At 44.0% G+C, this 288,358-nt stretch overlaps 1 protein-coding gene and 1 pseudogene across 6 annotated transcripts; one reads left to right on the forward strand and one right to left on the reverse strand.

Annotated features, from left to right (window-relative positions):
* Positions 1 to 34,960: 34,960 nt before the first annotated feature.
* Positions 34,961 to 98,216, reverse strand: LOC308248359 (ferritin light chain-like; annotated as a pseudogene). The gene is made up of 3 exons: positions 97,971 to 98,216; positions 95,954 to 96,050; positions 34,961 to 35,601 (listed from the first exon to the last, which is right to left on the reverse strand). The product of its transcript is annotated as a ferritin light chain-like (transcript).
* A 282-nt stretch (positions 98,217 to 98,498) lies between these two features.
* ZNF462 (zinc finger protein 462) lies at positions 98,499 to 232,737 on the forward strand. 5 transcript variants are annotated; one of them, XM_080667229.1, is made up of 14 exons: positions 98,513 to 98,724; positions 99,351 to 99,395; positions 148,667 to 148,916; positions 149,305 to 154,886; positions 155,657 to 155,818; positions 157,412 to 157,698; positions 159,911 to 160,029; positions 165,092 to 165,283; positions 200,472 to 200,733; positions 202,106 to 202,242; positions 209,035 to 209,258; positions 224,168 to 224,297; positions 228,706 to 228,829; positions 229,944 to 232,737. In XM_080667229.1, exons 3-14 carry the CDS (start codon positions 148,697 to 148,699, stop codon positions 230,149 to 230,151), a joined length of 7,647 nt encoding a protein of 2,548 aa, XP_080523355.1. In that variant the 5' UTR covers positions 98,513 to 98,724; positions 99,351 to 99,395; positions 148,667 to 148,696; the 3' UTR covers positions 230,152 to 232,737. The 5 variants fall into 5 exon arrangements, with proteins under 5 accessions (XP_080523354.1, XP_080523356.1, XP_080523358.1 ...); XM_080667228.1 differs by lacking the exon at positions 99,351 to 99,395 and having other exon boundaries at positions 98,499 to 98,724; XM_080667230.1 differs by lacking the exon at positions 99,351 to 99,395 and having other exon boundaries at positions 98,499 to 98,724; positions 157,595 to 157,698.
* Positions 232,738 to 288,358: the final 55,621 nt, after the last annotated feature.

The raw sequence follows: 288,358 nt of genomic DNA on the forward strand, positions 1-288,358 counted from the left end.
AAAGAAAGAAAGAAGGAAGGAAGGAAAGAAAGAAAGAAGAAAGGGGGGAAAGCCAGACAAAAACACATTTGAGCAGGCTCAACCAAATGCATTCAAGGATTAGAGTTTGCCCTTGGGCACCATTTTGAAACCCAACACTTAACTACTGTACTATATGCTTGGTAAAACAAATATAAACCTGACCTTGAGAAACCCCACACTCTTATGGAGGAGATAGGCATTTTAATAGATAATTGCAATAGAATGCACATTTACAATATTTCAGTTTTTTATTCATAAATAAATGAAGGCTCTGATGGCAAAATGAAAAAAAAAGAGAGAAGGCATTAATGTAAAAGTGTGTTCTCAGTGTGTATGGGAGTACAAAGAACAGATGGAAAACCAGGAAAATAAAAAGGCAAGGAAAAAAAAAGAGGTCAACTGACTTTTCAGTAGGAGTGCATATAGACCTGAGTCCTTGCCCTTGGGTAACTGGACAAAGGACCAGTCTTTATTTAAGGAGAAATATGATGCATTGCGTTGGGAACAAGTTGCATTTGATGTAGCCACAAAACACCTAGAAAACAATTTCATAAAGGGAGTTGAAAGGTTGAAACAAAAATGAAAATGAGAGACAAGGATTTGGGGTCATCTACAGAGGCTATAATGTTTAAAGTCCTGGATGTGAATGAGATCAAGAATAGAGAATGGAACTATATTTTAGGAGAGAAGCACTTAGGGACAGGTGGAAAGCAAAAGTCCAGTAAAGTGAACTAAAAAGAATATTGGGAAAGCAAAGAAAGACCCAAGTCCCCAAGGCCAAGGCAGGGACATTTGCAGAGAAGTCATTCTCCTTCCATTCCTCTTAAATTAGCTCATCCCCATAGTACAGCTGGGTTTGGGGGGGGGGGTGACTATAAATTTCTAAAACCAACAGAAAAGGGATGAGCTCCAACCTGGGCAGGAATCCTTACTCAGTAAGGAGTGGACAATGAGTCTTAAAGAGAATATTGTTGGTGATCATCTGAGCCTTTCATTTTGGATTGTCACCAGGAGAATATTCTTTCCGTGGCTGAGAAAAAGAAGGTCTCTTTTTATTTGGGGAGAAACAGATATTTTGCCCTGACTCTGCAAGGGCAATACAAGTCATGAGGAAGGGATTCATTATTTTCAACTGCAATCTTCCCACATTCCCAACACAAACGTCATTCCACACCCAGAGACATTCAAACCAACCTCAGAGCAGATGAGCACATCCATGTTCTTGGGTTGCAACTATTCACCCCAGTCAACTTTCTTTTTTCTTAAGAAAAATAAATTCATGTCTCCTGGGGAAAGAAGGAAAATGAAGCAGACCAAATTAAGAGTTTAGTGGACTTGAGAGGTGAATTTTCAGAAACTCCCTTTTCCCCTATTAATCCTTCTCTTTTTGTCCCTTATCCATTATGTGGGATTAGTTCTTTGTAAATTTGGATTTGTACTGATGAATTAAACTCTTGGCAACCGCTGTTCCTGCTGACTGGGTATTTCTTTGTGTTCTTTGTAAGATCTATAACTCATTGCACCTGTTGCATCTGAATAGTCCTCTGCAGTTGTGTGTGTGTGTGTGTGTGTGTGTGTGTGTGTGTGTGTGTGTGTGTTCGTGTGTTCTTAATGCATTCTACAACATTCAATGTAAAAGGAAGAACTCCAGGAGATGGGAAGGGTTGCTAAACTGTGGACTGGGTTAAGAAGGCAAATTGTAGAATCTCTTTCCTTGGTGATCTTTTAAGAAAAGCATGAGAAAAAGCACAATGGGCATTTGGTGTTCATTTGGGGCAAGAGATAATAAAGGATGAACTCTGAAGATCTTTCCAGATCTCTGTTTTCACCAGAGATCAAGAAAAGCATTTTATGATCCTCTGGTCAAAATAGCAGATGGGGTAAGTCTAATGGGGTAAGTCTAGGTCAGAGAGGTTTAGTAGTAACTTACCCAAGGTAACACAGCCAGTTAGTGAAAGACAGGGAACTAGAACTCATACCTCCTTATTCCACCCCACCCCAATCACACACAATCTCATTTTACACCCTTTTTTTTCAGATAAATATCAACCAACTGGTTTATAAGGCCTTTGTAGAGAAGCTCACAATTTTCAAGTTTCACATTCCTGAAAAATTACATCAGAATATATGTCAGAAGGATGTTATTTTTTTTTTTCAATGAAATAGATTTTTTAATGGGAAAAAGAGAAAGTGACCCAGGACATATATCTTAGCAGCTGAATAAACAGGTCTACAGAACAAGCATTTTTTGCTTTATGTTATATATTATTTATAATGTTATTCAATTTATTAAAGGTTGGACCATTAGTTTCATAATATAATCCATTCTCTCCCTTTATTTTCCATCTAGAGCTCTTTTTGAGATGGAAGTCGGCCAAATGGAGTACAAGTATCTTTCTTGGAGATTCTGTTAGGTTTCCTTCTTTTTTATATTTCCCTGTTCCCCACTGCCACCTGCCACCATCATCATGTATAAATCTTTTCCCACACATACTTGAACCCATCTATATGTTACCCACTGGCTGTTTGGGCCTCCAGAAATTTGGAATGAGTCTAGTCCTAGGGATGAGAATATTCTCAATATCATAATTTTTAAAAATTAAATGGAGTCATTTCTCACCTATGTCTTCTAAACCCATTTCCACATATCTTATGGGCAAATATAAAATATTAGTGGATGAAAAGGATAAGAACTTGAAATACTTCATTATCGATTAAATCACCTGAGGGTCACAGTTAAGCTCTCAGAAAATGCTGGTTGAAACTTTCTAGCTTTTATTTCTTCTCTGAACGTAGTCTGACTCAAGAACTGCAAATCCCCCTAAAAGTTACTGTCTTAAACATAAATGTTCAAAGTGCAGGCGGTCAGATCCACCACACGTAAATCAGATGACATCTAAAGCCATGAGGTATTATTTATTTGGCCCATGTTTGGTGGTGGTGGTGGTGAATGGGGTATCTAGCTCAAGGCTTATCTCATTCAAGAAGCTGTCCTTGAAAAAGGACAAGCTCTCCCATAGTGACTGCCTAGGGCACATTATGTTATAACCAACGCTTTGTCATTCATCAGACTCATACACTTTATTGCCTTCTAGTTGGCTTCTGTGGTACTGCATTTGGAAATCATCACTTCTTCATTATCTAAATAAACATGTGCTCTACCCACCCTGAAAATGTAGTATAGAGTTGCCCACATAAGAGGCAGCTCCATTTCTGTTCCACACCAGCATTTCAAAGCATCTTCCCTTTTGTTTTTTATTTGGGGCTTACATTTAAAAATCACTGGTATTTACTCTATCTGTGCAAATGTCTCTAAGCTCTAATTTAATTCAGTCCATTCCAAATCTACTCTCCAAGTTTGGTGAACATCTATCTAGATACGTGGTTTACAAAATGAACGAAAAGCAATAAATAATTTTATTTTTGTTAATTCAATAATTCATTCATTAAATCAGAAGACACTATTGAATGCTTATTCTAAGTTAGGCCCTATGTTAGAACTTGGGAGAAGATGAGATGGACATAGTCTGGGCTGTGAAAATGCTTACTACAGCCTCCTTGGAGAGTGAAGAACCATATGATTTCACTCATATGTGGGAAATAAAACTGAAAGCAACAAATGAACTAAACAAACAAACAAATAAAAACTCATAGACACAGTCAATAGTATGGTGGTTACCAGAGGAAAGGAGGGTGAGTAGAAGTAGTAAAGGGTAAACAGGGTCAAATATATGGTGATGGACAGAGTTTTGACTTCGGGTGCTGAGCACACAATGCAATATATAGATGATGTATCACAGAATTTTATGCTTGAAATCTATGTAATTTTATTAGCCAATGTCACCCCAATAAATTTAATTTAAAAATAATAATAATTGCCAGTCCTTGATGGCAGGATAGATATGTGCTTCTTTATGTTCACCATATACATTCTGAGTGTACAAAAGTCCATAAGCTCCTTAGAGACTTAAGTAAAGACACATAGTTCAATAAGTAGATCCTTCAAGATTACAAATAAACATTAAGGTGTTAGGAGAAGCCAACTCTTCTGGACTCATCCAGCAGTGCTTGGATGGCATCTGGCATTGACACTTAGTAGCAGGCTGGACATTAGCAAAGTGCCTTCACCTCTCTGAGCCTCTCTTCTGTCCCAAATGGAGGGACTAGAAAGTTAATTTATCTCCAGGGCTTCCTCCAGCTCTCACACTCTGTGAGTCAAACCCTTGTGATAAGGGGCCACCAGTTATGGCCTTTCCCAAGCTGAGTCACCACTGAAGCAGAAATTGTTCTGGTGCTGAGCAGAAAATATGAGTCCAGTCACTGCTCTAACATCCTAAGGTCCATTCTCGGGAGTTGGGGACCAGCAGGTCTGGTCTGAGACTGGGGCAGATGTCAGAGGCAGCTCCCTGATTACACAAGCCTCTTTGAGTTTCTCCTCCTCAAAGGCACAGCCAGACTGGGTCCAAGAGACCTGCCAGGCAGAGCTTCCACAGAAGAAAAGAGCCCTCTCTTTCAGATCTCAGGATTTCCCAGAGTCTGTTTTTCCTGCTCGTGTAAATTCCCACAGCCAAGTATCTTATTCGCATTGTGCTACAGCTGCTCATAGGACTTGCCACAAGAATGCAGGGTTCTCAGGTGGCTTTCCCTTACTTCCTCATCCCCAGCACAGCTGGGAATCCACTTCCCTCTTAGAGCAAGCCTTGCTCCTCGGTGCCCCAACCAGTAGAGAGTGCCACCTCTGCCTCGTTCCAGTTGCCTAACTTTTAGTGAGCACCTACTGTATGCCACAAGCACTTCTGCAGGTCAGAGATTCCACAGAGCAACCCCACAAGGTGGATGATCTGACTTCCCTATTTCATGTGACTTTCCTATTTGGTGAAGAAAAGGTGGCTTGCCAAAGGCTGGACTTGGATGCGCCAAACCAGGATTCAGAGTTCTGTCTGGTTTCCAGTCTGTTGTGTTCTCTGTCCTATGACCAGAGTTAAGCTCTCAATGACATTATGCCCAAGTGTGAACTATCTGCAAAGCCTCTAAGCACATCTGCACCGGGTGTCTTTGTTACCCAAGGGAGGCACACGCAAGGTTACTTCAGGCCAAGACACCAAAGGAGGGAAACAGGTCATAAGTCACCTAACCAAGGGCACTAATGTTAGGATCCAGGTTCCTTCCAGATTTTCCCGATAAAGTTGTGACTTGCTGCTACCAGTCATTAAAATGAAAAAGTCCTGTGAACCAGGCTGCCTGGTTTGGAATCTCTTTCATCATGTAGTAGCCAAGCAACCTTGGCCAAGCTACTGAGGCCCTCTAAGCCTCATCTTCCCATGTACAAAAGGCAATGAGAGGAATACTCCCCTCACAGTGTTGTAAGGAGGAGTAAATAAGATGATGCATGTAAAGCACTTAACACAGAGTCTGGCATATGGCGTGAGCTCGATAAATCCCAGCCATTATTATTATCATAATATCTTTGTACATAAATCTGTCTGCAGCCCTGATTGTTTTCTTAGGACAGATTCCAATGAGTAAAAATCACTGTATCAAAGGGTGGCTTTTCACACACTGTGTTTAATTATCTCCCAGAAATTTTAGAGCGATTTATACACCCAACAGAAGTGCCTGCAGGAGTACAGGCAGCATCCGTCATAGCAGTGGACTCCACCGATACATCAAATGCAGATGACCGTAATACAATAAAAGATGTTTGAGCATCTTACAGTTCTCAAATAGAAGGACATAAACTTTCTGTTTTCCACGCCTCTTCAGTCATGGGAATAACCAGGGGCAGAACTGATCATCCCAAAGGATCATTTTACTAGCTGTGAGATTTTGGAGTTAGTTTATTTTCGTCTCTATACCTCCATTACTTCAACAGTTTGTGTTTTTTTTTAAATATGAATTACATCTGAGAAGTATCTTTCTCTCATATATGTTGCAGCTACAGGTGTAGAACAAGTGTGACTATGCCTGGTGCTGATAGCTGTCCATATTTTTTGCACATTTTCCATAAATACAATGCACTTATAAATAATTTTTCACTTTGTTATTATATAGATATTCCATGTGTCCATTGTCAAGTGGAGTTGAGATCCAGCTCTATCAAAATGTTGCTTTGCAATCAACGGTAAGTGACTTCACCATTCTGGGCCACTATTCCCTGTCTGCAATAAGGGCTGTGGTCCAGATTACCTCCATTAGCTTTGTTTCTTTCATCTTTCTATCCTATACATCAGATTTCTTAACTGACACAACTGACATATTGAGCCATATAATTCTTTGTTGTGCTGCAGAGGGGTATCTATTGAAGGGTATTTCACAGCGTCCTTGGCCTCTGCCACCCACTGGCATACCCACCAAAGTTGTAAAACCTAAAAGTGTCTCTAGACATTGCCAAATGTCCCCTGAAGATCAAAATCATCCCCAGTTGAGAACTACGTGGATATACTTAAGGGTTTCAGGCACTGGGTGTTACTTAAAGAGCTGAATTAGATGGCTTTTAACATCCCTTCCAATCATAGCATCCCAAAGGCCAATGATGCTCTGACTGATTTGAACTCAAACCCATCCACATGACACGTATTTGAGAGAGGGCCTTGTCGTCTCCACTGTCTCTTCTACCTGCTGAAATCCATGGAGGTGATGGACTCATCTGCCTCTTGGCTACAGGTGATGGTGAAATATCCAACCGCAAACTTGCCATCCATCTGATCCAGTCACGAATCAGGTGTCTTTGGGAAAATCCTTTCGTTTTTCTGCATTCTTTCAAGTGTCAAATGTGGAGAAGATTGCAGAGCAATTTGGAAAGGACTAAATATGACAAGTGTGGATGTGCCTGATATGAAGGAGGAGGAGGAGGAACTCCAAATGGGAAGCTCTTGTTTTCATGTTTCCCTGAAGAAAATGATTACCACTCAATCATTTCCCAGGCCCAGCCTCGGGATTTGGACTAGATTTTCCTTTGATTTAGGTGCATCCAGCTAGAATCAAGGAGCAGCTCCTGAGGAGTGGGGTGGACAAATGATCCAGTTAGCAGTCAGTGGAATGCTGTGGACCCAGAGAGTGACTTTGGTTCCAGCTGAAAACGTCAGCAGAGTGCTGCGAGAAAGGAATCTGTTTAGCAGGTGTGTTTGGAATCTGGCACAGAGCACTGGGCCAGGGCCAGGACCACTGAGCTGGTCTGAATGCCTTCTATGTTGACTCCCTGGGACCGAGACCCAGGATTTAAAGGGGAGAATGTCTAGGGTAAACACACAACGGCCAGACAGTGGCTAGAATTTTTCCTGAGGGCTTCCATGTCTCCTGCAGAACACCAAGAGGCCAGCGACAGGAGTGGCCTAAGTCCTTACCCACCCTCTCCCACATCACCTGATCTGAAAAGAGCTCCGAAAATAGCTCAGAATCTGGGCCTGCCTGGGAGAGACATAAAGATCCATTTACATGGGAAGGTGACTGCTCTGAATACCCACGGCAGACCAATCTATGCTAATGGCTGTCCCCCTCAAATCTGGGATTTATATAACTGGCTCCTACACTCTGCCGTTGCCAGCAGAAAGGTCTGAATTATCTTAATTCCAGAATGTAAATTATTCCAATTTTGAGGCCATCATTTTAAAGCTGTCAAAGTCAATATTTTTAACAGCCTAGAAAAAAAAAACTAGGCTGGAAAATGTCTAAACAAGTTGTGCTTGAGGTCTTGAGACAACTTCTGGCAAAAATTGGTGCTGAGATAGAGAAAGGCCCCACACTGACTCCATGACTAGGAAAAAAACGTCAGTTCGTCCCATCACCAACTTGTCTGTCGGAGAGCCAACGAGTCAGTCTTCTTATGTTGATCATTTTCAATCTGTTACCTTCCATTTCTGGATTAATCATTTATCTTTGGATCCTAAGATTTTTTTAAAAAGAACTTAATTCTTGAAAGAATAACATTCCATACATGGTCATGAAGAGATGGGTTCGGGGGGGAATCCTGCCCTAACCTTCACCCATCCCAAGTTTTCATGTCATTTTTATTTTAATTCGCATCATGCATTATTCTGAGAGCCCCTGTGTGCGGGGCACAGCCCTGGGTGAGAACAGGTGAGGGAAGAGGCTTTTAAATAAACCACTTTGCACTCGGTCAGGAAAGAAAAAGCAGTTTGGGGATTTTTTTTTTTTTTTTCACATCAGTTTCCATCCAGGTGAATCATTACCTCTACCTTGTTAACACTCCCAGACAGAAACCTGGGAACGAAGGAAGTGAGGGTGCAAGGAGAAAATGTGCAAAGCAAGACCAATGTTAGGGTTCACCTTTGGGGCAGAGGCGATTCATTAGCACCTGGGATGCGGGCCAGGTGGCAAGAATACAGCCCTGCCCAAATGGGCATCTCCACTCACCACTGCCCCCAGACACCAGGCTCAAGGTGGTCCTCGTGGGATAGCGCTGGGAAAATCTCTGTTATGGGCCCATCTCCTAGTCAGAGGCTGAAACACACCCCATTCTTGTAGCTCTGAAGCAGGATTGATTGGTCTCATATGAACCTAAAAGCCGTTAAGAGCAGGGAGGATGAAAAGCAATTCAAATTGCTTTATTACCATTTTCTAGTAAAGTACCAGTTTAGTCCTCAGCCCTACTGTGAAGCAGCGGGTTCCCAGATATCGACTGTGCTGGCATGTGCTCCTGGAAGAGAGGAAATGCCTGAGTCTGGAAAGCAGAAACATCTGCTCCCATCTCCAGCGGGCCTGTTGCTGGAACCATAGCGGGTGGGGGTCTCCTCCAGGTGGTGTCACTACAAGCCCGAGATGGGAAAGCACTCCCCACAGGGGAATTTCAGGCTGTGGGCAGGGCTCTTTCCTGATTTTTTTTTAAGTCCTCATTTATGTAATGTAGGTGGGAGAGGAAGGCATTATAAATGGTTTATAGGGTAGTCTATAGATTTTCTGACAGAGGGAAGCCTAATGATTACAGTAGTTAAATGATAATATTAATAGTAATCATGTAGTGCTTGTATATGCCAAGCACTGAGCACTTTACATATCTTAACTCATTCAAACCTCAAACAACGCTACGAGGTGGGTACTACTATAATCTCTTCTCTGCAGATGAGGAAACTGGGATTAAATAACTGGGATTAAATGAGGCACTGGGATTAAATAACTTGCCCGAGTTCACCACCTCCCAAGTGCAGGAGTCATGCATTGACCCAGGCAAGTGTAGCTCAGAGTCCCTGCTCTGCATCACTCCCTCTGGCCATGATTACTGCATTGTGCTACATCTGGCCATGCACACTTGCTCTTTGATCCTTCCAGGATACTATGAATCGTATACTACTGTCCCCAATTTTCAGATGGGCAAACTACAGCTGAGAGTTATGAAGTAATTTGTTCAAGGTTATGAGGATAAAAAATGTCAGTACCTCTAACAAACTATTTCCTCTCCCACCTTGGACCTTGTACGTACTATTTCTCTGGCTGATTCTCCTTCTCCCACTCCTTCCATTCTTGGCTCCTTCTCCCTTTTCTAGACTCAGCTTTGTCACCTCCTGACGGAGGTTTTCTCCAACCATCCAGTCAACGCCTCCCTTTCCTTTGTTCTCTCCTATAGCACTCTGTTTCTTCCATAGCTCTTACAGGCAGTATTCAAAATTATATGTTTACTCTTTTTTAATTCTCTACCTGCTCCATTAGGTTGTAAGATTGTGAAGGCACAGCCCACGTCTGTTTTGTGGGTGTTCGTTGGAGGTTGGGAAGAGGTGTTACCATCGTCTATTCAGCATCCAGCTTTGTGCCTTACTGTGTGTCTGGGCTATAGTAGACATTTCAAAGTATTTACTATGTAAGTTAATGAATGAGAAGAGATTATTAGAACTGAAAAATATTACAGAGACCCATAAACTGTATGTTGAGAACAAGTTCTATGTCTTGGTTAGCTCTGTATTCCTAACAACTTGTCCAGAGACTGACAAAAGTAGATAGTAAATGAATGGTTGTAAATGACAAAATAGAACAGATAAGGGAGCTAACATTTGTTGAACAATTATTGAGGGCTCTAGACAATTGACATGCATCATTTCATTTAATCTTCCCATGCCCATGTGTAGCAATTAAGCAAGAAAAAGAAATAAAAGACATTGAATAGGAAAGGAAGAACTAAAATAATCTGTTTGCAGACAATATAGTCCTATTGTAAAAATCACACACACACTCACAAACTGTTGAAAACGAATAAACAAAGTCAGCAAAGTTGCAGAATACAAAATCAGCACACAAAAATCGGTTGGGTTTCTGCACACTAATAACAAACAACGTAAGAAAGTTAAAAAAATATAGACTGAAAACTGCAAAACTACTAAAAAATTAAATGGCACAAATAAATAGAAGCACATCTGTGTTTATTGACTGAAACTTAATGTTGTTAAAATGTCAGTACTATTCAAAGCCATCTACAGATACACTATAACCTTTCTCAAAATCCCAAGATATTTTTTGCAGAAATAGAGAAACTTTTCTAAAATTCATATGGAATCTCAAGGGATCTCAAATAGCCAAAACAATAAATGAAAAAGAACAAAGTTGGAGGTCTAACACTTCCTGATTTCAAAACTTACTGCAAATCTACTGTAATCAAAACAGTGTGGTACTGGCATAGAAACAAACATATTGACTAATGGAATAGAATAAAGGGGCCAGAAATAAACTCTTGGAATATGTGGCCAAATGATTTTTTACAAAGTGCCAGGACCTTTCAATGGGGAAAAGATAGTCTTTTTAACAAATGATATTGGGAAAACTGAATATCCACCAAAGAATGAAGTTGGATCCTTACTTTATACAATAAAAATGAACCCAAAATGGATCAAAGACCTAAATGTCAGAGCTAAAACTATAAAACTCCTAGAAGAAAACAGAGAAAAGAAATTCTTCATGATCACATAATGAGCATGTTATTGGCACAGCCCACACTAGAATTCTCAGCTCCATGAAGCCCAATCTAGTGCTATTCTTATCTTTGCTTTAAACTAAAATAGTACATGTAGTTACAGAGCATTTGCAAACACAGTTAAACATCAAGCAGCATAAACACAATGAAATAATCTTATTTATTGTTTTCCCCAAGCTCTCCAAAAAGAACCTCACAACCAAAACATATAATTGGTGGTGGTGGTGGTGGTGGTGGTGATGGTGATGGTGCCGGTAATGGTGAAGATGGTGATGGTAATGATAATGAATCCTCCATGCGCTCAGGCTTGGACCAGTGGGAATTTAACTCAGCTTCCTGTACCCTACTCTCTCACTATAAAAAAACAAAAAAACAAAAACAAAAAAAAAAACACAAAAAAAACCCTTACTCAACAGATGTAGGCTTTGTTTTTATTTTCACCTTGATAAGATGGGACTCAGTAGGAACTCAGTTAATTAGAAACCCACTGATCGACCAATTAATGGTTGTTTTGCTCTTCATCTTCAGGTCCCTTTATTACTTGAACAAGGAAATAAAGAAAAAAAAAACCTATCTGAAAATATTTAAAATTTCAGGGCTAAAGCTGGATTGACATCCCTTTTTTCTTCTCCTTTCCTATTTTTTCTTCCCAGATTGTCACTTGTGAGGTAACTGAAGAAATTATTTAGGTCATGCTAAATACCTGACTTTCACAGGCAAATAAAACTATTATGTATGTCATTTTGCATAGCTGTTTGACCACTCTGGCCAGTGTCTATTTCTCTTAGTCAAGGTTTAGGAAAAAGAAAAGAGCAAGAAAAACACTTGTAGGATAGGATTACAACAAACACTAGATCACTAACTTCAAGCAGATCATTTTCAATTAACATTTATTCTTCTGGCCCATGCCCTAAATCAGTGCTTTCAGCAACACCCTTGCTGATAACACAGATTTGTCTTCTTATTAATGTCCACAGTTATCAGAAATCCCAGCCATACTTTCAATAAATTTCAATATAAAATTCCCTAATACATTTCACTTTCAGCCAAACAAATGAATAAATGAACACAGTAACAAAAAAAAAATACCTCAAGGTGTAGCCTCACATGTAAAATGAATTTTAATTGTTCCATTTTCCCCCACAACAACCTGAATATGATTACTGATTTTTCTTAAACTGGGTTTAAGTATTTGGAATGATAGAATTGCTTTTCCCTCCTTTTTCCACTTAGTCTCTTCATACTTGTGATCCATTAAGAATACAAGTTAAGCCCTAACCGGTTTGGCTCAGTGGATAGAGCGTCGGCCTGCGGACTCAAGGGTCCCAGGTTCAATTCCGGTCAAGGGCATGTACTTTGGTTACGGGCACATCCCCAGTAGGGGGTGTGCAGGAGGCAGCTGTTTGATGTTTCTCTCTCATCAATGTTTCTAACTCTCTCTCCCTCTCCCTCTCTGTAAAAAATCAATAAAATATATTAAAAAAAAAAAAAAAAAAAGAAGAATACAAGTTAAGCCCAGCTGGCATAGCTCAGTGCTTGAGCATGAAGGTCACGGTTTGATTCCCAGTCAGGGTATATTCCCCAGGTTTCGGCTCAATCCCCAATGTGAGGCATGCAGGAGGCAGCTAATCAGTGAGTCTCTCTCATCATTGACGTTTTTATCTCTCTCTCTCCCTCTCCTTTCCTCTCTGAAATTAATAATATATATATATATACATATATATATGTGTGTATATGTGTGTGTGTGTATATATATATACACACACACTAGAGGCCCAGTGCACGAAATTCATGCATGGGGGGGGGGGTGTCCCTCAGCCCAGCCTGCACCCTCTCCAATGTGGGACCCCTTGAGGGATGTCTGACTGCCTGGTAGGATCGGGCCTAAACGGGCAGTCGGACATCCCTCTCACAATCCAGGACGGCTGGCTCCCAACTGCTCGCCTGCCTGCCTGCCTGATTGCCCCTAACCACTCCCCTGCTAGCCTGATTGATGCCTAACTGCTCCCCTGCCAGCCTGATTGCCCCTAACTGCCCTCCCCTGCAGGCCTGGTCACCCCTAACTGCCCTCCCCTGCAGGCCTGGTACCCCCCAACTGCTCTCCCCTGTAGGCCTGGGTCCCCCCCAACTGCCCTTCTCTGCAGGCCCAGTCACCCCCAACTTCCCTCTTCTGCCAGCCTGGTTACCCCTAACTGCCCTCCCCTGCAGGCTTGATCACCCCCAACTGCCCTCCCTTTCAGGCCTGGTCCCTCCCAACTGCCTTCCTCTGCTGGCCCCATTGCCCACAACTGTCCTCCCTTGCAGGCCTGTTCCTTCCCAACTGCCCTCCCCTGCTGGTCATTTTGTGGCGGCCATCTTGTGTCCACATGGGGGCAGCCATCTTTGACCAAATGGGAGCAGCCATCTTGTGTGTTGGAGTGATGGTCAATTTGCATATTACTCTTTTATTAGATAGGATAGAGGCCTGGTGCACAGGTGGGGGCCAGCTGGTTTGCCCTGAAATGTGTCCCGGATCAGGGTGGGGGTTCCCTTGGGGCATGGGGTGGCCTGGGCAAGGGGCCTGTGGTGGTTTGCAGGCCAGCCACGCCCCTCCGGCGACCCAAGCGGAGGCCCTGGTATCTAAGATTTATTTATCTTCTATAATTAAAACTTTGTAGCCTTGAGTGGAGGCCTAGGCTGGCCAGGGTGTGCGGAAAGCTTGGCTTCCTCCATCGCCGGGGGCAACTCAAGCCTCCTGCTGGCTCTGTGGCTGCAGCCATCTTGGTTGGGTTAATTTGCATGCTCGCTCCTGATTGGCTGGTGGGCGTGGCTCGTGGGTGTAGCGGAGTGATGTTAATTTGCATATTCTTTTTTTATTAGATAGGATAAAAGAATACAAGTAGGAAGAATATTTATGCATCAAAGTTCAAACTTTGGGGGGGGGGCAAGATCTTGATTAATTTTTTTAAGTTCAGGGTTTTTTATTGGGCTTTAAAAGAAAAAACTTTTATATGTCATATAATTCCAACTGGCTAATCAGCACCTTCATCCTAAAGATGTGCACTTTTCTGCCCTTTTAAAACATTGAAGTTCAAGGACTTGAAAATCCCTCCTGACTATAGAGACACTGCATCCTCCTACTCTGTGTCTATCCATGAGAAACATCAGCTAATAATTTAAACTTTCCTAACTCATATCTGTACAATGTTGCTTATATCTATTGCCATTGAACAATTCAGTTACCTGGATTTATGCTGCGAACAGATGGGAGAAATACCCTCTGCACAAGTTACCTGGTTGATATATTCCTTGAGAGCACAGGTCTTTTCTGTTCCAAATATGAAGGGATTCATGACTGCTCTCCTCAGTTTTGTAATAATTGTTCTCCAGTTACTAATTTTTCCAGAGGGAAAAATGTGGTAAATTTTTTCTTGGGGTTAGCTGGTCCTACTGTTGCTCTCAGCCTTTCTCCTGGCCCAGCCTCTAACTACCCTCACCTGGCAAAATACCTCTCCTCTCATCAATTTCCAGTAGTGTGTGAGTTTATTTTTTTAAATTTATCTTTATTGTTGAAAGTATTACAGGTGTCCCCCCTGCTCCCCTCAGTGACCTCCCCAACTTGCAAACTAAGTAATATTTGGCAAATGCTTTTCAGTTTACAGGGCACATTTTTTATTAGAGTGACAATTTTTTTTCTAAAATGTATTCGTTTTTTCAATACAAAGATAAATTTTAAAAAAAATTCTTCACAATCACACAAGCTACATAACCCCTCCTTATCACTTCTTAAAGAAAAGTATACATTCATGATCTATACCGACAAAGAAGACCAGTAGTTGTCTGGGGTGAGGAGTGGGAGGATTGACTGAGAGGAACAAGAAAGAACTTTGTGGGTAATAAAAGTCTATCTTTTGCCCCAGCTTTATTGAGATATAATTGGCATATAACATTGTATAAGTTTACTGTGTACAATATGAAGATTTTATATACATACATAATGCAAAATGATTACCACGGTAATGTTAGTTTACACATCCATCACTCAACACAGTTACCATTTTCTACTCTCTTAGCAACGTTTAAGTATATCATATAGTTATATTAATGATAGTCCATGCTATACATTCAATTACTAGAACTTACTCATCTTATAGCTACCAGTTTGTATCCTTTGACTACCTTCACCCATTTCCCCACCCTCCTGCCCCAGATACCACCAATCTACTCTCAGTTTCTATGAATTTGGCCATTTATGTCCACATATAAGTGAGATCATACAGTTTTTATGTTTCTCTGTCTGACGTATTTCACACAGCATAATGCCCTCAAGGTTCATCCATGCTTTCGCTTATGGCAGGATTTCCTTCACCAAAAGTATGTCTTGATCATGGTGGTTACATGGCTATATTTACTTGTCAAAAGCCATCAACCTGTACACTTAAAATGTGTACATTTTACTGTATGTAAATTACACTTCAATAAAGTTTATTTAATATTTTTAAATAGTAATATACTCATTAGGAAATTCAAGCAGGGCTCCCAGTTCAATATGCTGGATTTATTTTACTTTTCCCTTTCCCGTAGCCTCATTAATGTGTTAGTAAGAACAGATAAAAGGCATCCAAGGACAAGAAGAACAGGGAGGGAAAAAGTCTTCATGAGAATTTAACAGATTTCAGAATTTAGCAGAGAGCAAAGTAAGTTACAAACTCAGTGCCTACAGATAGATGAAAAAAATCTCGAGAAGTTAATGAGCAGTTTCCCCTGCAGAAACCCTGGAGGGAAAGAGGAAAGCTTAGAACTTGAGGAATGGGGTTGAAATCCTATATAATAAAGAGGTAATATGCAAACTGACCATCACTCCAGCACACAAGATGGCTGCCCCGATGTGGTCAAAGATGACCATCCCCATGTGGACACAAGATGGCTGGCAGGGGAGGGCAGTTGTGGATGATCAGGCCAGTAGGGGAGGGAAATTAGGGGGGACCCAGGCCTGCAGGGAGGGCAGTTAGGGGTGACCAGGATGGCAGGGAAGGGCAGTTGGGGGCGACCAAGCCTGCAAGGGAGGACAGTTGGGGGGGAGGGGGACCCAGGCCTGCAGGGGAGGGCAGTTAGGGGTGACCAGGCTGGCAGAGGAAGGCAGTGGGGGCAACCAGACCAGCAGGGGAGGGCAGTTGGGGGTGACCAGGCCAACAGGGTAGAGCAGTTAGGGGCAACCAGGCCAGCAGGGGAGGGCAGTTAGGGGCAATCAGGCTGGCAGGGGAGCAGTTAGGCATTGATCAGGCTGGCAGGGGAGTGGTTAGGGGGTGATCAGGCTGGCAGGCAGAAGAAGTTAGGGGCAATCAGGCAGGCAGGCAGGCGAATGGTTGGGAGCCAACAGTCCTGGATTGTGAGAGGGATGTCCGACTGAATGGGTAGTCGGACATCCCTCGAGGGGTCCCAGATTGGAGGGGGTGCAGGCTGGGCTGAGGGACACATACACCCCCGTGCACGAATTTCATGCACTGGGCCTCTAGTATAGAAATAAAAGAGAGATTAGCTAAAAGTCTTTATGGAGAGGCATGGGAGCATCCCCCCCAAAATCCTTCACTGTCGGCAGCCCAATTCCACTTTCTCACTCTCCACAGTGATGAACGGGTTTATTTCAGAGACACCCCAGCCTCAGGGGCACCAGTCCCAATGGAACGCAGGGATGAGTACAAGACCTAATCAGGCCATTTACAAGTAGGTTGACCTATGAACTGCAGTCCCCACAGGCCAAAAACTTAAGAAGTTCTAAAAATCTCTCTCTGGGAAAATTAAACTGTTCTAGAGAAAAGACCATGCACACACATTTCAGGGTTTCACCAACAGTGAGGCTTTCCTGGTTCTTGATCTCCCTTGACTGAAGCCCACCAGTTCATAAACATTCAATACACACCCACACACACACACACACACACAGCTTCCAGACAATGGTTCAATTTTAAATAAGAACAGAGAGAGGGAAATCATAGGCTTTTTTAAAAGTTGAAATAATTTTTAAAAAAGAAGAAAAAGAAACTTGGGGAAAACAGAGACAACATAGGGAGCTTAAGAAAGCTTTAATAAAGGTGCCTTTATATTTAACATCTTTAAAGTGATAAGAGATGATAGTACATCCACAGAAGAAACAGGTGTGATAAAAGGAAATAATCAGAGAATGAGAGAGCTCTCAGATATTTAAAATATATTACTCCAAGTAAAATGTTCATCACAAGTATGGATGTAATGAAAATCACACACACACACACACACACACACACACACACACGACACAGAGATGAGAAAGAGGATCAACCAAGAGGAACAACATCCCAATAATAAAAGTTAAAAAAGAAATAGAAACAAGAAAAATGAAGAGAAGAAATTATTAAAGAAATAGAGAAAATAAATATTGAAATGAAAGGGGCTTCTGTGTGCCTAGAACAAAAACTGGAACATACTTATACCAGTATAAATGCAAATATTCATTAAATCTCAAGATGCCTGAGATAAATAGAAAAGGCAAAATATTTCAGAAACAAGGTTACAGACAAGGAACAGATATAAAAAGTCATTAGACTTCTCATCATCAACATTGATTTGTGGTCAGTGAAGCATGGCCTAGTTATTTGTGAGAAATGTTTTAACCTAGAATTCTTTTTATCAAGCTAAGTATTCATTCAGATTACAAGGAAAAACACTGAAATGTTTATATATTCCAAGCCTCCAAAATGTTTACCTCTTAGACCTTTCTTCAGAAGCTACTAAAGGATGTACTTCAGCAAAAGAATGACTGTGTCAAAAAAAAATGGAAGTTAAAAGATTTAGGAATAAAGGAGAGTAGCAAACAGAATTTTATGATGTGCACCAGACCTGGAAAGAAACCCATCCAGATTAGATGAGGGGTATTGAGAAGTGTAAGAGAGCACTCCCCGGGAAGGAGAGTGATAAATGTCAACTTGATAAATTTTATCGTACGTATTTAATCATTTGGAAAAATTACTGCTGGGTGTTGTCATGTTTAGGAAAAAAAAATTGTGTGTTAAGTAAATAGAATATTAAATAAATGAAAATAATTAGGGTAATTATTAACCACAGGATAAACAAAAAAGTTATGCGACTAAAAAACATCTCTAGGACTTAGCTAGGTAGTGAACTATTTCAGTTGTTGCCATAGTGTTACTCTATCTATAGATTAGGTCAAAATTTGCTATATAATTACATTGGGAACCTGGAGGATTGGAAAGGGAAGAAACGGGTTTATAAGAGCAATAAATCTTCAAGTACCATAACAGGAATCCAATTATTGGTATCAAAAGATAACACAATAAGCATATTATTCAGACATTTAAAGATAAATATCAAAAGAAGCAGCTAAGAGTTTAAAGTAGCTCCCGCTGTAGAGTGAACTGCTGACAGAAAGGGTTGGGCAAAGAATGATCATATTTTATATAAGCTACTTTATGGTCAAACTAAATGTGTCATACATACAATTTTTAATAGAAAAGATGAGCTGTATTCTGTTTTTATTACCAAAATAATATAACAAAGCACTTTAGCATTCATTGTCTCATTTGGTTTTCATAAGGATCTTCTGAGATAGAATTTACTGTTAGCCTATTTTATAGATGAAGAAATTGAGAACCAGAGAAATAAGGTGAGTTGTGACAAGTCTACTAATTCTAAATCCTTACACTTTCCTCTACCCAAAGGTTAAAAATTAACATTGTAATGTGTGTTTACTTGCAAATATGCCTCATTTCAACAAGGTTCTTAATGTAACTTATGGAAACGAATATAACATTGCCAGTTAAAATGAATTAAAAATAAATTGTTTGAGAAATATATAGGAGAAGAAATAAGGATTGAAGGTAAGGGTAGTTTATCAAATGCGGGCCAGCAAATCTTATCTATCCTGTAGAGATGAAACTAAAATTTGGTCCTGAGCTTTCTAACAACCAGTGCTAAAAAGGAAACAAGACTGACAAGTCAGAACATTCATTGTGTTCACAAAATAAGATCAAAATCTAGGGAGAACTTTCACCCACTAAGGGATATTAGGCAGAAACTACATAATGTAATGAACAATATCCTCATCAATGTTCTTAAAATAAGTCAGCAACAAGCAGAATCTGTGTCATTCAATGTAGACTAATTTCATCACACCAAAAACAATTTGATTAATAATAAATTGACAGGGCCCTAGCCGGTTTGGCTCAGTGGATAGAGAGTCAGCCTGAGGACTGAAGGGTCCTAGGTTTGATTCCAGTCAAGGGCATGTACCTGGGTTGCAGGCTCGATCCTGGGCCCTGGTCGGGATGTGTGTGGGAGGCAACTATTTGATGTGTCTCTCTCATATTGATGTTTCTCTCTCTGTGTCTCTCCCCTTTGCTTCCACTCTCTCTAAAAATCAATGGAAAAATATCCTCGAGTGAGGATTAACAAACAACAACAACACATTTTTTTTAATAAATAAATTGACAGGGACAGGAAGAGGGGGCATAAAACTAATGAGATCTAGGTGTAAGAAAAAATTGAATGCAGGTGTAATGTTCTCATTAGCCATGTATACATATGCACATATATGTGTATTCACACATATATATGACATCTATAAAGAGCTTTCAAATATCTCAATTTCCTAGTGCCCTCACCAAGAGAATGCCCTCACCAAGAGAAACTAGCTACAAATTTTACACAACCTAATTATTTATGCCACTTTTGACATAGGGTTATTCACCAAAAATGAGTTTAAAATGGATTTATCTATTCAAAATAGTGGCATTGGTTTTAAAAGGTTTGATTAGCAGCTATTCTTTCTATTAGGGACAATCGTCTCGTAAATCCACTCCTGATCCATGATAATAAAACCGTCTCATCTATTCAAGGTTGACTCTAGATAAGGAAGGATTAAATTGCCTCTCCCTCTATCCACCTGAATTCTGTCTCAAGTAGAGTTGTTCAGATTCCATGACATTTCATTGAGCCACAGTAGCAGGGAGTGTTGATTTGACTGAGTCAAATTGAAGATAAGTGTGTGAAAGATGAAAATTTTCATTAAAACAATATTTCAGTAGGCCTGACTCCACTTGTTCTAACACTTGGAGGACCCTGGAATGATCTTCATCATTTCTTCAGTAGTTTCCTCACATGTACACCACATATGTTGTCTTCTCTTCCTGGTTCAGGACAACTCTTTGATGTTCATCACCTTCAGAGCTGTGTAAAGGCACCCCAACACTTGCTACGGCACACCATTGAAACATCTCCCATGGACCCACCAAAAATAAATCTTTAATGTGCTTAAGTCTGCTAATATCTGTGTACAAGTGGAGGGGAAATCCTTTAAGTCTCATTATAATTGGAAATATTATTATGACAACTATAGTGACGTTGTATTTATGTTTATTTGTAGATCTCTCTTTCTCTGGAGTTCAACTATGAATCTATAGAGGACTGTTCCAAAAGAGAATTCTGAATGGCAGACACCATGGGTGAAGGTGGGTGGACACATCCTTACCTGTAAATGCCACAGCTTTGGTATGGAAATAACCATTTCTAACTTTAGAATTAGTTCTCTGGAGGGTCTTTGGCTGCACAGATGAGTCACCCACCAGATTTCCAAATAAGCCCAACTATGTCTGGATCTTAGGAGGAATGGAGATTTGCTTCAACTGTCATAACACTATCTACCACTTAACAAGAACCATGCATTTGTGCTGGTTTCTTCATTTAATACTCATAAGGATCCTGGGAGTAGAATATTATTGTCTCCATTTTGAAGGAGAGAACTGAAGCTCATATGTCCATGTTCTTCTCCATAGCTTATCTCTAAGGCTATGGAGGTATGGACTGTGTAAAGTTCACGTCAACTCAGTGCTGACACTATGTTAGGCCATATAGCAGGACCCAAATGCACACTCAAGACTGTGACCATAGAAGGACAAATAAAACATAGGCATAAATCATGCTATTAAAGGTAGAATTTCACACAGGGGGCTGTAGATATGCTAAGGGGGGAGTGAAAATTATGCCACACAAAGATCATTCCAGGGTCCTCCAAGTGTTAGATGCTTTAGTTGGCTAAGTGGTATTTATTCATTCATTCAACAAGTAGAAATTGAATATTTTCTCTAGGCTAGGAATTGTACTAGGCACTAAAGTCCTAGTACAATTGAGAAATATATAGGAGAAGAAATAAGGATTGAAGGTAAGGGTAGTCCTAGTCCTATGAAGAAACTCATAGTCTAATAGAGAAAGAATTAAATATTCCCACTGTGTTACCAGTTTCTTAGAGCTGCCATAATAAATTACCATAAACAGAATATCTTAAAACAAGAAAAATGTATTCTTCCACAGTTCTGGGGGCCAGAAGTTCAGAATTAGGGTGTTGGCAGGGTCATGCTCTCTCTCAAGGCTCTAGAGAAAGAATCCTTCCTTGCTTTTACCTAGCTTCTTGTGGCTGCCAGTAATTCTCTGCATTCCTTGTGGTATTCACTTCGATCTCTGCCTGTCTTCACCTGGCCTTCTTCCCCAAGTGTCTTTGCGTCTTCTTCTCTCTGTGTCTTCATGTGGCTTTCTTGTAAGGACACCAGTCTAGATTTAGGCCCCATCCTAATCCAGTATGACCTTAACTAGTTACATCTATAAGAGCCTATTTCCAAATAAAGTCATAGTCTAAAAATGGTAGTGGACATGAATTTTGAGGGGACATTACTGAATCTAGTACACCCACAGTCAATAAAACTCAAAAGTGCCAAATAGGGAACTACAGAAGACTATGGGAGCACACAGATTGGGACCTAATTCAAACTCAAGAGAGTCAGGAAAAGATCAGAATTCTGGAAGACAGTGGGTTGGTGAATGCTTAGTCCAAGAGTTCATTTGTATGGGGACAACTTAACCTCTTCTCCCAAATGCACCCACCAAAAATCCCTAAACTCTTTTAATCTCCTAACTCATTTGTCAAAGTCAAGTCGGAATCCCGACTTTAGAGGTGGAACAACTGAGACTTGGAGTTAAGTGACTCATCCAAGAACACAGCTCCTTGTCATTCTGGCCCCAACGGCCATGCATGATGTTTCAGGGCACAGACTTTCTGCATGTAGGGTCTCTGTGCAGTCCTAGGCTTCTGCTGCTTCCTTAGGTCTGAATGAGCCAACTCAGAACAGGGACTCTTATTTTACTCCTGTGGCAAGGACACGGCTGAATGTCCCGTCACACTGAATGCCCATAGAGGTTATGACGGTCCAGGAGCTCACATCACTCTCTGCATCCTCAGTGCATCTCTGTCCAATCCTCCTTTCCTCCCAGGAGAAAACCAGATTGCTGGGAGTGTTTGCACCAAGAAAAATCCATCTCATAGCAAACATTCGTTCAGTCCCCAAGGATTCTTCATAAGAGCTTTCCACGGCACCCGCTCACAGGGCAGACAATGTGCTAAACCAGCTGTTTAACACAAGAGGCTCCCTGTCCCCAGAGACCTGAGACAAGCTCCTGAGACGTGCAATATGTCTCCATTAGCCAGGCAACTGGCTTTGGGTGTGTTTTCTAATTCCATATCCCTGTGTTCATTAGCTGCAAGCCTGCCAGAAACTGGGCTCACCAGCTTTTCCAAACAGAGAAGAGAGAAATGTTTCCCTGCTTCTGTTTGCCCTGGGACCTGGTGCCATAGAGACTTGTTACCATCATAGCCTGGGAAGACGTGGCTGCAGCGCAGGCTGGAATTCCCATGCTGAGTCAGCCAAGAAAGGTGAGTAAGCAGACATAGGCATGGATGGAAGAGGGCCTGACCTGGCAGTGGGACAGGTTCTGAAAGAGATGGCAGCCATCCAAGTCCTGATGTCCAAGGGAGGCAGGAGGAAAGGGGTGTAGCACAGAAAGGAAGAGCTTCAACTCCACAGTTAGAACTGGTTTTGAATCCTGGCACTGCCACTTAGCAATTCTCTGACCTTGGGCAACTTACATAACCTTTTATGCCCCAGAAGTAATAAAAGAACCTCCAGATAGCTCTGAGGATGGTATGGGATAATGCTTGTAAAGTTCTTAGCACACGATGTGGCCCAATGTAAGCTGTAATTAATGTCAGTCTGCAAGGGAAAACGGGGGCTTGGCTGCTGGACGGTGACCTCCCATCAGCAGTGTCCTCACAGAGAATGGCAGCTCCCAGCTCTGGGTTCTCCTTCCAGCCTGTAACATAGTCTGAATTCACCAGTGTTGGGTTAGGGCCTGCATCGTCCAATATGGTAGCCACTAGTCACATGTGCAATTGACCACATGACATGTGGCTAGTCTACAGTGAAATGTACCATAAGTACAAAATCTACACTGGATTTGAAAAGCTTAGTGTAAGAAAGTATGTAAAGTAGCTCATTACTACTCTTTCTTATATTGTCTACATGTTGGCATGATAATACTTTGGTTATATTAGGTTAAATTCAATATATTATTTAAATTTATTTCACCTGTTTATTTTCACCTTTTTCAGTGTGGTTACAAGAAAATTTGAATTTTCACATGTGACTTGCATGCTTGGCTCACATTGTCTTTCTATCGGACCATGCTGGTTTAGGCCAGCAAATGTTCCAGCCAATGGGTGGGACTCAGGATCCCAGCTTCTGGGTTAGGAAAAGTGGAACGTGGTCAAAAAACCAAAACAAGTGGGGTTCTGAGCTAACACACAGGCATGCAGGTAATTGGGCTGGGCCCAGGTCTCCTGACAAAAGAGCCAGGTCTGCGCAGGGCTGGCTCTGTGAGTAGGTGAGACTGAGCCCGTGAGCCTGGGACTTGCACTGGGCAGGACTGAGGCCTCCAAAGACAGTTACCATGTGTGAGATTGTTTATATCCCTGGTAACAAGTAGGCAAGTCATAACAACGTGTATTCCTCCCTCACATGCCATTGGCAGAGATAAGGAATCAAGACACCTCCCTCAAATGAAGTCACACCCAGCTCAGAATCCTGGAATGGAAGAGCAGCAGAAACTTTCTGAGTATGAGTGTATCCTCAAGCCAAACGAGCCACAGCCAGTTTCTAACACGGACATAAGAAGCATTCTTGGAGAACTCTATCTCATAGTCCCTCAAAAACATGATTGTAGTTAGAACCATAAGGAGGGCCTAATGCCTTTCAGGAAACTCCTGCTATCCCCTTCAATCTCTCGGTCGCAAACAGCCTCTGAAATGTGATTAGGCAAAATCTAAACCCACGTCTCCTTGGAGGCATGACATCAAAACCTGTTTATTAACTCCCAAAGTTACAGTTTTCCAAGAATATGTGTTGTCCTTCAATGAATGAGGGTGAGCCCTTGCCAAGTAATGTTTCCAGTTTAGAAACTGAGAAATTTAGCATCTGATCTTGCCTCCATGAAGTGCAAATGGGCTTAAAGGAAGGAGGCATTCAAAAAGCCCTGGAGAGTGGGAGAAAAGAAGACAGTTTCTCAGCTGATGAGAACTCTGTGATATGCGGTGCTCTGGGTTGGGATTATTTTTAGGCTTTGGCATTAAAATCAAGATTCGAGTTTCACTTCCTGGCCTCTGAAGACACTCGTCTGGCTTCATCTTTCTGAACATAGTACATGCTCTGGAACAGACAGGCTGTGTAAAGACCACTACTCATCGAGGCAGCCATCCCTAAATATAATGTGCAAAAGGCGAGTCTGATCCCTGAGTAGAGTATAGATTCTAAAGAGTCATGTGGCCACGACAAAAAACAACAACAAAAAGAACTAAAAAGAATTCTTCAAGACATACAGAAACATTGCCTATCCTCTAGAAGCTGCCCCAGTGGTGTGCCTCCAACACGTCTTAGGAAAAATCCATTACATTTGAGTGTCTTCTGCATTTTGGTTGCCTGTTTATTTCAAAAGCATGGATGACTCACCTCTGTAACCAGGCATCACATAACAAGCAGACTGGGACACAGGTGAGGTGGGAGGTTTCTTCTGTCCTCCTGGAGACTCCTGAGCTCACCACCCTGTCCTGTGTCCCATACCTTGTGCTGAGACTGTCCATTAACTCAACCCACTAGGACCAACCACTCTTGTTTCTGTCTGCTCCATTTAGCAGATCCTGGCACACTGAGCACTTCATAAATGTGTGTGAAATACAGAGGAATGAATTACTGCCTAAAAGTCTGAACTTCATCTTTCTCCATGCACCGCTGCACTCTGTTTACAACAAGGAGTCCTAAGTCATCTAGCACCGCACTAGGCTGTGAAGCTGACTCCCAGTGAGTACTGCAGAGGGCTGGCGGGGAGGGGGGCACAATGGAGATACAAGGTCTTCTGAGGGTCAGTGTTGGTTAGGAAAGCCAGAGATGACCAAGTTCAAGGACAGCTTAAAAGAGGTAGAAATAATTCAATCTTCCCGGGAAACACTCATTATCAGAATATTAACCATGCTAATAATGATAACCGTGAGAATATGCACTTACTCTTTTAACACTCGTGTCTTACTAAGTTTCTACCATGTTGTAGACACTGTTCTGGGTGTTCCAGACAGAGCAATAAACAAAAAAGGCAAAGTCCACGCCCTCAAGGATGCAGGGAGACAAGGAAAAGAGAGGTCAATGTCCTATAAAGCGAGCGAGAGAGAGAGAGACGAGGGGCTGTGCTTTCACGTAAGGTAGCCAGGGAAAGTGTCAGTGATATGTTGATATTTGAGCAGAGAACTGAAAAGAACATTCCAAACAGAGGAACCATGTACAAGGGCGGTCAGCATGGCCACGGAGGGCTGGCACTAAAGAAGCCAGGAGTCCTGGGGGGCAAAGCCAGAGGTCAGCCAGGTGGCACATTGTGTAGCTTTTTCATGACCAGGCATCCCAGTCCACTGCTTCTCACATGTTGATGGATAATAGAATGTCTCATGGTTGTATCATAAAAACGAAAAGCAACCAACACCACAATAACAAAACTTCCCACCCAAACTAAGACCTTTGGGGGTCTCTCCTACCAAACTGTATATAAGGGAACAAGTATAATAATGTCAACATGGTTTACTTTTGATTCTTGGTAATAAACATGCTACTGTTGTGAATGTCTCTTAAACACAAGATACCACCTTCTGCTGTCCGGTCCATGTAAAGTTACACACAATTTTACAACTGGGCCCAGGTTTTGTTGGACGATGCTGGACCCTGTCAGGCTTTGGACTCTATTTTTATTCATTTAAGCCTCACAATAAACCCATCAGATAGACGTTATCACTCCTGTAAATAAAATAAGGCTCAGAAAGATTATTTTCCCTGAAAATTAACCAGCCTGCAAGTAGTGGCATCATAATTTCCGACCAAATGTTTTCACCCTCTATCTAGATTCCTTTGTGCCATCTTGTCTGATCTCCCCAGCAGTAGGTCCTTTGAGTGAGTATTGGGGGAACAAGGAATAAGATTAGCCCTGTGGCCTGGCTAGTGTGGCTAAGTGGACTAAGCATTGTCCCATGCACCAAGGGGACCACTGGATTGATTCCCAGTCAGGTCACCTGCTCTGGTTCCAGCTTGATCCCCAGTAGGGGGCGTGCAGGAAGCAACTGATCAATGTTTCTCTCTCCCTCTCCCTTCCTCTCTCCCTAAAATTAATAAAAACATATTTTAAATGAATGAATGAATGAATAATAAATAAACAAACAAACATTACCATGACCACAGACAATGGGGCAGTGAGGGCCTGGGGTGGGGGCTGGGGACGGGCTGGAGGTGGTCATTGGCAGGAGGGGGGAGAGGGAAGAAGGTAATACTTTCAACAATAAAGAATTATTTAAAAAACAAACAAAAAACATTAGCCCTGTGACCCAGAGATTCAGCAAACTGCCAGGATGCATTTCGTCCCCAAGAGAATAAATCATAAGAAAATGTGCCTGCTTACTTCCTTGCCTGGCCAAGAGCAGTTGTGGGGAAAAGAAAATCTGACAGAGTGCCTTTGAAAATCAGAATGAAATAAAATCTTCCGAGATGACCAGCTATCAAGGAGCTGAGCTGGAAAACTACTGGAGGAAGTATGGAGCACTCCTGGGCTTTTTCATCCATTCACTCCATTCATTTGTTCATTTCATTTCCTCGTGTCATGTTTACTGACTGCTTGCTATGTGGTCACCGCCTGCAGCTCTGGTCTCCTATTTGTAGCCTGGCCCCAGAGAAACTCTCTCCTTTCTAGGCAAGACAAAATGGCATTGAACCTACCCTCGTCAGAAGGTTTGGGTTCGACTCAGAAAATGGTTGTAACTTGGTAGCCGTGCAAATTACCTAATCTTTCTATTTCTTCAGATGTTAAAAGAAGATAATATTAGTCCTATCTCGTAGATTTGTTGTAAAGATTTCCTAAAACAAAGTGTATGAGGTTACCTGGTACACAGGTGGAATTCAGGGCTTGTTAGCTGAATCTAAATTTGTGGTAAAACCTCTTTTATTGTGGTGGGCAAAAGTAAGCTTACAAATAAATCATACAATAATTAATAAATAGGGATAAACTCTATTTTTCATACTCACAACTATAGACCTATTTTTGCCAATCCCGTATATAGTTCTTCTATGACTCATGGGCCTATTTTGATATCTATGTCTGGTACAGGCCACAGGATAAAGTTTTAAAAGTTGGTGAAGAGCCTGCCATTAAGCAGGTGACACCCCACCAGTCAGTCATCCCTGTGAAAAACCAGGTACCTCTTTGTATGTGACTGTGTTCCATGGGTTACCCTGGAACCTCTAGTCAAGTCTTATTTATGAATCATCTTCTCAACTGGTTCAATACCGCTACAACAAATAACTAACATTTATTGAGTCCTCATCAAGAGCTTTGCTATTACTTCCCCAAAGAGCTCTATTAGATACTATTTGTATTAGTGTGCTCTGACTGCCATAACAAAATTCCGCAGACTGGGCTGCTTAAACAACAGACTTATTTCCTTATAGTTCTGGAAGCTAGAAATCCATGGTCAAGGTGCAGGCAAATCTGGTTTCTGGTGAAGGTTCTCTTCCTGGTGTGTAGACAGCTGCCTTCTCACCGTGTCCTCACGTGGCCTTTCCTCTGTGCTTTTCCAAAGAAAGAGAAATCTCTTGCACCGCTTTCTCTTCTTGTAAGGACTCCATCCGATCAGATTAAGTCTCTCGTTTATTATTATTATTATTATTATTATTATTATTAATTTATGAACTCATTTAACCTTAATTATATCTCTAAAGGCCCTATCTCCAAATACAATTAGAATTAGGGCTTCGACATATGAATTTGGGGAAAGGACACAATTCAGTCCATAACACCACCCCATTCCCCTATTTTACACTTGAGGAAACTGAGGCTTAGAATTTGTCATAGCAAAAGGCCAAGATATGAATCCAGGGTGTCCCATGGAAAAAAACACAAATTTATCCACTTCATTTATACACTGGAGTCAATTAATGTGTGTGTACACTTTGGCCAACATATGGTTAAGGGAGCAGGCTGGGTGGTGGTAGAGAAATCTATGGGGGAAGAGAAATCTTGGCCAGGCTGGAGTCATGGCAACCAGGTTCTGCCAGCTTGTCCCACCTGGGCTTCCTCCTCTGTTGACCAATTTGGAGGGTCTGGGTCTGAGGTTTATTAAGAGGTGACAGTTTCACTTACATGATTCTGATAAAGAAGAAACATTATAACCCAGACACTGGAGTCTGCAAAGGTTTGGATGATAGCCACATGTCTGGTGGCAAAGTAAGTAGCCTGTGGTTCAAGGTCACCCTGTTCCTTTTAACACAGAGAAGTATCAGTTAAGCCCCGGGGATCACAGAGTTCCTTATTATTACCACAAAATGACCTGACCATCCTGGATGACCCCACACTCTGAACCTTTTCTCTTTTCCCTCAACATCTCAATGTATCTGCCCAGTATCCTATTCCCTCTGCCTGGCCTACTGGGGGAAACAATATTAAGTTTTAAAATTCCCAGTGGTAATAATGGTTGGCATGTCTTCTAATGATATTTCACTTATTCATTCAACAAATGTTTGTTGCCTCCATATTATATTATATATCAGGTACTCTTCTAGGCACCAGCAATATAGCAGTGAATAAGTCAAAAAAGATCCTTGTCCTCCAAGCACACAGGTTCTAGTAAGGAACGTATATTATTATGAGAATCTCAACCCTTATCTCAAGGAGAACATCTCTACTGCTAAACTATTCAGAGAGCAGTGTGAAAAAAATGGAGCATGTGCAGCAGTCATGGTTAGAAGACCTGGTGTCAAGCCCTGGCTTCATGCCTTTCGGTTATTCATGTGACGTCCTCTAGCTACCAGGAATTATGCTTGGTGCTAGTGATAGAGAAATAACTGCGGGGGAGGTGTGGGGGGTGGACAGACCACTACAATGCAGTGTGCTAAGTGCTATCAAGGAATCTCCATCAAAGTGCTTTGGGATTATAGAGTGGGGAGCAGTTTGGTCTCTTTGAGAAAATGTAGACAGCCTGACATGAAATGTAAGCTAAGTAATTAAGGAGTGAGTATCTTCTAGGGAGAGAAAGTGAGGTTGGTCTATACATAGCAGTAATAGCATTAGGGGGAAGAGAGGACAAATCAGCATGGCCGATGAGAATTCCAGGCAAGTGGAGAAAGGGTAAGAAACACAGACTGGCCAGAAATCTGTCTATTTTTATGATCATTTCACAAACCCAACTCTGTCAATTCCCACACCTTCATATTGAATGGCACAGAGAACATCAGTACGATTTACCTCTATAGACACTTCTCTTTTCAGTGTGTACATCTTCTAAGAGTGTATTTACATGCATACGTACATGTATACAGATATGGTTGTTAGCCTTAAAAATATCACAGTGAGATGTAATAGTACTAAGATGCTTTATATTCAACACCTTGGTGATCTGATTTTACCAATAGTTGTTCTGTTTGACTCAGAGTATAAAATATCTTTACCTCTTATTGAGACAGAAAAATTAGCTTCAAATGCCATAAAACTGAGCATATCAAAACTTGCATCAGGAAATCCTGCACTTGCACTTTTAAAATCTTTGATTCAATTAAATGATGTTTAAAATACATTGCTTCAAAATCATTATGGTAGATTGAAGCAATCCTCTGCCGTGAACCAAAGGGTAATTTGATCACAGTTTGGTACAGTACTCTAAAGAAACTTTCTGGCACTCCTTCAGAAAGTTGCTGTCTAACAACCCCATGCCCCAGCCTTCATGAAGAGATTAGAGAAACAGTACAGAATAAATACTGTTTTGTTAGTCTTAGTGCTGTTTGCCACATAATTTCAGCTTTCTGCCTTTCAGGCACATGGGAATGTTACATTTCCTTCAAGAGTTCATTCTAGACTTTTCAAAGCTTTTTTCCTTTCTCTCATGAAGGATAATGATAATAACTGCTTCATCTAGACACTGTACCATGCACATATAGAGCAAGTGAGAAACAAACCTTGTTGCTTTAAACCACTAACAATTGGGGACTTTTTTTGTTACTAGGCACAATCTAGCCTGTGCTGACTGATGCAGTTTACAGATTTGAGAGCTGAATCAACTATATTTTAAAATATGATGAACTATGCATGTATGGGGCACATATTATATGCTAGTATATGCTACATATTTTATCTTTATTTTCATATATGCTGGGTGAGTAGGTATATTTTATAAATTATAAAACTGAGGCTCTAAACAGTACATTGCAGAGTCACAATACAAACCTGGTCCTCTTATTCCAAATTTGGCCTCCCTTTCACTATGCCTCATGACCTCTCCTGCTATTTTGAGGGCAAGATGTAGTCTTGCGAAATATAACCCAGATATCACCTGAGGCTTGACACTCAAGATCTAGACATTTGACTTGAATCCCATCTCAGTGATTTATGGAAAGTCAAATCCTTCTCCAAGAGTTTTGCAAATTCCCAGAGGGCTTATGAGCCAAGCCTTTGTCTGCTTCCTGGAATCCTGATTCATTATACCACACTTACAAAATGTGAAACCAGAGGTTAAACTAAGCCCCTTTACCAATTTCTATTCAAGAACAGCACAAAACCAACCAACAATTTTTTTTAACTGGCTGCACACACACAGCATTGGGTAAAGGGTTCTGACAGCAGGACTTCAACCAAACAGCTAAAAATCTCATATTAGACATTTCTCATCTTTGAAAATCCTTTTAGGCCACTCCACTTCTAGAGTTTCTTTTGTGACGTACACCCCACAAGACACTCCTCCCGGAACCGCTATAGTTAACTTCAGATATAGCAAAATTCCCACCTACTCCGGGCTCCTTTTCCCTCTTGCTCCTCCTACCTCCTTCCTAGATCTTCCTTGGCTTTCCAAATTCCCCTTCCTCTACCATTCAAACAAGTCACCTCCCCCTAGTTCTTGTTTCCCAACCTAACATAGTCAAACTCAGCAAGGCCATTTGACAAAAACTACCCTCTTTAACAGTTAATTGTGGTTGGTGAGTGTGTGTGAGAGAGAGAGAGAGAGAGTGTGTGTGTGTGTGTGTGTGTGTGTGTGTGTGTGTGTTTTCACCTGAGGATATTTTTCCATTAATTTTTAGAGAAAGTGGAAGGGAGGAGGAGAGACAGAGAGAGAAACAAATTAAACCTGACATCACCCTGACACTGGGCACATTCTGTGCTTAAATGGTTACCTGGACTAGTGTGGCTAAGAGTCCATGTCAATCACCCATCTTCACAGAACTCCTGTGCTGGGTGCTTTCATTCAATCCACAATCAGTCACACAGACAACTTCCAGATGGTAAGAATTCTCATAGATTCTGCTTTGCCTAAGGCGAGGATATGAAGTTAAATGACCAAATTATTAAAAGAGACACTTCTCTTCTCATCATTAGTCATTGTTTAGAGATGGGCATTTTACAAATAAAATCAACATCCTGCTTAGGGCAGAGCTATTTGAATCACAGCCCTTCTGCCTTGAGACTGCAGATTTGGGAATTTATTAATATACATAATTCAAGGTTACCCTGTTTGAAAAGACTACAATGAACCAACTTCTGTGGGTCTCACTGAATTGAAACAGTATGATCACATTTAACGGCCCAGTTATTATCAACAAGGCTGCATGGGTAAGTCTCTCAGAAACTAAGGAAAGGAGCTTTCCCAAGAAGTGCTTCCTACAAAGCATAAACAAAAATCATTAAACCACTAACTTACCAGAGCAAGAAAGTACCCATCCCAGAATCTCTATAGTTAATTTCAGATATAGCAAACCCCACCTAGCACAGAGACACACATTAAAACTCCACCCACACAGTTAACAATGTGAAGCGCAAGTTCTCCAAAAAGAAAGCCGAGCATGCACTTCGGAATCCATTAGACTGGAATCCAGAAACATCGTTAGCAGTGCCCATAACCTGTCTTCAAGAGTTCTTGATTATTCGAATATAATGAATGCCAAGGGCTGGAGCATATTCAGGGAATATAGGTCAAGTTGCTTTTGATAAATACTTAAAAATAGTGGTTACTAATTCTAAAGGTTTCATGAGGCATTTTTAAACCCATATCATTTCCAACCCTTATACTAACTTTTAAGGTGAATACCATTATCCTCATTTTACAAATGAAAAAGGAAAGATCAAGAGTGGTGGGTCATCTTCTGATGGCCCTAGGACATAGTCACTGGCTGAGCCAGAGAAAGTCAGCTTTGTTCAACATCAGGTGATGTTCCTACATACTGAACTACCAATGTTTGCACAGTGCTTTTCTGTATATTAATTGCCTCGTTGGCTCTAGTCAACAGCTCTCTGATGTAGTTACTATATCCTGGTTTTAAAGAGAGGAAAACTGAGGTTCAAAAAAATAGGTGACAGCTATAGGCCATCCTTGGAGTAAGGGGCAGATGCATGTTGGGTGGTACCACAGAGCTCCATCATCAACCAGGAGAGTAAGATTCAAATTGAGCTGAGTTGTGGTAGATCCTTAATCAGACACATTCCATTTAACTTTTTCCCAAGTCTGTTGCCATGGTTGTTAAGACCAGCATGCATTCCTTGAGATTACAACAATCTCACAGCTGATGATGCTGGAAATTGCGTTGTGAGGTATCATTACAAGGGGAATGAAATCAAAAAGAAAGAAAATTTAGTTTATAGCAATAGACTTCAGTGCCCATGGCTGCTGTTCCATTTGGAATTGTATTTAAATATTTTACATACCTTTACAATTATTATTATAAAAGAAGTACATGATCTTTATAGAAAAAAATATTAAATATAAAAAAGTAGAAAGATGAGGGAAAACCCATAGTTCCAGCAGCATCCCAAGTCAACTACAACTAAGTTTTTTTCATTTGTTGCATATATATATATATATATATATACATATATATATATATATATATATAGACACACACACGTGTGTGTGTGTGTGTGTGTGTGTGTGTGTGTGTGTGTAGTTTCATATATTTTTATAAAGTTTTCACCATAACGGATATATAACTTTAAGTCTTACTTTTCAATGTATCTCTTACATTGAACATTATAACATGGGCCTAACAGTGCCAGGTTAACGGCTGCTTAATTATCATTTGAGTATGGTTATCATGGTTTGTATAATATTTTTTTCAACAGAATAATCCTTTAAACTGTTACCAATTAATCTCTATTATAAAGAACATTGCAATGGGCGTCCTTATGCATACAAATTTAATTTTTTTAAATATTTAGGCTTATTTTATTGTACAGACACTCAGTAATGAAATTAATGGGCTCTTAATAGATACTTTCAAATTATTTGTATAAATGTATATAGTTCTCACTTGTAATATCATTAACATCATTTGAATATCCCAACTTCAACAAATTGACAGAAAACCTCCCAAAGCATTCTTCGAAAAACTAGATGAGCCCATGTCATTCATTCTGAATTTTGCCTTTGCACCAGTTCATTTGCCTGGCTCCAAAGAAGACTTGACAACTTTCCATTGACAATTAGTGTCCTCAGGCCAGCACTGCCCTTTAGCCATGCCCTTCACTTGACTGTTGCCTCGTAACTGGGCTCTGTGGACAATGCAGCTGCAACCACAAACTCTTCAGCAGCACCATACACAGTAGCTTTGGACAGTCTGGTCTTGGATGTTCTTGCCAGTGGTGAGGACTTTGCAAATCCTAGCCTTGGCCAAGTTGGCCAACAGCTGATCTTTGATGAAGCAACCACCATTTGGGAAAGGCCATTTCAGGTTACATGCTTTCCCTTTGGAAATCCTTTTCCCCATAAAATTTCCCAGGGTGTAGAGAGCTTTGAAGAAATAGATCTTAAAAGACATGAAGTTGGAGCTTCCCTGAGTCTTCACAAAGGTGTGCTGATGTAGATATCTACAAGGAGCTAGAAAATTGTATTCACCAGAATCCTGCTCTGGGCCAGGAAGTAAGAGAAATATTCCCTTAATAGGAAGGGGAGCATCATCATGACTGGGAAAAGGAAAATGGAGGGGCAAGGGAGACAGGAAAAGGGTCAAAGCTTGAGAGAGAAGCAGAGATTGAAGAAGAAGGGACTCTTTTCATGTGCTTGGACAGAAGGGTGAGTGAAGAAAAATTTTAATATATTTTGCTGATGATACAATGTGTAGACTTCTGGAGTAGCCCTTCTAGAAGAGGTAGTCAAGATCCACATTATTTTCTAGTTCTTTAGAATTATATTTGTAGTGGTTTGGGGGGGAGGGGTGGCAGTGAATTGTACTTACTGACTTGTTTTATGTCACCTGGCAGAAGCAGGTCTAAGGTTACACATTTATATTTAAGTCAAGTAACTATTTTCCAAGAAACCCGCTCTGAACTGACTGGGCCTTCACCAAAGCTCGGCTATTTTATTTGCTGATATACTCCTACCAACTTTTACCTCTCTCATTTTATTATTTATTTAGCTGCAAAAAGCTTAATTGTTTCATTTGGTTCAATGCATGGGAGAGGGTCCAGGGTGGTTAAAAGAATAGCTCGTGGTTTGGGGAGAGGTTCGCACAGAAGCCAGACCCCAGGGGAATGCAGAGGGCCCCTCAAAGGCTCCTAGTGTGCTTGTGCATGAGCGTGATTTTTGTTGTTGCTGTTTTAGTGAAAACAGTTTTATTATGAAAAAGCTCTGTGCTGCAGGGAGGGGCTCCAAGTGCATTGCCCAAGGGTGAGTCTTTCCAAAAGATACTCGCCCAGCCCAGCCTCAGGGCGGACCAGCCTGCGGAGGTGAGTCAGGTGTCGCCCATCTTCCTGATGAGTTTCACCTGCTCATCTGGGAAGTGGTTCTCCAGGAAGTCACAGAGCTGAGGGTTTGTGTGGGCAGAACCCGGAGCCGGCAGCTCCAAAAGGGCCTGGTCCAGGCTCCTCTCCATGACCATACAGGCTTCCATGGCGTCCTGAGTTTTGCCCACTCATCTGGGGAGGCTTCAGCACGTCCTGGAGAGAATGCAGCCACTGTGCTGGTTTTGCATCTTTAAGAGACGCTTGGCCCTCCAGCTTCTTCTCAGCCCACTCATGGAAGAAGTGGCCCACCTCCTCCAGAGCCACATCGTTGAGGTCAAACTAGCAGCCTTGAGAGAGGTAGGTGTGCGAGGCCCGCAGATGCAGGTTGGCCAGGTGGTTGATGGCAGCCTCCACCTCAGTGGAATAATTCTGACGAATTTGGGAGCTCAGGGTTGTTCGGCAATAAAGAGTTAAGGTAAAAAACGAAAAAGCAAAAAAACCCACAAAATGGTCTTGGCTGGTCTTGGAGGAGGCTGATGGGAAAAGAGGTTGGAGGCTGGAAGAAGGGCGTCCCTGAGTCTGTTCGGTCCAAGCACCGTTGAAGCAAGAGACAGATCCAGGTGGTGGCTGAGGGCACTGCCTACCTCTCTCATTTTAACGCCAACCCCAAGATTATGACTGTCACTCAGGAAATCTACCATCTTTCTTTTGCTATCCTGATATTGACGTAAGCCCTGACCACTGCTCCAAACTATCACCCCCATTTTTGCCCTTTTCCCTAGTATGAACTTTGCTACCCTATCTCCCCTACACACACTCCCACAGTGTTGCCAGCCCTCCCTGATGGCTAGTATTTAGCTCAGTAGTTTTAGCTTGGCCCAGGCGGCCAGCATCTGTCTATGCAGCAGAGATAGCATACCAATCACACAACTAAGGGAAGACAAATTCATGAAAACACTTCTAGTTACCATATATAATTTTGACAAATTATAAATCAGAGGGAGAAATCTAGAAGTCAAGTTGGAACTTCTGTAGCATCTTCTTAAGCTATTACATCAATATTCTCCCACGGGGCGGGGGTGATTTGGGGGGTTAATGGAGGGATGAGGACACATATGTAATACCTTAATCAATAAAGAAATTAAAAAAAAAATTCTCCCACCACTCAATAGGAGAAAGGTACATCTTATTTGAAGGTTAGTATCCAGTATTAGTTTTAAGTAAAAAATTCAATGTAGTGAAAAAAATTACTTCTAAAATTTCTTAAATTATCCATAAAGTTTCATATACTACAATTCATCAACAATTTTACAAGTCCCCCACCCCTGCAAAAAACAAACAGTTTTTCCTCTAAGATTAGAATGGATCACCAATACTTTAATTGAGCACCAGAGAAAATCATTAGCTTATATTTATAGGCTATAAATTTATTTTAAAAAAAATAAAATAAAATAAACTCTGCCGAAACCGGTTTGGCTCAGTGGATAGAGCGTCGGCCTGCGGACTGAAAGGTCCCGGGTTCGATTCCGGTCAAGGGCATGTACCTTGGTTGCGGGCACATCTCCAGTAGGAGGCGTGCAGGAGGCAGCTGATCGATGTTTCTCTCTCATCGATGTTTCTAGCTCTCTATCCCTCTCCCTTCCTCTCTGTGAAATATCAATAAAATATATTTAAAAATAAAAAATAAAAAAAATAAACTCTGTCTTAAACTCTTGACATAGAATCCGCATGGCCAGATGCTCGCATTAGAAGATACACACGACAACTTGGGAGAGACATAGGAATACCACAATCATATCTTCCAATTCACATTTACTCTGAGGTATAAGCTCATTGAGTGGAAATATGAACAGAAATACCTATGCATTATAGTAGCTATGACATATCTACTCTAGATCAAAGCAAGGGTGTTTAGAGCATTCACTAATTTATTCTAGAAATACACACCCTATGATTACTCTGTACCAAATATCATGTTGGGAACTGCAGCAGGTACAAAGAGGAACAAGGCATATTCTCGATTCTCTTGGTGCTCATTGTCTGATGAGGAAAAGAAGGACAGTTGAGCCAATATTGATAATTCAATCCACCAACAGAAGTGTAGGCATGAGTTTGTGGGAACACAGTGGGAGGTCTTATTAACCTTGCCTGGAATGGGTTATGGTGGTAATCACAGAATCCACAGAGAAGAGGTTCACTGCTGATGAATTTACAGTTCTCTGTACAAAAAGGAGTCGGGTAGCTCCCACTCTAAAGATAAGGAATATATACTTGATGTTTTGGCTTCTCCAAAAGCAAAGCTCACAATCTTCCTAGTACTATTTGTTTATTCTTTATTCATTCATTCACTTAATTTTTCTAGCTCTCTGCTGTAGAGATGAGTATGATCTCTGGAGTCCCTCAGCCAGAATACCCCGCGTAGCTTTGGTAATTACCCAAGCTCTCTAAACCTCAGTTAACTACTCTTTAAAATGTGATAGTACTCACATTTGGGGATTTTAAAAAAATTAATTGAGATGAAACAGAATAAATTGTCAATAAATATATCTGTTATCGGTCACTGTGCTATTTTTAAAGAAGACTAGTAGCTTTCGTGGGGGAAAGGAAGGGAATTTTAAGTAGAGGGAAAAGCTCATGCAAACCATCAGAATGAAGAAAGCATACTGTTTGTTAATGAAACAAGGCAGTTCCATTTGGTGATTGTGTAGAGTGTGTGGTCAAGGGGAGTGGCAAGTGATGAGGCTGGAAAGATAAGTTGGGTCCAGATTGTGAAAGACCTTATAAACCATATGAACAAATGAGTTTGAACTTTATCCCGCTGGCAAGGAGGAGACAGTGAAGGTCTTTTAACAGGAAGGCTACATTATGGCATTTTTTATTTTTTTAGGAGGAAAACTCTGGCATCAGAGTATATGAGAGATTGGTGAGAAGAGAATTGGAGGCAGGAATATCAGGGAAATGTTTGCAATGATTCTGGCAAGAAAAATCTAAGATAGTGAGAATGCGTGGGAAATAAAGTGGATGAATTAGATTTGAGGAATATTTCTAAGGTAGGATTAACATGGCATAATGATCGATCAAATGTGGGGAACAAGAGAGAAGGAAGAGTCTAGAATAATTCTAGCTAGAATTAGAAAGACAAGAAGGCAGTGGCACAATAGATTTTTGTTAGTCAGATAAGTAGTGTATGTATGCAAGACATGCTAGTGGAAGTGTTGAACAGGCAGTTGAAAGTTGGGTCTGGAGTTCACTGCAAAGCTCTGAGCTAAAGATATAAATTTGGGAGTCATCAGAGAATAGTGAACAGTGAAAGTTCCGGGAATGATTCCAGGAAGAGCAGTTCAACATGCTATCTTCTTAGTCTATTGCATTAGTTTCCCTGGTATTCACTCTTCTGAAATAAAGTGAAGAGCAATCCATGTCACATGGTCTCCAAAAATAGGTCCTCAAGCTATCCTAGAGCTATTCAACTTTCACCACATTTTTATTCTACTAAGTGCAACCATGGTTAAGTTACCCCACTTTCTAATGAAGAGGAAGTATCCTATGGCATTGAATTAATCAAAAGAAACATGTTTCTTGGACTTTGGGGCCTTTATTAACTCTAGATGATGGACAGAAATCATGGCCTCTTATTACACATAATTCGCCTCCACTTTGCTCAGCCACAAAATGTTGGAGAACTAACTTGCTCATTTTTAATAAGGCAAGAATAAATTTATCTTCAGAAAGTAACTGCATACACATTGACTAAGAAGCCCATCTTTTAATATAGAAATCAAGGTTCAAGGGCCCTTTTACCCTATTACCATTTGTCTTCCTCTCAAGTCTTTGCTGGGACAAAGAATTCTTCTTGACAGATAAGTCTAAACTTTTCATTTCCCAGATCCATAATAACTTTGTATCACTCTTCTAGGACAGGAAATTTTGATTATAGAAGATATCTCTACAAGGGCTTGCAATGATCCTAATTCTACCTTAAACATCACCCGTAGGCCAGTTATTTGAAGCAAATGAATGACTAATCACTAACATTTTAAAAAATAGTCTGTACCCACCATTTACTTTGGTTGAATTTATGCACAGGGGTATTATTAGAGAATGCTTATGCTTCATCACCCTCAAGCTAAATGTTGGGGGGGAAAAGGTACAGACTACCAAGGATGCCCACAAGCTGACTAATGAATGGACATGATTAATCAAAATGGCTTGGTGGTTTCTTCATTGCTCAACATCTCATGTCTTATTAATGACAGAATCAGTTATATCAAATCAGCAACAAAAAGAATATTAAAATCAACATTTGAAACCCCAGGTTTCCATCCAAGCTCCTACCTTGAGCAAATCAATTAAATTTTTGAGGAGGGTCAGTGTCTCTATATGTAAAATACTAAAAATAGTACTACTCTTACAGTTTTTTAAAGCATTAACAGGATAATATATGTGAAAACATTCAGCATGGTGCCAAGTAAATAAAGACACCCCAAATGTCAATATTGGATCTGAACAGGAGTTTGAAATCTAAATAAGATCATTGTCTGCTTATACTAGAGGTTGAGTGTTGGCTCTAATGAGTTAGTGAGATGAAGCTATTAGGGGTCATAGATCTTGGGTCACATTAGTTGGAGAGTATAGATAACTCATCTTTGCAGTCATCATCAGTGAACACATTCCTATCTGGGTGACTAGAAAGTTCAAGACATTTAAGTAGTTGTTGCTCTTCTGATTGTGATTTTTCAGGTACTTTACAAGAGAACATATCTTTACCACAACATAAAAAAGTTGTAATCAGCTGGCCACACAACTGCTGAAGTGGAAAAAAAAAATTGGTTTTCTACATTTGCAGGACTTGAACAGAAAAAGGAAAGTATCCCCCAGATTAAGTAAAGTTTTGTGTAGAAAACTTGCTGCCTCTAAGACTCTAAGCTAGAGTTGCCTTAATATTAGAACATAGAACGCATGACCAATATCTTGCATAATTTGCAAACCCATTTCTATCCTCTGGGGAATTTGACTGTGTATGGTTTCCTCTCCAGTGTAAAATTTTGTAAGGGGAAATTCCAAAGACGTTCCACTAAATACAAAGGACTGAAGAAAGCAAACTTAGCAAATAAACCAGCTTGTAAAAGGTCAAAGGGAGCTTGCCAAGATAAGCAGCATAGGTTCAAAGAAAAAAAACCACACACCTTCTAATGAATTAATATTTTAGAGCTTGACCTCATAGCCTAGCATATGTCACTCTCCTTATATATATATTATATATATTTCATTATAATGAAATAAGCACATATTTAGCAGATACTCACCAATGGGAAATTGATTTCTGGAGCCCACCTGCCATTCACCTCACAGCTTGCTGCTGATACAAAGAAAGATTAATGTACCTGGTCACACAGAGCCAGTGGAGGAGGGTTGAGGTTGCATCTTATTCATGACCAAATCCTCTCCAGCCAACCATGCGACTTCCTGGAACCATCTGTGAGAAGCTGTGGACTATGTCCTCCTGGGCCATTTATCCAGGCATGATGTTTAATTAGTGCACACAAAGTTGATGTGAAAGGCTTGGCAGCTCATCCCCTCACCCCTGTTGGGTTCATTGCCTCATTAGAAAAGCCCTGGATGGCTGACCAGCCAGACAAAACTAACAAGCACATTTTTCTAACCATCCACAATAGCAGTCGCTAACATTTCCATAAAGATTTAAGGTTTACAGAATGCTTTTATGTATGCAATGCTCTCTGTTGCCGTGTAGTAGACAGAGCACCAGACTTGAGTTGGAAAGTCTCAAGTCTAAATCCCAATTCTGTCATTATGTGACACTGAAAAAAGTATTCGGTCCTCATTATGTCGCAGTTTTCTCCTCTGTGAAATGCCTGCCTGGGAGATGTTTAGATAACTGAGACAGTACCTGTGAAAATAACTACACCTTTGCAGGCGTTCAAACAATGATTATGGTTGTGACCCAATCTACTGCCTTCCAACTTCTCCATCCATTTAGTTTAAAGAGTAAAGTGATCTGCTATACATCTGAAGGTATGGTAGCCCTGGACAGACCCTCTGAATAGATTGGCTAGCTAGTGACTGGAGAGGTTAACCGAGAAGACCATCACAGGAGATTCAGGTGGGAAGAGTACCATAGGAGATGGTGTCAGATAGGTTTACAGTGGAAGAGAGTGCCCGATAAGATTTCATTGGCAATCCAGACCTTCTAGCTTAGCATGATTCTTGTTGGTTGCTGAACCAACAAGGTTATGCTGTGTCCATGTCCAAAGCAAACACTTTGGACAAAAACATGGAAGACTGTTAAAGTTTGGCTCTAGAATAAAGATCTTGCCTCTTACATCTTTTCTTTTCCCAAACTCCCCAACCCGAGTCCCATGCCCTCTCAAGGAAAGGGGGATGGAACGCAGAGGGGAGCTGTATTTTAAGGAAAGCAGTGATTACCTCTCCTATCTTTCACAGTCAAATAAATATTTACTAAGTAAGGACACACAGCATACATTAAAATTAATGCTCCACACAGCTTTGGAAATGTCTGTCATATCTGTCAATGTTTCAATAGCTCCACGGCTGTGAATGGCTCTGCTGTCTCGCAGTGAGAGCTGCCATTTTCCTGACGGTGCTCAGCAGGAGATGGGGCTGATTACACACTCGGAGTCAGAGGAAGGGCCCAGGAAAGCCCAAGGGAGGGAGAAAGAGCTCATAAAGTTTCTGTTCGGTGAGGGCTGAGGCCTTTCTGCAGTATTTTGGGATAGCAATTTAATGGTGATTTCAAATAAAGAAATGGAGCTGCACCTAATAGGGACATCCGTGTTTATAGACCATTAACAAAAGGACGCCGGAGAAAACTGACAATCATCTTTCCTTGGTTAAATAGCCTCTGCAGAGCTTCGTCTTCTGTATGTCAAGTTGTCACTAGCCCAAGGATTTAAGAAGGTACAGTTTGCACTTAAAAGACATTGATGCACATGTTTTCCCCAGTGTCATTCACCCAACGTCTGTGCAGTGTGGAAATATTTGGACTTGAGTAATTTTATTTTAGTGCTCTCCCCTCCTTCTAGGAAACAGTGTCAACTTCTGACACTAATCTGGCTGCTGAAATGATGGCTTCCAGTTTCATTAATGGTATATTTATGATCCCTTTAAAATGCCAGTGATCTGCTCTTCTTGGAAAATATACACAACCATAAGAAAGTCACATTTCGCAGATTACTCTTTCCATTGGCACCTCTGGTCCTACTGCAGCTACAGTCACCAGAAGAGGAAAGGAAACCTGACCAGCTATTTTTGGATGGTGAGAGAAACAGACCTGGAGAGCTGTAGAGATGGAGAAAGTATGAGGTGAAATGGGAACTAGCAAACAGAGAGGTATGTGTTACTCAGTTGACTACATTTCCCCTGAGCATTCAGAAATGAATTAGTGACATTCCTGAATGTGATGGAATGTCTTGCTCCATGCCAGCTGTGTTTTCTCTGTGACTCATACATTAGGGTCCCATCTCTTCAGCTCTAACCTGTGAGTGGTCCGATTTAACGTCGGTGCTGGACTTCCTGGTTTTTTTCCTTAGAAACACACACTTCTTTGTGAACAAGAAATGATTTCCTGATAAATATGCTTATCGGTGGCTATGCTTCCCCATAAAAGGTATGAGATTGGAAAATCATCACAGGAGCTCTATCTCTAATGCTTATTGAAGTTACCTGGTGTCTGAGACATGTTTGTTATTTCAGTATAAATTGCAAAGAAACTTGCATGTACAATTCAATTCCAACATTCAGGATCAACCTGGATTTTAGTTTGGGTTTCCCAGAAGCAAAACCTGAGATGAGGACTCTTGCAGGAGAGATTTATTGAGGAAGTGTTCTCAGGAGAAATCGGCAAGGGTGGGGAAGTCATGGCAGCAAAGGGAAAGAAGCCAAGCAGGGTGTCAGCTCAGGTGAAGTTCCAGCCTCAGTCTGAACCTGTGGGAGCTCTGCAGGATAAATACTGCTGCAGAGGGCGTTCCACTCTGAGGCACGGGAGCTGGAATTTCTTACTCCTGAACCAGTAAACAACGAGCTCCAGAATGCCCTTGAGGAATGTAAACTACCACGCATTTTTGGCTCTTGGACTGTCTGGCCGAAGAGTGCCCAATGGCCCAAGGGTAGTACTCTCAAGAAGGTTGACAGACTGAGCTGTTAAGAGCAAAATGTCCAGGGGCCAAGGAAAGGTATTTGAGAGGATCTGTGTGGAGCACCAGCCAGAGCAAGAGACAGACATATGAAGAGGTTACAAAATAGAATGGGTTTGGTGCTTACAAGGATAAAGGTGCTATGAAATCACAATGAGTAAGTGCATAATAGCCAGAAGTAGATGTCATGCAGAACTTCAGAAAGGACATGATCTTAAACATCAGACACTTTTGAGCATGAACTTGAGGTCATTGCGACAGGATGAAGTTCTGCACACTCAGCTGAGCTCTCTGCTCACTCCCTGAATTATTGTTGTTGTTGTTTTCTGAGACATTCATTGAATATTCACCCAGAAAACATTTACTGAGAACCTGATGTGTCCCGGGAACAACAATGGGCACAGGGGAGACAAAGAAAAAGCACAGCTCCAACCCCAAGAGGAGCTTACACCCTGAGCTCATCATTTCCCATCGTGAAATTCAGATTTGCCATTTGAAAAATAAAGGTTTATAAATTCTTGATACCTGTTTATACCCAAGAAAAATATGAGCTCAATGGAAGTGTTTCAAATAATTAAGAGCTCAGAAGTCCCCTGGGGGAGGGGGGGGGGGAAAGAAGCAACAACAAGCAAATTTTCTGTTCTCATCTTTGTGGAAGATGTGAGTGCAGTTAGCCAGAGACTTAAACTCAGCTCTTAGAATAAATGACTATTAGCCCCAGTGAAATATCTAAAATGTCTTACTATGTGGCAAAAAAAAAAAAATCAGAATCAAATGCAACTTAAACTCCTTGTGATAGTCACTACCACAGGAAGCTAAGCAAAACCACACATAAGAAAGTCAGAATAAAAGATGGTGACACCCATGGTCCAGTTGTGGGCATGACTGTCAATAGAAAGTGAAGAAGGAGAATATATAGGGTGGAGGAGAAGTAAGTCCTAAGAGATTCTTGCCGCACTCTGTCAACACCAGTCCACCAGCTGTGATGGCCTCCCCTGGCCAGTCTAACTCTTGCCCAAACTTCCCCAGAAATATCCTAAACACTTCTCTGAATCCTAGTAGGTTGTTTCCATAGCATTGAGCTCTTAGTAAATCATCTGATTTTATTTCTTAACTATCTCTTCTATCCCCAACAAATATGTAAACTCCTTGGAGGTAAAAAAATAAATAAATAAAAATTCTTATTCTTGTCAAGCTCTCCAAGGTGAGTGCAAGGTCAATAGAAGAAGTCAATCTTGTGCTTGCTACTGGAGGGACAGGCAAAGAGTCCTCAAGCTCTAAGTGCACCCTCAAATGCTGAAGGAAGGACAACGCAAAATGTGGGTTCAGGGAGAGATTAGATCTTGGCAACAATGCAGATGAGTCATCAGGCTTAGCAAGAGTGGCATGGAAATGAAACAGAACAGGCTGAGATCAGGATCTTCCTCCAGTGAAAAAGTTGACAACCCTAATCAGAGGGTTGACAAAAAGCAAAGGCCAAGAATCAATTTGAGGAATAAGTCAAGATCAGTGTTGGCAGGGGCTGAAAGACAAGAAGTTAGGAAAATAAAATTTGAAAGTTAGGTTCGTACCGTATTGTACTGACAGCTTTCTGCTGAGATTAGCCTTGAAAAATAATTTTTTGACATATAAAAGCTGTACATAATTAATATATACAACTTGATGTGTTTGTAGATAAGTTTGTTTTGGTGAAACCATCACCACAATCTATGTCATAAACCAGTTCTTCACCTCCATGTTTCCTTTTGCCCTTTTATTATTATTACTATTATTATTATTATCACAATCATCATTATTTTGTCATAAGAACACTTAACATAAGATCAATCTTGTTAGCAAATTTTTACATGTACTACACAGTATTGTTAATGCCATGCTGTACAATAGATCTCTAGGACTAACTCATCTTATATAACCAACCCATGTACCCTTTGACTAACACTGCTTTGTTTTCCCCAACCCTCCCCCAAGCAATCATATTCCGTTCTCTGCTTCTATAAGTTTGACTACTTTAGATTTATCATGTAAGTGGTATTAAGAAGTATTTATTCTTCTGTGTCTGCCTTATTTTACTTAGCATAATATCCTACAGCTTCATCCATGTTATTGCAAATGGCAGGATTTCCTTCTTCTTTAAGGCTGAATAATATTCCATTTTGGGTGTGAGTGTCATTTCCTTTATTCATCCATTGAGGGACATTTAAGTTGCTTCCATGTCTTGGACATTGTGAGTAATACTATAATGAACATGGAAGTGAATATATCTCTTTGGGATCCTGATTTCAATTCATTTGGATATATACTCAGAAGTAAGATTGCTGGATCATACGGTAGCTCTATTTTTAGTGTTTTTGAGGAACCTCCATACTATTTTCTATAGTGGCTGCACCAATTTACATCCACAACAGCAGTGTACAAGGATTCACTTTTCTCCACATGCTTGCCAACATTTGTTACATTTTGTTGTTTTTATAAAAGGCATCCTAATAGGTGTGAAGTAAGTGATCAGCCTCTTTTTGATGACAAAGTCTCCGCTCAGTAATCACTGTTGAATTGGATTGACAGTCAAGTCAAAGGATGAGGAATTACATGTCTTCATAGCTTATATGAAATTTCATTTTTGAAAATAAAAATTTTCAAGAACTCTCTGTTCTTCAACTTAATCTGCTGAAAAGATTACAGAAACTATGAAATGGCTATGCCCAAGGAAAAGAACATATGCTCCAAGTATGTGAACAATTTAAGACACTTCTTTGTTTCTAATGAGTATCTTTGACATTTTTACAGGCATGGATAAAAATTTAGTAGAAATTAGCTGGAGGAGGTGGGGGAAGCACTTAAAGCAGTAGAAAAATTGAATGCCCAAGTCAGCACTATCTATAGGACTTTGTGTGATGATGCAAATCTTGTCTATCTGCACTATCCAATCCATATGGTGGCCACCAGCCACACACAGTTATCAAGCACTTGAAGTGTGGCTAATGCAACTGATGAGAAATTGAATGTTTTATTTTCTTTAATTCTAATTCATTAACTTAAAATAGGCACATGTAACGGCTTTCATACTGGACAGTGCTAAATTAGATCATCATCTTAGAAGAATGAAGAGAAAGAAATAATGAGGTTGAAGGGAGATTGAGAAAGTGGTGAGAATGGGTAACAAAGTTGGTCAATAGAAGGAAAGAGTGAACAAGGCCATCTGGGAGATCTGTTTTTATTTAGGAGAAGATGTGTTGCTAGGAGATATATCAGCCTAAGACCAGAGTTAAAATAGCTTAGCTAGGAGAGGTTAGACTGGCAAGAGGCCTTGTCAGGAAATATCAACCAGTTTCGACAATTTGGAAGAATGTTGAGCTAAGAACTCCTTCCATGTTCAACTTCCAGCTCCTAAATAAAGCCATGTGCAGTGTCTGTTTCAGTTTTAGATTAGGCCAAGAAATATTCCTATAAGTCGCTTTATGTGATGCTACTTCCCAAGGAATGGTAGTCATCATTCTTTAAAAGACAATTGTGACTGGTTGAGTCTTGAACCCCAGAAAAGAACACTACAGGAAATGCCACTCATCCTTGAGTGCACTTTATTGATTCACAGAATATGTAGATGTTTGTAGCACTTTGTCCATCATCCCAGAGAAAAGCAGCTGACTTCACTTTTCATTGGTGAAATGGGAAACTCTTCACACAGATACATATACCACACAAACCAATCCAGTTTGTTCCTGTTTAACCAGACATTTGCTGAACACTGGGAGACTCTAGAAATTTCAAGGGTGAGAACTTCCTGCAGAAGAACAAGGAGAAACATGCTTTCTTCTTCTATAAACACAGGAAGTTACTCCCAGGCCAAGTCATTTGTTTGTTTTGCACCTTCCCCTTGAGCAGGCTATGCCCATCTAACTATCATGTGTATGTGTTATACCAGTGGTCGGCAAACTGCGGCTCTGTTGGCTAATGAGTTTGCCGACCACTGGATAGGGGCTTAATCACAAGGAACAACAACAGCCTGTAATTATTGGAATCGAGAGTCTAGGTCAGTGGTCGGCAAACTCATTAGTCAATAGAGCGGCAAACTGCGGCTCGCGAGCCACATGTGTTTGCTGACCACTGTGTTATACCAAAAAAGGCTACCCAGTAGAGGAAAAATGAATTGTATCCACATAGAGCTAAACTGTCTAGGAAACCTTTCTTTTTTTTTTTTTTCAAATTTTTTATTAAGGTATTATATGTGTACATATCTTACCATTGCCCCCCCCACCCCACTCCCATACCTGCCCTCACCCCCCAATGTTTTGCATCCGTTGGTTACTCTTATATGCATGCATACAAGTCCTTCAGTTGATCTCTTATTTCCCCCACCTCTCCCTAACCTTACCGCTGTAATTAGACACTCTGTTTGATGCTTTACTGCCTCTGTAACTATCTTTTGGTTCATCAGTTTATAATGTTGTTCATTATCCCTAAATGAGTGAGATCATGTGGTATTTTTCTTTCATTGACTGGCTTATTTCACTTAGCATAATGTTCTCTAATTCCATCCAGGTGTCTACAAATGGTAGTAATTCCTTCTTTTTTATGGCAGCATAGTATTCCATTGTGTAGATGTACCATAGTTTTCTGATCCAGTCATCTGCTGACGGGCACCTAGGCTGTTTCCAAATCTTAGCTATTGTAAATTGTGCTGCTATGAACATAGGGGTGCATATATCCTTTCTGATTGGTGTTTCTGGTTTCTTAGGATATATTCCTAGGAGTGGGATTACTGGGTCAAATGGGAGTTCCATTTTCAGTTTTTTGAGGAAACTCCATACTGTTCTCCACAGTGGCTGCACCAGTCTGCATTCCCACCAGCAGTGCACGAGGGTTCCTTTTTCTCCGCATCCTCGCCAACACTTGTCGTTCGTTGATTTGTTGATGATAGCCATTCTGACAGGTGTGAGATGGTATCGCATTGTCGTTTTGATTTGCATCTCTCGGATAATAAGTGACTTTGAGCATGTTTTCATGTGTCTCTTGGCCTTCCTTCTGTCTTCTTTCGAAAAGATTCTATTTAGGTCCGTTGCCCATTTTTTTATTGGATCATTTATCTTCCTTTTATTAAGTTGTATGAGCTGCCTGTAGATGTTGGAAATTAAACCTTTATCAGTGATACCATTTGCAAATATGTTCTCCCATACAGTGGGGTTTCTTGTTGTTTTGTTGATGGTTTCTTTTGCTGTGCAAAAGCTTTTTATTTTGATGTAGTCCCATTTGTTTATTTTCTCTTTGGCTTCCATTGCCCTAGGGGCAGTATCACTGAAAAAGTTCTTTTGGCATATGTCTGAGATTTTGCTGCCTGAGGATTCCTCTAGTATTTTTATGGTTTCCCGTCTTATATTTAAGTTCTAGGAAACCTTTCTAACCTCTATCTCCTTGATCACCAGAAGAGACAACTGAGACCCACAAAAGAGGGTAGTTTGCACAGGGTTACCCATCTGGCGAGTGGGAGAGAAAGGGTAGCCCAGATCTCCTTCAGCCAAATCATAAATGAAAACACCTAACCCTGGGCCTAACTTGTGGTCCTGGGAATTGCTTTCTTCCTTCCTCAAGACTGCACAGACAACAAAATCCATACTCTTTGGGCCAAAAGAGATTTTCCACACTACAATACTTAAAAAAGAGGCATCAACAGCATTAAGATACTGTTGGGTCCACTGTGTGTGAGACACAGACCTGGAAAATCTTCAACAGATGTGAGAGGATGGATCTAGGCAAAACACACACACATACACACATACACACAAACACACACACACACACACACACACACACACCTATTTTTAAGTAAAAGAAAGAGGAAAGGTGCAACAAAGCAGAAATTTAAGGTGGGCATTGTAGTTCCGAATTAGTGACAGATTAATAAAAAGAGCTACCCTGTATTTACCATGTCCCAAACAATAGGCAATGGTTGGTTTGCCAACATTTCTTCATCCTGAGATTGTTAGTCTGAGCCTGTCATCTTTGTGACCAGTCATTACTTTGGGAATAAGCTGCTCACCCAGTGGTGTTCAGGTAAAATTTTCCTCACTCCTATGCAAGAGAAAATGGAAAGTGTGGCCTCTATTTTCCCTCTGAAAGTAGTAAACTCTGACGATGAAAATGTTAAAAGATGGAAAGAACATTACTGACTCACTGAATCTCGCAACCCTGGAATCTACTGTCTTTGAACTTGCGATGTGAAATAACCAATTTTCTTATTGTCAGAATGTCTGTTACTTGTAGCCAGAATAGCCCCAATTGATATATTTTACTGATCTCATTTAAAGACACACACAAAAAATGAGGCTTGGAAGCATTAAGCAACCAAATTATATAGGTAGTAAGTAGCAAAGTGGGATATGAGCACAGATTCATCTGACTTCAATGCCCAAGATCTTTAGCACAAAATGTACGAGACCCATTTTGTTAAGTTTCCAAAAATTTTTGGCCACTAACAATATCTTTACCAAAAATCTCTTTACCTTACATTAGAAAAGTGCCAGACTTAATGGTGACCAAAAAAGAAAATTGATACTTGACCAATTACCTTTTTAGATCAGCCCTAATACTTATGCATTACTTTTTTTCATTCAAGTACAGATGCACACCCTCAAGAAACTCAACATCAAATACAGTAGTTCTCTATCCCTTTTGTGTTTGTGATACACTTTTAAATACTAGTGAGGGTGCTTTTGAAGGGATTAAGTTTCCCCCATTAACCATAAAGCACTGTCTCACTGTTGGGTTAGAACTGTAAACTGGCTTGACATAAATTTCTGATATTTATTCATTCCTGAACTGCTGCTGACAATTCTTACCTTTCCTTACAGCAAATAACACCCTGCTTTATACCACATTGTACAACTTGCTCACCTCATCGTACCTCTGACAGAAGTCACTGTAATAAATGTGTGTACTCAGTTGTCGCAAAAATAAACCTTACCCTTGAATCAAACGTTGGTAGTACACCAGGGAAAGGTCCATGATATATCTGTCAACCTTGACACAAGAGTCAAGAAACACTGATCGGTTAAAGAGACAGATTTGCAAACAACTAATTACAATACAGCCTAAGGGAATTCTAGAAAGGAAGATCAACACAGAGGATGAAACAATTAATTCTTCTTAAAGGGTTACCAGAGGAGGCTTCACAGTGGTGGGGATTTTTGACCTTGAAAAATGGGTAGAGTTATGTCTGAGAAGTCAAATTGTGGGGGTGAGGATGTCAGGAGGAGGGAATAACATGCATAAAGTTATGGAAGAGAGGACTGACCAGTGAAGCATGGCATTGCTTGAACTAGGAGAGAGTCTCAGTCAGTCCATGACCAACAATGAGGAGAAGAGAGCTTTATAAGGATATCTATGACCTTTAAGACAGAAATAATAATTATTATTATCCCCAAACATATAAAACACCCCACACTTTCAAAGAAATAGTACATATATTATCTAGGTTGGCATTTACAACAACTGTTATTACTATTTACACTATACTGATGAGGAAACTAAATTTCAGAAAGGTTGATGATAATCACAGGAAATATTAAGCTTAAACTTTAAATAAAATGCTCTTTCCATCAGAGATCCAGCATTTCCCCTTGGGCATCTCATAAACTAAATGTCATAGCGAAATGAATGTGCATATTTACATTGATGCCAATGAACATAGGACAATAACTGAATAAATCAAGGAATTGGGGATGATAGCACATTTTTCTTCTTTCTGGCTTATTTTCTCACAAACTGGACTCTTCTAACTTAAAAACAAAAATTAGATACATTGTGAGTGCATTTAAAAAATAAATAATGTATAGAAGCTTTTTATTTTGATGTAGTCCCATTTGTTTATTTTCTCCTTAGTTTCCATTGTCCTAGGAGCTGTATCGGTAAAGATATTGCTACGACATATGTCTGATATTTTGCTGCCTATGGATTCTTACAAGATTTTTATGGTTTCCCATCTTACATTTAAATCCTTTATCCATTTTGAGTTTATTTTTGTGTATGCTGTAAGTTGGTGGTCTAGTTTCATTTTTTTGCATGTACTTGCCCAATTTTCCCAACACCATTTATTGAGGAGACTATCTTGACTCCATTGTATGCTCTTGCCTCCTTTGTCCAATATTAATTGAGCATAATGGCTTGGGTTGATTTCTGGGTTCTCTGTTCTGTTCCATTGGTCTATATGTCTGTTCTTGTGCCAGTACCAGGCAGTTTTGAGAACAGTGGCTTTGTAATATAGCTTCATATCTGGTATTGTGATCCCTCCAACTTTGTTCTTCTTTCTCAGGATTGCTGCAGCTATTCGGGGTCTTTTTTTATTCCAGATGAATTTTTGGAGAGTTTGTTCTAGATCTGTGAAATATGCCATTGGTATTTTAGTGGGGATTGCATTGAATCTATAGATTGCTTTGGGTAGTATAGACATTTTGATGTTGATTCTAACAATCCATGAACATGGTATATTCTTCTATTTGTTTATGTCTTCCTCTATCTCTTTTTTCAATGTCCTGTAATTTTCTAAATGCAGGTCTTTTACCTCCTAGGTATCTTATTTTTTTTTGGTGCAATGGTAAATGGTATTGTTTTTTTTTTTTTTTTAGTTTCTCTTTCTGTGAGTTCATTATGCTATATAATAAAAGCCCAGTGACCAAACGGCGGAACAACCAGAACGACCGGTTGACCAGTCGCTATGACACACACTGACCACCAGGGGGCAGACACTCAAGGCAGGAGCTGCCCCCAATGGTCAGTATGCTACCACAGTGGGAGTGCTGCTCGGCTGACCAGGATGAGCGGCTGCTCCCACTGTGAACCCTGGGCCCACGGGCAGGAACCTGTGCTGCGAACGTCGCCTCCTCATCCCAGGCTCCTCCTTCTCGCTCCCTGCTGCCTCCTCTGGATGCCTGCAGGCCTCTCAGCACCGCCACCGCCTGGCTCACAGAACTGACCCCGGAGGCTAGGAGGCGGGTTCATGCTTGCCGTGGGACTGAGGCCTACTCTGCCACCTCTCAGTGCTATTGTCCCTGGGCCTGGCCCCGACTGGGTCCCCTGGAGAGGTGAGTGCTCCAGCTCCATGGAAGGTGCTGGACCAGGGAGCTCAGAGGGTGGGTCCACAGCCACTCAGCTGACTGAGATGAGTGGCACTCCCACAGTGGGCCGATCCCCACAGGCCACGCCCCCCCACCAGTGCACGAATCCTGTGCACCAGGCCTCTAGTTGGTGTATAAAAAAGCCATAGATTTCTGGGTGTTAATTTTGTATCCTGCTAGATTGCCAAATTCCTTTATTAAATCTAGTAGTTTTTGGATGGAGTCTTTAGGGTTTTCTATGTACAATATCATGTCATCTGAAACCATCAACAAAACAACAAGAGAGCCTACTGCATGGGAGAACATATTTGCCAATGTTATATCCAATAAGGGTTTAATCTCCAAAATTTATAGGGAACTCATACAACTTAACAAAAGGAAGATAAACAATCCAATCAAAAAATAGGCAAAGAACCTAAATAGAATCTTTTCGAAAAAGGACATACAGAAGGCCGAGAGACATATGAAAACATGCTCAAAGTCACTAATCATCTGAGAGATGCAAATCAAAACAACGAGATACCATCTCACACCTGTCAGAATGGCTATCATCAACAAATCAACGAACGACAAGTGCTGGCGAGGATGTGGAGAAAAAGGAACCCTCGTGCACTGCTGGTGGGAATGCAGACTGGTGCAGCCACTGTGGAGAACAGTATGGAGTTTCCTCAAAAAATTAAAAATGGAACTCCCATTTGACCCAGTAATCCCACTTGTAGGACTATATCCCAAGAAACCAGAAACACCAATCAGAAAGGATATATGCACTCCTTTGTTCCTAGCAGCACAATTTACAATAACTAAGATTTGGAAATAACCTAAGTGCCCATCAGCAGATGAGTGGATTTAAAAATATGATACATCTACACAATGGAATACTACACTACAGTTAAAAAGAAGGAGTTCTTACCATTTGCAACAACATGGATGGAGATGGAGAGCATTATGCTAAGTGAAATAAGCCAGTTGGAGAAAGATAAATATCACATGATCTCACTCATATGTGGGATATAATGACCAACATAATTTGATGAACAAGAATAGATCCAGAGACATACGGCAGGTGCGGGGGGGAGAGTGGTTAGAGAGCAACCAAAGGACTTGTATGCGTGCATATTAGCATAACCAATGGACACTGGGGCAGTGGGGGCTTGCCCAAGGTGGTAATGGCTGGGGGAGGGGGGAGGAATCAAGCAGGGGAAAAGGAGACATATGTAACACTTTAGACAGTAAATAAATAAATAAATAAATAAATAATAAACAAATCAACAAACGACAAGTGCTGGCGAGGATGCGGAGAAAAAGGAACCCTCATGCATTGCTGGTGGGAATGCAGACTGGTGCAGCCACTGTGGAGAACAGTATGGAGTTTCCTCAAAAAATTAAAAATGGAACTCCCATTTGACCCAGTAATCTCACTTCTAGGAATATATCCCAAGAAATCAGAAACACCAATCAGAAAGGATATATGCACCCCTATGTTCATAGCAGCACAATTTACAATAGCTAAGATTTGGAAACAGCCTAAGTGCCCATCAGCACATGAGTGGATTGAAAAATGGTGGTACATCTACACAATGGAATAATACGCTGCTGTAAAAAAAGAAGAAACTCTTACCATTTGCAACAGCATGGATGGACCTGGAGAGCATTATGCTAAGCAAATTAAGCCAGTCAGAGAAAGATAAATATCATATGATCTCACTCATTTGTGGAATATAATGAACAATATAAACTGATAAACAAAAATAGATCCAGAGATATAGAAGCATTGAACAGACCGTTCAACCTCGGAGGGAAGGTGGGGGCAGGGGGAAGGCGGTAAGAGATCAACCAAAGAACCAAAGGACTTGTATGCATGCATATAAGCATAACCCAGGGACACAGATAATAGAGGGGTGAGGGCATGTGCTGGGGAGGCGGGGGGAGTGGGAACGACCGGGAAGAGGTCAATTGGGGAAAAAGGAGACATATGTAATACTTTAAACAACAAAGAATTTAAATTTAAAAATATAGTAAATTATGTAAAAAAGAATAAAAAATAAAAAGTAAATGATAATATTTCTATACATTTCAAAATTGTCCTTTATTTTGTATTTAAGAGTATTGCCTTCTTGACTATATAGTGATTTATAGTCAAATTTGGAGGCGAATAAAAAGCTTACTTTAATTTAATCACCTGTTAATATTTTGATGAGTTTTTCTATGCATATAGGAATATATATATGTATGTATGTATGTATGTACCTCATGGGTCACCAATTTCTTTCCCACATTACTCATCCACAGAGGTGGAAGAGAGATGACCAAACTATCTGAATTATCTAAAGCACTTACTTCATGCTGAAAAAGCCATGTCTCACTTTTGGAGCAAATAAAGTATAGCAAGGAGACCTTGACCCAGTGCAACTGAGGATATCTGAACATTGAGACCATAGCTAAGTTACTGGTCCTTCTCAAACCTAAGAGACCCAATTGGATATATCAAAGTGAATGGTAAAGAGGTCACTTTAACACATGGTCTAAGAGGAAACCATAGCTTTGTGGTCCCAGTAAGGATGGACTCACTTCATGAATCTAAGACCCAAAGGCATCAATACCACTTGTTGGTCTCTATGATGTTAATCTGAATGTCATGTCCACATTGCCAAAAGCATATGGTCATAATGAGTTAAGATACATTGTGAACAATGAAATCTGGGACCATAAAGGTGGGTGTCAATACTAACATGGTGGTCAGTAGGGAATTCAGAAACCAGGAAGACATTCTTAAGTTGGGAAAAATTCTAAGAATGGGTCCTCCCAAGTTTTTTTATTGAAAAACACATGATCACCACTTAAAATAAACAAGTTAATTCATGAATCACCTCGTCTACTCCAATTGGAGATACCACACCCTCCATCCCACCTGGATGGAAATAACAGCTACCTCTCTGTTTGTGCCACCAGGAAGCTTCACCTAATTTCTGCAGTTACTCAAGCTTCCGGCCTCAGGATCTGGCTCCCACGCATAATGAATAGAGCAGTGGTTCTCAACCTTTCTAATGCCGTGACCCTTTAACACAGTTCCTCATGTTGTGGTGACCCCAACCATAAAATTATTTTCGTTGCTACTTCATAACTGTAATTTTGCTACTGTTATGAATCGTAATGTAAATATCTGTGTTTTCCGATGGCCTTAGGCTCTACAGCAGCAGTTCTCAACCTGTGGCGACCCACAGGTTGAGAACTGCTACCAGGGTCACCTAAGACCATCGGAAAACACAGATATTTACATTACGATTCATTAACAGTAGCAAAATTACAGTTATGAAGTAGCAACGAAAATAATTTTATGGTTGGGGGTCACCACAACATGAGGAACTGTGTTAAAGGGTCACGGCATTAGAAAGGTTGAGAACCACTGGAATAGAGGGTTCAATTCCTATACTTCACAGCTAAAGTTCCCTGGCACTAGAGGTGGCAAAATAAAACTGTTTTCATGGAACTTGTCTGTGTTGAGAATGTTCTTTATCTTTCGAAGATGTCAGCTCCGAAAACTCTGAGGTTTTTCATTCATTCCTGCATGATATTTTCAATTATTTAAGGAATATGCAGAAATGAATTGATCACTTACATGCCAAGCATTGTGTGAAGTGCTAGGAGGAACTAATTAAAAGAAAGTTTACTCTTCCTGCTCTCAACAAGATTGCAACCTGTTAAAATAAACAGGAATGACACAAAGATATAATTAAGTACTGCATGAAGATAAGTACACTCCGATGTACTAGAGGAGGATAAGACCTTGTGGGCTATAGCCAGAGCTGACCAGTGTAAAACATCTTAAGTCTGAACGTAAGTTTAAGTCCTGGAAGCACTACTTTCTAGTTGAATGACCTTGAGCAACCTCTTTGAGCCTTTGAACTAGATGGTTTTGTCCTCTTTCTGCCATAAAACTCTATAACTCTCCATGACTCATCTTGAGGTATAATGAATGTGGAATACACTTTGTATAAGTAGAGAGGAACAAAAGGGCATTCAAGATATGAACAATGTTAACCAGGAGAGCAATGAATTGTGTATGGCCAGGAAAACCCTAAGGTGATGACAGCAATGCCTTTTAGATTGAGAACAAAAATAGACCATTTTCGAGGCCAGGGCTCCCAAATGCTCTCTTCTCCCAACCCGGAGCACTGTCTTAATACTAGTGGATCCAGCTGTCATAACCCTTACCTAACCACATCTAGACAATCATCCAGATGGCCAAAATAATTAGAGTTCAGAAGGGCTCTGGTCTGAGAACTTTAACTTTGCCAGGAATCATTTTGTTGTTCATAATAGAAACCCTTTCAAACTAGCTTAAGTAGAAGGGTTTATTGGAATAATATAGGAGGATCCTATTAGAACCAATTGTAGAATATAACAACCAGGCCTCACATGATTTGAAAGGTCATCATCTTGCTCTCTAAACCATATGGTTTCGTACTCTATGATGCATCTACATTTTTCTCTTCTTTCTGCATTCCAGCTTGGTCATTTTTGCCCATCCATAACTTGGTCACTGATGAATTCTGTCTCTAACTCTTCATGAGTATAGCCTCTCAGTGTCCACTGAAATAGGTTACAGCTTTTGTGACTCATTTCAATTTCTACGGAGAGCATCTGATTGACCACTGGCCAACTAATAGACTTACACGTTTTCTAAAATTCCTCACATTATCACAGGCAAATAGAACTTGTAATACATAATTCTGGCTCTTCAGGGCTTTGAGTGGAATAGATTAAGCTAGAAGAGAATTTATCAATGGCAAGCAAATCAACTAATGTCTTTACTACCAACTTCTAGTATAGCTTAGGCCTCTTATGGTTTTAAAAAAAAGATAGTATGAACTAACCTAATAATCTATCATTCATAACGTAAGTTTAGAATTAAAAAAGATTCAAGTTCTAAATTTCAACAAATTTTTGGAACAAAATCTATTTTTAAGTTGGGGGCTATCTCCATACAAGGTCTACCAACTAAACATGACATATTAAATAAAGGCATTAGTCAGACTTTGCCTTAATTGATTCCACAAGGACATTCCTTCCTACCACAAAATCTCTAACACTCTTGAGCACCAACCTGTGCCTTCATGTAGAGAACAAAGGCCAATCACTTAGAAAAGAATTTGCTTTTGGAACAGAAGATGAGTGGCTGAGAAAAAGGTAAGATGGCCAACCTTCATCCATAGCATTAGGGAGAGCTTCAAAAGAAGGAAACGAACCTCTGTTGAATGTCAATCATATGCCAGAAACTGTAACAAGGGCTAGACATTTTCTTATTTAATTCTCATAAATCCTAGGAGGAGGCCATTGTTAACCTCACTATCCAGACAAAGGAACTGAGACTCAGGGAGGACAACTAACTTGTATGAAGTTACAAAAGTTGTGATAGAACCAATACTCAAAACAGGGTCTGTCTTACTCCATAGCTCTAATCACTCACTCTAATCAGCATGGTGGTTATGGACATGGGCTCTGATACCATTTTACTGGATTCTTACCTAGCTCCATCCTATGACAGAGGCAAGTGGACTGTGCCTCAGGAAAATGAGAGTTATTTAGAACCCATTCCCAAAAGTTGTTAGAAGGATTAAGTGAGTTTAAATATGGGAAGTTCTTAAAAAATTCCTGATACATCCCAAGTTCCTCACCATTCACTTTGGTATTTCCAATTGGGATTCCTGGGCTTGAGAAGTACCAGCAACTTAAATATGTTCTGGAGGTCCAGATATCTTCAGTTGAACTGAACCAAGGTCTCCTTGTATACCCTATTTGCTCCAATAATGAGATTTAGAACAATCCTATTTTGTGGCTCATTCAGCATGCACAGTGTTACATAACTCAGATGATCTGCTTATCTTTTCTTCAGCCTCTGTTGATGAGCAATCTGAGGAAGAAATAGGTGGCCAATGAGGTATATACATTCATATATGTATATATATATATACACACACACATATATATATTATATATATCAAAGTGAATGGTATATATATATATATATATGCAAAAAATGCATCAAAGCTATTGTTATTCCTCCCACATTGCTTTGAGGCTATAATGATATACTCCCTAAGGAGATGATTAATGCTATGAAGAGAGGAACATCATTTACCTAGATCTGATTACAAGCACACAATAGTATTTGCAAACTAGGAAATGTATTTAAATATTGAAGAAATGTAAGGGAATCCAAGAGAACATACTTACCCAAAAAAACAAGCTGAAAGCCTGTCAGCACAGACATTTTAGAATGAGGGTGGACCAAATACTGAAGAAGGAGAAGAAGGAATCAAATATGCTATCAGAGTAATCCTCAGTGCTGGCCCTAGAGGGATAAACTAAGTAACCTAATAGGTGTTTTCCATCTTTGAATTCTATGACTAGAATATCAATGAAGGTTTTTAGCTCAGAATTGGGATGCCACAGCCAACTTAGGAGGTCGGTGGAAAGGAGCTTTTATATTACCTACCCACACTATGTCTGGCTTAAACTAGTGCTGACTGATTTCTATTTTCCTAAGTGCTCATGCACCATAACAACGTTTTTCCACACTGTGTGCAATCATCGTGCACACATGCATGCAATTATGGCTTGAGATACATGAGCATTTGTGTATAGATAGAGTTTGAAAGGTAATGTTCATCCCTGATGCATTGGTTCTGTGATTTGCATTCAATACGTGGAGAATGAGAACATATTTCTTTTAAAAGGGAAAGGAAAAAAGACAGTAGCTGATGTAGTTTGGAATTTATGGGTCAAATATTAATTCTCTGAATATTTCAGTAAATGAGTATTAGACTTGTAACTTGCAGTGTTTATCAAAAATGATAGTGTGTGCTGGGGGAAAGGAGCTGGCGGGGAGAGAAAGCTATAACTTCCTTCAGACTTCATTATCAACATCACTTGGCCTACCTATTAAAATTATTATGATTATCTCTTTAAAGGTAAAAATATGCTCAGGCTGATCACATTAATTCCCTTATGGTGGTGATGAGTTTGAATTACAATGTAAAGAAATTGAAACTAAATAACCATGAACACTCTTGAGAAGGTTATTAAGAACAGAAGATTTCTCCAGATGATCTAGAAATTACGCCAGTAAAGCAATAGTTAAATAATGTATGGGTCAAGTTCCATAACCTTAAATTCAATTAAAATATATTTTTTGTTATATTACTTTTAATGATATTACATGAGTAGATGAATATAATGTTAAATATACAGATCTGCAGATTATTAAAATGAAGAGATTATTACCAGGGGCTCTTTTATCTTTTGCAAACAGGTATTTGTCTAAATGGAATCTGACCCACATAAACAAATTTATCTTTATGGATGTGAATCTGACATGGCAGAAACCCTTTCAAATTTCTATGCCACATGTTCTTTCCATTACTAACCACTTTCAAAGTTATGTTCTAAGTGCATGTAAAAGTTATCTCCATCAAATAAGGCATTAAATTCTCTATGAATCTCAAAATGTAGTAAATTATCTTAATACCAGAGGCCCAGTGCACAAATTCATGCACGGGGGCAGGGGAGGGGCGGTCCCCTCAGTCCAGCCTGTACCCTCTCCAATTCGGGACCCCTTGGGGGATGTCCGACTGCCGGCTCCTAACTGCTCACCTGTCTGCCTGCCTGATCACCCCTAACCACTTTGGCCTGCCAGCCTGATTGTCCCTAACTGCCCCCCATGCCAACCTGGTCGCCCCCAACTGCCCCCTTTTGGCGGCCTGGTTGCCCCTCACTGCCCCCTCTGCCAACCTTGTTGCCACCAACTTCCCCCACTGCCAGCCTGGTCACCCCTCACTGCCCCCCTCTGCCGGCCTGGTCACCCCTCACTGCCCCCCCCCCCCACCGGCCTGGTTGCCCCATGCAGCCTGCTGTTCAGTCATTTGGTTGCCCCTCACTGCCCTCCCTGCCGGCCTAGTCGCCCCATGCAGACTGCTGTTCAGTCATTACTATGAGGGCATCCTGACCAATTTGCATATTACCCTTTTATTAGTGTAGATACTAACTCAAACTATTTCTTTAAAGACACTCATTGTAAAATATGTGGGTGCGTGGGAAAATACCTGAACAACTATGTCAACATTCAATTCCCTCAGAATGGAATCCTTCAGGTGCAGATGATTATTTCATATTCAGCCTCTTCACTTTTCTTCCCCCATTGTAGTCTAGTGACATTAAAAGTAACTTCCTTGCTTAGTGTCCCATCTTGGATATCATCCCCACAAAGTGCCTGGGTTTATGGCAGGGGAGGGGAGGGGAAGGGAAGTCCTAGGGTGCTTATTACATGAAGACTATCATTGTACCCTTATCACCAGAGAGCATCCTCTTCTGTAGGCAGTGGCCAGATACTGTGTTTGGAGTCTGTGCAACCCTCATTCATTTGTCCATTCTTTTTTCAACTAACAGTTACTCACTGTGCCAGACACTGCTCTGAGTGTTTCATGTGGCTGAAGACAGAATACCAGTCAAGTAAGGAGGAGAGAAGAAATCCTACATTCTTGAAGCAAGGCTCTGATTATACAGTACCTCCTTTGTTAGCAATAATTGCTTGTTACCAATACAGGAAATTAGAAATGCCAATACAGGAAAACGTTAACTAGGTCTCACACCTATTATCAAATGTGAGATATGTCAAAATTGCAAGCAGTTGTAGAAATGCACACTCATAATAATAATGATAATAGTAATATAATAATAACAGTAACATCTACCACTTTAATATTAGTGTTTAGCATATGCTTGATGCAGTGATGAACACTTTGCATCTAACCACCAGACTATCAGTTCTCAGAGCAGGAACCACATATGTCTTATTCATGGTGACATCTCCAGTGTCATGCAAATTGTAAATACTTAAAATCTGCTTTTGTCAAAGGAGGAAATGTATGAACAAATGAATCTACTATCACATTAAATGCCTAAGAGATCGGTATTATTACCTACTAGAGGCCCGGTGCACAAATTCGTGCATGGTTGGGGTCCAGCTGGCCTGCCCCAATTGGGGCTGATCGGGGCCGAGCCAGCCAGGGTGGGGGCTGCGGGAGGTCGGCTGGCTGGCCCCGTCCCTGATCTGGGGGTGGTGATGGGGCGAGGCCGGCTTCAGGGAGGGGTTGCAGGCAGTTGGCCAGATGGCCCTGCCCCCGATCGGGGTGGGGGTGGACTGATCAGGGCCGCAGTGCACATCATAGTGATTGGTCGTTTCGGTCGTTCCAGTGTTTCGGTCACTTAGCTTTTATATATATAGATCTTTACAGATGAGTGAACTTAGGTGCAGAGAGATGAAGTGTTCATGGCAAAACTAGGATTGAAATTCAGTTCTGATCGACTCCTAGTCTCACTTCCCCAGTAAATTAAACATATTCCTGAATTAAAATAAGCATTTGATTTTCTTTGATAGTTTTGATCACCTACAGTTTCCTATTTTTCATGCCATTCCCCTGGCATGACTTTATTTGGAAATTCAGACTTTATTTGAAAAATCTATAATTCACTCTCAACATAAATGTATCTTAAAGCAAGTCTTCTCACCATGACCCCCAAAATTCAGTGTTTGCACCACTAAAGGAAGAGACCCTCTCTGGGATGCACATATGGTTTCTGTAACCCAACTGCTCTTCTTAGCACTGAAACCTGGGGTAGTGAAACTAACACACCCACAGTAAGGTAAACCTGGGCTCATATCCTCACTCCATACCATACCAGCTGCATGACATCAATAGTTTAACTACTTTGAGCCTCAATTATTCCAGTGTAAAATGGGAACAATTGGAAGAAATAATGATTTAATTTCTGCAAAGTTCCTAAAATAGTTATGCATTTAAGAGACTCAATAAATACTAGGTTCGTCCAGCCAGCATGGCTCAGTGGTTGAGCATCGACCTGTGAACCAGGAGGTCACTGTTTCGATTCCCAGTCAGGGCACATGCCCGGGTGGCAGGCTTGATCCCCAGTAAGGGGCGTGCAGGAGGCAGCTAGTCAATGATTATCTCTCATCATTGATGTTTCTATCTCTCTCTCCCTCTCCCTTCCTCTCTGAAATCAATAAAAATATTTAAAATAATAATAATAAATACCAGATTCCTTCAGAAAACATGTTAAGAACATGCAAACGGGATCAACCAGAAGAAGACAGAAAACACAGGTATATGGTGGTTACGCCACCGTTGGAGAACAAAACCAAGGAGGCAGACAGGAGGGAAAACCTGGGGACTCTAGCTTGGCACCTGCTGCTGGCCCAGGTTTACGGAGGAGTCAGAGCCATGCCCTTCCCCAGGAAAGGTGCTCAGAGGGACGGTCCCTTGAGAGGAAGCGTGGAAAGGGAGAATTGCCTCCTGACACTTGGCCTGAGTTTTACTTGTTTGGAGAGTTCCATGTCATCTCAAGTAGAGGAAGTCTCTGGAGCAGAAGCTGGTACAGGGTCTAAAATCTGGGACTAGATGATCTCTGAGGTTCAATCCAGCAATTGCATATTATGATTCTAACTTCTGACCAATCTGCTAAAATAATTGAAGTAATCTCAGTTGGGCCTGTAAGTTCACCAAGCCAAAACACCACAGTTTTGAGGAAAAGTGTGTGTGTGTGGGGGGGGGGGGGGGGGGGGCGGGGAGCGTGTAGGGAGAAGGGGCGGACTTCACATCACTCAGAATGGAAAACCTCTAAACGCTGGTGAAATTTAAATGGAACTAGGAAGCATAGCCAAGCCGACTTCAGAGAGGGGACTGCTCTCTGCCTCTTTCCAGCACCCCAAGAAGAATTCAGTCTGTGCTCATTGAGTCTTCCTAAACATATGTGAGCACAGTCTCAGATAGAATCTTCTAAAGGCATAGAGGAAAAAATAACCTATCACATTTCAAATTGAAAAGAGAAGGCTCTGCTCTTTTGCTTGGCAGAAACGTCAACAATATACTAAATACCTGATCTGTGCCTTTTACTGGGGAGAGATAGAATAACTTAAGTGGAGAAGACAGGAGAATAAACTGATCACTAAATAGAGGTACAAATAATATACTGTGGAAAAACAAAGATTCAAACTAAGAAACTAAAAGAACGCTCTATGGAGAAAGTGTGTTTTAAATTGATATTGAAGAATAAGCAGAATTTATAATAAAGGGGAGAAAACACAGAAGAAAAAAAACTCCTATAGACAAGCAATTTCCTCCAAAATGTAATATAAATGATGAATTATCATTAAAAAAAGATTAATCTTACTAATACTCAAGAAATGAAAATATGGGGAGATGAGGACAAATATGTAATATCTTAACAAATACAGAAATTAAAATGCAAAAAAATGAAAATAATATAATGCGAGAAGAAACCAAGATGGCGGCATAGGTAAGCACCTAAACTGCTGCCTTGCACAACAATTTCAAAACTACAACTAAAAGACAAAACGGACACCATCCAGAACCACAGGAAAGCTGGCTGAGTGGAAATTCTACAACTAGAAGGAAAGAGAAAAGCTCACAGAGAATTGGAGGTACGGCAAAGGGTCTTGGTGCGCACAGAGAGGAAGGGCGGCTGAGAGCCTGGCTGACTTTCTCTGGCGGAAGGGGGAAGGAAGCCCCCGACTGCACTGAACCCCAGTTCTGACTTCACTGAACCCCAGTCCCGGGCGAAACCCCATGGACCCAGGCTCATACAGGGGGAGTCTGGACTGTCAGGTAGAGAGAAAGGCACCCGGAGACTCAGAGACCTGGGGGAGCCCCAGTGGGCAGGGGTCTGGAGGCATGCACGCTAGTGCGCACAAAGGCTGCGGAGGTTACCACAGGCTTTCCCTAGTGGAAGGGAGTCAGAAGCTCCTGACTGCACTGAGCTCCAGTTCTGACTGCACTGAACCCCAGTTCCAGGTGAGCCCCTGGGGACCCACACTCTTACGGGGGGGCGGGGCAATCTGGACTCTCGGGCGGAGACTTGGGAGCTGGGGAAGGCAGAGGTTTGCAGGTGCGCGCATGCCAGTGCGCACAAAGGCTGTGGAGGTTACCACAGGCTTTCCCTAGTGGAAGGGAGTCAGAAGCTCCTGAGTGCACTGAGCCCCAGTTCTGACTGCACTGAACCCCAGTTCCAAGCGAGCCCCTGGGGACCCACACTCTTGTGGGGGGAATCTGGACTCTCAGGCAGAGACTCGGGAGCTGGGGAAGACAGAGGTCTGGAGGCGCCACGCACAAGGGCAAGGCTGACTGGAAGCCAAGACTGTCTGCCTCGCCCTGAGACTCCACCCCATCCAAGCTGAGCACAGAGGCTATTGCAATTTGGCAAGTCTAATCCTATAAGGCTGTCTCCAGCACCGAACTTCTCCCAGCATAGTCACAGCTGATCCTTACAGCCAACTGGCCTGGAGGTCAATTCCTCCCAGTGATACCAACAACAATCAAGACTTAACTACAACAAGGATGTACACACAGTCCACAAAGGAGTGCACCAAGAGTATCCACCTCAGGTTAACTGGGGAGGCCGACCCACTGGGCCATATAGGAAACCTAGCACACAAATCTACCCTACCAACTCAGGGAAGCAGTGAAAATGCAGCATCAAAGAAACAGATCACAAACGAAAGAAATGGAGGAAAACAAATGACTGGATATAGAATTCAAAACCACGGTTATAAGGCTTTTCAAGAATATCCTAGAAAAGGCCGATAAATATAACGAGACCCTTGAGCATATGAAAAAGGACCAACTAGAAATTAAAAATACACTGACTGAAATAAAAAATATTATACAGAGACCCAAAAACAGACTAGAGGAACACATGAATCAAGTCAAAGAATTGAAATACAAAGAAGCAAAAAACACTCTACCGAAAAAGCAAAAAGAAAAAAAAAAATCCAAAAAGTTGAAGATAGTGTAAGAAGCCTCTGGGACAACCTCAAGCGTACCAACATCAGAATTATGGGGGTGCCAGAAGAAGAGAGAGAGCAAGATACTGAAAACCTATTTGAAGAAATAATGACTGAAAACTTCCCCCACCTGGTGAAAGAAATAGACTTACAAGTCCAGGAAGCACACAGAACCCCAAACAAAAGGAATCCAAAGAGGACCACACCAAGACACATCATAATTAAAATGCCAAGAGCAAAAGACAAAGAGAGAATCTTAAAAGCAGCAAGAGAAAAACAGTTAATTACCTACAAGGGAGCACCCATACGATTGTCAGCTGATTTCTCAACAGAAACTATGCAGGCCAGACGGGAGTGGCAAGAAATATTCAAAGTGATGAATAGCGAGAATCTACAACCAAGATTACTCTACCCAGCAAAGCTATCATTCAGAATTGAAGGGCAGATAAAGAGCTTCACAGATAAGAAAAAGCTAAAGGAGTTCATCACCACCAAACCAGCATTATATGAAATGCTGAAAGGTATTCTTAAAGAAGAGGAAGAGGAAAAAAGTAAAGAGAAAAATTATGAACAACAAATACATATCTATCACCAAGTGAACCTAAAAATCAAGTGAAATAAAAACCTGAGGAACAGAATAATCTGGTGAATATAATAGAATCAGGGGCATAGAAAGGGAGTGGACTGATAATTCTCAGGGGGAAAGGGATATGGGGGGGTTCAGGAAGAGACTGGACAAAAATCATACACCTATGGATGAGGACAGTGCGGGGGAGGTAAGGGCAGAAGGTGGGTTGGGAACTGGGTGGAGGGGAGCTATGGGGGGAAAAAGGAGAAACAATTGTAATAATCTGAATAAAGATTTATTTAAAAAAATAAAAAAATAAAATAATAAAATAAAAAATAAATTAAAAGAAAATAATACAATGCAAAATTATTTATTTTTCATCTATCAGAGTGGCAAACATTTTATGAATGATATTTAATATTGACACAAATAGGGATTTTTATATAATTTTTATGAAAGCTCACACAATATATACCAAGGCCCTTAAAAATGTTAATATAATGTTATTCAGTAAATCCAAATCTAATGTTCTAGTCAAAGGGGAAAAAAATCAGAGAGACTCATAAAGACATATATAAAGGCATTATTTATAAAAATAAAGTATTAGGAATTAAATGTTCAGTAATATCTATATAATAAAATATGAGGCATCATTCATGTATGTTAGAAGAATATTTAATGTCATTAGAAATTTTTTATTATATAGTAAGTAAAAAAAGGTTCTAAATCATATATATTTATACTAGAGGCCCGATGCATGAAAACTCATGCAAGAGTAGGCCTTCCTTCCCCTGGCTGCCGGCACTGGCTTTCCCTCTGGCACCCGGGACCCAGGCTTCACTCCTCCAGCTGCCGGCAGTCACCCAGGACCCCAGCTGGCTTCCCCAGGGCCACGCGCAGGCACCTGGGACCCGGGCTGGCTTCCCCCAGGCCGCCCGGAGGTGTCCGGGATCTGGGCTGGCTTCCCTCTGGCCCTGGCTTCATCAGGAAGGACACCCGGAATGACATCTGGTCTAATTAGCATATTACCCTTTTATTATTATAGATATCCATATAAAATGTATATTAAGTAAAGACTAGAAAAAAATATATATAAAAGGCTAATATGCAAAGGATCCCCTCGGGAGTTCGACTGGGAGACCAGGAGTTTGATCACTCACTATGATGTGCACTGACTACCAGGGGGTGGCACGGAATGAAGGAAGGCCCCAGTCGGCAGCTGGGGAAGGGAGGCCCCGCCTGGCAACTAGAAGACCCCAATCGGCCCTGATCGCCAGGCCAGGCTTACGGACCCTACCCATGCACGAATTTTGTGCACCGGGCCTCTCATAGAAGATATAATAGTATTGCTGGATTATAGGATTATGTCATTTTATTTTATATTTAGTAACCTCTAATTTTTAATTTTTTGGATCAGGAAAATAATATTGTTTCTTTTTTATTCAACTTTATTCATAATGTTGTTTCCAATGAATTGGATTTATGTAAGTGACAAATGGAAAACTGAAAATGACATTTTAGGAAAAAGGATATTATGAGTAAAGACAAAAAGACAAATGTGAAAGGTATTTTGGAAAAGGTAGAGTAGACCAATAAGAAGGAAGTAGCAGGAAATGCCGCTGGGAAATTATTTGAAACTAAAAGCCCAGTGCACAAAATTTGTGCATTCAGGGGGGGGTCCCTCAGCCCGGCCTGCATCCTCTTGCAGTCCGGGAGCCCTCAGGGGATGTTGAGCTGACAGCTTAGGCCTGCTGCCGGGAGGGGGCCTAAGCTGGCAGTCAGACATCCTTAGCACTGCTGCGGAGGCAGAAGAGGTTCCTGCCACCGCTGCTGCGCTCGCCAGCCATGAGCCCAGCTTCTGGCTGAGCAGCACTCCCCCTGTGGGAGTGCACTGACCACCAGGGGCAGCTCCTGCTTTGAGCATCTGCCCCCTGGTGGTCAGTGCGTGTTATAGCAACCGGTCGTTCCACCGTTCAATTTTCATATTAGCCTTTTATTATATAGGGTAGAATTATTAAAGACATTGACTGTCGTGCTCATGAATTAGTCCTATGAGTAGTGGAGTTCCTTAATAAGGTGATTATGTGATCACATCGGTTAGTAGGAAAACTATTTAAATGACAATTGGGGGGATGGAGGATGGATCAAAGGGAAAAAATGAGAAGCAGAGAAATTGTTGTCAACACAATACAACTTAGCAGTTATAGTGTATTGACAACTTTTTAGACCATGCCACACAGTAAAAATTATGTTTTATACTGTGACCCAACACACAGACACCTACACACACACACACACACACACACACACACACACACACCTGCACATGACTGAAACAAAGGTTTCATGAAAAAGTCACATCCTTACCTTATGAAATCGACTCTTATACTTTCTATTCTATTCTGTCCTATTCCTTTCCACACTATAACATCAAATTTTATTTTTTTTAAATGCTGGTCACAACCCACAAAAATGATTCCATGACTCATAATATAACAACTGCTCTGGGGGAAATCCAAGCCGCCCTGTCCTCGCCCAAGCTCCACTCCTGAGAAGCAGGCTGAGCTCCAGTAATGGGTTAAGATCAAGAGTCCAGAGCTGGGCCCTAACCAGTTTTGCTCAGTGGATAGAGCATCAGCCTGCGGACTCAAGGGTTCCAGGTTCGATTCCCGTCAAGGGCATGTACCTTGGTTGCGGGCACATCCCCAATGGAGGGTGTGCAGGAGGCAGCTGATTGATGTTTCTCTTTCATCGATGTCTCTCTCTCTCTCTCTCTCTCCCTTCCTCTCTGCAAAAAAATCAATAATAAAATATATTTTTAAAAAAAGAGTCCAGAGCTGGGCCGTGATACCAGGAGCTGGAGCTTTCTGGAGAAGGAACAAAGGGGGAAACGGCTTTTGATCCCATGTAGAGAAATATCTGGGCGGGTGTGTGTGGAGATCTTGCTTCCTTGACCTCCCTTTCTTCTTGGAATGCTTCTCCATCCTGCAAACCACCTCCCATATAACCAGTGAAATAAGTAGGCTCAGGCCTTGTTCTCACCCGCTGCCAACCCACTCCCCTCACAGAAAGCCAACAGAAAACAAAAGTTAGCCCCACAGAAAGGAGCCCGAAGCAGATGAGCATCTACCCAGACATAAGCAATCCTTTCAGCAGGCATGTCATCCAACCTAATTCCTAATATAGGCATTTGGAACAAAAGCCCAAGCCAACAGAAAAATATGGTGAATTGGCAGGCTGCTCTTGATATAACTTTCCTTTGGACACAAATTCGTAGACAGAGACTGTGGATGGAAGCTGTGCTTCCATAAATCCTGAGAGCAAAGGATTCAGTAGTCCTAGTGAGAGGTGATCCAGGGGGTGGCAAGTGGGAGATAGTTTAATAGACATGTCTGTGCTGGAATCAGCTGGATTTGAAACCTCATTGGATTGGGCAGGGAGAAACGACAGAAAGAGAAGAGGAGAGGGCAGTGGAAATAGCTCTAAGATTTTCAATTTGGGAGATTGGGATTGAAACTGAGTGTATTCTGACATCATTAACAAGGATAGAAATATGGACAGAGGAAGAACAGGTTTTATGGAGGAGAAATTAATGAGCTATAATTTGGTAGAGGCCTATATCAGAGAAAATTCAAAGCAAAGGAACAAAGGTATTATATTCTTCTCCAAGTGGTCCTATTTCTCATGGAAGAAGGCAGAATAAGAAGGGCAGTTGAGCCCTAGCCAGTTTTGCTCAGTGGATAGAGCACCGGCCTATGGACCGAAGGGTCTGGGTTCAATTCTAAACAAGGGTACATACCTTGGTTGCAGGCTCCTCCCTGGCCCAGGCCATAGGGTGCGTGCAGGAGGCAACCAATCGATGTGTTTCTCTCATATAGATATTTATCTCTGTCTTTCCCTCTCTCTTCCTCTCTCTCTAAAAAAATCAATAGAAAAAAATATCCTTGGGTAAGGATTTAAAAAAAAAATAAAAGAATATGAAGGCCAATTGAAACAAATAATAAATCAATCTGTTATAAAAATTTCTGGAGTTAGGTATACTTCTAGGTATACTTCACATGGCAAATGCCAACTGCAACACCTATACATATGACCACGTTTTCTTGTGGACCTTTTCATTTATCTTCTCAGAACAAACCTCACAACAACTGGAAGAGAGAGAGGGCTCATTGCTTCCAGTTTGTAGGTGAAAAGCCTATATACAATGATTTTAGGAGGCTTGCCTGAAATCATATTTAGCTCTGGCACTTCTCACCACTGCCTGTTCTACCCTGCAGCCCCCTCTCATTAAACAGGAAGTCTGTAAATTTGATCATAAGAAGAGAGAGGAAAGTGCCAGGTGAAGAAGGCCAAGTGGAAGAGTCATCTCTAAAAGGAATGTGGAATATTCCAGAAGCCATGAGTAAAAGACAGGCCTACTCAGCTTGGAAGATAGAATAAAATGATTGAACGTAAAACCCAGGCCATTAGAAAACATTTCCATAATTTGATGTTAGTTTTATTATGAAATACAGCCCCAATGAAATCAATCTTATGGCTTTACAACCACCCAGAAAAATCATTTCAGGGAAGGATAGTAAGGGAATTAAAATGTTTTCTGCTTTCACCATTCTGTTGTATTAAGAGAAAAAAAAAAGGGTTTCAATCATTTTTAAGTGTGCTAATTGACATAACTCATATACAGTTTAGCAGTTCCAGTAAGGTTAGTATGTATGAATTATGTTTTTACTAACAATTCTTTTAATCCTTTTGACATAGAATAGTTAAGTCAGATTTTCCTTGGTAGACCAGTGCAGTGGGAAAGAACTATGGATTCAGTGAGGCCAAGATTTCAATCTGGTTCTACCACCTTCCAGTTTGGTGACTACAATTGGACAAGTTGTAGCAAAATTTATCTGAGCCTCAGTTTCATCATCTGGCAAATAAAAATAACAATACCCACCTTATATAATGGATGTAAGGATTAAAGGAGATGAAAATGCAGGTAAAGTTCTGAGTTCATTGCCTGACAGAACAGAAGCTCACTGAATAGCAGCTACAATGATGAAAAAGAAGGAAGAAAAAAAAATAAGACTATATGCCAGTGTTGGAAAGATGAGGTCACTTTTTTAGATCACTAGGGAAAAGTTATTTCTGGAGGTTTCAATCTTTAATAAAACACAATATATATACTTGCAAAATATATGTTTGGTTCTAACACGCGTATTTTGAGTAACCCTGGGAAAGACACCTTGTGTTCTCTGGCTCAGATTTTGCAAAACATTTCTGACCTTTCCAGAAACATAATGAATCTATGCTTTTCAAAGATCAGTCATGGTTAGAAGTTCTCTGCATCAGAAGTCAGTCTGACTCTTGTCTTCAGATAAACACAGAATTGAACTCATAGTCATGCATGCAAAACACAATCATTTGGGGCAGATAAGAGGCAAGAGCCTTTATGGTCTAGTTTTTCAGTTTAAAAAAAAGAATGTGGCCATCTTTCTAGGGAACTCAGCAAGGTATTTAGCAATTTACACTGTTGGAAAATACTTCCTTAAAAATAAACAGAATATCTGTGTTTCAAGGATATTTCCTATGTCCTGGTCTTAGCAGAGTTGAAGTACAATTGGTTGCCACCCTCTGAATAATACCTCTTTAAATGTTGGAGGATTTTAGCAGCTTCCTCTCACTCTTCTCTCCTCCGGGACAAATCATCCTAGTGACTTTCACCTCTGCAGAGCATGCTGGAATACCCTTATTCTATAAAATTGCTTAGCACCCCCTGGACCTTAATAAAATATGTTAATGGGTTGACTTTTGCCATAGATCTTATTTCCCAAACTTCTAAACATGCCTGGAGCTTTCCTGTCCAAGTTCAAATATAGTATAACACATCACAAGTGTTGAGAAGCAGGAAGTCCATCACTGGGTCTGGCACCACCGTCCTGAGTGGAAAATACCATTTGTTTCCTTGATGATTTATCCTTGGTAATGGGACAAAGTGTGGAGCAAAGGGTTAATGCTGCTGTGGAAGAGCCTCCACTACACTCTACCAGTTCCCAGAGGCCAGGGAAGGGTGATAGTGACTGGAAACAGATTAAATTCCTGGTGCCTTTCAACAGGAAGTTGGAGAAAAGGTCTAAAGGTCTAATGGCCTCGTAATTAAGGGCTCCTTTTACTCCACAAGTTTGTAATCAGGAATTGTCTTTCAGGAAGAAAAGGGAAGGACAGCAAATGGGAAAGGCACTTCGCATTGAGAATTGGCTAGCATAAAGGATGGAAGGCAGAAGACCTTTCCAGCATGTGAGGAGCCAAAAGAGTACCTTTTAGTGTTTGTTTTGATTATATTTGCCTGTAACCCAGCAACTGGGCCCAGATGCCAGGAGCCCAACGAGAACACTGCTGATGACTGGTGTATGGAAAGAAAAAGAATTCCTTTTATTTTCTTACTTTTATGGTTCTTCTCAAGGTGAGTGAAAAGGGCTAGTCAGGACCTTTTGGAAACTGTTTAGAACCCTTACTCATTTTTCTAACAACGGTCAGGATGATTTATAACACCACGTGTTCTCATTGGTGGTTTCCTCTTTTTTATTTTTGAAGACAAGACACAAGTGGGAAATGTGAATCTTGAGCCAGAGTTAAGCTGATCTTCTAAAGCAACTGCATGAATTTTCCAGTCACTATCCCCCCATCTTGAGGCTTTCCTTCCTGAGTCACTGAGTTCTCCTTACAAGGGCGACCATTCATATGCTCAGTGTCACTCTCAACTTTTGAATTTCAAGAACTCCATGTTGCTCTACATGTTAAGTTGCTTTTGTGCAACACATTCTCCTTCTCTGTAGTGTATTCAGTGTATGAAATTCATTAGATCTATAAAATAACATCAAAAGGATGTCAGAGAGAACTGTATTATTTCAATAGATACATAGAAGAAAAGAGATTACAAAATTGTCATCCTTAATAATCTTTGCAACCAGGTTAAGTCTTCTTTCTTCAAGCTACATTCCACCGCTTTTAGTGTTTATTTTCTCTTGTTACTAACTCTGTGGAAATAGGGAAGAGAAAGAGAGAGGGAGATGGTGGTGGTTTTATTCTAATTTAACCCTCACTACTCAGGCATTTAAAGATAATTGTTAATACTGACCTTAACCGCTTCTTTTCTGGATGAATTAATACAAGGTATTGATTCTCCCTCCCCCTGCTGTGAAATGGATTTTATTAGTTATGTTAAAAAATAATTTTGAATTTAAACTATTTTATTACGTCCTAGTTAATTCAAAGACTCCTAGAATTTCCCACAATATATTGATTTAAATGGGAAAATTGCAAGTAAGTTTCATTTGACTGACAAATTGGGTGAATGGGGTTTTCTGGTTAATCATACCTTTTGTATATATTAATATTCAAAATGTTTGAAATACATCTAACAATAAAACTGTGTGCTACACAGTTTAACCACACAGACCACTTAGATGGCATTTTAGAATCCTGCATTGCTTCAATACCAGTGTTCAAGAGCCCATTATGCAACTTCACATTGGTAGCTTGAAATTAGCCATGATAGGAATATTTATACAACAGAGAGCAGTAAATTCTACAAGGAGACCCAGTTGTTAAACATTTACCAGCACACGACTGGCTTCTAGGTTATTATTACAAATATAATTTTCAATTACCTATTAAATTCTAATTCTGGAATAAATAGAGAAAAATTAAATAACCAAAGTCTGCAAGTTTCATATATACCTAAAGTTGCAAAAATGCAATCCGATTTTAATTATCTTTGGTACTCATTTTCTAAATATTTAGAACAAAAATATTAAGTTAAAAGTGAGTGAAACAGTAATACATGCTGAAATGACAGAATGTTTTAAATCTCATTTTAAAAAGTGACAGGAGCTTTACTCTGTAGAGAATCATAAAAAATCAATAAGTAAAAGAGATGTATCTCAATAGAAATTTTGGCAAAGATATACAAATAGCTACTAATTTTGAAAAAAAATACATATTTTTATAGAGAAATAAAAATAATAAGAATCTGTTTTACCTACCAGATTGGCAAAACTTAATTCTTAAGAAAAACACCCAATGTTGGTGCAAGTATGGAGAAACAATTATTCCTATACTGCTAAGAAGAATGCAAAATTGGTATTACTGCCCTTTTCTCTTTTTCTCTTGATTTTTGAAAAGTATAATATGGGTGGATAGAAATGTTTAAAAAGAAGGGTCTGGTCGTGAGTGGAAGGGAAATTCTGACTTTTTTTGCTCCTAAATCTAAATCCTACTGGGGAATACAGTGTACCTGGGGAAACTTGGAAAGCTTAGAGAAAAAAGGTAGGTAGAAAAGAATGGGGGGAGGGAGGGGAGAGAAACACTATGTTGCCCTAAAATTTTATAAACTTATAAAATCAATTCAATGCAAACATTCTAATAAATATTTTACCAATGAAAGAACTGTGAGTTGACAGACAACTTTTAGAGGTTAATGATAATAAAAAGCATGTTTTTTTTTCTGAATAAACAAGTTATAACACATCTTTTATACTCTCATAGTCAACTAAGATCATGTAGTGGTTGAGTGAAATGGAGATTAGAGATCTTGTAAGGTAACCTCCCTGATTTACAGCTGGTTTGTTACATCATTCATAACACTTAATGTGTTGAGAGCCTGATTTGTGCCAGAAATACGGCAGGTTCTAGGAATATAGCAGGAACACATGAAAATCCTTGATCTCAAATGAACTCAGATTCTAGTTGGGAGAGAAGAATAATATACAAATAAAGAAATGTGTGATGTGTTAGATGGTACTAAGGGAGATGAACTGTGTGTGTATGTGTGCCCTTGCATGTGTATGTGTGTATTTGTGAGGTGGATGCTATAAAGTGGTGAGGGAAAGCAACACAATAAGGTGACATCAGCGTAGAGATCTTGGTGAAGAGAGCAGAGCGTGACCCTGAGGATATCCAGTTGTAGAGAATTCCAGGGACAGGGAATAGCAAATGTAAAGAATCAAGTAAGAGAAAAGAGGCCAGCCTAACCAGTTTGGCTCAGTGGATAGAGCGTCAGCCTGAGGACTGAAGGGTCCCAGGTTCGATTCCGGTCAAGGGCATGTACCTTTGTTGCGGGCATATCCCCAGTAGGAGGTGTGCAGGAGGCAGCTGATCGATGTTTCTAACTCTCTATCCCTCTCCCTTCCTCTCTGTAAAAAATCAATAAAACATATTTAAGAGAGAGAGAGAGGGGGAGAGAGAGAGAGAGAGAGAAAGGAGGCCAGTGTGGCTGAAGTGACCTGACCAAGAAGAAGGAGAGAAGTAAGACAAAGGAAAGTAGGAAGACAAAATTATAGACCAAAGGGTAGTAGAGACAAAGTCCTATCAGGACCGAGATAATCCAATATACTTTAGGTTTTATTCTGTATGAGTCTGGAATACCATAACAATCAGTCACTTGATCTGATTGCTTTTAAAAGGCCACTAATTTTGAAAAAAAATTACAAACATTAAAGGGTCAAGGGTAGAGGCAAGGAGGTCAGGCAGCAGGCTATAGATATCATCCAGGCAAGAGATGATTGTGCCTTGGCCCAAATTAGCAATAGAGGGGATACGGAGTGGCTACTGCAGGATATATTTTGAAGTGGAGGGTAGGATTTGATGCTAGATTAAATATTGAATTTGAGACAGTGATGAGTTAAAGAAGACTTTGAGGTTTTTTGAAAAATTGAACTGTCATTTGCTGTCAGAGAAGACTGGGGAAAGTGGAAATTAAGGATTCGGTTCTGGATGTGGTAAATTTGGAACCTATTAGTCATCCAAGCAGAGATGTTGAGTTAGCACTTGGACATAGGGTTATGGAGTGCAAGGGACAGGTTCAGGCTAAAGATGCAAATTTTGGAGTATAGTTATGGTACTTAAAACACCTGGTTTGATGAAATCACATTGGGAGTGGTTTAGATAGCCAAGAGAGGGAGTCTGGGGACTGAGTTTTGATCTCTCCAACAAATAGAGGTAGAAAAATAAAGAGGATCCAACAAAGGAGACTGAGAGTATATGGTTTGTGAGATTGGAGGAGAACCAAGAGAACAATCTCAGAGGTCAACGAAAAGCATGTTCAAGGAGAAAGCAGTCTATTGAGGCAAAGATCAAGTCTGATGAGGACTGAGATTTGACTAACAGTCATAAATTAGGTTTTCTGGTTCTATCTTCCATCTACTCCATTGTTACCTTGCCTGAGCTACAGAGAGAACAACTCTTCTCACTCTGGGGAGCTGCTAATGTACAATCAATTTCACAGAAATGTCAATAGAAATGGAAAGAAGGACATCTTAGTTTGTGTTTTCCTAAAAGTAGACCCTGAGACAAGGAATTGAGAGAGGCCACTAGAAGATGTATTAATGATCATGTTACTGTGACGGGCAGCTGGCTTTGTTTCATGGGTACCCTGTGAGGAAGCATGCAGAAAATAAGTTTCAGCATTGTCAGGAGGGTCAAGCTGGGGTAGTTATTCACAGACTCATTGGCTGAGAATTGCCCGTTGGGGGCATTAAATACTTAGCCTTTTCCAGGTTGCCTTGTGGATGTCCCTAGACAGATAAACAGAGAAGCATGGGTGCTTAAGGTGGGAAGCTATCTGCATGTTCAAGAAATGTCCCTCACAGATGCAGGTGAGTCCAGAGGTGGACTTAGTGAATATGGGCTTCTGTTATTGAGGGCAATGCAAACTGACTGTGGTAGCATTGGTTCACACCACCCGGTAGCAGATTGTTTGGCCTTCGTTTCCTCTTCCATGAACTAAGCCTTTCAGGCAAATGATCAAGTGGTATTTTTTAAGGACTTGCTAGATTGGAGGAAAATATATATTGGGTTTTTCATCAACATTTGTCATGTCTTTTAAGTAATAACATACGGCTTGATTAATATAAGAAGGTATACCACTCTGCCCACATTTTTAAATCTAGAAATATCTGGAAAACCTTTAAGTTCCGCTGTATAGAGAAAACAGAAAGAAAACTATTGAAATATTATTATAAAGAGCATACTTTGCTTCTTTTTATTTTAAAATTTATTATTTAGATGTATGTATACCAAAAAGGATTGCATCTGGCTAAAATTAATACTAATACCATTTTATGTGTTTTAGTGGAGCACATGTCTATCTGAATATCTCATTAAAATGAAATTATTCATAAGTGCATCCAGTGAACTACTGCCATTATGTCAAGAAGTTATACTTCTCTCCCAATAAGCAATGGGTCTTTATTAAATAGATGATAGATATATGTCTCAGTAAGGTTTCTTAACTTTCTATAGGGAAATTGTGCACACAGATATGCCTTTAATTGGCAACACAGACCATCTGAACTCCAGGTTCTCATTAGAGAGCTCAGCTATTCCAAACAAATAAAAAACATGGTTGCAAGCAGTGACATTAATAGGGGATTGCCTGAAGCACAGGCAGTAATCCTTTCCTTGAGGCTCTCTGGGTTGTCCTGGATGAGGTCAGACCGTGAGAAACATGCCCACGAAGATGGAATTACTTTGGCCTTTCTAGAGCTACTCTCAAACAATCAAGATTTTATGTTATTACACTGGCCTACTGAGGGGCTGCAGATGAATTCACGGAAGCAATGGCTCTCTTGTGTGTTTAAAAAATAAAAATGAAAAAACAAATCTTGGTTTGCCTTTATCTTCTGAACGTTATGTCACAAGTAATGTGTCTTACCTGTTTTGACCTACCCCACACATACTTGTAGGTATCTATTCTGTGCGTTTCTGTATGCTAACCTGAGCACGCACAATAACCTGTTTCTCACAATATAGTTGATCAGAAACTAATTTAACTAGGTGAAGTCATCCCTAATTGGTCAATGATAACGAAAGAGAATTGATTAATGAACCTATTGCAAATTGGAAAAGATGATTTGCAACACAATTCAAAACTCCCTCTTTGCCTGAATCCTTCAAAGAGATAAAAATACTGGGCTCTGAGGATTGAGGATTTTGTGAAGCCAGGAGAGATAGCTAATAAAATGGAAAACAATATCAAGACTGAAAAATAATTTGACAGTCTGAAATGATAGATCAAATTTTTCTTTTAAAGAAAAAGATTGTATTTGCCCCACCGATGTGACTCAATTGTTCAGCATTGACCAATGAACCAGGAAGTCACGGTTCTATTCCCGTCAGAGACATGCTCAGCTTGCGGGCTTGATCCCCAGTAGAGGGTGTGCAGGAGGTAGCTGATCCATGATTCTCTCTCATCATTGATGTTTCTATCTCTTTCTCCCTCTCCCTTCCTCTCTGAAATCAATAAAAATATATTTTTTAGCCCTAGCCGGCTTGGCTCAGTGGATAGAGCGTCAGTCTGCGGACCGAAGGGTCCCAGGTTTGATTCCGGCCAAGGGCACATGCCTGGGTTGCGGGCTCGATCCCCAGTGGGGGGCGTGCAGGAGGCAGCCAATCAATGATTCTCTTTCATCATTGATGTTTCTATCTCTCTCTCCTTCTCCCTTCCTCTCTGAAATCAATAAAGAAATATATATTTAAAATATATATATATATATTTTTAAAAAGTACCATGATTGCAAATATTAATTGAACTTGATATTAAAATAAAAGTCAATTAAAATTCCACTGTACTACCATAGCATTACATTGTTTTGGTTCAAAACCCTGTTTTTTAAGAACAGTATCAGGTACACCTCTGGGGATAGAAAATTGAGATTCTGGAAATCTAGATAATGTGGAACAACAACCAAAAACTCAGTCAGAGGTAGAGTGTTTTTCTTTGGAAGGGATAGGGATGGATTTGTTTTTAGACATTTAGGGGGTTCTCCGGTAGAAGAGAGCAGACATTCCATAATCTTCCAAACATCTCAACAGAAACGGCAAGACTATTAACTGTTTGAAGGTAGAAACCAGGTCTGAGCATTTTTATATTGCTGGCAAGTCCAATTATACTAGAGGTATTATCTGATGCTCATGGAGGAACAGAACTGATGTTATAAGAAGACAGATTCCAGCACTATAAAGAAAAAAGGTAAAAGAAGTGAAATAGTAGCCTTTCAATATATTGAGTTTCTTATCATTGGAAATATCTCAGCTGTGAAGAGAGTAGGATGTATTAATATGGTGACAGAAGGAGACTTGATTTTGGGTGGTGAACATGTAAGGCAATATACAGATGATGAACTGTAGAATTGTACACTTGAATCCTATATAATTTTATTAATCAGTGTTACTCCCAATAAATTTTTGAAGAGTAGGGTTTAGTGATTTAGATTAAGAACATGGACTCTGGGATGAGGCTGGCCTGGGTTTAAATTTCAGCTGTGTGAATAAGCTGTGTGACTTCACATCAATTACTTAACCTCTCTGGATCTCAGTTACTGTCTGTAAATTATGTGTGATGGTAACTAGCTTTCAGTTTTGTTGTGATATTTAAGTCGAGATAGTGTTTGTGAAAAGTGAGGACAGTGTCCAGGACAATAGTAAAGATTCAATAAATCATAATTATTTTTCTGGCAGAAACTATTTTACATTCTCCCAAAAATGTTGTGGAAGGGATTCTTGCATTGGGTGGGAAGGTGAATAAATGATCTCTTGGTCTTACTCAATTCGAAGACTCTCTGAGACTGATTTCTCAGCACTATTCTTTCCTGTATCCTTAGCAGCATATAAATGTCTCTATAATGGCGTTTATCTCACAACACTGAAAGCATTAAGTTAAAGCAACCCTCAGACTCAACAGAAAAGACTGATTCTTGTTCATCTTTACACCTCCAAGTGCCTAGGACGCTGGCTGACATATAATAAATAATGCTATATTCACTAATTAATAAATGAATAATCAAATAATTAAATATTTAATCTCAAAATGTAGACCATATCATCTTCCTCATTTTAAATGAATTTTCAATTACAGTTTACATTCAATATTATTCTGTATTAGTTTCAGGTGTTCAGCATAGTGGTTAGATAATCATATACTTTACATAGTGTTCCCCCTGATATTTCCAGTATCCAGCTGGCTTCACACATAGTTATAAAATATTATTGACTATATTCTCTATGCTGCATATCTACCATCTATCAATGAAAATTTCAAGTATAAATGCTTGATCAAATCTGCTTGATCAAACCATACTTCCTTTAAGCCCACATAATAAAAGCAAATGATAAAGATTATAATTTACTTATCTCTCACCTCAATCATATAAGAAACCAACATTTATTAAGCACCTACTATGGGCCAGGAACTTTTCAAATATAATCTCACTAGAGGCCCGATGCACAAAATTCATGTAAGGGCCTTGACCCCAGCCCCCACCCACCTCCGCTGCAGCTGGGGGGCCTCTGTGGCCTCTGCATTGGCCCCCTCCCACTGCGGCTTTGGAAGGAAGACATCCAGAAGGACATACGGTCTAATTAGCATATTATACTTTTATTATTATAGTTTTGATCTGTTAATATATCTATGAAGTAAGAACTAGTTTACCTAATTTGTAGATAAAGAAACTGAGAACTTAAAAATATTCAAGTCACACAGTCAGGTGTAATATATATTATTAGGTGATATATTCAGGATTTGAGCCTCAGTCTGTTTAATCCAAATACTAAGCTGTCTCTCTTTAAATATTTTAATTGCAAAAGCAACATCATACATATTTATTTTGAAAAAATTGAAGAGTTACAAATACACAGACTAAAATATTAAAGCCCCTTATAGCTATGTTACTCCCATCCCATGATTAATGTCCTCCTATCTATAAATCATCTATGAAAACATCTTTCTAGATACTATTTTTTGTATTTACATACTTATATAACATATAACATTCATAATGTAAATATGTAATGTAATAAAAATAAAACATTTAAAAAATAAATATGGCCTTTTAAGTTTAATTATATATCTTGAAGATCTTGCCATGTCAATGCAAATACATCTATCTTAATTGTAATGAAGTCATAAAAATTTTTAATAGTGTAAATTTATATGCTGTAATTTATCAAATAATTCCATTGTTGTTAGGCATTCATTAGCTTCAGATTTTCTCCTATTAGAAACAATACTAGAATAAACATCTTTGTGCATATATACAAATATATCTACTAGTATAGGATGGATTCTCAGAAGTATAGTTTTTGGGTTAGAAAGCTCTGAATATTTTATTTTGGTAGATATCACTTCATTGTCCACCAAACCACTGTACAGATTAACATTTCTACAAATTCAGTACTTGTATGTCTATATCAACAGTGAATCATGTCAATTTTTTAAAAATTTGATAATCTGATGAATAAAATTATTTTATCATTATTATAATTTTCACTTCCATGATTATTAGAGGTATGATGTCTTTTTAATATATTTTGCCAATTTTGTATGCATTCTGTGAATTGCTTGATGGTATCATATATCCATTTAAAAAAATGTGGATTGTCTTTTTCTTATTGAATCATTGGAACTCTCTGCAAATAATATTTAGTCCTCTGTTGTATATGTTGCAGATATCTTCTCCACCTCTTTCATTTGTCTTTTAACTTGCTTTACCTATAGAATTTATTATGTATGTTAGCTGGTCAATATATGTCATTTTAAAACATCTTTTCACACCCAAGCTAGTAAAAAAATATCTTTTCACACCCGTGACTCCCAGTATGTTAGAGTTTTGTTTTTCCATGTATATAATTTTAACCCTTCCAGAATTGATTTTGTATATGGTGTGAGAAAGGAATATGTCCCAAGCGGAGATGTTTTTCAAAAATTAAATCTAAAATCAATTATTTCTAACATTTAAAATATATATTTGTTATACACTAATCCTTATTTGTACACGAACTGTTTTTGGACTTTGTATTCTTTACTATGATCCATTTGTATTCTATTTGTATTTTATTTTTGTGCCAATGCTTTTATTTTTGTGCCAATGACTTTTAGTCATTGTATCTGGATAATAAATGCTATGATCTATATATGTAAGAGGCTAATATGCAAAGTGTCCCGTCAGGAGTTTGACTGGGAGACCGGGAGCTCGATCGCTCGCTATGATGTGTGCTGACCACCAGGGGGTGGCATGGAATGAAGGAAGGCCCTGGCTGGCAGCTGGAAGGCCCCGATCGGCCCTGATTGCCAGCCAGGCCTAGGGACCCTACCCATGCACGAATTTCATGCACCGGGCCTCTAGTCTGTGTTAAGGAGTTAGGCTTCATACTAGCCTTATTTCTGTAAATCATAATTTCTCCTTACAAACTTTATAATCAGTTACCAGGGTAAAAAAGAAAAGAGAATTGGTATTTTACCATACTGAGGCTTTTCATAGAAGAACATGATTTGTCTCTCCATTTTTTTTATGTCTTATAGAGTATTTCAGTGAAATTTCTAAATATCACCATATAGGTTTTGCACATTTCATTGTTTATTTATTCTTATGGATTTTTTAAAAATGTCACTGAGTGACTGGGTCTTCTATCCCCATCATATTTTCTAATTGGTATAGTGACTTACACTGTGGGTCATCTGCCACATAACCCTGCGGCCACTTCTCCCTTGCTAACAGAATTCTATTATTTAGGGGACAGCCATGTGCCCATTTCCAGAAGATGCATCACAATAGGGCCCAGCCATTCATGGCAATCCAGATGATTTTGTCTTTTGCTACATGCTCACTTTCCCTGGCTCCCTTGCCACCAAGGCTGGCCATATCACCCAGTATTATACCATGTGTGATAAGGGAAATGGTGATCATTTCTACTCCCTGATACAAGTAAAGCCCCTTTGCTCCTGCCCCCATGCTCCCCTCTAGCTTTCAGGGTGGGTGAGCAGGCCTGGCACCCAGTTGGGTTAGCTATAGTGGCTATGAGGCCACAGATATGGAGACAAAAGGGTAGCAAATTAAGATAATAGGGCAGACAGGTGCAAAGTGACTAGGTCCTTAAAGACATTATTGAGCCACTAAACGTACCAGTGAACTGCCTTCCTCCAGGTTCCCTGCTCAGTCAGCCAGGTTTAAACCTTGATTAATTTGGCATTCTCTAACTGAAGCCGAATGCTTCCAAACCTATTTAGGTGTTACTGGCATATGAGTATAAAATATTGATTTTTGTATGTTTCCCTTGTCTTCAGTTCCCTTATTGAACTCTGAGCTCTATTAATTTTTAAGAGGATTGTTTGAGAGTTTCTAATTTGCATTGGCAAATAATGACAGTTTGGTCTGAATTTTTCTAATATTAACCCTTACTATTTCTTGAATTATCTCGAAGACTAAGACCTCAGTGAAATATTGAATTGTATCAGTGGATTTCAGGTACTTCCTTTTTAATTCCTGACCTTAATTGGAAGATTCTAATATTTCAGTAGTAAGACTTTGCTATGATTTTCTGGTAGCTATCCTGATAATTAAAAAATATATATATCCTAGTTGTGAATTACTACAAGTTGAATTTTGTTTTATTTTGTTTTAATCAGAAATGAATATTAAGTTATATCAACTACTTGTTTATTAACTGTCAAGATGATCACATGGTAACCCTACTGTATTTTGTTAATGTAATGAATTACATGAGTAGATTACCTGGTTTTGAGCATCCTTGCTTTTCTGTGATAATCTTATTAATTCATAGTGAATCATTTCTTTCATATACTGTTGGATTTTTATACAAAATATCTTATACAGGAGTTTCACATATATAACAAATATTGATGTAAAGGTTTGTTTATGGATTTGGTTTTCTTTGTTGAATTATGGGATGCCTAGACACAAAGAATGAGTATAAAATATTTAAATGGCATAAGACTTTTACTTTTATGTCTAAAACTTCCTGTACTCTTTAAATATTTCCATGAATACCTTATTACTTTATAATAAGTTTAAAGATAAATACATATATATTTTATAAAAGGAATTACCCATTTCTATAAGGTATACTAGAATTTACCTAGTTCTTCTGGTAGGGAGGCTAGGGACTTAGCTATGTCTTCTCTTTTCATAAGTAATTGATTTATCTTTCTTTTCTTCTTCTTCTTGAGTCAATTTTTATTAATATATAGATTTTTAGGAAAGTATCCTTTGCACTTATTTTATTGATATAATATTCTCATAACTTTTTAGTCTCCTGCGTCTTATGTCTCTTTTCTTGCCTTCATGTTATATACAGGAGTAGGCAAAAGGTTTATAGTTGTTCATATGGAAAATAATACAATAATTAATAAATAATACAAGAATAAACTGTTTCATGTACTCACAACTGTAAGCCTACTTTTGCCCACCCCTGATTTGTGTTTTCATTTTTTAAATCAGACTTATCTGTTTTTTTATATTGATAGTTAAATTAATAACATTTACTTGGTTAATTTCATAGAATTCTGTTTTGAACACTTAATAGTTTCTACTTTAAAAAAACTTTTAGCCGCTTCTGTTGAAAGTATATGTATTTTAGCCGTAGCCAGTTTGGCTCAGTGGATAGAGTGACTGAAGGGTCCCAGGTTCGATTCTGGTCAAGGGCATGTACCTTGGTTGCGGGCACATCCCCAGTAGGAGGTGTGCAGGAGGCAGCTGATCGATGTTTCTCTCTCATCGATGTTTCTGACTCTCTATCCCTCTTCCTTCCTCTCTGTAAAAAATCAATAAAATATATTTAAAATAAAAAAGAAAGTATATTTATTTTAAATAATTTGTTTTCTAACTAATATATTTGAGGATATTAATTTTTGTTTGTCTACAACTGACTCACATCACACAAGCTTTGCTATGTAGTATTCTCACTGTTGTTTATATTTAAATACAGTGTGTACCAAAAATATGTATATACACTTTGATTAATTATTAATTCCTACTAGAGGCCCGGTATACGAAATTTGTGCACAGGGCGGTGTCCCTCTGCCGAGCCTGCACCCTCTCCAATCTGGGACCCCTCAAGGGATGTCTGACTGCCCTCTCACAATCCAGGACTGCTGGCTACCAACCGCTCGCCTCCCTGCCTGCCTGATCGCCCCTAACTGCTTCTGCCTGCCAGTTTGATCACCCCCTAACCACTCCCTTGCCAGCCTGATTGACGCCAAACTGCTCCCCGGCCGGCCCTATTGCCCCTAACTGCCCTCCCCTGCAGGCCTGGTCGCCCCCAACTGTCCTCCCCTGCAGGCCTGGTCGCCCCCAACTGCCCTCCCCTGCAGGCCTGGTCACCCCCAACTGTCCTCCCTTGCAGGCCTGGTCACCCCAAACATCCCTCCCCTGATGGCCCAGTCACCCCTAACTTCCCTCCCTTGCCAGCCTGGTCGCCCCTAACTGCCCTCCCCTGCCGGCCATCTTGTGGCGGCCATCTTGTGTCCACATGGGGGCGGCCATCTTTGACCACATGGGGGCAGCCATCTTGTGTGTTTAGTGATGGTCAATTTGCATATTACCTCTTTATTAGGGTGGGTTAAATCTGAAAAGAAACATCATTTGGTACCCTATAGTTTGTCATTTCAGCTTGCTTTTCTTTTTAACCAAAGGTTATGAAAGGTATTTTAAAGTTTTTTAGTAAATAGTTTTGTGTGTTTCTGTCCTTCGGCAGTTAATTTGTACTTTTGTTGCACTCTGATCTATATTCTGTTTTCAATATTTATTGAGTTCATAACACTGTTATTTTTGTAGCTGAATGGCCAATTTTTTATAAATGTTCCATGGGTATTGGAAAGAATATTAGGCACACAGTTCTCTCCATATTCAAGTTTAAGGAATGTTAAGTTTTTGTATTTGAGGGCCATTTGTCTTTTTTTTGTGAGGCATGTCAAAAATCTACAATTATCATTATAGTTTTATAAACTTCTTGAAGATATTACAGATTACACTTTACATATTTAGAAGTTATATTATTTTTAATATATTTTTATTGATTTCAGAGAGGAAGGGAGAGGGAGAGAGAGAGAGAAACATCAATCATAAGAGAGAATCATTGATCAGCTGCTTCCTGCATGCCCCCTATTGGGGATCGAGCTTGCAACCCTGGCATGTGCCCTGACCAGGAACCGAACTGTGACCTCCTGGTTCTAGGTCGATGCTCAACCACTGAAATATAATATAAAGTATAAACATGGTGAATTATTCCTTTCATCAACTAAATATTTTTCTTTTACATTAGTGTTTTTAACCTTGAATATTTTGTCTAACATTACTATATTTCTTCTGCTTTCTTTTTTATAATACTTAACTGATTTCTGGTTACTTCCTTTTATTTCCAAAATCTTCTGATCATTTACTCTTTTCATGACCTATTTAAACAGCTGTTTGCATTTTCTGTTTCTTAGACTATCATGATGTCTAACACACTTCCTTCTAGAAATTGACAGATTTTAGGACCCTCAGAAAAAGAAAGTATATAGAGAATTGTATAACCCATTTAATAAGCTTGAATAAAGTTTATGGCTTAACAGGAGAGTGTCTATATCTCAATAGAGAAATTCAATCTATTAACATTTATTCTGAAGGTTGGCATGCACATATTAACCAGTTATATTTTTATATATTGTTCTCATTTCTAATATTGTATTTTCTATTACCACATTCCCTTATTTGTTTATATTACTTTCCTTTTCTTATGTTAATTGAATTTTCTTGTTCCTTTTATCCTTTATGAATTTTGAAGTAACTGCTCTCTTTATTACCTTTCCTGCTTTCTTAGTGAGATGAAACAAAGTTAAATAGTGAACATTAGTGTAAGATATTGGACTCAGAATCCTGAATCAAACTACATTAAGAAAAAAGTTAATGTAAAGTTTTGAATGAATTTATAACCCACTAATGTGTCTGTAATTCTGTGAAATGATAAAGCCAACATTTTGAAATATGTGCTAAACAATAAATGAACTGAGTTAATGTATAAATATAGTTATATTTTTACATATATGAAAATTTTGCTTGAGTATTTAATAAAATCTAAACAATATTGTGATCTTCTTCAGTTTAAAGAGATAAATCTGATAATAAAAGAGTAAATAAGAACCAAAAATAAAACCAACACTCATGCTTCCAAAACTATAGTGTGTAATAAAGGTGGCATTTCAATTGTTAAAGAAGGATGCTTTTTTTTTTAACAATGCTGTGACAATTAGTTAACGATTTAGAAGATAATTATGTTTGAACCCTACCTCATATCATATATTAAATTCTATATAGATGGTAGAGTTATATGTAAAAATAAAATCTTGGAATTAGGAAAATTAAAAAAAAAACGGTTGTCCTATTAAGGGTTTTGAAGGCCTTTCTGATATTATACCAATGGTAGAAAGCATAAAGAAAATGACTGATAAATGTAAACACAAAAATTTTAACTTCTATATATCAAAAAGCATTATTATTAAAGTTAAAAGCAAATAACTAAAAAATGTATTATATAAGGGATCAATATCTTTATAAAGTGACATAAATTAATGTAGACACACACAATCATAGCAATAAAAAATAAGCAAAAGATATAAGCTAACAAATCACAAAAGGAGAAATACAGAGGATAATAGTAGCTCTCTCTGTGTTTTGGGACTAGTTATTCTTTTTCTTAAGCTTTTATGCATTTGCTAAATTTGTTACAATATATATTACTTTTGTAATCAGGAAATATATGTACATGTATATACATATACATATATATATATGTGTGTGTATATATATATACACATATACATGTATATATATATATATATATATATATATATATATATATATATGTAGAGAGAGAGAGAGAGAGAAACATATTATTGTTTTATAACAGGAGTTTAATGTATGAGGCACGTTGGTGCTATCTGGAATCAGACATTCTGAGTTCAAGTCCCAATGCGTGTTGAATGATCTTGGGCAAGTCACTGACCTACTTTGAGCCTTGGATTCTCCTAATATAAAACTGAAAAAATAATCCTCATGTCATAAATTGTTGTGAAGGATGGATTTTAAAAAATGAAAGTGGGAAATGCTTTTCGAGATCATTTACAGATCTCAGAGATCCCCATTGCTGATCCGGAGCATTAGAGCTTTTCCCAGCCTCCAGACAAAACGCGTGCATCTTCTCTTACACACGTGGTATCTCTTTGCCTGATGAGAGTTGCTGTTCCTGAGTTGTTCAGGTGACAGCTGGAGATATCCTGGATTTTGCAAATCTCCTCAGTGAATGGGACCGGAGCCATCCACTAGATCTTAGCTATGGGCTACAGTCAAATAAAACTGTAATAACAACAATCACTATTGCTTTTCTTTTTCTGTGTTATATACTTTAGCATTCAGTTCTGATATCCAGGGAATTAATTTGATTGCCAAATTGATACTATAATTCCATGTTCATGACATTTAAAAAAAGTCCCTACTAATTTCAAATTCAGTGCTCTGTCATAAGTCAAATGAGAACACTGGCTAATCTCCTCTTTCAATAATAGGAATAATTCCATGTGAACTCAAAAGGACCAGAACAATCAACTCTGCATCTGATCCCTGAGATGCAGAATAGTGCTATGTGTCTCCATTTATAGATGTAAATGTGAAATAAAAGCAGAATTATAATTTTCCAGGTGAAAAGTCTTATATTTTCTTTGTCTTTTTTTTTTTCTTTCTTCTGATCCTAAACTTATAATAACCATTCTAGATTGAAAAACAAGAAGAAAAAGATGGAGGAAAACCCTAAACATTCCCAAGGAACAGAAAATGTTGATATATGGAACACAACTAACTCCTCTGTTAGAAAAAAAAAAAGATGAACTTAAAGTTATCAAAATAATTTAGAGAAAGCATAAAATTATTAAATGGCTGACTAAGCTGTTCATTATTGTTGGTCATGTAAAGTTACAGGATCTCATTTCTGGGAACCCTTAGGAAGGAAGGGAGAGAGGAAGAAAAGGCAGGAGAAAGAAAAGAAGATAACTGAGTTTTTGGGTCAATACCAGCTCAAGGAAATCTCTCTTGCTGGGACAAGCAAATTGGATGTAGTAGAAATTGCCACACAGAGGGATTGAGTAGGTTCTGGATCTTCAATAACTTTGGTATGGAATCCTGGGCAAATCACTTTTCCTTGAGACCATTTTCTCATCTGGAATACATCAGTGGTTTTCCAGTTGTGCTTCCGCAGAACACTGCTGCTCCAGGAGCTAGATTAATGAGAAATGGTGGTCTCTATATAATTCACAGAAAAATAGAGTGAAGTAAAATGTTCCCCCGTTGCTATAGTTTAGTTGTTTATATTTCTTTTAACAATTCCTACACTGGATGGATTTTTCTGAGCATATATAACAGTTTCTTTGCGTTGAGATATCAATAAACAACATTTTCTTGATTTTAAGGTCTTGTCTTCCACTTTTAAAAAACCCTTGGCCCTACTGCCACATTTCAGGTAACTGAGTTCTAGCACACGACAAAGGGAACTAACAAGCAGCAAATATATAGTAATAGAAGAAATCATGCTTAGATTTTTAACTTTTAATAATTGTTGCTGATTTTAAAAATTTGTTTAAATAGTACTCAATTGTGTTTTATCATGGGTACATATTTTGGTTTTGATTTCCTGACCTAGAAATCTGTCTTGACTCCAAATTTAGAGCTTGTCCTTCATTTATGCCACCTCACAGTAAAGCTTACAGTTATAGACTCTCATGTTTTCTCTCTGCATTTTTAAAATCCTCATAACAGCTCAGCCAGCGTGGCTCATGGTTGAGCGTCTACCTATGAACCAGGAGGTCTCAGTTCTATTCCTGGTCAGGGCACATGCCCGGGTTGTAGGCTCAATTCCCAGTGTGGGACGTGCAGGAGGCATCCAATCAAGGATTCTCTCATCATTGATGTTTCTATCTCTCTCTCCCTCTCTGAAATCAATAAAAAATATATATATATTTAAAATCCTCATTACAATCCTCTAAGTATTTAATTATCCTTCTTTCATAGATGTGGAAACTGATGCATCATGCCCAATGTTGTCACTGGCAAGAGCAGGAGCTGCAAACTAGTAAGTAGATGTTGATTGCTAGATTTGGTTTTGTCTTTGTTCTAAACAGTAAATCAATAAGTACTCAACACCTGCTCCTTGAAATGGGCAGATTTTCAGGATAAACATTAGAAAGATACTAAAGAATAAACTTGTTCATTCCAGGCACTTAAAAAAACATGTAATCAATGAGTAACTTTTGTGAAACACCTGGTTCTTAGCAACTTGGTGGGAAATCAAATTCCAGGGTTGGAGACAGGAAGGGTGTATGTAGATTCCACCTTATGGTAAAAAGGGCAGCTAACATGAAACCTACAAGGGGTCAGTCAGGGGTGATTAGTGGATGCAAAGCCAAGGCAGCTTGGTGCTGGTAGTTATTACTCAAAATCCACTGGGTGTGCTAAGCTCTTAGCTGAACTCTGAAGCTTCTTTGGGAAATCAAATTAATATATACAAGGATGAAGGTGTATGTGTCTTAAAATAATGATGAATACGTTTGTTTTATAAACTGGACAAACATTTGGTTTGGTCAGTCAGGCTTTATGATCTGAGAAATTTTGTGTTGGCAAAATTTATTTGCAAAATTTACAGCTTTCTAATTGCAAAAGAGATATATTCATTGTAGAAATGTTTCAAAATCTGAGAACAGTGAAATCTGAGAACATCACCTAGGAAAAATTAGATCACCTGGAAAAAACTATTAATACTTTGATTATGCTTTTCTAATCATTTTTCAATGCCTAGATACATACACACATATTTACAAATATGAGGTAATGCTATATATGCTGTTTTAAAAACTTTTCCCTTATCAAAACTCATGTATTTCCATATGATTTAATATTTCTTATAGAATCTAATAGCTATATAGCTTTTTTATTACATAGATGAACGTAAGTTCTTGTTGGGTGTTAATGTTACAATGAACCTCCTCAAATAGTAATTTTTTATAACAGTCATGAATATTTCTTTAAGACAATTTCTAAAAGTTAAATTACTGGGTTAAAGACTTTTAATACATCTAGAATAACTGAAACTTTTCATAATCCCACCAACTAGATCGTCTATTTTTCCATATCTTCAATGACTGGAATTATATCTTCTTAACAACTAGGAAATATAAACATATATATGTGTGTGTGTGTGTGTGTGTGTGTATATATATATATATATGTATATATATATGTCTATACACACATACAATATATATTTCTGCCAGCTTTTTCATGTAAAAGAGTATTATAGCTTTCATATTGGCCATCAGTAATTTTTTTTCTTTTTTAAAATCACCTTTTTTTTCTTTTTTAAATCCTCACCAGAGTATATTTTTTTTTATTGATTTTAAAGAGAGAGTAAGGGAGAGGGAGAGAGGAAGAGAGAAAAAGAGAGAAAGAGAAAGAGAGAAACATCAATGTGAGAAACATAAATTGGTTGCCTCCCGTAAGCATTCCCACCGGGATCAAACCTGAAACCAGGGTATGTGCCCCAAACAGGAATTGAACCCAAAACCTTTTGGTGTTTGGGATGCTGCTCCAATCAACTGAGTCACACCAGCCAGAGCAGTAATTTTTTTTTCTAATATCTGGTAATATTTTTGAGATCATAGTGGAATTCTACATTTGAAAATATGAGTACAATTTAGGAGACCTGGATTTTGGCCTTCATTATACCATTAGTGCTAGAAGATCTTAGATTAAATCATTCAATCTCTTTGGTCTTAAATTTCCTGTTATATATAAAAGGTACTCAGAATGCCCACTCAAATCTTCCCATGATTCCTGAGAAAAGCAAATCAATTATCTTTGTGTAAAACAGTTACTATACCACTATTTTATTAGCAGTATTAATAAGCTCTTTGACACACATTTATAATTATCAGACACATAAAAGTAGGTTCTGTCATTTAACTTTAAATGTCTTTAAGTAATTAAACAGATAATTGACAATTCAGTTCAAACAAAGCAGTAGACTCCATAGTGAATACTAGTATATGTATATAATATACATACATATGGTATATATATAGTTATATAACAAATTATACATAAATTCCACGTTTTCTCAATTTTTTATAGTAAGTCAATTTACTAGTGACACGGAGTATTTCCTTTCAAGGGAATTTTTGTGTGTGTGCATTGTAAAAAATTATCAGTGTTTATAATTTTGCATGTAGGTCTTTTACCTAGCATTAGGCCATTTTTCTATTTAATTACAAAATCTTCATAAACAATTTTAAACTGCCTAATGTGTCATCATGGGGATATATTATTTACTTAATTATTCCTCTTACCTTAATCACATTATTTTCAATTACTTACTTTATCTGTATCATTTTTTTTATATAATTCTACATTTCTGTTTCCTTAGAGGTGATTCTAAGAGGAGCAGTTAAGGGGACAAAAAGTGAGAGCATTTTAAGACTTTAAATATGTATTATTAAATTGTGCTACAAAAGACTGTATTAATTTTTAATTTCTATGGAGAATATATAATGAGAGGGCTTAATGTGAGGGTACACAAGCCATCACTGGGCCAACATATTTTTTTCAAATTATAAGAGTGATTCATGTTTGTACACAGAACAAGAACTTAAGAGAACACTCTTCCCTCAAGCCCCCAACCACCACCTCTCTCATTCAAGTATACTACCAGACTGTTTTTTAATTTAAAAAAGGTTTGCATGTAAATTTTAACAATAATGTATTTATTTTGATGCATATTGGAAATGGATATGTAAATAGCCCATCAGACCTGTGCTTTTATGGGTATTATTGCTTCCGATGAAGCTAAAAAATTTTTTTAAGTTGATTTAAAAATAATATATATTAAGCAAATAAAAGTGCAAGTAGTATGAAAATATGTTTTAAACTGTGATATGAGAATAACTTTAGGAAACTGCCATGGAGGGCTAGCCTCTGGAGCTGCCTGCCCCCCACAGCTGTGTTCTGGACCAGGTCACATCTCCTCTCTGCGCTTCAATTTGAGTGCAAGTCGTAGGCATCTGGAAATACCCATCTTTCTGCAATAAGGGATGTCTCAACAAAGGGCAATATTTCAGTTGAGTTTTTCTCTTCTGATTTTTTGGTTAATCTATTATAGTTTATTTAAGCTTGCTCTCTTTCCTAAAAAAAAAAAAAAAAAAAAAAAAAAAAACTTCTCTAGTAAGTATTTCCTGTTCAATTATCAGTTAAGAGAAGACATTGGCTTTAAAATGAGATCCCAAAATTTTATCTTAAAATATTACATCTCAATAACTCCATAGGAGAAACAGAAAATTTCAAACTAAGCAGTCTCTTTATTGGCCAAAACCTGTATTGCTTTTGAGTAAGTAAGAAATCTGAAGTTCTATAGCCAAGTGATGAGATTTTAAAGCTAGTGGTTCATCTTTGTGTTCCTAGTATTCAGTTATGAGTATGTCCCACTGTAGATGCTAGACAAATAGTCAATGGATGGATGATATGCCACATGAATGAATGTTCCGTATTACAGTAACTAGTCTAATAACAACTGTAAATTTACCTCCCACCTATGGGAGATTTTTTTTTAAATTTTTAGAACATTGTTATTGAAACATCTTCTTTGGTATCCAAAGGTATATATACAAAGATTCATACAGAGGAAGTTTAGTATGTTATTGGAATTTCTCTTCTTTTGGGAATTGTTCTGAATTAGGAATCATCCACCTTTGTCTTCTTTTAGTCACTTCTCCCTAAGATGGACACTAGTCCACTAGTTACATGTTTGAAATGGGTTTATGAGAATATACTAATTTTTTGGTAAGGGATCAGAAGGTGTGCTAGTGACTTCACTTTCTTGATATTTGCAGGGTCCATAATTATGCAATTTGGAGTTTTCAGGGAAAAAAAATTCAAAGACTGAGTAATTTCCAACAAGAGTAAAAAGTCTCAAAAATTCAAAATTTTACAAAACATAATAATAGTTTTGGCTGGTGTGGCTCAGTTGGTTGAGCATCATCCCGTGCACCAAGGGTCGCAGGTTCAATTCCCAGTCAGGGCGCATGCCCAGGTTTTGGGTTTGGTCCCTGGTCATGGTTTGTGTGGAAGGTAACCAACCTATTGATGTTTCTTTCTCTCTCTCTCTCTAAAATCAATAAAAACATATTTTAAAAAAAAAACAACCACAAACAATAGCAAACAAACGCCAAGTGTAAAGACAATATTAAATTGCAAAAAACAACAGGAGTTTTATATAGGCAGGAAAATACCAAGTTCAAGAGATATGTCCCAATATGGTCCAATGTTTAAGAATTAAATAATTAAGACTTCTGGAAAAAAAAAAAACCCACATATTCTCTACTCACCTACTCTTTATTTTGCTAAAATCATCAGCTTGAACAGTTTTCCAGCTGGGATTTAGAAAGTGGGATTATAAACTGGATTTTTTTTTTTGGGGGGGGGTTAATTTTCAGGAAGCAAAGCTTTTCCTTTTTTTTTTTTTTTTTGATAGGATGTAAAAATTGAATCAATAACACCGGAACACCTAAACATTCTTGTTTCAGTTTAAATTCTTCTTAATACAGCCTCAGGACCTACTCTTTTCCTTCCTGCAAGTGATAGGAGCCGCTTTTCTCTCCATAAACACCTTTCTTTAAGAGATTTGGGTGTCTTCTTTTCCTAAACCTCTAAAAATCAAAATGATTTATAGACTATCTCTATCCTGCTAGAGTTGGGCAAGTAAGTGGATCATATTTGCATGGGTCACTCTGATTATAGGACTTCACTGTTTCTTGAACTAAAATTTCAAGATTTATTATTCTATTAATGCTCATAAAGTCACTCTTTTGATGAGCCATAATTTTCCTTTATGAGGAGTCTGTATGCCACTCACCCATGATAAGGGAGAAGAAAGTCCAGACTTCCAACATATTCATATTTCCTGGGTCATTAATAAAGTCTTGAAATCCCATATGACTCCAGGGGTTAATGGCTTAGAGTACAGTAACAAAGGCAAATTTCACCCAGTCAACTTGTCCCCATGAGACTTCCCTCACATTTGTTGGCTGTGTACAAAATCTAAGCTTTTCCATTTTAATTTAAAAATTTAGAAATTAACCCTCCTGGTGGAGAAGATAACCCACCTAGGAGGCTTGCATTATCTTTGAGAATGTTCTTAGGGAGTGAAATAGCAGGAGGTGTGAACTTTCTTCTGTTTGTCTTAATGGTCCGATAATGGCAAAACATAATTACTGTTACTTAAGTGCCAAGTTTATCAAGATTTTCAATAAAATCTCCAGCCACCAAGCTTTCCTTGACTGACCCAGCTTTTATTTACCCAATCGCTTTACTATCATTTGAAAGAAAACTGCCCTCAATAAAAACAAGCAAGCAAACAAAAGCCCATTCCGCAGCCAGGTTTAATTTATTTCAATTATTTTAGTTGGGCAGTTAAGACATTTGTGACTCCAAAAAAAGTCGAAATATATATATTATATATATATATATATATATATATATATATATATATATATATATAGTCAGTAATTGAAATATTAGCCTTCCCACCTTCCAAAAGCAGGGGTATGCGGGAGTTTTGTAGTAGTTTGCTTCATGGCTTTGGGAAATCAATTTGCTTCTAAAGCAGAAGGTGGTCTTCTCAAGACCATCCTATATTTGGGATGGAAACTTAGGCATTGTACCTTCCCCCCAATGCACCCACATGAGCAGCCCGAAAGCCACCTCTCTCCCCATCGGTCTCCGGATCTCCTCGCTGCCTTTGTCCCTTCTAGACGTGGAGGCTTGGAGAGGAGGTTTGGTTTCCAAGGATTGGAGCGTTTGAAGGGCGGGGCCATCTCCAAGTCCATCTCCCCTTTTTGTCCTCTCCTCCTGGGACGGGAGGGAGGAGCCAGGTCCCCCCGCGGCCGGGTCGGGAGCTCTCTATTTCGGTCGCTCGAGGTGAGTGTGAAAGGGCGGCAGCCCGTTTAATTGCAGCGCAGGTTAATTTCTGGAGTTCACCGCGGCCAGTCCGCCCGCCGCTTCCCGGGTCTTTGCCAAGAGGGTTTATGAGGTCGGAGGCGTGTTGGGGCGCGCTCATGTTTTCGCGAAAGGCTCCTCCCCAGGGTTCATTCCCCGACTGCGGGAAGTCCTCCGGTGCCCCAGGAGCCTCGGGTTTCCTCTGACCTCGTCGCTTCTTCCTCCCTCCCCTATGCTTGGTTCCCTGCCCCCCCTGCCCCTGGGGAAGGGCGGCCCCCATTTTAGGATTTCCGACCCAAGCCAACCCAGAAGGTACCTTCACGTCGATGAAGATTTTTATCACAACCTCCAAAAACCCAGCAGTCATAGGAGCTTTCAACCTGAAATGCGCTTGTTATTTTCCCCATGCCAGGCTTTGACAGAAAAAGTCAGCTTTTTATTAAAGACAAAGAGGTAAATTATCAGCCGGGGCACTGAAAGGGACGGCGGAGACCTGGCGCGTTTCTTCTCGTTGCCACGAGGAATTTATGGGGGAGCGGCGGCCGGCGCTCAGACACCCCTGGGGTCCCGTGGGGGAGGAGCTCGGGACCGAAGGACTTCCCCAAGTCCCTGCAGGCACCTGGAGGGAGAGTCCTCCCAGTTCTGCACAAAGCCAGGATCCTTTCAGTCCCGAACAGCCGTACCGTCCTCCACTCTCCTTTCTCTTCTCTTTCTTTGGACTCCCGTCTCCCTCTCGTGTCTCGGTGCTTTCTCCTCCTTGTTCTCCTCACCTACTTTTTCTCTTGCCTCTCCTCGTCTTTCCTCCCCCCCTTGCCCCTCCTTTCTTCTCCACCGCACGCGTAGAGTGTCATTTATTTATTTATTTATCACCCCCGCCATCAACACCCTTTTAGGGCTTCCAAGCTTTTCAATGTGAGTGGGAGGAGAAAAGGGCAGGAAGTGTTGACTCGGAGGGGGGTGAAATCGTGCCTCTGGGTGAGAGATTCTGCCCCAGAATAAACGATTGGGAAATATCTAGGAAAAGGAGGATTCAGATCTGTTTATGACACGCCGCTTTCCGACAGAGACCAACTCCGCGCGCGTCTCCTCCTCCTCCCCCTTTATTGTATGGGTTTATGGATACATCTTCCTGGACTGTTGTTTGGAAGGGGGAGGAGTGAGTATTTAAAGAGGGCAATCTTGCCCTGGATCCTCACCACCGCGCCTTCTCCACCGGATGCGCGCTCCCCAATGCAAAGGAATCCAGCAACATCCCCCAATTCAGACACGGACAAAAGAAACTTTAATTAAGGTCTCTGCCCCGCGCGCTGCGTGTTTCTCTCTCCCCAGGCTGTTGATGTCCAACTCGAGGATGCGAGAAATAGGTACAACCAGCCCATGCCCTTGAACTTCAATTGCTCCTGACTTGCTGTATTGATTTTTATACTGTAGGCACTGCCCCCACCCTCCTCGCGCGCGCTCCCCCCCCCCATATTAAATTAAAGCCTTAGGAGATGCCCCACCTGGTTGGGGGTGGGGACCCACTCCTTTGCAAAAGGGATAGGTCAGAATGATTTGGGGAAAATTACACCAAATAAAAAAATCAAGGTGTGAAAGCTTCTTCTTGGCTCTCTTGTCTTCAACACCATGACACCTTATCATTAGGAGCGCTGATTGTTACTTTCCGAGCCTTAGATGATCGGCCAGAAAGTGCAAACAACGCGGGGTTGGAGGGTGTAAAGTTATTTAAGTAGGCTTTTTTTTTTTTTTCCTTTTGGTGCGCCGTCAAAACATTTCACAAGTTAGGGAAAGAAAGTGGTGGTTCCGAGGCTTGGAATGATAGGTTCTCTCCCTTCCCCATCCCCCTTTCCATATCAGAAAAGAAATAAAATGCACAATGAGCCTTTATTTCGGGGGAGAAGACTTCAAAATACGTGCCAGTAATGGACAATTTGAGCTTTTCACTGGAGATACACCGCAAGCTGGAAAGGGATTAAAAAGCCCCACGTGGTTGATCTGGATTTAGACTTGCAACCTCTAGTTCCCCATGTCTGTTCTTTGCAAAGATTGGCCTCTAGATGGATGCGTGTGAGGGACTCTCTGGGCCCTGGGCTCGGCCTCCGGGGCAGGGCTGATGGTGGGAACCTTGTGAGCCACGGGATAGGGTCCTCACTGGGGGCTTCCTCTGCTGGCCAAGGCGGCCGGGCGCCTTCAGGACGCGAGCGCGCACGTCTCAGCCCGGCCGCCGCGCTCCTCGCACCGCCTTCTCCGCAGGTCTTTATTCATTTCATCTCCCTCTTCCCCTTCTCCTCCTCCTTTGCCTCCTTCTCCTCCTCTTCCTCCTCCTCCTCTACCACCACCACCACCTCCTTCTCCGCCGTCGCCACCTCCTCCTCTTGCATCTCACTGGCCTGGCTCTGTGTTGCTCTAAGTGACAAAGACAATGTCCCAGCCTTAACTTTGCAACCACCTTGCCTCCTTCTGGGGTTCAGCAGGGGGGAGGGGGACAGCAGCCGCAGCCTCAGCATCTCCTCCAGCTTCTCCTTCTGCTCTTCTCCAGCTCTTGGATAAAATTCTTCCCCTTTATGCCCCCAGCCCATTTCCTCCTTTCTTTCTTTCTTTCTCTTTTCTTCCTCTCCTGCACGTTGTTGTTATTAGAAAGGCTTCGCGCACCCCCTGGTGCTCCGGCGTTTTGTGTGGCAGGAGAAGATTGTCTTCCTTCTCTCTTTCTGTCTTGCTTTCTCTCTCCCTCTGGTTGCTCATTATTCAGAGAGAGACACAGAGGGAGGGAGAGAGCGCGCGCGAGAGGGAGGAGAGGAGAGAGAAGAGGAGAGGGGAGAGAGAGTGAGAGGGAGAGGGAGGGAGGGAGGGAGGGAGAGGGAGAGAGAGACGGATATCTCAGGTCATCTGCAGCTGCAGAGTCTGAGGAGCCGAGGAAGGCAGGGAAGATGGCGATCCTCCATTGCTGAGACCCGGCAGAAGCACATGAGACTCCCAAACAACTTCCACAACAATAACCCGAGCAGGAAGAGGAGAAAGAGAAAGAGGATAAGGAGGCGGTGGGGCTGGAGAACCCGAAACACCTCCCGGCGCCGGGACGCTTCTTCTGTAAGTTACTGCAATTAATAGACACCTCGGGGTGGTCCGAGTGCTCCCGGGAGGAGAGCGCGGGGTGGTGGACGCACAAACGCGCTCATTCATTCGGCCAAGGAGGGTTGGTGGAGCGGGAGGAGAGGAAGTCCCCTGCATGGACTGGCTGTTGGGAGAGAAGAAGCGAGAGAGAGAAGAGGAGGAGGGGGAGGAGGGAGAGTGAGAGGGGGAGGAGGAAGAGGAGGAGGAGGAGAAGCGAGGGAGGAAGAGGAGGAGGAAGAGGTGGAGAAGGTGGTGGTGGCAGTGGCAGTGAGGTGGCTGTGCTTTTCCTGCTGGCTGCTCTTCTGCTGGGGGCAGCGGAGCGCTGTGGCTTAATTAATTTCGTGTAGTTCTATGGAGAGAAGAGAAAATGAAAGATGAGTGAGAAGAGAGCTGGAGGCTTAGGACGGATGCTCCGAGCGTGGGGACAGGAGTAGGGGCATAGAGGGGGGTGGAGAGCGGGAGGCGACCTCAGCCAAGAGCCAGAGGGAGCTAGCAAGGGGCAGAGGAGGGAGCGCTCCGAGCCGCCCCGACCTGAGCCGGTTGACCTCTTTCTTTCTCTGTCCCTCTCCTTCCTTTCCCCCTCTCTGTCTGCCTGTCCCCAGCCCGATGGCAAACCCGTGCGGATTGGCACCCCCCCTCTTCCTCAGGTATTTGACTCTCTCTCTCTCTCTGTCTCCGAAGTTGGGATGCGGGGTCGGGATGTGTCCGGGGGGTGGCTGCTGCTGCTGCTACTGCTGTTGGTGGTGCTGCTGGTGAGGACAGAGGCCAGGAGCGGGGGGCACCGGCCGGGTGGGGGGCGCAGGTCCAGGAGCAGCTGAGGAGCTATCTCCAGGCTGGGGGTTCAGAAGCGACTGGTGGAAGAGGACAACGGTTTCAGGAGAGGAGAAGCCATTACATACGCTTGGCTCTCCTGGGGAAGGGAGAAAAGAAAGCAGGGGCCTGAGGGTCCTCTCACTCCTGGTGCAGTTCCCAGGGGTCTGCCCTCCTTCCAGGCATGAGGGGAAGCCACAGCCGCCCCCCGCCCCCCCATTGGAGCAGCCCCTCTCTTTCCCTTTCTTTATCTCCCTTGTCCTCCATTTGCAAGCTGTCTGCTTTGGTTCCAGTCCAGACTCCAAAACACAAAGCTCCTTCTCACGTTCATTCTCCAGGCTTTTCACCATTCCTGAAGGAACCCTCATTTTCTTTTCATTGTAGCTTCGAACCTACAGGGAGGGAGGGAGGCTGCCTGGAGTTTCTTTCATATTCCTCCCCTACCAAAAAAAAAAAAAAAGTTTCATTTTTAAGCACGCGCCTGGGATGGGAAAAGACCAACCAGTTGGGGCTTTCTCCCAGGGTTGGGGGGCGGGGGGAGCTGTGTCTGAGTGTCTGTGTTGGCTGTTGGTTTGCTTTGGTTTTGTTTCTGGAGGTGGCTTGCAGGTTTTGGAGGAAGTGACTAGTTTGGTTGGGAGCTGGGAACTGAGTCAGGTAAGCCCTGTCATGTTGTAACTCCACCAGAAAATGGAGGAGAGCGAGTTTCCAGGAGACAAAGCTGAGATGAGAAGTGTTTGTAGAATTATGGATGTTTCCATTTTGAAGCTCTGGTGGTGATGGCTGGAGGAGGAGGCTTGCCTGCCTACTCCTTCTCCCTTTCCTGGGGGAAGTCTTGTGGTGGTTCCTCACTGTCTATTCATTACACAAGGAAATGAGGGGCTTTTAAGGGCTGCTCAGATTTTTCTCCCACCAAAGGAGTGCTTTCACAAGTTATTGAGATGTTTGTTTCCATTTTAAAGTAAACTTTTGGATTTTTTTTTTTTTCCTTTTTGAGTGGACCTGAAGGGTTTTGACCTCCTTCAGGAAAGGCAAGGCGCAAAGCCTTAAACATTTTCCACTGAGGTCCTCGCACAACTTTCAGCTGCTGCAGATCTCCTGAAAGTCACCGGGAAATGGTGACTTTCCTCATTGTAAAGGCGGTGGTGCCCTCAGCTGAGATTATGGAGTTCTGGGCTTGGCTATCATCAGGTTTTGATGCATTGCAAGACTTTATTGTCTGGTTTGGGTTGATCTCTGGGGAAAAACAAAACAAAACAAAATAAAAACCAACAACAAATCCTACAAGATCTCAGAGGAAGCCTTACTGACACCAATTTCTCCAGGGTCCACATTTCTCTTCAGGTTGTTCCATGTGTGTGTGAGGCCTTCTTTTAGTTCCTTTGTTTTCCCCCTTCCCTTCCATCCTGCTGGTTTTTTTCTGTGTTCTCAAGTACTGTGAGTCTCCACAAATATCAAATGTCTTCTTAACAGTGTCACTATGGAAACAAAATTTTTTTTAAAGATTATGTCAGTTGAGAAAACCTATGTCTAGGTCTCTACACCTTTTTTAATTGGGGTGAATTTATTAGTCTTCTAGGAAGACATTTTGTGAGGATGATGTGAAGAAAGGATCTACCTCAGTCCACACACATTGATTGGAGTTCTTCACAGATTAGTTCTAGAGAATGTATGTAATTGATCCAAGTAAAGACCTAAATCCTGAAATGCTTGAGGATTTTATAAAAGCCAACCATGAAGATGTTGCTTTTCCATTAGGTAAGGTAGCCATCTTGAGGATGAGGGGAGATGTTGGAAGAATTTTAGATGGACTGTTGAAGATAGGTGAGGAGGGCTCCACGATGGAATGAGAACTTGGAGGAGATTCAGATCCAATTAATGTATTGTAAGGAAGCTGATTAGACCTTGTTTCAATCAAGGAGGAAGACAGAAAGGTACCAGCTTCAACACAAACAAGGAGCACATTGGTGAGCGACTTATACCAGCTTTTTTCTTGTTTTCTCATTATGTGTCAGATTTGTGTGCGTGTGTGTGTGTGTGTGTGTGTGTGTGTGTGTGAAGTTTTCTGTGTCTACAGTATTTTTGTGCATATTGAAGTGGTTTTAGATTCCAGATGCAATTATATTCTGTTGAGTAGCTGGTAGCAGTGTCATTCAGTGAATGCACAGTGCTGTATATGACAACATCACATTTTTCAAACCAAACTGTTGTGTCACTAATTGAGGGTTATTGTTCTTCTAAGGGGTGTGAAAGGAGAGGGGGAAACACATGGTTCTTTAGCTGATAATTGTCCCTGGTCAATGAAGTAAATCCTTGATTTTTGCAGATGAAGATGTGTGGTTTTCAATTAATGTGCATGCTCATTTAAAAATATTTCTCTTCAGATCTCTGCGTCTTTATTCAAAACCTAGGCCTCTCCAAGAGCACTTTAAAGATCTTACATGAAATCATACCTTTTATTATTCATTTTTGAATGTTATCTTTTGATGCCCATTGCTTTTGCTCTTAAGAGGAATGTCATCAATGTTTTATTTAAATTTCGTAGTGCATGTTAAGATGCTGCATGCTCAAACTCAGAAGTTCAAATGCAATGGAATAAGGAGTTATTTGGGAAAGTAATTACCAGATAATTTTGCATCTAATTTACCAGATATGTTTATGTAAACACAAATACATTATACATTGATCTTGAAGCAAACTTCCATAATATCTTTTTTTGTTGAGGACAACTGCTTAATTACTTATTTCAATTGGAGGAAAAATCTGACAAACTGGTTGCCAGTCCAACAGTTTGACTTACCACATTTCTTTACTTTGCAACCAAATGTTTTAGTGTTTTTATAGACAGTCTTATAGAGATGAGCTTTCTGGAAGGAAAGAATTAAGTGTCTAAAAGGCATTTTGGAGTTTGAAAAAATGTTTTATTAACAGTTTACCTAACAGACCCATCCCATCTCTGAGTCCCTTCATCAGTATGGGAAGTACCATAATATTAAACACATGGTTTCTTGTGTTTGTCTAGAATATACACTTGAAACGGGACAAGTATCTTGGATAAACCATTATGAGAGAATTAAAAAGAGTGTCAAGTTGAACATTCTCATTTGATGTCAAAGCTCAGAGATCCTTTTTGTTTTTGAGGCATCTAGTGGATGAGGCTCATTATGCAAATTTTTGCCATAACTAATATATCATCAAAAAAATCATTCTGAAGAAGTATATGTGAGCTATGATACACACTCATTTAAAAAATATTCTTGTTGGAACTTTGTAGTCCATAATATCGCTCATATTGGATTTATGTCCATCTGATTCATTGATCACATTCCCTGAGGACTTGTTTCTTCCCCCACTCTTTGGAGTTAGAGACAACTTTTAAATAAACTTTTTATATATAAATATATAAAATCTTTCTAAGGAGTCTTCCAGAAGACAGTAGGGGAAAAGAAATACAACCCTACTAATGGACTTGAGCACTTGTGGTCAGTTTTCCTGAAAGAAAAGAATGGTCAAGTTGCCTTGGGAAAGAGTTCTGTTTTTTGTGTGATGGAGTTTAATAGAGTCTGGTCTATCTTGAATTCTTTCCTGGTGTTGAGTGGGGTGTTTTTGTTTTTGTTAGTGTTTTTGGTTAAGGTAACCTTACTTACCTTCCTTGTGGTGTGTGCTTCTATCAGACTTATAGTTCACTGCCTTATGGGATAGAGCATTGACAAAGCTGTATTGAATGTTTCAAGTTGATGACTGGAGAACAGAGGTGCTATTTCACAATACTACACTCACAAATTAGGAAATACGTAAATAATGAACTCAGATTGCAAAGGGTCTCACAGGAGTGTATAAGTGGATGATTGGTACATGGGAACTAAGGAAATTCAAAAGTAGTGGGGGAAAATATTTCCAGGATCTATCACTAAAAATCTAGTGAACTGAGGGGTGGGGGATCACTGTGTGTGTGTGTGTGTGTGTGTGTGTGTGTGTGTGTGTGAGTGTGTGTGTGTGAGTGTGTGTGTGTGAGTGTGTGTGTGTGTGAAAGCAAGTATCTTTGGTGAGGTTCAGATACTTATGAAGTTGGTGGCCTTGACAGAAACATTAGCTGGTGACCTATTAATTGATTATGAGAAAACAGAGAGGAGAAGAGATAGTGCTAGAACAAAATTCCTCTTCTTGTGTGATATGCCAAGACATCTGGCAGATGTTATGTTGGGCCCTAAGGAATGGACAGTTTAATTTTAGCCCTAGCAAGGAAATGGGAAGTTCTAAGCTCTTTTAATAGCACAAGTCACAATTCTTAGTTTAGGGAAGGTTACTTAAAAAAAAAATAAGAAAGGAAAAGAAAAGAGGCATTTATTATAATATGAAAGAACTCTAGGGAGCACCCAGATGAAGCTGAGGTTTTGGGGTGATGGACAAAAATACTTCCCAAGTAGAAATTAACATTAAAAACTGACAAAGAGATACCTTAAGTGATGAGTATTAAGTATTTAATCTTCACCAGTTAGAACTTATAATTGAGAAGCTAGTTGTTTTGTGCCTTAGAGAGATCATCAACTTCAAATCTCCCCGCCCCCCTCTGCATTTTACTGAAGAGGAAACTGGCACCAAGACTTGAAGTGACTTGCCCAAGGTCAGAAAGTTCAGCTGTAACAAAGCCAGGCCTACAACTCAGGTCGGCTGACTCCCAACCCAGTACCCTTTCTGCTGCCCCAGTGCACATGATTATAGCGGTTTGTGAAACACCATCTCAAGACACTAATCATACATTAGTGGGGCAGTTGAATTAGTGTTAGTTGAATTTCACATGTTGGGGAACCCTGGCCTGGACATGGTTTCACTTACAGGAGTGACACTCCAGAGGCCATTTTATTCGTGTGACTTTCAGTCAAGTTTTAGCGATTGGGTTTGTAGCTGTGCTTTTCACTGTCCTCTTCTCCTCTCTAGTTCTGTCACCCAGGGCTTGGGAGTCCTTTTCAAATGCCCTTCTTTGGAAGTTTGTCTGGGTCAATTGCAGCTTACAAAAGTGCCCACAATTGGACTCTGAGAACCTATTTTGCAACATGGTACAGACTTAAATTGGCTTCTTTCAGAGGTGCCATTTTGTAATACTAATGAAAGTCCAAGAGAGTGAAATCTAGTCTAAAACAATTACTGGTGATTTTCTGTACTCATCCAGAAACGTGACCTCCGTGTACCTTCTAGGAGCCCAATTCTCTCTTGCAGACCAATGGCTAGCTACTTCCCATTCCCTGCTCTACACAAAGGCACCCTTAAAATGACTTTTGAACAACAAGAGTAGTATTTAACCATGAGAGAGAGAGATGGGTCAGTACTTTAGGAAGGGTGAAATGGGTTTCCATTTCTGGTTCCTCTTGGACAAGTGAAGGCAACTTTGCAAAGAAGAGTGATGTTTGGAAGTTTCCACATTTTCTAAGCTTCTTCCAAACCAAAGCATAAATACTCAATCCAGGAGGCAGTCTGGAGAAGGTAGTACTGGATGTGGACTTCTGGCAGGAACACAGTTAACGCTATAAACAGTTGAACCTCAGTGTGGCATTCCTCCAAATGAGTTGACTGTCGAAAATAAAATGTTCCAGAAGAACTGGGAGAACAGGAAAGAAGTTAAAACAGCATGGTTTGCATGCCAGTACTGAAAGGGGGAAAAAAGTTGGGGAGGTGGGGTTATTAGAGAAAAGATAATCCTAAATTGAACTGTCTCCTGGATTTATGAGACCCACGAGAAGAAGTTTCCAAAGGGAAAATGGATTTTTATGCTTTAGATTGTGTTTGCTGTTGACTAGGAAGCTCTTCTGAATCTTTTGTCCCCTTGAACTTTGTATCTTGAGAACTGCACACACTGATAAATAGGAAGTCAATTGGAAGCGTTTTGGATTCACATTTTCTGCTTGGAAATACTATCATCAAATTTATCTACTTCCTAAGGGCTCTTGTCCTCAGCAGTTGAAGCATACATAAGATTTTTAGTCTTTGGATGTGTGGCTCCAACACAGAGTTGGTGTTTTGAGGGTTTGGAAAGACAAGTAGCGTGGGTATGGTACAAGAGGGCACCAGTATGGTCTCCTGCAATTGCATTGTCTTTTAATTCTGGTGAGCAGATTACGTGGTGTCTTCAAAGCATTCCTACTAATTCCTAGCTAGCTAGAGACCTTTTTTTCTGGAGTTATCCTTGGATGGAAGGTTTCTCTTTGTGCCAGGTCATGGTTATTTCGGTGTTGATTTTCTTCCTTTCATGGGTTTGCTTGTGCAGTTCATTGCATGTTGCTTCTGGATATTAATAAAATACTTCTGCTGTGCCTGTCCACATCTTAACCCCACACTTCGTTCAAAGAGCAGAGTGAAGGGGTGAAGGGAAGGTTGATGGTTACTTGTTTGTTCAAGAATAAATTCTTGAGGTGAAGATCGCTTAATTCAGAAAGTTATTGGGTAGGTTTTTGAGTAGACTTTTAACAAAGACGATGCAAGGAAAAATTCTATTAGGAATCAATGGATCCTGATTTAAATGTTTTAGGATCACTTGGTTGGAAATTAAGCATTTAACCAAGATGAGTAAGCAAGGACTTACCGTTGACTTCAGATTGGTTTGAGCACAAAAGAAGCTGGAGGCCCAGGCGAGACAACTGTGTCAGAAGTAATTAAGCCCAGGATTTGTGGAGAGGCTTAGCTGCCACAGAGCCCAGCTGGGGGAGGCCAAACTCACTCCCTAAGCCCTCGTCTGGCCAGTTGAACCAGAACATGAGCTAAGGCCTTCAGATTTTGGAATTCTTCTCTTCCCTGTTCAGATTTAAGAGAGTAAAGTCATTATTCTTCAGTTTTGCTCATGTCAGCTGAGTGCTTCTCGCTGGAGCTGGGAAATGCCAGGGGTCGGGGGAGCTGATTCCTCTGAGGGAACATTTTCCCTTTAACACTACAAATGTGCCTATAACATTGTACTTATTACTCAGAAAATAATTGTGCAGTGGCACAATGTGGGATACTTGAAAGATGTTTGCTGCACAAAGGTTCCAATACTCACCTGCAGATTAAGAAATGGGCTTATAAACCATCTCATTTCTATTGTTAATGAAAAGCTTTGGAAGGCACCTGTGAATTAGAGCTCCAGCTGCTATCATGGTAGGGGAAGTTAGGCCTTGAAAGGATACACGGATTAGCCCGTCAGAAAAGCAAACAGTAGCATCAGCACAAGTAGAAAATAGACAGGGTTGTTAAGCTAACAGAAAAGTAGGCTGAAGCATTGCCATAATTACGTGGTGGAAATTTGCTGGGAAGGAGAGACTGCTTGGATGGGACAAGGAAAAGGAGAGAGGCAGGGGGGAATGATTGACAAGTGAAAATAGAAGAGGCCTGTCCACTGGGAAGAGCCTCCAGGAAGAATAAAAGGCATTGCTTTTAAGAAAACAATAAAGCCAGTGGAAAAAGACCTTGTAATTTGGTACCTATTGCATGTGAAATATGAAGACCAGTGCTCAGACCCACATTCTTAGGTCTGTTCTTATTGTGAAAAATAGAATTGGGCTTGGAAGACAATTTATGTGACTTTGGGGTTACAAATACAGCTTTTCTGATAAAGGACAGATGGAAGGAGAACTGGGTAAGTAGGCCTAGGTGGAGATTTTCCTGGAAAATGAATGAAGTAGAGACTAGAGCACAGCAGTAAATAGCTGCATTATTAATGGGCAGAAAATGTGATAGTCCTCTCTAAAGTTATCCATAGAGCTTCTCGACCTACGCTCTGGGTGTTACAAGAAATGAAGAACCAAGACATGCTTATTTCAGAGGGGAAAGGAATAGACCTATTGTCCAGTTTGGGCTTAAGCCATTTGCTTCAGCCACGCATCACAGGCTGCTCTGTCAATCCAATCCTGGCATTTTAAAATCCAAAGTAAGGCCACTGTGGTCTAGAATGTTTAGCTATTCCAATCCCTAATTACATCATCCCTCTGTGTTGTGACCAATTGGTTAGCAATCGAGCATCAATCACTCAGCCCAGATTGGACCTGATTTAGGGGTCCTTCATGTGGGATAAGCCCTAGCTGGTTTGGCTCAGTGGCTAGAGCGTTGGCCTGCGATCTGAAAGGTCCCAGGTTCGATTCCAGTCAGAGGCACATGACCAGGTTGTGGGCTCCATCCCCAGTGGAGGACTTTCAGGAGGCAGCCGATCCATGATTCTCTCTCATCATGGATGTTTCTATCTCTCTCTCCCTCTTCCTTCCTCTCTGAAATCAATAAAAATATATTTAAAACAATTTTTTGAACACTGGGTTATAGACTAAATATGGCCAAAAATAGATACCAGGTGGATATTATGCAAAGATTTCAATTACAAGTAGTTATCAGACAGAAACTTTTCTTCAATGGTTTCTATTTTAAATGATCTTCTCAGAGACTATTTATTATTTAGTAATGATAATTGGGGAAGAAATCTGTATGGAAGAGACAATTTTCATTTGAATGTCAGAGTTCATTTGCAAGAGCTTCTCTCTTCTGCTGTCAGTTGAAAATTGTTTCTTCTAATATTGGGTAAGATTACTGTCTGTAAGGAGAATAAATATGATTGCTTCCTCAAAAAATGCTGCCAACTCCTCTATAGAGTGGGAAGACCCCATGGACCTTCAACAAAATGCTATTTCTCCTCCTGGAGTGACTAATAGTTCATATGAATACTAGGTGATGCTTATTTAACATTTAATATGAACCAGAGACTGTTCATACGGTAGAGAAAAACTGACGTTTGGGAGGTAATTTACCCAAGGTCATGGAGCCACAAGGTGTGGGGTTGGGGGAATTACCTCCTGGCTCTTGGCTGGTGGGAACTGGCCTTGGTTATTACTTAGTATGCTAATAGCTTATGTTCCTGATGGTTTATCTCTTCCAGTTGCTTATGCCAGGAATATATCCTAGTGTTCTGGAAGGAAATCTGAGCATAATGGAAAATTAATTGTGATATATTAGTTAATATGAGAGGTATAACTTACTGTAATAGCTTGACAAAGTGTGTTTAACTGAAGAGTACCTCTTTGTGTTCTTCTGAGTTACACAGATGGGGCGAGGGGAGGGGGAAGCAAGAGACCATGTAGGAAGAAATTTAGAGAATAACTATTTTTAAATTGTACTGTGTCAAGCTTAGTGCTGCAGAGTAGTTATACATTTCGATATTTAAAAAGAGCACCTGTCGTATGGCAGGAAGATATGCTTTATGACATTGTTTTTTTAATAGAGAAGTATCTGATTTTTTGCCCCCTTAGGGCCCCTTTTTGAAGGTCTCAGTGCCGTGCTGGCTCTGGTGACCGTAGACATGAGAAGGTTTTTCAGAAGCCGCATAGACATATTTGAAAATTAGTTCCATTAATTTTGGGAAAACAGTGCAGATACTCTTCAAAGGCTGGGTGCGAGAGTCCCCCACGCCCTTCAGTGATCACCATGTGCTCTATTTAGATCATGGAGACATGATGAATGTTTTGGTTCTATTTGCTTCTCCCTGAAACATCACAGTACAGTAAGGAAGCTGCTGTTCATGGATGACCACAGATGCCTTAATAGAGTAACAAGATGTACTAAGGGAGATGGAACAGGTCCAGATATCCCTGTGATATTTAGGACAGTAGCTTCTCTGTAAGACAGGGAATTGGGCATTAATTGCTGAATAGACTCTTTAACCTCGAAGCAACTAGTAGTCGTTTTTATAAAATCTTAATTTTGTTATGGAACTGTTCAGACAGACTCATACCCAGGTCCTTGTAGGAGGATAAGCATGTGTCCTGTATGTAATGTGTACAAGAAGGCCACAAAGTCACCCATTTTTACCTGCCATTCATATCTACAAAACTTACTAAAACCATTGTTTTCTTAAGATATGGGAAAAATTGCTCAGAAAAAAATAACTCCATAGTTGAAGAGAGTAAAATTTAACCTATATGAAGCATGTGGTTGTCCAGATGGGATTTCTAATTTAAGAGCAATAGGGACTCCACTCAGTCTTAGGTAGCATCAACTGAGACCCGAGTCAGTGGTGCCTAGCCATCTGAGTCACTCCCTCACACTAGCCTTTCTCCAAGACCAGCCCTCTGCCTGCTTTTTCAGCCTTCCTCTCACTTCTTTGAAGAGAAATCTACCCAGACTACCCTCAGGGGCTTTGCAAAAAGTGAAGGTAAATTGGGTCTTCTATCCATGTGCCTGCAGTGACACCCAGTTGGGAATAGGACATTGAATTTGAAAATACACTCATGAGAGGTGGGGTAGGAGAGGAAGCCTCAGAGCATGTCCTGGAGGTAAATGTTTAAAGTTTCTGTACTTAGATCCAGGGGAGGAAGCCTTCATTCCACTCAAAAGAAAAGGAAATCACATCTTCAAAGACAGATTCCATTGTAATGTGAAGAAGCACATTGTGTAGCTCACATAGAATAGCGACTCTTTAAGAAAGCAGAATTGTGTCCAGAACTTATATGGAAGTTCTCGTCACTCATTCTTCTCTTGGGGGGCGGAGAAGTGAAGTGGTATTGAAGAACCAATGTCAGCTGTCCCTGAAATCCATCCCTAACCCCTTGGTGGACTCAAGAATCTGAGTACCTCACCCATTCTTTCTCTGACCTGTGGCTGTAGCTTGTTAATATGAATGAACATCACCCATAGACCCTGAAATTAGCAAGTGTTAAATGTTATGTATTTATTAGGGGGAAAACGATAATCTAGTCAGTGGGCTTAATTAGGTTAGAATTGCCCAGTTGCTGCTTCATGATAATTATATTCATAACCCTGTTTCTAGACGTCAGCTACAATTACCAAAATTGACCCCCAGCACAGGTAAGTGTTAGCGATCTTTTTTGAAGCAGCTTCTGAATGGTGGTGAATTTCCAATGTCCCCACTGCCCCCTTTCCCTTCTCGACACCTCCATCATTTCCCCACATTAGTGGAAAGGATGGTGGCAATATTACTTTGTCTATGACCATACACATATTGTGTAGCCTGTTGTCTACAGAAAAAAAAAGTTCTGAGAGTCGAATGACTGGAAAACATTCATAAACCAGCAAATAGGAATCTTCAGCCATAAAAATCCAAAATTGGCTGGATTGTGTCTTTCAGCACATGAAACCTGCTCAGTAGACTTAATGTGATTCATTTGAATAAATCTTTTACTTTATAAGGCATAATCTTGAAAGGGAAAAGAGAGTCATCTGTGTTTAAGATACTGCCTTATCACATGATCATTAAGGTCTAAGGAATAAAGAGGGGGAGCTTGCCACTTTATATTACCCTCTTTCCCCCAAATTTATGACATTTGCCGCCAGTGTATTCTCACAGAAAAGGAACATGTCATTGCCGAGGATGCTGTTTGCTGTTTATTTCCCAAATGAAGTTAGTGGCTTCTAGGAAATACAAACAGCAACCTGTGTCAGAAGTGGACATGTTGGTGTGACACAGTGAATCACTGGGTCAGATTGTCACTTGGCAGCCTTCCCTTTCTGACATGCAAGTTATATGGGGAAATAACGCACGTAAAGTTTGCATGCCAGGGCTACACTTCAATGCAGTTGAACTGTCTGAAGAACAACTAGGAACTTGGCTGCCGTATATGTGGGTGTATATGTGTACAAACGGACAGATAGATATAGGTCTGTGTGTATACATTTGTAAATGTACGTGTGTATATATTTTCATCCATGGTTGGAAATCTGTAAGCTGAGGATTGACTTCAATTATATGCAGATTTTTGACTGTGAAGGCAGTTGCTTCCCTCCCCCTTTTCAGGGGTCAACTGTGTATATATTCTCCCTGGGAGAGGTACTTTATTTTTTGTTGGAACATCGGGAGTGCAGAGTTCTCCGTATTTCTGGGTGAACATGCATCTTTCAGTGCAGAGGTCTTCATTAAGGAAGTAACGTGTGGTGGGTGGAGCACACTCTTCGGCACTATACAAGCACAGGGTGAAATTTGGCTCTGTCCCTTCCTAGCTGTAGGACCTTGAATAAGTCACTTAACTTCTCTGCTCCCATGATTTCCTACCCAGTGAAAAGGGGATAATAAGAATCTGTAGAATTAACATAGACCTAAAAACTATTAAGTGTATTAGGTCCTGGTTCATAATTGGTACCTGAAAAATGATCGTTTCTTCCTTCCTCTCTGATGGAGAAACTGAGGTCAAGATCTTCTCCCAGGGCTTTGCCAGATGTGAATTCTTTCATCCTTGGTCTTAAACTCAGTGTTGTGAATCCTGCCTGATTAATCTTGTACCATGTCTGCCTTAACTGATGAGTAGTGCCCATTCTCAGGTAGACTTTTCCAGCTTGCACTCTATAGCTGATGTGTGTGTGTTCAGTAGGGATTTGTGAACAACCTGAGGGTTGATGTCCTCTTAGACAAGAACATGTACGTGGTAACAAAACCTATCCCAACCTTGCAGAATGATTCCTTGAAGTCTTGTGGGGGAACAAATTTTTAATCACTGAACTTCTCTGAGCTTTTTTGGAAGAAAGATGTTATTACTGTTCCTATTGTCCGGCATCATTCTGGCAAAATGGCTTTGCTAAGAAAATTTACTTACTGCAGTGAAAATACTGGCTATGCTGTCTTCTGAAAAGGTTGGGTGCCTCTTTGGCTTCCCTCATATAGATAGGGCTGAGCCTGTTTGGAGGCTGTCTTGTGGTCTTGCTGAGAATTGCTCTGGTCTTCTCTGTGCAAGTGTTTATTTTAATAGTCCATGTCCACTTGGTCTTACCAACGTACTGTAATATCAGATGCTTTGAGATCTCAGGGTAAGGAGGCTAATTTTAGAATGCCTTCAGGGTAGATGATATTTCAAAATGTGAAGTGGTGTTGATAGGGCCTAACAGGACTTCTCTAACCTGGTTTGCTCCAAGTCAGAAGCACATCGGTGGCCTCCCTGGTGGTAGAGTGTGGTGGTGGTGGTGCTGTTAGTGGCAGAGAAAGGACGCGCACGTGATTCTTCGGTAAAACAGTAGAGTGATCTATTTTTCACCTGTTAAAAACGTTACCCAAGAAGAACTATGTATGTATTTATTTTGAAAATTCCCAGAGACAAAGGAGTTGTTTTTAATTATAAGAAACTTTACAGTCACCACTTTAAAACCGTGTCCAGAGATATTTGAGGAAGAGAGAAAGAGACATGCATGTACTTACTGGGGTTCAGATCTCTAGGATGATTTCAAGTGAGAGATTTTTTGGCCTCAAAGGGTGGAGCCCCAACTAAAGGAGTGGAGAAGTAACTTTGGGTGTGGTAGTGATTATAATAATCTAGAGTTCCCTCAGTAGAATAAGAAGTGTGGGGAGATACAATAGTATCTGAAACTATGACTTCCTAGGATGTCTGAAAAGCTCTGGGAGTGGAAAGATTTTTCCCCCCGTTTCCTTGGAACTGAGGGCTATTTTGGGAGTGCCACCTTCACAAGTGTTCAGTTCTTTAAAATTGTGGGGTCCTTCCTTCCTTGTGACTACAAAGTAGTAGAAAGGTGATTGGCTTAATTTGGGTCAGGCTCCTGATTTGCTCCTAGCCTCCAGTTTATCCTTAAAAATGGAATTCTCTCTGGTGAAGGCCAAGGGGCATTCATGTATATAAAGCACCCAGCACCCTGCCAGGGACCCAATAAAGGGCCACCTCTGCAGTTCATTTGCAGTAATCAATTAGTGGCCATCCAGCGCCTCTGGTGCAGATGGCTTGCTCCTTGCCATTCATCTGCCGCCTGGCTTTGCACGCCTCGTTAGCAGTTGTGGGATGATGATAGAGTTGGAAAGAACGTGTTTTATAGGATTGTTATATTTAAGAAACATGTGTCCCTTCATCTATTCATCAAAACATTTATTGAGCGCCTTTTGCCTACCTAGCTGGCCTGCGGTGTGCCTAGGTGGTCGAACCCAGGAGATGTTCCATCTCTGTCAGTTGTGTTGGGCTCTTTGTTTTGGTAATTGGGTGATTACGACGGAGATGGTGTTCTTAGCCCGCATTCAAATAGCTTGGAGCCTGATGCTGGTGAGCTGTGGCTTAAGGCGGTGGGAAATGGATCCCTCTTTAGATGCATGCATTTCTGTGTCTTTGTTTGTATATATTTACAATATAATTTGCTAAGCATGTAGTCAGTGCTGCTGGGGGACGTAATCTGGCAGATCACTCATTTAAATATTTACTCCGAAATATCTTGTTCTCTGTTGGTGTGAAGTAGTAGAGTTTCCAGTTATTTTTAGGTCATTTTCATCTTAGCAACCCTGTTGGAGATGAACCAGACACACTGCTGTAAACTGTCCCCACATTTTCATAGAATTTAATAAAGTAAAGTTTAATAGTTTGGTCCCAAGAGGCAAACCAGCCATCTGGTTAGCAGACGGTTAGGTCGAGTATTGCTCGGCTGCTGAGAGGGCCACAGACCAGCCCCGGCGCACTGGTAATATGTCCAGTTGCTGAGTGCATTAAGCGTTGAAATGGTGCTCTCAGGTCTGCCGAGCCAGCAGTTCTGTTACCACCGCTGTGACGCAGGAGATAATTCAGCTGGGCAAGCGGCAGCATGGGGGTGGATCTCCAGTACAGGATGTGTAATGTCAACATGAAGGATTGGAGCTGGCAGGAGGAAGGGAAGCACTCATTTCATGCCAGTGCAGGAAGCCTAGAGAGATCTTCCCGCCCCTCCTTGCATCTTGTCCTCTTCTGGAGCTTCCATGTTATGTGTTAAATGATTGCCTTGTGCATGGTCCATGGCAAAACATCAGCTGATTATCTGCCTCTTTTGGAACCTGTCTGTATAAACAGAATGAACCACACTCTGCACACATGGAGGGCGGGCAAAGGCAAGAGTTAGCTGCACAGCCTGGGAGGAGGAGAAAGGGCTTCGTGAGGCAGGAGCGTCTTTGTGCTTGAGATGGAATCCCATTGTACACCCCTTTGTGCTCAGATTGGAGACCGGTCATCCGTTCAAAGGCTGCAATCATCTCGGAACACTGTGCTGCAGCTGTAGTCAGGAGAAGGCTGCAGAATGGTTCCAGTGATTCTGCAGAAGCTTAGCAATTACATAATTGCTATGTAACTGGAGAGAGCCATCAGGATTGTCTCGTTCTGGAAAGAAAGCTTCTCCAATTTAAGGGGTAGATTGTTTTCCCTTGTGAAACCTGAAAACTGATGAGCAAGTACATCAAGCCACCAGGCTGGAACCGGGTCCTCTCGTTGGCATGAGAGGGGAGGAAATTCACAAGTACACTTGGCTGGACATTCAGTGGACTTCACAGCTATGTTACAGGGAGAGCAAGTCACTGACTCTTGGAAAAGTGGATTCTTGTGTCCATTGAATATGATATTTGCCTTGTTTGTAATATCTGAGACTCTGTTCTGTATGCATTCAAGGCATGGAGTATTTCCAGAGCTTTCCCAGGAAGGGACCCACGGCGTGGCACTTGATCACCAAGAGCTCTCTGGATTCCTGCTGCCTGTTCAGGAGGATTTTCACAGCTTCTGTTGAGTGAACACTCTCAGATGCGGATCAGCCGAAACACTTGCAAGGCCCGGCTAGCATCAGATGTTCCTAAAAGCTGAATTCCTCTCAGCATCAAGCCATGGAGCAGATCGGCCAGTGTGAAGACCTCACAGAGCAGGAATGAATTCCTCCTTTCAGCTGCCTTGCCACTTGTTTTCCATAGTTGAGAAAAAAGTTGAGGTGGAGTTGGTTAAATGTAGGCGCGAGGGTTGCATGGAGCCAGTGAGAAGTCCAGGCTCCATTTCATCACATACGAAACAGTCATCTAAAATTAGCCACATCTCCTAACCCAAGTGTGGCCTCTCTGTTTGTTTATGTTAAGTAGCTTTACATTTCAGCAATCCTGCTTTCCTGGGCTTGGTCTAGAGGAGCTGCGAAGAGTAGAAAGAGTGGTTGTCGGGGTCCATTTTTATTAATGGCACAAGTTGGGCCTTTCATAAATATGACATTCATCTGTATTCCTCTATTTAAATGTGTTTGTCGTCAGAACTTCAGTAAAAGGGAAAACTCTGTCTCCTTTGGGAATTGAAAATGAATGGCCAGCCGGAAATATAAGGACTTTGACTTCCAAGATGGATTGGGTCCACAGATCCCTTAGACCTTTTACCTTTAGGCTCTGCTTTACTTTGTATCTCTTGGGTTTAAGGTGGAGATTGACAGACGCAAATGGTTTCTTTAAGAAGCTTGATTCCTACAAAACAATGGTGGTGGGTTTTCAAGGAGCCAGCCTGTCTCAGCACCGAGCTCTTATTTTGTAACAGTCTGGAGGGGTATAGGATCACCCATGGTGACCCTTCCTGCGTCATTCCAGGCAGGCCTTGGCATGCTCCTGCAGATGAGTAAGGACAAGGGCAATTGGCAGGAGGACCCACTGAGTTCATCTTGCTTTGTATCTTAGGAACTGGCCTGACCTTGTTCCATCACCAGTGTTTGGGCACTCTGAGAAACACAGGACCTTCTCTCAAGGGGCCTGGAGATTGTGTGGGGAGCAGCGTGCTCTCATCCTCGAAGGAACACTTGCCTGGCACAGAGACCACATAGAAAGGAACCCTTTGCTATCGGTGTTGGGAGGCCCATGAAGACCTTGGCAGTGAGAGCCATGGTATGTAGCCAGAGAGTTGCTGTGTGACTTTGAGTGAATAACTTAATCTCTGATCCTCGCTTTCCTTATTTTTTTTTGGGGGGGGGGGAGGGAGGTGGGGGAGTCCACTCTGTACATCTTGTGGGGAATAAATGAGAGTGTGAATGTAAATCTCTGGTGCAGAACCTGAGATAGAGTGGGCACATAAAAATACTAATTCCTTTTCCTCCCATCCTTAGGAACACTTAGTATAGACAGGACACTATTAAACAGTGACTATCTGATTACAAGTCAAAGTACAGTGGAGTCCAAATGAAATCCCTGTGAGGGGCTCCTTGAAGCTTGTAGCTGTGGGACTGACAAATATTTAGCTTCTTGTCCTTAGAGGCTGGGCAGGATCCTATTGTATGGTGACTTTTAAAAGCCAGTGTGCTCCTCTATGAAACATGACTCCAAATCTTGTAAAGGGGAAGAAAAGTGCCTTAACCTCTGTTTGTACTATCTTGAACATTCTGTAATAGATTATTTATTAAATTCCTCAGATGACGTTCTGGGTTTTTGTTTTGTTTTGACTATGGTTATACAACCAACTTCTTTAAAAAGAAAAACCTGACAGTTCCCAAGAAGAGCCTGGATGGGAGTATTTGGGTGTCCAGAATCCCAAAGACTGCACAATATGAACGACTCTTACAAGCCTCTTTCATTTGACCCCTCATCCAGTGCGCCATATGTTGGTGCTCCATGAAGCCTTGTTGACTATTTTCAGGGAAAAAGATCTTAGTTAAAATTTAGCCAAATCAGCTTTGAAAGGCAACCCACTGGTTTGTCTCATAATTAATTACGGAATGGGACTAGACTAGAAGCTACAGAAAGGCAGGCCCAGGGTTTCCCTCCTTCGCCAGTATTGTCAGTGCCCAGGCAGCTGTACATAGTCAATGTGTTCAGTCCGTAACCAGATCCAGCACTTTTTAAAAGGTCATATTACTTTTAAATATCTTCCTTTAATACACCTGGATTTCTGAAACGGAACATTATCTTTCAGTGTCTTCTAAACAATAATTGCTACTCCAGTTATTGTTCAGCATTCAGCTTCAGTAAGTGGAGATTTGGCACTGACATTTTAATTTAAAAATGAGAGTTAATGTAAGTTCTTCATCAAGGGAAACTGCCCAACTCTAAGATCCATATGAAATATATTTTGCAAGTAAGAATGCCGGATATGTAATCTGGGTTAAAGAAGCCAAGGAGAGTGTGATTGTTGGTAGTTTACTAGCATGACCCTGAATGAATGACTCTGCAGGGCATTGTAAAGTTAGATTTTGTAGAACTGAGTCTGAAACTTTGGAAAGGAAAAGTTCAAACTCAGGAATACTCAGCAATTCAAGGCCAATGGTTCTGGAGGAAACTCATTTGTAGTTTTATGTGAAAAAGGAAGACAGATCTTTTTCTAAGACTTTATTTGACCTATTAAGTCTAAAAGGACTGTGGCATGGAAACAAGGAATATGGGGAGGTGGGTAGAGACAGAAAAGATGAGAATATAGTGTTTCCTATCAATTTAACAGAATTGAAAGAATGAATCAATGGAACCAGGATCATAGTCACATTCTTTGAAGATGCTCAATCAGATTCAGAAAACATGCTTCTTCACCTTTGACTTTAGTTCTTGAATGAATGTTTCAATGGAATGATTTAGACCATTGAAAGCCTAGTATGTGCAGAAGCCTTCTAGGTATGAGATGACCTTGCAGCATTAAAAAAAACCCATGGGACCTGCTAGTTTCAACCTCACTGAAGGACATATTCTGAAGAGCCAGCTCAATAAGCAAGCTTTTGAAGGGTGTGCGCTGCAGAGCAGTTTCCTGTTATTTGGTTAATGGTTGACCTAGTTCTATTGCCATATGCTTCCTGGAACGCATTCTAATATAAAGTATGTGTTAAAGCAAGACTAGGATAATAGCAGGAAAGTCAAAGCCTTTCTGAAGCCGAGACCATATTAATGCAGGCCCCGTGAAGGCAGAATAGTATGTGGATGGAAAATGAAAAGACATTTCTCTTCATGGCCCTGTTTACTAATTCTGATTTTAATCCTCACATTTCACCCCAGTCTGTTCTAAGGAGTTGCATTTCCCCCCACAGTACCTTGTACATAAGGCCAGCATCGTTAGTTCATTTCTTGTGCATGCCAGGCCAAGTTTGAAGTTGAACTATCCTGAGTAAAATTATTACTGCAAGGAATGATTAGATTAGATTTGGCGAATGGCAGGTGATTTTGTTTGTATTATTAATTTTGTATCGCCAACAAGGGATTAGTCAGTCTTTGTCTGAGGTTGGATGGAGTCCAGAGTGGAAGACTGAGGCTCCTTAATTGTCATTTTACCTGGAATCAGCAGCCTTGGCTTGCTCATTTAGATGGATAGGGGAGCCCACACAATCATGGGAGCTGCTGAGCAAACTTTGCCTCAGACACACAGTGTTTGTTTTAACAGCTTCAGAATGTGAAGAATCTGTGGGTCTAGTCTGCTAATTGCTGGGTATTTGGGTGTAGTGGAGGAAGCTGTTCTGTTCTCTCCATTGCTTGTAACGAAAATGTTGGAGGAACCACACATGTAGGGGGTGAGGTGGGATGGGGTGGACAGTTCCTTTAAAAATTTTTTTTTAAATTCACCATAATTGTGGCATGGGGCAGTGATTCCTAAACTGGGCTGATCTTCAGAATCATTCTGAGAACTTGGAACCAAAAAGGAGGTTATTAAAAATAGATATTTAGGTTCTACCACAGGAGAGGGATTCAGTAGGTCTAGGGTGGGCCCCTAGAAGCCAAATTTAGGAACCACAGTTCTTGAGAATTCAGTATCATTAGGCACAAGAGGAAGAAGCAGCCACTGTGCTCTGATGTCTCATATGCAGGAAGTAGGAAAGGGAAAAGAGATGCTGTCAGAACTAGATGTTTGTAACTGCTAATAATTTGAGCTATGGAGTAGGCTTTCGTTTTTTCTTCCCCAGGAATTCAGTTCCTCCAGGGCACCTTAAGGGTACTGTATACCAAATGATTTAGGTTTGGGAAATGTCATCTTAGTGGCAGGCTACTTACTATACTCTACCATCATCCCCCACTGCCCTGTCGCCCCCCTCCCCCCTCCCCCCATCCCGCTTCCAGCACAGAGACAGTGTTAGCAAAATATCTGTCATTCGTCAGTTAAATTGGATGCAGGTTTTCATATTAATACCTTTGGCAGAAACAAAGGGATATGCTATATTATGTTGATTTCTGTATACAAAGGACTTGCTACTGAACCATCCAATTAGCTTCCGGGTGTGTTTTGTTTTGCTTTGCTTTGTTTTCCTATGAACAGTAAAGAGATGTGCTTGTTGACCAAGGACTTTCTCCATAGGGCTGGCTGCCTGACCTGGTTTGGGGCTGTTGCCTCTGATATTGGGTCACAGCTAAGCTGACCCATTTGTGAATCAGAATGACCTTGACTACAGAATCACCCTGGTCTGGGTTCTACTAGTGTTCCTGATAAGTAGTTGATCTTCAGGGTGCAGTTAATGGATGAATGAATGGCTGAACCAGCTAAGTAAACACATTCCCTCAAGAGGTAGAAGTAACTTGGAAAGAAGATGCTGCTTCAAAGCAATGTGTGTGGTGAATATAACCTTTTTAAGGATGCTTTCTGCACTCATCACAACAAAAAGGAAAATGACCCCTGTTTAAAAATTGGACAGATCAGACACTTTGGCTTCCTAAGAAAAAGCAGCGATGTTATTTCTTTTCTTTGTGTATTGTCTATCCCCAAAACAACTATCACTAGCACCCCAAAAATATCCTGCATGCATTAAAGAGAGTGGCTGCAGAACAAACATTGCTAAGGGTATGTGATGATCTTTCTCTAGTCTTCCTTCGAACTTTGAGTCTCAGGGAGTGAGAAGAATGTTGTTTTAGAAGTAGAAGAGAAGAAATAATTGACTAGAAAAAAGAAAGTTGAGGAAATGTCTCTTCTTGATAGTAATTTGTTAGTAACAAAATAGTGGTCATGGCCTAAGAACTCATGGCTATGTCCTTGGCATGCTCAGAAGCTCCAAGAATGGAAGATAGTCTCTTCAAGTTATTTTGAGGAGTTGGACACTACCTACTAGGCTTCTAATGCTTACCCAAGTTAAGAGGTTGAAGTGCCTCCAAGGCTTTAAGTAGCAGCTGAACATGTGATCTTGTTAACCCTGAGATGTTGCTGAGAAGTGACTCAGATCACTGTGGCAGACGATCCTGTCCTGCCCCAGCTGCCCTTTAGGCACATAGTACAGAGCTCATGTACCATCAGAACTTTAGAACAAGGACACTTGAACTGCCTATCCTGCACATGGGACTGATGTTGAGGACTGCTTGGTGTTTTGGACCCATCTGATTTCATAAGTGTTTCCAGTTCCTACCTCCACCTCTACCCCTACTTGTGCATAAACCACTTGAAGAGAAGGGCAGGATACCAGAGAGTCATGAGTTCTCATGATGACTTGCTCTTTGGCTGTTTTCTCATCTAGATAGATGGAGGCTTTTGCTTTCCCCAGGAAAAGGTAAAGTATGCTCAAGGTAGCTTAAAAGATGTGTGATGCCTGTTTTAAACAAAGTAACAGACTTGAATAGTTTCTGATTTACTAAATCATAACCAAGAGGTAACTCATCCCCAAGAAGCTGGTGTGCGGCCTTAGCATGAGAGGAGGGAGCTGCATGATGAGTCATTGAACATTACTGATTTAGCACAAAAGGAAAATGGGGGTGGGGTGGTAAGGAGGGGGTGAGATTGTTACCTCACCAGACCACTCTTTAAGCTTTCTTGACTCCAATATGTTTATGTAAATCCAAAATGACTTTAAAGCTGGAAATGTCTTCCTGTCCAGCTGAGTGAATGTGCTGCCTATTTCGGAAGTTGATAATGACTCAAGGGTATCCAGCGCTCAGAATTCAAGCCACTGCATGTTGGCAATAAGGCTGGATCCCGGTTTTATAAATAAAATGCCTTGAGGATCCACACGTAGTCTGTGAGCACATTCTAAATCTTGATGCGTCCGTACACTGCAGTGTCAACTACAAAGAACTCAAGGAGATGGGGTCCAGAAGGGAGGGAATATCAAGTCACTCGCTATATTCAAAGAAATGAAATCCCAGGCTGGAATGGACCTATGCAATCACCCTGCCCAACCCCTGCGTTTTGCAGCTCTGGAGAGGCTAACATGGTATGTCCAAAGTCCACAATGTGAGAAGTTAGGGAGGCCTGGAATGGAATTTCAGTTCCTGCCTTGGCCATCTCTGCCTATTCCGCTACAACAGTGTTGGCAAATAGGCTTTATTTCTTGTGCCAATTTTGATTGATTGGTGGAGACTGCCTGGAGCTCGGCTTTGAGGATTCTCTGCCCTGTCTAGGCTTGTTGGAAAGGAGCGAGGTGATCAGGCAGAGACTGCTGCAGAGGGCGGGAGGGGGTGAATGATAGGCGGTGGCACTTCCCCACAGTTGCTGTCCCTTACAATTATGTAGTAAAATCACAGCCTTCTTCCCACCAGACACTTTCTCACCTGGTGTCCATGAAGACTTCCTGTTTCCAAATGTTTTAAACTCAAGAAGAGGATATTTAGTCAGGAGGAAACGCTCATTTAGAACAGTTGTCCAAGTGACTTACCCAAGGTAACTAGGTTGTTAAGCAGCCATTTGAACCAATGATAGGGTTTTCACCATGAGTTTCATCACCTAGCCCGAAGAGCTCTCTGCGCTGTTGGTATAGTCTAACCCTGACACTGGTGAGGGGTCACTCAGCTCCCTCTTTTACCATCACCTTTTTCCTTGTTCTACATGCTGTCCACGGTTTGCCTTTCAATGCCTACGTGCTTTGTGGGACCTCATGGACCATCTATCTACTAAATCCGTTCCCTTTGTAGATGGTTCGGAACGGTCCTACCCTTGCCCAGGCTCACGCAGCTAAGTTGTAGAAGAGAGCCACGCTGGCCCCCGGCACTCTGATCATCACTGCCCCAAGGTATTTCATTAAAGGTTTCCTACCTGTTACAACACATGTGACTTTGAAACTGCAAGGAACCTTGGAGGTTATTTATTTAATCTCACTTTATGGAGAAATGGAATCCAAGAACATTTAAAGGACTTGCCCAAAGTAACTCTATTGCTAAGTAGCATAAAAACCCTCTAGATCTTGAGGAACAAAGCCAAACACACAGTGAACTTTTTTCCCCCTGTGCCTTTTATTTATTTATTTTATATTTTAATGAGAAAAATGAACAGGGGCATGACTGTCTTGTAACCTATTAGGATCGATAGATCCCGTACAATTTGATGAAACTGATTCAAGAGGACTTTTTGGAGTATTCTTTAGTAGTTTATGTAGTAAATTTAGAAGGGAAAACGTTGGCTATAAACTTTCCTGTAATATGATCCTCACAGAGTTTTAAGTATAATTCTGGAACCCTTTCCGGTTCCAAAGGGAAGCTGTTGTGAGGTCCCATGTGGGGTGTAAAGGAGCCTGCCAGTTGAACAGGGCAGTGGATTTGTGATGGTCTAGCACAGTGCGAGGCACGTGAGAATTGTCACGTAAATGAGACCTGATTACAGGCTATGGGCCACCTACCACTAGCGCTCTGCCATGGTTATCCTACGGATGAACAAAGTATGTATGATCATCTTTTGCCCCGAATAGGGTCAGTGTTTGTCAGGGAGAGGAGCAACCTGTTAACATCCAGTTTGCGATGAATGCCATCGATACCAACATAGAAAAGGCCCATGTCACTTTCCACGTAGGTGCATTCATCCGCCCCTCTTGGCTGGTGTGGAAAACAGAATCAAAGCTCTCCTGTTTTTTAGCATCGTCGGCAGCAGACAGCTCTTAAGCAGTGCCGCTGCCATCTGTTCCCATCGGCCACTCCACGTCCATGCCTGTCTCCGCCATATTAGCAGATGAGGAGGGAAAGTGGTCTAGATCTCTAAGAGATCTTGGTGCTCAAGAGCGTTGACTCAGGGACCTCTTGGTGTGTAGGCGAGGCGGCTCACCTTGGAGCTTTTGCCCTCTGCCAGACCATTTCCTTTTGAAGTGCCCTCACCTACAGAATGGAATCCATTTCCCTTGTTGGAAACTCAATCTAACCTTGAGCCTTTGTTTTGGAATGTAATGGTATAATATCTGCATAAAACTGGGAACAAACCACTCTCAATTCCTTTTTCTCCCCAGTCGTTTCAGCAAAATGGTCCTCTTTCACTTTAACAAAAAGATTCTCTTTCTCCCTTAAAATATTCCGGATATGCTTTAACTTGCCTTGGGGTCATAGCACGTGTCTTCCAGGACTGATGAGTCTTGTCAGTTGCCCCAGGGTGACAACTTTAATAAGCAAATTGCACACACCTGGTTTTGCAAAATATTGGCCTAATGGGGCACCTAGGTGGAAGTTAGTACTTCCACTCCCTGTGAACACACCCTTCCTCCCCACCCCTTTTTAAAGGGAGGCCTCAGAAATTGCTGCCTCTCCATTTATCTTGTAAAACTTTCCTGTCTCTTTCCTCCCCTGTTGTGATCCTTAATGAGCTCAGGTTGTTGCTGTCGCTGCTGCTGTCTTTTGGATTTGAAAGTCATGCCAGCGATGGGCTGTGGTATTTGTAGGGGGGAGTGTGGTTAAAAGGGAACAGGGCTGGCGAACTCTCTCTGTCTGACTGTGCGTCCCCTGCCCTTCCCTTTGATTTGCTTTTGCCATTGGTATGGCACAGGCCTTCCCTGCTTCGACTTTCCTTCGTAAGTTGAAAGAAGACTGCCCGTTCCCCAATTTTTTAATGCTGAACACCACCCTTCTTTGTCTTTCACTCTTGTTCTTTCCTTTGATCATTCATTCAAACATTTACTGAGCATTTGACTACTTGCTAGGCTTTGTGCTAACTGTTGGAGATTTCAGAAATGAGAGGCTCAGACCCTGCCTTTTATTTTAATTTTTAAATTATTTATCTTTTATTTTGTTTACCTTTTAAATCTTACCCGAGGATATTTTTTCCCTTGACTTTCAGAGAGAGTGGAAAAGGGAGGAGGTGGTGGGGCGGGGGCGGGGGGGGGGGGGGCGTGCGGGGAGAGAGAGAAAGAGAAAAGGGGCGGGAAAGAGAAACATGGATGTGAGAGAGACACATTGATTGGTTGCCTACCACAAGCTCACTGACTGGGGCCTGGGATGGGACCTGGCAACCCAGGTACCTCCCTTGAGTGGGAATCTAACCTGCGACCCTTTGGTGTGTGGGCCAATGCTCTAACTACTGAGCAACACTGGCAGGGTGACCCTAACTTCTAGAAGCTCATAATCTATTGTTCACTTCTCCAGTAGTTAGCAGGAATAACACATCGCCACACTTCAAAGGATGCATTGTAATGCGTATTCTTTAGCTTCTGTACACTCCTATGTAATTGCTGAAGGTCAGCTCCCCCAAATAAAGCTATTTGGGTGTCTTCCTTGTCATCCATTCTTTCAGACATTTTGGGGTACCCATGTGATCAGGATGCAGGATCACTCCCTTAGAAGCTGCAAGTAGCATTGATATATATCTCCAGACCAACTAATGGTGATGATTATATCTTTGAGTGCTCTGTGTTCTAGACTAGATTTCACACTCATCTGCCATCCTTCCAAAATGCCTACAGGATTCTTAGATTAGGTTTTTTCTGCACTAGTTGACCTTTGAGTCGTTGGATATCATTCTGCTGCAAGCTTATAGAATCTGGTTATACATTTAGCTCCTTAGGCAATAACAACTCTATTCTGTGAGGCTTTTCAGACTTTGACTAGGCTGGGGATGTCCTTACGCTTCAAATCTGATGTCAGCCTATGTTCCACCGTCACTTGCGTGTATGTTCTTCAGAAATTCCAGTCAGCGACTCAGCAACACCTAAAGTACCTCTTCTTCTCGTCTCATCTCTTGGTTTGGATGTTTCCCAACATCTGTAGGGAAATCCTTTCACCCATTCCTAGAGTCCACTTTCAGGCATATATAAAGAACACTACGTGGTACTTGAGGTTAAATATCATTTGTGACGAGAAATATTTGAGACTTGTCTCCACTCAACTGTATGGGTGAATGTCTCAGGTTAGCCAAATACATCTAGGTCAGTGGGTATATGCTTTGGTATGGAATTCCAGGTCATTCCCTATCTATGTCCTCTACTCCAGAGCTCATGTCACTTGCATCATGCTGCGACATGAAACAATATTGCATCATCGGGCGTGCATAATGGAGTGTTATCCAATTATCATGAGATTACTGAATATTTTTGTTTGGAAGCTTGCCAGCAGTCGTGAACAAAGAGATGCTTTCCCAAGCCATTTTCTCACCTTTATTCATGAAGACTATAAATGGCATTCTTAATATCTGATGGTTTCCTCTGAACCCTTCTGGTTGAGGAAAGAATAAGGCAAGCTTTTTTTTTTTTTTTGACAAAGAATATGGCTAGTACAGGAAATCAAGGTTTTGAGCTAATTTGATGAGAATTTAGTAAAAAGTCAAAGGTAGAACAGAGACTATAGCGGCTGGTAAAGGAGATGATCAATTTCTAGGAAATGGGAGACTGATATTTTTACAGTAATGAAGAAAAGGTCTTCCTGGAACAAAAGTACTGAAGAAAAAAACAAAAAGAGGTAAAAAAAAAAAACCACATTATTTCCCTAGCACACAGATGAAGCTTGTCTCTTTGTTATTGGAAGTTCTGACATTTCTTGAATCTCCAAACTTTTTGATTTTTAAATCTAACATGTAATTCTAAAATAGTCTTTATTTTCATCTCTGTGTTTTCATTCTTCCTGAGTTATCTATGTCCTCCAAAAGTTTAAAAACAAGTGATTTTTTTTCTCATCTCTGTTGGCGGAGACACACAATGGGCTGCCTTCCCCCTTCTCTGTGGAAAGAATGGAAACATAGTAAGCAGCCAGCGCAGCTCCATAAGGATTGACATTCCTGGCTTCTGCGTTTGAAGTTAAGATGGTCACGAGAGAGAAAAATATTTTCGGTTCCAAGCCTAAGAAAAGGACATTCCTTTTAGTCCTGGCACTCCTGTTTTCCTGGTTCTGATTTCTCTCCGCATCATCTTCAGTCCCATTAATAACTCACATCTGAAAATGAAATCACTTTTATAAGTTCTTTTCCTCCCCACACCCTCAATTATACAGAAAGTGACGTTCTCTTAGATTTATCTCAAGTAGCTTAGGATATATTTTCCTGGCATATTTTGCTCTGGATGAGTTCCCATTGTTGATCAAGCACATTCAAGAGAGTTTTCCAGGGCCCTGAGAGACCCATCCATGCATTCTGTTCTGTTCAACAAGGAAAAAAAATTAGTTTTTCACCTTGCTTCAGAGAAGAAAATCTCAGAAGGATTGGGGTTTGTAGGTTAAATTCCACATTAGACAAATTCCCTACTGACAAAGAAGTTACATGATCAACAGTCTTTCTTCAAAACATTTCTCTTTTGAAAGAGGAAGGGATTCCATTTGAGGCGGTTGATTAAGACGTGAAGATGAGGTGTGAAATTGGTGGTGGCCCAAGGTCATTGTAGAATGGACGGTCCATTTGAAAATTATTAGCAGCTGGTTTAATGGAGTTGTATAGCTACAGCTGTGTGAGAAAAAGCCAAGCACAATATATTTGGAATGTCCTGTTCGAGGTCCTTTCCTATTCTAGAATAATCCTGGCACCCATTTAACAAATGTGCAACATAGACAAAAGATTATGTAGCTCTATACATGAGCATGTAATACAGGCTTCATTTGCTTTAGGATTTTTTTGACCATACTTTTTATTATTATTTTTTAAAATTCTGGAATCATTAAGCTTCTCATCCAACCTGCATATGCCCATGCCCCACCCAATAACAACACAACTGCAGAGTCTTACAGTGTTTGTGAATTTTAATGGCTTATCTAAGGAATTCTCTTGCTCTTCACTTAGATTTTTAAATTAAAATTGCTAATCATATCAAATAATTTATGGGATTTAATTTGCCAAATTTTGAGCTAGTGCGGAAAAAGACAACTGGAAGAGATGCTATATTTTCTAAAACACCTTTTTCTCAAAACATAAAGCTGGTTTCTGGTTTTGTACAACCTAATAAAGGAATGATTTGCTTAGATCCTTGCATTCATATCTGGAGGCATACACAGACACATGTATGCACGTATGTATGCATATAAAAATATTTGGTCTACAAAGAAATATGCCTTTTTCTTCCATCTGTCATGTATGCTTTGCTAACCCAGAGACCTGACATGGAAGAGAAATGCAGAGAGCATTTCACTGGTTAATGAATTCCACAGCTGTGAGTCACCCTGGCCCCAGGCTCCTTGCCTTTGCCTCATTCTATTCCTGCTCTCAAGGTCAGAGGTCTGGATCTCCAGATCTGACTTTGGAACTGGAAAATAAGGTAGGAGATGCCATAGCTCATATGAAGTGAGAGTCCCCTTCTATTCAGAGCAAATTCCCCAAATATACTACTAACACACAGAAGTGTGGAAGTCAGGTTTCGATAACTCATCCCTGCCTTACATTGATGTGCAAAGGTCTTCATAAATTAGACCAAGGACTCTCAGTGAACATTAGGTAAATTTGTTCTCTACAGCAACTTCATGAAGCAAATTTGCTTTCTGCATCTCACAGAGGTCAAGTGACTTCCCCAAAGTCACAGTTGGTTGAAAGCCTGGACAAAGTCCCAAAACTTGTCTTCTGACCAGCCCTTTCCAGTACTCCATGATGACTCACCCATGGGTGACAAATGCTTTGTAGCCTTTTAAAGGAAGTTGGGGATATTCAGGAGACATCCTCCAACCTTGTGAGGATGTATCATCATGGAAGGAAATCACCATACTCTTCATAGACTAGGCCTCCTCAGAGCCAGTGGTCACAATGACTTGCTGTGTAGCATTTATTTTAGTGATGATTAAGGACATGGTAAGGAGAAACTAATGCGTTCAGAGCAACAGGCTCTGATGGAGAAGGGAAGGGGGAGATGCTAATGGTACTCAAGAGAAGGCAGGCACTGTATTTTCTAAGGCCAGATTATCTCCTACCTTTGTTGTCTGATTTTCACTATGGTATTGTACAGTGGGTGCAATGTTATTGTTATTCCTAATTAGCATATGAAAAAAACCAGGCTCAGACAGGCTAAGTAATTTGCATGTGGTCACATTAGTGTTAGGTGTCAATGAGGTGATGTGAATATAGGTCAGCTATGTTCATTTCATTGTGCAATACTGCCTGCAAACTTCTCTGAGGTTGTGGAGACACATGATACTGGTGTTTCTGGAGGACTGGGGAAGTCCATGGAAATCATGGCTAAGAATTATTGGTGACCGATTATGTACCCAAATAATTTTTATGTATCACTTCATTTAATCCTTACTATAATTTTGTGAACTAGTATCACTTTTTTTTTTAAAATCCTCACACAAGGATATTTTTCCATTGATTTTTAGAGAAAGGAAAAGACAGAAATATCGATGTGAGAGAAACACATCGATTGGTTGCCTCCTACATGAGCCCCGACCAGGGCCCGGGCTGGGGAATTGAACCCAGGACCCTTCGGTCTGCAGATCGACACTCTAGCCACTGAGCCAAACTGGCTAGGGCCCACCTTTTTAAATTTTTATTTTTAAACCACTTTTTGTAGGTGAGGAAATGGAGGCACAGAGAGGCCATACAATTTACCAAGCTCAGACAATTAATTAGTAACTGGATTCAAACTCAGGCAAGTGGGCTCCAAGCCCATGTTCTTAGCTACCGTGCTGGGTGCTGCTAGGCAGGCCAACTGCCAAGTTCAAAAAAGCCCTTGTTGGTCAAAGGTGTTCTTCAGCTGGATCAGCTCTGGGTTTGGTGTGTTATGGAAACAACCAGCTTGACAGAGTAGGTAGAGTGTGCTTTGAGGAAGGTCTTCGTATCTCTATTATTACAGAGATAAGGTATCACGATATTACTTAAGGATCCATAAAACTTAGTGTGACAGACTCTAGTTTTTGAATGGGAGAGATCCCTAAGTGGTTAGTCTTTATCTTAAGGGAAAGGAAAGATAGTGCAGGGTTGTAAGCCAGGGAACAGATGTGATTTAGCATTTTATCTCTCACTCCAGATGTTCAGCTGCAGTAGGTGACTACCTCAAGGTGAGTTTCCAGTGAAAAACTCTATTGAGTAAGGACTTTGTTCAACGGGAGACTTGAAGGTTGTCTGTTTCTACCTGGTCCAGGACAGTAGCCCTGAGCCATGTGTGGCGATGGAGCATTTGAAATATGCCTGGTCAGAACGGAGATGTTGCTGTAAGTCCCAAATGTACTGAATTTTGACACTTGGTAGGAAAAAGAGAATGTAAACGATCTCATTAATATGTGTATGTATTGATTACATGTTGAAATAATATTTTGGATATAATAGGCTAAAATGGACTATTATTGAAATTAATTACACCTGATTCTGGCTGCTAGAAAATTTAAAATTACATCTATAGCTTACATTATATTTCTTCCTGACAGGGCTGCCTCAGGTTAATTTCTTTGCCATCTAGTTCAATAGAAAATATATAAGAATGCCATTATCATAGGTTGATGCACTATCTCTGAAGAACCAACTGGTTCAAGTATTCCAGCCTAAGGACTGTTGCTTCTTAAAGTTCTTGGGTGATAGTCTACACCTTCATTGGTGCTGATCATATAAAAATGTAGTTAAAAGTATAATTGTTTTAAATCTATCCCTGAATAATTTAACTCTTCTTGATATATGTTTTTTTTTTAAAAAGAGCCCAGACCACATCTCATTAGTTACTCTTGATGTGGTGACCTGGTCACTAGGTGGAATTCACAGAAAGAATTGGCCTCTGTTGTTGATCCCTTCTCAGTATGGTTTAGGTTCTATCACCTCCTCTTCACCCCCAGGGCATCTTCCCAGCCTAGTCCTACTTTATCTCATTCCTGGACCATCTTGGCAGCTGCTTTATTAATTTTTAAAAGATTATATATATATATATAAAATAAAATATTATATACATATGTGTGTGTATATACGGTATATATAATTTCTTTTTATAGACAGAGACGAAGGGAGAGAAACATTAGATTTGTGAGACATTGATTGGATTAGCTGCCTCCAGCATGCCCCCTACTGGGGATCAAGCCTGAAACTCAGGCACATGCCCTGACTAGGAATCAAACTGGCAACCTTTGGGTGTACAGGACAACCAACTGAGCCACACCAGCCAGGGCTCAGCAGCTGCTTTAGCAGCGTTTGTCTCAAACCACTCCCCCTTCCCAGCCCCCATAAATTCCTCTCAGTGGTCCCAAAATAAACTGTTTAAAAAAAATCTTTATTGTTGAAAGTATTACATATGTCCCCTTTTTTCCCCACATCGACCCCCTCCAGCCCGTTCCTGCCCCCCACCCCAGACCATCACCTTGAAAGGACCTGTCTGTCATCTATCTCATTCCTCTGATTAAGGATGATAAGAGTTCCCAATGAAGCCAGGGAGGGAAGGACCTGACATTTGAGACTCCATAGATGTTATCTTATTTAATCCCTGGGAGGCGGATATTTTTAGTCCCATTATACAGGTGAGAAAGCAGTATTGCATCTTGCCTGAGGTCAGGTAGTACCGATAAAGCTCCATTCTAACCCTTAGGATGTTGAGGTTTTATTATCTTTCTTGGCTAAAACCTCTGCTAGTTCTACTGACCCAGGCTGCCTGCCTAGCTTTCAAGAACAGTCATTATCAGACCCAGGGACCCACCTCATCCTTTGCTCTCCCAGCTGTCCTAATTATTCTGGCACTTGCAAACTCTTCCATAACAGTCGACACTTCATTACAGAGTATTTAGAATTCTTCATTCTCGAATTTTTTATGTTAGTCTTGTCCCAGCTGTACTTTAACTTCCAAACCTCCCTTTTGTCTCCTTATGTTACTTGCTTTACTCTTATATCCAGAACCATACTAGCTACCTGGTAGGCACTCAAATGTTCAATAAATGGATGCTGTTGGCACATGGTAGCTGATCAATAAGTATGTATTTTGGGCTCAATTGAAAATGATTTTTCTTTTAAATGAAGGCAGAGAGCGCCAGGTCAATGACTCCCTCTTCACCAGTCTAAATGTGAGATGAAGTGGACCTTGGCAATGACGAGACACTTCCAAGCCAGACTTTACCTCATCGAGTCTCAGATTTCCAACCTTATCTCAGTTGTGGGGTGAGGTGGTCATGACTGGCGTCCCATATATCTCCCGGGGCGGTGGTGGGGGGGAGGTTTCATGGATTATGTGAGGCTTCTCATATTTCCTGGAGAGACATTTAAGATGTTTTTACGTGTTTGGGGGTATAAGGTAAAGCGGACAGTCCCTTGAGATCAGAGCTTTGTCCTCTGTAGGGCTTCATGGAACAGAACTGATCTTTGGATGGAATGATCACTCAGTGGGCTCCATTGATGAACGTTTGTGTTCAATGTGATCCTGCTAAACTTCCCTTTCTCCAATGGTATGGGGCGCACCTGCTCCTGTGAAGAGGGCTGGCAAAAACACTGACAATCGCTCCGGTCGCTAATAGGCAGCACGTGTTGTGTGGTCGTTCTCGGCCGTGCCTCTTGTTCACGTGGCCAAAGTGTTGTGTGGATACATTAAGTATTTAAACACCATAGTGATCACACACACACACACACACTCACACTCACACTCATACTCCCTTAAATCTGGGCTGACTTGTTGGGCCTGGGGATTTTCTTTAAATAGGGAGACTGTCTTGCTTGTTTACATATTTCTCTTAAAAACACTTCAACCTTAAAAATCATTTCCAGCTTGTAAAACCAACATACTAATAAAAAATATACAAACACGGTAGAAGTTGGAATTCAGAGAAAGTGAAAATCCTTTTTAACTGCACTCCCAGAGACAACTTCACTGCGAAGGGTTTAGGGCAGTGGTCGGCAAACTCATTAGTCAACAGAGCCAAATATCAACAGTACAACGATTGAAATTTCTTTTGAGAGCCAAATTTTTTAAACTTCTTCTAACGCCACTTCCTCAAAATAGACTCGCCCAGGCCGCGGTATTTTGTGGAAGAGCCACACTCAAGGGGCCAAAGAACCGCATGTGGCTCGCGAGCCGCAATTTGCCGACCACTGGTTTAGGGAATGTACCTTCTAATCGTCTCCCTGTACCTCTATACCAGCTTATTCCTACCATCATTATTTAGGCAGCAACAGACTCTGCCTTCTGTTTTACAGCTTATTTTTTCACTATCTGTAAGTGCTAAGGAAGTCTCCTAAGGCTCCCTTAAGGAGAAGCACAGGTTTTGAAATGCAGGCTGGATGTCTGGGCTTCTTAGCTTTGGTGACCAGAGCTTTGCCTGTGCTGTGCTGAACCCTGGCCATCGGTGACCTCATTCTGCTTTAGTATCTTTAAAGACTTACTTTTTTGAGTAATTCCATTGGAGATAGTTCTTTTCAATCTTGACATTTCTCATCTCCCAAATAGACCAGCCTTCTGGAACGCAATATTGCTCTTTGAGTGAAAGCAGTATTTTATAAGGACAATCTTCTTTGCCTGAGATTCCATCGCCAGAGGCAGGAGCAGTATAAGGAGCACAAGGATATGAGAAAAGGGGGATGAAGGTAGAAACATATCCCTAAATTCAGAAATCCCAAATCAGCTAGGAAGTCTTAAGACAAGGACAGTGTTGAGATTAGGGAAGGAGATGACTTGTTTTTTGAGGATAACAGTGGGCAAGAGGCCAGCGGGGAGGGGTCCTGCTGACCTACCGTAGAATAGCCTCCAGCCACAAGCCAGGCCCCTAATTCGTGGCCATATGGGACTGGAGCTAAAGCTTTTCGCTAATTCTGATCCTCAGCTCCTTCACCCACATCCTCTGTTCTCCCCACTTCCCCCCAAACTCATACAGCCCATTAGTTTAGTCTGCTTATTTCCTGGGTACAAAACACACCTTTTTTTTTTTTTTTTTTAAAGGGATACATGTTACAATCAGTTTACATTTAATGTGCATGGGTTTTCTTCCCTTGAAAGTCTGTGTTAAGGTACGTCTTCGATGAAGATGTTTCCAAGTGGCGGAGGAAGGTTGCGTAGGTCCCAGACACTGGCCAGTGCTGGGTGTGAACCTCACACAGTCCTTGCTTTCAAGGACCTCTCAGGTCAGGGTGGTGAGATGGACAGTTAGGCCGACGGTGCTGTGTGACAAGTGCTTGGGAGATTCAGGAACACGTAGGAGGGGCCTCAGCCCAGCCCCGGGGTGCCAGGCAGGGCCTTCTAGAGGAAGTGGTTCTCCACTGGGGATGATTCCCCACCCTCACCCTCACTCCCCAGTGTCTTTAGTGTGAGACCAGTGGGAACACTTTGGTTCCTACTGGGGGCAGTGGGAGTGGGAACAGGCCGGGATGCCGGTAAACGTCCTCCAGCGTCCAGGACAGCTTCCCCCACAACAAACAATGATCCGGACCCAAAGGTCGGTGATGCTTAAGGTTGAGAAATCCTGGTCTAAATCGAGACTGAAGGATGGAGGCAAAGGGGGGGGGTGGGTGATGGGGGAGTGGGTATTCAGGGAGAGTGTGGGCTGTGGAAGAAAGTCAGCTAGTAAAACTAGCCTTTCCCTGGTCCTCCGAAGGTTGTTCCTGACCATGGTGAACTGATTTCAGCTGAATGGTCGCTGCAAAAGCCAGGTATAGAGGATTGACCAAAGCAGTTTGTCTGTGAAAGGGAGGATTAATGGTAATAATGGCAATTACAATTGTCTTTCTGTATGCCAGAAACTCTGCCAAATGCTTTATGTTCACTATCCAGACTATTCCACACAACAAACGTATGAAATAAGGATTCTTTTGCATGGAGGAGGAAGTAGAGGTTTGGGGGATTTAGTTTGTCAAGGATTCATACAGCTCTTAAATCATGGAGTTGGGATTCAACCCTACATGGCTTTAACTGTACCTCTACTTTCAGTTTTCCCAGTTCTCTAGGGAAGGAGACGGGCCCAAGGGACCTGGGGTGAGTGAATGTGCGTGTGTGTGTGTGTGTGTGTGTGTGTGTGTGTGTGTGCGCGCGCGTGTGTGGTGGGAGTAGGGGGAAAGGTTCCTCCTGCATAGGTGAGAGTTTAAGATGGGAAGGACTTAGCTGGTATCAGAGAGAGAACTGAAAATGCACATCAGCTGGGCTCCCAGGTGGAGGCAGGAGAGGATTGGATCAAGAGCCCAAGCTGAGCAATCAGCTGTGGGTAGTGGGAGTGGGAGCTCGCCTTCCATTGTGATAAAAGAGGGGGGACAGGACGGGAGACGAGGAAGGGAAGGCAGACAGAAACCTCTTTCTCTTCTCAACTTGACACAAGAATGGAAAACAGGTAAATGGCAGCCGGTGAATCGGCAGGAACTCCAACCTGAGGGTAGGCGAAGAGAAGTTGGGAGGAAAAGCGGATGTAGACTGAAGGTTGAGATTTTTTTAGATGATTTCTAAGCGTTCATCTATTACATTCAGGTTTGCAAATATTACCTAGAGTTGTACATAGTCATTTTTAAGCTATACCTTATTTTCCTGTACATTGGTGAACATTTTCTACCTCTTACCCTTCATTTTCTATATTTGTGTTTTGTCCTCACTCCTCCCCTTGCCCCCATTCCTTATTAGGCTACTAGATAATAGTTTTTGTTTAATTTTATGTGATATATTTTTAAAGAAAATAAGTGGTCACTTGGTTAATTTTACTGCTTTTTGATTTTTTGAATTCTGTAGTTGAGTATTAAGAATTATTACTATTATTTCCTGATTTATAATTCTTAAAAAGCTATGAAATGTTCTCTAAGTGAAGCTTTGAGCAAATTTCACATTTTATGTACATAACATTTTAAAAGACACATTCTGCTGTTGAAGTTTTATTTCATTACCAAATAAATTGTTTAGGAGAAAATTCTTAAAAATTTTCCAAGTGGTTGGAATGTTTTGTTTCCTTCCCCCACCCCCCCCCCCCAAGTTTTGTTGACTAGTAAGTAAAAATGGACTATTTTTTCTATTTGTAACTTATTATCTCTTACTTTTGGCTTTATAGACTCTTGTAAACCTCCATGGGCATTTGAAAACCTTTGTAAATGTCCCACAGTTGCTTGAAATGAAAATGTGTTTTCTATTTCCAGGAAATGGAATTTGAAATGTGTCTCTTAAGTCAATTCTATTAATTCTATCCTTAGTTGTCTTCTTCTATTGAATCTATTAAGTACTTCTGTCTATTCCTGCTTGTATCTGTTGCCTTTTTTTATTCTTTACCTATTTGGTGTTGGGAGGGGGCCATAATAGTATGATAAATCTTCATTGTGGATTGTACATTTTTACATTATTAACCATTTATCTTTGAACATTTAAAATAATTTATTTTCCTTTACATCTGTGGATATTTTCTGCTTATTTTTTGTAAAAGTTAAGGATAAACTTAGAAGCATTTTTATCTTGAATTTAACCATTAGTAATATTAATCATAATCCCTACTTATCTTTTTTTGATATATCTTTGATCATATTATTACTTTCAAACTTTATTGGTCATTTGTATATGTATGGGTCTTTTGTACACAAATGTAATTAGAGTTTGTTTTTGAATTTACTCTGGGGATATTTTCCACAGTAGCGGTGTCTAATTCACATTTATTCATATAATAGACATACTTGCTTCTAGTTAATTTTTTGCACTCACGTGCATCTTTCTGTGCAGTTTACTTTTGTCCTCTGTCTTTTATTTTTTATTATTTTTTTTATATATATTTTATTGATATTTCACAGAGAGGAAGGGAGAGGGATAGAGAGCCAGAAACATCGATGAGAGAGAAACATCGATCAGCTGCCTCCCGCACACCTCCCACTGAGGATGTGCCCGCAACCAAGGTACATGCCCCTGACCGGAATCAAACCTGGGACCCTTCAGTCCGCAGGCCGATGCTCTATCCACTGAGCCAAACCGGTTTTGGCTCTGTCTTTTATTTTATGGTCTTTGTTTTCTTTGATTAAAAAGTTAAAAGCTACATAGTCTGTTTTTATTTTCATTACTAATTAAATTTTAAACTTTAATTTATGCGTTCTAATACCTCTATTTGGGGATTTTAATTTTTTTTTTTTACTTCAGAAAAAAATAACATCAAGTATTTATGTCCTGCTATGAAAGTTGAGACCATTCTCCCACTTAGATTTATCCTCCTACACCTTCTCCTCACCCCACCTCTTTATTTTTGTTATTATGCTTGAGGGTTTTCCCCAATTTATATAATGTATTGTTATTATCATATGAGGTACTTTACTGTTCTTGTATTTATTACATTTAAGGAATTATAATTTTGTTTTGCAATTATTATAAATTATTTGATCTTAGTTCTAAATGTAAGTGGATTCGGTGCTCACATCCTCTGCTTGCCTCTAAATTTCCTGTTCTTGAGCTCTTGATTGATTCTGAATCTTCTCTTGGTTGGATGATATTACATCACTGAGTAGATTTGGAAGAAGAGTTAATAAGTGCTGCATTCCCTGACTAATGGAAAAATGCGTTATTATTATATGCGTGGCTGCGAATTTAGCTGGGAACTGAATATTCAGATCTCTTGCTCTCTCTGTCTCAAGACTTCCCAGCTTTCTGTCACTGACGGTTACTGTGAAAAGGTCAGAGGCTGCCTGACCTTTTCCCCTGTCATTGATTAATTTTTAAATATCTTGATTTTATAGAATTCCGTGTTTATCATTAATATGTCTCAATTTTGATGATTCTCTAACTTTTTCCTGGAATATCTGATAGTCCTGTATTTCAACAAAGTTATTTCCTGCCACACGAATTTGAGCATATTTTGTTTGGCTCTGTCTTGTTTTGCTGTCTGCTTCTGGAATACCTTTTATCTGTATGTTGGATCTCTGCTTTCAAACCTTATCTGTCATCTTCTCTACTTTCATCTACTTGTCCTTCTCCTTTGCATTTTGTCAGTTTTTTGAAGACTATTTTCCACATCATCAACTTTGTTTTTGGTTTGTGGATTTTACCTCTTATTACGTTAATATATTTATTGGTTCTGCAATATCATTTTTGTCCTTGGTTTCTTTCTTCAACTGCCAGCTCCCCTTTCATCTCATTCTGATGTCTTATCATCTCATCTTTGATCTATTCTTTCCTAGTACCTCTGTTAATTGTTGTGTGTACTTTTCTTCTGTGCCCTGTTCTTTCAAAATAGATAATTCATTGGTCTTTTTTGTGCTGTTTCTTTCTGTCACCCGTTTCCCCCCTCCCTTAGTTTTTTTTTTTTTTTTCTAACTTATTTATCTTTGACTGGGACATAATTATCAGAACTTTCTCTTGGCCCCTAAACAATGAGGATGATATCTCTTTAAATGTCCTCCTAAAGCTCTGCTTAATTCTGCTTTCAGAACCTGATTTGGGGTCTTGGTGGTTTGTCTGTCTTTTGTAACCCCTTTAGCCATCTACAAAGTCATGGTTAAATTCCTGGGCAGGATACAGTTGAGAAACATTGTCTTAAAGGAGGGGAATTCCTTGGACCTTCAAAATGTAGGTAAAAATATTTTTCCTACATGGAGGAAAAACGTGGCCAAACGTGCAGATCTTAGCACCTTCTTAAATCATTCTCTGCACTATGATAAGGATTTCTTTTACAAGAGATACCCTTATGGAAGTATTTCTGATACATTTTGCTTTTTAATATTCAAATGGATATATCTATCTACTGGAAATAGAGATAACTAAAGGATACACATACACACACACACACACATATTCATAAATGTGGTAAAATACTCCATCTGTGGTTGGTTTCAGAACACAGTATATAATTCGAGGTTTAAATCCGGTATCGACAATATTCTGGAATTACTGGTCTGAGCTGCTCACTAGCTGAGCCACGAGAAGAGCTTCCTCGCCAGGCATTTGAGGGACTGACTGCTCTTCTCCTTTCCGTTTTAAATGAACTGACCCTATATTTCCAGAGCCCCCTCAGGCTCATTCAGCCCGCCCCTTCAGTGACTTCGTTGGCAGTGCACATTTTCCATAAGAAACAAGGCGATATTCCTCATGGGGTAGATTTGGCAGACATAAAGCTACTACATAACCTTGCTCTGATTCCGTGAGGTTGGATTCTGAAGAAAGAAAATTCAGTGTTATAGCTCTTGTTCTTCTGTGTATACCTTTGTCAGCAACTTTCAGTCTTCCAAATGTCTTTCCAAAGTATGAGCACACCGCTTGCATGCCTAAGGAGATCTCTGAACAGTCAAGTGGCAGACGATGGGTTTTGCACCTTTTCAGTGACTGTCCTGAGTGTAGAATTCAGAGCAGAGGAGACACGGGGGCTTATTCTGGAATCTGCGTCCCCAGAGAAGGAAGACTAGTCTTAGTGAGAATATATGGGCATGAGCTTTAAGTGGGAATAGCTACTAATGAACTGAGGAACATTTATAGAGTGTCTTTTCTGCCACTTTCCATTCTCAAACTATAGAATTCAAAAGTTGTTTCCCCTCCCCGCCCCCTATTTTTTTTTCCTGGCTTCAGAGAGTTTGTGTTCCAGGAGCCTGGGGCAGGTTATTTTTCCTGAGACCTCAGTTTCATGATCTGAAAAACGAATAGGTTGGATCACGTGTTCTTTAATATCTCCTCTCTAAATGGACATTGTGAGCCTATAGACAATTAGCTTTTAGAATGAATTCTTCTATTTGATTTAAGGAAAGCACGGTCACATTGTTTCAGTACTTCTCAAGGAGGCAAAAGAGAGAAAGGCCGCTCCTGCCTAATTTCATTATACTTCCCTCCATGCAAGTGTGTAAAGAATGGGGAGGTGTAAGGGAGAATTGTTCCTTATAGACAAGCATTGAAAGGTTTCTGTGCAGGGAAAGCAACCAAATAGTTTCCAGTGTGGCTGTAGATGATAATTCCAAGTGGCACATCAGTTCAGGGGAGCTTAGCAGAGTTATAAATACGAGAGTGGGATGAGGCAACCAGAGCACCTTCCCCATGGGTGATGACCAGGAAAAGGAAGATGGCCACTTACTCAAATATCAAGGACAAGTGGGGACTTAGGATTCCTAGTGTCCCGGTGGTTAGCTCATTGATCATCGTGATGTGGCTTCTTGAGCTTCAGTAGGTGCAGTGTGGGGAGTGTCACATAGCCCGAAGTTTTGTTTTGTTTTTCTGGTCACAGAGGCTCTTGGGAATTACTTAGCTTCCTGAATGTTTAGTTTGAGTTGGTACGATGGGTTAATTTTCTCCTGGAAAATAGCCACACAGACACTCATTCATACCAAGATCCATCGGCCACACCTGTGCTGGCCCCTGGGCCTATAAGAAGCAAAAGTGATTTTGAGTAGCCTGGGGCCCCATCAATTGGAGAAAAGGTAATTTTACACGTTGAACAGGAAAAAATAGGCATCGTATTTTTCACAGAAATTGTAATTGAAAGCCACATGCCAAGTGTAGAATTTGACCATTTTTAATGGCATTGACCCCTTACCCACAAAGCCCACATGATCATTAACAGTGCAAGGGCCTTATCGCTCAAAAAAATCTTCTTGAAAAGTTTTTAATAAAAGACCCAAATCAGAAAATTAAAACTAAAAGCTTGTGATATCATGTGACATGAAGGGCACTAAGATAATTTAGAAACATAGAATTCTAAAATCTTTGAATTAGGAAAGAACTTGCTGATTATCTAGTCTAGAGATTCCTCAGCCAGGACCCCATGAAAGACTTGTAAGGGCAGGTGGGTTATATGCAGAGACTGCTTGTGACAGGGTTTCCAACCTCTGTACTGTAGTGGCATTTTGGACCGGATCAACTCTTTGTTATTGGGGCTGTCCATTGTAGAATAGTTAGTAGAATCCCTGGCCTCCACCCGTCAGATGCCAGTAGCACTCTCCTTCCATTGTGAGAACCAAAAATGTCTCCAGGTACTGCCACATGTCCCTGGTGTAGGGTGAGGGCATGGAGAGGCTACAGAATTGCCACTGGTTGGGATGACTGCTCTATGATAACATAAGGTTAGTAGAAGAATCTAACTCTCATGATAAGTCTTTTTATGTTCTGTTGGACTCCTATAATTCAGAAGCTTTGATTGATTCATTCATTCAACATATTTGCTGAGTACCCATTGGTATGAAGCATCTCCAGTGCTAAAGATACCCATGTACATAGACAGGCATGGATCTGCTCTCAGAGTGCTGATGTTCTAGGGGAGGGAGGCAAAACAAATGGGTATCCTGTCAACCGTGAAGAAAGTAAAACAGCATAAGGTGATCAAAAGTGAGTGCGGTTGGGTTGTGGACAGGGGACTGGATTCCATGTGGTGGGGAGGGTGGGCTAATGTTAGATGGAGTTGTCAGGGAAAACCCCTTGGATAAAACCTTTCAGCCCAAACCAGAATGATGCGGAGTCATCCATGTAAAACTGGGCATTTGTCTCTGAATAAACATAATAAGGAAATGAATTAAGTCTTGAGGGGGGGGGGTGGAATCTTTTGAAAATCTGAGAAGGAAATCTTCTAAAATACATCCTTTGTACCAAAAGGTACAAGAGATCATCATAATCTGATCTCTCCATTTAACAAAATGGTCCAAGGAAAGGCTTCACAAGACTTGGCTGCAGGTGAAGATGGCGTCACACCTGCTGGGAACAAATTCTTGTACTTGCTACGTAGGCATTGCTGTATCCTTGTCACTTATTTTTAGAACAGGCCAATAGTGAATAAGCTGAAAAACCTAGGTTTGTGGGGCAAAGGTGAGATTTATCATTAAGGATTCATGGAATGTGGGCTTGACCCAAGCACCTGAGCACTCCAGTGTTTTCACACACTGATAAATTCTACTGTTGTATTGACAGACAAATGTCTTAACCTTCTGTTTAGACGTTTTCTGGGGTGCAGTGATTTTTAGGAGTGAACTTACTGAAGAAGTAGAATGGGAATTGTGAAGGGGGAGAAATTCCTTAGCTATCTTAAAAAAAAAAATCCTAATTCTTGGGTATCTGCTGGTCTCATCCATAAACACATGCTGTGTCTGTTTGTTTTCATATTGTAAAGTTTTATTAATGGGCCTGAATGGGCCCAGTGTTAGTTTATTTTTTAAAATATATTTTTATTGATTTCAGAGAGGAAAGGAGAGGGAAAGAGAGACAGAAACATCAATGATGAGGATCATTGATCGGCTGCCTCCCACATGCCCCCCACTGGGGATTGAGCCTGCAACCTGGACATCTGCCCTTGATCAGAATCGAACCTGGGACCCCTCAGTCTGCAGGCCAACACTCTATCCACTGAGCCAAACTGGCTAGGGCTATGTGTTAGTTTAATTAGGAGGGAGGATAGCCTAATGGCTTCTGCTAAAGGAGGAGGCCAAGAGGAGAGGGGAAGAAAATGGCTATCTCCTTGGGGAGGAAGAATTATGAATGTGGTCATGATCTCACCATCCCAGCCATTCCAGTCTGCTTAGGGCTTTATCAGATCAGGAGCCGTGGTTTGGAGAGGGACAGACAGACCCAGGTGCCAAGCTCGTGTAATCAGTTTTATCAGATATAGAAATTTAGATCGGAAAGGTCATTGCATTGCTTGGACCAGGGCCTGTGTGTCACTGATACAGTGGGAGGGACAGTTCTCCTCTAAAGGAAGTGACGTGTCTGAATTTTTTGAGCAAACCAAGAGCCTACGTCTCAGAGGAAGGAGATTGGGTCAGTTGTGGGCTTTTCCCCAAATAAAAGGAGTTGTAACAAAACTTCCTTAAACTGTCCACATGCCAACCAGACATCATTTGGGGGTCTTTTCCCTCCCTCTGAATGCTAATTGAGATAAGGTATATTGTTAAAGTGGTTTCTGGATTCATCCACTGAAAATGTAGAATTTAAACCTTTTTGTGCCAGAAACAGCTATGGCCAAGGCTTGAGGTCAGTCAAGCGTTTCCAACCCACGGAAGAGGGGACCCCGTGCACTGCTTAGTCTTTCATGATGTGGAAAACGACTTGCACCGCAGCTTCTGCTTAGTCTGCGTCTTAATCAGTTCCGTAATGAAGACCCAGCAGCGTATCTGCAACTTCCCTTTAATTTTACAATTTTTATAATGAGAGTTCTTGTAGTGTGAAAAGTGTCTGCAGAAACCCAGCCAGCATTCGGAAGAGTCTATAAAGGAACACCGTGATTTTCTGTCTCTGCCGTTTGGGTGAGGGTTGGCCCAGGAGGAGAGAAATCCGTTTTCTCTGGCTCTAAATGCTAGGGCCAGAATGGTCTCAACGTTTCCACAGAACTTCCTGATGGGACCATGCCATTTCAGAGAATTCAGTCAACATCAAGAATGGTTTTCCGTCATTGGAAAGAATGAGATGAGCTGGGATCTCTTTGGTCATGGCTGTCTTTTGAGAATTTTAGTGTAAGGAGGCATTTTGTTTTGTTTCTCAAGGAGACTATTGTCAGGGCACTCCTCCGAATTAGAGTTATCTAGTGCACTGAAGGTCCGTTCCCCTTTGCAGACAATGAAGTCTGAAGCTACCGAGATACCACCCTGCTTCCTCCCTTTCTTTTCCAGTCCCTTCTCTCCTCTTTTATCTCCTCGTTCAAATCACATGCTTCCTTTTCTAAGGACAGGGCAACTGGCAGACTGCCTATTGGCTTGTTGGCCTCAATTAGCCTTATATCATTGCAAAGGAATGCATGAATTCTCCAGAAGGTATGTACTATCTCTTTCTGTATTAGACACTCACTTTCATAACAGGTCAATCAGCCCGAATCACTGCTTATTTACATACCTGGCATTTTTGTAGTCACTTGGGTTACATCCCTCGGTGCTCATTTTAATGATGATCTCAAAGGTATCTGTTATGAAATATTACTCCAGTATGCTCTGTAAGACTTGAAAACTTTATGCAGGAGAACAAAGCTAAAATAGAAAACCTGAAGACTAGCTTTCTTGACCAGAAGGTGACTGGGTTATTAATCTGCGGATTGCCTGCTTCAGACTTTGCATGTAATGTACAAGGTTCCACACACAGATGGACCAGGCCGACCACGTAGCACAGAGGCCACATGCATTGGCGGGATTCAAGGTCTCCTGGTATTTCTCTGCGTCTATGTAAATTCAGTCTCATATTGGGGGGTTACATATGTGATTGCAAATTAATTCTTTCTCTCATGAAAATTTGGTTTTGAAGAACAGCTGTGTCTCCCTTCTGAATTCCTTAATTATTTATCCTCCCTGATATGTTAAACCTTTCATTAGTGTGGTGATTGCCAAGAGTACACAGAACTGCTTAGATCATGTAGCAAACAGTATAAACATTTGATAGGACATTTGAAGACACCACATGGTGAGCTAGGATCTATAGTAGTACCAAATGCTGTGAGATCGATGGAGGTAGCTTGTTTTGGATGTTCTTTGTTGGTTTATTTTGCCAACAGATCTCCTATTAATTTGGAGTGCACATGCTCATATCTGAGTTCAAATTAAATTTTAAAAATTATATATATGTATATGTATTATATGAAAGCGAGAAAGAGAGAGAGAGAGAGACATACTATATTTGCATTTTAAAATATTAGGACTCCCACTTTGACCAGGATGATAAGTGATATCGAATAGCGGTTGCCAACCTTTCGGACCTCACGTCCACCAGTGGACCGCGGACCACCGGTTGGCGACCGCTGATAGAGAACACCCCTCGTTGCTAAGAGTAGCAGCCCAACGTTCACCCCTCCCCCATTTTTCATCCTAAGCATGAAAATTCTTCCCAAACCGTGGTCCTGGGGCTTGCACATAGAAACATTAACCCCCCCACACACCCCACAGCTCTTTGACCTCCTCGTATCAAGTGTCTGATCTGCAAAAACATTTGTAGAAAGATCTTCAAGCTCCCAATTTCTGTTTTTCTGGCTGAGCTATTCCAAAATGTGTGTATTCTACTACCTGTCCTTGGGTAATTGTGTCTTCTACTGGTAGGACAGGAAAGTAAGAAAGGCACAGACAACAGGTGCTAAAACTAAAGCCTTCTATCAGAATTGTGATTCAGGAGAACTGGGGAGCTCGCTGTCTTAAATGAAACTAGGTTTCTGGAGTGGACAGAGGAAAAGCACCTGATGGTGTTTCTGGTTCTGGTTCTCAAAGGCTCTGAAGGTTATAATTAGTTGCCGATGAGTCCCTGTGGCGGGGGCGCTTTATTTCTGGTCTGCAGTCTTACGGTCAGAGGACAGGTTAGATCCAGGCAAGGCCTGCGTGTTTAATTTGGGCCCCGCCTGGAGACGGTTGGGATTTTGACTTGAAGACTGCTCCTGGGCCATGCAGACTTAAAGAGCAGTGCCCGACCTGGGCAAGCGTGGGTCGCCAGAACGCTGTGAACCGTCAGGGCACCTCCCCCACCTCCAGTTACTCCTGCGCAGTAAGTTGGAAGGACTCCCCATGGAGCTGTGGATTGTCTCCTTTCACCTTCACTGGAAGACAACAGAGGCCTGATGGGTCCCAGGAGTTCTGAGCACAGAAAGTGTGTGGGCAGACGGTACATATTCACATTGGTGTTCTTAAGGTGGAGAAAGAGTGGCCTATTCCCATGATTTCCCTTTCCCCATTCTCATGCGTGTATTCCAAACCTTTAACAAAACCTTTGGATTTGCTTTAAGTGTGACTTTAAGAGTTTGTCAAATATGGAGAATTGGATTTGGGATTACCCATCAAAACCCCACATTTTGAACTTGCAAAACTATAAATGTGAATTGAACGAATCGACAGCTGATAGATAGTAAAAACTGGAGAGTAATAAGTAATCAGATGCTTCCAGGTTAGGAGCACCTAGCACATTAGTGTGAGGTTATGAGAGAATGAATCCATAGTCACCTAGCCGGTATCATCATGGGTGCTGTTCAGAGTCTAGTCACCTGATAGAAATACTGTATGAAGAATAGACACGGGGTGGGAAGGGTGCTTGTTTGATTTGTAGATTCATCTCATGATCTTTTGAAATAACCTTTCTTTTTAGTTAACTTAGAAGCTGCTTCTTCTGCCTTTGATTTTGCTGATTTGGTCAGTGAGGGGGGAAAACGATGGCTAATCAAATTATCGCAGTATTTTTAAATGAAGTAAGTAGATGTGAGATCAGGGCTTTTGATTTTTAAACCCCAATTTTGTAGCAGAGCAGCCTAGTTTTTTAGCCTTTTTAGGGTTGTTGCTCTTCCTGGGTTGTTGGAACAGTCAGTTTCGCAAAACGTATTTCTCATCCTTTTCCTCCTTGTTGTTGGTTTCTCAGAGGATTACCATCTGCTGCAAAAACATCCTCTGGTTGATGGATATGGTCGTCCTTGGGTCCAGTTTTCATTGTCTCTCCCTTCCCTTAATCCCTTCTTCTCCTCCTCCTCTGCCTTCTTGCACATGGGCACCTCCTCAGTCTCACAAACACATCAAGTTTTCTGTTTTCTTTGATTGTTCGGGCCATGCTGGCAATTTCTGTTTTCTTCTGTCGGCGTCTTCAGGAGAAATGTGTACACAAAGACAAAATGGCTTTCAAAGGAGGCGACATCCTCATTTCTGTACTTGGTGCAGACATCAAATTGAAGGCCACTCAGCTGTACCCGATGCTGGTTCTCTCAGCTGCCTGGAGATTAACCTCTTCCAAGGCTCTGAGCTATTTTTGAGGTAGAGACTGCAACAACATTAAAGCTAGAACCCATTAGGAAATCACTTTCATCATCTCTTCTTTTTTTCCAAATCAGTGGCTTTTTTTTTTTTTTTTTCTGATCTCATAACCCTTTAATCTCCTATATAGCAGAACAAGGAGACTGTTGGTTTGTGTTTGCATCCGGTGAAGTTAGAATCCTTAACAGCTTCGGAAGAGCCCGAGGTGTTTGTGGACTGCGCAGAGAGATGAATTTCATCTCTGGGTGGACGACTTAACGCTGAAGGTGCCCTGCTTTCCTTGTGCAGAACCATCATTTGTGTTGATGTTGCGCAAACCCGGCTCCAACTTTCCCAAAAGACACACAGCAGAAAGGCTTTTGTTGCATTATTTCTAAAGGCTTGAAGTTTCGAAGGGAAGAGATTTTGTTTTCCTCCCGGCTACACAATGGAGCTTTCAGAGAACCTCTTTTAAAAGGAATAGCTACAGCCTTTGTGTGGAAGGGTGTGTCTGTTGGCAGGGTCTGCTGATGCAGACAGACTGGCTGGTGATTAACAAAGGTCATTAGACTTTGGAATCTGGCAAGCAGCATCGGATGGTATGTCTTCTGCGTGTGTGGAAGGACGACTCCCAAGAAGCCAAGGCATTCTGGAGGTTCCCCCACCGCGCCCCCCAATCCTGCTGGAGCGTAGGGTCTGGTCCAGGCTCGTCCTGTAAGAACCAGTGCTCTGCTGGGACTAAGGGACAAGCCTATCAATCATGGGATAATAGAACCTTCGGAAGTCTTGGTGCATGACATGTGAGGAAGAGAGAGGTGCAGCTTTTTTGGGAAAGGAATGAACACAGTTCGTTCTTTGTTGGGAGGATAAGAGTCTAGGAGGAATCCAGGCTGCTCTTGGAGGCTCATTGCAGATTGTCAGCCCAGCCGAATCCCAGAGAATCCATGTTGTGCTCGGAGCTAAAATGGCTGCGCTGAAGCTCAGGACGAGGGCAGCTCAGCCAGTCTTAGGGCTCCAGTGACGCAGGGCTCCTATCTCTTGCAAGTGTGATAAACACATTCGGCAGAGCTGTGGCTTGTTTGGCTGAGATGAAAGGACTAAGCTTGGGGGATGGGGAGTGCACACTGGATGATCTGCTTTCTTTCTTTCTTTCTTTTTTTTTTCTTCCCTATGAAGTGTTCTAAATGCAGGAGTCGTCTGCACCATGGAAAAATTTGTTTTCAGGTCTAATGGACTGTGCGAGAGAAATGGGGTGGGGCCTGGGTGGCTGCTGTAATTCGATCCAGAGCTGATAGCAACCCTCTTCCACACAATTTGGGTTGGTGCTTAGACATAAAAGCGTGTGTATCTGGAATATTGAGACTTAGTTAGCTGAAAAGATTCTGGTTCAATGTTTATTGAAAAAAGGATAGATTGCCCGGGGAGAGAAGAGGAGGTGAATGTCTGCACCTCACTCTGCAAGCCCCGTCTGTCCAGAGCTGGACTTGAGTTATTTTAGGAGGCTATCAGCAGGAGCGTGCCTTCATGGACAATCCTCCCGCATGGGCTGCTTCTACTACATGGACATACTACTAGACTTTGTTCTCCTGCAGGCATAAGGTATATTCTCCAATGAAAGTAGAGAAAGTTGCTGCACAATAAAAGCGTGGGGAGATTTGTTTGTTCTTGGACATCTGGTTCTAGATTGCAATGGCTCAGTAGAGTTTGGGGTGAGTGAGCTCCATGAACTAACTCACTCATTAAGATAACAGTTGGTTATCTCCACTCAGAATATGTTACGATAGGAAGGCCTGTACCTTCTACATTTTTAACTTCTTTAATGATGGGATTCTCCATTGAGTTAGTGGGAAGCTGTCTATATATTTCTATCCCATTATAAATAGCAGAATGAAGGTAGCTGGGCAAATTTTTAAAATTATTCTACATCAGGTCCACTGAGTGTGTGTGTGTGTGTGTGTGTGTGTGTGTGTGTGTTCAAATATACACTTCACATTTATAAAGGAGAGAAATAGGAAAAGATTGTAAAAAGTCGTGACTCAGAAGCCCCTCTTCAAGACTGCGAATTTCTGTCTGTTGCCTTCATGTAAATTGAGGTACCAAGGTGAAAATGTTAAACAAGAAACTGGATTGTCATCTGAAAGTTAGTTGTTTGAGAACCTCATGAGAAATATTTTATGACCTAATTAGATTGGAGAAGCTGTTAAGTTATAATTGGTGGGTAGTAAAAAGCAAATAACTATTTAGCTCATTAAAAAAAAAAAAAAAGCCAACTAAAGTGTTTGGGGAAGGAAGGAAAGAAGTGTATCCCAATATTAGTTAAGACGTTAAATTAAAATAATAAAATTATTTTTTAAATTTTTATTTCTTAAAATTATTAAGATTAAAATAATAAAAGGTACATTAAAAGCTCTCTTTACCACCACTTTGAGATTCCATACTGTTTCACAATGTAGTGGTAAAACATCAGTGTTATGATACTAAAACGGCAAATGGAGATTGAAATTTTTTATTTTCCTCTGTATGGACAGCCTCTATTTCAAAAAAGAAAATGGGTCCAAGCCAGAACCACAATCAGAATTAACTTACCAAGAAATTTGAATTTGATCAAGATATTCAGAAACTACTAAAACTTTGGAAGTTTCCTTGAGAAATGGCATTTGAAGATATATCAAGCCAATAAAAGTTTATCTGGGTTTTATTTTTTTTTCCTTCTTTGAAGTTATGAAGTCAAGGACATCATCCCTATTATGTCTGATTGCCTTCCTTTGGCCAGTGTTCCAACTGGTAGAGCTTAGTAAGCGAAATCTGCCGAATATTAGAATTTTCTCCAGTAATGACTTCAGCCCCACCGACCTGGGGTGTGCATGCCCTGCCTTCCTTAAGATGTTTTGTTGTGACTTCTGCCACAGGTCCCTGATGTGAGAGGGTAGACCCCGATCATGGAGGTGCTTCAGTGTGATGGCTGTGACTTCAGAGCCCCATCCTATGAAGATCTCAAGGCGCACATTCAGGATGTCCACACGGCATTTCTGCAGCCCACTGATGTTGCCGAAGACAATGCAAATGAGCCACGATCCGGGTCCATGAATGCCAGTAATCAGACCGAGGTGGAGTTTTCGTCTATAAAGGATGAATTTGGGATCGCAGAGGATTTATCAGGTAAGTCTAGACTAACCTCGGCCCATCTGATATATTTCAGTGCTCTCATGTATTTTGAGCCAGTGGCCTTGGTTCTTGATACACGGCCTTCTGCTCTGCAGAGTTTCTCGCTCTTTTGAGCCCTTTTTGTGGTTTGGGCATCATGTTTCGGTTCTTGAGTTCCTAGGTTATTGTCCTCTCAGCTTCCTTCTGACTCTTAGTTTCCTTTCCATTTGGAAAACAAGGTAGTCTCTCTGAAAGTTCTCGAATGGAGATTGCAGTTGGTGAAACTCATGCTTTCATAGCTATGAAAAATAATTGAAAAGAAACATGGACTTACATGATTGAATTTCTTGATTCTCTCTTGCTTTGCTTTTCTTGTCCCACTTACCCTATGTTTTCTCTTTAGGTCAAAATGCAACTGCATTGGGGACCGGAGGTTACTATGGCCACAGTCCAGGATATTACGGTCAGCATGTTGCCCCTAGTCCCAAACCAACAAGCAAGTTTTTTCAATGCAAGTTCTGCATACGCTACTTCAGGTCAAAAAACCTCCTCATTGAACACACTAGGAAGGTCCACGGGGCTCAAGCTGAAGGGAGTTCGGCAGGACCCCCTGTTCCGGGATCCTTAAATTATAATATCATGATGCACGAGGGGTTTGGAAAGGTCTTCTCTTGCCAGTTTTGCACATACAAGTCACCAAGGAGGGCGAGAATAATGAAGCACCAGAAAATGTATCACAAAAACAGTTTGAAGGAGATCGCTGCTCTCCCTCCTGCCCCTGTCCCCATGCCAGACCCTGTGATCCCGCCTGTGTCCCTGCAGGACCCCTGCAAGGAGCTGCCTGCAGAGGTCGTGGAGCGCAGCATCTTGGAATCCATGGTCAAGCCTTTGACCAAGTCTCGAGGCAACTTTTGCTGTGAGTGGTGCAGCTACCAGACCCCGCGCCGAGAACGGTGGTGTGACCACATGATGAAGAAACACCGCAGCATGGTCAAGGTCCTCTCCAATCTCAGACAGCAGGAAGGGACGAGTCTCCCCGACCTGCCGAAAAACGACCCCAGCCCCACTTCCAACTCCACCTATCTGTCCATGAATGCTGCCAGCCGGGAGATGCCCAACGCCAACGTCTCCAACTTCAGGGGCTCCATCAGCAACTCCATCATGAGACCCAATTCTTCTTCAGCTTCCAAGTTTTCGCCCCTGTCTTACCCTCCGATGAAGCCGAAGTCACCTCACAATTCTGGCCTTGTTAACCTGGCAGAGAGATCCCGTTACGGAATGGCTGACATGACAAATTCTCCTGCCGACCTGGAAACGAACAGCATGCTGAATGACTCTAGCTCCGAGGAAGAGCTCAATGAGATAGACAGTGAGAATGGCTTAAACGCTATGGATCACCAGACATCAGGCATGTCTGCAGAGCAGCTGATGGGCTCCGACGGCCACAAATTATTGGAGACCAAGGGGATTCCCTTCAGGAGATTTATGAACAGGTTCCAGTGCCCCTTTTGTCCTTTCCTCACCATGCATCGACGTAGCATCTCCCGACACATAGAAAACATTCACTTGTCCGGAAAGACAGCTGTGTACAAATGTGACGAATGTCCGTTTACTTGCAAGAGCTCGTTAAAACTGGGGGCTCACAAACAGTGTCACACGGGTACAACGTCAGATTGGGATGCTATGAATTCCCAGAGCGAAAGCATTGCTTCCTCAATGAATGAAGGTGTCGTGTCTTACGAGAGCCCAAGCATCAATGGTAGGAAGTCAGGAGTCATGTTGGATTCCTTGCAGCAACAGCCACCGCCGCCTCCACCGCCACCACCGCCACCTCCGTCGCAGCCTCAGCCACCGCAGCTGCCGCCACCACATCAGCTGCCACCCCAGCCCCAGCCCCCGCCGACGCAGCCGCCACAGCCCCCCGTGCAAGCCCCACCCCTGCACCCTTACAAATGCACCATGTGTAATTACTCCACCACGACTCTGAAAGGGCTAAGAGTCCATCAGCAGCACAAACACTCGTTCTGCGACAACTTGCCAAAATTCGAGGGGCCGCCCTCCAGCCTCCCGTTGGAAAGTGAGACAGACAGCCACCCCTCTTCCAGCAACACTGTGAAGAAAAGCCAGACCTCAATTCTTGGGTTGTCCTCCAAGAACAATTTTGTAGCTAAGGCCTCTCGGAAGCTCGCTAATGACTTTCCTCTTGACTTATCGCCCGTGAAGAAGAGGACTAGGATCGACGAGATCGCGAGCAACCTGCAGAGCAAAATCAACCAGAGCAAACAGCTGGAGGATGCCGTGATCAACGTCGAGGACGACGAGGAGGAAGAGGAAGACAACGAAGTGGAGATCGAGGTTGAGTTGGACCGGGAAGAAGAGCCAACGGAGCCAGTCCTGGAGGTGCCCCCTCCCTTTGCGACGCAGCAGATTTGGGTGCGAGATGCCAGTGAGCCCCAGAAGGAGCCCAGCTTCAGAAGTGTCAGCCACGATTACAATGCCACCAACGGGGCCGAGATTGAGCTCACGCTTTCGGAAGACGAAGAGGATTATTACGGCTCCTCGACAAACTTGAAAGATCACCAAATTCCCGGTACCGCTCTGCTGAACGCCCAGGTTCCCCTGTATGGAACCGAGCACAATAACGAAAGTACAGACTTTAGTGACTCTGGGAGGCTTTACTATTGCAAACACTGTGACTTTAACAACAAATCTGCCCGGAGTGTCAGCACCCACTATCAGCGAATGCACCCGTACATTAAATTCAGCTTCAGGTACATCTTGGACCCCAACGACCACAGTGCGGTGTACAGGTGCCTAGAGTGCTACATCGATTACACCAACTTCGAAGATCTTCAGCAGCACTACGGTGAGCACCACCCCGAAGCCATGAATGTCCTCAACTTCGACCATTCGGACCTGATCTACCGGTGTCGGTTCTGTTCCTACACGAGCCCCAACGTGAGAAGCCTGATGCCACACTACCAAAGAATGCACCCCACGGTGAAGATCAACAACGCGATGATCTTTTCCAGCTACGTCGTGGAGCAGCAGGAGGGGCTGAGCACCGAGTCCCAGACGCTGAGGGAGATCCTGAATTCGGCGCCCAAGAACCTGGCAACATCCACGCCCGTGGCTCGTGGTGGCGGTATGGCGTTTAATAAAAACACTCCCCCCAAGACCTTTCCTCCAGAATGTGAAAACCAGAAGGACACCGTGGTCGTTTACGACTGTGACGTTTGCTCGTTCGCAAGCCCCAACATGCACTCTGTCTTGGTTCATTATCAGAAGAAACACCCCGAAGAAAAGGCTTCCTACTTTAGGATCCAGAAAACCATGCGAATGGTGTCTGTGGACAGGGGCGCTGCCCTTTCTCAATTATCATTTGAGGTGGGTGCTCCAATGTCTCCCAAAATGTCCACCATGGGTTCCCCACCCCCCCCACAACCCCCGCCACCAGACCTCAGTACTGAGCTTTACTACTGCAAACACTGCTCCTACAGCAATCGGTCAGTTGTGGGAGTGCTTGTCCACTACCAGAAAAGACACCCAGAAATAAAGGTCACTGCCAAATATATCAGACAGGCTCCTCCCACAGCTGCCATGATGAGAGGGGCCGAGGGGCCCCAAGGCTCCCCCCGGCCGCCCGCCCCCATGCAGCAGCTGAGCCGAAGCAGCTCCGAGAGAGATGGCCCCCCTGTGGAGAACGAGATGTTTTTTTGCCAGCACTGTGATTATGGGAACCGGACGGTCAAAGGGGTACTCATTCATTATCAGAAGAAGCACCGAGACTTCAAGGCCAACGCCGACGTGATCCGGCAGCACACGGCCACCATCCGAAGCCTCTGCGACCGGAACCAGAAGAAGTCTGCCAGCTGCATGCTGGTTGCCCCCTCCAGCGTGGAGCGGGACAGAACGAAACTGCGCGCCCTCAAGTGTAGGCAGTGCTCGTACACCTCCCCCTACTTCTATGCATTGAGGAAGCATACCAAGAAAGACCACCCCGCCCTGAAGGCCACGGTCACGTCCATCATGCGCTGGGCGTTCCTGGATGGCTCCATAGAAGCTGGCTACCACTGCGAGTGGTGCATCTATTCCCACACGGAGCCCAACGGTCTGCTCCTGCATTACCAAAGGAGGCACCCCGAGCATTACGTGGACTACACCTACATGGCTACCAAACTCTGGGCCGGGCCAGACCCATCCCCTCCCTCTCTCATGATGCCAGCCGAAGCCAAAACCTACCGATGCCGAGACTGTGTCTTCGAAGCCATCTCCATCTGGGACATCACCAATCACTACCAAGCATTCCACCCCTGGGCCATGAATGGTGACGAGTCGGTGCTGCTGGACATCATCAAGGAGAAAGATGCCGTGGAGAACCCCATCCCTTCATCCGAAGAGTTAGTGGGCCCCGTGAATTGTGAAAGCGGTTTGCCCACTCCCCTCCCCGAGCAGGACGCGGAATGCCCCGAGGATGCCCGGCTCTCCCCAGAGAAAAGCCTCCAGCTCTCCTCGGCCAACCCCGCCATCAACTCCACGCCGTACCAGTGCACCGTGTGCCAGTCTGAGTATAACAATCTGCACGGCCTTCTGACCCATTACGGGAAGAAGCACCCCGGCATGAAGGTGAAGGCCGCTGACTTTGCCCAGGACATCGACATCAACCCAGGCGCCGTCTACAAGTGCCGGCACTGCCCCTACATCAACACCCGCATCCACGGCGTCCTGACCCACTACCAGAAGCGACACCCGGCCATCAAGGTGACCGCCGAGGACTTTGTGCACGATGTGGAGCAGTCTGCCGACATAGCCCAGAACGACGTGGAGGAGACGAGCCGGATCTTCAAGCAAGGGTTCGGCGCCTACCGCTGCAAACTGTGTCCCTACACGCATGGCACTTTGGAGAAGCTCAAAATCCACTATGAGAAGTACCACAATCAGCCTGAATTCGATGTCTTTTCCCCGTCGCCCCCCAAGCTGCCGGTGTCCCTCGAGCCCGAGATAACCACTGAGGTGAGCCCCTCCCAAGTCTCCGTCACCGAGGAGGAGGTGGGGGAGGAGCCCGTGCCCGCTGCTCACTTCTCTACCTCGCACCTGGCCTCCCACACGGTGTTCCGGTGCCAGCTCTGCAAGTACTTCTGCTCCACGAGGAAGGGCATCGCCAGGCACTACCGCATCAAGCACAACAACGTCCGCGCCCAGCCCGAGGGCAAGAACAACCTCTTCAAGTGTGCCCTGTGCTCCTACACCAACCCCATCCGCAAAGGGCTGGCGGCCCACTACCAGAAGCGCCACGATATTGATGCCTATTACACCCACTGCCTGGCAGCCTCCAGGACCATCAGCGACAAGCCCAACAAGGTCATCATCCCGTCCCCGCCCAAGGACGACTCCCCGCAGCTCAGCGAGGAGCTGCGGCGGGCGGTGGAGAAGAAGAAGTGCTCCCTGTGCTCCTTCCAGTCCTTCAGCAAGAAGGGCATCGTGTCCCATTACATGAAGCGCCACCCGGGGGTGTTCCCCAAGAAGCAGCACGCCAGCAAGCTGGGGGGCTACTTTACGGCCGTCTACGCCGACGAGCCCGAGAAGCCGGTGCTGCTGGAAGAGGAGGAGAGAGGCAGCTTTGAGAAAGCCGAGGTGGAGGGAGGCGAGGCGCAGGAGATGGAGTGGCTCCCGTTCCGCTGCATCAAATGCTTCAAGCTCTCCTTCAGCACGGCCGAGCTGCTGTGCATGCATTACACCGACCACCACAGCCGGGACCTCAAGAGGGACTTCGTCATCCTGGGCAGCGGCCCCCGCCCGCAGGGCCCCGCCTACCAGTGTAAGCACTGCGATAGCAAACTGCAGAGCACCGCGGAGCTGACCTCACACTTGAACGTTCACAATGAGGAATTCCAGAAGCGTGCCAAACGTCAGGAGAGAAGGAAACAGCTTTTGAGCAAGCAGAAATATGCAGATGGTGCTTTTGCAGATTTCAAACAAGAGAGGGTAAGGATATGTTTTGATTTCCCTTCCCCCAGGAGGCCTCTCAGCACTGGTGCCCACACGCACGTCTTCGTTGCCAGCCAAGCTGCCACGGGCTTCCTAGTGACTTAGCTTGCCAGAGAGCTCAATAAGTCAATTAAACATTTCGAGCTTGATTATCCCCATTCTGTGCTCACTCTTCTCCACGGTCCTGTGCCCCTCCCTCTCACTCCTCCGGAGGCTCCCCAGGGGAGGGTTGGGGTGGTTTCTCTGTGTCTCTCTCTGCCAAGCAGCCTTGTCGGAGGCCCAGGTCCACGGCGACGCTCGCTCTCTTTCCTGAGGCCGCCGTGGGCTGGCTCTTGGTCTCACGAGCGCTTCTCAGCCGTGTCTCGGTCTGCAGTGTCGCTACATGAACCTAACATCTCCAGGAGTAGAATTGTGTGTGTGTGTCAAGAAGCTCACTAACGGCGTAGCTATGCAACGTTTTCACCTGCGTGGTTGAAATGGGTTTGCAGACCAGATCCCTTGGTGGCCGTGACGATGAGGCTTCTGCACAGAAATCTTCTCACAAGTCGTAATGCACGCGGGTTCCAGAGACTTTGCATAGTAGGCAGTGTGCCACGACTCTGACGAATTCGTTATGTAAAAAAAAAAAAAAAAAATACTCATTCTCTCCCTTGGTTTTTAACCTGCTAATCTGCTTTAAAATAAAATCTGCTAGTAAGCTACAAGAATAAATGCCGGCCGTTGCGGGAGGGCTCGGAGTACTGATGGCTACCACTGTATTTTACCAGCCTTTTGGTCACTTAGAAGAGGTGCCAAAGATCAAGGAGCGGAAGGTGGTGGGCTACAAGTGTAAATTCTGTGTGGAAGTGCACCCGACGCTCCGAGCCATCTGCAATCACCTGCGGAAGCACGTCCAGTACGGCAGCGTCCCCGCCGTGTCCGCCGTGAAGGTGAGAGCTGGGAAAGCCTGGATGAGCGTTCCTGTGTGTGAGCCGTTCGCGTTACTCATTAACCCTGTTGCTCGAAGCAGCTCCGGAGAGGGCGGCCTGGAGTGTGCGCATTCCTGAGTGATGCCGGCGTCGGTCTGGCTTGTTTCGATTTCTTTGCAGGTTGGACCTCCCTCGTCTTGCGTGTCTCGACCCGGTCAAGTTCCGATCCGGTTCCCTTCCGAGTGGGTAGTTCGGCGGAAACGGGAGACCTGGGCCTCTCTGCGCAGGAGGCTTTGGGTCGCCCTAATCTTCTGCGTGTAGCGCCACTAGGTGTTGGCTCTTCCGAGCGGCCCTAGCCCCTGGGAGGAATTGGGTGTGTTCTGTCCTGTCCTCTTCGGCTCCTCCCACTGCCTGGCTTCTCACTGTTCTTTCTCACGGGGCTGGCAGGTGCAGAGAGCCCGGGAGAATCCGTCTTTTACTCCCTATCCTGGGTCCTCGAAGGAGTGGCAGAGACATTAAACCTAAAACTAAAAGCCTTAAGTCACAGTTGACCCTGAGAGCTTGTGACCTGATTTTCTCCCACCCCCTCCCCCTCCCCTGTTACGGACACATGCCATCCCTCCCCCCACCCCTCAACCTTTCATAGGCTGCCTATTGCAAACATCATAACCAGAATAGCTGCCACTGTTTGGATAACCACACCGCCATCCTGGCCTTCCAGGACAGGGCTAGCCTGCTGAGGCGGAGAAGTGGCTCAGGGCTCTGCTCTCCTCCCTGGCTATGTGACACGGTGTATTTGTCGTCAGCCCCGTTTGATCTTGTCCTGCTTTGCCCGCGTGGCGTGGAGGCAAACCTTCTGCTTTTCTCCTCTGAAGACTGAAACTGCCTGGCTGTGGGCAGAGCAGGGACAGTGGTGGGCAGTGCAGGGGCAGTGATGGTCGGCGTCTACCCTGCCTCTGCGGGGTGTCCCAGCCATGGACTCCCTCAGGGGAGACAGCGACTCTTCCCATAATCAGTAATCCAAGGAGCCACCTGGAGACATGAGTGACTTAAAACCAGGCTGCTGCTTCATTTTTTTAATTGATTATTCATCAACCTTCAGGCAAGGGCTGAAGTCACCGTCTGCGGGGTGGGCTGAGCACGGGGGGACGGGGGACAGAGGGCAGGCTCGCTCACTTTCCTTGATTTCCCAAGGATGCCCGCACGACTCGGCATGGTCACTTCCTTTCCTGTTGCTGCTGTTGTTTTTTCTCTGAGCCATAACCCTAACCCTGCTTTATGTCGGTTTTAGGTGAGACCACAATTTTAATTTTCTTTTTTTAAGATGGGTGATAAGTGAGCGAACCGTCTTCAGTGTGGGAGAACCCCTCTCTCAACATTTCCCAGGCAGTCGCACCCTGGGCCTGGATACATGGCCCTAAAACCACCACCACTGCATGACGAACGGCCGGCGGGTTTGCCGTCTCCTCTAGGGGGAGCTGGAGAGGCAGGGAAGGAAACAGTCAGGAAACGCTGCCGCGTGTGGGAGAATGAAGGGAGAGGAGGAAGGCTGGGACAAGTGGCATAGATATTTATTTTGTTGGTGGGGCATGTGTGTGTGTGTGGTTCTCTTAGCAGGAGGCTGAGGACCCTTCCCACTTGTTCCTGGATGGATTGGAAGCAGCCAAAGATGCAAGTGGCGCCCTGGTGGACCGGGTGGATGGTGAACACTGCTTGCTTGATGGAATGTTGGAGGATGAGACCCGGCCGGGGGGATACCATTGTAGTCAATGTGACCGAGTCCTGATGTCCATGCAGGGGCTGCGTTCTCATGAGAGGAGCCACCTGGCCCTGGCCATGTTCACCCGCGAGGACAAGTACAGCTGCCAGTATTGCTCCTTTGTTTCCGCTTTCAGGCACAAGTAAGTGCTAAGGTGTGGTCGCGGGTACCTGGGAGGAGGTGGCCTCCAGGAGGGCAGCTACCTGAGGGCGGGAGAAGCTTGGAGGAGTCAGCAGGCGCCCCTCGTGGTTCATGCCTGCTGTCTAGTTGGCAGTTACCTTCAACTTGATCTGTCACATGGGGCTAAGAACAGGAGTTTGCTTGGTTGGTGGAAGATTTGATTAATGCAGGCTTCTTTTTTTTTATGACAGTTTTGGAGGTATGGCTCTGATGTACACAAAGAAAGATCAGAGTCTCTTTCTTAAAAGATAAGTTTACTGGTACATAATCATTGGAGGAGTAAGTTCCATTTGGGAAATGGAGTGACTGGCAGGTAAAATTGGGACTGTTACCCCATGTGACCAAAGGCTCATTGCTTGATTCTTTTAAAAAATATATATATTTTTTTATTTCAGAGAGGAAGGGAGAGGGAGAGAAACATCAGTGATGAGAGAGAATCATTGACGGGCTGCCTCCTGCATGCCCTCCACTGGGGATGGAGCCTGCAACCCGGGCATGTGCCCTAACTGGGAATCGAACCGTGATCTCCTGGTTCATAGGTCGACACACAACCACTGAGCCATGCCGACTAGGCATCATTGCTTGATATTTTTTAAAAGACCTTGAAAGGTAGATAAGTTGATGGAATCCAGAGAGATGCTTGAAGTTCAGGGTGGTTGAAAAGGAGGAGCTTCCCGTTGTTCATCCCGGCTTAGAAATTGTAAATTTGGAGTTTTTATGGAAGGCTTTTTGGGGTGATGAGAAGAGGGATGGTTCTGAGACGAAACAACATTTCGTTGCCTTCCTCTGTTGAATGTGCGCCAGAGAGAAATGTTCCGTAATGTGTTCTGCGGTCTTGGATGAAGGTGACTAATTGTAAGACTATGACATGCTGTTTATTTTTATGATAATTGGAAATAACTAATGGGCTGTTTGCTTCTTTAAACAGACAAAGTGCTAGTTAGTGGAGGTGGAAAGGCGGGAGGAGGCAGTGCTCCTGCAGCATTTGGGATGCTTACAACTATTACTATTATTCAGAGTCAAATATCTAATCTTTGTCATCGGATCCAGGCACTGGCATCAAATTTGTTTAGTTCTCATCAATTCCAAAACTATTTTGTTGTTGTTAATCCTCACCCGAAGATATTTTTCCATTGATTTTTTTTTTTTTTAGGGAGAGTGGAGGGAGGGGGAGAGACAGAGAGAAACATTGATGTGAGAGAGACATTTTATTGGTTGCCTCCTGCACGCGCACCCTGACCAGGGCTTGAGATTGAGCCTGCAACCAAGGTACGTGCCCTGGACCGAAATCAAACCCGGGACCCTTCAGTCCATGGGCTGACACTGTATCCACCGAGCCAAACCGGCGAGGGTCCAAAGTACTTTATAACAGCACCTGTCACATAGCAGAACCTCAGGACATGGTTGTGAATACGTGGGTATTCGGGGCATGTGAAGATGAATGGGACGTGGTCACGTTTAGGGTCTAGCCGGATGATAAATAAAGCAAGCATACCAATGACTTGCCATAAGAAGGCACACGTCTTTAAAAAACGTGTGTCAATAAAATGCTATGAAGTTTCAAAGAGGGGGAGATGTTAACATCACTCTGGAAGAATCAGGAAGGTTTTATGGAGTCAGGAGCACTTGAGTCCAGTCTTAAAGTAGGAAGATAAGACGTGAGTGGTTTGGAAAGGATGTGTGATGTGAGGTAGTGATACAAATTAGGACTTTTCCCACACCTCGTTTGGCGGATTTATTTATTTTTAGACTAGTATGTAATACTGGGAATGCATATAATTAAATAACATCCTTGTAAGTTGCTTTTGGAAGACGGATGTACAGCAAACATTGTTGTGTTTATCAGAGGGATGACCAGCCTCTGGATCACGGGACTTCCCGTAATCACACCTGCATATTTACAAAGGTTTTGGAAACAAACCGCTCATTGCAAGTAGTTCACCACTTTGAAACCCTTCCCTGCTCAAGTGTTATCGTCTCCTTCCTTCAGCTTTCCCTCCTTTTAGAGTAGGTGCCACTCTTGCCTTTTTTTTTTTGTAACCACCACCATTGGAAAGTAGCAAAATGACTTTGAACAGCTTAGAAATGGGATTTCTGGAAAAGGGCGATGAGAAAATGTTACACGCAGTTTTTAACCCTGTCTTTTTGTTTGTTCGTTTTTCTCCTATATCAAGTTTGGATCGCCATATGCAAACCCACCACGGACACCATAAACCATTCCGATGCAAACTCTGCTCCTTCAAGTCCTCCTACAACAGCCGGCTAAAAACACACCTACTCAAAGCTCATGCTGGTGAGTTGACATCGGTGATGCCCAAGTCTGCTGAGTTTGAAATCCTGTGGTCTTCACTGAGTAAAACTTTAAAAGTCTTTTGTCCCACACATGAGAATAAGTTATTCTTGAGATGGTTGCACATTTAGTTTTGTTTTAATCGAATAAAGAAAAACGAAGGAATCACCCAAAGCCAAAATAATACCAAGCCGGTGTCACCCACGTCACAGTTGATGCATGCTAACAGTTTTTGTTGGTGAAGAGAAAGTTGTAAATTCCCCGAGCCTTTCTAATGGAAATGCAAGAATTGTTACATCCACTAAAGATACTCCCCAAATAAAGTAATGTTGTAGTCTTGAGGAAGTTCAAAGGAACTTAAGAGAACTCAAGACAAGTAGTGAGATTCTTGGGAGATGCCTTAGATACATTTCCAGATACAAGATAAGCAGTGGCTTGGGGTCATGTGTGTCCCGGGGCTACGTGGGTCTCTATCACTGTATGGTCCATCTCACTGTGCTTGCTTCATTGAACACCCTTTGCCTACAGGGCTCTTTACTGAACATGTTACAGTCATCATCGTGTTTCATCCTCATGGCAGTACTAAAGGGCAGGTTGTCACCCTCAGTTCCAGATGACCTGCTCAAAGCCATGTGGTCCATTCACTCAGAACTTGACTCCAGAACAAGCACATCCCTGTCACTGATCGGATGCTGCCTCTCTCTCTCTCTTCTGCTCTTCTCTACTTTGCATATGAGAGGGGATGCTCACAGGTAGATGATCAGAACTCAGCCACGAGAGAAAAGAGGCCTGATGTAGGAAAGGCAGTGGGGAGGGGCCTGAGGATGTCTCCATGACCTACTCAGTCACTCTCAGAACCCCACCTCAGCAGCAGCCTGTGTGTGACCCTCTCGGGTTTTGACAACCTCAGAGGAACTCACATCAAACCCAAAGGGAAATTGGGGAAATGAGGCCTCAGGATACCCAGCTATCCTATCAGATTCTTTCAGAAGTCCAGTCTCCTCCCTGAGTTTCCTAGACTGAGGTATTTAGATCCTAGTTTGAAAATTTGCAGACAGCTAGACTTTTTCTCATTTGTTGGCTCCCCTTGTGTGGTTATAAAACCCACCGAGAACCTGAGTCCTTCCTTCCCTTTGCCCTCTCCTCATTGCCTGTGGAAATACACTCTTGTCTCTTTGCTGTCTCCTCCTGAGTGTTGGGTCCTGTTGAACTGGCTCAATGCAGTGAAGCTGCTGAAGGCTTTCAGATGCCCTGGGCCCCAAGGGGGGGGCGGGGAGGTGGGGAGGCCTGGGACAGGGAGATTAGCCAAATGGGCTTGTCTCTATCTGTTAGTATTTTTATATCTCCAGGAAAATTCCACTGAAGTTCATGGAGTGAGAGGCTCCGGGGTTCAAGCCATTCTTTTCTAACTGTATATTGTAAATGATTCAGCTGGGACCCCGTCCTGGTGTTTTTCCCATAGGCCTCCGCCTTGTCAGGAGCACTGTTGCAGTGGGCGTTGGGTAAATGATTCGGCTTGTAGGAAGGGCTTTGAAGGGGTGCCAGAGGCTGCACTCTGGCTCCAGGGCACTGAGCGGAAGTGTATGTTCTTGGAGCTGGCGAGCAGACTGGCCTTCTGTGCTCACTGGTTGGAGAGAAGGAAGCATCCAGATGGGGAGAGAGTGGGAGCGGTGTAATTCAGCTCTCTGTGCACCTGGGAGCTCTGGTGTCCACAAATGACCCTTAGCCACTGACAGTGGCCTGGCTAAGGGAGAGCCAGTACATTTTGCAAAGGACTGTTGACTCATCTTGTCTGTTGTAGATGGATTATTTTAAAGGATAAAGAGTCGTGTAGATGAACCAAGTAACCTGGAATTGAGTACTCTCTCCAGTTGGACTATTTACAACCACTAAACAAAGTTCATCAACCAAAGGACTTGTTGTATGCATATATGCATAACCCATGGACACAGACAATAGGGTGGGGAAGGCCTGGGGTGGGGATGGAGGCAGGCTAGAAGAGGTCAAGGGCGGGGGGGGGGGGGGCGGGGAAGGGGGACATATGTAATACTCCCAACAATAAAGATTTTTTTTTAAAAATTGAAAAATGGAACAGGGAGAGCAGCAGTATTATATATAATGTAATATAATAATTGTGTTATTGTAACAATGCAGTGATTAATAATACAAAAATAAACTCCATGTTTTGATTACTCACAACTATAAACCTACTTTTGCCCCACCCTATATATGTGATATACACATATAATGTGTATATAATATGTATATGTATTTACATATATATATATATATGTGTGTGTGTGTGTGTGTATATATATATATATATATATATATATATATATATATATTACTTATATAGGTAATAGTAGTAAAGCCCATTGCTCATGGCCCAGCATTACCTGTAACTCCTAGGTAACTATGGGAAACAACTGATGGCTGTTGCGTTTGTTTGGATCCTCTGACCTCTTTGAATGTCTGTTCTGCCTTGGGCTGTAGCACATTGCCTAAATCAAGGTTAGTTTCAAGACTTTCTTGGAAATGCAAGCTCTGGGGTCATCAGTGGTGAAAAGGAGACTTAACGCAGAACTTGGGATGCAGGGTCACCTCACATGTGAAACCATTGGGTGGCAGGCGGCAGCCCTCCGCTGCGTGAAGTGAGGACAGAGTGTTCCCTTCCAGTTCCTGCTTCACTTACTAAACCGGAGACATCAGCTCCGCCCTCAGCTGTTCCCACTGGCCCAGAGAACCGTCACAACCATAACACCATTCTTCTCTCATTCCTTTACTTCCTTCTCTGTCATCTCCTCTGGCTTTTAAATTTCACTTAAAAATAAATTTTCTTTTTTTAAAAAAAATATATATTTTATTGATTTTTTTTACAGAGAGGAAGGGAGAGGGATAGAGAGTTAGAAACATGGATGAGAGAGAAACATCGATCAGCTTCCTCCTGCACACTCCCTACTGGGGATGTGCCCGCAACCAAGGTACATGCCCTTGACCCGAATCGAACCTGGGACCCTTCAGTCCGCAGGCCGACGCTCCATCCACTGAGCCAAACCGGTCAGGGCTTAAAAATAAATTTTAAAAATACATGTTGCCCTGACCAGTTTGGCTCAGTGGATGGAGTGTCGGCCTGCAGACTCGAGGGTCCCAGGTTCGATTCCAGTCAAGGGCATGAACCTTGGTTGCGGGCACATCCCCAGTGGGGGGTGTGCAGGAGGCGGCTGATTGATGTTTCTCTCTCATCAATGTTTCTGGCTCTCTCTCCCTCTCCTTTCCTCTATGTAAAAACATCAATAAAATATATTTTAAAAAAATAACAGGTTGATTACAGAAAATTTGAAAATGAAGGAAATATAGTCAGTCGTCTATAATCTTATCTCAAGACCATGGTGGTTAACTTTTTTTTTTTTTTTTTTAAAGGATGTTTTTACTGATTTTAGGGAGAGGGAAAGAAAGAAACATCAATGATGAAAGAGAATCACAGATTGGTTGCCTCCCGCACGCCCCCTACTGGGGATGGAGCCCAAAACCCCAGCATGTGCCCTGAGTAGAAAGTGAACGGTGACCTCCTACTTCAGCGGTTGCCAGCTGGTGGTCCGTGAGGTCCGAAAAGTTGGCAACTGCTATACTAGTTCATTGGTCAACGCTCAACCACTGGACCACACCAGCCAGGCAGCTGTTGTTAACATTTGATCGTTTTTCCTTTCAACCATTTTCTCTATAATTATTTTTAACAATTGTGGTTATAATTTAATCTAAAAGATATTATGTCTTCCTATCTATTTTTCGAGTATTTTATTTTCCTATGTTGTTTAGACTAAATGTTACCGTGTAGTTGGAAGCTGTGAGGATTAGGCAATTGTGGCATATGGTGTGCAAAGAGGTAAAGGGTAGTATATGCAAAGAGGTAAAGGGTGGTCAGCAAACTCATTAGTCAACAGAGTGGCAAACCGTGGCTCGCGAGCCGCAGTTTGCCGACCACTGTTATAGACTCTTTAAGAAAATGATAATTCATCCAGAAGATAGGGCCACATTTACTTAATCATTTTCCCATGGTTGGAAATTGAGGTTGTTTCATCTTTTTCAAGCATAAATGCATGTTTATTTCTAAATAAAGCTTTCTATATACTAAAGGATATGTCCTTAATGTAAACTCTCAGAAGTGGAATTACCGCATTATAGGCATGAACATCCAAAGCCTATTGTTCTAAAAAGCAAAATTGCTTTCTGAGTTGATTGTACCAGGGTAACATAACATAAGCTTGCCCATTTCACACCCTTGCTTCTGAAAATGCAGTTAATTGAAAAACTGACTTAGGGCAAAGGTAAATCATACTCTAATTTAATTTAGTCCTAGTGATTCGTCCTGCATTTTAGTGGTATAAAAATAATTAAAAGGAAAATTCTTATTTTAACTGAAATATTCTGTTTATTGAAGAAGGTGGAGATACACACACACACAGACATATATTCATATGTATACCCATACCTCTTTCGGGTTAAAAAAAAAATGACTCGTTTTTACCCATTTATGTATTATTGATTACATAGGGAAATGGGGTTTTATCCTGAGGTTTGTGAACTGGTCCAGAAAAAAAAACAAAGCCCACTGTGGGAGGTGTGGAGTCAGCGAGGAAGTGGTGAATGAGACTAGCACAGTGGACTCGCACGGAGGGACGGGTGATGGAAAGCCACGGAAAGGCCCTGGAAGGAGAATTAGGCGTGTTATTTCCTGCTGGCGATAATAAGGGCAGCCTTGACCAGGAAGCGTTTCTGGTGGGGGCATCGTACACATTCGGTTTCGCTCCCTGTGGAGGAACAGCCCGTAGGCCCCTCCACTAGTAGAGCGTGAAATGGAAAGGAGCCAGGTCGCCTGAATAAGGAGCTCCTCCAGGGTTTCCGTCCCGGAGGAGAGCAGTGGCCGGGGAATGGGCGGGGGTTGGTCTGTGCAGGTCTTAGACCCCGAAGCCCAGGATGCTCCTCCATAGAGTGATTAACCATGTTCTGGTCTCCACCCCACCTGTGCCCTCCTTTCCCCTTTGTCCCTTGCCCCATCTCCCAGGTGAACATGCCTACAAATGTTCTTGGTGCTCATTCTCCACCATGACAATCAGCCAGTTAAAGGAACACTCCCTCAAGGTCCACGGGAAAGCCCTGACGCTGCCCAGGCCTCGGATTGTCAGCCTGCTCTCCTCACACAACCACCACTCCGCCCAGAAAGCCACCCCGGCTGAAGAAGTGGAAGACTCCAATGGTAATGTGGGCTGCCCAGCCAGAGCTGACTGCCGCGGGTTGAGGTGGGCTGTGGGTAATTGCCAATCCTTCTTTCTAGAAGGAAATCTTACGCAAAAACATGGAGGTTCAAGTGAAGGAAGAAACGTGAAAGGGTTGAAACTATAGAAATTGGAGTTGGGCCCCGGCCGGTTCTTGGGTGGTTAGAACATCTGGCCTGCTGACCGAAGGGTCCCGGGTTCGATTCCAATCAAGGGCATGTACCTGCGTTACAGGTTCAATCCCGGGCCCTGGTCAAGTTGCATGTGTGAGACAACCAATCTATGTGTCTCTCTCACATCGATGTTTCTCTCCTTCTCCCTCTCCTTTACTCTCTCTAAACATCAATGGAAAAAAATATCCTCAATATTAACAAAAACTAAAAAAAAAAAAATGAAATTGGAGTTGGAAGGTGTTGGGAACTCGGGGAGGGTGAGTTGGGTGCTGACATGTGTGAGCTTTGCTTGTGGAAAGAGCACGATGTGAGGGATGGGTTAGTGTTGTTTCTTTCACTGTTTGGGAGCAAGAAAGACGATGGGATACCAGACAGGTGTGTTTCTTTGTTTACTTATTTATATTCTGTCTTGTTCTAAAGCAATATATGTGTATTTTGAAGTGGTTGGGGTATGAGATATGAAAGTTAACTACACAGAATTCAGGGTAGGAATGGAAAGGGTGAATGGGTGGGGCGAATACGTCTGATTGGATCACAAGCTGCTTTCGGGGTTAAGGCAGTGATTTTTATGTAGCTGAAGGGTGTTGAGAAAGCATCATTTGGGAGGAGGGTTTAAACTGCCCATTTTGGAGGCTCAGGAGAAATACAGAAGGCCATGGAGGGGGTCTCCTCAATGGCAGTGTAACCAAAGCTGTCAGGGAGGCAAGGAGGGAGCAAAGGGATCCATTGTTGTTTTGATCACAGCAGGACATAGAAGGGTCTGGATAACTCAGCTCCCCTCAGGTGAGTGAGAATCAGGTACTTGGGAGCGGAGGACGTCTGAGCAGGGCAGGAGACCTTAGAGCTGCTCTCTCCCAGGTCCCTCTAAAGCCCAGGTCCCTCTAAAGCCCAGGTCCCTCCACCGCATCTCTAGTACCCAGTTATCTCCCACCGGCTGAGTACCAGGTTGGGGAACAGGCTGTTTCCCAGGGTCTGCTGTGACGTTCTTGGGAGGAGCTTGGTGGACTAGAAAGAAAGTTCATGGGGTCTTGGGAACAAAGGCTTGGCTTTGAACCTTCTCTCAATGCCAGTTGTGTTTTCCTGGGTCACCTTCGTGTTCTGTACTCCCGTATAAAATTGGGTAGAGCGTAACTGTTGACGTTGGGAGATTAGTGAGAAAAGGTACACCAATGAGAATGAGGTGGGATGCCTGATTCATCTGACGCGTGGTTTGTATTTAACAAGTGGTCGTTTTGTTCCTGTGATTCTCCTCCTTTGACTGAAATTCTGGCCTTGGGGACCTTTTGTCAGAAGCATGAATTTGGGGTTATTTTTCATGTCAGGGTTTAAAAATATTGACTCTTCGGGTAACCTGAAGATCTGACCGCCCAGCATGTCCACATGGTCTAATTACCAGATTATCAAGGGGGTACATGAGTGGTCTTTATTCCTGAAGACCGCTGTAGGAGGGGGAGGAGAGGTAAGTCCTGAGACTGGCAGCTGTCTTTCTTGAGTTGTAGAACCCGGAGGCCTTTCCTTTGCAGACCATTAAACACTGTGTTCCACCCAGTAGCTTCTTACTGGTATTCCTGTCTTAGAGGACTTGACTTCCCTTTAATAAAGCAGGTTTGTGATGATGATTGTGGCTTGCAGTGGAGTGAGCATGCTCTCGCCTCAACTGTTGTGTAGTAGTTTAAAATGCAGGAGAAAGCCTCTGTTGTTGTTTTCCAGGAAATACCTATAGTTGACGCCAGGGGCAGGGGCGAGGGCATGGGAAAGGGTACAGAAAATGCTCCCTTGGCACCTTGAGATCCTGTGCGTAGGAAAAGACTGGTGTGTTGCAACAAAGGGCAAAGCACAGTGTCAGGTACTAACTTCTTTAGTGCATTGTTTTCATCTGAAGTGGAAGCTACACCTGTGGAGCCATTAGGGTAAAGCTGACCCATCCAAACACCATTTCCAGCAAAAGCTTGACCCGGGACACTGCTCTCGATGTCATAGCTTCCTTTTCCTTTGTCTTTCTCACTTGAAGGGTGGGTCTCCTTATAGGATACGGGTATCCCACAGACCACTCACTGCATGGAGTGCACTAAGAAGGGTTAAGTTCAGGCAACTTCCTGAGTCTGTACTCTATGCTGATAGCTACCCTGTGCACAGAAGAATCAGAAATGAATAGAATGCTGGGCTGGCAGTGGCTCAGTGGTTGCGCATCGACCTGTGAACCAGGAGGTCTCATAGTTCAATTCCCGGTCAGGGCACTTGCCTGGGTTGCAGGCTCGATCCCCAGTGGGGGGTGTGCAGGGAGGCAGCCAATCAATGATTCTCCCTCATCATTGATGTTTCTATCTCTCTCTCCCTTCCTCTCTCTGGAGTCAATATATTTTTTAAAAAGGGAGAAAGAAATGACTAGAGTACCAGTACCATTCTATTCATGCAACAGCTTAAAAATCAGCTATTTGGAAGGTAGTATCAGTACCTCCATCTGAACTAATCACAACCCTAAGCCAGAGACTTATCCTTCTTGTGGGTGATTTCAGGTTCTTGGAAGCTAGACTAGGTTGGGACCTTGGGGAGGGTGGTCACAGAGTCATTATGGCACAATGTTGAGTCAGTCGCTGCGTAGCACAGAGGGTCTGTCTTGACTCAGCCACAGGAGGATAATTTGCAATAAATAGAAGTGGTGGGGTTCTTTTTCCTTTAAAAGAAATAACACAGTGAGTGTGAAGGCCCTGAGTGGCATCTATGTAGTGAGGCCTTGTGCTGGTTTTAACATGTAAATAGCCAATATCAATGGGTCAGAAGTGATTTATTTAATTTGATGGGGAAAAAATACTTGATTAGAGGGTGGGAAAAACAGAAAGAAGGCATCGAATCGGCTCTTCTTGCGAATGAGTGATTCGGTGGAAAGAGAACTTTATTTGTTCAGTAAATATTTTCTCGAATGCTTACTATCAGTCTTGCATAGTTCTGGATGCTCAGGAGTGATGGAGGAGATCAAAGGTGAGAAAGCTCTGTACTGGGGAGCTAGTGGTGGATCCCTGTCAACAGCTAAGTCTGGAGGTGAAAAAACAGCTGTGGGGCTAGACAGTAGCCAGTAAATCACGCCTCGAATGGTGTTTGCAATGCACATGTGAAATCCAACTGCACATTTTAATAGGGTGAATCTGTGGGGCTATTGGCTCTCAGTTGAGGTTTCCCACACTGCGGATGCCAGGACGCTGGTGAGCTGCAGGCCTGGGGGGAGCGGAGACCCATAAAACCGGGGAACTCACCACTGTGTCCTTGGCTTTCTGATTCCCCGGTGAGGGATGTGAATCGAACGAGTTGACATGCTATCTGCAGTTGTCAAATGCTTGCCGTCTTGAGCTCGAGCCAGTCTTCCCTGGCAGAGGGAAGCCGCCTGAGAAAGCAGGTTCTCCCAAGGCCTCTCTCCCTCCCCACCCAGAGGGAGGCCTGCAAGGGCGGGAAGCTGAGAAGGGCCAGGAAGCTGGAGGGGAGGTTTCGCCCCAGCCGCCTGGCCACACACCTGTTCTGTGCAGAAATAAGGCTCTTGGGCTCGGGGCTGTCCGTCTTGACAGGTTTCAGCAGCACGTGACGGTCTCGTATATTCTTCCTGAAGGGTTGTTGGAAAGGAAAGCCAGGGCCGTGTGGTGCTGGTCTTGTGCAGAGGATAATGGGAAATGACACGCCATCGAGATTCTAAACAGCGCGTTAAGGGGAAATCATAAGGTTGTCAGCCAGAGCAAGCGCTCTGCTCTGTTTGTGTTTACGGGGCCCCTCCTCCTGCCATATAAAACATAGGGCTGGGCTCTGTCAGGCTTTTCCCACAGAGAAACACACACGCACACACGCACACATCTATAAAATAACAAAGAAACCGGAACATGGAGTTCAGTTGGGAGGTTTGTTTAAATCTGAGAGCAATGCTGTGCACGGACAGTGGATCATTAACTTAACAGTCAGCCAGGTCATTTGTAAGAAGTCAGGCCAGTGGTGACTTTCTACCTCCTTACTCCCTCGAGTTCCCCGTCCCGTCCCCCCGCCCCGGAAGAATAGGTTATTTTATTTCTCTTACCCTCTTGTGCCTATGGAATTGTCTGCTCTAGGAAACAGCTACCGTGATGTGTTTAAAACAAAAAATGAGACCCTAAGACCAGATGAAATAAGGTGAATGAGGGCAACATAGTTTTTTCATCCACATCCTGGGGAGCAGGCCAGGGAAGACGCAAGAACCCTCTTCTGATGCTGTCCCCTGTTTATTGTCGGTCTCAATACTTGCCACCCAGCGGGGATGTCTTTGCCGTTGTGAATTAATAGGAAAATGCTCTAAGGAGCTTTGATTGTGTGTGTGTGTGTGTGTGTGTGTGTGTGTGTGTGTGTGTGATTTTCTGTTAATTTCAGTTGGCTTTTCTATTCTAAACTCTAGCGTAATATTTGCTATCAACACTTTTTATCAAGACACCTCTCATCAAAGGACCACAGGCACTTGTCATCATATCAGAGCCGAAGTCCTCTTCATGCAATCAGTTTGCCATGCAGGCACACCTCCCCCGTTCTAGAGTGGCCTCACTAGCAAACCTGACGCTGCCAGCCGTCCTCGTACTTGCTGCCGCCAGTGTCCTCTTCCCGGTTTCTCCGCCTGGACTTCCGAAGGAGCGCTGCTGGGCATGTGGGAGTTTCCTCCCTGTCGGCTTCTCTCTCCGAGACTCTGGCTTTCCCTTTCTCTGAAGAACAGCTTTTACTGCCTCTACTCGATTACCCTCTTACCTCTGGTCTCCGTTCCCTCTTTGTGCTTGTGGATATGATATTGTTCCTGTCCCCTAATTTGCCACTGGGGGCAGTTAGGTAGGGACTGACTCAGTACTGACTCCTTTGGACTGACCAGTGAATTCTCGGAGACATCACAGTTTTTCATACAGTTCATTGCAGGGAGTGCTGGCATTTCTAAACCCACAGAACCCAGTTGCACCAGAGTAAGCTTATTGCATTTCTATTTAAGTGGCAAGTTCCAAGATAATCAGTCCCAGGACGGAACCTTGGGGACTGTTCTAACAGAAATCTTCTGACACATGATTCTGCCAAGAGGAAAAGATATTTCTTGACAAAAAAACATTTTGGATATTGTCATTGTTCCCTGCATCACGAGGCCTTCTGAGGAGCTGGGAAACTGAAGGCCGAGATGAGGTGGAAGTCTTCCCCGCTCTCAGAAGGAGACAGCAGGTGCTATGGGGCTCACAGTGGGCACTGCCATTGTGGTCACCTGGAAGCAGAGCCCCTCTGGAGCGAATGCACACGGTCATTGGCCCTGGTTCTTGTCTGTCCCCGTCCAAAATCCCACAGTGTTTGGTTGCAGTTCAGTCCACATTCATGGAAGCTCTTGCGTGAAACTGAACAACAAAATGGATAGATTAATGAAATTTCCGATTCTGCCTGACAATTTTACCCACTGGGATTTTAACATAATATATTGGTTAGAAGGAGAACTGTTTTATGAGATTTATCCTGGTCAGTTTCTGCAAATCCTCAGTCAAGGATTGGAAAATTTTTTCTGTAAAGGGTCAGATAGAAAATATTTTCAGCTCTGTGAGCCACACGGTCCGTGTTACAGCAACTCAGCTGGGACTGTAATGTGAAAGCTGCCGTAAGCACAGAGCGTGGTGGCGTTCCGATAAAACTTTATGCACAGAGACTGGGGAGGCCACATTCAGCCCCTGGGCAGTGTGTCACTGACCTTTGCCAAAGATGATTGGATGGGGAAAAAGTACAGTGATACCCATGAAACTAGTCCCATTTTAATATCATTATAGACCTTGATATTTAACATGGGCACTACTCTCTTTTTATAATACACTAGTGACCCAGTGCACGGATTTGTGCACATTGAAAGGAAATTAATTAGAAGGTGGCCGGCAGGGTGGGACTGGGCGAGAAGGCCGAACACGTCCTGTGGTCCCTCCCCAGCCAGCGGTACCTGGGGTGGCGCCGTGACTCCAAGGGCATCTGCAAAGTGAGCGGGATCCCTCTGGCAGGTGGGGTCCCTTGGCCTGGCCTACAGGGATCAGGCCAAAACCGGCTCTCCGACATCCCTCGAGGGTCCCGGAGTGCAAGAGGGCACTCGGCAAAATTGCTGTTGTACAGGGTGTGGAACACAAATGCAAGTGTGCAGTAAACCAGATTCGGGGCGACAGTGCCCCAGCAACAACATAACCCATGGCTGAAGGTGGAATCGTGCAGCCCCGCGAGGAATCAGGCTCCTTCCTCTCTGGTTTCAGGGTGCGTCACCCGAGAACCACTGTTGCCAAGTAACTGCTGCTTGGCAGCTCCTGCGTTGAGCATCTGCCCCCTGGTGGTCAGTGTGCATCATAGTGACTGGTCGGACAGGCAGAAGGACACTTAGCATATTAGCCTTTTATATATATATATAGACTTTCTTATTGATCTCAGAGAAGAAGGGAGAGGGAGCGAGAAGTAGAAACATCAGTGATGAGAATCATTGATCAGCTGCCTCCTGCATGCCCCCTACTGAGGATCAAGCCTGCAACCCAGGCATGTGCCCTGACCAGGAATTGAAACGTACCTCCTGGTTCATAGGTCAACTCTCAACCACTGAGGTACACTTACTGGGCACATGTGTACCACTTGTAGGTGTCACTTAACATGTAACTCGACCTGAGTATGTTCTTTATTTTATATATGTAGGCTATGAGACTTTAAAAAGCGTTAGCATGTAAATTACATTTAAGCTTAAGAGAAACAGTTTTCTAAGAATTATGTTGCGTCTAGCGCCAAACTGTCATTTCATTTAACCTTGACTCTACAAACACTAGACACTTAAAAATCAAGATCTGAAGTGCCTGCTTTTCAAAGAGAAGCTTTTCCGATTTCTAAATAGGTTAGACCTAAAACTCAGCCTTTACAAGGAGCCAATTAGTTGCTAGGGCCTTCCACACAGGTGCCCACCACAACCAGATTTCTCTTGGGGTGAGAGAAAGAAGAGGCGGTTTCTCTAAAAATGACAGTAATGAAATGGAAACTCTTGAGTGAGTAGTTGTGTAAAGTACAAAGATGTACATCGTTGAGAACATGTAGGATACAAGGCATAATTTTAATGGCTGGACCAAAACATTTAATGGGTTCTGCTGATCTCCAAATTACCTGACCGGAGAATGCTAGCCGCCTCTTTTCGATACCCAAATTTCTACATTGAAATGTGATCTGGAGTTTATTTTCATGCTTATTATGAAGATGGCATTTCTGCCCTAAAGACTTCGAGTTGGTAACTGCAGTGGTGGTGCAAAGTGGTACAGGTGACTCTGCATCCTCTGTTAGATGCTCAGGCGTCTTCAGAGGTTGCATTATTAGAATTTGTCTTCAACAGCAAATAGGAAGCCTCCACAATGACCACCACCCTGACGTTGAATATCACGTTCTCTCTCCTTCCCAAGAAACCCACCTGCCTGAGATTTCTGGGGCTTTTTGAATTAGCCACAGTTTCATGTGCCAAGGATTAAAAAACATTTCAAGTGTAAGCTTTCCATGTCCTGGGAACTTAGTCAACTAACCATCTCCCTCTTCCCATGCCAAGCAAAACATTTGTTCATCAGAAATACAAGCATAGCCTTAGCCGGTGGATAGGGCGCCAGCCTGCGGACTGAAGGGTTCCAGGTTCGATTCCGGTCAAGAGCACGTGCCTAGGTTGCGGGCTCGATCCCCGGTTCGGGGGGGCATGCGGGAGGCAGTCGGTCGATGATTCTCATCGTTGATGTTTCTGTTTCTCCCTCTCCCTCTCATAAATTAATAAAAATATATTTAAAATCCTATATAATAAAGAGGTAATAAGCAAATTGACCATCACTCCAACACACAAGATGGCCATCCCCATGTGGTCAAAGATGGCCACCCCATGGGACACAAGATGGTCACCACAAGATGGCCAGCAGGGGAGGGCAGTTGTGGGCGATCAGGCCTGCAAGGGAGGACAGTTGGGGGGGACCCATGCCTGCAGGGGAAGGCAGTTGAGGGGGTACCCAGGCCTGCAGGGGAGGGCAGTTGGGAAGGACCAGGCCTGCAGGGGAGGGCAGTTGGGAAGGACCAGGCCTGCAGGGGAGGGCAGTTAGGGGTGACCAGGCCAGCAGGGGAGGGCAGTTAGGGGCAATTGGGCCAGCAGGGGAGCAGTTAGGCATCGATTAGGCTGGCAGGCAGAAGCAGTTAGGGGCAATCAGGCAGGCAGGCAGGCACTCACGCAAGCGGTTGGAGCCAGCAGTCATGGATTGTGAGAGGGATATCCCAGATTGGAGAGGGTTGCAGGCTGGGCTGAGGGACACCCCCCCCCCACACACACACCATGCACAAATTTCATGCACCAGGCTTCTAGTGTGTGTGTGTGTGTGTGTGTGTGTGTGTGTATATATACACACACACACACACACATATATATATATATATATATATATATATATATATATATATATATAGACTACCCAACTCATTCAGAGCTAGTTTCTAGCAACACCAGCGTTTGCTTCAGAATTCCACGTCTGATGTTTGCATCTCCTGGTTGAAGGTTACCTTTAAGTGTTCTAGAACCCCAGTTATGGGAAGTGGCTAAAAGGGAGAAGACATCTATTCTTTAGCAGAAAATATATTCATTGGTTAATGAAATCATCTAAATGACTAATCTTGGTTCTTTTTGGAAAAAATGTTCACTTGTCTTCTCATTGCTCCCCTCGAATTTTCTTCCCCTGGAACTGGAGCTCAATTGTTTAGCTCAATTATCCTATTTAATAAAAGAGTAACATGCAAATTGACCATCACTCCAACACACAAGATGGCTGTCCCCTTGTGGACACAAGATGGCCAGCAGGGGAGGGCAGTTGGGAGGGAGCAGGCCTGCAAGGGAGGGCAGTTGTGGGTGATCAGGCCAGCAGGAGAGGGCAGTTGGGAGGGATCAGGCCTGCAAGGGAGGGAAGTTGGGGGAGACTGGGCCTTCAGGGAAGGGAAGTTGGGGGGACCAGGCCTGCAGGGGAGGGCAGTTGGGGGTGACCAGGCCTGCAGGGGAGGGCAGTTAGGGGTGACCAGGCCTGCAGGGGAGGGCAGTTAGGGGCAATCAGGCTGGCAGGGGAGTGGTTAGGGGATGATCTGGCTGGCAGGCAGAAGCGGTTAGGGGCAATCAGGAAGGCAGGCAGGCGAGCAGTTGGAAGCTAGCAGTCCTGGATCGTGAGAGGGATGTTCGACTGCCTATTTAGGGGTCCCAGATTGGAGAGGGTGCAGGCTGAGCTGAGGGACATACCCCCTGTGCATGAATTTCGTGCACCAGGCCTCTAGTATTTATATAAAATTCCTCCATTCTCTTGAGACTTCTAATGACTCCCTGGTCCTCCCCTCGCTTTCAAATACTGTTCTGCATTAGAGGGTTTTACACGAGCAGAAAGGAGGTTTGGATTCGAGAGAGCTGACACTTACAGGTATAGACCCTGGGACGGCCTTGTTGCAGGAGAGGCTGTGTCCTGGGCAAGATGACTGACTGTGTGTAAAAGAGGTTTTTTAAAAATGTTTTATTGATTTTTAGAGAGTGAGGGATAGAGAGAAATACATTGATGAGAGAGAAACACCAAAAGAATTTCTTTGAAGTGCTGAGATGAGAAGATGCCAGGAATAACCTTTTAGAAATAACTATCATTTATTTTTTAAAATAAGTTACATGAGGTCTTAGGGTATCGCCCAGAATAGCATGTCCACATCACGTACCCATTTCGTTGTTAACGCATTCATAACCCTACGTAACATCCTATGGAAAAATCCCACTGGTGGCCGTTAAATAAAAACAGCGCGGTAAAAGAATGGCCAGAGTTCAGGTAGGAGGATCCGCTTGCTTGTCTTTTGCTGGGTTCAGACCCTCACTGTTTACGCTCCTGCCATACGGGCTTTTCTCCTTTGCAAGCAGTTTCAGAGTCGTCAGGCTCAACCCAGAGGGCATGTTTGGCCGAGAGTGCAGGGCGAGCTAAGGTTTTAGTTACCGGTACATTGCTGTCTGAGAAGTCATCCTGGGGCTAGGTTCTTGAGCTTCCTGGGAGCACAGCATATTCTTAGATGACTTGTGCAAGCCACGCTCCTTATGTCATCTTTATTTTCATGCGCCGTGAGCCCTCCAGAGCTGCAGGGACAGCCACATGAAGCAGAGCAGGACCTTCTCAGCCCTTCCTCTAGTCCTTGGTATTTTTGGCATTGCCAGTTATTTTTTTCCTCCTTGACCAGAGTGAAACTCATCCACTCTGGTTTATTATAAGAATGCTGCATCTGTTGAATTACTGAGTGATAAAACTAAGCATTGTTGTTGTGGGTTTTTTTTTTTTTAAATTCTGTTGATTGCCTTAAACTTGTCATCTGGATCAGTATGTCTTGTAAATCAGAGGTACAAATTATCAGTCACATTTAATAGAGAAGGAAACTGAGCCCCTGAGGAATGAAATGATGAGTCCAAAGATCAAGAAACGTGTATGTGGTGGAGCTGGTCTAAATCCAAAGAAAGCCGTGCTGGGAATTTTTATGCCATCCCATTGAAGACTCAGCAGAAATACACACCCATAAATGATCCATAGCAACTAGGGCACAACCTCGTCTTTATGTTTGGGGATCCTGGAATTTTCCTTAGGAAACGAATGCCAAGTTTTTATTGTGGGTTGATAATTCTAGAGCTTAAGTTAATAGACCTACAGATGGTGTTAAGTTGTAAGAGCAGAGTAGACTGAAGTGAGAAATTGTGCATTTGGATTTTAATAATTGTAACCTTGGCGAAGAAAAGGGCTTGATGAGTCCCGGAGGGCTTCTTAGAAGAGGTGGGGCTCAGGCTGGGCCTTGGCGGGTGAGTAGGATTTTTACAGGGGCAGAAGGAAGTCCGTAACAGGTGGAAGGAGTATCAGAAGTGAGCAAACTTAGAGAAGAAGTTTTGGAACAACAAGGAGACCAGTCTGGCTAGAGGGGTGGGTGTGTAGGGAAGTTAGTGGGAGGACAGTGGGGGGTGAGGAAAGATAGAGCCAGACAACAGGGGTACTTAGTACCAGGAAGAGGCCCTTAGATTTATTAAGCTGGCTGAATAAGGAAGACCAGCAGCAAGGTGCCTATCACTTTAAGAGGCCGTGGGGTACTTTTGAGCTGGTATCCACAGGTCTTCAAGAATGAATTCACCTGAATGACATTCTGGAAAAGGCAAAACTATCGACAGTAAAAAAAGTAGTGGTTGCCAGGAGGTTTCGGGGAGGAACGAATAGGAGGAGCATAGAGGATTTGGGGAGCATAGATATCCTTGTATGACATTCTAATGATGAATATATGTCATTACACATTTGTCCAAACCCATAGAATCTACAACATCAAGAACTCTAATGGAAACTGTGGACTTTGGGTGATGATGTGTCAATGTAGGTTATCAGTTGTAACAAATATACCACTTTGGTGTGGATGCTGATAATGGGGGAGGCTATGCATGTGGGGGGACACGGCATCTATGCAAAGTCTCTGCACCTTCTGCTCAATATTATTGTGAACCTAAAGTTGCTCTAAAAAATAAAGTCTATTAAAAGTAAACAAAAGAGACAAAAAAATAGTCATGGGTGGTAGCTACCCCTATTAAAATGCTTGCTTAGATTTTCCTTCTGATTAGAAAAGTAATATTTGTTCATGATAGAAGGACAGCTCTATGGCAATGCCTAATAAAATGTAAGGGCCACCCATAATGCCAGCCTCTCTCTGAGCACCCAAATAATCCCTATTAACAGTGTGCCCCGGAGTCACCTAGATGTCTTCTATGCATACACACACAAGGTCCGTCTTATTTTAATTTTTTTTTAAAACTGGGACTTGTAATACACAGACTAATTTGTTCATGTTTTTGCTCTCACTTGAAAAGTTTTCTCACTATTGGACTCACTGTAGTTTTAAGACATGAGGGTCCATATCTCAAAACAAAACAAACGATTCCCCTTCAGATAATAGATATTGAGCCCTTAAAGGCTTGCATTTTTGTGTATGTGATGCCTGTGTTTAAGGTGAGAATTCACTAATTTATTTCATTTTAAGGCTCATTCATCTCCTTAAAAATTACTTAAGCAAAATGTCTTTTCTTACTGCTTCAGAGTTAATACATTTGAAAATATTGGCAAATGTTCCATAAGTTACATGACAAAATCAGGATTTCAGACCGGGTAGACCAGTGGTCGGCAAACTGCGGCTCGCAAGCCACGTGCGGCTCTTTGGCCCCTTGAGTGTGGCTCTTCCACAAAATACCATGGCCTGGCGTGAGTCTATTTTGAAGGTGGCGTTAGAAGAAGTTTAAGTTTTAAAAATTTGGCTCTCAAAAGAAATTTCAATCATTGTACTGTTGATATTTGGCTCTGTTGACTAATGAGTTTGCCGACCACTGGTCTAGACTGTTCAGAGTAATGAGCTGAAAATGAGATTTTGCAAGGGGATAAACATGAAATAGGTTGGGTGGCTTCTGGCCTTTGCATTCACTTCCATTCCTAGTCGTGCCAAGTAGTCTTGTAATTGGCATTTCTCCTGTCCCCCGAGCTAAACTGTGTGCTCTCTGAGGTCCAGGCCTGTTTCAGAGCCCTAGCACTTGGCAGGCCGTTCAACAAATACTCCTGGATTTGAATTGGGTCAGCAAAATGAACCACACCCAAGGAGATGAGACAAAACGGTAGTTTAAGTGTGACAAAGCCTGAGAATTTCAGTGCCTGGGAGCTCAGGTGTGTCATGGATGTCTGGGGAAAGCCAGCGGATTGGGGCTGCCTGGGTACCGTGACGTGCTGTCCATCGCTGTTGTATATGTCCTGGATCACACCTCTCTCCTCTAGGTAACTTTGACCACACACCCTCCACCCCACCCCAACCCCGATGGCAACACCATATCCCTTTCAGCTTTTTGCAACCAAAGTGACTAATACTCCCTTTCTTCCATGCAGCCAAGAGGAGGGGGCGCATTCCTTCCTTTCTGCCACCTCTTGAGGATATTTCTGCTTCCCTTTTCAGACACTTGCTCTCTGCTTACTTCCTCCCGGAATGTTCTTTTACCTTCCTCAGTGAACTCAGTGCCAGCCTCACAGCCGGCCCTTTCACTCCAACCGTGACCATCGTGCTCTGGAATTCCAATACTAGACTCAGTGGTAATGACCCAGCAAATGGTGTTAACCCTTGAACAATACGGTTTTGGACTGCTTGGATCCCTTTACACGTGGATTTTCTTTCTTTTTTTCTTTTTCAGTAAATGTACAATTGTCCTTCTGTATTTCCAGGTTTCCCATCCGCATATTCAACCAACTGTAGGTGGAAAACTGTATTTTCTATCGTGGTTGGGAATCTGTGGATGCATTGTTCTGTGCCATTGTACACAAGGGACTTGAGCATCCGCAGATGTTGGCATCTGCCACAGTCCTGGAACAAATGCCCACAGATACTGAGGGATGACTGTATTTGGTCTCTTCAGCTAGACTTTTACCTCCTTTCCAACTCTACACTGACTACCATTCACCGGTGGCTAAATTGCCTATAATCGCTCCATCTCCTGCATCTTCAACTCTTCAGTTCTCTCTGACCTCTACCCCAGATGCAGCCGAGGGGTTTCCGCCAGCATCTTTGTGACCCTAACTCCCTCCGTCCTCTCCTTTACAACTTGCCAGGCCCCAGCCCTGATCGGCCCTCACTCTGCACTTCTGGTTTTAGCCGTCTTCCTTGCTCAGTGTCAGGGTTTTCTGATCTGTTTTCAGGGTTATCCGTGTTAACCACAGATCTGGTTTGCTTTTAAAAAAAAAAATTGAGCTGATTCAGATTTATCCCTCTCGAAAGTCAGTTTTCTTATACTAGTAAGTATTCCAAAGTACCTTCTAGAGCAGGGGTGGGCAAACTTTTTGACTCGAGGGCCACAATGGGTTCTTAAACTGGACCAGAGGGCCGGAACAAAAGCATGGATGGAGTGTTTGTGTGAACTAATATAAATTCAAAGTAAAGGAGCGGCGGAGGGGAGAGCAAGAGAACCGGATAGAACAGCTGGATCCGGCCCGCGGGCCGTAGTTTGCCCACGGCTGTTCTAGAGTGAAAAAGATAGAAATGGAGCCACATTGGGTGTGCTAGAATTTGCAGATTTTTGCTGATAGCAAAGAAATGGAGCGAGGAGCTAGATGGGTAATAGCCGTGGCGATCACAAATTATTGTACTTGTGAGTTGCTATTTCAGTTACTACAGTTTTACAGTATTTTAAAATTTTGCCCATGGGTAAGTTTTTAATTAAGAATATAGAGAAGGAAAGAAGAAGAAATCCACCTCTACCTTGCATGCAAGCAGGAGTGAAGCCACCAACATATCCTTCAGAAAAAAATAATCATGATAACTAAATCAGAGGCGGACAGTAAAGTGTAAATAAAATTCCCAACTAATGCATTTAAATCGGTAAATTCTGTATATTGTTATGTTAGCAGTAAAATAAGACCATTTCTGCTAATACATCCACAGTATACTGTTGCATCTTGGTTATGTTACCTACATAATGGAAGACTAACTCCTTAAAAATAAAATCCGATACTTAAATAAAAAATAGATATATTTTTTTCTCTTTAATTTATATTTTCCCCAATGGTTTCATTAGAATGCCTCTATCCTGTAGCTTTTTTAAAAAAAATCCTCATCAGAGGATATGTTTATTGGTTTTTCTTTTTCTTTTTTTTTTTTAGAGAGAGAAAGAGAGAGAAACAGAGAAACATCGATGTCAGAGAGAAACATCAGTCGGTTGCCTTCTGTACGTGCCTCGACCAGGGATCGAACCTGCAACCTAGGTATGTGCCCTGACTGGGAATTGAACCTGCAACCTTTTGGTGTACAGGATGACGACGCTCCAACCAACTGAGACTCCTGGCTAGGGCTATCCCTCTAGCTTTTTTTAAATAAAAAGGTTTACAGTGTTTTCCACTATATTTCTCTCCTAATTTTCGGAGCTGCTATTAAAATCACAGCATGCCGATGGAAGCGTGCTGAGTACGTAGATGACCACCCATTGTGTGTTGCCGGAGCAGGAAGGAGTGTGAGAACTGTAGGGTGGAGGGATGGTGGTCCTCTGTAAGTCCAGGGCAGGCTTGCGGTTTGTTTGTTTATTTACTTCCTATTTATTTATTTACCATCTCCAAAATTGAGGGATGGCAAAAACAGTACCTAAGAACTTTTAAAACTATAATATATGGAGCAAATTGGAGGTGGTTTTTATACTGGTTGTCGTCATCCCAGTGAAAGGAGGGGGCTACTGGAGCTGGCCATCGAAGGCCGGAGGGAGTTAGAAAGTGCTGAGACCTACCCAGGCCCACAGCACCAGCTCCCGCTCAGGTGGAGCAGCTCCCGCTCAGGTGGAGCAGCTCCCACTCAGGTGGAGCAGCTCCCGCTCAGGTGGAGCAGCACCTGTGCCCCTGGCTTCCTGCGTCAGAAGGGAAGTTCGGGGAATGACAGGGCTGCCACATTTGACGACACAACAAGTCCTTCAGAGCTCTGGTGGCGGTGGCTTCCCTGGGGCACTCCCACTCGGGAAGCATCCAAGTGTTCCGTGGAACCACTTCCTCCACCCGTAACCCTTTTCCCCCTGTGGAATCTTGGAGTCCCGCCGCAGTACTGGCCTCGAGCTCGACTTCCCGTGTATCGTTGGGTTCGTTTTGATTGAGCAAATGCCAGTAGGAACCGTTTCACCCAAGGGGAGCTAGTGAAAATTAGGGGCAAGTGATCTTTTCAAAACTTGTCTCTGTGTGGATCATCTTTCCTCAATAGTCTGCACAGGAGATGTTGGACCCCTGGGTTTGAGGTTTGGCTTGAGAGCGGCTGCAGGCCCCAGTCCAGGAAATACCACCCACATGGCAGGCCATGGATCGCCCCGCCTGGGCAGCCTTAGGCGGAGGTCCCGGCGTCGCTCTTGCTGTCCGTGAGTGAGTGCTGAGATAAACCCTTTCCCTTCTCTGAGCCTCCAGTTCTAATGTGTAAAAAAGCGATGCCTCCTTTATGGGGTTATTTCCAGGATCAAATGAAAAGACATACAGAAATGCTTTCATATTCTAAATTACTGCAGAAATATTCGATATTATTAAAGTAGTATAGTAGGAGCAGATTTCTTGTTAGTTTATGAAAATTTGTCATCACCCAGAGGTTGATGAGGATTTTTTTCTTTTTAATGAAAAAGGAAGAAAATTTCAATCTTGTGTTGGAAGCCGAGTGAAATCTCTTTACATCTTGAGCTGTTTCTTAGGAGTCTAAAATAATTCAGTATTTGGAAAGTGATACTTTATCTGGAGCCCTGATCATCTAAATTTTTTTTTACCTTTGGGGCTAATTTGAAACCACCCACATAGGAAACTCCTCAGCACTTGATGTCCTAATGGGTGTAAGGCATCGCTAGCCCCAGTGTCAGATGTCCTTTGTGTTGTTATTATTGACATTAATTGATACGCATTTTACATTAACTATCAATTATTGCTTATCTTCCAACTGACTTAAAAACATTGTCTCATTTCATTGCATACAATAGTCACATGAAGCCAGTCAGCAACCTGTGTAAAACCCAGCAGCTGGCAGAATAACCGAATGACTATTTTATAATCTTGGAAAGTCACTTTTCACTTCAAAAGTCACCTAATTATTTCCCAATCTTAAGAATCAGGGATTTTTTTTTTTTTTTTTTTTTTTTTTTTTTTTTGTAAGAATGTTCCACTTTTTACCCAGGGCGTTCTGGGAACTCTTATAATGAAATGCAGTAATGTAAAGCCCGCCCCCGTTTCCCTTTGGAACGATGTTGTAATTTAAGAGATTACATTCCTGACCAAATACTGGGCTCTAGATCAGAGCTAGTGATTGAACCCATGTATTAGGAGACATCAGACAATAACAACAAATGAGTAAAGTTGTTGGAACCAGCAAAGGTATGTTTTTAATCTTACTGGATGGATTCAAAATATGCTGCAGAGATTCACGTTCTTATGAAGTGTGTGGTCATTTTGTTTACTTCATTAGAACTTAGGAAACTTGTCTGAAGGTGACTGGCAGTGGTCCAGCAGAGCACATTTAAAACGTTTGGTTGGTCCCTCTTATTCTCCGTATCATGTCATCTGAAGTAAGCAGATGATTCAAAACGATTCCACCGATTTTATAGCTGCGTCAGGCTTCGTAAAGGGTTTCAGTCTGTGAATCTGCTACTGTTGAAGCTGCTGGTGATGATGATGGTGGTGGTGATGATCAAGAGTTTGTGTGTGTGTGTGTGTATGTTTTGTTTTGTTTTTGTTTTTTTGTTTTTTTTTTTCACTAAAAACTAAGGGGTAACTGTTCCCTTGCTGCCACTCTCTCCTTACCCGCCCTGTTCCTACAGAACCTTCGCCTTTGAGCTGTTCAAGGGGAAGGTGTGCTCCTGGTCTGTTGTTGGGACCTCCCATGGCATTGAAATGCTTTTACACACAACTATGGGGCCATTCACAGAGCATCTCTCAGAGGAGCTTCGAAAACTCTCTTGGGAAATTGCCAGGACCCTGCAGGCTGCTTGCTATTGCTGTTTGATTACTACAGACCAATCGGTTCCCTGAGTGAGGGCATTAGTAGCTCGGAATTGGTGGACCCGAGCATTCTCGGGAAAATGATTGGAGGAAGGAGAAAGAGAAGGCACCTTCCATAGCTCTGTAACCAACATTTTAAGTGCCTTATTCAGACGTGAAAGAGAGACTCTCCACTTTTCCCATCCCCGTCTGTCCTGTAAACCCACAGAAAGTACTTAGTATTGATCTAGTAACTAATTCGTTATTGGCTTAACCTACTTCTTAACTCTGTTAAAAAACAAAAACAAAATTCAACTGAGTAAATTTTAAAGCTCTTACTGGCTTTATTTAACGGTTGATGAATTAGTCGGTGTCCAGTCATCGAAAGGAGTTCTGAGGGGCTGTACAAAATGAAGGACTCACAGGCCGAAGGGAGCAGGAACAGGATGTTACACTGGGCAGAGAGGGGGTTAGTCATTGCAGAGTTACTTCTTTGAGGGGTGATGGGTATGAATTGATTTCCCGCTAGTGATGATCAGGACATTGCTGATTGACAGGTGGAAGGTTCTGTTTCTGGGAGAGCTGAAACGAATGAAATTAAGTCTCAGTTTGGTGATGTGGGCCTTAGCATAAGTGGCTCCATTTTTCAGCCTGTTGTCTTATTTTTTTAATAGCTCTGATAGGAAAAATTATAATAAAAAAAATTTTAAATAGACATAGATCTATATTTGTGGGTGTCTTGATTAGCTCACCCACCTTTTTCATTCTCGTCGAGCTATTTGACAGCCCTTTAAGTGGTAGAAAACTGATACTAACGCAAATGGTTCTTCCCATATTACAAATCTGTTGTGTCTGTTAGAGTGCAATTAATTGTTGCCTGTGGAGAGATAAGTTTTTGCATCTGTGTGTAAACTCATTTAAGCCTTCCTTTACTTCATATAAACACGTGGTTTCTTAAAAAACCTTCTCTGACCAGTTGTGACGTCTTATTGTCTCCCTCGTTGATGAGTGAGTTAAATAAAAATCTTGGATGATTCAACGTAAACGTCCCATGAGACAGGACCTTCTATTCATGCTTAGAAAACAGCTCTGGGCTCAAATAGCCCATCATGTTTATGTCTACTTTTGGTTTATAGGGTTAATAAATAAGAAGCGCTGTTAGTTTTATGGGCCCAATAACGGTGACCGTATGCCAAGAACTCGTCTTGCCTCAGGAGCCTCGCTGGCCGTGGCCCGTGGGGTCTGGTGGGTGGGTCAGCGTTCGAATCTTGCAGAAGACCGGGGTTTACGCATCAAGGACATTCTGACGCGGACCGAATGTGTCCCTGGACATTTTGGATAGGCCCAAATATCAAGGACCTGTGGGCGTGGACCGAGTGTTCAGTGGACGTTTTGGACAGGACCAGATGTTCTGCAAGGAACGAGGGGGAAACAGGCTTAAGAAAGGCCACAGTCACCCCCGGCGGAGCTGCAGTTAAGGTGCACATTGCCTGGCTCCAAAGTGCTGTGTCCTACGTTACACTGCTCCCCCGAACCTCAGTTCTTAGAGGTGTTCTTTTTCCCCTGGAAAGTCTAAGAAACGATAGGAGCCCCAGGAAAGTGTTCTGCATTTTAACTATTAGAACCATTCTTGGATAGGACCCTCTGTCGTTCTGTTCCTGCGATTGCAGTTTTCGCCTCCAAATCTCTTAAAGGGACCAGTATCCCAACTGATATTTCCTTGCCATTCGGTCTTGCCTTGAACTGCTGGCATCTGTCTTGTGCCTTCAGTGTTGGTTTGAAGCCACTCCGATGCAGTGGCCTCCCATCAGCAGCCTGCAGGGGCGTTTTCCCGGCGAAGGAGTCATTCCTGGCCTGTTTGCACCCGCCGCCGCCTCCCTTTGCCCCCTCTCCTTCTCTGGAGTCCCTCGCCTTGGGACTCTGGCCCCACCACTTAATGAAATGGCTTTCCTGAGCGTTGACAGCGACTTCAGACCAACAAGTCCATGGCCTTTGCTCCTGCCTCATCTTTTTTTGTCCGTGGCATTTAAAACTGCTGACCTTCCTCCCAGGGAAATCCTCCTCCCTTGGTTTGGGGCCTGCGTGTGTTCCGGGCTGTCCTCTGGCAATGCCATCTCTCTACCTTGTTCTCAGCGCTCTTCCTCCAGCTGCCGTCACATGACCGGTCAGGGCCCCTGTCCTCTCCTCTGCTCCCCCTTCACAAACACATGAATCCACGCTCATCTGATGATGCCAGAATCTCGACCTCCGGCCCGCGCCTCTCAGCTTAAGCCCCAGACCCTTTCTTGCATGTGCTCCTCACTTTCTCCACCTGCAGGCCTCGCTCAGCCTTTACGTCAAAGGTTCTAAACTGGAACTCACTGACTTCCTCCCGGTTCTAAACTGGAACTCACTGACTTCCTCCCGGTTCTAAACTGGAACTCACTGACTTCCTCCCGGTTCTAAACTGGAACTCACTGACTTCCTCCCGGTTCTAAACTGGAACTCACTGAACATCCTGTGCCCAACTGGGATCCGCTGGGATCCTCTGCGTCTTCAGGTCTCCTGGGACCCGCCTTCCATCAGCCAGTCAGTTGCCTAGTCAGCCCAGGGGTGCCCATCTCCTCACTTCCTCGCAAATTGACCCCCTCCTTTCCATCCCCATCTCTTGCCTGAGCCATCACCGTATCCACCCCACCTGCAAACGCCTCCCTTCAGTCTCTAAGCAAGGTTAAGAGTCATACCATTCTCCTATTCAAGAGTCTTTTTTTTTCTTTAATTTTATTGGGGTGACATTAGTCAACATGAACGTATAGGTTTCATATGTGGATTACTGATTTACAAAATCTGTATATGGGATCATGTGCCCACCACCCAAAGTCAAATCTCCTCCTGTCACCTCATACTGGGACCCCTTTCTTCCCCCACCCCTCCCTCTGGCAACCACCACACTGCTGTTTGTGTTCATAAGTTTTAGTTTTATATCCACACATGAGTGAAATCATGTAGTTCTTAGCATTTTCTGTTTGACTTATTTCACTTCGCATAATGTTCTCAAGGTCCACCCATGTTGTTGTAAATGACGCTGTTTCATCCTTTCTTACGGCCGTGCAGTGCTCCGTTGTGTATATGTACCACATCTTTATCCAGTCCTCTATCGCAGGGCACTTTGGCTGTGTCCAGCTCTTGGCCACCGTGAATAATGCTGCAGTGAACATAGGGGTGCATATATCTTTGCGTATGAATGATTTCTAGTTTTTCGGGAATATATCCAGGAGTGGGGTTGTATGGCAGCTCTATTTTTAATTTTTTGAGGAATTGCAAGACTGCTTTCCATGGTTGCACCAGTCTACATTCCCACCCGCAGTGAATGAGGGTTCCCTTTTTTCCACAACCTCTCCCACACTTGTTGCTTGTCTTGTTGATAATGGCCACTCTAACTGGTGTAAGGTGGTATCTCATTGTAGTTTTAATTTGCATTTCCCTGATTGCCAGTGAGGTTGAACATCTTTTCATATATCTCTTGGCTGTTTGTCTGTCTTCTTGGGAGAGGTATATTTTCAGATCCTCTGCCCACTGTTTTCTATTCAAGAGTCTTTACCAGCTCTACATGCGGTTAAATAACTCCAACCCGTCGTTCCCCATGCCCCTCCTGGGCTCTGTTTCCACAGGTCCAGACCCTATTTGTCCTTCAAAGCCACGTGCTGATGCCTTCGCTCCATGATGCTTCTCATAACGTCCCTGATAGGAGTCAGCTCTCCCTCTGAAATCCCACCGTGCTGTGCCCTGCCTCCCCTTGGGGACATGGGGTCCATTCTGCCAGAAAGGAAGCTCATTAGGTTTAGGGTTTTGTCCTGCTCATGTTTCTATTCTCACCATCTGGCACAGGGCTGCTTCCTTCCTAGAGTAGATGTTCCTACAAATGTAAAATGAAAGTTGTGTCCTGTAAATAGTCATTGCAACAGTTTAAAGCAGTAAATCAAGATTTGCGTTTTTTTCCTGACTCCAGAGCCCCATTGTCTTCTGGCCACTCTGCCAACAACAGATAGAGATGCCCGTGGGCATTCGCGCCTTTCTTTGAGCGCTCATGTTAGTGTGTGTTGTAGTCCTCTCCCCTGATGCCCTGGGAGCTCGTGAAATACACAATCTGGTGACCTTTGTGTCTGTCAGCTTCCTAACACGCAACCGATAAAACATTGGTGATGATCGAACAAACCATTCATAAAAAGCTAATGAATCCAGAGGGATATTGAATCGCTTTACAAGATAAAATTTGGACCATTGAGTTGAATCTAAATGAGCCCATGAAATGTGTGTCAAGTGTCCTTGGGTTGGCACATGGGTGTGAAAGCTCGGGAGTAAAATTCAGATCTAGAAACATTTGGGTTGCTGAGGCTCTGTATTTGGAAAACAGACCACGGGATCTTGGCTAACGCCAGCACATGGATATACTACTTGATTTCCTGTACTTTCTTGTCATTTTTTTCGCGTGAAGGGTTGGTGGGGAGCAGACAAGGTAGCCGATTGAGTTCCCATCTTCCCTTCCCCTGGGTGGGGCTGTAGTCTATTCCAGCTGTAAGAGTAGTGCGTTCAGTAGAAACTGAATTTCTTTTCTTTTTTTTTTTTTAGAGAGAGTGGAAGGGTTGGGGAGAGACAGAGAGAGAAACATCGATATGAGAGAGACACATCAACTGGTTGCCTCCTGCAGTGGCCTCAACCAGGGCCATGGTGGAACCTGCAACTGAGGTACATGCTCTTGACTGGAATCGAACCCGGGATCCTTCAGTCCAAATGCTTTTTTAAAAAAAAATATATTTCTTTATTGATTTCAGAGAGACAGGGAGAGGGAGAGAGAAATAGAAACATTAATGATGAGAAAGAATCGTTGACCAGCTGCCTCCTGCACGCCCCCTACTGGGGATTGAGCCCACAACCTGGGCATGTGCCCTTGGCCGGAATAGAACCGGAACCCTTCAGTCCATAGGCTGATGCTCTATCCACTGAGCCAAACCGACTAGGGCAGGCACTGAATTTCAAAGGGACAGTTCCAACCTCCTAGTAAAACCCAGAGAAGAAAAGGTGTTTTCTACTTAACAAAACAAAGTGTGGAATCATGGTCTGCTGACATTTGTCGTCAATGGGATTGTGCTGCTGGTTGTTGTTTTTTTTTGCCGTGGAAATTCACTTATACTAAGCTGCTTTCACCTCTGAGAGAGAGCTGGTCGGGGCTCTGGGTGCAGTTTATGGGCACAGAAAAGGTAAAAATGTGCAGCCTCTCTCTCGCCTCCAGTGGCTGTCAGTTTTGCCATCAGAATAAATTCTGCGCTCAGCATGGAAAGCTGGTATTAGGGCCCCACGCTTCCCTGGGATCATTCTCGCCCTCCTTCCCTCCTGTGGACTGCGCTGCAGCCACGCTGATGCCCTGTCCTGACAGTGCTGCCGTCTCCCACTCCAGGCCTGCTCTTCCTTCTTCCCGATCACGCTTCTCCACTGCACCCTCCTCCCTGCTCCATGCACTTGAATGATGCCTACTTGTCCTTGGAAACGGGAAGCCCGTCTCCTCCAGAGGCCCTCCCAGTCTTCCTGTCTGGCCGGGGCGCCTCCTTTTTTGCTCCTGCAGATCTTTGAGCTCCTTTTGGGATCATAGCACTGATCACACTCTGTTGTAACTGTCTGTCTGTCCAACTCCCCCGAGACCACCAGTCTTGAAGGCAGAGGCCATCGTTTAACTTTTGGGTTACCTTGCACGCCACAGGCAGTGAGACGGGTTCTTTGAGTGACTGAATCTGGTCTTGAGTGCTGGTGTTGATGGTGCCACACACTGGCCATGGCAGTCACGAGGCCGAGACACGCATAGACTTCCAAGGCAGGTGTAAGGCATAGGCCCTGAGCTTTCTCACACTGAGCACTGGGAAATGCTTCATGCTCAGCTGCCTTTAACCACTTAACTGCCACGCATCCCAAACGGAAACCGTCCTTGCGTCTATAGATGCTTATGGTGTACAAAAGGTTAAATGCCCTCATCCGTCGTGAACTAAAATCCAAAAATCCGTGCAAATCCCTCATAGATAGTGGGGAAAACCAGAAAGTCGGCCAGTACATATCAGATCAGGTGGTGAGACGTGCTATCAAGAGAAAGAGAACAAGGGGAAGGGGAGGCAAGGGCAGGGCTGTGGGGTGGGAGAGGGTCATTGAGATGGGGGTGATTGACACAACTAACGGTCGGATACCCAGTTACCTTGCTCGGAAGCTGGAGGTGATCTTGAAAGACATTTAAAGGGAAATACTGTAGACCTCAGAATGATTGCCCACAAAAGCCTGTAAAGTTTGAGAATTGAATGTGCTCTCACCAGCCCTTTTGTAGCAAGTTGACCTGGGGCCATTCTGTGCATTGTTACCCAACAAAATGGAGGTGACTCATTGAATCCGGGGTGTCATTCGGGCCGAGCCTGAATCCCGGTCTCACAGCCAGTCCCCTCCCCTTTGCGGCCACCTCCACTTGCGGGATAAGCTGGCGAGTTGTTGCCAGAAGTAGCAGTGCAGTTGGCTTTGCCCAGAATCAATCAGTCAAACACGAGCTGCCGCGCACCTGCCGCGAGCCCGGGAGGAGCGCTCGCGGCATCCGTTCAGAGCAGCGTAAGAGGTGCTGCGCCTCCCCATCCTGCTGTCCGGCCAAGGGACCCAGGTCTTTCATCTGTAGGAAACGCAAACCCCAAAAGGCAATTTATAATTCGGTGCAAAAGCCTACGGCGTAGGCTTTAACACCTGTGGCACTGAGACCCTTCCAGCACCCCCTGCGTGCCAGGCACTGTGCTTCACACCTGGTCTCCTAGACTTCCCACGGCACCTGGGGAGTTGCCAGTGGCATCGTCTCCATTCTACAGGTGCGGAACCAGAGGTCCGCGTCGCGAGTCTCCGCAGGGTGAGGAGGAGAGCCGAGAAATCGCCTGTGTCCCTGTCTGTGTAGTGGGACACGTCATATTTCTGTTTCTTAAGGTCCTGGTGAGGGTCAGCGAGTGACCTTGTAAAAAGCACCTGACAGTTGCTAGTCGTAGACCTGACTGAGACCGCAGAAGGTGAACCTGGACCTCACTTCCCGACCCCTCTGGCTTCCTGGAGGCTTACACCCTGCACCTGAGCCCGGTGCCACTGAGCAGTATTCCTGTGGGTGAGTTTGGAGTCGGAACTGCCCTAAAGGAAGAACCTAGTGCAGTGATTCTCACTGGTGTGCCTGCCGCAAGCCTTTTTAAAACATGCAATACCTGACTATTTAGTCAGGGGCACTGACTTCTTTGAGATTGTCAAATAAAAAAATGACGATAGCCAACACAACAATAGCCATCTGGTGTTAATGAATCAAAATCATACCTTTTTTTTTTGTCAGATTGGCAAAATATATAATACTAGAGGCCCGATGCAAGAGTAGCCCCCCCCCCCGCCCCCCCGCACTGGCTTCTCTCGGGGACCGGGCTTCCCTCGCAGCCCCAGCTTCATCCGGAAGGATGTCCGGTCTAATTAGCACTAATTAGCATATTACTCTGTTATTATCATAGATATTTTTAGGTGTGCTGCAGCATTTTAGTAATTAGTTTATGTGTGGCGTGAGAGGAAAAGGTTGAAATCGCTGATGTAGTGTTTAATGGTGATTAAAAATAATAGCTTAACCCATTGCCAGGATTTTCCTACACTGCATGGGAATGGGTGAAAAGGAGAGAAAAAACGGTCCGCAACCCACTGGGTTTGTTGGTTCAGAGACTCCCGCTGCAGGCGGACAGTTTTGGAGAAACTTGGCTTTGAAGCGTGGCTGTTTGCTCCCGATCCTGACTGACCATCGCCTTTCCCATCTGCTTTCCATGTCATCACTTTGAGCTGTCTGTGTGTCTAAATATACATGCGTGCCTTCCTATGTGTTCTTTCCTCCTGATTGCCTGATCTTTCAGAGATCTCTACAGTGACTCCCTATCTGGGCCCTCACTGCACTACCATCGTGCACCGTGTACTGTCGCCATCTCCTTGCAGTCCGCAGGCATCTCCCTTCCGGTTGGGTCTTGAGGAGGAAGCACTGTGGCCTTGGCCGTGGCTTCTGAGCTCCCTATCACCTGAAGTTGCTGGCAGGCTCTCTACGGTTGAGGCCAAGTCACTGATATAAAGAGGCCTTTGTACTCAACGGTTTCCCCTGGATTGTCAGTGCGGTAAAGACATCTCTACAGTCTAAACAAACAGCAGGAAACCTTACTTCCTCATCACTCGATTCAAAAGAGTCACAGGTGAATTAAGCATTTGGTATTGTCAGAGCGTCTCCATTAACAATGGCAGATGCCACCGAGCTCCCTCCCAAAAACGTTAGAAAAAGGCACCACACATTCACTTGTGTCCCTACAAGTCTCCATCCTGTGTCGCGGAGGACATTTAAGAACAGGCACTTTGGGGTCCAAATACTGTTTAGTGCAGAGGGCGTAGACCTGCAATGCTCGCTAGTGACTGGGCAGGACAGGGCCGTGCTTTGGAAAGTGGGGCCTGCAGGCGCCCTGGGCGTGTTCTGTTTCTCCATTGCCGGGCTCGGCGACGTGAAGCATTGCTGCTTTTGAGCAGCGACAGGTTGTTCTGCAGAATGGATGGTCCGAATACTGCAGATCCGGGATGAGTGCTTTCCTGACGGAGGAAAACAGGTAGAACATTTTATACGGCGTGAGTGCAGTGCTAAACATCTGAAAGCAATCCGCGAGGACCTTCTCATAGTCACCCAGGGCTCCATACTCACGGCCTTAGGAGATGACTAACGGCAGTCATGGTGCCTTCAGGTACACGGCACCTGTTACACCTGTGCATTGCACAAGCCCCTGTGCCTACCAGTGGGTACAAGAAGGAGGGAGAGAAAGTTGCATATCGACATTTCTAACGTAGCTACCAGATGCCTAATATCCATTTCAGAGTTGATTCAGGGTCAAAACCAGAAATTAGTTTTTGGCTGTTTTGGATGGCCAGGGGTTATGAATGTTGTTCCATTCTGATTCTCAAATGTTCTAGAAGCCATTCTCCAGGCAATGTAAAAAGTGGGTCAGTGTTTCAGGGGGAAGGCTCTCTTAACCTCAGCATCCAAAGAGAGAGAGGGCTTGGTTAGTTAGGTTTTTCTTTTAAAGCTGGGTTTTCCAGAGCACTTTTTTTTCTGTTTGAACTCTTTGGATCTGTGGAATATGTTTATTGGCCACATGTTTTGGGCTAGGCCCTGAGCTAAGTTCTGGGGGATATGAACTTCTAAAGTTACATGTGGCCCAGCTAGTGTAATTCTCAGTTGAGCATTGTCCCATGCACCGGGAGATAACCAGTTTGGTTCCAGGTCAGGGCACATGCCCAGGGTGCAGACTCAGTCTCCAGTAGGGGGCAGGCAGGAGGCAGCCGATCAGTGTTTCTCTCTCATCCATGTTTCTGTCTCTCCCTTCCTCTCTCTCTCAAATCAATTTAAAAAATTAAATCAATGAAATGAAAATTTACATGTGGATGGATAGATGGGTGTCCTGCTTGCAAGAGATCATAGTCTGGTGGAGGTAAAATAAATGGGCCCCACAGCAGCATGATGAGAATGCGTGGGGAGCTCAGAGAGGGACTGAATGCGCATCTGGAAAGGTCAGTGGTGGTAAATTTGAACTGACCAGTTTTGAAAGATGGTAAGAGTTTGCCGGGCTGAAAAGTAGAAGAAAGGCCTCGTGAGAATGGGCAAAGCGGCCATGAACGGAAGCACCCGGGGTGCCGTTCGGAGCTTTCCCCGTGGCCGTGGTCAGCGCAGCGTGGGAGAGGTGTGGGTGTGGGTGTGGAGTGGGGCTGGGGCTGGGGCTGGGAAGATGGAGAGCCACCAGGGCTCAGCTTGGACTTCCTCCTGGGAGAATGGGCGGGTCCCACACTCACATTTGCTTTTAGAAAAGAAAGGAATCTTAAGGCAGAAGAAACTAGAAAGCCAGTTAGGAAGGCTGTGCTGTGGGGTCCACGCAGGCAACCGCAGGGCCCGGACAAGAGCAGTGCAGCAAACGGTGTGCGGTTTGCACTAAGCTTCTTGGGAGGCTGGACCAACGGGGCGTCCCCCACTGACTGTAGAACAAGAACTGGGTCAAGGATCTGATCTGATGTCATTGGCTGGTGGATGGTGATGCTATTGGGGGGAAAGTATAGAGAGAGAAATGGGCTTGTCCCCACATGCAGGACCTAATGAACCGCAGGTCCAGGAATCTTCTTTGTCCTAGGACAGACTTGCCTGCATCCCCCCCAAATACAGGGAGAACGAGAACACGAAGCTTCAGAAAACAGGCCTTTGAGAGACCCTTTCAATGAACTTAATCTACGATGGGACACTCGTCTCAACAAGAGAGCCTGCCGTGCTGTGTGTGTGTCATTTTGAAGACTAACATTTTGTGTGGTTTGGGGTTTTTCCTCATCTATTCCCTGATCCTCTGGCAAGGTTTTGTTTTCACTCATCAGAATGACAGGAAGTTTCTAGTGTGTGTTTCCTTCAAGCTTGGCCTCAGCCTTATTTTCAGGATTAGGCGTTTGTTTTCCCATTTGCTTCCATGACAACCAAGCCCAGAATTCCTATATATAGTTGCCCAGTGCCCATTGTCCCCCTGGCCATTGTATCATAATCTCGTGCATCCAGGCCAGAGAACTCCACTGATGACACGAGACAAGGAGGTGCCAGAGTCCTTGGCCTGGAGAATTTCAAGGCATAATCAAAAGAAGGAAATAAAGTAACGTGGCCGCCTCTAGAGATTTATGTTCCCTTTAGACGCTGTCCAGAAGGAGTTGGAATGGCTTGTGATCCATAGCTTCGCTTCTAATATAAATTTTCTTTTGGAATGTCCCATGGAGAGAAGAGGACATGTTGAGACTCTTTGACGGAAATACTTGGAAAGTTGCGTTGGTGATTTGTTCTTGGTGGTTTTCTTGTGCGCGCCAGACTCGGCTCTGTGCTAATAGCACACGAGGAACAACAGGTATCTTGAGAAAGAGAATTCAGTCGAGTTTCAGAGGAATTCAGATAGAACCTAAGAACTCTTTTTATTTAAAAACTGCTTGAGTGTGAATCATCTTGACAGCAGTATGCTACATACTATTTTCATAACCTAAGATAGATAGATAGACAGACAGACAGGACTGGAGGTAAAAAAAAAAAAAAAAAAAAAAAAAGTTTCCCACAACCCGGCAAATCTATTCTTTAGTTAACCTGATGAAAGAACCATGAGTCTCGGAGGCTATATAAGCACAGAAGGTACTGTTCCTGTCCATCTAAAATGTAAGCTCCGTTTTTGTTGTTTGTTTTCACTGATATATCCAAAGCGCTCAGAAGTGCCTGACATGTAGAAGGCTGCAATAAATACTTTCTGAATTAGTAAAAAATGGGGGACAAACATACAGATAGATACAGTAGGAACTCATTTGAAGAGGCCTAGAGTTTCTCCGTTATGTTTGAAAGCCTCTCAATCCAGGGAATCCTTTTTAAAATGCCTTAAGCATGTTATTTGCATTGAAAATGTAAGTATGTTTATTCGCCTATATTGTGTGATGTAGGGTCGTGTGTGTGTGGGAGTCTGGGTCCTTGGGTTAGATTTTCTCTTTAGCCTCTCACATAAAGCACAGTCACCTACATTGCTTTGTATGCTGCTTCCAGTTTTCGCATTATTTAAGTGGAATGGTAATTTAGACATTCATGGAACAATCCGAGAGAAGAGTCCTCCTAGACTCTTATGTTCTCCTCAGTCTCTCACAGTTGGTCTTGCCAAAACATCATTTGACAGTAATTTTTTTTAGCAACTTGACTTTTCAAAGCATTCAATGTAGCTTTCATAGAAATGACACCTTTTATACCTACATTTCATCATTGTAGATGATATTAATTAAATTGAAGAAGCTCAGTAGCAGATATAACTGGTACAAAGAAGTTTGGGGAAAAATAAAACTGATTCCTTTTTTGTTGTCATTAATCTACACCTGAGGTTATTTTTTCCATTGATTCTCAGATAGAGTGGAAGAGAGGAGGCAGCGGGGCGGGGGAGCGGTGGAGGGAGATGGAGGGGCAGAGGGAGAGAGAGAGAGAGAGAGAAACATCTATGTGAGAGAGATGCATCGATTGGTTGACTCCCACGTGTGCATTGACCAGGCCGGGGATGGAATCTGCATCCCAGGTACATGCCCTTGACTGTGACCTTTCAGTGCTCAGGCTAATGCTCTAACCACGTAGCAACACCAGCCAGGGCAAAACTGATTCTTGATAGCATTAACTCAACTGCTGGAAGCAGAAGTGGATGGGCCTGCTCAGAGACCCACACGTCAGCAGGGACACTGTCAGCATGGTCTTTTGTGGTCAGGATGTTTGAAGGTCGAAGGCACAGATCTGGCCATGGTGGTGGAGGTTGCTTAAGAGAAGGTGTCAGTCTCATGTGAGGTTCAAGGAGATGAGGGTGAGCATCACAAGGCGTGTGTGTGGGCCAGCACGGAGGACAGCAGAGTTCTTTCTGGATTGTTGGGGAACATCTTCACAGGATGGGTGACGTTTCAGCTGAGTGTTGAAGGGTGGCTAGGAATCTGCCAGGCAAAAAGCAGAGGAAGGGCACCAGGCAGCCCTGATCACGGCCTCCCGGTGATGGCATGTGTAGAAGGTGCAAGAAGTCGGGAGCTGGCTGGACATGTGAGACTGGACAGGTGGCCTAGGACCAGGCTGAAGGGCTGTATGTGCAGAGAGCAGGACAGGAGACTTTAATCCTTGAGCACCAAGGCATAATCATATCCTAATCGTAAAGGTATGTGTTAGGTGTCTTTGATGTGTATGCGGGCTAAACTAGAATAGACCTCAGAGGAAGGAGGGCCAGTCAGGCGGCTGTTAGAGTCACCCATCTGGGATCTGAGGATCTGAAGGAACAATGGGAAGGGAAGGCCGGGGACCGGAGAGGAAATGATGGGGGGGGGGGTCCATGCATATGTCTCTAGAACGAGCTAGCTGGTTAAGTGTGCTGCTGTGGGAGACGTGTGACACTCTAAATGAAGTGATGAGCCATTCACAGATGTAAAAGGTGATGTGTGGGCAAAGATGGTGACAGTGTTCAGTGCGTGGAGTTTTAGGAGCCCATCAGCCATAAAGCTCGAATGGGTTTCAGCTTTGGATGCAGGCGCAAACCATCTTTCTGCATTTCCCACGGCAGCAGGATCCTCTGACTTGTCATCGCAGACACATGGGCCCATGTCACAGGCACGAAAACGCTTAGACCCTTTCTGTTCTCTGCCGAAGTTCATTAGCAGCTGTGTGATAGACGTTACGCGGCATTCCAAAATTCTCCTGGCGAATGGCTGGAGTATGCCGTTAGCTGCCCTCTTGTCATTGTCAGTGTGCTGTTCTCAGACTTCCTATAATTTCTCCACTAGAAACAGTGGGCTGCCATCCCAGCTCATTCGGCTCTCACTCCTCCCCACCCCCATGCTTCGGCTGTATGCAGTGTTTGGTTAAATTATCCACAGGTAATATTCTATTTCGGATTCCTTACACCACCAGCCTTTAGTTGCCAAATCGCCTGCTTTTCTGAAGAGAACTGCCGTCTCTGCATTCTTCTGAACTGCCTATGCTGTTTTAGAACTTGAAGATTTAAAAGTCTCCCGTCTGCAGCCTACGGCACCCTCTGATGTACACAACGTTTTGTTCATACTCATCCTCGGGTCTTCATTCCTTCTCCGTGTAGGAATTGAGTTCCTTTTTAGTCGTTGTGATGAGAATGTAGTTGTTTTAATATCTGTTTATGACTTCAGGTGGAGGTATGGTGAATAGAACGTTTAGGTATCTTCATGTCTAGTGTTGATTCATTAGGCAACACGCTAATACAGTTAATTTACTAATGGACACTCAGGTGCTCTTGACCTCGTCCCTCCATCCCCGTCATGCCCCCATTCTGTCATGTCACCAGGTACTGCTACTTTTTCTTTCTCCTCCACCAGCTCTTTACAGACGTCTCTCTTAAGACTTTTTTTTATTTTTTTTGCATTGTATCACAACTAGTTGTTTACACATCTGTCTGAGACAGAGAGTTGCTGGAAGTCAGGGGCCAAGTCTGACTGCCCTAGAACAGTTGACTTGGATGCTCAGTAAATATTTGCTGAGTGAATGGGTATAATTTAAGTCATTTGCCCCCTGGCCACCTCTAAAATGGGCTTGCCTAACATCCCTTTTTGTCTTTTTTTTTTTTTTCCCCCTCCTGGTACTTGATTCACGCTGACCAGAGAACCTGTCTCCCAAGTCTGCACAGAAATCAAGCCCAAATAGAACTACCTGTGGTTCCCGGCACCCAGGCCCCTCTGCTACCTCTCCACCTTCACACACGGCCGCAGACGGTGGAGAATGGGGTCTCCTGTGTGGCTTCCTTTCTGGATCACTCGGTGCACAGGGCGCCGTCCTCTGTGGCTCCCACAACATACTGCCCGGTTGATTCTGACTCTTCCGTGTGTCTTCTCCGTCCTGCTGTAGTTAGACCCTCCTGTTACTTCGGTTCGTTTGTTCTCTGTGCCTCTCATTTCCTTCAGACTGTGGAGTAGGTTTGCTAGATGTGGAGCAGGCCTGTATTTTCATAGCAGCCGGCTGCTCTGTGCTCTGCCTGGTAGATCCGAGTTCCTAGACGGCACCCCCTCACGTCTTCTCTGACTTTGAACTCAGAGAGCCAGCACGTGGCCTGGCGCCAGAGGGTGTTGTCGAGATGTTCACAGAATCAGAATATTGAAGAAAGCTTCCCTCGGCCATGCTCCTATCCTTCCAGGGGGTTCACTGTGTGTCATTTGCCTTTGTAAAGTCAGATTTCCTTTAGTAGTCAGTCTCTGTGCTGTGGCTAATTTCTGGAGAAAAAAGAAAAAATAAAACCTTCAAATTGGTTTTGGCAGGTGTTCTGGGGAGCTGGGATTAGAGTAAGACATTTCCCATTTCTCCGGGAAGATGCCTAGGTGAGAGGGCGGGAGGACTCAGCCCTCCCCTGGTTTGAAGTCCTGGGCTGTCCAAGCCCAGCCTGAAGCACCCCTCTCCCGTCTGCGTTCCTGTACCTTCCCTTTCCCAGCCAGATCCCAGCCGACGACTTGTAGAGCATTATTTTTCTAAGGCAACTGATCACGCATCTCACTACTACGTGCCAGTGGGCAGGCGGACACCCAGTTCTGGGTACTGTGCCTCAGGCTTGTAGAAATATCTCCTGTGTGATACCCCACCCCACCCCACCACACACACCTTTTTAAAAAAATATAAATCGTTTTGAATGTTTTTCTTTCCCACAAATCATACTGTGTTTATCCCCATGTGCTGTAAACTACTTGTTTTAGAGTTTTCTTTCGTATTTAGTTTAATGTTGCTTTTTATCTATTCGGTTACCATTTTTATCTATTCTAATGTTGTTTTCTCACCTATTTCAGCCTTTCCGCCACCTTCTCTCTCTGCCCTTTCTCCCGTGTGTTTATTGATGGCGGGGCACTCAGATATTCTTCCTCTTTCCTCTGACCTGCATCACGGGACCCACCATTGGGTACAGATGCCTAATAGACAAGACTCAGACTTTAGAGTCGGACACGTCTTTGTACAAATTCTACCTCTGGCCTTAGCTGATTTGGCTCAGTGGATAGAGCGTTGGCCTGCGGACTGAAGGGTCCTGGGTTGTGGGCTTTGAGATCAGTGGAATGTGCAATGGACCCTAGAGAGAGTAACGGGCTGAGTCTAAGGAGACATGTGTATGGAGAGTGGACAGCTTCCTGGCCCCTCCTTGGCCTCGCAGGTCACAGAACTTTTCTTCTGAGGAGCTGAGGGAACCAGGACGAGCACTGCCGGGAGGGACGGGCTTGTCGGGGTGCTGGTGGGACCGTGCGCGGCTGCCGCGTTAACAAGAGAGGCGGGGTGTTTTGTGCTGCATTATACGCGTTTTAAGCAGAAACTGGTCTTGAGGGTTTAAATAGGAAACCTCTCGAACAGTCCCTGAAATGGTAAACAAGCCTGCTATTGAGAGGAAGAATGAGAAGTTGACAATTGCATTGTTGTGATCCTGAGTGGGTTCATCGGCGAGGTCGAGGACCAGAGAAAAGGGAGATGAGAGAATCAGGAAGAATGAATTCAGTGTGTCCTGTCTTCCCTTTACACCTGGTAAGAAACCCGGGGAGGCTCCGGTGTTGTTCACGTTTCCTTTTGTTTCCTTTCTGTGCGTCTGGCAGGTTCGTGTACAATTTCCGAAGGGCTTTTTCTCAGTCGTGAGGAGCACAGCTTGGGGGTGGGGAGCAGGCCGGGAAAGGAAGAGGGTGGCTTAGTATTTCCAAGGCAGGAGATGCCTTCCCAGCAAGCGAAGGCTGCTCTGGTTTTGTTTTTGGGAACGAAGAGGCCAACGGGGTGGACGGAGTGCTTTCATCACATAAGGGTGTGGAGAACCCTCCTCGTCTGCCGGGGGATCGTGCTGTGGAACAGGAAGGGTCCGTCTAACGGGGAGGAGGCCGGTGCGGCCTTGTCCCCTCTCCCTGCTTCCTGAAAGGCGGGCAGAGAAGAGCCGTGTGTGTTCTTTTGAGGAAAGTTCCACTGAAATTCACCTGCACGGCTGCCCTGGGCTGCACCTTCCGCGGCCGCTGTCCAATTCCCAGCCTCAACATGCAACTCTGAGTGTTGGGAAAAGGTTCAAGACCTTTCTCTTACTTTCTCTCTTTTTTCAAAGAAATTATTTAATTATTATTATTAATAATAATTCAAAGAAGAAACTCCGATTTTCCCAGCCATTGAGGCTGCATCTCTCCGCCCCGGGCCTTGGAGGCTCCTGGGGTTGAGATTGGTGCCTGTTGCTTCCGACATTCTCATCCAAATGGCAAACTTCAAAACACCTTTCAGGGAAACCTGTTTGCATTTCATTTTAATGGGATTTATGACTAAATCTCCATCTCCATGCTGACTCAGCTCTAAACATCCATTCCAGGGGAGCACTGTTGGATTTTTATATTTGAAAATTTAAATCACTCGACTGTGAAGGCATAAAACATTTTTATGCTGGCGAGTGCCGGGTGCCAGAGCACTTCTGCTAAAGGCTTTTTTGGGGGGAGGGGAAGGTTTGAATGATTGCGGGCTGCAGAGGGGGGGATATCGCAGCACCTCCTTACCTGCCTCTCCCACGTCGGGTCCTGGGCTCATGGTGCGGTTTATTCACCTCACCTACAAGGACGGGCGTCCTGTGGCCACGCTGCAGTTCCCTTTACAAAAGACAGTTCCCTTTCTTCCTTCACTCTGAACCCTTTAACCTCAGAGTTTTCTTGCCAAGTGGTATGGGCCCTCCAAGTCAGAGGAAAGGACGTGATGCTTCCTCCCTCCCCGCCTTTCCCCAGAGAAGGGCTGAGTGTCAGTGAAGATGAAAGAGGCGCTCGTTGCCCTCCCCTTAAAAGGCGTCCGCGGAACAAACGTCAGGGGTTTCCGAGCGTCACCCCACTGTGTTCTCTGTGTCCGTGTCATGTCCCCCGTCTGTCCACAGACTCGTCCTACTCGGAGCCTCCAGATGTGCAGCAGCAGCTGAACCACTACCAGTCGGCCGCGCTGGCGAGGAACAACAGCCGCGTCAGCCCCGTGCCTCTCTCCGGAGCTGCCGGGGAGCAGAAGGCCGAGGCGGTGCTCCACTGCGAATTCTGTGAATTCTCCTCTGGCTACATCCAGAGCATCAGGCGCCACTACAGGGACAAGCATGGCGGGAAGAAGCTCTTCAAGTGCAAGGACTGCTCTTTTTACACAGGCTTTAAGTAAGTGGCATGAAGAACAGCCTCGCAGAACGAGGTGGCTGCACCTGCTCCGCCCCTCACCACACGCTCCTTACACTCTCCTACCTGGAGCTCAAGGGAGGCCCTGCCCGGGGGGTGGGGGTGATGCAGGGGTTGGGACCGGTCTGTACCACGAAAGGCTAGTTCCAGAAGACTGCTTTGGGGTGTGTGGGAGGGATGAAGAGCTGTGTCAGAACAAACGAGTTTAAAAGTCAAAGCTTCCCAACGTGGACACCCCCATGCGTGAGGCAGCCGATCAGTGATTCTCTCTCATCGTCCATGTTTCTATCTCACTCTCACTCTCCCTTCCTCTCTAAAATCAATTAAAAATATTTTCTTTAAAAATGGTGAACTTTCAAAAAGGCTGAAGGATTATGCCCTAACCGGTTTGGCTCAGTGGATAGAGCGTCGGCCTGCAGACTGAAAGGTCCCAGGTTTGATTCTGGTCAAGGGCATGTACCGTGGTTGCGGGCACATCCCCAGTAGGGGGTGTGCAGGAGGCAGCTGATCGATGTTTCTCTCTCATCGATGTTTCTAACTCTCTATCCCTCTCCCTTCCTCTCTGTGAAAAAATCAATAAAATATATTTAAAAACAAAAACAAAACAAAACAAAAAGGCTGAAGGGGAGGCAGCGGTACTCGTCCACCTTCGGGCCGTACCACGGCTCTGAGTGTCGTTTACCGACTGGCCAGGGCTTGCTTCCTCGCCGCCTTGCCCGCCCCCTGACCTTTGAAGAGCCATGAGGCAGGGGTAGTCCCTCTCCTTCCAGGCGTGATGAGAAAGGCGTTCTCGTAGGGATTTTATTGTAACGGTTTCAACAAACCATTTCTCACTTTCCAGAATCAAGCGTTAGGTAGACTCACAGAAATGGAAGGCGACCAGAGGGGTGGGAGGATGGGTGAAACGGGGAGGGGGATCTAGTCAATAATACTGTAAGTTTGTGTAGTGACAGACAATTACTAGAATGAGTGGGGTGGTCATATTATAAGGTATGAAAATGTTAAATCACTGTATGGTACACCTGAAACTAGTATAACTAATCTATATCAACTATACTTAAAAAAGGAAGAAGAAAGTACTTAGGGAAACCCATTTCTTTTTATACTAACTTTGAATCCAGCCAAGGGGCAAAATTCCCAAAAAGGAGTGACCCCTGCGCGACCACGGTCCATTGTTGGGTGGGCGACCCAGGAGCTCCTGCTCGGCAACCATGAGCGTCGGCCGTGGTCTGGGCCCTCGAGCAAGGGCGTCGTACGGGAAGCCTGTAGCCAGGTCGCTGGCAGGGGGTGTGCGTTCCAGTGAAACAGTCCCTTGTCACGCTGATCGCCTGTCTGTCCCCCGCCTCTCCCCCAGATCTGCTTTTACTATGCACGTGGAAGCCGGGCACTCGGCTGTTCCCGAGGAGGGCCCCAAAGACCTCCGCTGTCCCCTCTGCCTCTATCACACCAAATACAAGCGCAACATGATCGACCACATCGTGCTGCACCGAGGTAACCTCCCGACTCGGCTTTCGGGGCGGGGGAGGGTGGCATGGGGTGCCCTCTCACAGTGGCAGGGGCAGGGGGGGCATCTAGGGATTTTAATAAGGAATTTCTCATTTTCAAGAATAAAGTGTTAGGTTTCTGTTTAGGGATGGGGGGATGGGTGGAAAGGGGAGGGGAATGTAGTCAATGATATTGTGATAAGGTTGCATGATGATGGATGATTGGTTACTGGAGTTAGTAGGGTGATCAGAGTACAAGGTATAAAAATGTTGAACCACTATATCGTACACCTATACTGTTAACTAGTATAACGAATATGGGTCAACTATACTTTAAAAAAAAAAAAAAAAAAAAAGAATGAAGTATTTGGGGGAATCGGTTTCTTTTTCTACTAAGTTTGAATCCAGACAAGTGGCGCCCCTGCAAGCTGGGAGAAGCAGCGCGGGAACATTTAGGCAGGAAGTCTTGGCCCGAGGGGTCCCGCCTGGGGTTCCGCCTCCGTCACCTGGCTTCTGGTCCCTGGGCCCCTCAGAGCTTGGGAGGGGCCGTGGGTAGTGCTGCTGCCAAGCAAACAGGAACGGTGAGACCTCACCTCTGCAGTGGACTTCCTCTCTCCCCATACTGCCCGCCTGGCAGGGTCAGAGCTTCGATCCTAATGAGCTCCGTGACTTTCCCTCCCTGCGCTGAGAACTCAAGGAAGGGGGACACGGAGCGAGATAAGGAAGTGGGGGGCACAGAGCGAGATGAAATGCTAGAGATTAAATGCTAATGGGGGACGCGGTTGGCCATCCCAACTCGGAATGCAGCTCAGTGGGAGGCTGGTCTTGAGAAGTCAAGAGACGGTTGGGTGTCTGCCTTGCTGAGTGGGGCTGATCGCAGCACAAGATGTGGCCCTCTCTGCACCTGTGCCCCCCGGCTCCCTCGATGAGAAAACGTCTTTGGTCTCTGGGGCCTGTGTTAAGACTAAGACGTCTTTCTGAAGCCTCAGTGAATTAAAATACTTGCAACAAAAGGCAAGAAAAACAACTGCTGAACTGGTCCTGAGACGGAGCTACTGCTCCCAGAATCGCACTTTCCTTCGCTTTTTGCCCAGACGAATGGGTGTGTTTAAATAGGGAGGAAAGGAAGAGAGAATCTGTTCCGCTCCCGGGAAATCTGAATGAGAAATGCTCCTGGTGTGTGTTGGCTGTGGCGGAAGAGAGCGTACTGCTCATTCATGCATCCGGCAGGCATTTGTTATTTGCTGGTTACACGCCACGCTGTGCTGGGCTCTTTGGGTACAATGGGGTCTGTAAGACCCAGCGCCTGCCTTCCTCGAGGAGGTGAGGCGTGCGTGAGTATGGATAAGGTAGTGAGTGACGGGTATCTTGGGAGATTCACAGTGGCCGATAGGCTTCTGTTTGGGGTCCAGGAAGGTGGAGCGGGTGGCTTTCAAACAGCCATGGTAACATTTCAGGAGGTAGTGAAGACTTAAGGTGAGGTCTGTTCGTTTCCTGGGTGACTTAAGATAACAAAAGCGTTTCTCTCACTATTCTGGAGCCTAGAAGTCCGAAATCAAGGTTTCCCGGGGCTGTGCTCTCCCTGAAGGCTCTAGAGCAGCGGTCGCCAACCGGTAGTCCCCGGACCGCTGGTGATCCATGAGGTCCGAAAGGTTGGCGACCGCTGCTCTGAAGGAACCCCTCCTTGGCTCTGGCTTCGGGTGGCTCCTGCACCCCCTGCCGTTAGCTGCATCATGCCAGTCTCCGCCTCTGTCTGCACAGGCCTTCTTCCCTGTGTGGGTCCCTCTGTGCCATTGACTGCATGCTCACAGGGTGCTAGCTTTGTGTTAAGCTCTTGGGACACAGCCATGACGAGTCAGGCAAGGCATGTGCACTGCGGGAACTTGAACTTTAACGGGAGGAGCGGCGATGAACAAAGGGATAGTTTCCTGAGTCTATTTCCATTGAATTTATGGTCATTGGGAAGCAGGAGGCCTCATGCGGAGCTCTGCCTGTATGTACCTTGGGCACCTGCAGTGGACAGATTGAATTATGGGATGAAACACAGAATTTTTGGTTTGATTTTTTTTTTTTTGCCAAATATTTGCATTATAGTTATGGAGCTGTGTGATTTGCCAGCACTGCTCTCCAGTTGGCATGTGAGCATAAAGTTTCTGTTTCCCAGCCTGTAACCCCAGTATCTACACAGACACTGAATTTAACTGAAACTTGTAGGTGGGTATGTTTTTGGACCAGAACTAATCTCCCCTAATTTATCCGATCAGTGTCATTTTTCTTGAGGGAAAAAAAAAAATGTGCAGAGAGAAGGCCAATCATTCATCTTATTCGGCGAGATTCCATGTTCCCTTCCATCCCCATCAAACATGTTTGCCTGTTCAAGTCAGAGGTGCGGTTTTCAGCTCTCTCTGGCTGAGGGTGGTGACCTGGCTCACATCGAAACTCAGTAACTTCCCACCAGCAGCTGTTGTGCTTATGTTTGTGTGTCTCGATGTGGTTATGTTAGGGGGTGATGTTGCTGCAGTTCATCCTCACCTGATATTTTTCCCTTTGCTTTTTTAGAGAGAGAGTGGAAGGGAAGGAGAAAGGGAGGGAGGGAGAGGGGCAGAGAGAGAGAGAAACATCAGTGTGAGAGAGACACATGCATTGGTTGCCTCCTGAACACACCCTGACCAGGGCGGGGATCAAACCTGCCACCCCGGTACGTGCCCTTGACCAGGAATTGAACCCGAAACCCTTCGGTCTATGGACCGATGCTCTAACTACTGAGCACACTGGCCAGGGCAGGGGATAATTTTTTTTTTTTTTTTTTTAAGAATCTTTCGTTATATTCCTAACAGCTTTCTAGAACTCACCCTTGTTGCTTTTTGGCTGCGAGGGAGTAAAGGGTGGGCCTTTGGTCTGGGCGCTCCGATGTGTGATGGTTTGCGCACGGAGTTGGTTGGAGCGGATGACTTCCAAGTCTCTCCCCGCTTCCCTTGGACTTGGCACGCTGTGCGAGGAAACCCGGGCGCGTGTGGTCTGCCTTTCAGGAAGAATTTTTACTCGGTGATGCTGGACTCCACAGGGAGCTGGTTTTCGCTGTTTTGAGCAGAAGTGACCCCACTTTGTAGCGGCAGCTCTGCAGGCTTGTCCACGGAGCGCCCCGGGAGCTGGCAGCACACCCCTCCCGGTCCTGCGGCACCCCGGCACCCACGCGCCTCCACGGGCGTGTCTCTGAGGCCAGCCTTTCGGGGTCTGTCCAGCTGCAGCACCAGACGTGAGTAGGAGATGCGAGACACAATCTATCTTGTAGTCGGACCGCTGAAGTCATAATATTTTCGCAGCCAGCGCTGGAAGCCGAGTCACAATGAGTGTGATTCAGGCCCCGATTTCTTACCCAGGGAAACTTGGAGAGGTGTGAAGTCAAGAAAGGCCCACAGTTGTCGCTGCCCCCACAGAAAAAAAGTCCCGAGCGCCGAGCTTCTGCAGCCAAGACGGGCTCAGTCCCTAGAAACACCTAGAAACGGTCCCGCCTCTAACTTTATGTCCTCCACTCGCCTCAGGAATGAATAACCTCATTCAGAAAACGCTGTCGCTCATTGCCCGCCTTTCAAAATCTCTCCTGTTTGTGCTTTTTAATCTTGGTCATGTTAGCTATGTTTTTTCGAAAGAAAAAGCTAACAGTTTTCTACAAGTAATGCTAGTGAAAATCCATACAACGAAGAGCCTTGGGGTGTTGGTCACGTCTTAGTTTGGAAGTGGGAAGCCCTACCTTTCAGGGTAAGTAAGCAGGGAACTTTCCTTCTAGCAAATCCAGAGGGTGTTGGAAAGAAATTCAGATAGACACCGACAGCGTTTGCCTTTTCACACGATTAGGAATGTGAGGCTTATATATTGGCTGCATGCGGATGGGATGTTCCCTGTGCTTGGGGGTGACGGAGGAGGGCGCTGGCCAAGGTCAGGAGGCCTGGGCTCCCAGGTCACAATTGGAGCTGACAGGTCGGTTCTCCGGTTCCCCATCCATGCACCGAAGATGATAAAACTGACTGTGCAGTGTTAGGAGAATGAAAAGTAGCTGTGGGGGTAGGGGGCCTAACCGCACTCGAAACGCGGGGAGCACTTCATAAATCGTAGTGGTCGTTCGCCTTAATGACCGTTATTTAAACTCCACGGCGTTGTTCCGAGTGCTCAGGACCGCGTAAAATTCACTTAGGCACACAGAGCGAAACTAGACACTGCGAAGAAAATGAACCGGAGTGGCAGAGGAATTCGAACAGAGACCTATAAAAACAAGTTGAAAGGACCGATTCTTTACGGGGGAGAAGTGAAGCCTGGATGGTGCCTGGGCGAACGTCTTCAAGGTGTCGGACATGGTTCTATGGAAAACATAACGGTCCACCGAGGCCGACAGACCAGGGCCCACGGCACAGGCCAGAGCCCGCGGATGGATGGACGTGGAAGAAATGACAGAATATTTAGGAACAAACGCAAAGGGGGATGCAGTCTCAAGGAAGGTGCCAGAAAAGCCCACGCCAGCACTGCCTGCGACCCCGAGTGGAAGCATTCCCTCCGTGTGCTGGTCCCCCTGGTGCAGCCTGCACCCCGTCTGCTGCTGTGGGCACCAGCTTGCTCATGGAACATGGCCACTCATGTCGGACCCAGAGCAGCTGGCATTAGTGCTTGGCCTGGTGCCCAGAGCAGTGGTTCTGAACCAGGGTCCACCTTGCCTCCTTGGGGAGCATTCTGGGTTGTCACACGTGGGGAGGAGGGGGTGCTGCTGGCATCTGGCGAGTCGGGGCCGGGCATGCTGATCGCCATCCTGCGATGCACAGGACAGCCCCTAGACAAGGAATTATCGGCCCCAACATGTCAGGCCTGCTACTCGTGAGAAGCTGTGGGTGAGAGGAACCAAGCATCATCGGATGGGCTCTCTCTCTTTTTAAAATATATTTTATTGATTTTTTTACAGAGAGGAAGGGAGAGGGATAGAGAGTTAGAAACATCGATGAGAGAGAAACATTGATCAGCTGCCTCCTGCACACCTCCTACCAGGAATGTGCCCACAACCAAGGTACATGCCCTTGACCAGAATCGAACCTGGGACCTTTCAGTCCGCAGGCCGACGCTCTATCCACTGAGGCGGACGGGCTCTCTTAAGGCTCCTGGTTTATGCCAAAGCGTTTTCTCCTTCCTTTACACCAAACGGTGGAGCTGAATGGTTAGAAGGCTGATAAACGTTTGCCCTTCTAGGAAAATGTGTGGATTGCATCGTAATCATGTGTTTCTTAGCTGTCTGCTGTCCTTCGGTTTAAAAAATACTTTTTTCTAAATGAGCGGCTGACTCTTTGCTTCGGGAAACTAACACGTGCATTAGAGCCCCGGGGAGGTCACAGACCCCACCTTCCAGCTCCCTCTGCCCAGCTTCTTTGCTGGCCAATTAGTCACTGCACTCACGGCTCCCAAGGCAGTGCTTGCCCTGCAGTGAGGATGTGATGGTTGAGACTTAAGCACAGCATAGGGTGGGGGAAATCTCCCCGGGCGCCCAACACACCCCAACAACAAAGGGAGGGCTCCCCCGGTGAGTCCCGCCGGCGCACCAAATACTGACATTCGGGGAACCTCGCTGCTCAGTGGCTCTGAGGCTAAATCATGCTTTCTTGACTTAATAACACGTCGCTGTTTCTAAATAATGTAAGTATATGTTGTGTGCGTCCATTTGTAAACCTACAGACAGCCTTCTGAAATCCAGACAGCGTGAAAGCACACGCTATATTTGATCCTTGCATAAATAGCACAGATTTTAATTTTATCCCAGGCATGGGTTTCTGGCGCGTGTGCCGATGCTCTGGGCAGACTGGTGTGAAATTTAATTTGAGCAGTTAAACACGAGGGCGAGGAGTGCAACGTAAACAAGCACGCACGCGTTTCCAGCCCTGCAGCGTTCGGGTGTTCCCGGGGAAAGCACCCAAATCCTCTTCTTTTATTCCCCCACCCCCCCACCCTCTTGTGACAGTCAGATTAGGGATTGAAAAGGCACAAATCCTCCGCATCTCCCACGCCGCCACCCCCTCCGCCCGCAGGTTGCCCGCAGCCTTTCCATTTTGTGAGCACTTCACAGCTGGAGTTGGCGTTTCAGTGAATGAAAGTGTACTACGGGCTTCTTTGTTTTCAGATTTGATGTTAGACTAGACATGCCATTGGTTTCAGGGAAAGGAGAACTGTCCCCTGGAGAACATGTAGGCAGGGGAACAGGAATGGAATTGGAGATGATGGGGGTACAGCTCCCAGCGTGGCCGATGTCAGTGTCTGTGGGTTTTGAAGTTCCAAGAGCTCTGTCCCTCACCTTATTTGTAAGAAATGGGAATAGCTCCAGCCTCGCTGAGTTGCTAGGAAGGCGCACAGTGGTGGTGCAGAGGTGCTTGGGGAATGTCTGTGTCCTGCCCCCTTAAAGACTTCACAGGGGAGAAGTAGGAATCGGTCCCTGTCGATCATCATTAATGTTGGCAGAAACGGCCGCCACTTCCCATCTCTTATCCCTCCTTCCCTCACCTCCATTCTGAGCCTTAACAAGCACCGTCCAGCCTGCCCACCCCTGCTTGTAGACCATTCTGGATAGTAATACACAAAGAATTTTTGGTCTCAAGAAACACGGTTTGTGTCGACGAATACGTTTGTTCAGAAGATGGAGGGGAGGGGAGAGGGGTCTGTGTGTGCGGTTCACGGGCTGAAAGTCATAAGAAGTAGCTAATTGAATGGGTGAGTTTCCTCTCATGTTGCCGTCAGTAACGATCCCCATCTTCCCATTCACCCTCTCCCACAGAAGAGCGCGTGGTCCCCATTGAAGTGTGCCGGTCCAAGCTGTCCAAGTACTTGCAGGGAGTGGTCTTCCGCTGTGATAAGTGTACCTTCACCTGCTCCAGTGACGAGAGCCTCCAGCAACACATAGAAAAGCACAATGAACTGAAACCATACAAATGCCAGCTCTGCTACTACGAGGCCAAGCACACGGAGGAACTGGACAGCCACCTTCGGGACGAGCATAAGGTACTTGCCGGGACTTCCTGCCTCCCACCCTCAGCATACCTGTGCGTGGGCCGAGCCGGGCGGGGCTGCTGAATGTAGTCACACGCGCTGCGTGCAAGGCAGACATGAACTGAAACCATGTTTACAGTGAGGTTCGGTTTCTTTCTATCATAAGAGATGTAAGGTCATTATAGATGGAGTAAGAAAAATCACCCATAAGGCTACCACCCAAATCCAACTGCTTAACACTTTGGTCTCTCTTATGCCCACTTTTCTTTGATTTTCATCAGCTATTTTCAACCTTTTTCATCTCATGGCACCCATAAACTAATTACTAAAATTCTGCAGAACACCAAAATATATTTTTTGCCGATCTGACAAAAAAAAAAAAAGTATAATTTTGATTCATTCACACGAGATGGCTATTGTGTTGGCTGTTGTCATTTTTCATTTGACAGTCTAAGGGAAAAGAGGTCAGTGCCCTGACTAAGTAGTCAGGTATTGCATGTTTTAAAAACTCTTGCAGCACACTGGTTGAAAATTGCTGATTTACCCTTTTTCTTACTTAACATTTTAACATGGGTATTTTTCCATATTATTTTAAACATATTATCTCAAAGGTTGACCAACTTTTCCTGTAAAGGGCCAGATAGTAGTTACTTTAGACTTTGTGGGCCAGACTGTCTCTATGGCAACTCTGCCCTTGTAGCAAGAAAGCCACCATAGACAAGACCTCCATGAATGGGCATGGTCATGTTCTAATAAAACTTTATTTACAAACAGGCGGCAGGCTGTGAACCCATAGTTGCAGGCCCCTCCTCTGCCCGGTGGCCATGCCACCGTGTCCCTCGGTTGTGTAGGCTGTTTCTAATATTGTGCTAACTACGAAGCTTTTTCCAGGGCATCCCACTTGATCTGTAAACGCTAGATGGACTGTAAGATGCGTGTGTTATTTGGGGAGTGGGATTGGTGACCAGGTTCATGCAGGAAGTAAAATGAAAGGTGTGGAGGGGGGAATCTCCTTCAAAAGGGCTGCTGCTCAGAGGGCACCGTGATGCAGCACAGCTTCCTCACTTCTCACTGGGCCTTTCTTTTCACCTCCGGGATGGAGATGGTTGTTTCTGGCTTCGTGCGTTGCCAAGTGCAGGGGGCGCTATGATTTGTATTTGTTTCTGGAAAGAGCCTGTTGAAAGGCTTTCTAATTAACCAAGAAATCCACAGCCTCTAGTGAGTGTGTTCTTAGGGCACAAGGAGAAGCACTTGTGCTGTTGCTTGCTTCTCCCCCGCTCCGTGTCCTCACCGTGGAAATACAGCCCGAGCCCTCTCTCCTGGCCTTGCACAACCACACTACAGTAAAGACTTCAGTCTGAGTCATCTGCACCCAAGGGTTAGAATTTTCCTGGTGGGGTGTTGAGAGAGAAGGCTGAACTTTATCGCCCAGCCACAGTTTAATGATTTTTATGATAACTTTTTTGCATTCATTTTCTAATGTGTCTGCCCAAACATGAAAGCAGAGAAGAAAAGCCTGAATTACCTCACTTAAAAACTTTAATAGCCTTTCTTAGTCCAACTTCCTGGGCATTTCTGCCCCCAAACTCACCGGAAAATCACTCACTGATTTCAAACCCAGCTCTCAATTTATGTCCATGTATCTTATTTATGTAACCACCTCACATCTTTTTATTTATTATTTACTAGAGGCCTGGTGCATGAAATTAGTGCACGGGGGGGGGGGTGTTCCCCTCAGCCCAGCCTGCACCCTCTCCAATCCAGGACCCCTCAGGGGATGTCCGACTGCCAGTTTAGGCCTGATCCCAAGGATTGGACATCCCTCTCACAATCCTGGACCACTGGCTCCTAATCACTTACCTGCCTGCCTGCCTGGTCGCCCCTAACTGCCCCCCTGCCCTGCTGGCCTGATCACCCCTCATTGCCTCTGCATGCCGGCCTGATCGCCCCTAACTGCCCCCCCTGCTGGCCTGGTCGCCCCTAACTGCCCCTCGCTGCCGGCCAGGTCGCCCCCAACTGCCCCCATCCCTGCCAGCCTGGTTGTCCCCAACTGCCCCCCCTGCTGGTCTGGTGGCCCCTCACGGTCCCCCCCCCCCCCCCCCCCGCCAACCTGGTCGCCCCATGCAGCCTGCTATTCAGTCATTTGGTTGTTCCTCACTAACCCCCCTGCCAGCCTAGTCGCCCCACGCAGCCTGCTTGTTCAGTCATTTGGTCATCCCTCACTAACCCCCCTGCCGGCCTGGTCATAGGCAGCCATCTTGTGAGGACGTGAGGGTTAATTTGCATATCACCTTTTATTATATAGGGTTGTGTTCAAAACTTGAGGCTGGTAGTTTTAGGCTAGAGCAAGCCAGGATGATCATTCTTCCCTAGTTGTTGCAGGGTAGCCTGTGAGTCACTGGGGAAATCCCGGCGTTAGAAGCCATGCAGATGTGCAACCAGAGGCTTCCTGCGCAGGCGAGCAAGGCCGGGCTTGGGCATCTGCATCTGCACCCGGGAACTGGGTTGCTCAGGAAAACAGGCCGCGTTTGGAGCCAAACAGACTTGGGTTTGAGTCTTGTCTCCACTATTGACTATAACTTAAGCAAGTGACTAACATTTCTGTGTCTGGTTTGTGATTTCTAAATGGGAATCGTGATACCTTTCTCGGCAGTTTTGTAAGATTTAAAGGAAGTCCTGGTATTTCCCACATTTTGAGATCCACTGTGTTCTTCAGTGTGTCTGTGAGCTGATTTATGTTCAAGTAGAACAATGGTTGTACATGTCACAAAGGCAGTTACGTTCCTGAGGACCTAACGTGTATGATAAAATCACTGATGATACCTTGCATTTCAGACATGACTTTGATGTTATATGTTCAGTTGCCAAGTTATGTTCTTTAGTTTTACTCTTTCTTGTGGTTGACCAGCTTATTAAGTCCGCTGAACACCTAATTGATGCCACAGAATTGCCGCTTTCACACGGCTAATGATTTTCATCTTTGTCTCAATTGCCATTAAGTTTACGAGACTCCTGCTTATTACTGATGGCACTATCTTTTTCCCATTTCTATTCCTTCTTTTCTTAATGATAAGTGCAAAATGCAGTTCACATTTTTTAAATAATTATCATCCAATACTATTTTATAAACAAAGATAGCAGTGCTGCTGAAATAGAATTTTTGACTGGCAGGCTTTTATGCACTATTAAATATAGTCATTCATTAGGGTGAAGGATATACAAGAATCTGATTTCAGCATTCATGAAACAGGTATAGGAGTCCCAGTGTACAATGCACTGAAGAGACTTTTGCTAATAATTCAGGTACAAAAGTCAAGGACCATAAGACAAGAACAAGAAATTAAAGGCATAAGAATTGGAAAGAAAAATAAAATGTTTTTGTTCACAGACAAGGTGATCTTTGTAGGTAGAAAATCCTAAGTAATCCACTTTAAAATTACTAGAATGAGTTTAACACAGTTGCAAGATATAAGGTCAATAAACAAAAATCAATGATTTTTCTATATGCTGATGATTGAAAATCTGAAAATGAAATTTTAAACAGGTCAATTTCATTGCTAATACATTAAAAAGAATAAAATGCTTAATAAATTTTAACACAAGAGGTGTGAAAGCTGTACACTGAAAACTACAAAATATCATTGAAAGAAATAAAAGAACTAAGTTAATGTAATAAAGACCACATTCATGGATGAGACTCAATATTGGTAATTCTTCCCAAATTGATCTACATATTCAATGTAATCTCTGTCAAAATCTCAGTAGGTTTTGTCCTTTGGTAGAAATTTACAAACTGAGAATAAAATGTATATGGAAATGCAAAGGACCTAGAATAGCCTAAACAGTGTGGAGAAAGAACAAAATTGGAGACTCACTCTTCTTGATGTCAAAACTTACTGTAAAGCTATGGTAACCAAGAACATGTGGTATTGGCATAAGAATAGATGCCTGGATCAGTGGTGCAGAAGAAAAAGTCCAGAAATAAATCCTCAGATATGTGCTCAATTGATTTGCATCCCAGTGCTAAGGCAATAAGGAAGAGATGGTTTTTCAACAAAAAGTGCTAGAACAGTTGGACTTCCATATGCAAAATAATGAGCATTGACCCTTACCATCACTCCCAACACAAAAATTAAATCAAAATGTGAACCTCAGCGAAGGAACTGAAAGTATAAAACTTCTAGAAAAAGAATAGAAAGTTGTCCTTTGGTTAGGGAACATTTTCTTAGATACAATACAAAAGTTATGGACAGTAAAAGAAAAAAATCATTAAATTAGATGTCATCAAAATTAAATTTTTGTTCTTCAGAAGACACCATTAAGAAAATGAAAAAGCAAGCAACAGATGGGAAGCAAATATTTGCAAAGTGATTACTGAACAAAGGACTTTAACTAAAAAATGTAAAGAACCTTTACAACTCAGTAATAAGATAATTGAATTAAAATGACAAAGATAATCTCACACAGGGCTGGTTGGAGTATAAAATGGCACATCCACTTGGGAGCATTTGGGGCAATAAAAAGTTAAACATACACTTACCATCTGATCCAGCAAGTCTCCTCCCACATAAAGTTGACCGATAAAACGTAACACACACATCCACACAGTGGAATTATACTGATTATCAATAAAAAGAAATGAGATATGGACACATGCAACAATGTGGGTAATTCTTTAAAATATCATGTGAAGTGTACAAAAGCCAGACACAAAAGACTATAGATTGTATAACACCATTTACATGAAACTAGAAGCCCGATGCACGAAGATTCGTGCTAGAACGGGCTTTCCTTTCCCTGGCTGCCGGCACCGTCTTTCCACTCCAGCCCAGCCCCTTTCCGCTCAGGCCCCAGAGCCACCTCTTGCTGCTCCGGCCCCGCCTTCCCACACTGCCCAAGGGCCCTAAGAGACCGGGGGTGGGGCAGAACGCCTGCATCCTGCCCCCTCCCCACCCCTGTCACTTGGAGCCTGTGTATGCAAATTAACTTCCATCTTTGTTGGGTTAATTTGCATATCCTGATTGGCTGGTGGTGTAGCGGAGGTACAGTCGATTTACATGGTTGTCTATTATTAGGTAAGATTCCCAGTAAAGCAAAACTAGAGGTGAAACAGGTCAGAGGTTGGCTGGGACTGGAGATTGGGTGCAGGGATTCATTGCAGAGGGTGTAAGGGAACCTCCTAGAGTGATAGAAGGGGTCTTAAACAGATTGTGTTGAAGGATGCACAAGTGCATGAACACTGAAACTCATTGAACTGTTCATTTAAAATAGATGATTTAAAAATATATACCATAGATTAATTTTATAGTAGGGAAAGCAGAACTCAACACCTAAAAGATGCACTTTTCCCAGGACCTAGCACCTAACAAGCCCTCAATAAATGTTAATTTACTGCAGCTTTCATAAAGTTGATCCTGGGTAGATAAGTCTACAAGATGCCCGAGATCCAGGTTAATGTGTAAACTGCCAAAAACAGAAATGTGCAGGAGACTCAGCAATAGGTTCTAAGCTAAGGTTTGCTTCTTTTTCCTCACCTTTAAGACTCTGTGTTGCACAAGTAGCTTTAGCTGCTTTCGTGTGATGGACAGAATCCACAGAGGAGACTAAAAGACACTGCTGTAGGATGTATTTTCAGTCAAAGGTTTTGATGACACAGAACTGGACATGGAAAACTGGAGTTCTCCATTCTGCCTGCAAAGCTGATAAACCTCAGGAATGTCTCTAAAGACTGTTATGGTTCACGGGACCAAAAACTGGTTACAGCAGGAGGGGGAGGCATTGAACGCAGCCTTCATTTTAAGAACCAGTTCTCAGGTGGCCGCACTGACGCTGCCAAGTTTGTCCTCGGAAGCCAAGGTGAGGTAGCAAACCAGCACTCCTTTCCCAGCTGTCACAGAACCTGGTCTTCACAGCTTTCTCTGTGCTGGTGGACAAGGAAGCACTTGCATTGTCTTGGAGTCTAAAGTAAGCAGGGCAGTGTCTTTACTTTTTTTTTCATCCTCCACTTCCTGTCATTTTTTATCTCACTAGATTTCCTAAAAGACAGACTAATCTATTATTTCAATCCCTTCATTCTTCCTCCTTCCATCCCCGCCCCCCAATACACACACACACACACACACACACATGCAATGAAGTCATATATCTGCCGTGCCATTTATTAGCAATGCTGGTGAAAGTTAAAACGTAACATTTCTAGGAAACTTGAAGTCATGAAAAAAAACAAAAACCCAACCCACAATCCTTGCACTCATTTAAAAAAACAACAACACATTTTTTAAAGAAAGTTTATTCAATACCTTGTTAGTGTTCTTTATGGTTCTGAAGTCTCTTCGCTACTTTAAGGAACATAAAAATATATTATCTCTAACTTAGTTTGCTCATAAAATTGTCATGTTCGGTATATTAAATTTAGAAGGATAGTCTATTCAGGCAGTACACAGTCACTAATTTAATTTACTTGGAAATGTTTTTAATTTTTTTATACAAATGGAGCCTCAGGCGGCTGAACTCTAGGAACTCGTATCTCTTCCTTTTCGCCAGTTTGGCAAAAGCAGCAGAACACAAAGCTCAGGAGGAATTACCAGCAGTTTAGTAATTCCAATAAAATGGTTCAGCTTTCTGGACCAGTGAAATCCACAGTGGCAAAAAAAAAAAAAAAAGTCACATAGAGCATTTGTTTCCACCAAAGAAAATGAGAAGAAACAAAACAAAAGAAGCACCTTCCCCAATGCCAGATCATAAACACACATTTGGCCACTTTTATTATTATTTTTTTTTTATTGTCTAAAGTTTTACGTATGTCTCCTTTTTCCCCTATTGACCTCCCCCCCAAGCCATTCCCACTCCGGGCAAGCCCCCACCGCCCCAGTGTCTGTGTCCATTGGTTATGCTAATATGCATGCATACAAGTCCTTTGGTTGCGCTCAACCGCCCCCCCCTCCCCGCCCCGCCATTTGTCTCCGGATCTATTCTTGTTCATCAAATTATGTTGATCATTATATCCCACATATGAGTGAGATCATGTGATATTTATCTTTTTCCGACTGGCTTATTTCACTTAGCATAATGCTCTCCAGTTCCATCCATGTTGTTGCAAATGGTAAAAGTTCCTTCTTTTTTATAGCGGCATAGTATTCCATTGTGTAGATGTACCACAGTTTTTTAATCCACTCATCTGCTGATGGGCACTTAGGTTGTTTCCAAATCTTAGCTATTGTAAATTGTGCTGCTATGAACATAGAGGTGCATCTATCCTTTATGATTGTTGTTTCTGGTTTCTTGGGATATATTCCTAGAAGTGGGATTATACTGGGTCAAATGGGAGTTCCATTTTCAGTTTTTTAAGGAAACTCCATACTGTTCTCCACAGTGGCTGCACCAGTCTGCATTCCCACCAGCAGTGCACGAGGGTTCCTTTTTCTCTGCATCCTCGCCAGCACTTGTCATTTGTTGACTTGTTGATAATAGCCATTCTGACAGGTGTGAGATGGTACCGCATTATTGTTTTGATTTGCATCTCTCAGGTGATTAGTGACTTTGAGCATGTTTTCATATGTCTCTGGGCATTCTCTGTATGTCCTCTTTCGAAAAGTGTCTATTTAGATCCTTTGCCCATTTTTTGATTGGATCATTTATCTTCCTTTTGTTAAGGCCACTTTTTTATTTTATAATTATTACTAGCAGCTTTAGCTTTACAAGCCCCAAGGATTTCTGCAAGCTAAAGGTTTCTCTAGATTAGGTCGTTTCAGCTTTGTTTTCCCTCATGTTAGTCTTGCTTCTTGATTAATCAGTTCTAGACCCGTTTGTTCATGTATTTAGAAGAGAGAATTCATAGATGAAAAGGGAGGTGAGACCATTTTTCAGAGGGACTTGCCAGGCATAACCTGAGATGATATTTCCCAAGGAGATGTTAGATGTTCTCTATATCCTTCAAAACTGTCCACTGAACTCTCCCATCAGAAGTAATTGCTCCTGCTTCCAGGCGTCCATAGGACTTTCCTTCTCCCTCTATAAAGGCCCTTAGTGCATGCTGCTTGACCTTGCACCTGACTCTCAGCAAGTCCCTGTCTTGCCATTGGATGCACTGTTCTTAAGTCGGAAACCCCATTATTTACCTTTCCTTCCCAAATGTGTTCTGGTGCCCTGCATGCTGTAAAGGCTCCAGTAGCCGTTTGCTCCATCAATCAATGAAATCACTCTTCAAGTAGGAAATGTTAAGTGTCCTGTTTATTCCAAGAAGCAGAATGTGGCGGCAGCATCAGCATCTTTGCCTCTGATTTCCAGCCCGGGAGACTGGCCAGGGATCCACTGGCCAACGGCAGAGCTGTCTGATGTTCTTAATGGTCCTTGCACTCGGCTCTCTGGAGAACTTGGGACCGGAGTTATGCCGAGATTCTCAACATGAGTTGATGCTGTCTGCTTTGCTAGGATGGGTCTGGCAGGAAAGTAAGTTTTCTGATTTGATCCAGTGATTGCAAAAGCAAGCAGTTGCCTTCTTGACTTCTGTGCTCCATATACCTTTAAGAGAAATTGACCATCTTTATCCTTATTGTTCTTAGAAAGCGTTTTCTTCTTAGAAAGCGTTTTCTTCTGAAGAAAAATTCCCAAAATATTCTACTCCTCTGTCCCCTCTAGTTTTGCAACAGAGCATTATCGGCACAGTACTTTTTCTTCCTTGTATTCCGCCATTGGGTCACGTTGACTATTTGGTAAATAATTTCACATTTCTCCAGATGAGTGGCATTATAATAGGGAAGTGGGCGCTTTATCACCTGACGGATGATGTGAGTGCTAACCCTGGCTTTAGCGCGCACTTGTCTTGTGTTCTGTTTTCCTTATCTACAAATAGGGAAGATAACACATATCTTACAGAGTGGTTATAGGAGTTAAATGATACATAGAAAATTACTGGATTAATTTTTAGTGCATAATAGCTGTTTGGTTGGAATTGAATCAGAATCTTTTAGAAAATGTCCAATTTTATTCTCTCATTAGCAAACATTTATATCGTGGGGACGCAATCTTAAGGCAATATTATGAACTTCTCTATGTTTTATGATCTACCATGAGTGTTTATGTTACTGGTAAATTGAAATAACATTTGCTGAGTGTCAACCAGACGGCTGACCTTGTACTCTTCCCTGAGCACAGAAAGCTAAGTAAAGAACACAGCCCAGCATGTTAAGTGCTTGATAAAGGTACCCATCAAACAGGGGGCAGATGTGCTGGCCCAGCTCTCCACCCAAGGAACCTGAGCACACGTCGCTGAATGTCCTTACGCTTGACGAGCGCTCTGATGGAAATGCTCTTACCTGAGAATTGAAGATTTTGACCTGCACCCTTGGCCATCTTCCTGTAAGGAACTGTGGAGACACTGCCCTGCTGAAATTTCCTCCCACTGCTTTCTCTCCCTCCTCCCCATTCTGACGTCCCAGGTGGCGCCGAGGTCTGCTGGGTAAACCCCCGGCTGTTGTAATCATAGTGGCAAACTCTGGCCCCTGGACCACATCCGGCCGCCACCTGGTTTTATGTGGCCTGCCAGCTAAGAGGGGTTTTGACATGTTAAATGGCTGGGAAAAAAATCAAGAGTAATACTTTGTGACACGTGAAATGACATAAAATTTGGATTTCCGTGTTTAGCACAGCAGGTGGGTGGGTAGTTGTGCCGGAGACTGTGGGGTCCTGAAAGCCTAAGACACGTGCTCACCTGGCCGTCCCCGAAGACTTGCCAGCTTGTCCCTGAGTCCTTGGAAATGTGCGCCGCACGACACATTCTCCGCTTGTGATGGGAGAGGCAGTCTTCCCGTGTTCTCCGGTGTCATGTTCCCTTTGGCCTTCCTTCTTAACGTGGACATGGCGTGTTAGGTGATGCGAACAACCTGGCTGGGTGTCCCTTTCTGAAGGTACAAATGTTGCGTCGGTAGGAGGAAACTCTGGAGACACTGGGCGGATTTCTCCTCACCGCCGGCTGCCCCACTTCGCGTCTGCTAAGTAATCTGCAGACAGGGGTATACAGTTGCGCTTTTTCGTTACGTTTTTATCAGTTCTTCCTGTAAGACTGGGTTTGCCAACCTAGCACTCTAGGAAAATGCATGCTCAACTTGGTAATGTTTGTAAATCATAGGGTGCCTCTCCCTTAGAAGTAAGCCTCAGTACGGAATTCCTTTCCTATGCTAGGGGCAGTCCTAAGCCGTTGGCCGAATGGCTAAAGGCCAACAAGCAGGGACAAATGTAGTTGTGAGGCTTGAACACTCAGCGCGAGCGTGGAAGGGTTGGCAGGGTCATCGGTGCAAGGTTAACTTTCATGGTAAAGCATTTGCTGGCCGATGCCCCTTATTTCACGTTCCCATTGGATGGCAGACTTCACCATGACTCTGGGTTAGTGGCCTACAGGGGATTTTGGGGTTTGGAGCATTCACAAATAACTTTCACTGGATATAAGGATCTGTGTATAGTTTTGTTCTGTTTTTTAACCTTCACCTGAGGATATGCCTTTCATTGATGAGAGGGGGAGAGAGAAAACATCAATTGGTTGCCTCCAGTCCACGCCCTGACCAGAACTGAACCCACAGCGTGGCTATGTGACCTGGCCGGAATTGAACCCACTGCTCTGTTGTATGGGACGATGCTTCAACCAACTGAGCCACACTGGCCAGGGCTGCATATAGTTTTACTAGAAGCCCGTTGCAGGAAGATTCCTGCAATAGGGCTTCCTGCGGTGGTCTGCTGCTTCCCTACCTTCTCCGCTGCCCCGCCTGCTTCCCTCCCTTCTCCGCTGCCCCGCCTGCTTCCCTCCCTTCTCCGCAGCCCCACTTGCTTGCTTCTCCGCAGCTTCGCTCCCTTCTGCAGCGCTTGGCTTCCTTCTACGCTGTCTTCAGTCTTCGCTCTACTCCTGGATATGCAAATTAACCACCATCTTGGTTGGCTTAATTTGCATACTTGCTCCTAATTGGCTGGTGGGCGTGGCTGGTGGGTGTAGCAGATTGATGGTTAATTTGCATATTACTCTTTTATTAGATAGGCTAGTCTGAGTGAGTATGTATCTGAACAATCCACCCTTCAAAGCCATGTGTGGCTTTTGCCCTCAGGAGGCTCCTAAATCTTAAACTCGTACGCTTCTCTTTTCTCCCTCTGTTGTGGGCCTTTTGGAAAACAGGTAATAAGTTACCTTCATCTCCAGAGGAAAAGGTGAATTTCCCTAATTTGTCCTCTGCACCGTTAGAAAGGTGGTCAGATACCCTCCTGTCTCCAGGTCTGGAAGTGACATGTATGCTCATTCCAGAAACCAACTCACACACATATTGGAATTTCAATAAAGTCCAAACTCTTTGATTTTTGACCCTGTAATTTCACCTCTGCAAATTTAGCCTATAAAATTAAAGCTAAACAGGAAAGAAAGGATTACATACAATAAGGTCTATTACTGCATTTTTAATAGTGAAAAGCCAAAGGGAAACTCACGTGGGAACAGTAAACTATAACATATCCCCTAATGAAACATTATATAGTGATTAAGAATGCCACTGATACAGAGAATATGTATGCCACGCCAGCCAGGCCTGGCCGGTGAGATCCTGCTGGGAGTCGGATGCAGAGCAGTTTGGGTGGGAGGTGGAGGGGAGTGTGTGCAGGCCATAAACAATTAATTACTGAGTGGGACGAATTACCAAAGGCGAGTGCAGGGTGCTGTGAGAGTGCAGAGCACGGATATTTAACCAAGGAGGAGTTTGACACCGAAGCGAGGCTGGAAGACAGAAGTCACCACGTGAAGGAGGCAGGCCAAACGGGAAATGGCAAGTGAATGGGAGGGAGGGGCCGGGGGGCGGGGGGCCAGGAAGGGCACAAGGTTAAGAGCATGGCAGATCCCAGGAAGCTCAGCGAGTTCAGGACCAGCATGGCAGATCCCAGGAAGCTCAGCGAGTTCAGGACCAGCATGGCAGATCGCAGGAAGCTCAGCGAGTTCAGGGCCGTGGGAGCAAAGGGGAGACAGCCGGGAAAGGGTGGGCCAGGGTACGGTGATCGTCCGCCACACAAGTCTCCGTAAGAAATGAGGATTGTTTCCTCAGGGCAAGCGGAGACTGACATAAACAGATTTAAATTTTTTAAAAATCACTCAGAAGGCACCGGAGATTAGATGCAAGAGGAGGAGTAAGAATGGATGACGGAGGGAGGACATGGCATTAATCCAGGTGAGAGAGGGGCTCAGAAATGCAGCGAGGGGTCTTCTGTAGTAAGATTAACATTGGCTGGCTGACCGGGGAACTTAAAGTAGAGTTAGAACCCAGCACGATCAAGACCATGAAAATGTCTTGCACTCTCAAAATTGTGCAGAGTCCAAAATGTTAAGTTTCCCAGTGAAGGGAAAGGAAAGAGGGATGCGGGAAAGGAAAGAGGAACATTCGGTTTGGTGACAGGTCTGTCACTGGAGCCCTTGGGAAGCAGGGCTCTGGTACCAGGTGCAGCGCCTGACACACAGTAGGCCCTCAGGAAGTCCTTGTCCAATGAATGAACGGATCAGTGAAGACTTACTGGATTAAACAACATGGGCTTTCCTTTTGGCCGTTCTCGGTTTCATCATTTTTGTTTCCTGGCATCTTGCCACCCCTCGTGTCCCTTACACACACAGGTGGCCTGGCTGAAGGTGGGATGTGGGAGAAGGTGGCCAGAAAAGGCTGCCTTTTACGTATTAGTCATTTAAAAGATTTTTTTTTTACACATATTTTCAAAGTTAACAGATTGGAACCTTGCCTCCTTTACCTAGAAAACTGGCAACCTAGAAAACTTCTATTCAGGTATTTGTCATAAATGCTATTGGGTTAAAATACAGACTTTGTGGCTAAACATAACTTCATAAATATGCATTGACAATGCTTATCATACGCCTTTTCCAAAAGCCAAAATTGGAAAAGACCACATTCCCAGCAAGGGGCAGGAAACAACATTTGGGGGAACTGCTGTGTTTCGGGTAGTGTACTAACCCCCCTTTTATAAATGAGGACATTTGTGTTGAATAACTTGCCCAGAGTCTGAGTATGGCAAACCCTGGCCTTGAATTTAGGTCTTTCTGACTTCAGAGCTCTTGCTCCTTTGTCCTACCCCCTCTCACTCCATGTTGTAAAATGAATTAGTAAAACTTCACATAGGTCTGTGGGAGTGAGGCCTGGTGGTAAACCCCTGGTTAGGAAGGTGCCACAAGCAAAAGTGCTTTTGAGACTGTTGCTGTGAACGCTTATTAGACGGGTGGAAGGAGAAATCAAGATTCTGAGCCAGCTTCTTCCTCCTCCTCCTCACTTTAGCCTGTTTACAACTTTTTTTACAACTTTTTTAATGAGCAGAACAACAACTTGCCGTCCCCAAGTGTTGAGCATTGAGACGGACGCAGACCTCTCTTCCCACCCCTTTGTCTCGTTGTTTTCAAAGTGACTGCTTTCCTGGGGTCCTCGTTGTATTAGATCCATGTATTGTTCCTCTGGTTTCAAAAGAGCTTTTATCTTGAGTGTTCTTCCTCCTCTTAAATGCTCCCTCTTAATTTTTGCTACTGTTATGAATCGTAATGTAAATATCTGTGTTTTCCGATGGTCTTAGGCCACCTTGCTAGCGGTTCTCAACCTGTGGTCGTGAGAACCGCTGCTGTAGAGCCTAAGACCATCGGAAAACACAGATATTATGATTCATAACAGTAGCAAAATTACAGTTATGAAGTAGCAACGAAAATAATTTTATGGTTGGGGTCACCACAACATGAGGAACTGTATTAAAGGGTCACGGCATTAGGAAGGTGGAGAACCACTGCTCTTACGGAACGTGGTCGGGACAATATCGAGCCTGTCAGAGGACTGACTGCGCGTTGGCCCTGATACTGCGAGTGTCTCTCACGTTTGTCACAGTTGATGGTGATGTTCCCATCTGCCCGGCCTCTGGAGCCGTGGTGCTCAGCGAACCTGTGTTCCAGTCTGGTCCAGGGAATATCTTGGGATTGTCTTATAAATCCTCCCTCTCCTCTCCTTGTCCTCCTTACACTCTCTCTCTGTGGAGCAGCTATGGACGTCTGCTTTGGAGTCTAGAGAATGATGTCTGTCTTCCCTCCCCAACTGCTAGTACACTGTGAGCCCCCGGGGGCCAGGCTGGGTCTCCTTCTCTCTGGGTCCTGCCTCCGCCCCTCCCTCCAACAGGGGAGCCCAGCACCTGCCACAGGGGTAGGGTAGCCCATGGCTGTGTGTTGACCCGAGTTCTGTGCTGACCCGTGGCTCCTGGTCAGCGTGTGAGTTGGGAATCCAGTCACAGTTGCCGGGACAGCCTGCAGCCCTGCAGGTGGCAGGACCATGGGGGGAAGAGGCTGCAACTCTCACCGCCGGTTCTCGGGATACTTAGAGCCTCTTCGCCTCCAGGAGAACTGGGTGGCTTACAAAAGTCACTGCTTTGAATTCAACTGAAAACCATTTCCCAGCCCTGGCCGGGTGCTCGGTGGTTAGAGCGTGGATTTGATCCCTGGCAGGGCGGGAGACAACTAATCAATATGTGTCTCTCTCCCTTCGATGTTCCTTCCCCCTGTCCCCCCAACCTCCTCCCTCCCTTCCACTCTGTCTGAAAATGACTGGAAAAAATATCCTCGGGTGAGGATTGACAAAGAAACAAAAGACTGTTTACTAGCCACCCCTTCTACTCCCCAAGCTTTATGATACTTTTGCTTTCTGGCCAACAGCTCGCTTTTCTTACCAAGTTCAGTAAGGAGGGCCCGATGTTGACAGTCCCATTGAAAACGAGGGGATGTGAGCACCCACCTCAGAAACAGCGTCTCCGTGGAGAGGAGGACTGGTGTTGTTCGGTCCTGGTTCCAAACACAGACAGGGCAAGGGTGTAGAGAGCTCTCTCCCCACCCGTCCGCGGCCCTCTCCCATCGTGCGCTTGGCCTCTTTCAGGTGAGCCGGAACTTCGAGCTGGTCGGACGGGTCAACCTGGACCAGCTGGAGCAGATGAAGGGCAAGCTGGAGAGCTCCAGCAGCGAGGACGAGGACAAGGAGGAGGAAGTGGGCAAGGCCGAGGACAGAGGTGAGTCTCGCCCGCCCTCCGGGGCCCCGGTGGCAGCCAGCGCGTCTGTGGGGAGACAAGGAGGCAGGGGGGTGCTGTAGGAATAACAGAAGGAACGATCCCTTAGTTCAGGGGCAGAACCGACTGACTCGAGAAACCTGTCAGGGGCCGCTGTGTCTTGTAAACTATGCCCAGCTGTAGAAACTCCGAGGGAAGCAGGCATTTTCTCTCTCGCTGTGGTTGATTTGTTTATTAACAATGTAGAGTGGTGATTTGTTTTTAATAAGGAAAAGGGGTGTCTTCGGGGGTCTTAGTATGAGGACTGGCCAATGGCAAGATGGATGGCACTAGAGCTATCAGGGAATGTCAGTGAACGCCCAATGGGACGCTGATTTGAAATTGCTGCCGCGGGGCTCACGCTGCTGAGGCTGTGAGCAGGGGGAGGCTGCGAGACGAATCCTGAGCGCCCCCCCTCTCTGTCCTCAGCATGGCCCTCCCTTAACCGCCTTGCTGTTGGTTTTGACAAAACCAGTAGTTTTCATTCAGTCATGTGTTCACAGGGGACACGGGGGGAGGTCTCATGGAATTTTTGTACTATTTTTCCAACTTCTTCTTAGTCTATAATTATCTTCAAAATGAAGTTTGTTGAAAGTATATGTAATTACAGACAGGCATGTATGTAGAGTTGTTCTCTACATCGATCAACGCAGAACGCTGGAAATCCCAAGACAGTGCGTATGAGCAGATAGGTTGAAATATGTTACCTTTAGTTCCTGCAGACTTACCAGAATCACACGGGTACCATAGCCTGAGAAATAGACCGTAGATGTCACCGCAGTGCTGAGGGGGACGGTGTTCGTTGCCACTGCTGAGCAGCATCCTGTGCCAGGCCCAGGGGTTTCTAGATGCCTTTGCTTCTTTAATCTCAGGTCGTGGAGAGGGATCTGCGGCTGGCCTGCCGGGTTTGGCCTCAGTTCTGCTAGTAGCTATTTGACTGGGTAATAGCTATGTGACTGGGGAGCTCCCTGGGCGTTCATCATCAATAATAACAACATCACCTACCTCCTGGGGGTCTGTGTAAAGCTCCAGTGAGACAGCACGCAAGACACAAACCAGTCCTTGAAATGCGGTAACCACCTGATAGATGAGAACCCTGCCTTGTAGGTGGTATTATTGTCATTTTACAAATGGGGGAATAAAGGCCCAGAAAAGTTAAGAGCTCGTGCAAAGTTTAAAAAACAAAACACTAGAGACTGAATTTCATCTTTTGGCTCCAGAGGCAAGATCCCTTTTACACGATGTCCTGTTCCCCAACCCTGTGGACAGTGGCCTGTTCACGGAAGGGAACTTGACCCTGAATTCTGTCAATTCTGTGGCCATTAGGGTCTCACTCTAAGGTACACTTTTACAAAAATAGCTTTTTTTCCCTCCTGGGTCAATCTGCAAGCCTGAGGAAGAGTATTTGGTGACCATTTCCCTCGTGAGGTTCTCCCGGTTTTTTTCCTGACCTCCTCCCACTCCCACTCCATCCCCACCCACCCCACCATGACACTGTGGCAGGAGACCACAGGTTTGCAAAGTAGGAGCCCACTGTAGCCCCCTTTGGCTAGGACGGCAGGAGGGACTGCGAGCCAGGGTGTGCCAGCATGCCCATGGTAACCTGGAAAATAAGTAACAAAGGAAGCATCCTCACCGGGTAGGTGGTTGCCCTTGGGACAGACATTACAGCCTCTGTTAGTAGGGGCCAGGCTCCTCCGTCTCTTGCGTGGACAGTGGCTGTGATCTGAGAAGCTTGGTTTTGCATTTTCTTTCTCAGTATTCCATAGATATGTTCTTGGTGATAGGATCGGTGCACTGCTCCCCGAGTTCTCTGGAAAGGGGTCCTCTGACAGAGGGCAGAGGGGCTCCTGTGCCTCCTGAGGCCCCGGGCCCCATCCTCCCGCCCCAGGTCCTACGACTTCTGAGTCTTTTTTTTTTTTTTTAAATATATTTTATTGATTTTTCACAGAGAGGAAGGGAGAGGGATAGAGAGCTAGAAACATCGATGAGAGAGAAACATCGATCAGCTGCCTCCTGCACACCTCCCACTGGGGATGTGCCCGCAACCAAGGTACATGCCCTTGACCGGAATCGAACCCGGGACCCTTCAGTCCGCAGGCCGATGCTCTATCCACTGAGCCAAACCGGTTTCGGCATGACTTCTGAGTCTTTAAAGCGAGCCCACGTGAATTTAGAGGTGATAAGCATTGCAGAGGCAAGAGCCCCTGTGAGGCCTCCCCGGTGACTCCTCCAAGAAAAAGCAGAGACAAGGGGAAAAGGTGGCAGTTGGAAGTGTGGACACCAGACAGGTTTCCCCGCTTGCACTGCGTGGCCGCCCCCTCACGTGAGCTTCAGACCCACTCGGTTGGACTAGAAAGAGCTTCGCGCGTCTGATCGCGTCTCACTAGAGGGTAGCCTCCCGTTCATGAGCCTTAACCACATGGGAAAAGTCTCGGGGTGGAGAAGCTTGTCTGTCTCTCCCTGGGTCGGAGATGTATAGGAGCCACTTCCAGTACTGTTCATGGAAATCATCAGCATAACTTCCTGTCCCTCCCGAGTTTGTCTCATCTCCTCCTAATCCATTTCCCACCATGGAGGTGGGTTCTTGCCAGCGAGAAGAAAGGACACACAATAGCCCGGGGGTGTGTGCCAGCCGGCCTGTCTTCTAGGAGCGGAGAGTGGGTGGTGGCTCTAGCGCGGCAGCTCGGGCTGATGGAGAGCTGTTTGCCGTGTGACAGGTAATGATTGGCCGCCTCCTCGGAGGCTGAGCCAGAGGAGCCTTGGAAAGAATAGATGAGTGGTTTCGTGTTCCTCAGGGTAAAGGCGCACATGTGCCAGGAGCTTGCCCCTCGTTGGCAGGGCGGACTTGCATCAGGGCCTCGTTCAGGGGGGCCCTCGTCCTTGTAGGTACCCCATTCCTGGCCTCCTTTTCCAACACCAGAACTGGAGATAGGACTGGCTTGGCTACCCTGCAGGTGCCACCTAGAAAGCTCGGAGGGAATTTGAAAGAGAAGAAACCAGGCATGAAGAAACCAAAATTAACCCAGGCAGGCTCCTCCCCACCCCCTCTCATTATGCAGTTGGGAGGAGTCAGGAAGGCATTCTGTTGATTTCTTGCCCAAGATAATCCCTGCTAAGAAATTAATGCGCCGAGCAGATGGTGCTGTCTCATTTCCAGTGAAAAGAATCAAGGGAGATAGTCTGTGCAATTATTTTTAATGGCTGGTGTGGTGATCTTCTTAATTTGTGAGAAAAATGCTTCGTGCTTTTGTTCAAACTGGCCCCGTTCACATAGCTTTGTGTGCTGAAGATGAGGGCAGCAGGGAGATACCTACCCTGTGAGCGTCGTCCTACAGTTTGATGAGCTGGAAGCTTTCAACCAGGAGACGTCTCCCCGTAATGTCTTGTACGTTGAGGCACCGAGGGATCAGATCTGGGAGATGGTCAGTCCTGCCCTCCTCTGCCGCGTGGCTGCAGAACTGTGCTCGTCCTAGGTGCTAACCCTGGTAGAATTTGGCCTGCTGTGGTGTCATGAAAGACACATGGGCTGGGGACTCGAGATCCCACCAAGGTCACAGAAGCTCCTGTCTTGGAGGTTGCCAGGAGGAGTGGCCTGTAAACAATTAGCCGCCCAACTCACGCTTATCAGACCCCTACCATGTGTGCAGCGCCACGGAGGAGAAAAAACAATGACAGTCCACGTTTGATGTCTACAACAGACCTGTTCAGAAACGTCTGCATGTCCCCACCTTCCCGGATTTCACCGCTTGAGGAGTAGGGGCCAGGCAGCTGGCCAGGCTCGCTCGTTAGCCGAGGTCACGCTTTCTTTCACACGCCGGCCTCCCGTTGTCCAGCACACACCTTCAGGCATTCGGTGCTCAGAGCCCCGTGAGGTGTTGATGACGACCGTGGCAGCGACCGCCGTCGGGAGTTGGGACGGCGTCGAAACCCCACCCCGGGTCTGCGTGTAACCTGGCCCATGCTTCCGGGAGCCTGTATTCTTTTGAGTGAGCAAACTTGTGTCAAGTAGAAAATGAATAGTGCTAAACGCTGAGGCGCTACTAGACCATCACGGGTGGGGAGATTTGATAGGAAACCTGCTGAGACGCCGTGGGACTGACCCAGGTTGTTTGTGACAGAAGCAGCTGGAGAGGTGGGGACGGGCACGCATGGGGCCTGGGAACCAGGGACGGTTCTTGAGAGCCGTTGCAGAAGTGCCCTTGGGTGAAAAGCCGGTGGGAAAAAGGACAGGGGATCTGGAACTTGCTCTCACAAATGTTGTGACCAGGGAGGGAAGGCAGGCAAGGAGGTCTCCTCCTAAACGCTGGCTTACCTCTCCCGCCGCCTCCCGCCGCCCTCAGGTAACGCTTGTTCCGCTTTCTCTTTACAGATCTGATGAGATTTGCTGACCGTGGGGCTGCCATGAACGCTCAGAAGCGCTTTCCGTGTGAATTTTGCGGGCGGGCGTTTTCCCAGGGCTCCGAGTGGGAACGGCACGTGCTGAGACACGGCATGTAAGTTGAGCCATCCCCAGACGCCTTTGCCCAGAGGGAGGAGGTAGGGAGGTCAGGTTCTTCGTTGTTTTTATTTGGTTCCCCTGCCGACACCCAGACCCCTCTGTGTCACATATCCGGGCATGGGAGGAGAGGCAGATGTCAGGAACTAGGTCTCTCCCCTTCTGTTGGCGTTTTAAATGGTCACCCAGACACAAGTCTAATGAAAAAATCACCTTGGATACAAATGACAAATCCCACTCAAGCCCTCGCGTACAAGTTTCGCGCTTTCTCCAGCCAGTGTCCCTTCAGCTTTCATTAGCGTGGCGTTCTCTGATAGAGCGTGGACCGGGGTCAAAAGATCTGGCTTCTGTTCCTGCCTCTGATGACTCATTCCCTGAGTGGCCTGGAACATTCCCACGCACCTCTTGGTGCCTTCAGTGCTCTGCCTCGGGGACAGAGCCAGCTTCTGCCTGCCTCCCAGGTAGGTGGGAGCACACCTGTAAAACACCCGTAAGATCCTTGAATATACAATTGTCCGTAGTCTGCCAGATAGAGAGCCTACGAGTTGGTCCTTTTAGCAGAAAATACCCCTAAGACCTGAAGCATCTACACTTCAGAGACTGTAACTCAGCTTCCCAAGGCGTGGGGTCGGTCTCTGGGTTTTCGCTTTTCGTTTATTTCTATGATTTGTTTCCGGGCCTGTCCATTAACCCTTTGATACCGGGGCTGCTGCTCTTTTAATAAACACATCCAATCTCCTAGCTTCTGGGTTCCGCTGATGAGTGTGAGCATAAGACAATACTCGCTCTGACCACTTACAACTTCTCTCTGTTCCCAGTAGAGGCGGGAAGCATAAAACCATTATATTAAGCTGATGTCATCAACGCATGATGTCATCAAAGCATGATGTCATCGAACCATAGTACGATAATGGATATTTCTGTAGGTTCAAGTACCAGGAATACTTGACCTAAGCACAACGTGTAGCAAGGATAAGTCACTCACAGCTTAGTCATCCTCTCGTGGCATTTGCTCCAAGGAAACCCCAAGGCCTTTTGTTAAGGATGTGAGTCTTTTCATTTAACAGGAAACAGTAAACACTCACCTGTCTCTGCCATCCATGTTTCTCCAGGGCGTTGAATGACACCCAGCAGGTGAGCAGAGAAGAAATCCAGCTACAGGAGAGCATGCAGGACAGTGTGAAGATGCCCTGCATAGAGGAGAAGGAAGATGACGAGGCGCTCGGGATAGACTTTTCCCTCAAGAGTGAGACAGTAGCCATCTGCGTAGTCGCTGCCGACAGATCTCTCCTGGAGAATGCAGAGGCCGAGAAGGAATAAGCGCGGGGTGGAATTCTGGATCACAACCTTACTTGAACTGTGATGCGAAGTGGGAGGGCCAGCTCGGGCTGAGACGTGGGGGACAGAAAAGAGAAGACAGAACAAAGCTGCTTTTTCGGACTGAACAATCTATTTTCAAAGCACTGGTACCTGTGTGAGTGAGTATGTAAATTAAAGTTATTTAAATGGTTGGAATATGTGGCTCCTTTTCCATCACTACACCTTCCCTCCCGGATCTTCAGCGTGGAAGTTTCGCTCGTGGCGGGACGCGCAGCGCCTCCCGGGCACGGCGTGCCCTGCGGTGGGCTTGGACAGTGCGTGGAAACCAGCTCCGTGGCAGTAGAAGACTTCTTAGGGGAACAACATTTTCTGACGCACAACTTTCCGTGCGTTTTTCTAGTTTTCATACCTTAAGCTTTTTTCAAGACCTAACTGCAGCCGCTTTGGGAAAAAAACAAAACACAAAAAAATAAAACAGAAAACAAAAAAAACTGCTTTGCATAAAACAGTCACCTGTTTCCTAGTACCTCAAACTTAACCAAGGGAATTCTCTGCATTTGTCAGTACTACCTGTCGTCGCCGTGGTTAAATGTAGAGAGAACTGCTGGGCAAGATGGTGAATGGAGAAAAAAAAAAAGAGTTTTAAAGAAAGGAACACAAATTGTGCTTAAAATCCCCATGTGGGTTTTATTTCTTAAAATACTGTGATTTTTTTAATTATTTTAGTAAAAAACAAAACAAAAAAAAGAAACAGACTTTAATTATTAGATAACTGTTTGTGAATTGTCATCCTTTATTCCAGGTAAGCTGTTTATTAGTGTTCAACTATGATTTAGACTTTGGTAGATTCATACAAGCTAATTTTACGGTGACTGTGGAGTTCCGTTTGCCACATGTTCATTTTCTATCCGCTTGAGTGTTACAAACACAGCACAATTCAGTTTTTCATATAAATGGTTTTTTCTTTGTGTGTGTGTGTGTTGATACTGTTTTAATTTGGGGCAAGGGAGATTTAGGGGTGTTTTTTTTGTGTGTGTGAATAGGAATGTTTTTATTTTAAACATGGAAATAACAAAACTTTTTTTTTTTTTAATTTAACTAAAGAACCAAACTTTTTGGCACAGCTATGCAGCTTGTGGGCCAGACGAGGAAGTCCTCTTCACCCTTTTGTTGCTTGTCAAATTATCACATTATCCGTCTCACACAAATGCTTTCTGTTAGGATGGGCTGGCTTTTGTGCGCGGTTTCAAATCTGTGTTTTGCTTTTGTTTGCAATGTGTGTGTTTTTTTTGTGGGGGGGTTCTCAATTAATTTGGGGGATAAGGGAACCCCATCCCTTTGGTTGAGAATGGACAAGAAATACTTCCATCCTACAAGGAACCTGGAGAACTACTTTTTTGTTGTTTGTTTAAATCTAGCTGCCAGCTGCTCTGTTTCCCCATCTTAGCTTTTTCAGGAGGGAGCAGCTTAGACTAAAGCTAAGTCTACATTTATAATATGTTCTGATTGTGAACAGAGAGTTTTTGTTACAAAAAGTAGAAAAGAACTTTCCTTGAAGCCTAGGTTTTAGAAGCCTGTGAGCTTGCGTGCTTGGACATGTGTGTTCTCGTGCGTGTGTGTGTGGGTGGGTGTATGTGTGTGTGTGAGTCCTTGGTTTTCATGTTTTTTGTTTTTGTTTTGTTTTTTTACTTGGAAGGGTTGGGGGGGGGAGGGAAGAAAGGGAAGGGAATTGCGGAGATGACAGTGTCCCACATAGCTTCAAATAAAATCCATGGAAAGATACTGCATTTGTGGAATAAGTGCTTACTTGAAAAGCATGTTCTTCCTTTATTTTCTTGCTGTTAAGATTTTTTTTTTTTTGTAGGGCATTTATTTTAATTTTTTTTTTTTTTTTTAAGGGATGAGGGCCATCATGTGGAAACCAGAAAATGGGGAAAGTGTGAACTATCTAAACAGATTTTGTTTCGTGTCCATATTTGTTTTTAATTGGCCTCATTTCAAATGCATTAAAACAGTTCCATACCTGGATTGGGTGTTTGTAATGGTTACCAAAAAAAACAAAAAAGAAAAAAAAGGAAAAGAGAGAAAAAGGAAAAAAAAAAAAGAAAATAATTGTGACATGCTTTTATCACTACTTTATTTTTCAAATAACATGTAAATATTGTAATCCATTGGATTTTGTTTTGCTAACCTGTTAATAAAAATATGGGACCATTATCCTTGTAACAAGGCTAGAATGTCATTTTTTTCTTTTTTTCAAACATATACCTGATATTTTGTGGCCGCACATTTTGGATGCATTATTATAATTCTGTTGACTGTAATGACATAGACTTTACAACATTTTTTTTGTTTAATTTATACAGAGGACATTTTTTTCAGAGCTTGAGAGAAGAAAGTAAATAGCAAAATGAGAACCTATTGACTCCAATAATCAGTGTTTCCCAATACTTGATGAAAGATAGGGAGATCCTGAGTTCTTGAAGCCAAGGGTTTAAAAAAAAACACACAAGTAGGTTATTCAAGTTGTTTGCAACATACATTTTGTAATAAAATGTGAGAAATTAATAAAGAATTTTTTTCACATGTGTCTATGTGCATCTGTTGTAGATCATTGATAGATACGATGGCAGAAAAATGTAGAAAGGATGTTGCATAGCCACTGAATCTACACAGGTCTGGAAAGCAAAGGTAAAACTAAGGTGAGGCCCAGCCGGGTGTGGCTCAGTGGTTGAGCATCAAGCTATGAACCAAGAGGTCACTGGTTCGATATCCGGTCAGGGCATATGCCTGGGTTGCGGGCTTGATCCCAGTGTGGGGCGTGCAGGAGGCAGCCAATCAATGATTCTCTTTCATCGTTGATGTTTCTCTCTCCCCCTCTCCCTTCCTCTCTGAAATCAATAAAAATATAAAACAAACAAACAAAAAAAACCACAAAACTAAGGTGAGGTGTGAGCTGGGATTTTAAAATGTTCCTATTTTTGCATCAGGTAAATGTGTCATCAGCTGGGGAATGTTACGGAGAGAATGTTTTCCATCAAAATTGTGAATCAGTGTGTATGACAGTTCAGAAGGAGGAAGTGCCCATGATTAATGTCATCTGGGGACCCTGAATCCATGAGCACAGCTATTTTAAACTAACGGCAAGTTACACCCACTGCCACAAACTCTCTTACTGTGCATCCCGCACCGGCAATTATCCTCATTAACTTGGTGAGCTACGCTGTTAGAAAGCAAAGGAAAAATTAATAGTCATGAAACGTAGAAGAAGAGTAAGTCAACATCAACAACACCGATTGTTCGACTCGGAGCTGACTTACCCTGTCAGTGTTAGGAGACAATGGTTCGTGGATCCCTTGTTCTGAGTTTATCCAAAAGTTTGGTTCTCATCCTTCCTCATCTTCTCCCCTTCACAAAAGAAAGTTTTCCTTATAAGAGCATATTAAAACACAATGAGAGAAAACAGATAAATCAGGACGCCAGGGAAATGACTGAGGAGCAAAGTGATTGATAATAGGGAATATGCATTCCATGAGGTTATATTTGGCTCTGAGCTTCCTGGTTAGCAAGGCAAAAAGTGATCAACAAAGAACCAATCTTAGTAACATCAAATGGTCAAGGGATATTCCATCTTTTCTGGAACTGCAGGTTGAGAAGTTTCTTCTGTATATTTTTCTAAAGAAGTGAAGGTGACCATGGACTTGTCTGTTGTAAAGCATACCTATCCTCATTACCTCCATCAAATAGTGAGCCATGTTTTTATTGAGTTCATGTGTAATCCATACTCCCACTCTGTCTAAAGGAGAGGAAGTGGGATGTATGTATCAGTCATACTATATGTACATACTAAAGCAAAACCTTAGCACAAGAGGTTCATTTAATTCTTATATATTCCCAGTGGGGGGCTCCCTTTCATCTGGCAATTCAGGGATCCAAGCTCCTCCATCTATATCCAAAGATGCTACCATCTCAACGAGTGAATCCCAAGGTCATTGCTGAAAGCTTGCAGGTGGTCTACCCACTCAAATACCTCATCCAGGAAGCAGCACCCATCACTTCGTGTCTTGCTTCATGGGCTAGACCTGGTCCCACAGCCCACCTGCCCATGAGAAAGTGTGGTCTTGTCTACCTGTGTGCCCAGGAAGAACATGAACTGACAGCCTCCACCACAGTCAGGAACTTACACTGTGGAAACAGGAGGGGTGATAGAAACCCCCTGTTCTTTAGAAAGCACAGGATGCTGGTCCCATTACCCATGTACTTAACCAGCATTTTTGAACAACTATTTGCTGCTCTCCACTGTGTAACGAATGAGACGCGACACCTGTCTTCCCGTAGCTAGTGAGGGCAGAGATGCACCCTGGGAAAAATGACTCTGAAGTATCGTGCTCATCTGAAAATGTTCTTTTCCAAATGCCCTTCTCTGCCAATGCCGTTCCCTCTGCCTCAGTGTGAAACTCCCTTTCTTCACCAGAAGTTATCTCCCCTTTAAGACTCAGCCTAAATATAACTTTTTTAAAATCTTCACCTCAGTATATTTTTTCCCCATTGATTTCTATAGAGTGGGAGGGGGAGAGAGAGATATCAACATGAGACACATTGATTGGTTGCCTCCCCTATGCGGTCCCACCAGGGCTGGGGAGCCTGCCACCCAAGTATGTACCCTTGACTGGGAATTGAACCCATGACCCTTCAGTCCACAGGTTGACGCTCTAACCACTGAGCTACCGGAGAGGAACCAAATATAAGTTTTGATGTGAAGCTTTCCCTGACTTCCTACATGTCACATGATGGGAACGGTCACCCCGCTTATCACCTGTGCCCTGTCTTCATAAAGGTTTACTGAGGACTCCTCTCCCCACCCCCGCTCCTGCTCCTGCTCCTACTTGCTGCAGCTGAGACTGCTATCAGATGCAGCTAGCCTTTTAAATTCAAATATATTCCTGTTGATACCAAGTGTTAGTGATCTGCTTTGGCATCGATGCTACATTTTCTTTCGGAGCTTGAGATTGCTTTTTTAAATATCTAAGTAAAAATATGCAGTTTGGTAGATGAAAAATGTCTTTGAAACTCTAGGCTCTCTCTCTCTGAAGAAATGTAGAGAACTGAACACCACCGTCCTCCCTCAGAGCTCGCTTTGGCCACCCTCCTCCTCTCTTGCCCCATGACTAGGAAAGGGGTGGGGAGGGCCACTGGGTCTTAAGATTGGACGTCCGTAGTGACCAGCTGCACAGTGGAAGGGGGTGGAGGGGAGAAGGGGAGCAGAAGCCAGAATTGGCCCTGATGGCGGTGGAGACATGTGGCTGTGACAAGTGGGGTAAGAGGACTGTCAAGATATGGAAAGAAGCAGGCAAGGCTGGGGGATGGTAGCCTGAGGCAGGTGGAGGGAAGCCTTCCGCAGAATGCCAGTGATGTGGACACGTTCGTGACACTGGAGCGAAGGAGCATGCAGCATCAGGGCAACTGACAGGCAAAGCCACAGTAGGTCCAGGGACCATAGAGCTATGGCTGTGCAAGTGACAAGGTCCCTCTCCACCCCTCCCCCACCCCCAGGGGAAGAGGAAAGGGAAGTGCTCTCCAGGTGCATTTGCAGGTGGAAGATGCCTGGGGTGGATGGAGTTCATGCTGATGAGCGCCCCCCCCCTCCCCCACCCTGAGGTGAAATACAAAGTGAGAGGTGGGGGTGAGTCAGCAGGGGGTGAGATCTGGAGTTGCTGAGAGCCCTGTGGCCGGGAACTGAATGGAGGGGATGGAGAAGCAGAGCACAACTGAAAACAATTAGTTATTATTATGGTCTCCATGTGACACAAATCGCTTATTCAAAGGGTTCAGGGCAATAATTTTTTTGTTAGGACTTCCCTCACAACGTTCCCCCTCCCACACGCACACACTCCACCACCACCTAATAAAGAAAAATATGGAAAGAGAGAGACAGCTCTTGGAATCAGAAGGGACACTTCCTTTCTCCGCCTACTTAATTATCTGGCTTTTTGAATTAGGGGTGGAAAGCAAACTTGCCTGGTTTTTATTCAGTTTCTCTCTTGAGCTTGCTCCCATTAATGAAGCAGCGTGGTTCCGTTTAGCTAACTGCATGCATGATTTCCAGAAGCCACCTCACAATGCCTCACAATGCGGCAGGAACACAGCCTCAGGCTAAGCGGCGGCAGCTTAACGCACTGTTTAGAGAGGAGTAGGGCCGCTAGTGCCTCTGAAATCCATTTAAGCGTGAGATCACCGGGCTGCAATCCTGACCTTTCCCTGAGGCTGAAAGAGCCTGCTCCGGAGGCTGATTGCAGCTACAGGCCCCGCCCATCCACGCTTCCCCAAACTCCTGCACTAGTGGCCCATCAAGTGGGAAGCCTGCCTCTGTGTGTACTTCTGTCCCTGATGGGCCACCAGCCTGAAGGCTGCTGGGCATTTTGGAAGGAGAGATAGATGCTGCTTAAGGAACGGTCATCGAGACCAAAAAAGGGAGGAGGGGGCATCCAAGGGCAAAGAGAGGAAAACCTTATGGAAATCACGTGGGTCTGGTCTACGGTCACCCACTGCCTTCTCAGATCTGGGTCAGGGAAGAGACTACCCCAGTGGGCTTTCCGATGTCAACCGGATGCCAGACTATTGGAGGCACCGTGGGCAGGAGGAAGGGCAGGGAACAGGAATAGCATGACTGAGCTTTCATTCTATTTCGTGAGTGTAGATGGCGTGTGGGTATAACACAGCTGGTGAAGGGCAGAGTCTGCACCCAGGCTGCCTCAGTTCAAATTCTGACTCCTCCATTCGCTGGGCAAGTAACATAACCTCCCTCAGTTTCCTCATCTGTGTAACTGAGGATAAAAGTTACCTAGTCGTGCACATTACGGGGATTAAACATGTAAAGCAGTCAGCATAGTGCCTCTCCCATGGTCTGTGCCCAACTGGTCTGGTCCACCATGATGCTCTCACTGCAGTTAACTCTTTAAGGACCTGGCACCTTTGTTTCCCCATCTGCAGAGAAGGGACAATGGGGTCTTCAGTTAAAAAATAGATTAGAGAGAATGTGACATGTCTGGCCCGTGGTAGGCACTTGATATGTGGCCACTGAATCTACACTTACTGATTTTTCTCTTGCTGGGCCCTACAAAAATGTAAAGGACTTGGTTTCTTCAGAAGAAATGTGTAGCAACAGAAGACATTCAGCTCCCAGGATGGGCTCTGGGCTCAAAGAGAACTTGCTTTGAATGACCAGTCCTCTTCTGTTTGCTTTAAGCCCTTGGACAGGCTATTTATTCTTTCTCTACCTCGGTTTCTTCATTAAACGGAGAATAGTAGTATCTACTGTGAAGATGCACTGAAATAAGGCAGGATCTGGACCAGAGCGGGGCTGCAGTGTGGAATGCACGCTTCTTGAAGACAGGGGCTTCCCGTGATATGCCACCCCTATGAGCGCACCTGGCCCAGAGTAGGACTGACTGAGAGGCGAGGCAGGAGCGCACCTGTGTCAATTTCTGAAATGAGGCGTGGCCCAAGGGAAACTCATGATTTCATCGGTAGCTCAGCTGGGACAAGCTGGTACTCACATCTTCAAAGCCTTCAGTATCAGATGAGCAGGTATCACTGGTACATGAATCTTAATTTCGTCAGTTCAGTTATCTTCCAGTCTTCCAGAAACGTACGTATTACTCTGCAAAAAGCTTCTCTGCAGGTGTTCAGGGGGCACTCTTAAAGTCCTAATTGTGACTGCCAGGAAAGAGGATTCCCCACGCCATAGATGGCCATGCTTTGGTGACTGACACGAGTAGATGCCTGGTTTCCATGAACTAATCTATTAATTTAAGTCTGGCCAGAAACAGAAATATAGTCACTGCCCTGGTTTAAACATACAGGTACTACAGGACTCTTGCTTATGATTAGTGAAGATGCTGGAAGCTCCTAATTGGCTTCTACATCACACTTTGAGAACCTTTAAACCAGGCTTCCAAGTCACTGAAGGATTAAACAAACTGCAACGATAATTTAAAGACTTAAAAAACTGCAACAATGAGGCCAGTTACGATCAGTTGAGCACAGGCTGTGGGAGAGGCACTGGCTAAATGCTCTACGTGTTCTAGTGACTCGGCGCTGCATGCTTTCTTGTTCACGTCTAGAAGAGAAGCAGAACTTCTCCCCTAAACACAGTCTGTAAAACCGTCCTTGTAACCTGATTGGGTCACCTTAGATCACTATCATCTGATTGTTTTAGGCCAGTGGTCGGCAAACCCATTAGTCAACAGAGCCGCAGTTTGCCGACCACTGTTTTAGGCTAATTATGATTCCCATCTGATACAGGAATGGGTTGTGGGGAAACCTGGGTTCCATTAGGAAGGAGGAAATGGAGGCTAGATATCGGCTCCACAACCAGCAGTCCCCCTTACGTAGGTGCTGAACACTTACTTGGTGAAATGATGAATAAAAGTGAGTGTGTGGCCTGGCGCTCCTAGGAGTTGTTCCACTGGGGAAGTCCACCCATAAAGCAGGAGGGCTGGGCTCTCACTGATCTACGCACAACTGGGTCCTTCCCAATCTGATGCTTCCACTCCTCAGCAGTCCTCTTGCTCAGAAAGGTTAACGGTAAACTTCTCCAGCCATGTGCAAGCGAGTCAAGACTTTGCAGGTGGTGTCCGTGTCTCCCCGTCTCAGACCACTTCCTTGACTCTAGAGCGGTGCTACTTCTCTTGTCTGCCTTACCACCCAATCAGCCCTCATTCATTTTCAAGAACCAGAGTCTCTCCTTGGAGACAGTCAAGGAATGACAGCCCTTCTCCCCAAGCCTGTGTCCCCTAATGAACCCTACTCACTTCTCAGGGAGGTGGGGAGGGCAGGTGGTAATCTGGGCCTGTAGACTCTTATGAGTCCATCTTACAACACCAGCTCCACAACTAACTCTCAGGAGGACCATGGGAAAGTCACTTAACCTCTCTGAGTCTCCTTTATCCACGGAACAGGGTGCTCATAAGTAAAGCAATGCCTTCCCTACCTCAAAGAATGGGCTTTGGAAAATTGCCAGAGTGGAAGACTTTGGATTTGGGGAAATTAAGATCTTACAGAGGCTTGGGGGGAGAAGGGAAAAACATCAGTAGTAAACCTATGAAAGAGCTCATGAATATATATGTTCAATTTTCCCTAAAATAGAGTAAAAAAAGACATAAAATGTCAGTGCTATTTAAGAAATATTAAAACACTAATAACAAGTGCTATCCAACTAATTTCTATTTGCCATCCCCGGCTTGTAAGAATATTTCAGCATCTCTCTCCCCTTAAGTTTAAAGGAAGATACTGAACATTCAGACTGTCGGTAAGAGGGAGATGAAGAGTTTGTGGGTTCGTTTGTTTGCTCTTGGGTTCAGGTCTCCATCCATGTTGTCATTGCCTTTCTGCTGGTTTGCTTGGGCATTGTTTTTGATTGTTCCCCAGAGACCCAGCTCAAGCACCTCAGAGAGCAAATCCCAAACACCATCTGTCTACAGGGGCCTGCTCCGCCCCTGGGGCTCCCAGTCTCTGGGAAACACTACACTTCCCCAGTCAGCCAAGTAGAAACCTAGGCTCCGGCCCTGACACCTTCCCCACACCAGCCCCTCACCTGCAACAGGTCCCCAGGTCCGGTCATCCACTTTGAAACACCCCATGAATCCACCTCACTCAGGAGCTGTAACTTAGCTTTCATTATGTAGCAAACCCTCTACAACCATGTCCTGTCCAACCAGACTTACACGAGGCAGCCAAAATGGAGACAAATTTGATTCTGCAGCTCCCTTTCTGAAAACCTTTCAGCACTTCTAGTTCCATCCTCCTAGGCCCCTGCCCCAAACCTCCTCCACCATAAAGTATACCCTGTGGCTCCCCAACTATTCAAGCTCTATCGAACCCCTCTGCCTTTCCACGAGCTGCTCTAATTGCTTGAACATTTCCCCCCACCCCCAACCTGGCTAGCTCCTCTTTGCCCTTAAATACTCAGCTCAGATTTCACCACTTTGTGCCTCGGTTTTTTTCACCCCATAAAATGAGCACAATCTTGGTACTTACCTCATAGGTTATTGGAAGGAAGAAATGAGTTAATCCCTGTAAAGCATGAAGAACTGTGCCCGGCAGTTTGATCAATGTTAGCTATTATTGTCCTGTCGAGGGATCCTTGACCCTGAACCATATTCCCCTACACTGCCCCGCACTTCCCTCACCACGCCCCTTGACAAACTGAACTCAGGTGGAATCACTAGACTTCAAATTCCTTAACAGCCTACACAGGGTCCCGTTTACCTCTGTCTCTGCTCAGAGTAGGGCCAGGGGCACTGGAGGGACAGAGTGAATGTTAGTTGAATGAATAAATGTTCGGGCCATGTGGCCCTTTGCCACTCTCTGAAAGTCGTTCCAAATGACTTGTGGGCACTCTCTCTCGCTAGGACTTCTGACAGCATAGCCCGATATGTCTGGATCTCTGCCCCGGGTCTCACTAACCAGAGCCACACAACCCCATCAACGCGCTTGTTAGAGGCATGACAGGCGGGGTGACTCTCTCCTTCACTTTAAAAAGGAAAAAAAAAGAAGAGGAAAATGACTTAGTCCTCACTGTCAACTGTGGCAAATAAACATCGCTATTACACACTCCAGAACTCAAGGAGCAACACGTAATTAGGCACAGGTTCAATCAGGAGTGAGAGGCAGGCTGGGTGAGAGCTCCGAGCACGAGTGGCTCATTTGCACTGCAGAAGAGGGATGTTGATGTTCATGCAAATGCTGTCTCTAAGATTCCCAATTAAATAAACACATTAATATTTTTAAGGCCCAACCTAGGCGAAATGCTCTTCCCAAGGAAAGGAGTAGGGAAGCTGTGTAGGTGTGTTTCTGAGTGGCAGCAGCACATTGATTATGATTTGACTTGTTTTCTGATTATAAAACTAATATATTTCCATTGTGAACACCTTGGAAATATATAGAAAACAATAAAGATGAAAATAAAAATCAGTAATAATCTTATCATACACTTGGTTCTGTCGCCCACTGGATTCACTCTTCCCACATTCAGCAACTCGGTAAATGACCTCATCCAGTCCTGTGGCTTTAAATGCTGTCTTTATGCTCATGATTCTCACATTAATATCTCCAGTCCCATCCTCTTCACCAGGCTTCAGACTAGATGTCAAGAGACAGAGCCTTGTGGTACTTAATAGCATCAGGAACTCAGTTTGGCCACAATAAGTCTCGTGCTTTCCACCCTCTCCCCACAAAACTCTTTTCTGATCTTCTCTTTTATTAAATGTCACCACGACACCCAGTTGCTTAAGCCAAAAACTAGAAGTCATTACCTAACCTTCACACACATTTGGTTCATGAGCAAATCTTAACTCTACCTTCCAAAGACACCCCAATGTCCTGCATATCCTCCCTCTCTACCACCATCACCCAAGTTCAAGAGGCCAATATTTGTTGCTTAGAATTTTATAAGGCCACTCCCCTAGCCCCATGGTCGGCAAACTGCAGCTCGCGAGCCACATGCAGCTCTTTGGCCCCTTGAGTGTGGCTCTTCCACAAAATACCACAGCCTGGGCGAGTCTATTTTGAAGAAGTGGCGTTAGAAGAAGTTTAAGTTTAAAAAATTTGGCTCTCAAGTAAATTTCAATCGTTGTACTGTTGATATTTGGCTCTGTTGACTAATGAGTTTGCCGACCACTGCGCCTAGCCCAGTGGTCGGCAAACTCATTAGTCAACACAGCCAAATGTCAACAGTACAACGACTGAAATTTCTTTTGATAGCCGAAAACCGACTTCTGCACATGGGCCACGAAGTTTCAATTGCACTGTACGTGCGAGCCCGCATGTGGTATTTTGTGGAAGAGCCACACTCAAGGGGCCAAAGAGCCACATGTGCCTCGCAAACTACAGTTTGCCAACCACTGCCCTAGCCCATGTCCCTGCTTTCTCTATTCTTTGTACTGGAGTCAGAATAATATCTGGTTGTCTTCTTAAATTAACAGCTAAAATGTTGCAAAAACAAATACTTTCAGGTCTTGATTCAAGTAGAGTTTCAGAAATCAGCACCTATTATGGACTACATCAGCAATGTCTGAGTGTCTGGGTTGTAAGATAGTACCCCAGCTGACCAAGAGCAAGCTTGGAACTCTTCATTGGTTTACCTTTCTACCACTACTGAATGAAGTGATGATTACTTCTTTGATTATTTCACTAGAGGCCTGGTGCACAAATTCATGCACAGGTGGAGTCCCTCTGGGTGGCCTGCAGGGATCGGGCTAAAAACTGCAGTCCAACACCACCTGCAGCTCCTACCTGCTGCTCCCGCTCATCCCGGCCCCACTATGCCTGCTGCAGGCTCACACCCAATCAGTATCAATTGGGAGAGGCTCACGCTGCCACAGCAGTGCTCACCAGCCATGAGCCCTGCCCCTGGTGCCCCCCCCAAGGGGAGTGGTCTGTGGGATCGGGCTGAAACCGGCTCTCTGATATCCCCCGAGGGGTCCCAGATTGCGAGGGGGTGCAGGCCAGGCTGAGGGACCCCACTGGTGCACGATCAGGCTGGGGAGGGACCGTGGGAGGGCTCCAGGGTGTGTCCGGCCCATCTTGCTCAGTCCCGATTGGCCAGACCCCAGCAGCAAGCTAACCTACCAGTTGGAGCATCTGCCTCCTGTGGTCAGTGCACATCATAATGACTAGTCAACCAGTTGACTGTCTGCCCCCTGGTGGTCAGTGCACATCATAGCGAGCAGTTGAGCAGCCTTAGTATTATCATTAGCATATTATGCTTTGGTTGGTTGTTCAGTTATTCTGCCGTTCGGACTATTTGCATATTACCCTTTTATTATATAGGATGAATTTCCAATCTATGACTCAAGTGAACCAAAGGTATAACTTTAAAAATATTTTTTCTCATAATTAAACTTTGTATTTGTCTGGAAACACATGTTGTCTGGTGACAGAAAATTCAATCTATTTAATTCTGGATATACTCAATCATTTAAGGTTTGTTTTCTATCTCCTCAAGTTTAAACTCAGCCAATGTGGATTTTCTCTATGCCTTCCTTCTGCTCACCACCCGAGATTTATCTAAACTGATGGAGGTAGTGGGGTGGGAAAGGCCTTTATAGGAGCTGGTTCACAGCTGTCACCTGTCCTTGCTAAAATCTAAGAAGAACTTTTTTTTTATGGTCTTTGGTTAACCCCACTTTTATCAGGTGAGATGGAGCCCACCCCACCATCAATCCCAGGTGTCAATTGATCCAAATGATCCATGCCTGACCCTCTACCAACCATTGCTGGACCCTTTTGGGACCACAGGAGGGTTCCAGATACTCTTCCATGACAGTCTGGGGCCACGCACAACAGAACGGTCCATCGTGGATGCTCCATGGACCCTGCTGCCATTTCCTCTCTAGTCCACCGTGCTGCCTCTCTTGGGTCGCACCTGGAAAGTTCTGTTCAGGTCCTTTCTGCAGGCTTTCCAAACCTATCCAAGTGCTCTGTCATCTCCTGGCCCAGGATTAAGCTCATCTGGGCAGAGAGGATTAGTGTGGTAGACACGCAGCCACAGAGCTACCCAGATCCCTCTTCACGGAAGGCCTGGTGCCCAGCTGCCGGGAGCGAGTGCAGATGGTCTCCAGCTGTCAGCTCCTCCCAGATGCAGAAAGCCACCTTGCCCTTCTCAGAGCTGCGTGTATCTGATAAAGGACTTAGGTGGATGTAAATGTCCAGACATTCCAACCAACACAGAACAACTCTGGTGGTAATATTTACTCCAGTTTCCTACTAGCCCAGGCTCTGTCAGGCTTGCATCCCAATCCATCTCCTCACTCACCCAATTCTGCTTTCTTTCCCTTCCTTTCTTAGGTGTTAATTCTTCACCAGCATTTTGCACCCAAACTTCATCTCACCGTTTACTTGCAGAGCACACGACCTGCAACATTTGTGAAGCTGAGCCAGTTCAGGGTCCCTTCTGAGGAACACTCGCTGCAACTCTCGCTTCCCCTAGGGCCCTCTCCCATCAGCCCCTCAGCTCAGCCCCTGGAGTCCCCTCAGGCTCAGCAGAACTAGACCATCCGCTTTAAAACTCTCAATATATTTTTAAACTTTGTATATTTCTTTATATTTCAAATATTTTTAATATATCATCCTGCAGTCTCCCCAAACCTACTGCCAATAGCATGGCAGCTGGCTCTGGCACAGGAAAAGCCATGCTTTCGAAACAAAAACTTTTTCCTATCAACCTAGGTTTTTGTGGGGTTTGTTTTGTTTGTTTTTCGCCAGGACTTTGAAGAGGCTCTTTTGAAACTCAAGATTGAGAACTGATGCCTTTGTTCGCTTTTGTTTGGCTGTGGCCTGCCTTCCTTGAGGCGATGAGCTTAGATTGCCCTAACTGCGGCAGGGAAGATAGAAGGTTCCCAGGGTCCAGTATAAAGGTGGAGGTATGTGTGTGTGGAATATGGAAAAGGCTTGGGTTAACGCAAAATCTGATCCTTGTTTGCCAGATACCTGTAGCCTTCTAAATACCACTGAAAACAGGTAGAGCTCAAATCTGTTCTGGTTCTGAAACCCAGCCATGGGAGGGTAAGCCACAGGAAGGGCGAGAACTCTAAAAAGATATGCGAAGTCACCTGAAAGAGAGAGCAGCACAAACAAGAGTAGGGCTCTGTTACATCTCAGTAGCTATACGGCCCAGAAGATGGAGTTAGAAACGTTAAGGGATATCAAGAGAAAGAATCTCAGAAGCAGGTGTAGACAGTTTTACTGGAAAGTCCTTCCCCCATCCCCCCCACCCCCGCCCCGTTTTGATTGATAGATGCCAAACATCTGTAGTATTCTGTGACTGTGGTAGCCCTCAAGGAACCACACTCTGTTTAGTCCATGTGACATGCTTTAACCAACAGATTACAGAGGACTAAGCCTAGAAGGGTATAAGCCTGAAGAAGACCTGTCAGCTTCAACTTTTGTGCTTTTAGGAGTTCTGACCCCCATGTTAGGAGTTTGGTACCATTGTGGGGAAAACCTATGAACAAGCCATGTGGAAAGAGAGGTCTTGAGATTACTATATGGAAAGAGAGAAGGTACAGCCATCCCAGAATCCCAGCTGAGCCCAGTCCCCACTGGCGCACCAACACAAGCAGCCACATGAGTGGCCTCCAGTCAGGCCAGTAGAATTAAGTGCCCAGCTGAGTGCAGCCCATTATGAAGAATTATATGAATCTATATGTTTTCTGTTTTAATCTCACTAAGTTTGGTGGTGCTTTGCTATACAACTGTAGTCAACTAAAAGGAAGTTGTAGCTTACAGACTTCAAGTCTTCAGGGCATGCCCTCCGAATTATGAAACAAATTCACCAGACATCTTAATTAATGCCAATAAATATTCAACTCATCTTACTCCCTCTGTGCCAATTCCAGGCTCATGCATCAACCTTCCAACCCAGCCCGACCCCCCCAGTCCCTGCCTGCAATGCAGTTGTTAATTAAGGGAAGGAAGGCACTAGTAGAAGACTGTGGAGAGCTTTCTTCCTGGATGGCAGAGGCTCACTTCTCACTGTGTCCTCACATGGCCTTTCCTCAGTGTGTTGGGGCCCAGAGGGAGACTAGACACAAATCCCGATGCATCAGTGCCCTACCCTATGACCTCATTTAACTTCAATCACTTCCTTGTGGAGAGGATCCAAGATGGCGGCATAGGTAAACACCTAAACTGCTGCCTCGCACAACAATTTCAAAACTACAACTAAAAGACAAAACGTCTATCACCCAGAACCACGGGAAAGCTGGCTGAGTGGAAGTTCTACAACTAGAAGGAAAGAGCAAACAGCATTGAGGGGTGCACAAGCGCTGAAAAGCTGAGGTACGGAGGCGCGCGAAACGGGCTGGCGACGGGCGACTGGGAGCGCTGCTTTTTTCAACCCGAAGGGAGACAAGCTCCCAATTACTCCGAACTCCAGTTTCTGGGGAGACGCGGGGGACCCAGGCTCCTACGGGGAGAAGCTGGACTGTATGCCGTGGGGTCGGAAAGTGAGGGAGGCTTGCTTGCAGGGCTGCGCACAGGAATAATTGTTTATTGTGCTGGGGCGCAGGACTCGGGGACCCGTTCGGAGACGCAGAGCTGGCTTACTGGCAGCCATCGCTGTTTGCCATGCCCTAGCCTAGTCACGCCCTGAGACCCCGCCCCGCACAACCTACAAACCCACCCAAGCTCCAAGCAGTGGCTTTAGCATATGAATGACCTGCCCTATCGCAGCTTAACCTAGCAAACTTGCAGCCCAGGTCAGACAGCTCCAAAACCTCCAAACCCCAAGCAAAGAGGAGAAAACTGTAGTTCTCGCTGTAGCGCCTGCTGGGTGGCCTCAGACAGTAGCTGACCTGCCCCCCATTGGAGATCCAGAAGCCAGTGTACCTAGTGGTCAGTGTGGGACACCAGATTTCAACTCCTCACATCCATAAGTGACACATTCAGCAGGCAGACTCAGTGAGCACCAAAGCCCCACTGAAACAAGTCCTGCACCATAAGCATGTCTCCAGCGCAGCAGTTCTTCCATTATAGACACAGCGGGTCCTCACAGCCAATTGGCCTGGAGGTCAATTCCTCCCAGTGTACCAACAGCAATCAAGGCTTAACTACACCAAGACTTTGCACTCAGCCCACAAAGGGGTGTACCAAAGGCGTCCACCTCAGGTGATTGGGGAGGCTGAGCTACTGGCCCCTATAGGTCACCTACCACACAAAGCCACTCCATCAACACAAGGAAGCAACAAAATGCGGAGACAAAGAAACATGTCACAAATGAAAGAAATGGAGGAAAGCAAACTACTGGACGACATAGAGTTCAGAACCACATTTATAAGGTTACTCAAGAATCTTCTAAAAACCGCTGAGGAACTCAGTGAGACCTTTAAGGATCTTAATGAGAATGCCAAAAAAAATGGAAAAGGACCAGTCAGAAATTAAGCATACACTGTGTGAAATAAAGAATATACAGAAACTCAACTGTAGATCAACGTACCCCAAGAATCAAACCAAAGATCTGAAATATGAGGAAACAAAAAACACCCAACCAGAAAAACAAAAAGAAAAAAATCCAAAAATATGAAGATAGTGTAAGGAGCCTCTGGGACAACTTTAAGCGTACCAACATCTGAATTTTTGGGGTGCCAGGCGAAGAGAGAGAGCAAAATATTGAAAACCTATTAGAAGAAATAATGACAGAAAACTTTCCCTACCTGGTGAAAGAAATAGACTTACAAGTTCAGGAAGCACACAGAACCCCATACAAGAGGAATCCAAAGAGGACCACACCAAGACACATCATAATTAAAATGCCAAGGGCAAAAGACAAAGAGAGAATCTTGAAAGCAGAAAGAGAAAAACGGTTAGTTACCTACAAGGGAGCACCCATACGACTGTCATCTGATTTCTCGGCCAAAACTATGCAGGCCAGAAGGGAGTGGCAAGAAATATTCAAGGTGATGAACAGCAAGAACCTACAACCAAGATCACTCTACCCAGCAAAGCTATCATTCAGAGTTGAAGGTCAGATAAAGAGCTTCACAGACAAGAAAAAGCTAAAGGAGTTCATCACCACCAAACCAGGATTACATGAAATGCTGAAGGGTATTCTTTAAGAAGAGGAAGAAGAAGAAAAAGGTAAAGATAAAAATTATGAACAACAAAATGACATCAAATACATACCTACCAACAAGTGAATCTAAAAATCAAGTGAATAAAAAATCTGAAGAACAGAATGGACTGGTGAATATAATAGAATCAGGGACATAGAAAGGGAGTGGACTGACAGTTCTCAGGGGGAAGAGGGTGTGAGGGGTGCGGGAAGAGATTGGACAAAAATCTTACACCTATGGATGAAGACAGTGGCGGGGGGTAAGGGCATGGGGTGGGGTGGGGAATCTGGTGGAGGGGAGCTATGGAGGAAAAAAAGAAGAACACCTGTAATAATCTGAACAATAAAGTTTTATTTTAAAAAAAAAATCACTTCCTTGTATGCCCTATCTCTAAATACAACCACACTGGGGTTCAACCTGTGAATGTGGGGAGACACATTCAGTCTGTATCCAATGGTAAAGATTTAGACTAGTTAGGTCGTAGAGAGGCAGGGAGTTGAAGAAGTTCCGGTTTAGTGGCCATTATCTTCTGTGACCTAGGATACAAGACCATCTACTGATGATGAGTGGGATCTGGAGAAGAAGGAGGCCAGAGGAAAGGAACAACGTGTGGGAACAGAGCAAGGGAAGGAGGAGCCAGTGGAAGCCTTGGCAGGAAGGCTTGACAGCCCTGCTTGCAGGTGAATGCACAGATCTGAAATGAAACTTCTTCAGAGCATGGTTAAGCACTTTCATTTGGGAGCCATCATAGTTCAGGAGCAATCAATAGTTCAGGAGCAGGAGCAACGAAAAGAGAGCAGTGAATTTATCAGAGAGAGAGAGAGAGAGAGAGAGAGAGAGAGAGGGAGAGAGAGAGAGAGAGAGAGAGCGCCAGCACACGCGCACGCGTTAGGGAGGGGAGAGGAGGCTGGATGTAGTTGAAGAACAGTCCTTGGAACCAGGCGAGGTTAGTAAAAGAGCAAAACTGAGATGGGATTTTATGGGAGGGGAAATTTAGATGGGATCAGAAATACTGGACTAAAAGTAAAAAGAGGGCTTAGGAGTATCTTAAAAATAGCCTCTCATTTCACAAGAACTCATGGAGGTTAATGGTTCCATTTGAGTCTAAACCTGAGACGCTGGTTTGGTAACTGCTTGAGCGACCCCCCGGCCATGCTTTGTGCTGTTCTCTCTTGGGTGGACCGCTTAGCTCACACACTCACCTGTCGTGCCGTCTTTGTTACAAAGCCATGGAGCTGATGGGAGATGTGTGTAAAATTGTATTTATAAAGAGAGAATTTCCCCAAGTCAAAGAGACCCATTTCTTTAGCAGAGAGAGGTGATCGGCAGAGGTGTTTGTAATACAATAATTACAGGTCAGTGGTGGGAGAAGTCCTCCTAGATCAGCCGTGGACAAACTACGGCCCGCGGGCCAGATCCGGCCCGTTCGGCTGTTCTATCCGGCCCGCGGAGCCGAAAGAGTGGAGGGTTCTCTTGCTCTCCCCTCCGCTCCTTTACTTTGAATTTATATTAGTTCACACAAACACTCCATCCATGCTTTTGTTCTGGCCCTCCGGTCCAGTTTAAGAACCCATTGTGGCCCTCGAGTCAAAAAGTTTGCTCACCCCTGATTGTCCCCAGTTATGCCCATATCCCTGACTTAGTTCTGAGGCCACTAGCTCTGCCACTCCTAGATATGTGACCTGGGGCCAGTGAATGAACTTTCCTGAGTCTTTTTCCTCATCTTGAAAACAACTTCCTTTCCAGCGCTACAGTGTGGGCAGAATGAGATCACGGATCTAAAGTAGTGCAAGGGTTAGTCACAATTACTATTGAAGCACCCACCGATCATAGGCTTCATTGAGGCTGATCTTTTTAAGATCAGACTTACCTAAAAGGATGATCTGGGATGGGCCTACTGCTTCCAATGAAGGAACAAAAGCTTGGTACCCACGTCAGGAGCCGCTCCCGGGTCTATAGCAGTGGTCCCGAGCTTTAGCATGCTTCCGAGTCACCTGGAAGGCTTGTTTACACATCGGTGCTGCCGTCCAACACCAGCATTTCTGATTCAGCAGTTCTGGGTGGGGCCCAAGTATTTGCCCGTCTAACAAGTTTCGGGGTGCTGCTGCTGTCCAGGAGCCCACCCTTTGAGAGTCACTGACCAGAGTCCTCACACAAACCCTCGTCACAGCCGCGTCAGCTCTACTTCCTGTCGGCAGAGGGAGACATTTCTCATTTCACTGATGAGTGAGGACCCTGTTCCTTTCCCTGTCAGTGGTCAGAAGTGACAGTCCCTTCCCTGGCCCCAGTGGTCCAGGAAAGAGGGTTGAACCACACACCTGAATGGATGGGTTGGATCGATCATTAAGCAGCTGTTTCTGGAATGACTGCGATGAGGAAGCCGTGGTTATGTCACACGATGTGGGAGGCGCTGAGGGGCCGTTCTCTTGTTCAGGCTGGGTTCTACAGGGCTTCGGGGAGCTAGAAATGGAGCCAATCGGGATAAATGTTATTTTTACTAGAAACAGAGCCAATCAGAATAAACGTTATTTTTAAAGCAGGGACAGCTGCGCTACTGACAGGTCAGGGTACAGGGAGTGTAGAGTGTTGCCACCTGGCTTCCAAACCCCCGTCTCCTGCTTGGTAATCACCAAATTTGTCAACTTGAGTCCAACTTCCTCAAAAGAAAGTAAAACTAGCGGGCACTTGCCTCTCCAGGCCTTCCCTGGATTTGGGGGACCCGATGGAGACTCTGCCCATCAGTGCAGTGGCTTCAGACTCCACCAGAAGTTAAGGACCTGAGAATCATGAAAATCGACCCACCAGTGGGTGGGGCAATTCCGTGGAGCTTTTGGAAGCCTCCAGGGCAGCCGTCTCAGAGACATCACAAGGCCTGTTGGGGGTTTCAGGTGTGGAAGCTGTGGTATGTGACGCCCAGGGAAGGCTGCTCCGTGCCTTCACCAGGGGTATTTTTTGTTTTTGTTATTTTATTAAGTTTTGCTCGAAGCTAGAACCCTGGTCCATTGAGAATAAGTTCAAAATAAACTCTGGAATCCAAAAACCTAGTTTGGAGTTCTGCTCTTCCATTTTTGGGTCGTTTTGAGCAAACCTCTTAACCTAACTGAGCCTTAATTCCTTAAACTGTAAAAAAGAAGAGTAATCTATATATATAAAAGCCCAAGAGACTGAACAACCAACTGGCCAACTGGTCGCTATGATGCACACTGACCACCAGGGGGCAGATGCTCAACACAGGAGCTGCCTCCTGGTGGTCAGTGCACTCCCATAGCCAATCTCCCACAGGCCCCCCTTCCGGCCAGCTGGCCCTGATCGGCCCCCATTGCTGGCCAGGCCAAGGGACCACACCCGTGTATGAATTCATGCACTGGGCCTCTAGTTTCTACATAAAGGTAGTGGGGGAATAAAATCAGATAACTGTGCAAATGCGTTGAAAACTGTATCGCCCTATAAAATTGCGAGTTTCTAATTTTATGTACATGTGGACTGACACACGGCTTCTTCTCAAAAATTAGTGAACTTTTCCCTCTCTGCTCATCAGTGCCTCAGTGTCTCCACTTCCAGCACTTTCACAGTGAACTGTAATTAGCTGTTTACTAATCTATCTGTCCCACTAGACTCTGAGTTCCTCAGGGTAGAGCCTGAAGGTACCTAGTAGGGTCACAGCAATTGTCAATGGTATGAAAATATAAAAATATTTGCTGGGGCCGTGGCCAATGTGCTTAGTAGTTGGAGCATCAGCCCCTGCACTGAAGGGTTGCAGGTTCAATTCCCGGGCCCCCATTGGGGTGAGTGCAAGAGGCAACCTATCAATGTGTTTCTCTCCCATTGATGTCTCTCTCTCTCCCTCTCTCCCTTTTCCTCTCTTTCTCTCCTTCCCTCCTTTCCACTCTCTCTTTAAAAAAAAAAGAAAAAAGAAAGAAAAGAAAAGAAAAAATATTTTTGGGTGAGGATTAACAAAAAAAAGTGTCCCAAAATATGTATACACACTGTAACAGCTGACAGCTCAATTTTGAAAATGAAATGCATTTTAATAAACACTGCCTTTATAATTATTCAAAGTGTGCGTATACATTTTGGGGGGACACCCTATATTTGCTGGGATCTCCATGAATGTCGCAGGAAGTTTCCAGCTCGGGTCCAACTCTCACATTCGTCCTTTGAAACCTTGTTGAACTGTAGCAAGATGCCCCAGTGGAGCAGGGAGCGATCAGATGGAAGGCGCTCCTGGCGAGGCTCCTGATTGTCCTGCAGGTGCGAGTGATGGACACGGAGGAGGAAACGCGTCTTAATTGGTAGCGTGTGAAACACCTCCCAGGTGCTAGGCTGGCTTGTAAGTGCCATCTGTCCTGCCACAGAGGACTGAAGGGAGGGATACCGCTTTCTGGGTTCTAGGGGCAGTTTCGGCACCGAGACGAGCTGTTGATATTAACTTGTCTGTGCTCCACCTGGGTGACTGCAGGCGAGGGACTCGGTCTGGGGTTTCCACTCTGACATCAAACGGATGATGCAGCGGCAGGTCTCCAGTTCCCAGGTGTTCGGCTGCATTTGTTGAAGGGAATTCTGGGGAGAATGAGAAGTAAACTTTTTTTTTTTTCTATCCTGGAAGGTGTTACATCAATATATTCCACACTATTTGATGTTTGATCTCCTAGTGGCAGAAGAAATAAAATTTACTTCTTTATTCTGGCCCTTTCTTGTCTTAAGCATTTTCTTGTTATTCACGCCACAATTACTGAATTCCCATCAAGAGGCCAAGCCCTGTGTTGTTGGGTCCTGGGGACACCAAGGAAGATATGGCATTGCTTCTGAACGCAGGAAGTCCACGATCTTTGATGAGGGGTGGGGGAGGGGAACATGGAAGCAAAGTCCAGCATATGTAGTGGAAATATAACAGAGGTATATACAAGGAATTCTGAGAAATGGGCGGGGGGTGAGAGAGAACCTCCAGCTATGTCCAGGGGTCACAGTCTCTGTCTGCTGTGTTTTCTGTCCCTCCTCCTTCACTCTGTATGAAAGCTGTCTCCCCCACCGTTAAGGTCCAGCAATTCCCATTGGTCTAAGCTAGTTTTACTTTTGGTTTCAGGCACATACCAGTACACGACTCAGTGAGTCCCTCCAGGAGTCACACAAGCTCATTCAGATGGAGCCACATCTGAGTTTCGGTCTCTCACCTAAAGGCGGGCTGGGTGCTGCCGATGAACATGGCACGTGCGGCAGCGTGAGAGACAGGCCGGCCTTGGGTGTGTTGAGATGTTTGATACAACTGCCTGCTTATCACACAGTCCAGATGGTTCCAAACATGCCCAAGTCTGAGACCCTCTGCTTTGACGAATACCCAGCTTGTCAGATGGGTGCCAGACTTTCTGGGGATCACTTCATAGGCCACAGAGATGTCTAACCACTATGCTGTACACCTGAAATGAACATATTGTATGTCAACCGTCATTGAAAAATAAATTTAAAACAATTTTTAAATATCCCATTAGTCACATCTCAAGAGCCTCCCAACTTTGTTCCTTCATTAAAGCCGTTATTCTAAAACCTTCATACCTGTTACCCATCATGCTGACCCTGTTAAATTTAAAAGTCTAACCCCATGTCTTAGGGTTTCACAGTGGCTCTAAGCTTCTTGACAGAAGGACTAAATAATTAATGTATCTAATAATTGTTACCAAGGGAAGGGTCTTCCTTTCCTGAGACAGATGCTGGCCCCTGTGGTTGGGGTGATGTTTTGCCCTGACCCCAGCAAATTAAGTCAATGAATAATGACGCGCACACACAGGAGTACTGCTTGCTTGTTGCTGTTTTTAGGGTGGCATTATATACTTTCATGATGATGATGAATGCCCCTTTGCCTAAACCATGCATGAACCTCACACCTTAAAACAAAATAAAGCTCAGTGACTAGCAGCCCCATTTCAGTAACAGTCATAAAAATAATAACACCCATGTATTATGTAACTTCTCTGTGTCCAGCTCTACTCTGGGTGCTTATATACTTGATCCAATTTTTTTTTCAAAACACCCCTGTGATCAGTGTGGTCAGCCCCGTTTTAGAGAAGAAACCGAGGCCCTGGAGAGTTTAAATAATTCCTGAAGGGAGTGGAGGCAACAGCTTGATTCCTAGGTACCACACAGACATCTCCGCCTCCCCCATCCTCTCATCCCCCGCTCCCAAACCCAGTCTCAGTGTTCCCTTCTGGGGGAGTGAGTTTCTGATCTTTTCAGCCTCCACACTGGGAAGTGAGCTCTGGCGAAGAAGTCGGGGAAGGGAGGTGGTGGCTGTTAGGAAGGTGGTCAGCAGTGGCTCCCCCTCTGTGTCACTTGGGACAAGGTTGCAGAAACTGGAAGGGAGACTAACGAAGAGGGCTGGTGACTCTCCCAACATCCTCCGTCTCTCAAGTGGGTGGCTTTAGAAAGTCAGCCTTTGACAGTGTGGAGATTTCAATAAGAACCTCCTAACATCACACTCAAAAGAATGGCTGAACAGAGGGGAGGCCACTCACGGTGTTCAGACCCGATGGGAGGTGCTGGCTGGGGAGGTGGTGGCTCTGGTCTCAGACAGACCCGGGTGGACCCAGCTGTGCCACCTCGGAGCACTGAGACACGGGACAGATGATTTCAGCTTCGAGTCTCTCTTTCCTCATTACAAATTAAGCCTAATAAAACCTATCCCGCAGGCTGATTATAAGAATTAGAGGTAATCCATGTTCAGAACCGCCACAAAGCAATGGGAAAAAATAATACTATAATCATAGCCATAGCATGGACATCTCCCTTAGCATGGCTGTTGCAGATTCAGGAATCAAATGAGAAATGTATTACCTGGGGAGATAAAGGTCTTTATTAACCACAACTTTCCAAAATGAGAACGATTTTCTTGATGATTCCAGGACACTTTTGAGAGCAATACCGATGGGTGGGTGGAGGGAATCCTTTTACGGGAACTTATTCCTTCCTGTGTGTTGTGGGAGGGGCAGAGGTGCCCACGTTATCTCCAGTAAGTTCCTCTTGGATGGAATCACCGAGAGCCTGTAAATTCTCACCCCCGAGTTTACAGCTGATTGATTGTTCATTCCACATTCTATAATTGCTTCATTAGAGGCTTCAGATGGTTCATTGTGCTGGCAACTTCCTGTGAAACTGTCTGCACAATCAGGGCCAGACACATGCCACTTGAGTCATCTCTAACTGAAGCGTTTGTTTGTTTGTGTTTGTGTGTTTGTTTGTTTTCAAAAGGCAGCATATTACCCGGGGCTTAATCTGAGGCTGGGCGAGCTTCCGCCAGATGGGGGCACCATGCGGGCTGACAGATCTCCCCCCAGTGATCTCAGCATGGCGGGGCATCAGTTACCATCCATTTATTAACGACTTCCTGATTTCTCGCTCCAGCCCTGTCTCTCTCATGAACTTCAGAGTGAGATAAGCAAATGCCTCAAGATACTTGGATTACCCCCCAGCCCCCAACCCCCATCCCTGCATCTCCAAGTCAACGTCTGCAAGGCTGAATTTCCAATCCCACTGCACCCTCGCTCCCCTGAGCCCTGTATCTTCTCCTGTCCCCATTTCAACAAGCAGCATCGCCACCTCTGTCACTCCTCTGCCCTTCATTCTGCCTTGTCTCTCTCCTTCGCACGCATCACCATCTAACCAAGCACCTCTTTCCCCCAATTGATCTTGTTGATCGTCTTACCCTCCCTGGAATGTTGGCTACATGCAGGTAGGGACTTTTGCTTTGCTCACGGCTGTAAACCCAGAACCTAGAAGGGTATGCAGCACATGGCTAGAACCAAATAAATAGTGACCCCAGCCTAAGCCAAGCATGTCAAACTCTCGACCCACAGGCCACAAGCCTCGTTTATTTGGTCCGTGTTAGCCTTTGAGTTTGACATGCTTGCTCTAAGCCGTTCACAAACACCCAGCACAGAGGAGATTCTCAGAAATAAAGAGCGTGGATGAGCAGAGGTGAGGGATGTATCCAGTCTCTCCCCAGGCCTCACCCTCTGGGGCTGGTGGGCAACCTCCCTCACTTGCCATGGACTTGGTACAGGGCAGACAGGCCTTGCTTTTCTCCCGGGCACCCCTGTCAAGCAGGGATCTGTGCTGAGGTTCCTCCGGGGGTGGACTCCTGACCCGGCTCCTGGGGAAGCGGAGCTGCAGGCTCTGGGGAGGAGGCAGGGTGGGCTGTGACACAGGCTCCAGCCTCAGTCGGGAGCAGCAGATGGGGCTGAGGGCAGCGTGGCTGGGGAGCCGGAATTCTGGCAGAAGAGGGATGAGGTGTGTGCCAGGGCTCCCGGGCGGGCTGATGAGAGGACAGGCTTCTTGTTAAGTTAATTGAGGTAATTTCTGCTGCCACCTTTTGGATAGTAACAATATTCTCCTTCTACCAGCCACTGCTCATATCTCTACCTCCCGCCACATCGCACGGCAAAGAGGCAGTGCTCTAAACTTAGCTGCACTTATTTAGCTATTCCTAAAAACTCTGTCACTTAAAACATAATTATAGGCTTTCTCAGACAGACCATAGTACATGGAGTGCACCAAATTACAGGTATGACTTGGAGATCCAACTGGGGCCATCAAATAAAATTGACAGCAGCGGCCTAATTCTAGAATAATCCACATGGCAGCTGAAGACATTGTGTTCCTTAGGCTCCTCTCTTTCATCTGCGTATTGAGCCAAAAGGTGAAAGGAACCAAACGAAACTAAAGAAAGTGACCTCTGGGTCAAGGTGCAAACCCTGGGGAGCCCAGCCTCCTCCTGCTCCGCAGAGCTGGGAATACAACCAGGCCCCCCAAAGTCAGGCGTGCTCCCCGAGTTTAGTGTTCACCCGCGCCTCCCTCTGTCCTTCCACCCAGCCAAGAGCCTGACATACATGGGTGACCTCTAGGACAGGACAGGTTATTTTTTGTTTGTTTTTTTAAATATATTTTTATTGATTTCAGAGAGGAAGGGAGAGGGAGAGAGAGAGAGAGAGAAACATCAATGATGAGAGAGGATCCTTGATCGGCTGCCCCCTGCATGCCCCACACTGGGTGTCAAGCCCAAAACCCGGGCATGTGCCCTGGCTGGGAGTGGAACCATGACCTCCTGGTTCATGGGCCGATGCTCCACCACTGAGCCCCGCCGGCCGGGCTTTTTGTTGTTGTTGTTCTTAAACAAAAAAAGGTTCTTTTGAGTCTTCGGTGATTACAAAATGCAGAAACCAAAGTTAGCTTTCCAAGGGAAAACTGATGCTGGGATGAGGAGAACGGGTCCCTCTGAGAAGTGATGACCCCACTCAGCAGAGCCCGGTGGACATAAAAGCCACGGAGAGCTGAATAATTCTATTTCTGATTCATGCCACACACACAGCCCCGCTCCTGCCTGCCGAGTGCCCGCTTTGGTACAGTCAGCCCCTGGGGACACACAGCAAATCAGAGGGAGGAGGGAGATCTGTTCAATCTAAAATCTTCTGTAGATACCACAGGAGAAGGGCCCGAGGGTAGTGCTTGGGAGGACAATTGGGCCCAGGGGCAGGGAACTGCTGGGAGGTGGCACGCCCTGCTGGTGACCAGTGATGCCTGTGGATTCCCCCCTCTCTAAATCAGACTCTTTTCTTCCCAGATGGGTCATCATGGCTTTCAGGCAAGAGTAAAGGGCTCTCTGGCCAGGTGTATTTCCCTGGGGCTCTGGGTCAAGTCGAGGGTCCGGGGCTGTAACTAAGCCTCCCGAGTTAACCCTGGCATGTCTGGTGGTCTCGAGTTCCCCCAGCATGAAGACAGCCAGTCGGACCGGTTGAAAGGGATCTTCTAGGTTTTCTATGCCAACCTCTGTGTTTGTCAGAGCTGCTGACTCAAGCCCAGAGCAGTTAAGCGGCTTGTCTCAGGCTACAGGGCAAGGCAGCAGCCTGCGTCTTGGTCCAGGGCTACCGTTTTCCAAGCAACTCCTGGGCCCGTGGCAGGAGCGCTGGCCCTGGAGCCAGCTGTTCTTAGATTGGAATGTAGCCGCAGCCACACAGGCTCAGCACATCTCTCCGAGCCGCTGTTTCCTCTATAAAAGGGGAGGATCATGCCTGCCGGGACCCTTGCACTGTGTGGTTTTAAGAATCAAATGATCCAGCCGGAGGGCGAGTGCTTTGTAAACTATAAAGTGCTGACCAGATACTGCTTTCTGTCCTCTTTTCTCATCCATGGCTCAGATCCCAAACGGGCCCAACCTTCTGACTTCAGCTCTAAATAGAATGGCATGGAGTGGTCGCCAGGTGACTGTGTATGGCCAGAGCAGCAGGAGGCAGCAAGCAGGCCCTGCACCCCCCACTGTCCGCCCCTCCCTCTGTGCCCTTCAGCTCCCCCAGACCGGGCCTGGGTGGAGTGAGCTGCAAAGCTGTCTGTCCACTCTCTCCAGTGGCTCTGAGGTCCTGGCTAGAGGCAGATCCTGGGCATCTGGCCATCTGGCCCCTGTGAACATCTCACCTCTCAGCCTTTCCTAGGGGTTTAGGACATGCAGAGGACCCTGTCCCAGGGCTACTGTCTCCCATGAAACTAGAAGTTACCTGTATTCTGGAAGGGGTACCAGCCACCCCGGCCACCTTGGAGCGCCCCAGACTGGGATGGCTGCAGATAGCCTTCCTAACCAGTGACCAGCGCTAAGCACGAAATTAATATTCACTGAGCATCTACTACATGTCAGGGACTCTTCCCCCGGCACAGTGAGATTGGTCCTCCAATACCTGCTGAGTGAGAAACAATTACTCGTGTATTACAAAGGAGGAAACCAGAATCCAAAAGTTTCGTGAAATTTGCCCAAGATCATGTGGCCAACGGCAGCATTAGTAACAGCAACAATGAGTGCTTTTAATAAGCTGACCGTTTTATGTGCATGCTTACCAGGGCCTCACACTCACCCTGAGGTTACGCCCATCCTGCAGATGAGAAGGCTGGCATGACAGCAGTAAATGGCCTGGGCAGTGCCCCAGACAGCTAGTGGTGGATCTAGAGTCAAGCCCAGAGCCCATTCCTGGTCTCCGCTCACACGGGCTGCCGGGCTGCCCCTGATGCGGGCTCCCGGTGCTAATTCCAGCATCCTGCCGGGGAATCTTGCTGCAGCATCGCCCAGGGGTTTTTTCCAGCAAGGTTCTCAGTCTCTACCCAGAAGACTCTGCTTCAGCAGGTCTAGGAAGGGCCTGCTGGCTGTGTTTATAGCACACCTGGGTGCTTCCCTCTGCCGCCTCCGTAATCGTCAAGGTCTCTAAACAGCCAGACCTTGTTTGGTCCCCATCTTTCATCCTCAACTTCTGTCCTCACCACCATTGGCACTGTTCTTGCCTCCATTACCACCAACCTCCCTTCATTGTAAATTCAGGGGCCACTTTTAGGCTCCCCTCAATTGTCCTCAGCGGCGACCAGCACCGGCGACCACGTCTTCACAAAACTCTCCTCCATGACATCCCTTTTCTCATGGTTTTCCTCCCACCACTCTGACCCCTCCTTCCTGACTTCCAATGGACTTCTATCCCTTTACTCTTTTTTTAAAATATATTTTATTGATTTTTTACAGAGAGGAAGGGAGAGGGATAGAGAGTTAGAAACATCGATGAGAGAGAAATATTAATCAGCTGCCTCCTGCACACCCTCTACTGGGGATGTGCCCGCAACCAAGGTACATGCCCTTGACCGGAATCAAACCTGGGACCCTTCAGTCCGCAGGCCGACGCTCTAACCACTCAGCCAAACCGGTCAGGGCCATCCCTTCACTCTTGCTGTTCTCTGAACTCTGCTCAGTCATCTGCTCTCGCCGTGCTCCTCGCCCTGGAAGAGCTCATCCACCCATGGCCTCAGCTACCACCTCGGTGTTGGTGACTCAGATCACCTGCCCAGAGCTCCCCTAGAGCCCCAGGTGGCGCTGCGTCTTGGTCACGTCCACCTGCGGGCCCTCAGACAGGGTGGCATGGCCTTCATGGGACACCACACTTCCACCTGCTCCCCGGCACCTCATCTCTGCGAAGGATCATTCATGGCCACAGAACCCAGTGGCGTGTGGGGCAGGGGCATGTCCCTAACTCCTCCTATGTCCTGTTCTCTCCAAGGTGCAGGGATTCTGGCTTCGAACCCTCGCAGAAGCACCAGCTCTCCGCCTCCGTGGCCACTGCCCAGGGCTTCCTCCCTCTGTGCCCTGGCGCGTTATTCCTGTGTCTTCCGGGCCAGGCTTTCATCCACCCAAGACCCTCTCCACCCAGAAGCCAATCAATCAGGCCACGCTACTTCCTTACTGAAAACCATTAGGCATTTCCCTACTCCCTTCCTCCAGCCTAAAATCCCAGCCTTTCATCTCCTGCCCGAGGCGCTCCCCGAGGGACAGGGTTTCCTTTCCAGGCCCGTCTCCTGCACCTCCTCACCAGACAGCTCCGACGCGTCGGCCTGGGCACGGTTCTGGGAAACTGAGGGCGTTTTGATATCTCTGCACACGCTGTCCCGTCTGGCAGGAAGACTATCTGGTTTTTCATGTTCACCCTTCAAGTCTCCCTAGGCAGGCACCCCCTCCAGAAGCCCTCTCGCCCCTGGCTTTGGGTAGATGTCCCGCCCTCGCCGGCCATGGCACCCGCTGGTCCCCTTTCCCAGCCCTCACCGCCAACCCCGCACTATTGCAGCCCAGTGTGCCTTTCCCATCAGCCCACAAGTCTCCACCTTCCTTTCTTCAGGGCCCAGGATGGTACAAGCGGCATTTAATAAATATCTGTGGACTAATCATGATTAAAATAACAACATGCACCAAACATGTATTGAGGACTTAGGACAGACAGGCACCACGATAAGTACAGGCATTGCATCAGTTAACCCATCCAACCACTCTAGAAGGTAACTAATTCTTATTCCCATTTTACAGGTGAGGAAACTGAGTCATGGGGGTGTTGAGTAACTTGTCCAAGGTCAGCAACTCGTTTAGTCAGTGGCAAAGTGAAGACCAGAGCCCACAGCCCAATCAAATGAATGAGGACATTGGCATGACTAGGGCTCCACTCGGAATTTAGCTAGGGCCGCGTGCAGGCAGTAATGTCAACCTGAGGAAACGTCCCTGGGAAACGAACTCTGAATTCACCCTGGGAAAGAGAAGACCATTCGCTCTGTAGAACCAACCAGCCACCCCACCACTCGGAGGCCCTGAAGTCCCCATATTCCCGAGAAAAACCAGGAAAGAAAGGTTTCCCTCATCACTCTCCCTGTCCCCAGCCCACCCTCCGGCCTCACCACTGTGCTGCCCACTGAGCAGGTCCCAGCTCCTCGCGGCTTCCCTGGCAGCAGTAGGGCTGCGGGTGAAGAACCACAAACCCCACGGCTGCCGGCAATGACCCCCACCAGCTGCGCCAGGAACCCGAGAGGGCAGGAAACCGCTTGCAATCTGCGCGGAGTGGCTGGGAAGGCTGAAGAGAGCAATTTCTGTTTCACATCACCCCTTTGTATAATGTTGTGCCCTCATGACAAGTCCGCATAATACAGCCTCGCCTCCCCAATTGCCGCCTTAAGAGAAAACAGTGAAGACCTATCTTTAATGTCAAATGAACAATGGGCATCCTTCCAGAGGAGGAAAACGACTTGCTTTGAAAGAGTTGGAGGAGAAAAGAGCAAAATATTCCAGCTCAACGTGAGCGGGCTGGGGGGGGAGAAAGACGGCAGCTGTGTGTGGGCACGTCGGCTCCCCGGCTGCAAGACGAGGGCAGCCCTGCCAGCCTCATCTGTCTGTGGGGCCCAGGGGCCGAGGAGGAGGCCTCTCTGATCAGGGATGGGCACAGACAGCAGTGGTTATTCCTAGGGAGTCGGCTAGCATCCCTCAGCCCAGGTGTGTCTGGGGGTACACATGTGTGGATGTAGAATTTTCCCTTCAAAGGCAATGGACACCTACAAGCATCTGTGGGGACCCCTGGGAGCTTCAGCATCTTCCGCCAGAACATTTTGTTTGCCCCCGATCCTCCCCACACGTAGCCACCCTCCACTAGGCCTTGACATGGGCCTAGATGCTGACCAACCTCTGCACAAAGGCCTGGCAGACTGAACACTGTTTAAACTCATTCCACTTTTCCGGAGCATCTTGGGCTACCGTTCCAGATCCAGAGTCCATACGTGCTGCCTCAACCATAGCAAGCTTCTTGCCGCTTCCTGACCGTGCAATTCCATGTGGTCCTGCCCTATGCCCCAGTGCCTTTGTACATGCTGTTCCGTTTGTCTGACATGCCCCCGGAAAGACTCATCATCCTTTGAGACTCAGCTCAAATATTTCCTCCTTCTGGAGCCCTGTCTGACCTCCCCAGTAAGTTTACCACCCTCCTGCTTTGGGGCCAGGTTACCTCTGTTACAGCAGGCATGATCCTATATGAAATGTATCCATTTACGTGACTTCTCCCATATTAGGTGGTGACTTTTTCAAGAGCAGGGGCTTTGTCTTATTCATATATACATGTACATATACATATGTATTTATGGATTCACATATATGTTCCTATCCCTGCCCTGGACCTATCTCAGGATCTGTCACATAACATGTGCCCAATAAATACTTGTTAGATTTGAGGGTGTAAAATGAGGTTTGTAATCCTAGTTGCCAATTAGATCAAGGAAAGGGCAATGAACTCATCCTGCAGAAGCCAAGAAGGTCTTACAGAAGACATGAGATTGGAGCTGGTTCGTAAGGATGAGCAGGAGGTCACAAACTTGAGGGGCTAAGGGGTGCATTCTGCAGAGGAAATGGTTTATTCAGAGCTCTGAAAGCCTGAAGGAAACTGGTACATTGAAAGAGCAGCAAATATTCCCAGATGCCTAGTGTATTGGTGGGCTGGGGATAGGAGTGGAAAGGTAGGAAATGTCAACATTCGAAGAAAGGATAAGGATTCTGGGACTTCTTTGTCCAATGGGAATAAAAGGCACCTGGGAATAACCATAAATCATTGGCATCCAGGTGAGTGGTGTCAGAACAGCCATTATCTCTCTTGTACACACATCACGATGGTGCCTTTCAGATGGACAGAGAAGTTGACGGTCCATTTACAGCTCCTTCCAAATGACTCGCAATAAATCACAATATTCATTATTTAGAATCTGGTTCGCATGCAGCAGGGATGGAGAGCTGGCAGAGGGGGTGGCGAGGGGAATGGCTTGACTCTGAGAGGAAAGGTTGAGGGATTTAATGAGATGCTATCCATACAGCACTTTGATCTCCCTGAGGGACTGAGATCTAGGGAGTTAATGTTTCTAAGTACAAGTGCCAGCCTACAGGAAGGCTACACAGAATGGAGGGGGAAGGCTTGCTCCTAAGTAACTTCCCTTATCAGCATCGTGGGTAGATCATCCATGACAGGAAGCACAAGGAAAGGCCAGTCGGCCAGTCAGGGGTCCAGACACTCAGACCCCCATGGCATCTTTACCGGGAACAAACCCTCCCTTTCCACGCTGAGCCCCATACCAGCCCACATCTGAGAGTGCCCAGGCTCCAGAGCCTGCCTCACAGGTTGGTCCTGAACCTTTTTCTCTAACTCCTCTTGGCCCCACTTCCCAACCTCATTCAGAGTGCCAGTTGTGACAGAGGAAAAGAGAACCAGGAGCCAGCATTCTAAATCCCCAGCTAGCTGCTTACTGATGCTGCAGGCCCCTCACACCTGCAGCACACCTAGAAAGAACATGCACACTTCGTCCACCACTAGGATGGGGGCAGAGGGGTTGGGCTGCCCTGTGAGTGAGGTCAAAGTCACTCCTCTCACCCTGCTCAGTGCCTCCTTTACTTTGGATCATTCTTTCATTCCTACCTGGCATTACAGGTAGACACAGGAGGAGGCCCAGTCTCACGAATGAAGCACTCCCAAGAGAAACCCAAGAGGGTGAAACTGGAGAAAAGTACCCACAAAGGAGAGAGAACTTTCATTCCCTTTATTCCCCTCGCCTTCACTGTGACCCAGTTCTAGGTCCCTCGTGACTGTACTTGAACGTGATCCATTTTAGAATTCCTTCTTCTTACACATTTGAATTAGGATGAAAGTAATTGCTATGACAAATGAACTCCAAAATTTCAGAGGCTTAATTTTGTAGAAAGCTTGGTTTTATTCAGGGACTATGTACATGTTTGTCTTCAGTCAGGGAGCAGGGAGAGAGGGTGCTATGGACTCGGTGTTTGTATCCCCTCAAATTCATGTGGTGTTAGGGGTGGGTCTTTGGGAGGTAATAAGGTCATGACAGTGGAGCCCTCAGGAATGGGATTAGTGCCCTTATAAAAGAGGCACAAGAGAGAGGATGTCTCTCTCCAACATGTGAGGACATAGTAAGAAGGCAGCCATCTGCAAGCCAGGAAGTGAGCCTTCACCAGGAACCAAATCCATTGACACCTTGACCTTGCATATTTAGCCTCCAGCAATGTAAGAAATAAATTTCTATTGATTAAGCCACTGGGTCTATGTTATTTTTTATATTTAGGCAGCCTAAACTGACTAAGACAGAGGGGCTCATGTTTCATTCAGGAATTCAAGGTGCCTGGTTCTGCCATCTCCATCTGGATGACTTTCCAGGTCATCCTGGGCATCAGCATTCACTTTGTAAAGGGGGACGAGCATGAAGGCTTAGGTGTGAGAGATTGTTGTGGGCCAGGCCTTGAAGGGGCATGCCTCACCCCACTCACATTCCAGGGACTAGAATGCAGTCATGCGGCCCCACCCAACTGTGAGGAAGGCCAGAAATGTAGTCTTGCTACAGGAGCAGGAGCAAGAGTCAATTGGTTTGACAAACAGCTAGCCAGTTGCCATGATTTGGATCTACAAGGTCCAAATTACCAAATCTTGTGTGAGAATTTGGCGTTAAGAGTACAGAGTTGAGGTTTTGGAAGAAGAGCAGCAGCACTTTCAGGTCTGCGTTAAATCAATGGAAATCCCTGAAGACATGGTGAGGAGGATTCAATGTTAGTTGTAGCTCTGGAAATGCTGCTGGAAGGAACCTTAGGAGCGGGGCTGTGGTCTCAGAGACCCCGGGCGATGGGGAAACACCACATGCTGATAGTTTTGGATAGAAATGGCCATTGAGAAGTCACACAGACAGTGGGACAAGCTTAGGGGTAAATAAAAGAATTAGTTGAAGAGCTCATCTTTGCATATTCTCAGTCTTTGGGAAAGATGACAGACATGTGGGAGGAGAGGAGGTCTGTGAGTAGGTCAGAAATCCTCTATGAGGGGAGGGAAGTGGCACAGAGGCTGGGGAGTAATATCATGGGGTTTGGAAAAGAACAGTGGCGTTGCCTTAAAGAAGGAGACCTCGGAAGAAAGAGACAATAGTCTGGACAGGTGAGTGGGAAAGGAGGAGGATCCCAACCTCACTGAGGTGGGAAGTGTGGGAGGGAGAGCAGCCTTCCCTTGAGAGGGTTGTGCAGGATGCAGTGGGTCGGGTACAGCCAGGTCTCAGGTTAGAGGAAGCGGTGGAGGGCACACACCAGGAAACCCTGGAGGACAGGCCAGAGTCTTAAAGGGCCTGGTGCAGAGGAGGTCCAAAGGGAGAATGGCTTGCAACTGAACCAGAGCTGATCTGAGTGGGACTTCAAGAAGACGGGAAAAGACAGCTGACCCTGAGCTGGAGGAGACAGTGAGCCCCATTTTATGATCGGTGCATTTCACTGTGCGTAAATTATACCCTGGTTTATTAAAAAATGGAATGAAAGCCCCTGAGGGCAATTTTTTAAATGATGTGAATTACATATATAAGTATCACCCATTTCTCGCCAATGAAGTGTGTGTGATACACACTTTTTAAAAGGCATAAAGTATGAAGATAAAATTCCTCTTAAAAATGTATATAAATGGCTAATGAGTGAGCAAGGATGACTATTTAAGAAAGACCCCAAAGTCAAAGAAAAAAAATCATCCAGTTGCTTTTTTACTCACTTACATCAGGCTTCCCTGAGCTGGCAAATGCTTCCCCTCAGGTTGGCAATGCCTGCGGAGATGTGGAAAGTTCGTTTTGTTGGGCAAAGGAGAAGGATGAATTCTACTTTAAAGGTTAAATTTTCGATCTGGGAACTGTAACAGCCCTGTCAAATAAGTATTATTGTTATTTTTCAAATCTATTTCCCTTTAAAACTAGTTGGGACATTTTTGACTTAGTGTAAATGAGACCTCAATTCTCCCAGGCCCAGTGGGCCACCTGGAGGCAGGGTCTCCTACTGAGCGGCTCCCACTGAGAGAAATAAGGGAGCCAGACCCTCAATACAGAGCTGCTGAACAGCAGGGGGAGGGGGGAGGGGGGAAGTTCATGATTCCAGACAGATCTGAACACTTCTTTCTCATCGGCACTGTTAGTGAGTATTTACCTACCTATTCAAAGAGTTATAACTAATCCTTTATCTCTTTTGCCTTTCCGTTGTATTTTTCTGCCTCTGAACTTGGGCAACAGAAGGAAGTCCTAGCCTCTTCATTGCAGACCTTAAGAGGTCAGAAGTAAAACTTGACCCAGTTGTGAATCTCAGCCCGTTGGCCTAAGACCTATGAAAAATAAGGCGCTTTCTTTCGGGTGTGGATTTATTGAGCACTGTGCTTCATAAGGTATGGCTTCTTTTTCTGGAGGCTTTTTTGTTTTTATTTTTGCCATGCTGCCATTTTGGGTGGTTACTGACCCAGTCCTTCTCTGACATACTATGTTCCCTGACTTTGGACGTTATAATAGTTTTTCTCAGAGAAGAAACCTTGTTCGCCACACAGTGGGACACACAGCAGATGTCAGCTCTGGAGTAAAAGGCCCCAACTTGCTCTTCTGTAATTATAGGTAGAGCAGGGAGGAGCCGGGGCTGTCCGCCAAGCCTTTGGAGGAGGGACACTGAAGTGTCTGGTCCCAGTCCCTGGAGGACAAGAAGCCAGGGGACAAGAAGTCACAGTGCTCCTGGAACGGTGGTTTGCGTGCAGGTGTATTCTTGGGGAGGAGGTGAGGGAGACAGGGTTGGCCAGAGTTGAAGGGGAAGCTGACCTGGATGCGGTTCCAAAGGGCCCTAAGGAGTCTGGAAGCTGAGGTGACTTTTCAGAGATGTCCAAAGCTGAGATGACAGGGCTGGGCCTTTGTACCCTACACTGCCAGTGACAGGATGGAGGCTGTCCCCAGAAGGAGCCACCTTGGGAGAGGCAGCACCCTTGGGCTAAGGACAATCCCGTAGACAGCAGGCAACACCCCCAGCAGCTGGGGAGCACGTACCTGGGTTCTGCAGGGGGATCTGAGTGGCACATCACAGCATCCCCTATGGGGTCACCCCCTAAGTACACGAGGTTTACTGCTGAAGCCTTTCTTGGACTCTAAGAAGTGACTCTACTTTATCGGATGCCTTTGAATTTATCTTTTGCACAGCCCCTGCACATTTATTGTCTGGATTCATAAAACATAATAAAATGCTACAGGGGAAAGGAATATGATCTAATCCAACCTTGTTTTTATTTGTGTGTTTTTTTAATATATTTTATTGATTTTTTTACAGAGAGGAAGGGAGAGGGATAGAGAGTTAGAAACATCGATGAGAGAGAAACATTGATCAGCTGCCTCCTGCAAACCCCCTACTGGGGATGTGCCCACAACCAAGGTACATGCCCTTGACCAACTAGAATCGAACCTGGGACCTTTCAGTCCGCAGGCCGACGCTCTATCCACTGAGCAAAACCAGTTAGGGCCCAACCTCGTTTTATAAATGGAGAAACTGAGGCCAAGAGAGTAGAAATAATTTACTCGAGGCTGTATCGTCATTGCAGAGTTAGGACGGGAACCCTGGTCTTCCGACTTCCAAACTCCCAAGCCCTTCCCACTCTCCATGCATGCTGCCTCCACTTGATCCTGACAGCGCCCCTGGAGAAGAGGCCGGAAACGTATTTTATACAGACATGTCTTAAAAGGTGAAGAGACAGCAAAGCTAGAAAGTGAAAAGATTCCAACTCAAGTCTGTTTGAGGACACAATTGTGCTCTGTCAACCACACCGGACTGGGCCTCTCCCAAGGAGCACCCCCTCTACTTCAGCTCAGGCCCTGGGGATACAAACATTAATTTGACACCACATGAACTTTCCACTTAAGTGGGGGGAAAAATGGAAAAGTACCCATCAGTTCAGAGTCACTCAGGAAATGTTCTAAGAGAACGAAGCAATGCCATCAGGGTACAAAGGAGGACCCCGACTCCGCCTGACAGCTTCCTGGAGGGGGCAGGCCTAAAGCTGTTCACATTAACAGGAGATCCAGTGCCTCATTCTCCCCCATCCCTATCTGATCTTCCCTCGCTTAGGTGGTGGCTCCAGCATCCACTCAGTGACAGAGGCGGACACCTGTAAGAGGAGCCAGAGCAGGGCTCTCCTCCTGCTTCACCCTACCCACAGCACCCATCTATCACTGAGGATTCATCAAGCTCTCTTGCCCCACCCCATCCCATCTTTGCCTTCATTTATATATCATGACTTGTTCACTGGATGAGTAAAACCATCTCCTATCTGGTTCTTTGTTCCCAATTTTGCCCCGCCCTTTCCTTTCTGCCTGTACCATCTTTATCCAGGGCAAATATGACTCTGCCATTCCCTGTTGAAAAGCCCCTGTGACCCCACACTAAGGTCTTGACATTTCAATGGCTTCAGGTACTGCTCATCGGCCTGGAAAGCCTTTAATTGAATCCCCTGCCCGCCCGCCCCCCCCCCCCCCGCCCCCTTTTAACATTGAAAACTCCTGCTTTTTCTTCAAAACTCAGTTTGGACACCCACCTCTTCCAGGAAGCCTTCCCTGATGCCCCAGTCTGATGGAGACATCCCTATTGCACACTGTTTAAACCAACTGAGCCCTTACCACACAGTTCTATACTCATTGGTATAGTTGCATATCTTTCTCACTGAGTTGTGTGTGAGCTCATGGAAGATAGGAGGTTGTAATGGATGGAACTTATTTGCTTTGTACTCCAAGTACCTGGCACATGGAAGCTAGTTAGTAATTGTGGAAGCGAGGCATTTCAGGTAGCAAGAATAGTTTGAGAAAACGCATGATGGAGTGCAACAAGGGGGTGTTTGGGGATACTGTATGGCCAAAAGTATCATGATAATGTAAAGCAGGGGACAGTAAACTTTTCCTGTAAAGGGCCAGATAGTGTTTTAGGCTTTGCATACCAAGAGGTAAAACTGAAAACATTGGTTTTTGTACAATAATTTCATATGTAACCATTCACAAATAGAAAAGCCATTCTTAGCTGGTGGTCTGATCTGTGCAGGCCAGATTTGGCCCTCCCGTTGCAGCTTGCCAACTCTTGTTACAAAGGGTGAGTTGATGACGTCCACAGTGAGGGAACAGGCTGGAGAGGTAAGCCATTGCCTGAGCATGAAGCGCTGAAATGGCAGGTGGGAGATCTAGGACTTGATTCCATAATCAATGGTGAGCCATCAGAGGGTTTTAATCATGGGAGTGAGCTGATCTGATCTGTGTTTCATAAAGACTCATCTGGCTGTAGTGGAGAAGGGACTATTCATTGGGATAAGCAAAACTACACCCACCCAGTTACCACCTACTGATTCCAACATGCAGGTATCCCAGATGGATCCTGACACACCATCTACTTTTCCAAGTGAGGAATTCCTGGATGAGAGCCTCCAAGACTATAATCTTTTATATCTTCCTGCATGAACGAGGGTCCTTAGGTTTGGGAGAACATTCCTAGGAAACAACTTTCCTCATCCTTTCCAAGGACAATGAATCAGGTCATTTAGAACCAATGGAATAGGACCCACAAAGAACATTCCCTGTGGATCTGCAGACCCATTTCTGCTTGGGTTTCCTCATGACAATGGCTATTTATCTGACCTTGACTTTCACATCAGTCCAACTCCCACACTTAGTTCCAAAACAGGTCTTAAATCACTCAGAAGCCAAGCCAAGCTAGGCTAAAAGAGGAAGTAACTGTGGCCAGGTCTGTGTTCCAGCACACTCTACAGGCAGCAAAACAAAGACTGGGTAAAATCTAATGAAAACACCTCAAACAATGAAAGCAAGATGTTGACATCTTCTTCAGGGCCTGGCCCAAATTAAGATTGTAATGTCAGTGGATAAGACAGGCAACTGAATCATAAGGCTTTCCAGGGGGAGAGGTCTTAGTAGCTAAATCAGATGATGACAATTACTGGATATTATAAATTGGCGCATGAGTTAAATGGGCACCTGCTTTTGGATGCCTATTTTGACTCAGTGAGGACACCTCCAGAATGATTAACTTAACACACGCCTCTAGAGCAGTCACACCCACTTTTACTGCCTACATTAACTTTCTCTACACACTTCCCCTCCACAAAAGCAACCTTTAACCAGACTCTACTGATCAGCTGAAGGATGGTAAGCAAGCTTGCTATTGTCTTTCTGGTTTGACATCCTTACTCAATTTCCTTGGAGAGGAAATGTGTTTAGTGCTGGTATGAGATCCAATCTGTTCGCTCCAGGCTACAATAAGACCAAATTAGTCATTTAAATGCTGAGTCTTCACTGCATTAACTCTGCCCCTCCCATCTTTATTCAGGTGAGTGGCTTCCTTAGGGTTCTGAAAAAATCCTCTGCAGATTATGTCCCCAAGGAAGGACAAATGTCAGACTTGACCCAGGTAACCTCAAGAGCTTTTGGTTTTATTAGTTCCATTTGGAATTGAGCTAATATGGATCAAATAACTTGACACTGGCCAACGTCAAAAGTTTTTAAATTATCTTAGAAAGCCATCATGAGACATACATACAATTCCCCCAGATTAACCTGCCTAATATTCTTATGGGCAAATATTTTAGATAAAATTTCACAAGAAGTTGTGCTAGGTCCCTAAGAATCTTATAGTCCAAACTTTCATATTTTAATATCTATTATCAAACTTTATTAGATGGGCATCCTGGTGTGGGGAATGTGATTGAGTTTGAATAAAATGGAATCTGTGTAAAATACTGAGACTATAGCACGTTAACTCACCAAACCCTTGGCAACTTTGACTTGCAGGGAATTTATTTTCTGTTGCAGCCACCACGTTTAGTTGGGAAGTCTTTCTCTTAACCACAGGTTTCTGGGAGGCAGAGATATTATAGAACCTTTGTAAAGGATTATTTCTGGCTTACTAAACCACTTAGTGACCTATTTTGAGGTTATCCAGTTAAGACTAGGGCACTATCTAAGAGGAAGAGAAAGATCCAGGAGTAACAATAACCCAGACATCTCCCCACCACTGCTGCCAGCCTCTCAAACCTTTTGATAACTGGTGAGGGAGGCCTGTACTAGGTATCAGAATTCTGCCTTTACAGGCTTCCACTAAGTCCTTATTTTATACAGAGAAGTCATCTTTGAGGGCCTAGACTTATATTAGAGCAAAGATGAAGAGGAAAGCCTACAACACTCACTATCAAAGGCCTAAGTGTATGAGGGACCAGGGACCTAACTCACAAATCAGAATTCCTGGCCTTAAAATAAGCAGTCATTTGCAAATTTGGGGAATATGTGCAGAGGGTCACCGGACACAGCGAAGAAAGTGGGACCCGTGCTGGTGTTGTTTTACATGTCAAAGGGAGACCTGACAACTCCTGCTTACACATCCATTGGCCAGTAGAAGCAAGGAGCCTAGGAGATACATGGGTGATATTTGGTTCATCCACTATACCAGGTTTATCTCACCATCCCAAATCACCCAGATTATAGCAGAGAGGTTGTTTTTAGTGTGGGTTCTCCACTAGAATTCACCAACTGAAGGGGGAAATTCTGAAACTAATTCACTATGAGAAGGCCCTAAACTAGCGGGAGTGCAGAAATCCAATAAACTCCAACGTGGAGACTGTGCGTGGATCTCTCCCACCCCCTAAATGAGGCAGGAGTCGAATGTCTCAGATTCCTTTCTGGTGGCTCCTGGCTTCTGCTTGGCAGACTCAGCTGTGTTGGGCTATCTGAGGCAGTTCTCTTAACCAGATCCCTGGACAACCAATTATTTCACAGAGTCCTCATGCCTCTCACTGGGCCACTCATTCCCTGTACTTTGCAGGGGCCTGAGTCTCTCTGGCCTCAGTAAAGAAATTGTCCTCAGTGGTCAGCTCTTTGGTGCTTTCTGTGTCACCCCATCCTCTGAGCAGCATTAGGTCCCCTTCAGGTGTCTCAGCTCGGGATCATAACATGAATGAGGATCATAACCAAGAGCTCTGCTGGACTGAGGCAATGGCCACAGCCCCACACACTGACCAGGGTAGACTGGCCCACTGTCTGAGTGTGGTTATCACTTAGCTTTGCAATGCTGCATTCCTGCTGAATGATCGCCATCGATACCCAGCCTGTGCTTCAAGACCTCGCAAGACAAAAATCTAGTCACTGTCTGAGGGTACCTCCCAGCTACACCACCACACAAGCATCAACTCCAAGGACACTGCATAATCTCTTGTGCAGGAAAGAAGCTTTGGAGCTGGACAGGTTCATTAAACTGCCCCTGAGCTTGGGGTGGAGGGAGTGGACACACCTCTGACACATCATTAACATGACAAGGTAGGGGGAGAGCAGGGAAGTTCTGCCCATTTGCAATAATGGCAAGAACTGGCCAAGCGTTTACTATGCGGTATGCATGTATGATGAAATCATTTTAGCCTCCCAACACTCAGACAAGGTAATTACTGTTTTCATTCCTATTTTATACATGAGAAAAGTTGAGTTCCAGAGAGATTAAGCCATCTTTCCATAAATCAGTTACTACCCAAGCAAGGATTTCAACCCCTCCCCCAAGGTCCACACTTTACCCCAAATAACACTCAATAGGTTCATTTTCCAGAAGTTTTGAAACCTATGAGGATGAGAGATTGAAAGGGGGGAGATGAGAGAGCAATTCAGAAGGGAGAAAAAAAATGGCTATTTAGGGAACAATTAAATTAATGAAATATTTCATTTTTACATTTGTTATGAATCTAAAGTTACATCATGTGGGGTCTGGAACTTAAAATATGTGCCACTTGGTTTGCAAATTAAATGTTCACGCATTGTTCATTTAATGACATGTAAGCTAGAAGAGGATTAAAACAAACCAGGGCAACTGAAAAATAGGCAAAAAACAAACAGGACCCTTTGGTGATTTGAAAAACACCACCACCCAAAACCATGTTTTCTGCTAATTTTAAACAATTGTCAGTTTCTCTTCTTTGGTTATTACAGGGCTCCGCAGCACTCACACAATTTGCAGTTGACCATTTGGGAGAAAGTCTTTTGGCTCAACTGTGCATCCTCCTTGCCTCACCCACAAAGGGTGGCACACTCCAGAGAGCGGCTGCCATTCATCGAATGGGCCCGGCTTTTAGACTCCGCTTTTAGAGCCACCCCACGGGGAAGGGCAATTGTTCCTCATGGTCCCAAGGGAAGACATCAGTTTGGCTGTGACAGTCCCCGAATGGCAGGCATAATTGTTCCGGGGGAAGTATTATAGGACCAACAGAAAGAAATCTGGGCTGTATTATTTTGTAGGTTCCAACTGGTTGAGTGTAAAACAAAACAAAAAAGAAATTACAGACTCGATGCGAAATTAGAGCATTTAACATTTCTATTTCTTTCAGACGTTTTAATCTATTCCTCCATGAGGATGGCTAATGGTTGTCTGAAAAGCTTTTGCCACTTTTCTGCCACATTTTCAGATGCCTATTTTCTTTAGCGGGTCTTTCCAACAAAACCATGTTCATTTTGTTCTTGGGATTTATTGCCAAGGATACAGTTCTTAGAGTCATTTAGGAATTATGTGAAGAATTATTAGAGGATTTGAGAGTCTTAATATAGCAGTATTCATCGACAAAGGGATCCTTCAGAAATTTTTTTCTTAATGTCTGGTGGTAAAGAAATAATCGTAGAAAAAATATTGAAGATGGGCTTTAAAATGATGCCTAAGAGATGGAGAAACTAGTGTAATTGTTATAAAAGAAGTCTGTTCGTATATAAATGTATGTGTATGTGTGTTACATTTACATCAGGCAAATTGCCTGGATAGTGTTGTGCTAATATTTCCCCCACATGCATTCCATTTCTCCACCATCATGAAGAGAGGCACCGTGTGTCCGCTGATCTGCAAGGAAGGATAATGTCCTTGCCCACGAATGCCTTTCCTAGTCACAGTTCTAGTCCTAAAGCGAATTACATTCGCCTTTGATCTAGGCTTAATAAGCTTGATTTGGGTTCCAAAAGTCATATCTAATATCAGAAAAGCAGTGCTTTATGTCCTTGTGGGAGCTACTGCTGAATGAACCAGATGGTCTTAACTAAACCATCAACCTTGAGCATGGATGAGAACACAAAAGTGCAATTGGTGACTTTACCAACTCTTCTTCCCTTGTGCACATTAACTATATGTTTTCATCCATAACCAGGGAGGTGCATCGTCATCTTTACTCCCTTATCAGCCCAATAACCAGGAGGGAATAAACATTCTCTCCCATAGAGCATTTCTACAATTTGTGGGGAAATGTTATGAAAGCTCTGTAGGTGGGAGCAAGAGTCCAAAAGGCAAAATCAAGTGCAGAAAGGGGTTCCTCACTTGCCTTCTACAGTGGGGGGTCTGTTACCAGGCCAGTCCTGTTTTTCACTTAGCACCAGCCGGTATCTGGGGGATGGTACCTGGGGTGGAGCTGAGCTGTGGGAAAGGGAAAAGGAAAGGGAAAGGAGAGTGACCTTTCTGTTGGTGCAAAAGGAGAGAAAAGAAGGACCGCTTGTGGTTGGGTAACAGAAAAGGAACTGAGGAAGAGGAATGTCTGAACTTGGGATTCTGAGCCCAGCCCTGTTTAATGTATGGTGAAGATGACTAAGGCTTATGGAAGCGGACTTATAGGTGCTATGTGGCCAGTAAATCTCAATTAGTCCATAGCAAGTCTGTATTATAGCTAGAAATCAGGGGCTCATAACAAAATCCCTTGGAATAATTGTGTTTCGTGCATTTTGTTAGCTGTAAGGTAATGGCAAAACAAATGAATCGGCAGCTTTCCTGACATTTATTGATTATTATTTAGGATGATAGGAAGAGAGAAAATGGAGGCAATTGGCAGGGACTTGCTTCTTTGTTCTAATTCCGTTTTTGAAGACTCTTTTCTGTGAGATTTCTTTATGGATCCTGAACTTCATGTGTAATTAAAATTTCAAGAAATTGAATTACAATCAGCAAACTGCCACTCTAGAAAATATAATTGATTGAACAACACATTTCCAATTGCTCTCCCTGCTTCCACACTTTTTCTTCCAAGTTAAAATAAATACAACTACCAAAGCCTAGTTCCTTTGTTTAAAACTGAGCTACAATTTTAAAATTATTAGCTTGAACTGTGGTAAAAACAGACATAACATAAAAGTTACCATCTTAGCTACTTTTTTAAATTTTATTTATTTATATATTTATTTATTATATTTTTACTGATTTCAGAGAGAATGGGAGAAGGAGAGTGAGATAGCAACATCAATGATGAGAAAGAATCATTGACCAGCTGCCTCCTGCACACCCCGTACTGGGGATTGAGCCCGCAACCCAGGTCTCCTCAGTCTGCAGGCTGACACTCTATCCACTGAGCCAAACGGGGCCCATTTTAACTACTTTTAAGTGTACAGTTCAGTGGCATTAAGTACATTCACATTGTTAGGCAACCATCATTACCATCTACTTTCAGAACTTTTTCATACTGCAAAACTAAAACTCTGTACCTAATTCTCCATTACCCTACCCCATAATGACTCTCTTAAATATGGATCTTGTCACAACTGGCTGATAATTGAATTGTGTTGCTTTAACAAGCTTTTGATTTTATTTTATACACATGCATTAATTAGAAGTGAAAAAAATCCTATATAATAAAAAGCTAATATGCAAATAGACTGAACTGTGGAACAACCAAACCAACGGTCACTATGACATGTGCTGACCACCAGGGGGCGTGCATGGAACATGGCGGGTGATGGCCGCAGCGGAATGGTGGAGCAGGTGAGTAGGGGCCCCGGACCAAGGTGGGGCACCAGTTGGTCTCATCAGGGCGAGCCTCTGGTGGTTACTGAAAATTCTTTGCTCCCGCATGCCGCGGTCCCGCCCGGCGCTTGCACCTGCTGCCAGAGACGCTGCTCGCACTCGCTGCTGGTGAAAGCTTCACTCGCACCTGTTGCTGGTGCCTGACACCGGTCCCGATTGCTCAGGACCATCAGCGGGTGCGAGCGGCGGCTGCCGGCCCCAACCACCCCTGAAGCCTTCTCCATCCTCCCCTGCTCCTGAGTGGTGATCAGGGCAGCAGCAGCACCCGCTGACTGCGCCGGCCTCACTTGCACCTGCTGCTGGTGCCAGCCCCAATGGCTCCACGCCGTCAGCGGGTGCGAGCGGGGCTGGTGTAGTCAGCATGTGGATGTGGCAACTGCGGGAGCAGGGCTGCCAGCAGACAGGGGACCAGGAGCCGTGCGGGGAGGGGCCAGGCAGAGGCGCAGAGGATGGGCCAAGACCCGTCTCTGTGCCCACTGCAGCCTCGTGGCCCACAGTTTCTTTCAAGGTGCACAAATTTGTGCACTGGGCCTCTAGTAGGTATAATAAGCTTGTCTGGTGTAATTGAGAAGAGTTTTATACTGCATATCCCAGAATGTGACCCAATTCCCTCATTTGACTGATGAAATTATTGCCTAAGCAAAAATGACCAGGGTCCCTTGGGGATGTTTGTGATACATCCTCATGGGAAGGTGCTACCTGCCCCGTTTAAAGGTGCCTTCAAATCAACACTACAAACATTTCTTCATAACTCTTGTCCATGCCAGACACTACCCTAAGTACTGGGCCACAAATAAATATATACCCCGCTCTGAAGAGTGCAAATCCATAGCATGTATAGATATTTAATACCAGGAAATACCTGGTATTTTCTTCTTCTTTAAAATACAGGTTTCCTAGCCTTAAATATTTTTTAAAAGGATGCTACAATCTTCCATTGACCAACTACTTTCACTTCTCTGCTTCTCCATTGAGTCCATCCCTGATTCCGGGTATTGTACCTTTTAAATATTTTTTAATGGGGATCAGCTTTGCCAGCAAAGACAGCGTGCTTGTGGGCATCAATGAGACACTAGGAGATGAAGATCCACCGTTCAGGAGAGCTCTGTTTTGGCTGGAAGTGGCCGAGGACACAGGGTGGATATTGCCTCCCCAAGAGACATCGGGTGCTTCTTCAGCTTTCCCTCACAAACCTGATGAGTAACAGTACTCCTTCAGGAAAGTAGATTGCTTTCAGAACAATGTAGCACATCTGTTTACAGGAGGCTCTTAGACACACTGAATCTTCTGTTTCTCTACCTATTCTTAAGGTTGATAGTCTCCCTTTTACTGTCACTTAATACTGTCTCCCTAAACCATCCCATATAATCCCATGGCTTTGATTATCATATAGCATCTGATGACTCAAACGTTTAAATTATCAACACAGACTTCATTTGTCAACCTTAAAATCATAGATCCAATTTCCCTGACATTTTCACTTAGATGTTCTACTGGCATATTCCTTGAGTACATGTAAAAGTTACCTATCTCCCACTTCCAGATCTTCTCTTCGTCCCATGCTATGGTGTGCATGCATGAGTGCATGTGTGTGTGTGTTGTTTATCTTGGTGAATTGCACTAGCACCCACCCATGTGTTTCTCTCTCCATCAACGAGACATGGTAGGGAGAGCAACATAAATCAGAGCTGCAAGATTCTCAATGCTTTTAGAGTTAGGTTGTCTAAAATTCAGGGGTATGTAAGAACACATTAAAGATGAATGGCACAATGCTCTGCACGGTATGTTCCCCCTTGTAGTGGTGCATCAGAAATTAGGCAAGATGGAGATGTGCACAGACTACCATTCCAAGAATAGGCGCACACACAAAACCCCAGATCAATATCACATATTCCAAAGCCTGGATTATCATAGCTGTTTCCTAGTGAGTAATTTTGGGTCCTTTAATAACTTTGGGTTTTATCAACTATCTATGGCTAATAAAGAGAGAGAAAAAAGTCTTTAGGTAGCCTGTGGAATTTTACCAGTTTGACTCCCCATTACTTTTCAATGTTGAAAGAAAAAACAAAAAAAGCCAGCAGGATATGAATTCCCTAGAAGAGCTGATTAATTTGGATGATGTGCTTGTTTCTGGGAAGATCTTGGTGAGATGCATTACCGGAGGTGCTGGATTTTGAAAGTATACCTAACATTGCTCTTTGATAATAATCAGTTCCCTTTGAAATCAGTAAATGATGTTGAGTATTGTGTCAAAAGTAATACATCAGCCAATTGACCCTACCCCTCCAATTATAGAAATGTAAAGATCCTCTTGAAGTTCAATGGCAGGGAAGGAGATTTTGAGAAATTATCCCAGAATTATGCAACCATAAATGAGTTTATTCAGAGCTATCAGGTCAAGAACCCAGAAGCAATGAGGTCCAGAGCCCCGGCCTGCACATCATTAGAAGGGAGGACTATGATCAGGCCTTCACCCTGATTTGATTTTAGTGGGTACATTCCTTTGGGATGATCAACATATTTTGGAACTAGACAGAAGTGCTGGTTGCCAGTGAATTGCCATTGCACTGCTTACTTAAAATGGTTAATTTTATATTGTGTGAATGTCACCTCAATTACAATTTTAGAAAATCTGGCAGTTAATAGTAGGCAAACTCTCCTCTTCCAACAACTTCCTATTTCTTTTGCAATGAATTTCAAATTCAATATCATGTGTTACAAGACTCTTCCAATCTGGACCTGCCTACTTCTCACCTCTTTGTATTCTCGCTGTTGCTTTACTATACACTAGTCACAGCCTTTGGTTTCTTAAACACACCAAGTTTGTATTCACCCCAGGACCTTGGCACTTGCTGTTCCCTCTCTCCAGAATGCCCTTCCATTGGCTTTGAGCAAGACCATCATTTTTTTTTTTTTTTTTTATCACTCAGGTCTCTGCACAAAGCCACTTCTTCCGAGAAATCTTCCCTAATAATTGGATCTAAACTAGTTTACCCTCAGGCCCCATCATTCTGCCTGGATTTGTTTCCCTTAGAGCATTTGTACCATATAAAATTATTTTTTGATTCATTTTTAAATTTAATATGTTTCTTTTCTCTAGAAAGTAAATTTCATGAGAAGAGAAATTTTATAGATTCTGTTCATTACTCCATCCCCACTATCTGGCACATGAAGGCACTCAAATTATAAAAGATGCATAAAAGATGGGGAGGAAGGAAGGAAGGAAGGAAGGAAGGAAGGAAGGAAGGAAGGAAGGAAGGAAGGAAGGAAGGGAGGGAAGGAGGGAGGGAGGGAGGGAAGGAGGGAGGGAGGGAAGAAGGAAGGAAGGAAAAGAGACTGTTAAGTCATATCTAGGCTGGGTTGGACCAGAATTCTGTGATTGATTAGCAATGTTTGCCATGAGTGTAAAACACCATACAAGTGTCATAAAGGCAGTGGTGTGCTAGTAAATGTTTAATAACTAGTCCTCAGAGTTGGGGCTGGGGCGGTGTCCTGATTTGCCACATTTACCAGTTTGCATGGTGTAAACTTTCCCACTATGGCAGATTTCAAGCAATGAATAAGTTGTGAACTAGTTCACAGAATTCCTGACAATTTAATAATCAGCTCTCACGAGCTGGTAAGAGCCAATTCCAGCACACCACTGGAATAAATGAGACGTACTTGCTGTCCCTGAGATAGTCCTACACTTTCCTTTTACGGAGAGGAAACCTAAAATCCAGAGAAGAAAAAACAACTGGATGAAGATTACACAGCAAGTACACAGCAGAGGCCGGTTCCTTGTTTAAAGGCCGTTTTTCTGTGCAAAGACCTTCAGAGGCTGTCAAAAGGAAGCACCCAGGGGCACACCGCAAGTTGCTGCCTTGAAAGGGGTTATTAAGAGCTGTGAGCTGTGAGCAGTGTAGCGAAGGCTTCTGGCAAGGACCCAAGCAGGTCGACAAACTCTTTGCTTGCCAGAAGTTTGGCTGGCCAGAGGGATTTTCTCAACACTTTCATTTTGCTGGAGGAATGCTTTGCTGTAAACTGTCAGCTTCCCTCCACCCCCCAACCTGAACTCAAGTTGCTTCATCAGGCTCCATGTACCTCAACCAAAGGGCTAAGGAGCTTATTGGCTGTAAATGCAACTTTCATACCTCAAGGAGTAAAATTGAGGGACATTATTAACATTTGGTTTTGTTATTCAAAACAGAATTTAATTCAGAATTTAAAAGAACACCTAGGAAAGACACACACACACACACACACACACACACACACACACACGGGATTAGCAAACATTTGGTCCTGTTTAAAACATCCACCAGGACATTTGGTCCATGACAAAAGGTTTATGAAATTTGGTCTTGTCCCAAATGTGCATAGTTACTATAAATCCCACTCTTCTGCAAGATTTGAACCCTGACTCATCTACCCAACCCCCTGAGCCATGACCAGCTGGGCTACTGAGGCAAGAAGGGTCCTTGGCAATGCTGCCACAACACAATTATTGGGCCAATAAAACATGATAGTATTTTTAATGTATTGATCCTGTAAATCTAAAGTAGAAATGAACATTATGAAGTATTTGAACCCAGAGGTATTTTCTAAGCATGGATGCTTTAGACAGGACAAAATATCAAGGACCATATGGCATGGACCAAATATCTGTGGTTGTTTGGGGCATGACCAAATATCAAGTACCTTTGGCATGAACCAAATGTCGCCATGAACGTTTGTTCCTTACCCAGCTATGTGTCCTTCGCTTTCAACACTGAACATGCTCTGTCCGCATCCCGGGATGTTCCTGCAGTAGACTGTTGGCTCTTTCAGAACAGGGAACTTTCCGTACTCATCTTTGACTCTTTCCCCAGTTTGAACTCTCACAATCTCCCAGGCATTTCACACAGAGCCTGGTTGAGGTACTGAACTGAGAAACATGGAACCCTGAGACCAAGCAGGAGGAAACAGGAGATGGAAGACTGGGTTCTAGCCCATGTCGCTCATGATTGCTAGGGACGTAGACAAACCATTTCCTCTCTTAGAGCCTCAGTGTTCTCGTCTGTAAAATGAAACAGTTGGACTACAGAATCATCAAGGTCTCTCCTGTCTCTAAAAACCTCTGAGTACAGAACAGTTTTCAGATTGCACATTTCACTCCCTGGGATGCATACTTTCATTCTCTATAAAGTTGGGTCTTTTAGATATGGTTGTTAATTATTTAATCAATATTAATTTTGGTTTGTTTTTGAGACTTAAGGCCATTAATTGAATTTCCCCCCTAACTTTTCCTAAAAGAAAAATTAGTAGGCTATTTCAGAATGCAGCTCTGTTGACATTTGTAACTGAAAACACATGGTCTTTGAGACCCGTAAACTTGTACTTTTATTCCTGCTCCTCTCTATATTGAGTAACACTGAGCAAATTACTGCACCTTTCTGAGCTGTGCATCCCTCATTTGTAAAGAGGGATGATTAACCTCTTTATAGCGGTTGTTATGAGGAGGAAATGAGGAAAGACAGGTGAAGTGCTCAGCATCTAGTGAGCATGCCCCAAATATTAATTTCTTTGCTGCGTTCCTCCACATCCAATTTGGAAATATATATAAGCAAAAGAGGTAATATCACTGAAATACTTTTAGCAATTACATCTAATACTTTTAGCAATTACATCTATCTGTAGATGATAGAAGATGATAGAAATCTCCACACACACACAATATGGCATGGAAGCTTGTTCTAAGGACAAATCACGTTCTTCTCTTGGTTACTGAAATAGATTTATCTATTGACAACTTTAGTAGTGCCTTTCCCACCAAGGGAGGCTTGTCTATAAAATGGAAAGATTCGTAGACTATAAAGAAGATGAAGGAAGAGGAGGCAGCAGGGGAAGGAGGAGGAAGAGAAGAAAGAGGAGGAAGTGAGGAAAAAGAGGAGGAGGAGACAAGTGGAGAAATGACTGCATTTGCCCTCTTTGAGTAGGGTTGAACACATACAGAGCAGAAAGGATTTCTGGGTCATCCAAAGCCATTAATTAAGTGGAATCTGGTCACTTGAGCTATTGGCTTCAAAATCAATAGCTAGAGACTTCATCTAGAACCAGTCTTTTTAAGGTTCTGTTGCATGTAATTTTAAAATTATTGCACAATTCACCAATGTGCTATACTTGCTTCCATGTTATATTTGCTTATAATTTTTACGATACATTATACAGCATTACATTTATATTAATGGGATTAAACTAGACATCATGCTTAAAAGCTTGCCTTTCCTCTCTTATTTATAAACAACAGCAATTTCCCCATCTCCATCATCATTTTCGAGCTGGTTATCATGATGGTGTATGGGTGTAGAAATAGTTATTTTACCAATCCCGATTTTGGGTCCTTTTGGTGTTCTCTGTACTGTGCAAACCTGCAGAACCACTCTGAAAGAAATTAGCCTGCCTTGAAAAGACAGCCCTTAAATAAGTTGAAGGAACACACTACAATTGAAGTCAACTTTGGGATGCCATTCTTCCAGGCTCGTGGCATTCTTTCTAATCACAGTAAATGTGAGAGAAGGGATAAGGGAATTCCCACAGCTGCCAAAAACTTGGCAAATTTTTTCTTCTTTTTAGAAAAAAAAAGGAAAGACCAGTGGTTGGCCAAGTCCAGCCCACCGCTTATTTTCATATGGCCTGGGAGCTGAGAATTGTTTTTACATTTTTAAATGGTTGAAAAAAGATCAAAAGAAGAATAATGCTTTGTGAAGCATGTTAATTATCTGAAATTCACATTTCAATGCCTATAAATAACCATTTTTTTTTTCACCTCATAGTTTCCAAAGTTATATTAGAGCACAGGCATGCTCATTTATGTACATGTTGCCTACGGCTGTTTCTGTGCTCTCATGTTAGAGTTGAGTAGATGTGACAAATACTGTATGGTCAATAGTGCCTAAAATATAGTCCTTTATATAGAAAGCTTGCTCATGCCTTCCAGGGGCTATTTGCTACTCACAGTTAGAATTTCTTGGGTTCACAATTATACCTACCTAATCATTCAAATCTGGGGTTTGTAATAATTTCTAGTCTTGGAGAAAGCATGGGCCTGACTGATAAACTTACGTGACTTATTTTTCTTCTCCAAGCCTCAGTTTCCCAATCTATAAAATAGTCAAGTTGAACTGGGTCTCTAAGGCATTCATTGATTTATTCACTCAACAAATAGGTCCTTAGTGCCTACTACATGCCAGGCTCTGTGCAAACTCTGGAGCTTACTGATTGTTTGTGACATGGGACAATATTCTCTGATTTTCACTGGAATGTAAATTACTGAGGACAAGAAAAGGAAACATAAAGAAGTCTACCAGTAAGATACTCAGAAGGGTCTCCAGCAATAATGCAGGCTAATAACTTCTCCCCTAAAATTAAATCTAGAGTCTTGAGGCATCCCAAATTTAGGAGAGTTTAAAGCGAAAAAGGTGTGTCTTGTGCCAGCACCCTCTCCCCTCTTAACCTTACACTCACGCCAATCTACCAGAAGAGTCTTTCCTGAAAAACACATTCATGAGATGTCACAACTCAACTGATGGAGAGGAGCACACCTCTTTCCCATCCACGTTTCTGATTTGTGTGACTCACTGATTCAATAATCACTAGTTGAGCTCCAGCTATTGCGCACATCTGTGGCTGGGGATATCCTGTGTCTGGGGGAAATTCCTGATATCACCTCAAAGCCTAAAGTTTCTAAAGCTTCTTTAGCTAATGGTCCAGCTCTCAGAACCCTAGGACTCCTCAGGTTCACCTTCTCTTTTAGCCTACCATGCTGGCTTTTTCTAGACTTCTCAGGCATTGTAAACCATGGACCCTGGAGGCTATAAATATATCCTTATAATCATTAATATAATAAGAATATCAAAGCTAATATTTATTTATTTATTTATTTATTTATTTATTTATTTATTTATTTGTTAATCCTCACCTGAGGATATTTTCCATTGATTTTTAGGGAGAGTGGAAGAGAGAGGAAAAGACAGAGAGAAACATCGATGTGAGGCCCGGGGAGGAGCCTGCAACCAAGATACGTGCCCTTGACCAGAATCAAACCCGGAACCCTTTGGTCCGCAGGCCACTGAGCCAAACCGGCTAGGGCAAAAGCTAATATTTATTGAAGTCTATGTTCTAAGCTCTGTGTTTGTTATATACATTACTAGTGGCCTGGTGCACGAAATTCATGGGGGGTGGGGGTATTCCTCAGCCCGGCCTGCACCCTCTCCAATCTGGGACCCCTCGAAGGATGTCCTACTGCTGGTTTACAGGGATCAGGCCTAAATTGGCAGTTGGACATCCCTCTTGCAATCTGGGACTGCTGGCTCCTAACTGCTCACCTGCCTGCCTGCCTGTTTGCCCCTAACCACTCTGCCTGCCGGTCTGCTCGCCCCCAACTGCCCCCTGTACCAGTGTGCTTGCCCCCAACTGCCTCCCCTGCCAGCCTGCTCACCCCCAACTGCCCCCCCTGCTGGCCTGCTTGCCCCCACCTCCCCTCCCCACTGGCCTGCTCACCCCAAATGCGCCCCTGATGGCCTGCTCACTCCAAACTGCACCCCCTGCTGTCCTGATCACCTCCAACTGACCCCTACTGACAGCTGGCTCGCCCCCAACTGGCCCCCCTGCTGGTCTGCTTACCCCCAATGGCCCCTCTTCCCACCAGCCTGATTACCCACAACTGCCATCCCATCCTGGCCTGATCACCCACAACTCCCCTCTTGGCCTCTAACTGCCTCTACCTTGGCCCCGCCACCATGGCTTTGTCCAGAAGAATGTCTGGAAGGTTCCCTGGAAGGTCTCCCAGTCTAATTAGCATATTACCCTTTTATTAGTACAGATAGAGGCCTGGTGCATGGGTGGGACCGGCTGGTTTGCCCTGAAGGGTGTCCCGGATCAGGGTGGGTGTCCCTCTGGGGTGCCTGGCCAGCCTGGGTGAGGGGCTAAGGGCCGTTTTCAGACTGGCCACAGCCCCTTCAGGGTGGAGGTCCCCACTGAGGTGCCTGGCCAGCCTGGGTGAGAGGCTGATGGCTGTTTGCAGGCTGGCCAAGCCCCCCAGCGGGGACCCTCACCCCATGGGGGTGTGGCCAGCCTGGATGAGGGGCAGAAGGCTGTTTTCAGGCTGGTCACACCCCCTTCAGGGTGGGGGTCCCCACTGGGGTGCCTGGCCAGCCTGCGAGAGGAGCTGATGGCTGTTTGCAGGTTGGCCATGGCCCCTGGTGACCCAAGCTCCCAGCCCCTCCTTTTTTGCCCTTTTTTTTTTTTTTCAGCGCCTCCTAGAGCGGAGGCCAGGGCTGGCTGGAAGCAGGTATCTGGGATTTATTTATCTTCTATAATTGAAACTTTGTAGCCTTGAGCAGAGGCCAAGGCCGGCCAGGGCGGGTGGGAAGCTTGGCTTCCTCCATTGCCAGCGGCAACCCAAGCCTCCTGCTGGCTCCAGCTCCATGGCCGCCGCCATCTTGGTTGGGTTAATTTGCATACTCGCTCCTGATTGGCTGGTGGGCATGGCTTGTGGGCATAGTGAAGGTACAGTCAATTTGCATGTTTCTCTTTTATTAGATAGGATTGCATTTAATTCTTATAATAACCCCCAAAGTAAATATTACTAGTTCATTTTCCGATGAAGAAATCAAGGCTCAAGGAACCTAAGTAATTTGTTTAAAGTCACTGAATTAGCTTGAGATAGAACCAGAATTCAAATCTGTCTGACTCTGAACTCCTTGTTCTTAATACACCAGTTTCATTACCCTTCCCTTTGAATGCATACCTTCCCAGTTCCTTTGAATGGCCTCTACTTTCTGCAATTAGATACAATTTAATTCAACTAATATTTAAGTTTCTACCTAGGTTCCAATAAACAGCCCACCTCTAATTATTTTGAACAATTTTTTGCTAAGCCTTTTTATGTTCACATCTTGATTAAAAACAGCCGGTTTACAATAGCCACACAAACATCATCTTATCTTAAATTCTGATCTAGTGTCCCACATCCACTAGACTCTAGGCTCCCCTAACATCAGGGGATCTTCGATCTCTATCTTTAGGGTTGAGCAGGTGTACTAGACAAGAAAATCATGGTAGCAGTCACATCCAGCAGCCCCTCCTAATGGCTCCTGGACCTACCACAGCCCCTGCTAAGGACTCAGAGTTAGGCAACCATGTTTATGGCACTGGTGGGCTCTCTCTCTCTCTCTCAAACAAGAGAAATGTATTCCTCATTGTTTGAAGGCTGGCTGATTCAGTTCCTGGAGCAAACCCTCTTCCTGGTTTTTAGACGGCTATCTTACTGCTCTAGCTTCATGGTAGAGTAAGATCATCTTCCTCATGTCTCTATGATCCTCTCTTTCTTAGCACTTGACCCAAGAGAAGCCAATCCATGCCAATAATTTATGAATTAATCTAGCTGCTAAAAAAAAACACCAACTACCAAAATAGGGATGAATTTGCTAATTGGAGTCTAAAAATTTCAAACCAGGAAATGCAGACAGATTTACCCAATTGGCAATAGAAGTCAAAGCTAAAAAGTTACAAAGAAGGGAAGTCCTGGGTGTTGTGAATATGACAAAGGTATGAGTAGAACAAATAAATGAGGTAGAGGGAGACATGCAGAGCAGGGGGTAACAGAGTTGGTAAGGAGACTCAGTTGCCCTTAATGTACCTGGCCAGGTATAGAATTAACAGCAATGATCCTTGCAGCCTTGAATTCTCAGTGAACTTCCAGACAGTTTTCATGGTTTTCCATGAGCTTCACATCTCTCTTGTCATGTATATCTTTTCATTGAACTTACGTTTCTGGAAGTAGCTTACAGAAACATAAGTTCAATGAAAAGATATACATGACAAGAGAGATGTGAAGCTCATGGAAAACCATGAGCCTAATACTTTGCAACACCAGAAGCCTAAGTAACACAGGAAACATAAAAAACCATTGGATGATTGGCTGACTGAAAGACTGGATGTTGAGTTGTCTGCAGTCCCTTGCTTGGCCTTTGTAGGGAGGTGGATTTTTTTCTAGCTGAACACATAATTGGCACTAGAACCCTTGGGCATCAGGCAACCTAAAAAGCCTGCGTGTTAGCTGTGGGCCTTCCAGCATGAACCATCTGCAGTTCTGCCACAAGATCACCACAGGCCTTTCACGCCAGGCTAAGGAGCATAGAGTCCATCCTGTTACCTTAGCAGTTGCCAAGAAGAAAACAAAGATTTGCTAGAAAATGGAGCCATAATACAAGCAACTTCTTTATTAACAAATACTGTCCTGAGGCCTCTTCCCAGATCTGCCACGTCAAACTTGGGTCCTTATTGTTGTCATCTCCTGGTATGACAGAAAGGCAGGGCTGATGTTACTTTAGCAAAACATTAATTTCAAAATAAGGATGAACCTCTATCAACTGCAGTTGTCCTCAGGGGGTTGATATCCTTTGCAGCTGGACATTGTTTCATTTCCTTGGTCGTATTCCTGTTATTAAAAGCCAGTGAGCCTGGCCAGTGTGGTTCAGTGGTTGAGTGTCTGTCAACCTATGAACCTGGAGGTCACGGTTTGATTCCCGGTCAGGGCACATGCTCAACTGCAGGCTCGATCCCCAGTGGGAGGGGATGTGCAGGAGGCAGCCGATCAATGATTCTCTCTCATCATTGATATTTCTATCTCTCTCTCCCTTCCTCTCTGAAATCAATTAAAATAAATGGGGGCGGGGGACGGGGAGAAAGCCAGCGAATAACTGCTCCATGGTTTTACATATCACCCATTCCTAACTGCCTGTGCTAGAAACATGTTATGTGGCTTGGTGAGGGCTGATAGGCCTCTGGGAAGTGAGTTTGTCACCAGAGAACTTTAAGGACAGCTCTATTCTAAGAATTGGCTACTTCATACCGTCCTCTCAGAGTCTCCAGCAGGGTAGCTAATCAAGCTTATCTGTTATGCTGACTCTCCTGGAAACAGTTTGCCATCACTTCCTGAAATGTTGTGTAGAGAATTGTTAACTTTTGAACATGCTCAGGGGAGAGAGTGCTATTGTCAATGAATAATGTCTGACAGGCACACGGAAGGGGAGAAGGCAGCATCAGTGCCACGGGCTAGAGTTGAGCACAGGTTCCTCCATATTTATAATCAGTCCTTGCTTCTGAGTCATCTGGAGATGAAACATTTGAGTCTTTCAAGAACAGTTTGCTACTTTTTTCAAGTTTTCAAAGATGAGAAAAAGTGATAGAAAGAGAGTGCTGTTATTAATAGATAAATAACAAGTAAAGAAGTTGAATCAATAATAAAAAATCTCCTAACAAAGAAAAGCCCAGGACTAAATGGTTTCCCTTGCGAATTCCACCAGACATTTAAAGAATAATGAATGTCAATTTTTCTCAAACGTTTCCAAAAATTTTAAGAAGAAGGAACACTCCCTCATAAACACTTTACAAGGACAGCATTACCTGGATACCAAAGTCAAAAAAGGACACTACATGGAAAGAAAACTACAGACCAATATCCCTGATAAACACAGATGCAAAAATTCTCAACAATATATTAGAAAACCAAATTCAATACCACATTAAAGATTTATTCATGATGATCAGTTGGGATTTATCCCTGAGATGCAAGGATGGTTCAACATAAGCAAAT

This window comes from Plecotus auritus (genome assembly GCF_963455305.1).
Source record: "Plecotus auritus genome assembly, chromosome: 5".
Taxonomy (NCBI): domain Eukaryota; kingdom Metazoa; phylum Chordata; class Mammalia; order Chiroptera; family Vespertilionidae; genus Plecotus; species Plecotus auritus.

What these genes read in the sequence shown, in the direction of transcription:
- ZNF462 (XM_080667228.1), top strand. Translation starts at nt 148,697, where the DNA reads ATGGAGGTGCTTCAGTGTGATGGCTGTGACTTCAGAGCCCCATCCTAT. An exon ending in GATCGCAGAGGATTTATCAG is followed by an intron (nt 148,917 to 149,304) that starts GTAAGTCTAGAC and finishes TTTTCTCTTTAG; the next exon opens with GTCAAAATGCAACTGCATTG. An exon ending in GTTTCCGCTTTCAGGCACAA is followed by an intron (nt 157,699 to 159,910) that starts GTAAGTGCTAAG and finishes TCCTATATCAAG; the next exon opens with TTTGGATCGCCATATGCAAA.